Source organism: Meles meles, chromosome 9 (assembly GCF_922984935.1).
Source record: "Meles meles chromosome 9, mMelMel3.1 paternal haplotype, whole genome shotgun sequence".
NCBI lineage: Eukaryota > Metazoa > Chordata > Mammalia > Carnivora > Mustelidae > Meles > Meles meles.
This window is the reverse complement of record NC_060074.1, coordinates 41,560,515-41,820,230: the sequence shown is the minus strand read 5'-3', so window position 1 is coordinate 41,820,230 and position 259,716 is coordinate 41,560,515. Positions and strand designations below refer to the sequence as shown.

Sequence of the window (259,716 nt, the reverse complement as noted above, 5' to 3'; positions counted from 1 at the left end):
AGCTACTTCTAACTTAAGGGGTTTGGAGTCAAGGGAACATAAAAAGCAGACCCTAACAACGGCTTGTGACATCTAGAGGAAGGGGCTGGACTCTGAGAAGGATCCTGGCCCTGATCCATCCCGTGGTGGCAGGGGCTGAGCGCCTGGGTGTCCAGTCACCCTAAGACTGGGAGCCGACACTTGGGCCCCAAGGACACCTCGCCATTCCTTCTCAGGCCTGGCAGCAGGCCATTAGCCCAGGACACACAGAAGCCTCAGCCACGACAGGGTGGCTTCCCAGGCCGCCCCTGCTCTCCTGATGCCCAGACCCTCCCATCCCAACCTGCAGAGGTGCCCTCTGACCCTCAGCCCGGGCTGCAGACAAAAAGCACCAAAGGCTACTCCATCCACATGCCTGTGTCATCTGGCAGACACACTGAACATGACATTTCTAGAATGAAAGCATCATCCTTCCCAGTCTCCCTAAGTCTCCTCTTCTGGTACCAAGCTTCCTCAGCGACTTGTGATAGCCCTCCAGTCACAGCACATACAAGAGCCAGGCCCACCTCCTTCTCCCTCGCCAGCCTCTCCAGTAGCCCCTGGGGTCACACCCTCTGTCTGGAACCCTCTTCCCCAGACCCCCTGTCTGCTCATCTTCTCCTCATCCTCCGGGCCTCACGTGTGTGCCACTTCTCTGGGGAGGTGCTCTGTGACCACCATGTCCCCATGACCTCCACCCTCCACCCAGCCGCTCTGGGTAGACCAGATCTCTCTTGTTCAGCACCATGGTCCCAGGACCTGGCAAGGTGTGCAGAGTAGATCTGTACAAATATTTACTGAGTGAATAATTTAAATCAGTAAACAACACACCCCTTCCCAAACCCTAAATCCTCCTCCAGCTTTTAAACTGCTTCCACATCACCTTCCAGAACCCCTGGATGTGGAAAGGCCTCGACCCACCACTCTGCCACAGGTTCCAAGCCTTAGCCTGTGGGTCTGACTTCTACGTCCCAACTGCCCCCACCCCAGGCAGCCTCAAAACTCTCCCACACCAAAGAGTCTGGTGTGGGACTCTTTGAAACCCACTCACAGCAGCTGATCCAGGCTGTTTAAAACGATAAGTGCTTTTACTTCTCTCCCCAGACATTTCAAAGGGAGGCTCTGAGTATTAATTGGTACTTTACATACATTATTGCAAAACCACAGATCAATCCTGCAAGGTATTTACTGTGATTCCCATACAGCAAATTGCTTCTAAGTAGGGCACCAATGGTCAGGAAAAGATTTCATTTGCCTTACAATGAAAAACTGCTTTTTTCATTGCACGGGAAAAGGTGTATTTTTGCTTTCAGTCACACTTCAAATAAGAAATGGGCAGGTTGCGTGAGACGGGCAGTGAGCTGCCCTGTTCTGGCTCATCAAATGCCTGTGTTGGACATTTGTTTTCAGCTGCTTTCCTGAGCCCAGCTCAGGTTGGTAGATTATGAGTTTGGGCCTCCTTTAGGACATCTTACATCCCAGGGGCTCGAGGCATTCGCCCGGCCCCTGAACATGGTCAGGAGTTAAGGCATGGGTGGAGAGCAGCTGGGGCATTAGGGGAAGGGACGGAGAACCAAGAACCATGGGCAAAGGTCTGAAGAGGCCAAGGGGGAGGGCCCAGAGAGTGAGAGGAGATCCACAGTCTCCCTCCCTGGGGAACTTTGGGAAAGTGCAGGTAAATCCGATAGGACCATAGCCAGGAGGGGAGGAAGAAGTGAAAGTCACAGCCTGGGGCGTCTGGGTGGCTCAGTCAGCTGGGCGATCCACTCAGCTGCAGCTCAGGTCATGATCTCAGGGTCCCGGGATCCAGCCTCACATTGCACTCTGCACTCAGCAGGGAGTCTGCTTGAGGATGCTTTCTCCCTTCTCCCTCTGCTGCTCCCCTCACATGCTCTCTCTCTCTCAAATAAATGCATAAATCTTTAAAGAAAAAAAAAATAAAGTCACACTAGGGAGAAAGCAGTGGATGCATCCTATGCTAAGAAAAAGTAACAAAGTCATACCACTAGGTGGAACAATACAAAACCTGGTAGAAAACTAGGCTAAGGGCCAAAATCCAAGCCCACCTCAGAGAGAACACAGATTGCAGTAAACTTGAAAACAGACTAAGCCTCCCTTGTCTTACTGGGACTTGACACACTGAGAGGAGTTATTTTCAGATGAGAGTATTTGATGTTGGGAAGAGGGAAATGAGACAGAGGCTTCCAGATGACTGAGTGGGGTGGAAACAATTTCACTACCTTTAGTGCAACTGGGCAATGGTATAGCAAGGCACTTAAATATTGTTGACCATGTGCACTGGCTTTGGGGACCCTAGATAAAAGAAATAGTCAGAAACACAAAAAAAGTTGTACTGAAAAGCTATTCACTGCTGAGTTATTTGTAATAAGGACCATTGGAAATAACCTAAATTTCCATTAATAGAACATTTCACCCAAAAGAAATAAAAGGGTGGGGCCATGAAGGGGGTATAATTCAATGGCATGGAGAAATTATAATGATTTATTGCAAGTAGGAAAAGAAAAAGCAGAAGGCAGGGAATCCTGGAAGTTAAGAGCTCTGGCCTCACAGACAGAGCCTTGGGTGAAGCACTAAGCTGTGAACCTTCAGTGGGTCCTTCCCCCTCTCAGGTCCTTATAAAGGTGGCTGGGAGCCCACGGGAAAGGCAGCTCCAGCAGGACGGATGGTAAGTGCTTATGGATAATGTGTAGAAGGCACTGAGCAGTAAACACACCAAAATGCTAACCACTACATGCTAACATATGGGGTGGGATGGTGAGCAATTCTTTTCTTTTCTCTACTTTTTATACTTACCAAAATTAAATGCATTGCTCATGTAATCTGGGAAATAGACTTAATAACCAGGATAAGCATCTAGAGGCTGAATAAGGGGAAGATAACCAGTGACAATGGTAATGGGGTTTCAGCGTTGAGGGGTTGAGAGAGCATGTAGACAACCAGTGTAGAAAACCGGTATAGACCTCCCCTCCACAGGAGCAAATGGGAGGAGGGGCCACCAGCTAATTTGTTGGGTCGTGTTTCAATCTTACAAGAAGAAAATTAGCAGACACAGAGAGATAAAAGCACAGGGCCGTTCTTGTAAGAATAACAGAGCATGGAAGAGAAGGGCTCTATTGGGCAGGCAGATCCCCCTAAAGTCACTGATCAAAGATAGATAACCAATTGAAGATCAAAGGAAAAGAGAGCCAACAATAACATAATAAATATTGATGAAAAGCTTTGATTGTTTTTCCCTCTCATGTCGTATTTTCTGAAATCCTTCCTGGACAAGGAACTGGTTAACTGTTGTTCCTACCACAGCACCTGCGTCCCACCTGGCCTGCCTAACTCCGACTCCAGAGAAGAAATGGGCACAACACACAGGTGTTCAGGGCTTCACTCAACAGCTAAGTCTAGAGTGTGGTTTTAAAAGGGGGTCCTTGGGGCACCCAGGGGGTTCAGTCCATTGAGCACCTGACTCTTGATTTCGGCTCAGGTCATGATCTCAGGGTAGTGCAATAGAGCCCTGTGTTGGGCTCCATACTGGGCATGGAGTCTGCTTGGGATTCTCTCTCTCTCTCTCTCCCTCTGCCCACCTTTGCTTTCTCTATAAAAATTTTTTTTAAAAAGTCTTTTTAGGAGGAGTCAAGATGGCGGAGAAGTAGCAGACTGAGACTACATCAGGTAGCAGGAGATCAGCTCGATAGCTTATCTAAACATTGCAAACACCTACAAATCCAACGGGAGATCGAAGAGAAAAAGAACAGCAACTCTAGAAACAGAAAATCAGCCACTTTCTGAAAGGTAGGACTGGCGGAGAAGTGAATCCAAAACGATGGGAAGATAGACCGCGGGGGGAGGGGCCGGCTCCCGGCAAGCGGCGGAGGAACGGAGCACAAAATCAGGACTTTTAAAAGTCTGTTCCACTGAGGGACATTGTTCCAGAGGCTGAACCGGGGTGAAGCCCACACGGGGTCAGCGTGGCCCCAGGTCCTGCAGGGTCACAGAGGTGACCGACTCCAACACAGGGGTGTCAGAGTGTCGCAGAGCTCGCAGGTATTAGAACGGAGAAGCCGGCTGCAGAGACAGAGCCGAGGACTGAACTCTCAGCTCGGGGTTACCTTGAACCGGTCACAGGCTGGGTGAGCTCGGAGCGCGGCTGGAGGCTGGGGATACGGGAGTGATTGGGTGCTGTTCTCTGGGGGCGCATTGAGGAGTGGGGCCCCGGGCTCTCGGCTCCTCCAGGCCAGACACTGGGAGGCCGCCATTTTCATTCCTGTCTACGGAAAGCGTTCAGGGAACAAAAGCTCCCGAAAGCAAACCCAAGCGGATTACTTAGTCCGGCCGCGGGTAAGGGTGGTGCAATTCTGCCTCGGGCAAAGACACTTGAGAGTCACTACAACAGGCCCCTCCCCCAGAAGATCAACAAAAAATCCAGCCAGGACGAAGTTCTTCTACCAAGGAAAGCAGGTTCAATACCTAGGTCAGCAGCGGAATTCCAGAGGAGGAGAAAGCAAAGCACGCAACTCACGGCTTTCTCCCCACGATTCTTTCATCTTGTGGTTAATTCAATTTTTTTTCCCATTTTTTTTCTTTCTTTTTTCTTCTTCTGCTAAATTTTATTAAACTTTTACCTTGTCCTTTTTTAACGTTTTTTGACTACTTTATCTAACATATATATTTTTTCTTTCTTTTTTATATTTTTTCTTTATTTGTTTTCTTTTTTAATTTTTTTCTTTTTTTTTTTTTCTGAACCTCTTTTTATGCCCTGTCTCCCCGCCCCCCCTCCACGATTTGGGGTCTCTTCTGATTTGGTTAAAGTGCATTTTTCTGGGGTCTTTGCCACCCTTTTAGTATTTTATTTGATCCTTCATATCCTCTTATCTGGACAAAATGACAAGGCAGAAAAATTCACCACAAAAAAAAAGAACAAGAGGCAGTACCAAAGGCTAGGGACCTAATCAACACAGACATTGGTAATTTGTCAGATCTAGAGTTCAGAATGACGATTCTGAAGGTTCTGGCTGGGCTCGAAAAAGACATGAAAGATATTAGAGAAACTCTCTCTGGAGATAGAAAAGCCCTTTCTGGAGAAATAAAAGAACTAAAATCTAACCAAGTTAAAATTAAAAAAGCTATTAATGAGGTGCAATCAAAAATGGAGGCTCTCACTGCTAGGATAAATGAGGCAGAAGAAAGAATTAGTGATATAGAAGACCAAATGACAGAGAATAAAGAAGCTGAGCAAAAGAGGGACAAACAGCTACTGGATCATGAGGGGAGGATTCGAGAGATAAGTGACACCATAAGACCAAACAACATTAGAACAATTGGGATTCCAGAAGAAGAAGAAAGAGAGAGGGGAGCAGAAGGTATATTGGAGAGAATTATTGGAGAGAATTTCCCTAATATGGCAAAGGGAACAAGCATCAAAATCCAGGAGGTGCAGAGAACCCCCCCTCAAAATCAACAAGAATAGGTCCACATCCCATCACCTAATAGTAAAATTTACAAGTCTTAGTGACAAAGAGAAAATCCTGAAAGCAGCCTGGGAAAAGAAGTCTGTAACATACAGGTAAAAATATTAGATTGGCAGCAGACTTATCCACAGAGACCTGGCAGGCCAGAAAGAGCTGGCATGATATATTCAGAGCACTAAATGAGAAAAACATGCAGCCAAGAATACTATATCCAGCTAGACTATCATTGAAAATAGAAGGAGAGATAAAAAGCTTCCAGGACAAACAAAAACTGAAAGAATTTGCAAACACCAAACCAGCTCTACCGGAAATATTGAAAGGGGCCCTCTAAGCAAAGAGAGAGCCTAAAAGTAGTAGATCAGAAAGCTACAGAGACAATATACAGTAACAGTCACCTTACAGGCAATATAATGGCACTAAATTCATATCTCTCAATAGTTACCCTGAATGTTAATGGCTAAATGCCCCAATCAAATGACACAGTGTATCAGAATGGATAAAAAAACAAAACCCATCTATATGTTGCCTACAAGAAACTCATTTTAGACGTGAAGACACCTCCAGATTTAAAGTGAGGGGGTGGAAAACAATTTACCATGCTAATGGGCATCAGAAAAAAGCTGGGGTGGCAATCCTTATATCAGATCAATTAGATTTTAAGCCAAAGACTATAATAAGAGATGAGGAAGGACACTATATCCTACTCAAAGGGTCTGTCCAACAAGAAGAGCTAACCATTTTAAATATCTATGCCCCTAACGTGGGAGCAGCCGACTATATAAACCAATTAATAACAAAATCAAAGAAACACATCAATAATAATACAATAACAGCAGGGGACTTTAACACTCCCCTCACTGAAATGGACAGATCATCCAAGCAAAAGATCAACAAGGAAATAAAGGCCTTAAATGACACACTGGACCAGATGGACATCACAGATATATTCATAACATTTCATCCCAAAGCAACAGAATACACATTCTTCTCTAGTGCACATGGAACCTTCTCCAGAATAGATCACATCCTGGGTCCTAAATCAGGTCTCAACCAGTATCAAAAGATCAGGATCATTCCCTGCATATTTTCAGACCACAATGCTCTGAAGCTGGAACTCAATCACAAGAGGAAAGCTGGAAAGAACCCAAATACATGGAGACTAAACAGCATCCTTCTAAAGAATGAATGGGTCAACCAGGAAATTAAAGAAAAATTGAAAAAATTCATGGAAACAAATGATAATGAAAACACAACGGTTCAAAATCTGTGGGACACAACAAAGGTAGTCCTGAGAGGAAAATGTATAGCAGTACAAGCCTTTCTCAAGAAACAAGAAAAGTCTCAAGTACACAACCTAGCCCTACACCTAAAGGAGCTGGAGAAAGAACAAGAAAGAAACCCTAAACCCAGCAGGAGAAGAGAAATCATAAAGATCAGAGCAGAAATCAATGAAATAGAAACCGAAAAAACAATAGAAAAAATCAACGAAACTAGGAGCTGGTTCTTTGAAAGATTCAATAAGATTGATAAACCCCTGGCCAGACTTATCAAAAAGAAAAGAGAAAGGACCCAAATAAATAAAATCATGAATGAAAGAGGAGAGATCACAACTAACACCAAGGAAATACAGACAATTATAAGAACATACTATGAGCAGCTCTATGCCAACAAATTTGACAATCTGGAATAAATGTATGCATTCCTAGAGACATATAAACTACCACAACTGAACCAGGAAGAAATAGAAAACCTGAACAGGCCCATAACCAGTAAGGAGATTGAAACAGTCATCAAAAATCTCCAAACAAACAAAAGCCCAGGGCCAGACAGCTTCCCAGGGGAATTCTACCAAACATTTAAAGAAGAACTAATTCCTATTCTCCTGAAACTCTTCCAAAAAATAGAAATGGAAGGAAAACTTCCAAACTCATTTTATGAGGCAAGCATCACCTTGATACCAAAACCAGACAAGAATCCCACCAAAAAAGAGAACTACAGACCAATATCCTTGATGAACACAGATGCAAAAATTCTCACCAAAATACTAGCCAATAGGATTCAACAGTACATTAAAAGGATTATTCACCATGACCAAGTGGGATGTATTCCAGGGCTGCAAGGTTGGTTCAACATCCGCAAATCAATCAATGTGATACAACACATTAATAAAAGAAAGAACAAGAACCATATGATACTCTCAATAGATGCTGAAAAAGCATTTGACAAAGTACAGCATCCCTTCCTGATCAAAACTCTTCAAAGTGTAGGGATAGAGGGCACATACCTCAATATTATCAAAGCTATCTATGAAAAACCCACAGCAAATATCATTCTCAACGGAGAAAAACGGAAAGCTTTTCCGTTAAGGTCAGGAACATGGCAGGGATGTCCATTATCACCACTGCTATTCAACATAGTACTAGAAGTCCTAGCCTCAGCAATCAGACAACAAAAAGAAATTAAAGGCACCCAAACCAGCAAAGAAGAAGTCAAACTATCACTCTTCACAGATGATATGACACTATATGTGGAAAACCCAAAGACTCCACTCCAAAACTGCTAGAACTTGTACAGGAATTCAGTAAAGTGTCAGGATATAAAATCAATGCACAGAAATCAGTTGCATTTCTGTACACCAACAACAAGACAGAAGAAAGAGAAATTAAGGAGTCAATCCCATTTACAATTGCACCCAAAACTATAAGATATCTAGGAATAAACCTAACCAAAGAGGTTAAGAATCTATATGCAGAAAACTATAAAGTACTCATGAAAGAAATTGAGGAAGACACAAAGAAATGGAAAAATGTTCCATGCTCCTGGATTGGAAGAATAAATATTGTGAAAATGTCTATGCTACCTAAAGCAATCTACACATTTAATGCAATCCCTATCAAAATACCATCCATTTTTTTCAAAGAAATGGAACAAATAATCCTAAAATTTATATGGAACCAGAAAAGACCTCGAATAGCCAAAGGAATATTGAAAAAGAAAGCCAAAGTTGGTGGCATCACAATTCCGGACTTCAAGCTCTATTACAAAGCTGTCATCGTCAAGACAGCATGGTACTGGCACAAAAACAGACACATAGATCAATGGAACAGAATAGAGAGCCCAGAAATAGACCCTCAACTCTATGGTTAACTAATCTTCGACAAAGCAGGAAAGAATGTCCAATGGAAAAAAGACAGCCTCTTCAATAAATGGTGCTGGGAAAATTGGACAGCCACATGCAGAAAAATGAAATTGGACCACTTCCTTACACCACACACGAAAATAGACTCCAAATGGATGAAGGACCTCAATGTGAGAAAGGAATCCATCAAAATCCTTGAGGAGAACACAGGCAGCAACCTCTTCGACCTCAGCCGCAGCAACATCTTCCTAGGAACATCGGCAAAGGCAAGGGAAGCAAGGGCAAAAATGAACTATTGGGACTTCATCAAGATCAAAAGCTTTTGCACAGCAAAGGAAACAGTTAACAAAACCAAAAGACAACTGACAGAATGGGAGAAGATATTTGCAAACAACATATCAGATAAACGACTAGTGTCCAAAATCTATAAGGAACTTAGCAAACTCAACACCCAAAGAACAAACAATCCAATCAAGACATGGGCAGAGGACATGAACAGATATTTCTGCAAAGAAGACATCCAGATGGCCAAGAGACACATGATAAAGTGCTCCACATCACTCGGCATCAGAGAAATACAAATCAAAACTACAATGAAATATCACCTCACACCAGTCAGAATGGCTAAAATGAACAAGTCAGGAAATGAGAGATGCTGGCAAGGATGCGGAGAAAGTGGAACCCTCCTACACTGTTGTTGAGAATGCAAGCTGGTGCAACCACTCTGGAAAACAGCATGGAGGTTCCTCAAAATGTTGAAAATAGAACTACCCTATGACCCAGTAATTGTACTACTGGGTATTTACCCTAAATATACAAACGTAGTGATCCGAAGGGGCACACGCACCCGAATGTTTATAGCAGCAATGTCTACAATAGCCAAACTATGGAAAGAACCTAGATGTCCATCAACAGGTGAATGGATACAGAAGATGTGGTATATATACACAATGGAATACTATGCAGCCATCAAAAGAAATGAAATCTTGCCATTTGCAACAACGTGGATGGAACTAGGGGGTATCAGGCTTAGTGAAATAAGTCAATCGGAGAAAGACAACTATCATATGATCTCCCTGATATGAGGATGTGGAGATGCAACATGGGGGGTTAGGGGGGTAGGAGAAGAATAAATGAAACAAGATGGGATTGGGAGGGAGACAAACCATAAGTGACTCTTAATTTCACAAAACAAACTGAGGGTTGCTGGGGGAAGGGGGGTTGGGAGAGGGGGAGGGGGGTTATGGGTATTGGGGAGGGTATGTGCTATAGTGAGTGCTGTGAAGTGTGTAAACCTGGCGATTCACAGACCTGTACCCCTGGGGATAAAAATACATTATATGTTTATTAAAAAAAAAATAAGAAATAAAAAAAAGGAGCCCCTGGGTGGCTCAGTTAGTTAAGCCCCCGGCTCACTTTCAGTTCATGTCATGATCTCGGGATCATGAGATCAAGCCCTGCATCCGGCTCCACACTCAGTGGGGAGTCTGTCCTAATGCTCCTCCCCTCCATGTGCTCTCTCTTTCTCTCTCTCTCTCAAAATTAAAAAAAAATCCTAAAGAAATAATAATAATTTTTTAAAATAAATAAAAGGGTGTCCTTGGGGACATTCTGCTGAGAAAGGCTCAGGGACCTCCCCCCACCCACATTAGTGAGAGCAGCCCTGCCTTCATCACATTCATGTGCCCAAGGTCCTAGAAGTTCCCCTCTGAGGAAAGGTTTCTGCTGCCAAAAAGCAGCCTGAAGCTTTGGCTCTAGAGATTCGGTCTGTTCTGCACACCTGCTGCCATCACCCACCTGCACAGGCAGATGGGGGACACCCGGAGCCTCAATCTCTTGGAATGGATAAGAGAGCCATTACCGTCCTTGAGGAAGAATAAGTTGTTTTTTTGTTTTTTTTTTTAAAGATTTTTTTATTTACTTATTTGACAGAGAGAGATCACAAGTAGGCAGAGAGGCAGGCAGAGAGAGAGGGAAGCAGGCTTGCTGCTGAGCAGAGAGCCCGATGCGGGACTCGATCCCAGGACCCTGAGATCATGACCTGAGCCGAAGGCAGCAGCTTTAACCACTGAGCCACCCAGGCGCCCCTAAGTTTTTTTTTTTAAGAATAAGTTTATGGATGGTTTACCAAGCTCCAAAGGTGATGGATTTATTCATGACATCCCCAACGATCAGGAGCTGGAGTTTCACACGCAACTTGAGAAATAGGGTTGTGTAACTCCAAAACTGTAACACAACAGAACACGAGATAGTATTCGATAGCCACCATATGCAAGGGCATGGTCTTGAAGCCCCTCCAGAATGACTACTGGGATGCTGGTTCTTTCTGTGGATCAGATTTGCAGTATTTGACATTCACATGAAAGAGGCACTCGCATTCCACCTACCTGGAGGGCACGGGAGTAACGATGCTTCAAAGTACAAGCTTCAAGTCTAGACCCATCCCCTTATTTTATTTTTAACTCTGAGTGTATTTCTCTAAACTAATGGAATTCACAGCTAGAAGTTAGAAAGCTAAGTTAAGGGAATAAGAGCCCATGGTGTGGATGGACTTCTCCTAATAGTTGGTGGGAATGTAAGTTGGTGCAGCCCCTCTGGAAAACAGTATGGAGGTTCCTCAAAAAGTTGAAAATAGAGCTACCCTATGACCCAGCAGTTGCACTACTGGGTATTCATTCAAAGAACACAAACACAGTGATTCGATGCACCCCAAAGTTTATAGCAGCAATGTCCACAACAGTCAAACTATGGAAAGAGCCCAGAAGCCCATCAACGGATGAATGGATAAAGATGGTGTGGTGTATATATACAATGGAATTTTACTCAGCCATCAAAAAGAATGAAATCTTGCCATTTGCAACGACATGGCCTATGGAACTGGAGAGTATTATACTAAGTGAAATAAATCAGAGAAAGATGAATACCATATGATTTCACTCATATATGGAATTTAAGAAACAAAACAGATGAACATAGGGGAAGGGAAGGAAAAATAAAATAAGGCAAAAACAGAGAAGGAGGCAAACAATGAGAGACTCTTAACTATAGGAAACAAACTGAGGGTGGCTGCGGGAGGTGGGTGGTGTAATTGGGGGATGGGCATTAAAGAGGACACATGGTGTAATGAGCACCGGGTGTTATATACGACTGATGAACCACTAAATTCTATCTCTGAAGCTAATAATACCATACGTGTTAAACTGAATTTAAATTAAAAATTTTTAAAAAGAAGAATCCACCAATAAAATGACAGCAAGAGTGCCCCTCATGTTTAATATCATATTTGAAGAGGGTGATTTCATGTCGCACACACACTCAGTTCACTGTGCTGTTCTCAAAAATCACGGGGTCAGTGAACACATCAGGAAAGTTCAAGCATCACACCACAGGCCAAGGACCAACATTCAGGCAAAACCAAATGATTTGTCAAAGTACTTGCCTTTAGTAGTGAAAAATTCAGTGTCAAGAAGAATGCAAATCAACACACAGAGAACCATCTATTTACATCATCTAACTTCGAGGGAAAGAAGACTGTGCGGTAGAAGAAAAAAAAAAACAGCAAGGGCTTGAGGTCAGGAAAAGCCACGCTTGTGTCTGACCAGCAATGTTCCCCAAATATGGTGACAATCACATGGGACGAGCCCACAGCAGTTCAGCCAGGGGCTTGGGTGACATCAACACCAGTGTTCCTGTCCTTACTACCATTACTGGTGGGGGACTTTATAAGAAGAGACTGCATAAGGTGTCTCAGGGAAAGCAAAGTGGCAAAAAGATTACTGACACATCAACATCACCCCCTTCTCCCCTACCTCGCCCACCAGGGAAACATGTTTCATTGGCTCAGCTCCTGAGGCACATGTGGAGTGAAAATGGGGAGTAGCCTAGAAAAACTGAAAAGATTGATATTCAAAAGGACCCGGAGACGGTCACAGGAGAACAGATGTGGAGAAATAGTAGGAGGAGGGGAGAGTTGGTAGGGGTGTGGGAGGAGGGCCAGGCACGCAGGCTGAGAAGGGCAAGGGCTACCACTGGGAATAAGGTTGTGGTGAGATAGGTGGACAGCATCTTTGGGCCGCTTTTCTGAGTTCAACCGTTCCTATCAGATATCTCTCATCAGAAATGATTTCAGAATATAAGGACTAAAAACAGCATGTGTTTGATCTCACAGTTTCTGCAGGTCAGGAACCCCGGCACAGTTGAGGTAGGCTCTCTGCCATCCAGGTACCGGCAGTGGCTGGGGTCGCACCTCAAGTATGGACAGGACAAGGCCCTGCTTCAAGCTCACATGGTTGTCAGCAGGGTTGAGTTCTGAGGGTCCTCCGGACCTTGCTGCAGGATGCCACCAGTGGTTTCTGGCTCTGTGGGTCCTCCAACGTGGCAACTGGCTTTATCAAAGCATGCCAGCCAATAAGGCGACAGAGAGAATCTGCCACAAGGCAAAGTCACAGGCTGTGTAACCTAAGCATACAAGTGACATCCCAAATCACCTTTGCCACATTCTGTTGTTAGAAGCAAGTCACTGGGTCCCGCCAGCATCCTAGGGGAGGGGAACACACAAGGGCAGGAACACCAGGAGGCAGAGGGCCTTCAGGCCATCTCAGAAGTCTGCCTACCACTTGCCACTGCCTACCACCCTTGCATTCATATTTATTTCCAATGCTCTTGCTCTGTCGGGCCTGAGTATCTTTTGAATGAGACATTGCGCCAAGACCGGCCATAAGACTCCTCGATTTTATTTGGGTCCCATACATGTAATAATCAGATGCAGGATCCCTAAGGTATCAGACTCCGCAGCAATACTAAGGAGGAACCCCAAGCAGCTTTAGGAAAGAATGACAGAGCCCACAGCAAACCAGACTCTAACGGCACAAAGTCAGCGTTAGGTCAAGTTCACTCACCTGCCGGCTACCTTCCGGTCACTCTCTGAGCCACTCTCCTCCCCGCCCCCGGCCCGCCCCCACCAAGATGGTCAATGTATTCGGGGTTTTAGACCCAACTTGTTATTTTCAAGCTATTCTTTTTAGATTGTATATTTTCATGTATGAGAATAATTTTTATTTACCTATTAACTTTATGTCTATGATTTCGACCCTTTTCACGTATCACTGGTGTCCCTGCCCAGTGGGTGTCCATTCACACCTGACTTGTCCACCCTGGACCCATCTGCCCACATCAGGAGGAAGTCCCTGGGATGATTTCAGTGGAGCGACTCACAGAGGGTGTATGTGAGGAGCTGCTTCTTCACGTGAATGTCTTTCTGCCCGTGGACAGCTTGACAACCATTTCCCCCCACCGTAGAACCTGTTCCATTCTTTTTTTTTTAAGATTTTATTTATTTATTTGACACAGAGAGAGAGATCACAAGTAGGCAGAGAGACAGGCAGAGAGAGAGAAGGAAGCAGGCTCCCTGCCGAGCAGAGAGCCGGATGCGGGGCTCGATATTAGGACCTTGAGATCATGACCTGAGGCGAAGGCAGAGGCTTAACCCACTGAGCCACCCAGGTGCCCCGAACCTGTTCCATTCTTATTAGACTTTTGATCTGGTAAAGGAAAACCCTGAGAGTGGCCTCGTTTTTATTCCTTCTGTCCAACAGTCATTTGCTTTTCCCCCTTATTCTTAGATGCTAATATTTTTATTGACTCTTACTAGACAGTGACCTGTAATTTTTCCTTTGACCTCGTGCTCTTTTTACGTGCAGACTCAGGTGTGGCTGTTTTGTTGTTTTGTTTTTTGCAGCCCTGGAAAGCTTGTTGTTGTCGTTTTATTGCTGTGCTCAGATTACAGCCCACCCTGGGAATGGACGGCTCGAGGGAGAGTGTGGTCGCCCCAGTCCTGTAATGCGTAACGAAGGCAGTTGTGACCAAGAGAGAAGAAGGGTAGACACTCAGAAAAGAAGTCTCCTGGCCCCACCAGGGAAGTACTTTACAGAATTGCCTCCAGTCCTATTTCTGCACAAAACTGGCACCCTACTCAGGCATCGTCATGTGACCCAAGCCAGAGAACAAGCCCAGGTATTCAGTGGACACCAGCCCATGGCGTCCTGCACAGTGACCCCTGGCCTGAGCAGCTTGCAGGGTAAGAACGGCACCAGCTGAGTAAGCCATGAGGCTCAGCCCCATCCACTCCAACATAGACAGGAGCTGCTTAGGGTAACTATTACACTCTTTGGTTGTGGCCGGCCACAGGGAACACATACGGATGGGTCATGTAAGCGACAGGACTTTCAGAAGAGGAAAATGATCCACACAGAGGAGGCATGACAGTCAGAAAGTCAACAGAATCAATCTACTTCCCTGGGCCAATGAAGGAATCAGGTCTTTGGTACCAAAAAAAAAAAAAAAAAAAAAAAAAAATCGCACTGAGTTTCATGCCAGGCAAAATTAATAGGCTTACAGGTGTCCTGGTGAAATTATTCAAGGATAAGAATAAACTCAAAGTTACACAAAGAACACAGCAGAAAAAAAACTAAGGGACAAGAGGGAGGGGCTTAAGGGGGGTATCGAAATTCTGCAAGCTAGAAGGTGAAGCACATTTGTATTCTTAGAGGGAAAAGACTGGATTTAGGAATTACGTCTTCAGCCAGTTCATCTCTGGGTGGCAGAGAGGCAGACCCGGGAACTGGAGGAGTGGGTCTGGAAGCTGTTCACACAACTTCAAGAAGTTCTGGAAGGGGGATGGGGCGTGCGGGGGGGGGGCGGGGGGGCGAACCCAGTAATAAATGGAGAACACAGGGTACCACTTCTTTTCTTCGCGGTTTAAATTTTTATTTTTTCCTCAGTGTGCAAAGTTTTGAAGAGACTTACTAACATATTGCTGAATACCAAGGAAGGAAAGAGCAAGACAAGAGCAGAGGGTCAAAGGAGAAGGAAACACTGGTGACCGTGAGGGGCTGGTCTGGCACCTGGGAAGCCAGCCTGCAGGGCTGATAAACACTAACAGCAGCCTACTCGTGCTGGGAGCCAAGGCAAAGACATGAACGCGGTCAGGGGCAAGCAGGACCCAACCTACATGTCCTGAGACATCGCCCAGGGGACCAAGGGCGCCTGCATCAGGAGAGGGGATGGGGCGGGACTCTAAAGGGGGGATCTTTCTAGAGATGGAACCCATCCAAAGCTGGATCGAGGTGACGGTTACACGAATGGACTCCTGCTAGAAGTAAATAAAACTAAACACAAACAGACGAGTGCATATAAAACCAGTGAGAAATCAGAGTAAGGTCTCAATGTCAATGTCAGTTTCCTGGTGTGGGTATTATACTAGAGCTCTGTGTGGTGTTGTCATTGGGGGAAACAGGTGAAGGGTACATGGGACCTCTTGGTATTAGTTTCCCAACTTCCTGTGAATCTGCCCTTATTTCCAAATAATAATTTAAGAGGAAAAGAACTATGTAGAAAGAACACGGGACCACATGGGGGGAGCCATCCTAGATAGAGCCGGCAACGCCTGCAGCACCAACTATGTTCCTGGTCCCTGTAAAGTCCGGAAGGCAAGTGGAAGGTGCATCACTAAAGTAAACCTCAGGGGAAGGGACTCCAGGGTAGGCCAAGTGATGGGCCCCAAGGTACAGATACCTGAGAATCTAGCCAGGTTTAGGACTTATTGGTTTAACTGTGTATGATCTTTGCTTTCATGTTCTTATCAATATCTCAATTACTTTTTTAAGTTTTTTTTAAAGATTTTTATTTATTTATTTGACAGAGATTACAAGTAGGCAGAGAGATAGGCAGAGGGGTGGCGGGGGGGGAAGCAGGCTCCATCCTGAGAAGAGAGCCCAATGCGGGGCTCAATCCCAGGACCCTGGGATCATGACCTGAGTCGAAGGCAGAGGCTTTAACCCACTGAGCCACCCAGGCACCCCATCTCAATTATTTTTATCAATGGTTCTTACTCTCAATGACTGCAGAGGGGTCCAATGAAATTAATGAAATCCTATATCTTGCTATGAAGATTGCCTCAGCAACAATTAAAACCAAAATGGACTCTGGATTGTTATTCACATTGTCACAATTTCATAAAAAGACCGTGAAGACACTGGCTCCCGCACGCATCAGGAGGGACAGCAGTTCCAACCTAAAGGCGGACGGCATCTCCAGTTTCCCAGCCAGAAAAATACATGTTCTCTGCACAGACTGAATTTGCTGGGTCCCCAAAAGTGCTCATCAGCTCTGGGGTGGCCCACAGACTCTGTATCTCTGACAAGTTCCCAGGTGTGGCTGGTGCTGCTGGTCAGGGGGTCCCAATTAGAGAACCACTGGGCTCACCCAGGACTCTGCCAACAGCACCAATAACCCTCTCATCCCCAGATACAATCCCAGCTCTTCAGAACTTGTAATTGGATCTTTTTAAAACACAGACTGGGATGCTTCAGAGACCGTATGACATCAGTTTGGGCTCAGTGTGTTTCTGTCATAGCTTGAATTTACAGACAATACAGTTCATCCTGGGAGGATGAAACACATCTCATCGGGCCATGAGTGGCGCCCTAACAACTGGAGTGAATAATGGTCATGTTCATGTAAAGTCTCTTATGTTCCGGGTGCTAACTCAGCTCTTAACATGTATCAGTCCTCAGCCCTCTGGCATAGTCTATGATTATTATTTTTCCATTTAAATGGTTGAAGAAACTAAGGCACAGAAAGGTTAAATAACTTCCTAAAAGTCACACAGCAGATCAGTAGAGGATACAGGACTCAAACAGACTGGCGTGAGAGCCCAATCCTTAAAACATTAAGCTATCAGTTTAGTAAGTAGCTATTGTGTGCTACTTTAATACCTCTTCGGGAAGAGATCGACTGTCATTCATACTATATAAATACACCATTAATATTCAAATCAAGGATTAGAAACCTGGTTTTGTTGGCCTGGGGTAAGGTTGGCCTGATATTATTTTTATTACCGATGCTCATAAATAATTTTAAATAACCTAGAAATCACCCATTCACAACAGAATACTCTTGTATCCCGTGAGCCCATTGCAAAAACAAAACCAAAATCAAAAATCAATCTATTCGGTCATTGTCCAAACGCAAGAATGGTGTGGGGCAAGTTTTTAAGATTATGGTTTACCGGCCTCTCGCCACAGTCAAACCGGTCCTGAGATGTCATTTTCAAGCAGGATGTATATCTAAGTCTCCATTAGGTAAAGGAGACGGGAGAAGTTTTCTTTACAAAACACTGAATAAGCGGAACTGTGTCGTTCATGCTCGGAAGAATGCTCCAAAGGGCCCGTACCAAACCCTGGCCATCTCCACTCTTTGCTCCCATCAATTATTCATTATGATGGTGACTGTGACACTTGCAGAAGCTTCAGATAGAAATGACACCATCGGAGAAATCTTCTCAATTCCCATCCTGGCCTGAGATGCACACAGGAACTATAGTGGACCTGCGAGGCTCAGCATTCACCTAGCCTTCCCCACCTCCTTCACCCTGGAGAACTGAGATGTGTTTCCGTATAGGAATTATCCCACTTTTCTAATTGCCATATTATCGTCAGCCACATTTTTGAAGTTTGCGTCGATGGGTTAAACCCCAATGGTGACAGCCCAGGGGAGCTCCTAGAGTCATTGATTCTGGTGTCTCTTGCCCCAAAGAAGAGACGTGAGAGACAGGAGGTGAGTCCCAGCAGCAAATGGCTGAAAGTTGGTATTTGCTGAGACACCCCCCCCCCCCCACTCCCAGAATAAGGAAAAAGCCTGGGGACCTAGGTGCCTGGATCCTATTGTCTTCACAGGTGCCAAGAATAACATCAGTTCTTAGGCAAGACAAAGAAGATGAATAATGGGTGATACCAACTTCGTTCCAAATTTCAAAGAATTATAAATCAAAAGTTACAACCTTGAAAGAAAGTTCTTTACACTCTCAAGACACTGAGGAGCTGAAACCCCTACCATAGTGTGTTTGCTGTATTCTGCTTAAGAATCTTAACTCTGAAGTCAGCATTGGCAATCATGGCCTCAAGAGTGAATAGAGATAAAACCTTTAATTATCCATCCAACCCCCAGTATTTCCCTTTTGCTTCTAAAGAATCCAAGCCATTAGCATGTTTCAGAAGCTGTATATAAAAATAAGTCAAATATACTTTTCTTCCTTATCAAAGACTGTTGGCTGTTTGAATACATTCTTTCTTGATGCTAATTTAGGCTCCATCATAATGTGATTTAAGAAAAACCTGTTTTGTGATGTCCTCGATCGGTTTGAGAACATAGGATTGCTTCAGACAGTCCGTTGCAGAGTTCAGATACCAGTGAGTTTTTAATAAAGCTCTTTGTTGGAAATTTCTGACTCTGTCAATCGGGGAAAAAAGAGCTGTAATCGTATTTTAAATCATTCAAAAACCTAGCGCAGTCTCCTACGTCTCTAAATAAATCCACACGAGTACAATAAATATCTGTGAACTAGCATTTATTGCTTATCCCAACCGCTCTTTGAGAAACGTCACTTTTGTCTTGTTAGTTTCCAATCTTCAGAGAAAATCTAAATGATGTCCATGCCAAACACACACTAGTCCTACCAGTTCTACAAGTTACAACAATCGCAACATTTACAGAGACGCGAAAAGCAAAAGTTGGTAACATACCATTTGAGGTTTGTCAGGCAGGATTTGCTTTCACTGGAAAGATCCTGCTGGCCTCCCCTCCCTGCCGAGGAAGAAGGCTTTTATAACCCGGGCTTCCTCAGCCCCGCCCTCCTCCCTAAGGCTCTTTCAAGAGGAGGAACAAAAAAATTTAAGCCACTGAGAGAAGACTCTTATAGTCATGACATACAGTAAGCAATTCAGTGATTGAATATCAGTGACAAAGTCATAACTATAGAACATCACATTTTAAATGCTAATAAAGTAAACATGAACTTCCTCCCCTTGGCCTGCCCGTCCTAGTATTAAGTCACACTAAAATTTAATTTCTACAATGTGTGGTACATCTTAAAAACCACAAATGAAATAGGAAAAGCTCACTATGGAAGGTAATGACAAGATTAATTAACAGATTAAAAGCTCTTAATTGATTAGAAAAAATTATAAATAAAAGACATTTAATGAACTTTTTTTTTTTTAAGATTCTGTTAGCTTTCTCCCTATTGACCTATATTCAGCACTGGGCTAGCTGGGCAGGGGGAGTGAGGGGAGGCAGGAAGCCTAATTTATATTTCCATACCTTCCTTACACTTTGTATTTATGAACACTGGGCTAGTAGAGAGGAAGTAACAATCACCAGGAGGACATTTTCGGCCATTTTCTTTCAATGATGTACCACAGATATCATGGCAATAGTTTGGTTGTAGTTGGTGCTCCTGGAGTGTTAGCTGTTGTCTCTCTCTCTCTCTTTTAAAGAATCTATTTATTTATTTGACAGAGAGAGATCACAAGTAGGAAGAGAGGCAGGCAGAGAGAGAGAGAGAGAGAGAGAGAGAGGGAAGGAAGCAGGCTCCCCATTGAGCAGAGAGGCCGATACGGGACTCGATCCCAGGACACTGAGATCATGACCTGAGCCAAAGACAGAGGCTTAACCCACTGAGCCACCCAGATGCCCCTCTCTCTTTTTTTTTAAGATATTATTTTTAAGTAATCTCCACACCCAATGTAGAATTCGAACTCACAACCCTGAGATCAAGTGTTGCACACTCTCTCGACTGAGCCAGCCAGGCAACCTGTCTGCTCTTTCTATTATGTATTTTTATATGAAGTGTATGCCACAGGCAAGAAGAAAAAGGACAGTATAATTTAAAAATCGAGTATACAGGGACACCTGGGTGACTCAGTGCGTTAAGCATCTGACTTCCGCTCAGGTCATGATCCCAGTTTCCTGGGATAGAGCCCGCATCTGGCTCTGCACCCAGCAGGGAGTCTGCTTCTCTCTCTCCCTCTGCTCCTCCCTTGCTCCTGCTCGCTCTCTCTCAAGTGAATAAATAAAATCTTTCTTAAAAAAATACATAAATAATAAAAATTGATTATACAGTGCAAACAAGTGCAAAAGGGTTAGAGATTAAACATAAGGAATGTCAAGGGGCAATTTCGTAAAGGCAGAGGGATTTGAGAAAGATCTGAAAGGAGAGATTAAGATGCAATTAGTGAGAGGAGCAGCTCCTACAGAGAGCATGTTCAATCCAAAGGGAGAAATCTCTGTATCAAATAAATAAATAACATCTTAAAACAAACAAACAAAGGGAGAAAACTTCTTTGACAAAGAGAAACAAAACAGTTCAGATTAGACCACAAACTCAAATACTCTGAGGGTTAGGCAGGTCATGAAAAGGAATGGAGCAACCAAATGCAAGGCAATGGGGAAGAGTGGGGGCTATGGAAAATTGGGAATGACAGGTGCCACTTGTGAATAAGGACCCTTGTGAGAAGAGATCTAGCAGGAAACAGAGACAGAATCTGAGAAATCTCAAAAATCACCCTTAATGAGGATCCTAGGACTAAAATTCCCACATTCCTACAATTTCCTTCCCTGCCCCCCACACACATCCACACAGACAGAGCCCCTGGGTCCCGTCCTCTCTTGCCTTAGCCTGCAGTCTACACAGCCTCCGCCCAGGGATTTTCAGAGATAAAGAAATCAGAAGGCGGAACCTAAACTCTAGTTTGAAAACCAGAACGTGAACTGGAAAGGATGAGAGAGCTAGAAAATTACTGACAGACGTACACAGTGCACCATGATGTGCATGCGGGAATACCAGTGGGAGGGGACAAAGTAGCCACCTCAAGCTGACAGAGAGAAAGCTGGTGGCAGAGGGGGTAAAGCGTGATGTGGGAATGAGAGACGGGGGGCAGCATGGCCTTTCATCGGATGACACATTATAGAGCCAGGGAGCTTCTCGACTCAGAGCACATTTCATGGGGAAAGACTCAAAATACATGCTGTTGGGTGAAAGGTGTAGGTTGCAAAACCAGGTGTACAATTTCGTCGTGGGTTTAAAAAATACCTTGAGAAAAAAAAATGACAAAGAATAAGTAGGCTGGGGTGGTGCTTGGGAGAGTCCCTGCAAGGATGGCTCCGGGGATTAAAAGAAAGACGGGCTTTGAGTACAAGGCTGGGGGCTCCAATTTGATTTGATGGGCAGTCCACTGTAGGTCCTTAATAGTGACAGCAAGAGTCACACCCATGCTGAAGGTCACACACAGCCTGAACTGGAGGGGTCAGTATTGCAAGGAGGAGAGTCTCCAGGTGGATGCAGTCCCTGTGAGGTCCAGGGAAAGCCAGTGCCTCCTGAGAATGAAGAGGGTAGGTCCAAACTCTAAGCTGCGCCTAGTGTATGCGTCCTGTCCTAAAAGGCTGGATTCAGCCCCTGTTCTGGGCTGAATTGTGTCCCTCGCCCCCATCCCTCAGAATGTATTTGGAGTCAGGGTCTTTCTTACAGAGGTAATCAAGTCAAAATGAGGTCTTCAGGGTGGACCTTGGTCCTGTATGACTGGTGTCCTTATAAGGACATGAGGCTGGAACACAGACACACACAAAGGGAAGACCACATGAGGACAGAGGAGAAGGCAGCCTTCCGTAAGCCAAGGAGAGAGGCCTCAGAAGAAACCAAACCTGTCAACTCGATCTGGAAACTCCAGGATGGTGAGGGGAAAAGTTTTGATTATTGAAATCACCCAGTCTGTGCAATTTTGTTATAACAGTCCTTGCAGACTAATAGAGCGCCCAAGGTCAGGTGTGGAGGGGGTTGCCAGTCCATCTCTAGGAGCAGCCAGGACCACCACAGATACGCCAGGGAAGAGCAGACAATTCCCCGTGGGAGCCTGTGGTGCTCCCAGTCCTACCCAACCGCCACCTTCAACACTGCCCAGTCCAGCATGTCTCTCTGAAGATCCCAGCATGCTGGGAGCCAAGTAGCCCTGTCCTGCCCTCAGAGTGAGATGAATTAAGCTAATATGGGCTTTTCTCATTCATTTTCTGATTCTTAAACCCACAGGTTCTTTTTTCTGTCCCAAAGTTCACCTTAATTCCAAACTTGTATCCATACAAAGTAACATCTGGCCTCAACAAGTTCTATCAAATGTCTTTGGTACATCTTGAAAGTCTTAAGTGAATGGATCCTTGCTGTAAGTCAATGCCATTGTGCCCAGGGAGGGATGGAGATAGAGAGATATACAGGTGTGGATATACAGGTGTAGTACAGGTGTATGAGTATAGGTATAGGACAGGTATAGGGAGAGGGATAGACATAAAACCTGCAGATTTGCCATTTTACCCAAGATTTAACAAAATACCCAAATTCTTCGGCCAAGTCAAACATGAAGATTTTTTTTTTTTTTTTGAAGAATTTTTGAATGCTAGGTGGTTGCATTATCGTTCGGTGCCAGAAGGTGGCCCCTCTGAGCAAAATCAATGGCGGCCGCTGAGATGCGTTCACGCACCTGTATCTTCGAAGCGGTTTCAGGGGTGAATAATGATACAGGCTATGCGTGTCCCTCCAGACCCTTCTTTGCCCCTCCAGATAAGAAAAGCCTGTCAGTACGCTCCCTGACAAATCCATAGGCCCGGATTCTCAGCTATGCTTTCCTATTGTCTGTGCTGTGAGCAAACATGTCAGAGTTGAATGATGGCTGGGGCTCAGGTTCCATCACAGGGTAAACGTACTTAATGCCACCGACCTGCACACTTAGAAACGGGTGAGATGGCAAACATTGTGTTGTGGGAGCTTCACCACAAGAAAAAATAATTGTCAAAAAGATTGAAGGAAATCACTGTGGGTTTGAGCACCAGCTCTGGGCCTTTGCTAACGACAGTGGGCGTGGGGGGGTGGGGGGGACACCACTCAAGCCCCAAGTCCCAGTGCCTTGGTAACATGAGGTCCTAATGCCTGCATCTCAGGCTGTGGCCAGGATGGGGGAGAGGGGAGCCCTGGAAGGACCAGCCAAGGTGAATGGAACAGCCCTAGTAGTGTCCTTTCTCCCTTCGGTTTTGTCTGTCCCTCCAACTCAGTGCTTGCATGTTGGGGCAGGGAAAAGAGGCTCTCTCCCTGCTGCCCAGACCCCACTGAGAGAGTGGTGGGGGCTCGCCACCCCACTATGGGTACTGAGTCCCACATGCTTCCACGGCTCTCTCTCAGTGGGTGGCCCATGACCACCTGCATCCGTATTTCAGGAGCATGGGTGGAAAATGATGCTGCGGTCCCCACCCTGGACCTCTTGAATTGAACCGGGATCTCCGGATGGGTCTGAGGAATGTGCAGAGTCTCGAAATCGGCAGTTGGACAAGCTCAGCTCTGAAAAGACAGGGGCCATCAGAAGAAATGCTGTCCTGTTGCTCAGCAGGAACTAGGCAGAAACTCAGCCTGCCAGGAGGGGCATGGCAGGTACTGCCCTGGGGGAAAGGCGTGGGCAGAGGTGGCCAAGCTCCACGACCCCCACCGTGGCTCACTGTCCACAGGGGAAGGAAAATGTCAACACAAGCACCTTTCCCCAGAGCTTGGGTTCCTTCTGCCACATGTTGTCCAAGGTGACAACTTGCCTTATGCTTTTCTTTATTTTTTTTTTAAGATTTCATTTATTTATTTGAGAGAAAGAGAGTAAGAGAGAATGCATAAGGGGGGGAGGGTCAGAGGGATAAACAGACTCCCTGCTGAGCAGGAAGCCCAATGCAGGACTCTATCCTGCGACTCCAAGATCATGACCCGAGCCAAAGTCTGTCCCTTAACCAACTGAGCAACCCAGGCACCCGCCTTATGCTTTTTGAGCAGTGGCTCAGAATAAGGTGAAATACCGTAGGCACTGAGCGCGCTGTCCCTGGAAGACAGATCTGGACTACCGTCCAGGCTCCAGGGCAACCTTGGGCAAGGTCCCTAACCTCTCTGAGCCTCATGCCCTCACCTGTAACACCACCAACCGTCAAGCTCTCAGCTCAGGTGGCAGGACGGGAGTAAACATCAGGGAGTGTGCATGAAGCTGTATACCCTCTGGCCACAGGCACGACATTCCCTGACTCTCAGACAAGCTTGCCCCTGACACTGACAAACAAGGAATTAGCAAGAGGATTTGAGACTTAAAGTAGATCATTTCAAGGAGCCTCAGCAGAAAATGCATTGAAAAATCTGTAATTCAAACAAAGCCAACAGTGGGGAGAAGGGGGAAGGTGGGAGGGTGAGTCTTTTGAGGAACTACTTTCGCCTTGACTCCAGCCCCAGTGTGCTTCAGCTCCCCAGTGTCAGAGAAAGTTCAGCTACTTTGCATATTCAAATTCACATAGTGGTCGACATGACCTATATGACCTTGCTCTATCCCATTTTAGAGCTCAAGGCAATAAGAACCCATTTCTTCCCTTTTATCCAAATTACCAAAACTTTGCCTGAAAGAGACAAAATAAGTTCTGAGTGATTTCTGACCACTTTTATGTGGTCACGAGCGGCCTGGGAAGAGCAGCAGACCTACTTGGTTTAGAAGAACCATTCCACCTTCCTTCTGCTCTGGGGGCTGAGAAACCCACCCCAAGACAGGAAGGATGCTTAAGCGCTGCTTAAAAGCACGCAGTGGCTACAGGCGATGGAGGATAATGGAAAGACAGCGTGAAAAGCGGTGGACAATTAGGATTATTAGAAGTAATGCCATCCCCCAGAGTGGGCCCTGAGTGGAAAAAGGTTCAAATGTCAGAAACAAAAATAGCCGAGAGACCCCAGATGATAACTGAGCATTTGCCCCAAAAGTCACCTGACATTCAGAAAGATGTTTTCCGAAGGGAGACCAGGCACCACAGCGTGCTGGCCCCTAGAAGCCCTGTCCCCACTCATCAGGGCAGAGTGGCTGGCTGCCAGGCTCTGGGCTGGGGACTGCCAATTCAGACATGCTGAAGGCAAAGCCCAACACATGAAGAAAGCAGTTCAATAAAAATAGTGGCATGTAATGAAGAAATGGGAGTCTTGGTGGGATTCTGGTCTGTTTCACTGAAGCATTCCATCCAGAGACCAAGGACAGGCTTTCCCCTTAAGCTTCTTACCTTAGATCCATCCTATAATGATGATAGCTCAACATGGAAAGCACTGGACCATTCACCCAATAAGGGAGTCCTATTTTTAACAAGTGTGCCATCATAAACTCCCTCCAGTCATGAGCATGTGTCCACATGCACCTGGGACATAGGCTGCCATTACTGAGCAACTGTATTTTGCCAACCACGGTTCTAAGTGTTTTCTACGGGCTGACTCGCGGAACCTCCCAAGAAATCAGAGGTAGGTGCCACCAATATCATCAGCTCCATTTTACAGAGAGTATAACTGAGGCACAGACAGGGTAAGTAACTTGCCCAAAGTTACATAACTAGCAAGTGGTAGAGCGAGGTTTGAAATTCAGCCTGTCTGTTTCAGGGGTCCTCTTGTGTAACTTCTGTGCTATAGGAACACCACACACACACACACACACACACACACACACACCGACACACGTACACACAGACATCCACACAGATACAGACATACATACGTACACACACATACTTATTACTCAAATAAGAGGCACAAGGAGACAGGTTGCCCCTAATAAAACTCCAAGAAAAGAAGGCTGTTCGACTGCCCTTTTTGGCCACATTTTTTTGGGACATGTTATGCTTTTAGGAATTTCCAAGGAGTGTGCTTGATGTCTCACTTCCGTGTCTAGTGAGCGTCTCAGACTTACCAGTCCCAATCAGAGTGCTTGAGTCTGCAGAGCCCCATCCCTAACCTGTGCCTCCCCCAGGGTGCCTGGTGACTGTCACCCATCACCCCAGAGTTGTTGTTGGCTCTCTCTTCCCACATGACCCAATCCATCAGTAGCTCCTGTGGGCTCTGCCCCAGTCCCGATTCAGTACACCCCAAACCCAACCACTCCTCTGGTCACAGCTGCTACCTCCTCTACCCACGGCACCACTGTCTCTTTCCTGGAAGCCAACACGGTGTCTAGCTGGTCTGTCCCCTTCTACTTGGTCTCCACCCCTCTTCCCAAACCATCTCCTCAAAGCCCCTATCAGATCGCATCAGTCCCCATTGTAGAAACGTCAGGTGGCTTCTCATTGTAGCCAGGATAAAATCATGTCCATACAGTGGCCTGTAGCAACCTGCCAACCTCCTCTCCCAGCGTCCTCCCTCCTGTCTCTACTGAGGCTCTTGACATGTTCCATTTGCCACATCTAGAACTCTCTTCCCCCAGGTCTCCTAGCACGCAGCTGCTTTAAGGATGCCTAGAGCAGAAGTTAAGAGCTCTGGCTCCAGAAGTGGTCTGCCCAGGTGAGAACCCCAGCTCCACCATTTCACCTGTCTGAACTTGGGTGAGTTAACTGACCTCTCTGTGCCCATTTTTCCCATTTGTAAAAGGAAGGTAATAATTACACCATCCTCACAGATATTTTGTGAGGATTTCATTAGCTAATACATGTAAGGCATTCGAAATAGTACTTAGCACGTGGTAAGCATTCAGAAACATTCCCTCTTTTGAGAAGCCCATCCGGATCTCCTACCCCTATCACTCTGCTACATCCCCATGTTCATCACTACTTACATTCATTAGCTTCTTTCACAAAACCCAGTAGAAGAAAGCCTTGAACTTCCTTTTGAACACATCATCTTTGATCAATTGCGGGCTATGGACAGAGGATCAACACTAACGTATACATCTTCAGTCTTCACACAAAGAAAGTGCCAACTCTGACGACAACCAAGACTGGCCATGCATTGACATGGAGTCCTGGGACCTACAAATGCATTGGTGGGTGGTTTTGCTTTTTTGGCCCCTAACTTTTTCCTAATCCTAGAACAAGATAAAATATTTAAGACTCAAATATGTTCAATGCTTTCTTGTTCCCTTTCTGATAAATACAAACAAGTGGAAAATTAGTTGCTGTGTGATGCTATAGCTCAGGCTCAGAGAGGGTCACAACAGCATAATACCTGTTCCTGGCCTGGCTCCTGGTATGGCTAGTGCCCAATAAATAGAGGTTGATTGATTCATCTGCACACCACCAGAGCTCCTCTGAATGGCATTTCTCTAAAGAGAAACTGAGGCCCAACAAGCTCCTTTCCTGTGTTCCCATCTCCCAGAACATGGGCTCCTTTCCTACTTCATTTGAAGACCACAAGTCCTGGGGCACCTGGGAGGTGCACTCGGTTAAGCAACTGACTCTGGTTTTCGGCTCAGGCTGTAATCTCGGGGTTTTGAGATCAAGCCCAGCACCAGATTCTCAACTCAGCTTGCATTCTCTGCTTAAGATTCTCTCTCTCTGCCCCTCCCCCACCATCCAGATGCACGTGTGCTCTCTCTCTCTAATATAAATTTTAAAATCTTTAAAATAAAAAAGTCTCCTTCATTGAGAGACTCTTGTTTGCAAACCATTCTATTTCTGGGCTCAAGTCATAAAAAGTCATCAGTTGTGGACGAAGAACAAGCCCATGCTATTCAGGCTGCAAAACGGAACGGAAATGCATACGAGGACTTTTCTTCCAGCTCTGATTATTTTCTTGTGAAGGACATTTTCTTCTTTCTGTCTGTCTCTGTCTCTCTGTCTCTGTCTGCCTTTTCATTCCTCATTTTGTACCTTCTCTTTCACCAGTGTGTTGGGACTCTTGGTCATTCCAGTATCACCTCTGAGTCTGAGCCCAGCCACTGATACTCAGACTTGAAAGTTGCTAGATCTTTCTCTACCCTCCATGGCATATCTATTATATTAGAGACTTGGAGAAATGTTATTCACTAGATTATCTAAAGAGATCAGCCCATCAGTTTGACTCTCTGCTGCAAGTAAATGAAAACCCAACCCAAACTCAAGGTGGCTTAAGTAAGTATAGGATTTATTGGCTCAGGAAACTGAAAGTGACAGGGTCCTACCATCTTCAGGATCAGCTTGGTCAGGGGCTCAGATAACATCACCAAGATCCGGCCTCTGTCTATGTATTTCTCCTTCTAGGCTTTGTTCTCAGACATGTTTTTCTCCTAATGATTCTAGGATGACCACACAGCTAGATCTACACCATCTCTTGTGCAAAGAACGTGAAGGAAAGAATGTCCACTTCCCATGCACAAAGAGAAGTCTCAAAATTGAATCTTTAGATTTCTGATTTCTCTGACCGAGGTCATGGGTCTACCCTAGCCAATCACTCTTATCAGCAAATACAATTCAATGGTTGGCTTCTGCACAGATCACAAGCCCACCTGGGGGGCTGTTGTAGAGCAGCCATCATCAGCTGGGGGCTGTTGGGCTGCACCCAGCCCAGATACATTTCTCGTTAGGACAGTACAGTGTTTTAAGATCTTCCATTTGGGCATCTTTAGCTGATTCCCTCAGTCTCTGGTTTCTTACATCTGCTCAGCCTGATTTATACACTGACATCATTGCTTGGTCCTGGCAGCCATTTGACTATCGTAGATGGAGCTCGAGAATTCAGTGTAGCTGGACTAATGATCTTTGAGCACTGATTCGTCTTATGTGTTTAGAGCATATAGAAATATTGAATTATGAGGGAAATTGGAAGGGGAGATGAACCATGAGGGACTATGGACTCTGAAAAACAACCTGAGGGTTTTGAAGGGGGTGGGAGGTTGGGGAACCAGGTGGTGGGTAATAGGGAGGGCACGTATTGCATGGAACACTGGGTGTGATGCAAGAACAATGAATACTGTTATGCTGAAAAGAAATTTTAAAAAAAGAAAAGAAATATTGAATTAGACTCATCAATCTACCGGTCAACAAAAAAAACTTATCTTCTTAATCAAGAGTCTATAGGACTTGGAGATTGAGCCCACTTAATCAGAAGTAACCATGGGCCTTGGACATATCTCTGTGCCCCAGCAGACTTCCATGAGGATAAAATGTGTGTTTGTGCGTGTGCGCACGCACGCGCACCATGTGCAAAAATGCCTGGAGACTATTTCTATAATAGCAACCCCTTGTCAACACATTCTGAGGATTAATGAAAAAAATTTTTAAAGTTTTTTTAAAAATGTATTTCTTCCTCATGCCTAAGTTACATGTAGGCATTTAGCAGGCAGCTACCCACACTGTGTTCAAGGACCTGTCTCCACTGTTCTGTGGCTTTGGAATCCACTGGGCCCTGGAGTCCTCTGTAAGATCACCTGTGAAATTCAACAGATAAAAGGGAAGTGGGAAATCATCAAGCTGACCCTAGATGCAATAAGTTTGGCTTCCAACTACATTACACCAGCCAGAACCTGGTCTGTGAGCACACCCACCTTGAAGAGAGGCTGGGAATGTAGTCTAGCTGTGTGACCAGGAAGAAAAGGAAATGGAGTCTGTGAACAGCTAGCCAGAATCTTCAAGAAGCTATAATGCATATGAAGGGTCTCATTCACTTGGATCATAGTTTCCATAACCCTTATCCCTCAAGATGACACTTTAAAAAAATTTTTATTTATTTATTTATTTGAGAAAGAGTGAGTAGGAGGGAGAGGGAGAGAATCTCAAGCAGACTCGCTGCTGAGCAGGGAGCCTGACATGGGGCTCAATCCCATGACCCTGAGATCATGACCTGAGCCGAGAGCCAGAGGCTCAACTGACTAAGCCACACAGGCGCCCCTCAAGATGACACTTAATGCCTTACTTACACACTTTGGAGACATATCTTCACAAAATGAACAATTTCAATTGCTCTGATTGATTATCAAATACCAGTTTTAGTCATTGTACCAAAAGCTTTGGCTGTTTCAGTTCGTTTGTTGGAGTGGGCATCATTATTCCATTTCACAGATGAGGAAATTGAGGCTCAAAAATATGAGGTAATTTGCCCATGTTTGGCTACAATTCTCAGAGCCAGAAATCAAGCTGCAATCTATCCAACTCCAGAGACCGTGCTCTTAATACCAAAAGTCAATTTCCAGGTCGGATCCAAGTGTTGGTTGTTACTGTTTTGTCTGAATGATTGCTTTGGCGCAGTTAATTAAGAACAGTAGCTGAAGTCTCAGCACTACTTAAAAGGCTCATTTCATTGTGAAATCATATGTCTACACTGGACCCAATGGAACCGTCCGTTGGTTGGGCTTTAAACTTGCTCTCATGCCAACCCTGGACGCGGCTCCTGCTCTCACAAACTTCTGAAGCAACAACATTCCCCAAAAGGCTCAGTGGGAGCTGTGTTCAGAGCTACAGGCAGCTGACACATACCACAGGTGTTCCTGGGCATCCTGAGTTCCTTCTTTTCCACTACCGTTCCAGGTGAGAGTCAGGCAGGATCAGAAGATAAGAAAGGAACACCCAAATCACAGGCTTCTCTGATGCTCCTTTTGACAAAGAAGCTCAGCCATTTGAAAGCAGTTGAAAGCAATTATTGAAAACAATTTAAATTCTAAATACACTGAATTTTAGAAAAAAAATGGCAATGAAATGACACTTTTATGAAAAATAGATGAGGTTGCTTCCAGTAATTATAGATCAGTGTGGATATGTTTCTTTCATTGGCCATTAATTTATATCAATTATTTATCAAGTCCTGTGATGCTGTGTGCTTAAAACCACTTAGGACTGGCTGCTTTAATGTGGTCTTTAAAGGGACAGACTATAGATTCCTCGTCAAGATGTGCTTTCTCTCCTGTGACCGGCACAGAAAGAAAGAATAAGCTGTTGGGATCACCTCATCCCTACAAGGAATTTATTTCTCCTGCCTTCCACCCCCTAAAGTAACAGTGAGAATTTTTACAACTTTTTTTCTGGGGGCGGGGAGCCATTAGGTTCCTTGAATACAGAGATGATGCTATTCTTAAGAATTGGTGGTCTGACACAATGGGCATCTTAGGCAGTGACCTGGCTCAGATAGCGTTCTGATTAGATGGCCCATTGGATGTCCTGGCCACACCCACGAACATGAGATCAAGACTTGTCCCTGGTTTCTTTATGACATCTGGTCAACCCCCACCCCACCCAGGGAACATGAACTCAGAACTCAAGTCCAAGCAGTGGTATTTGACATACGGCTATTCTATTCTCTTTTCACCTTGGTGCTGTTTCCTGTTCTTGGATCTCTAGTGGTTAACAACAGAACCTGATGTTCTGTTGTTAACAGAACAGATGCCCCCCCATGCCAGGGAAGAAGTAGGAAAAGTGGTGAAGGTGACTCAGGATAGAAGTAGTAGCGACCGTGGAGAAGATGCTTTCACTCTGAGACGAACTCAGCTGCAGGTGCCCGCTCACTGGGAAAACCATCTGCCAACCTGGCTAAACCTACTGAAGTCCAGCCTGCCTTCTAACGGCATTTAAATACCCGCAAGCTGGCTGACCAATGCATCCCTTCTCCTTTTTTTTACAACTGCCTTTGATCTCATGCCCCCATCAGGCTGAACAACCATGGCCTGATGCCTCCTGTCACCCATGCTTTGCTCTCTCATCAGAGCATTTTCTCTCCCACCTTCTCTGCCTGGCTAATGCCTACACAGCCTTGAAGGGCCCAATGCCTGCATTTCCTGTTTCAAGGAACTTGTTGTCAGTTCCTGCCCTTGGCTTCCCTGAGTCATATTTCATGCGACCATCACTGCCACTGCATCTGTCCCCCCGCTGTGTTGTGACTTCCGTGAGGACAGGGCTGATGTCTTCTGGCATTCTCAAGGCATTCTGGGACACCCAGGACAATCAGATAGAGCGTGCTTAGTATATTTGCATAATTAATGAACCATGCCAAAAACTAGCAAGCAATTCTAGATGTACCTAGGGGGAAACTGTTCCTTGTTCACAAATGTAGAAGGGCTTTATCCATTTCAAATCTCAGGATTTGACTTATTTTCTTCCGTATAATTCACACACTAGATTCCTTCCTCAAACATTCTCACCATTCTGGTTTCATCTGAAATTTAAATAGTTGGTAAAAATAATCTACTAAAAGAAGAGTAGATTTGAAGGCCTTTTTCCAAAAAAAGGATGAAGGATCTGATATTGGTCAAATCATAGATACCATTCAGTAAAAGAATAAGATTTCAAATGGGAAATTATATGACCCCGAATAATAATTTCTCGTATTTAAATAGTTTCTTATCAGTTATAAAGAACTTTTGAAAATACTGTACCTTAACCATATTTCAGCTCAACACGAGCCTGGATGAAATGAAACCCATGTATCCAGCATTTCAGCATAGTACGTAGGCCAAATAGATCTTGTATAAGAAGGTTGCTTTAAAGGCAGACTGCCTGTGTTCCAATCCCATTCATCACAGACAAGCTGTGTGACTTTAAGCAAGTTGCATAATTTCTCTTAGCCTTAGTTTCTTCACCTACAAAATGAAGATAATAGTTGAACCTTCCTTTGATGGTTGGTGTGTGATATAAAATGAGTTAATGTTGTGGTTGTCACCCTGGGCTGCCTCGTAGAGCCATCAGGAAGGTTTTTTTTACGATTTATTTTTTTTAATTCATTTATTTATTTGAGAGAGAAAGGAAGAGATGGAGAGCAAGCAAGCAGAGGGGCAGAAGGAGAGAGAAAGAGAATCCTCAAGCAGACTTCCCACTGAGTGTGGAACTGGACACAGGGCTCGATCTCACGACCCCGAGATCGTGACCTGAGCCAAAATCAAGAGTCAGCGCCTTAACCAACTGACCCACCCAGGTGCCCCCATCTGGAGGGTTTTTAAAAATACTGATGCCCAGGCCACCCTGGACCAATGATAGCAGAATATCTGGGGTGGAGCCTGGCCATCCAGACACCAGTATTTTATAAAACTTCCACAGTTTTATAAACTGTGCTTCCACACAGGCAGCATTGAGACCACACTCCCTCCAAGTTGAATGTTGGAAATCACCTAGCACAGTACCTGGCACACATTACCTAATGTTTAGTGTGTGTGGCCATGCTTGATGTATGCGGTCACCAGTGCGTTTACCTGCATCATCCTGGCACAGGGCTGCTAATGACCTTTGACTTCCACTTTAATTACTGATTTTCCTTGACTTTTCGCTATTCTCGCAGGGAAGCTCTTTAAAATATGTTGCATACTTTCCCTTATTCTTTTTCCTATTAATAACTCTTTAAAATCCATGTAGATAGTTAGAATTAGAAAAGAGCGGTCCATAAGAGTGCATTTAAATCTCCTATAATCCCACACTAGAGAAAATTACTATTCACATGTTTTTGGATACTTGTCCAGGTTTTAGTAACTAGGTATATGTTCCAAATGTAGAACATTCGAGGAGTGCCTGGGTGGCTCAGTTGGTTAAGCAGCTAGCTCTTGGCTTCAGCTCAGGTTATCATCTCAGGGTCCTGGGATCCACCCACATAGGGCTTCCCACTCAGCAGGAAGTCTGCTTCAGGATTCTCTCCCTCTGCCCCTCCCCCTGCTCCCTGTCTTGCTTGCTCTCATTTAAAAAAAAAAAAAAAAAAAGGTACTTCATTCAAGGCATATCTGCATTTTCACTCCAGCATTTCAGGAATATTTTCATGTTGATAAATATACTTCTAATACTTTTTTTTAAAGATTTTACTTATTTATTTGACAGAAACACAGCAAGAGAGGGAACAGATGCAGGGGAAGTGAGAGAGGGCAAAGAAGGCTCCCCGCTGAGCAGAGAGCCCGATGCAGGGCTGGATCCCAGGACCCTGAGATCATGACCTGAGCCGAAGGCAGAAAAGCTTAACCCACTGAGCTACCCAGGAGCCCCATCACCCAATTTCTTAAAATTTTTTGCCTCCTTCAAAAAAAATGTACCGTTACAATCATACAGACTCTATACATTTCTTATTATTTATATTCCAATTTTTCTGTTTTTCTACTATATATTACAGTTAGTAGTTGATACGTGAGAAAACTAGAGAATTTTATTTATGTATTTAATTTTTTAAAATTTCAGTTACCTAGAAAGGGAGGGAGTCTAGGGGGAAAAATTCAGTCACCTGATAAAATCCTTAATTAATTCTACATGTTTCTCATTTGATTTATTCTCTTGCATCTTCTCAGTAGGCAATTGTATCATCTGCAAATCATCGGTTTATTCTTTCCTAATGTTTAAACTCTTTCCTTTTTTACACATAATACACTGGGTAGTTCTTTATATTAATATTGATATAATTATATACTGCACAGATATAATTATAATGTTACTAACACACATCCTTGTCCTCTTCTCCATCTAAACAGTAATACCCCTGTAATTTTGTCATAGTTATAGCTGTGGGCTCCTGGCTCCTTTTGGAACATGCTGCCTTGGTGTTGCAGTCTGTGGCATACCCAGCACAACACCTGCTAGGTTTTGTTTTGACTTAGCCCTTGTTGGAGCCAAGGCGCTGGCAGGAGAGGCACGTGCTGTCTAGAAAGGATGAAGCCTCTGCCTTTTCTCCAAGTAAAAAAGGAGGAGGTACTCCCACACAAGGACCAGTGAGCTCTTTCCCAGGCTCTTGGAATGCCAAGTTGCTGAAGACACCAGCCTAAACTTCCCATTCTTTCCCAACCAGAACCCTGACCTGGGCACAGTACACCTGCTATGTCTGGGAATTCACCTTTTCCAGAGCTCAGCCACAGTGAGCATTCAGCCCTGGGCCAGGACCTCAGCTCTCTCTGTCTCCCTCCTGCAGGAGATGAGCCTCTCTTCTATGCTACCAAGGGGACCTCTGCTCTCAGCTTATTATCTATGCCCAGAACATGAGTCTTGTTATCATAGCCATCCTGTTCCATTGTTCTTAGGGCTGCTACTTCCCCCATATGTCCCAACTGCCAGAAACAGTGCACCAGCTAGCACATTTCCCTTCCAACACTGCACCATCCCCATCCACCACCAGAGGAAGAGGGAAACATTAAACCTCCATTAGGTACCTGGCTCACATCAGCACAGGGTCCAAAACCCAGTTGTATCACCTGTGTAGTGGGTTGAGCAGTGGTCCCTCAAAAAGATATGTCTCCCAAAACCTGTAAATGAACTGTATTGGAGAAGCCTTTGCAGTTGCCATTAAGACAAAGATCTTGATAAAGGGCTAGTATCCAAAATCTATAAAGACCTTATCAAACTCAACACCCCAAGTAATCCAATCAAGAAATAGGCAGATGACATGAACAGACATTTCTGCAAAGAAAACATCCAGATGGCCAACAGACACATGAAAAATTGCTCCACATCACTCGGCATCAGGGAAATACAAATCAAAACCACAATGAGATATCACCTCACACCAGTCAGAATAGCTAAAATTAACAAGTCAGGAAATGACAGATGCTGACGAGGATGTGGAGAAAGGGGAACCCTCCTACACTGTTGGTGGGAATGCAAGCTGCTGCAACCACTCTGAAAAACAGCATGGAGGTTCCTCAAAAAGTTGAAAATAGAGCAACCCTATGACCCAGCAATTTCACTACTGGGTATTTACCCTAAAGATACAAACGTAGTTATCCGAAGGGGCACACGCACCCGAATGTTTATAGCAGCAATGCCCACAATAGCCAAACTATGGAAAGAACCTAGATGTTCATCAACAGGTGAATGGATAAAGAAGATGTGAGATATATATATATAATGGAATACTATGCAGCCATCAAAAGAAATGAAATCTTGCCATTCGCGACGACGTGAATGGAACTAGAGGGTATTAAGCTTAGCGAAATAAGTCAATCAGAGAAAGACAACTATCATTTGATCCTCCTGATATGAGGAAGTGGAGATGCAATGTGGGGGGTTTGGGGAGTAGGAAAAGAACAAATGAAACAAGATGGGATCGGGAGGGAGACAAACCATAAGAGACTCTTAATCTCACAAAACAAACTGAGGGTTGCCAGGGGGAGGGGAGTAGGGAGAGGGTGGTGGGGTTATGGACACTGGGGAGGGTATGTGCTATGGTGAGTTCTGTGAAGTGTGTAAACCTGGTGATTCACAGACCTGTACCCCTGGGGCTAATAATACATTATATGTTAATAAAAATTTTTTTAATTATTAAAAAAAAAAAGACGAAGACCTTGAAATGAGATCATCCTGGATTAGAGTGCACCCTAGATCCAATGACATGTGTCTTTATCAGAGAAAGCACAAAGACAGAGGAGAGGGTGAAATGAGGATGGAGACAGAGACTGGACCCAAGCCAGGCATCTACAAGCTAAGAACACCAAATATTATCAGCAGCCACCAGATGCTGCCCCAGAGCCTAGAGAAGGGGCCAACCCTGCTGACAAATTGATTTAGAGTTCTAATATCCAGATTGTTCTTTCGAGTGCCCCCCCTTCCCAGTCATTTGTCAGGGAAGCCCTAGGAAACTAATAAAATCTTCTTTCTACAACCACCCTTGGAAATAGCTCTCTCAAATTGGGTTCCTCAGGGGCAGATTTGGAGATAGAGTTTAGAACACAGAATATTTATTAAAGACTCTCCTTGGAACCAATATCTGTGCAAGGGAAGATTGGGGTAGAAGCAAGAGGGGACAGCAGGTTGAGCCACAACTCAGATCCAACAACAGCCTTGGCTGACCTTTGTAGTTGACTCAGATTGGGCCAAAATGGCCACAGTGATCCGTCACGGGTGTGGGCCACCCTGGCTGGGTGTGGCCTTGGGCGAGGCAACTTTCTGTAACTGAGGTGACCCCTGGAGTTGCTGCTGCTGGGGGCATCTGCCAGCGGCACTCCCAGCAGCTGAGGCATGAACCACTCCACGGCAAAAGTGACACATCAGAGAGCAACAAGCTTCTTTGGCTCAATAGTTTTTATAAATTTTGAATTTTATAAAATTCAAAAAATACCATTTTATAAAATCCTTTGGCTCAACACTGTTTTTGTAAAAATTGATCTGTTTTTCATTATGTACAGTTCAGCTGTTTGCCCTGTAATAGGTTTCCACGGTATGAATATGCCACACATCTACTGTTGATTGACATTTGGTTTTGGTTATGAAATGAATTGTGTGTCTCCCCCTACTCCCCCACCCCTCCCACCCACACCCAAATCCACCTGTTATAGTCCTAACCACTAGTACCTCAGAAAGTGACTATATTTGGAGATACGTTTTTTAAAGACGTAATTACCTTAAATTGAGATCATTGGGGTGGGTCCTAATCCAGTTAGGAAGAGGAGATTAGGGAACACACACACACACACACACACACACACACACACAGAGGTGACCATGTGAGGACAGAGGGAGAACACAGCCATCTAAAAAACAAGGAGAGGGGCTTCAAAGAAAACAATCCTGCCAACACCTTGGTTTCAGACTTCCAGCCTCCAGAACTGTGACGAAATAAATTTCTGTTCTTTTAGCTACCCATCTGTGGTCCTTTGTTATGGCAGCCCAAGCGAACTGATGCAGTATGATTCCAGTCTGGAGCTGCGACTAATATTCTCATCTGTGTTCCTTTCTACATGTGTTCACAAGCTTCTCTAAGGGTATATAAACCTCTCTGGACCATATACTCCTTGGGCATAGGATTGTTGTTCAAAGTGTATAGATAATGTCCAAGTGTTTTCCTAAGTAGTTGACCTAATTTTCATTCTTTTTTTTTCTTTTATATATATATATTTTTAAAGATTTTATTTATTTATTTGACAGGCAGAGATCACAAGTAGGCAGAGAGGCAGGCAGAGAGAGGGAGAAGCAGGCTGCCCACTGAGCAGAGAGCCCGATGTGAGGCTCAATCCCAGGACCCTGAGATTATGACCTGAGCCGAATGCAGAGGCTTTAGCCCACTGAGCGACCCAGGTGCCCCCTAATTTTCATTCTTATCAACAGGGTGTTCAAACTCCAGTTGCAACATATCCTTGCCAACTCTTGGTATTATTACCAGACTTTTTACATCCTTACCAACCCGATAGTGCATACTGGTATCTTACTGATGTTTTACTTTGCATTTCCCTAGGGATGACGAAGAGTGCTTTGTCATGTTTTTATCAGCCATTGAGAGTTCTGCTGTTGAGAAGGGCATGTTCCAATATTTACTCCATGTTTCTATTGTGTTTCCTGTCTTATTGATTGATTCATATTGATCTGGAATAAATATACTGTATATTATTGTATTTCTATATATGCTTTTGTTTTAGCTGAGAATGCCTTCTCCCACTCTGTTTCTCTACTTTATGGTATCTTTTGATTTATCTTAAGTTTAATGTAGTCAAATATATCCACTTCTTTTTACTGTTAATATTTTTCCGTGCTTGGCTTAAGAAGCCCTTCTGTCCCCCATTCACCTCTTTTGCCCCTCAGCTTTACTTCTCTGAGAGATGTCCTGATTCTCCCCTATTGCACACAGTTTCCTAGATGCCAGAGGGCAAAGCCTGGGCACATGTGAGCCACAGACAGCTTTGGAGGCTGTCAACTCAAGAAGGAAGAAGACTTTTCTCCCAGCATCCTTCCATAAAGGAATGTCCCTGCTCCATCCTAAGTCACACCCTCAGCTCTGCAGCAGAAGTGAGGCCATTTGATTGACAGCCCTCACCAGAATAACAATTCATTCTGAAAGAATGGGTTGCTGAGCTCATCCACTAGAAGCAGAGGGAGAAACCAGACATTCAAGGACCTGGAAGATGGCCAGTATAGCTGGAGTACTCTAGAAGAGAGTCTTGCGAGATGAGGCTTGATATGTAGGCAGATCTAGATCACACTGTGTCTTGTGGATGGTACTAAGGATTTTGGATTTTTATCACTAACGCAATGGGCTATACCATATCTGCATGATGACTTGGGGCAAAACGCATTAACAGAGCTCCCATCAATACATTCACCAACTAACGTATCATTTGAAATTCTGTTCAGAGAAGTAATCTCCAACTCAAATGAAATGGCTTGCCTTTGTGAACTCTATCATCCTGAAAATTAATCTTTAGGGTTACAAATTTCTATTACATGCTCAGCCCTGGGATTAGTACCGTAGGCAGGAAGATGTGGTCCTTCTCTGTAGCACTGACAGTCTCATGGGGAGATAAAATTAATCTTTAAGGTATTTTGAAAGTAAATTCTTACTGAGCCTGAAATCTTTCACAGCAAACATTGTTACGAAAATGAAAGCAGGTCCTCCCTTATTGGGTAAACAAATCTGCCTACTTCTACTTGGAGACTTTATTTCAGAAAAGATCTCTGAATCTTTTCTGAAAACTCCTAGTGAAACTAAAATATTAGTTACCATATAAGACTAACAGTAGATACTCTTCCAAATTAAGTTATGAGTTCTGGTTTAAAATACAGACTCATCAGTTATCTGCCATGATCAACCATCTGGAACAGCCTGCCCAGGAGAAATTAATGGTGATGCATAGACCCCTTTCTGCTCTGTCCAATATGGTAGTCAGTGGCCAGGCCACATTTGGCTGCTGGGTGCTTGAAATCTGACTAACTAATGTGAGTCACTGAAATTTAAGTATCAATTTTAATTCTAATAGCCATGTGGCTGAATGCAAGAGCACTGGACAGCTCAGGTCTAGAACGTGGCCAAGAACCCAGGAAGAAGTGATTGCTCAGCAGCCAAAATGGGTATTCCAATATTTATGTATAAAAACTACTTCATCCATGGAAAATTACCTCAAGCTTTCATGGGGATCATAAAGGATCTGTATGTGATTATTTTTGACACACTTCTAATAAGTCTTGCTATATTGTTTCTAGTCCACCAAAAAAAAAAAAATTGAAGTGGCATGTTGACAACAACAAGGAGTAAAACCCAAAATTTCTAGGGAAGAAATGAAAAATGTACATATCTTAGTATTCTTTAGATTGTGTTCCACAGAACATGAGGGTCTTACAATTTTAAGAAACAAGAAATACATTGGTGCCCCGTAGAGATGTAATTAGAGTACAAATGCTCTGAGAATCTTGCAAAGAAAGTGGTTTAACTTAGCTTAAACCAGTGTTTTCAACCAGGAAATATTTTTTTAAGGTCTTGCAAAACAAGTTTTCCATGAAGCATCATTTGGATTTATAACTTAAATGAAGTTTAATGCAGGAGACATTTATTGCATGGCTAAACACAAAAATCACAGAACTTTATCATAAAGTTTTACCAATTTTGCTAAATAAAAAATCCTCATGTCATTTACACTTTTTCAACACACACACACAAAAAAAAATATGGAAAGTTTCCCAATCTACTCAACCAAACAAGCCGTTGCTAAGACAACAAAAACCTAAATAGCACAGGACAAAGAAAGAAAATTATGGAATATGCTTGCTTACAATGATGGATAAAAATAAAGTCCAGCAGCAGGAAACAGAACAAAGCTCTTTGACCACGCGGGGTATGTTCTGGGATTGCTTAACATTGGGAAATTAATAAAGACAATTCACAAAACTAGGTGAGTGAAGGTGAAAACCCACACAATCGTATTGATAGACACCAAAACGGCAGTTGATAAAATTAAAGATCAAAATGTTGACAAAAGTAAAGATCAAAATGTTCAGTGAAATTGTGGGGCGGGGCAGTGAGGAAATGTCTTCATAAAATAAAAAGAATTCTCTGGTGCCAAAAGCAAATGGCACACTCACTGACTGTAGGGATGCTGTGCTGTAACTCGCAGACCCTTGTAACACAGGACCCAACAAAGCAGCATCATGATTTTCATGTGTCCTAGTGTCCGTATGTTACTTCATGGGCCTTTTCCCCCATAAAAAAATACATACTATATATTAAAATTTATATTTTTATGACTGCATGGGTATGAAGACTAATATAATCCAAGCTGGGTTATATCTATTTTTTTCTTCTGATTTTAAAAGAAGTTAGAACATTTACATGGCCCTTGAAAGTATGGTAACCCTAAGCAGCATCTTCCTGGGCTGATGGAGAAGCTGCCACTTGAATTCCTTGGTGTGTAGGTGGCTTTATCTTAGCCTTTCCTGGGCTCACCTCGGCTGCAGAGAGCGGCCTCCTGGCCTAGGGTTGTGCTCCTTCCTTGGGGGGTCCAGATCCAACAACTGGTCGATGTTAAAAGGCCTGGCCCTCTTAGTCCAACTTGGGGACCATCTAGCATCAGAACCCAACTAGCATCAGAACCACCATGGGGGCAGCCAACGTTTCCCTCTGTCCACCCTCATTTTCATCCCCTCCCTCCCTCTGGGGTCTTGAGTACCCCAAATAAACCTCCTGCCTCAGACTCTATCTCGGAGTCCTCCTCCCAACACGATAAGACAGCACATTACAAAGGAAACCGTATCTCCCATTTTTAGCTCAGAAACAGTCCAAAAAAATCTATTGTTTAGGGGTACATTCACAGTCTGCAAAACTGTAGGAGATAAGAGTGCTATCATCACAATGTCAGAACAGAGGTCGCCTAAGTGGGAGGGGTCACACAGTGAGTTTCTGGGGGGCTGGCAATGTCTCATTTCTTAATCTTTTGGGATTCCAGTGGTGTTTGCTTTACAAGTGTTCTCTCTGCTGTACATGGATGTTTTATGCAGTCCTCTATAATGCGAAATCTCACATGAAAAAAAGAAGATATTTAACAAGAAAAAGTATACTTATTGTCATCATTACTGTCACCGTTATCATTTATTTGTGGCGCTGTCCTCTGTTCTGGATTCTGTCCCCTCCAATAGGCAGGAAGCAGGAAAGACCATTTATTCAGGCTTCCCCTCAATATAGCGTAGAGCTGTGGCTGTGTGACAACTGTGTTCCCAAACACTGGCATCCCGGTTTCCCAGGAGAGAGGAATTGTAAGTAGAATCAGTGTCAGTGAGTAACAATGAAGGCTTTTTCAGGTGGTCTGACAAAGTCACGCCTGCCTTCTTGACTTGCTTCCATGAATGATGAGATGGGGTCTCATGTTACCTGCTCTGCTCAGCAACGGGATGCATGAATCCAGCTCCACGGTCTTAGTCTCACACCACTTGACTCTCTCTGTGACATCAATGGACATTCTTCCCCTTCCCGAGACTTGTATTCAATAAAAGAACACGTACACACCAAGAAGGATGTAATAATCCCCAACAAATGGAGCAGAGCTGAACCTCATCATTCCATCAGATGAGCTGCTAGAGGAAATGCAACCCGAGGAAACACCATGGCTTAGAAATGTCCTTGCCATGGTCCTCAAAGCCATCAGAAAGGTTAGTACAAGCCTCACGCTCCGGTAAGGAGGAAAGCCACAGCTTGAAAGGCAGCACTGTCTGCTCATAGCCATTCAAGTTTGCGGCAAAGAAGTGTGATATTCTCAGACCTTTTTGAGGCAAAATGGTCCATTAGGCTCCATCCGCAATGGGTTAGGTGTCCTGTAAAAGCCAAGAAAGCAAGCACAAAGCAGATACCTGGAAAATGCAAAAGTACTGCCCTCCAAGAAGGGGAGAAGGAAAGTAATTTAGCTAAAGCCACTGCTCCGGAGCCATTTAGAAATCTCTGTCTTTATACTTGCGCTAATACTTATTTGGTTCCCATCTAGCTCTTTAAAACTTTAAAGCTAGATCCAAGAGCTATTCTCTGAAATGAGATGGTAACTCTTTCCAGGCCTGAGATTTGGGATGCTGATTGGAAAATGGCACCTCCACCCAGATTCCATTCTAACCACACACGTTGGATCCGCAGACTCCTGTCACTGGCACTCAGGGCATTGCAAGGAAACTTAGAAGCAGCCCCTCTGTTCTGCCTGTGCCCCAGCCCCACACCTGCAAATCAGCAAACTATGTTCCTTAGTGGCTATCACAGTTCAAGTCAAGCACTGAATCAGGTGCTTTCACATAGCTTGTCTGACTGAATCTCCATAACTCTATGAAGTAAAAACTATTCCCATCTTCCAGATGACAGAACTGAGGCTCAGATAAATCACCCAAGGTGGCCTTAGTCATAAGTCGAAGAAGTGGGACTTCAACAGGGGTTGTCCCCCTCCTTTGCTGAGATGATTGAAAGACTAAAGCAAGCTGTTTAGCACAGTCTGCTCCATGAACAGGGTCATTGTTATTACTAATTTATAGGAAGTGGATTGCCCCAGGGCCCACCTCCCCATCCCCTTATATTACCCTCTCAAAGAGTCATTCAATCAGGGCCATCCTTGAGCAAAGATGGGCAAAGAACTAAAAAAAGGACAATTTACAGAAAAAGAAAAAAGAAAAAAACAGTGACCATTAAACCTATAAAAATATGCTCAACATAATGAGGAAAACTAACACAAGCTAAGAGTTTATCTAGATTAGCAGATTGGAGGAGCAAAGTTCAAAGACCCTGTAACACAGGACACTGAGGAAGACATTTCTTGTCAGGCTGTTGACTGGTAGACCCCGAAGTCGGCAGTTTGGCAAAGTCTATCAAATATTATATGCAATTACCTATTCATTATCTCTGAATTAACTTTGCTCACTTCCACACACTTCTCAATCTGTGGCATGCAGGCACAAGGAAATGCAGAGCTCTGTTTTTTTCAATAGTTAGAGATCAAAGATGAGAACCATCAGACAAAGGTGATACATGCATACTATGCCATTCCAGCAGCTGTTAAAGATCACATGAAGAAAGTGCTTTTCCTATCCGCAGATGAGAAAGCAGAGGCACAAAAAGGGTACTTTCCCAAGTTCACACAACTGGGAAGAGACAGAGGCAGGCTCTGAACCAGGCAGACTGGCCCAGAGTCCCAGACACCTGCTACACTATGCTGCAGATCCCACCGAAATTATCTTTCATGCTGAAGACCAAATGAACAACTTTTCAGACCAAGGGGAAAAAAAAAGACCAGAAAAAAAATATATACTTGTTAAAGCCAAGAAATGTTATTGCCAGCAGTTATATTATAAGAAATGTTAAGGGAAATTCTTTAAAGAGAAGGACAATGATAACAGATTTTTTTAAAAAATGAATATCTCCAGAAATGGTAAAAATGAAAGTACAAATAAAAAATTCCATATTCTCATTTGCTTTAAAAAATAATTAACTCTCTGAAGCAAAAATAGAAACAATGTGTTATAGGGTTTATAATGTGTAAAAGTAAAATGCATGATAGTAATAGCACAAAGGATGGAATGGAGGAATTGGAAGTGTACCGTTTTAAGGCTCTTATGCTATATTTGAAGTGATCTGTTATCATTTGAAGGTAGACTGTAAGAAATTTAAAAAATGTTGTAAACTGTAGGACAACCATTTTAAAATGTTTAAGCCAATAGCTAAAAACAAAATGGAATCACAGAAAATAATTACTCTAGAGCTAGAGGAAAAGAGAAGAACAACAACAAAAAAAGATGGGACAAGAGAAAGCAACTAGGAAGAAGGTAGATTGCATTTCAACCATATCAATAATTATGCTAAATGTAAATGATCTAAACTAACTAACTAATAAGCAGAGATACCAGATAGAATTTTTTAATCCAACATTCTACTACAGGCTGTCTATAAGAAATCTGTCTTAAACATAAAGGCATAAGTAAATTAAAATAAAATGAATGGAAAAGGATATACCAAACACTAATCAAACCTAAGATGGTATGGTTACATTAATAATGGACAAGTTAGGCTTCAGGACAAGAATGTGCCACAAGTAAAGAGGGACATTATAAAATGGCAAAGTGATCAATTCACAGATCAATTCACAATAACCATCTTAAATGTAGATAGCAGCAGAGTTTCAAAATGCATGTAGTGAAAACTGAACTGAATGAGGAAATAAATCCACAATTTTAGAAGAAAAATTCAAAACTCTTCTCTCCATAATTGATAAAACAAGTAGACAGAAAATTGGTAAGTGTATGGAAGACTGACTAACACAATCACACTTGACTTAACTGACATACAACAACAGCAGAATATATATTCTTTTCAAGTGTGCAATCACCAAGATTGACCATATTTCAGACCATAAAAAATCCTCAACAAATTTAAAAGAACTGAAATCACACAAAGTGTGATTCTCTGACCATAACAGAATTATACTTGAAATCAATGACTCTAAGGTGGTGGCCTGGGGGTGGGTGAGGGCTTGGAAAAAAAAAAAAAAGCATAAGGGAATTTGGGAGATGGGTGAATCTTGATCTTGATCTTGATCATGGGGGTTATTACAAGACAATGCATTTGTTGAAACTCATAGACCTTACACGGAATCAATAAATGCTACTATATATAAATCACACTTAACCAAAACTAAGATTTTTCAAATAATGATGACAGAAAAACTCTCTAAAGTTCTGGTATACAAGGGAAGTCATTTTAAATCTCTTTCCAAGTCAACATGACTATATACAAACTTTGTTCAAACCAAAGGACTGGGTTATGGTTCGCCACACATGTGTAGTTCATCTGCTTTGTGAATGAGTAGCCTTAAGGAAAACCCTCCTGTACTTGAGATATGGATCAATGCTCCCACACTCCTTGCATTCCTTGCCAATGAAACTAGATTCCTGCCTATGTGTTAATCTATAATCTTTTGAGATTTTACAAGACGTAAAAAGTATATAATCTTGTAAAAACCATTTATTCTCTGGAGCACTTTCTTCCTATGAAGAGTGTGTTCCTGGGCAGCTGTCCTAATTTGGCCACAAACAAAACTCTCTTTCCTACTTTTAGATATTCTAAAAGGTTCGTTCTTTTTGTGTCGACATCTTCAGGACATGAGGAGATCACATTCCTTCAGGGATGGACATTGAGGCTCAAGGACACTCACTACAAACAACTAACAAATGTTCCAGAGAAAGGAGACATTGGTTTCTGTAGTTTTTCCTCTTCTGAACACTAGCAGATTATATCATGAATTTCAGAGGAATGACTGCAAATGAAGAACATAATATTTTCATAATAAATTCAATGTGAAGTAAAAAAAAAAAAAAACCACTACTCATGGACCATGGAAAGGAATAGGTATTGAAATGAGTTATCACTATTTTTATCAAATATTTCCAAAATGGTGGAATTAAGAAAAATCATGAAGAGTTCTAAAATATCTAAAACATCCCACTCAGCAACAGAAAAAAAACTTGGGATATTAAGCAAGACATTCAAGATATGGAAGATGAGAAAACAGGTGAGAATTCCTAAAAAGCCTACATTCTGTGCATTTTACCACAATGTTAAGAAATCATTGTGATAAATGAGAAAGACACAGAAACAATTCTTACCTCCTGCAAGAAATAACCTTAAAAGAATGATGACGGTAGAATGATGAATATAAAAAGATAAAGATAGTTGCAAGAAGACCTAACACAATGAATATAAAAGTTAACTTTAAGTAAGGACTGGATGAACCAAAACTTTGCAAAAACCAAAGCAGTGTCTTCTGTGCCAGAGTGACCGCAGTTGACCCTGGGAGAAAAGACAGAATTGCAATGACTTGTCAAAGAACAGAGAGAACCCTGGAACACTGCTAAGGTAAGTAATTTTTTTTAAGTATCTAGCAAGTTATCAATTAACCTGGTGCGTCCTGTTTTAAAACTATTCACACAACAGAAGAGCTGATCCTTGAATGCTTCAGAGAAACATGTCCTCAGAGTTTTTAGATCCATAAATAATGAGGCTGATTAAAAATAGGTCATCCAAATCAATCTAATTGCCTTCTATTTTTAATATAAATTCTTTTCATTGATTTTTAAAATGGATAGTCCATTAAAACACATTAATCATGACCCTAAAAGAGTACTTGTATTGCAAAAAGCCTAAGGTGAAGAATAAAAAGCAATTTCCCACCACATGAAGCTGAGGCGGGAACGTCACCAAAGAGCTGGAGCCCTACTTTTCCTGGGGAAAAAAACCATTTCTGGGTAAAAGCTGGGAGGTGAGGTATCATTATGATAAAATGTTATCCAGCTGTATGACAGCAGTTTGAGAATGTTTGGAGCCATGCATGTCTTCTTTGGATAAGTGGTCTCTAATTGTGTAAAGCCAAGGTAAAAACATATGATTGGATCTGCTGTGTTTTCTATGACATCCATGCTCATAATTGCAGAATACCTGTTCATTCTAGAAAATGCAGCTAAGGAAAACTAGTATTAAAAATAATCCATAGGGGCGCCTGGGTGGCTCAGTGGGTTAAAACCTCTCCCTTCAGCTCAGATCATGATCCCAGGGTACTGGGATGGAGCCCCACGTTGGTCTCTGCTCTGCAGGGAGCCTGCTTCCTCTTCTCTCTCTCTCTCTTTCTCTCTCTGCCTGCCTCTCTGCCTACTTGTGATCTCTATCTGTCAAGTAAATAAATAAAATCTTTAAAAAAAAATAAAAAATAAATAAATAATCCATAGTGCCATCATCCAAAAATAACACTAGGAACATTTTGATACATACAGAGTTAAAGTTTTAAAACATACAATGTATATTTTAAATGCAGATATATAATACAGGCCTATAGCTTTTTATACTTAAAAAATGATACACATTTCAGGGGCACCTGGGTGGCTCAGTGGATTAAGCCACTGCCTTCGGCTCAGGTCATGATCTCAGGGTCCTGGGATCGAGCCCTGCATCAGGCTCTCTGCTCCGTGGGGAGCCTGCTTCCTCCTCTCTCTCTACCTGCCTCTCTGCCTACTTGTGATCTCTCTCTCTGTCAAATAAATAAATAAAATCTTTTAAAAAAATGATACACATTTCAGATGCCAATATACAGTTTCTCAAAATTTTATGAATGGAGCACACTGCATATCTATGACCACTTACTCAACCACCCTTCTAGGATTGGACTTTATAAACAGTGATTCACTAAAGGTTCTATAGCTAAATCTTTGCCAACATCCTTTATTACTTAAAATAGATTCAAAAACTAGACTTATTAAATCAAAGAATAAACACTGCCTGTGAACTTTGACTGACACTTTTTGGAAAGGCAACTTGTCAGCCACTACAGTCTCTAGAGTGGAAGAGAGTGAACCCTTTTCTTGGCAGCCTAATGGATGGGGCTTTGATGCCTGTTGTTGATAATTCATCTTGGATGGACGTTTTCACTGTTACATAGCAGTTGCTATGTCAACTTTGGGACCAGCCCAAAGCTGTGCTTGTCTAGTCACAGATGGTGGTGACATTTCCGCACCTTTCCAACACAGAATTATATGCATGAAAACCCTGCAGAATAAATACTCATTTATTATGTAAAATCTTTGTAAAATTGAGGCACATTTTATGAGAGCAGGCATAAAATAATTCCAGTGAGAACTATTTCCTATGCCCTTAATTTTGTACAGCACTTAGAGGCTTGAAAATTCCTGCCAGGCCAGCAGAGAGCCCTGCAAGTGCAACCGGAGGTGGACAAGGATCCTGCTGCAGGGCTGAGCACACCTTCATCTCTGTTGCTATGGAAACCCTGTGAGACCCTAAGCGCTGCACCCAGCCTTTTCTGCTGCTAGGGAAGGAGCTGATTTGTGATCCTCCCCTGTTACACGGGAGCGGTGCGGGAGGAGTTTACATAGCAACTCTGGGGTCCTGAGGTCACATGTTTAGGCTGCTACATAGAGACAGGTTATTTGTAGAGAATGGTATCAAATAAAAAACATTTTTCAGGGCTCCTTCCTTAGCTGGGCCACCACTTTGGGCCACGGGGTGGGTAAAACTCCGTCAGAGAGGACTAGGAAAACAGCTGGCCAGAAGGACAAGAGCTAATGCACTGGCTTTGTTTGGTTCACAGGGGATTGGCCGAAGTGGGTGTGTTTGGAGAATTTCAATTAAAGACATGAACTTGAGATTAAGAAATTGTTCCCCTGAAGCTGCCCATGAATCCCTGGGGTGAAGGCAGATCCTTGGACAGTCAGTGAAGGAAGGGAAGGTTCGCTCTGGAATCCAGGAGTGGTTTCCTAGGAGTGGCACCAAGCCCCAGGAGAGGCCAATTTTGAAGTCTCAAATCTCTAAATGTGATGAGTTAAATGTCTGAAACTTAACTTGTGTGGAAACAGGGAACAGCGTGTTAATCTAAACACTCCCAAGGGAGGGGGAGGAAGAAAATGTAGCCTATCTGCAAAAATTGAAAAAGTGAGAAATTGAATGTGTAGGTTCAGTGGCCACTTGCAGCGAGGTCCTTGTTACAGGCTGGGTCCTACAGAAATCAGACTGGAAGACTGAGTTTTCGCGCAGGATGTCTGTTAGGAAGTGCCCCTCAGGTTGAGACCTGTGGAAGGGAGGGAAGGAATCAAGATGGGACAATTTGCCTCCACCGATTCAATGGAGAGCTCAGGAGCTGGAATGAACCGTCAGGGCTGTCCTCCACTGGAGTGAAATGGCCCAACTCCGATAGTCTCATCTAGATCTGCCAGTGAATTTGGGCCATCCTCAGGCTGCACTCCATGGGTGAGGGGCTCCTCTGCAACTGAGGGGCAATCCCAGAAAAGGCTGATAACTGAGAGTACCTGCGGATAGCCCTCCCAGGAGCCAAGGCATCTTGAAGGGAGATCCAGGTGGCACATTCTGTGCCCATCACAATACATTTCCTGGACACTTACACTCCATGCACCCCAAAGTTCTCACCCCCTACTTCTCCCTTAATTTCTGCCCGATGGCCCAAGAGGATTGGGCTGCAGGCTGAGAGCTGGTGAAGAGCCCCATCTAAGGGAACAAACAGTGCTGGAAGGTATGGAATTTTAGTGTTCTTTGTATAATTGATTTCTAATTTCAGTGGTCAGAAGAGATGCTTGATGATTTCAATATTCTTGAATTTATTAAGACTTGTTTTGTGGAAAGAAAAAAAAAAAGACTTGTTTTGTGGCCTAACATACAATCTGTCCTGGAGAATATTCCATGTGCACTTGAAAAGAATGTGTATTGCTGCTTTTGGATGGAAAGTTCTGTATATATCCAAATCCATCTGCTCTAACACACCACGTAACGCCAGTGTTTCCGTATTGATTTGTGTCTGAGTGATATATCCATTGATGTAAGTGGAATATTAAACTCCCTACTATATTACTATACTGCTGTCTATTTCTCCCTTCGAGTCTGTTAATATTTGCTTTATGTGTTCAGGTGCTATGTTGGGCACGTACATATTGACAAATATAATGTCCTCTAAATGGATCGACTCCTTTGTCATGTAACATCCTTGTCTCTTATTACAGTCTTTAAGAGTTGATTTTGTCCAGTATTAAGTCTAGCTACCGCCCCCCACCCCCTTTTCAGTAACACACTGCGGTAATATCAGCACAAGCACACAAATATGGCCAAGCTATGAAGCTGAATAAAACACCTAAAATATCAATCATAAAATAAATTATATCAGCCATACGAGAGGCTGAATCATCTTTCCATTCTCTCTGGAGAAAATACTACAGAATTAGTATCCGTGAAGAGGCTGAGTAAGCACTCAAAAATATGTAAGGGGGAAAGGTGCGCCACGACGTTAATAAATATATTATTTTCTTGGATCCTGTGATATTTATGGTTTTTCTACTTCTTAAATATGTGTTCGCTTTCCTTCTCCTTTTGTAATGGTAATTCGGTGTTTTCTTTCTTGGACCCCCGAGGTCCTACCAGCGCACCGCTCGAAGGGCGGCGAAGCGAGACGAACCCCCCGCCACCTCCCCTGCAAGTCCTCCACACATCTCAGGTGCACAGGGGAAGAAGCACACGTATTTCCCAAGATTCTCGAGGAGCACCGCCCATTGACAAGCACTTCACCCTCAGACCTACTACCAGCCCACCCACCTCCCAGCGCAGGCGCGGTGGCAGACCCCACCCCTCTCCTTTTTGCCCCTGCGCGGAGGCGAAGAGGGCGGGCCGGAACCTCAGGCGCGGATTGGCCGGACGTAAATCGCGTAGTTATGTTTGAAAGGCCCAATCAGCACCTGGTCTTTCCGTGTCAGCCAATAGACTGTCGGAAGGGCAGGCAGAACGGACGGGAGTAGCTATTTGAACGGGTCGCGGGAGGGGCTGCGGTTCTGCTTCCCGCTGGAGTAGGGTGTGGGTCTCGGGCGGGCATGGAGGACCAGCTCCTCGGGGAGGACGCGCTGCTGTGGCAGCTCCGGGACAGCCGCCGCCGCTTCCAGAGGCACATGCAGCGACTGATAGAAAAGGTACGGCACCCCCCCAACACAGGCCCGCTGGAGTGGGGGGATCGGGGCGCGAGGCCGACGGGGGAAAACGGGGTTGGGAGCTGGAGTGAGGATGGAGGCGGCGGAGCGCTGGGCCAATGGGGCGGGAAGGGTAGGGGAGACGGGGGTGTAGAGGAGGAAGTGGGGTTGGGGAGACGGGATTGGGGGGCTGGGATGGAGAGGGAGGGAGCTTGGGGGGGTTCTTCCAGACTTCCGAGGGGCGAGAGGGAAGGAGCTTGGGGTGGGGGAGGGTTCTTCCAGACTTCTAGCCTCGCGCTGGCGTCTCCTCCGCCCGGGTCAGGGCCTCCTCGTGGCCCTCGGACCTGACCAGACGCCCTGTCTCTCCCGCAGTACAACCAGCCCTTCGAGGATGCCCCGCTGGTGCAGATGTCCACGCTGACCTATGAGACACCCCAGGGTACGAGTCCTCCCCACCTTCTGAGTGTTTAAGCGTGTGAACAGAATAGTGTCTTCCCAGAGCGTGAAATCCCGTCCCTGCTCTCTCATGAAAATAAACTGTGCTCACCTAGTAGAAATTAAAGCATTACTAATTCCCTTGAACCTATAAGTTACTTAAATTACTTATTTCCGGCAGAATTACTTATTAAAACAGAATTCTGCAGACCCCTCGATGCATGCCTCTGCTTGGTCGCTTATTCTGTCCGCTTGGGCTGGTTGCTTTAACAGTGGAGGCCGTGTCTCTGTTTCTTCATCTGTCACATGGGAAGATGATAATACCTACTTCGTGGTGACTTTTGAAGTTACATGAGTGAGTTTGTGGAGTTCTTGGAACAGGGCCCAGCCCTCATAAACACTCGTATTGACTGTTATTTGACCTATCTGACTGGGAGTATTAACTGTCCTCCTGAGGCTCTGAGCTCTCGGAACGTGACGAGAAGGAGCCATTCTGTTTAGTGGTTGATGCTGTAAGCTGACTTACATCCCACAGAGTCTCTTTGCTAACTAGGTGAAGACGTCAGTTTCGCCCACTCAGTCTTATTCCCAGCTCATTCAGACCCACTAGTGAAGGCAAATCTCACATCCAGCTCTGCTGTGCATTGGACAGGCAGGCCCTAGAAGTTTCATAGGACCAGCTTCTGAAGTTAAATAAAGGGTTAGCTGTCTGCCTTTTTAGCTGAGCCAGCCACCCGTGGGTGAAAAGTTTATGAAGACAGAAGCTAAGATATTCCGGCTCCAGGTTTCACTTCTCTCTGTCGAGCGATGATAATCGCTTTCCGGCGTTTTGAGTAAGATGAAGTATAGTGACAGGTGGTGACAAATCTAACCTTGAGGGCAGGACATGGGGCCATGTAGGAATCTTTCCTAAGGGTGCCATCAGCAGGCTTCACTCTGTTCTTGTGCACCATCTCTGCAAGGATGGGCAGTGTCTGGAGCATTCTGGCCCCTCCACATACCTAGTAGAGCACCACGAACTCCACCAGTGAAGCCCACTCTGACTCCAGTTTGAGGAGAGCAGTAGTTGAAGCATCTACACAGCCTGACAGCACTCCTACTCAGAGCACCAAGGCCTCCTGGAGAACTTGTTATAGCACAGATTCCTGGGGCCTCTGGCAGCAATGCTGGGTGTGGATTCAGTGGATCTCAGGAGCTCCTGGCTGATGATAGCATGGTTCCCCGGACCTATTGCTTAGCCTGAGGAGGTACTTTCTGATTAGAGCTAGTGGACCACCTTGCGGCAAAAGTTCCCAATTTAAGGCAACAGCACAGGATGTAGAGTGTAGCTAAACTCCCACACTTGTGGTGGTGAAGACAGTAGGAGAATAATAGTTGTTCACATGTGTTGACCACTCACCGTGTGCCCTGTGCTTCTGAGAGTCTCATGTTTTGGATTCTCAGCAGCCCTTTGAGGTAGGTACTAGTCCTAGGATCATTGTTTCATAGCAGAGATGCAGCAGAAAGAGGTTAGGAAACTAGCCCGGTGTCACTTTGCCGCTTAACTTGAGTTAGCAAAGCCTTAACTTGAGTTAGCATACTTGCTAAGTATCACTCTGTTCTGCAAAGGCCACATGGTGCAGTGGGCAGGAGCACAGAGAGTCACTGCCCTGGATTCACAGCCTGGCCCCACCAGTTGGCTGAGCAGCCTGAGCAGCCTGGGCTTGGTGACTTGACCTACTTCTTGCCTCTGTGTCTCCATCTGTACAGTGAACTTGGTGAGTGCCAACCTCCTAGAGAGTTAGGATTTCTCTACAAGTTCCATAGATGTGAGTTGTGAATACTAATTGTGATATATGTGGGAAGTGTTTGGGATAGAGCCTGGATCACTGTAAGCACTGTGTATCATCATTAGCAACCATCTCAACTGAACGATCCCTTCTTATTCACTCTGAATTTACCTGGGGGCAAATGGAGGTTTAGGAAGAGATCAAGTATTCTGGCCCAGGTCTGCTAACTAGTAAGTGGCAGGACTCCCAAATCTCAGCATTCACCCGCATGCTTAGGCCTTGCTCTGTACTCTGCTTAGGCCTTGCTCTGTACTCGTAGACTTCCCTCAGAAAGCACTCCGAACATGGGGTAGAGAGGTTACCCTCAAACAGTGCTTCCGGTCTACGTGTAATATATAGTTTGCTCTCAATATATCTATTTTAAGGATAATACTTGGCATATGTGTGTTCTTTATCCCCATTTAACTCTGGCTCAGTGACAGAACTGGATGAGCTGTTGCCTCTTGGATAGGAGAGTTTCATTAACAACAGGTGTTAGTCTAATCTTAATTTTTTAAAAAAAACCTTCAACTCCACAAAGATGAAAAACAACAGAATATCAGAAGTAAGCCATGCTTTCAGTGTTGTATCTGTCTTTTGCCTGCCACTTTGGTTTTCTTTGACACAGATTGAACAGAAATTCAGCGGTCAGGATTGCTTATGTGGTAATTTTAATTTTATTTCTTTTCTGAAGGATTGAGAATTTGGGGTGGAGGACTGGTAAAGGAGAGAAACAAAGGACACATCCAGGTATTTAATGTCAAATTTTATCTCCAACACAAGCTACCATGCAGGAATACCGATGTGAATGAAGGTGTGGGTCAGCTATGGCTGCGCCGGGATTCCCCGGAGATTGCCGCGGGGCTCCTGATCTCTGGCTTTCTTTCTCACCCGAGGTACCCCCCATTTTCCTCTAAGGATTTCCTGAGAAGCTTTGCTTCTGTTGGTTGTCAGGTACCAGAAGGAGCTGTCCCCGTTTCCTCTGCTCTAAGGCCTAAGGGCTCTTGACAACAGCCCCATGGGCAGGGCTGGCTGGAGGGAGAAACCCGTTCCTGCCCCAGCTGCAGCCATAGCTGTGAGCTTACTTTGTTGGGTCCTTGCAGAAAAGACCCGAACCAGTTGCTTTGAGGAAACATGCCTCTTTTCTCTTCTGCAAAGGGAAGAGATTAGGGAGAGGGTGCAGGATCACGCCTCTTTCCCCCATGGAATTCCCTTCCAAAACCCCGGTGTGGTTTTCCTGAATTTATCTGTGGACACTGAGACAGGTGGCCTGCTGTGTTCATGGGAGGAGCCAACACAGTTTGTCTTCCCACTGGGAGACCCACAGAGTCTTGCCACAGTAATTTTTGCAAGGACGTCTGGGATCCCCTTAATGACTGCTTCTCAGCCAAGAAGCCTGTGCCCCAGAATGAAAACGTCAGGGTTAGGATTCCCAAACCATTAACAGGAATTCTGAAATAAAATTTCTTCCTGATTATTTTCATCACACACATCATGTATTTGGTTGTAGAAATATTAGAGATACATGTAACTATTAAAATCAACCTAACTTCTACAGTCACTCATGATATTTTAGTATAATGTAATTCCTGTTTATAATACGCATGTTTTTTCACCCTCTTTTTTCCAAATAATATATGTTGTGAACATTTTTTTTCATCATCCATTGTATCACTCAATTACCTTTTTTTCAAAACTGCTCTCATGGGTAGGCATTTAGCTGTTTGCACCTTCCTTTATTATAAACTGGGATCGGCACACTTCCGACAAAGGGCCAGATGAGAAGTATTTTAGGCTTTGCTGGCTGTGTGTTTCCAGCTACTCTGCTCTGTATTAGGAGGGGAAGTCTCCTGTATGCCATACATGAACAGGCATGGCTGTGTTCCCGTGAGCTTTATAAGACCCCTGTTATAAAAACCCCTTGAAGGACCATCCTTGCGTTTTCCCAGGGCCTATACTACCCCTTATCTAGTAGACGCCAGGAGGTGCGATCATCAGGTCAAAGGATTTGCACTCTAAATTATGCTTAGTAATGATGCCCACCAATCAGACCAGTATTTGAATGGCCTGGGTAGCCAAGTGTTTTCATCTGCACGTTTATTTAAGGTTGTTTTGTTTTGTTTTTTTAAAGATTTTATTTATTTGACAGAGAAAGACACAGCAAGACAGGGAACACAAGCAGGGGGAGTGGGAGAGGGAGAAGCAGGCTTCCAGCTGAGCAGGAAGCCCAGTGTAGGATCATGATCCTTGGATCATGACCTGAGCCGAAGGCAGACACTTAACTGACTGAGCCACCTAGGCGCCCCTATTTAAGGTTTTTGCTTGAAATGTAGGAGCACTGCTGCCTGGGATCTGTGGAATTTTGAGCTCCTATCCTAGGATTAGAAAACTAGGCGTCATCTGTGCTGACCACTCAGACATCTGCAGCCCCCCGAAGTTACGATGTGTGACCGTGCCCAACTCTGCCTTCTTTCCCCAGACAACCAGATACTCAGCTGGCCCCCTATCGCACCCCCAAGATGGTGCCTGGAGGCCGTGGGAGGCAGTAAGCCATGGTGGGCTGTGCGTGTGTTGACCTATCAGTCTGGTCCCAACACAAGGGCTGGGTTCTCTTTGTAGCCCCAGAGCCTCCGACCACTGGGAGGTCAGTGCCCAGGGTTCAGCTTCCCCTAGTTTTCAAATCAAGTTCTGCCTCACCTCCAGACATAGCAGCCACGAAACAGTTCCAGAGGCTCCTCCAGTTCTTCCTGTCTGTTCCAGGTGATTCAGCCCCTCCTCACCTGAGGCAAAGGGGGCGACATTCCCCAAGGCAGGATTCAGTTACCAGGCAGTGTTCACAGTCAGCCACAAAACCCCCTTATCCTGAGGTGGCACCTGCAGGGACAGGCCTCACCATGCTCTGACTCCTGTTCTTGCGAGGTGGGGGAGTTCCTAAGCTCCTTTAGCCAATCTGGTATCTTGAATTCTCACATTTTACGAATGAGAACCCACAGATGGCATTTGTCAGGACTGTTAGCGAGGCCAGAGATAGAGACCAGGCCATAGAGAGCAGCCCAGGGCCCATCGGCTGCCCCCATGGTGTGACCCTGGTCAGGCCAGCTGACTGCCCCTGAGAACTGGCTGTGACACACGGGGTCACAGGCGAGATCACAGGAAGTCCCTCTGGGCCTCTCAGATGTCCAGGTTCTATTCTCTGATCTAGTGACAAGGCTGTCCTGTGGCGTTTGGGTTTTGTATGGCAGCCACACGTGGGCTGCGGTCTGGCCCCTGCGTTCCCGCCTTTGCCCCTCACTTCCGCTGCTCCATCCCTCACCATCCACAATTCACCCTCTGAGTGGCTCTGGGAATAGAAGCCCAGGGCACACCCGGAGGAAGAAAGCTGTTCCTTCTGTGAGAGAGCCTCTACCATCGAAAGGGAGTCTCGAGGCCCTTTACGTGGGAAAGTACTAGAAGTGCCTTTAACCCTGTGCTCTCACGCTAAAGGGAGGATTGTAGGGTTGTACTTCACTGTGGGTTTGAAGTGTGTTGTCACTGAGTCGAGCCTGTCTTGATCTACTTCTGTGCTTTTGAGGACTCCCTGGTGGAGACAGTCTGCAGGAGCGATGGTGGCCTCACGGAAGCCAGCACCAGAGGTCCGGCATCCCCTGTGCCTGGCACACAGGTCCTGGCAGTGGGTGAGTAACCCTGTGCTAGGTGGCGGGGTCGGGAGGGGCACAGGTCCAGTACAGCATTCGAAGTCCAGATCCCTCACTAGGACTTTTTCCCAGGCTATTTTAAAAACTAGAGCGTCTTAAAGTGCCTGCTAGTTCCTTCTGTCTTGCTTAGTTACATCATGGTTCTTGACACCTAAACAGCCCTCAAACCTTCTTGAGAATGGATGAACACTCTCCCATCCGTTTTTTAACTTATTGCTCCCTCTTAGAAACATCTCGGGAATTTCATAAGACTTCAGATTGGCCCCCACAGGGTGGTGTTTGAACTGCCGACTCCTGTGGGATGTCTTCCTGCCTCTGTGTCACCTTGTCCTCCACGGGGCCGCCGTTCCTGCCCCAGGCCAGTCCCAGACTGCCCAAACCCTGACCCAGCCTGTTTTCTGGGGAATCTGTCTATCACTGCCGCCTTTCTCTCTTTGGCGTCTCCCTCAGCCCTGTGCAGCCCATCAGTGTTGAATGCACTCAGATTTCACCTCAAGCACAGTCGAGCATAGTTGACAGGCCTCCCTGCCCTGTGTCCCTCTCTCTGCATTGGTTTGACTTCCCTTCATGACCCAACTTACAGGAGCTGCCCTTGCTTCCCACCTGCCAGGCACTCCACCGGCTCCATCCTGGCTCCTGACTCCATCTGGAAGGCGGAACTCTCAGTGGTCCCAGCCACCCCGTTGCTGACTCATTGGCATTCTGGGGCTTCTATCCCACTGCCCTCTTGGTAGCTTTTGAAGCTTCTGGAAATCCTGGCTTTAGTCTGTGCTGTGGGTTTTCTTCCTCCCCCCCCCCCCCGCCCCCCAACCCCTTCTGCCAGCCCACCTCCCCTCTCTCCCAGATGCCCTTTTTTGAGATTGGTCTGAGCCCCTCACTCTGGTGCAACCCCTAACCCAGACCCTGTCAGCCTTTCTTCTCAGTCTAAACTTGGCATATTTAAACTGAAAAGGCCAACCAGAATAATTGTCCTTGGCACATCTGTAGTATGAGCCAGAAACCCAGCCCCACCTTCCCTCCCTGTGCCTCTGCCTCCCCTTGTCCCTCATGTAGCTCTGCCCCCATGCCCCGCCACACCCCCACAGCACCAACCCTGCCCCTGCTGGCACCTACGACAGCACCCCTCCGGGCACGCCGCTTCTCTGCTCAAAGCACGGCAGTGGCTTCCTGTTGCTCTTGGATGAAGAGCAGAATCCTGGCCTGCCCACCGTGTTTCACTGCCCCCAGGAAGCCCCCTGATCCCCAGATCAGAACAGACCCCCACCCTCACCCAGGCTCCAAACACCAGCTCTTCTCCAGATAGCAGTTAACCAGACTGTAGGTCTGTAATGTCAGACTTTGTAACTGGCCCCAAACCCCCATCTCCTGCTGGCGCTGGTCCTCCACAGGCTTCGTGTGCTCTGCCCAGCTCTCACCAGCAGCTCACCTGCTCCAGGCCAGCTGTAAAAATGGATTCAGTCCTTCAGAGTACACAGGGCGGTCTTGCCAAGTAAAACTAGGAAGACCTTAATGAAGGTGTTTACTCATTGATCCCAACTGCATCTCCACAAATCCTTAGTTCCATGAGTTTCTGGACTGCTTGAAATAATTAGAATGGTTATCCCAGAGCTGCACTGTCCAACATGATGGCACACACTGCCGGTGGATAGTCAAATGAATTGAAAATTAAATAAAATTTAACTTAAAGTTCCCCAGCCTCACAGCCACATTCCAAGTGCTCGCCAGCCACACTGTGGCTGACATAGCAGACAGCAGGGAGGTAGACAACAGCCCTGGGCCACAGTGACTCTGCTCCTAGAATCAGAGGCCATTGAAGGAGCTCAAGGTGATAGAAGGCTTCTCCAGGAGCACCTGAGTGGCTCAGGCGGTTGGGCATCTAACTTGGTCTCAGGTCATGATCTCAGGGTCCTGGGATCGAGCCCCACATTGGGCTCTGCCCTCAGCAAAGTGTCTGCTTCTCCCTTTCCCTCTCCCCTCCTTCAGCTCCTGCATAGGCTCTCCCTCAAATAAATAAATCAAATCTTTTTTTTAATAAGATTTGATTTATTTATTTGACAGAGAGGGAACATAAGCAGGGGGAGGGGGAGAGGGAGAAGCAGGCTTCCAGCTGAGCAGGGAGCCTGATGTGGGCCTCGATCCCAAAACCCTGGGATCATGACCTAAGCCAAAGGCAGACGCTTAAGGACTGAGCCACCAGGCACTCAATAAATAAAATCTTAAAAAAAAAAAAGAAGAAAGAAATCTGCTTCTCCAGTCATATTCCTGCTCTGATGGGTTTGTTGCATTGCTAGTAATCAGGACAGCGACTGATGGCTGTGTCCTTATTAAAGGGAGCACTCTAGAACATACTCTAATGGTGCAAACACTATCCTTAAGAGAAAATGCAAGGTTTCTTTAAAATGCTGATTGAAATTTCCTTTTTTTTTTGCTTCCAGATTCAAAAAACAATGATGATGCATCTTTATATCAGGAAGAAGTGATTGCTGGGTCCTTCATGGTAAGACCCACCTGTTAGAATGAAGGGACCGAGCCTGGGCTCAGGGGTACAAGAGCATGTCCTCATTTCCAGTATATTTCTTGTCCTCTTTAGACTCGCTCTTTGCTAATACCACCCCTCACGTCTCTGATCCTCCTTCAGATCCCGTAAGGCAGCGAAGGCCTTCTCCTGTCTAGCACATGGCAGCCTTCACTGCCCCAGTTCAAGCCTGGTTTACTGAACTTAAAGAAAATGTTGGATGATGTTCCATCTGCACATAGACCCATCACAGTTCACCATGCACCCATACCCTTGATCGTGATATTGAAAGTTGGTTCTAAGTTGGCCTTTGCCTAAGAGGCAGTGTCATAAGGAAGTTGTTTCCCCAGAGTGTTTCCAGGTCAGCCCTTGGAAGCCCATGTCGTCATGAGGTCACGTCATCAGGCCATTGATCTGTGTGCCACCCAGAGTGGCCCAGTGGTCCCAGAACCACCTCTCTCTTCTCCACCCGTCAGGATCCGATCTCACCTTCCCTCCATTGGGAGACACGAGAATAAGCAGAGAACTTAGTCTAGTGGGGTGTCTTTCCTGGCCCTAGTGTCAGATGCTGGAAGAGCTCACATGTGGGTTTTTCCCTAAAATTGCTGTTTTCATCCAGAGTTTGCCATATGCCCAGTTTGACTTTTTAGTGTCTAACTAAAATGGTCTGTGACCCTGGGGGAGGATGGAGGGTACTTTTTAAAATGTTACATAGGGGTGGCAGTGAAGGGGAAGTAGGTGATCCCAGCAATAAGAAACATCCTGGACAGTGTGTTTTTGTCTTATCCCCTTTATCCCCCATCGGCTTCCCACTCCAGTGCAGAGTGAAGGTCGACACGCCCTCTCCCCCGTGCTTGGCAGAAGGGGAACGGAGAGGCCGCCGTTCTGCCCCCTTAGCCAAAACATTGAACATCGTTTCTCGTAAACGTACTAATCGGGGCTGATTCTCACAGTTGAGTCCTGAACTCACCTAAGAATACTCAGATTGTTTTAAATTATTTTCTGTTCTAGGAATGCTGTCCTAAACCTCCACAGACTTCTCTTTTTTTGTCTTTTTTTACTTTCTTTTGGATGGTTGCCCCTGGGTAAATGATCTAAAGTTCGATTTCTGAGTCCAAAGGCTTTTCAGAGGATCTGGACCACTTTGCACTAACAGCAAAGAGCGAAAAGTGACTTTGAAGCACTTCATTTACTGATGTGTAGTTAATGAACTTGCCAGTTTGTTCCAGCACCCAAGAGCTCATCCAGACCCAAAAGCTCTTACGAATACTGATTCACTTCTGTATCAGCCTGCAGTGCCTTGGAGCCCTTTGAAAAACGAGTTAAGGAGGAAATACTTGACCCAGGTGGATGTTCTGCTCCAGGATGAAGGACGATCAGAGGTAACGTGCTTCCTGGCGTGCATCTTCTGATTGAATCCTAGAGACACAAGGAGGCCCATCAATCAGGTTCTTGCTTACTCTCCGTGGAGCCCAGAAGGAACCTCCCAAGCAAATGTTTAGAAACCATATCATTCCCGGGCTGCAGATTTCCACTCTCCTTGAGGAAGCGCTCCAGGTCCTTGGGGGCAGCAGGGATCAGGGAAGCTCGTGGGATGCGTCCTCCATTGCCCTCTGTTCTGGAGCAGCTCCCAGAAATGTAAGGGCCCCACCTTGGGGGCAGTGGTGGGGAAGCAGCAGCTCCCTGCTCCCCGTGGCTCTGGGGTGACCAGGCTGGCACCAGCAGCAAGTGCCCTCTGCACCTGACCTGCGGTTGTGTCACGGGGGTCTGTGCTGAGGTCTGGGCTGCCCCACCGGGCCCTTGCCCAAGGTGGGTGCCCACCACACTCCCCCACAGCCAGTCTCCCAGAACTTGGTCTGACAGAGCAAGGACGCCAGCTCTAGCTTTCCTAGTTCTGTCAGGGTCTTCTCATAAAGGACATTTTCATATCCAGTAACTAGGAGGTACGTGATGTGGGATGAGTGATTTATCTCAAAGGCAGCAAACTTCACAGGAACATGGACTTTTTCTTATTGTGTTGCTGACCAATGAGAAGGCCATGGCTGAGGACCAGTGAATTGGTGGATGTACTGGAAATGGCCTTTCCCTTTATCCTAGAGCAGCAGGGGGTGGGGTCCTGGCAGATGGGTGGCAGCAATGAGCCTCTGGGGGGGATCCCCTGAGGGTCACATGGACAAGCTCCTAGATTTTACTAAGACACCTCTTCCCACCACTGCTGGAGGCTGCAGCCACTGGGATTGTGGTCACACTTGTCACATCTGCTGCTGAGTTCAGACCCAGGGCCTCTGGATGGGGAGGAGCAGCTCTCACACCATTCTGCGGGGCCTGGCACTAGCGGTGGGGGACAGCTTAGGACGCCCCCACGTGTTAAATCATGCTTTGATTTCAGTGTTCTGACGATGGAGATGGAGAGGACACCCATGTGACACTGAGTCCTTCCTTGGCCTCCCCTGCTGGCCCCGCCCATGGTGAGTATGACATAGAAACTTGGCATGAACCGTGTCCCTTCTGCTTATGTGCATGTTTCATTGACATAAACTGTTAGACCAGCACTTAGTAGATAAATTATTCATATTTAACTAATAGACTGCTTTTTTCCTCCGGCACTGCGGCATGCTAATTGCTAATTAGCTCTTTATCCCAACGTACTGTTGTGAAATGTTTGACTCTCTAGAAACACAGGATTCCTACAATAAACATCCTTTGCTTGCATGTAATAATCCACATTTTGTGGCATTTGCTTATCTGCCCACTGCCCCCATGCCCACGCACTGTGTCCATCAACCTGCGTTCACATCTGTGCTGTCCCTAAGTGCTGGCAGGTCTGCTAAGAACAAGGAAACCCCAGGCCTGGGTGGAGCTGTCCTGTGCAGGCCAGAAGGCTCCTGGGCCATCTCCTATCTCATGAATAGTCCTGGCCGCTGGTAGTCTTGCAGAACGTCCCTCAGTTTGGACTTCTCTGGACTTCTTCCAGGTTAAGTTCATGTTAAATATTTTTGGCAAAAATAATGCAGAGATGGCGTGTGTTCTCCAAGGACATCCCGTCACTCTGTCCCATTGTTAGTGACTCTCCAGCCTGGGCACTTGGCTAAGGGAGGACCCTCCCAGGTTTCTCGCTTCCTCAGAGTCATCTGTGGGTACCCCTCTGAGATCACCTGGTTCCCCACAGACCTCCCACGCTGTGGTTTTGGCGTCAGGCCCCAACTCCTGCCTGAGTCAGTGCTGCAAACCCGCCCTATCCTGGTCCTGCCATTCCCCCCGGGTGCACCTGTTGGCATTCTGTAAACAAGCACTGTCTCACTTCTTTCCTGAATTTTGTTCCTCCCTTTATCCCCATATGGTTTTACGTTTAAAAAATTCTAGAATCAATAAGAACTCTTGGACATTTTTTTTCTCTTTTAATTTGCACATATTAGAAGCCACTGGTGCTCAAGTTGTCCCACACACAGGCCATAGGAGCCCTCCTCACGGGTTTCCGTGTCCTCCCGCCTGCCGCGTCAGTTTTGAGTACTTTGTGCCCTTACCCCGACTCCACGGTGGCCCCCCCACCGCTGTGATCGCCAGTGCCAAAACCCTCTGCTCGCCTGGCTGGTCGTGCAGTGCAGAGCTGTTTCAGAGTCACGGCTCCTGCTATCACTTGCACAACAACCTGCTTAAGAAGGTTCCAGAGTTTGAAGCAGCTCTTTGATCCTCACACAGTGTCCCACTGAGGCTACCTGTTCTGAGTACAGTGTTCAAAATCATTTGACTACTTCTTCCTCTTGCCGTTATCATAAATTTGATAAGCACTTGAGTGCTTTCCGGGTCTGTTTTCACTTTTTAGAGTTCTCCCTATCCTTATTGGTTTAATTTTATTTTTTAAATACATAAAACATGGCACATGTGCAAGTCCAGTCCGCATGAAGAGGTGTATCCGGGAGTCCTGTGTTTTCCCTGCCCCCCAGCCCTGCCGGTAACCAGTGTCATTGTTTGGTTTCTCCTGAGACTTTGAAAAAGGCATCCAGCGTGCACACTATCACCTGGGAAGGAAGACCCACTGGGGAAGTTTTGGGGGGAGAGTAGAAGTTTAAGGTCGAGAGCTAGAAAGAAATCTCCGAGAAAAATCTAGTTCTATATTTTCATGGAACTTTCCTCTTTTTTGTCTTGCTTAAAAAAGCCTCGTCCCCATCCACCCTTTAGTTCTGTGGTCTCTGTACCGTCTTGAATGGTGGCACTTTACCTTGTGTGTGTTTTCCTCCAGGAAGCTATGGCCATGTGTCTGGAAGGAGTCCTGGCGGCCCAGTTAAGCCGGCTTCATGGCCTGGGGAGTGCGATCCAGCAGACCTGGCCCTCGTGCCTAAAAGCGACAGTCTCGCCTTCCAGGGGGCTGAGGGGCACAGCCGCTCAAGCAGCCCAGCCTTGGAGGCCGACATCATCTGCGACGTGACCATCAGCGACCTGTATGCCGGCATGCTGCACTCGATGAGCCGGCTGCTGAGCACAAAACCGGCGTGTATCATCTCCACCAAAACCTCATTCATCGCTCACAGCTGGAACACCAGGAGGAGGCACAAGTGTAAGAACAGAATGAACCGGACACAGTGCCGGGGAGCCAGGCTCTCTAGAAGGGCTTCCCAGGAGACACCCCCACCCTGTTCCGAGCCACTGAAGGACGGGGAAGTGTTAAGAGATTGCGAGAACCTTCTAGATGCTTCTGGCTGGAAGGCAGGGGTAGAATTGGGAAAAGGTTTCCCTAAAGTCAACAAACCCAAGATCCACAAATTAGTTCCACGTTGGAAGGAGGAGCTTAAAGGGTTGAAGAGTTTAATGCCTCAGGGGTGTTCATTGACTTACAAGGGAACCCGTACAATGCATCATCTTGGTCAGGAAAATAGACTTATGGCACTAAAATGGTTAATTTCTCCTGTAAAAATCGTTTCCAGACCGAGAATACTGAAGGACAAGGGAGAGAATCGTTACAGGGAAATTGGAATCAAATTTGATAAGCTTCATCAGGAATATTGCCCAAACCCTGGGAAACAGCCCTGCCTGACTTCCCTCCCGGGACCCTCGGCGGTGGCCGTGTACAGGGGTGGTCCAGCGAGCCCTTGCAGCCCCCGGGGCTTAGAAACCCGCAGGCTCAGCAGGTTCCACGAGGCTTTTGAAGACCTGGGTGAACGAGCTATTGGAACAGTGAGATGGAACAGCGAACCCCTGCTAGTGAGGGGTGAGCCTCCCTTGCTTTCAGAGACCAGCTCTGTGCAGAGCCCAGGCTGCTCAGAGCAGACCCTTGACCTTTTTCAAGGAAACCATTTTGAAATACTTAGAAAGTCCATATCTCCCAGCAAAGCCACATCAGTAGCCGGCGGACAGCCTCCAAGCTGTGGAAGGAATCATTTCAATGAAATAAAGGAGAAATTCGACAAGCTTCATCAAATGTATTGCCAACAGTCACCGCAGCGGACACAGGTGCCTTTACGTATAGGAACATCTCCAGATAGAGCAAGCCTGGAAGTTCAGTACCTCAGAGGAGGCACCTTGGAAAAAGCAAACCCAGACTCTGGCTTCCAGGGTCCCCCAAAGCTGTCAGCATCACCCCAGTGGAGCATGGAAAGTCCACTGGGCTCGACCGCACTTGAGGCTCAGCCGTCAATGAGCTTCGTGCTCACTGCCACGAGGGGCCACCAGTCCCCTCCAAAGAGACGCCGATTATCAGATTCCCTGCTGTATGGACAGTGGGCCAGTTCCCAGGATCTATTGTGTGTGGTGGGCCACACCATCCCGTGGCCAGGGGAGAGGCCGGCTCCTGACAGCCCCCCTGGGAAAAGAAGGTGCGTTTCTGTGGGTTAAATATGGGTGTTTTACAGGAGGATTCTTCTATGCTCGTTTTCCAAACTTCCTCCCAAATTCTTTTCCTTCCTCCAAAATGAGCTTTTATATCCAGAACCTGTTTGTGGGTGGGATGTGTCGAGGTGGGGGCTAAAAGGGTTCTTAGCAGGAACATTTTACACACTTCCCACGGCAGTGCATCTGGGGGACTTTTCTAAAAAGCCTAGTAGTGCGCTCTCTGTCCTTGTCAGTTTGTGTCCTTCCTAGCCTCTCCTGGTCCCACTCCGAAAACAGCCGTCCTAAAGCAGAACTGATCTGCAAATAGTGACTTTCCTTTTATTTCTGGACTCCGTGCCAGGGACAGAGCAGGAGCAGCTGGCCTGGGCCACCCGCTGCTGCCCCACGACCCAGTGTTGGGCACGGAGGTCCCACCTCATCCCACAGTCTGGTTTGTGTGGACACTTGAGTCAAGTGTGAATGCGTGTGTGCCGTTCTCTTTTCTCGGGAGAAAAGATGCAAGAAGGCAGGGTGGGGCGAGTCACCGTGGATTGATCACTGTTTTCCCACGAGCACCAGGCTTTCCGGCGCACGCTTCAGTGTTCCCAGGCCGGGGTTTGGGCAATGAGACTCTTCTGAACAAACACACATTTGGGGTCTTATGCGTTGGTGGTGTGGGCAGGTGTGGGCAGGCGAGGTCATGTCGAAACCTTCCTCCTCCCTCCTCACTCCAAGCAGATGGGCGGCCCCCCTCAGTGGCCGTTCAGACGGACCCCATCTCCCCTGAACATCCCATGTTCTCTTTTCCCCACCGTGAACCCATCCCAGGAACCCGCGCGTTCCTCTCAGGGATGAGCCCTGAGCTGTCACTGTCCCAGCCCCTGAGTGACCCCACTGGTCCTTCCCTGCCTTTGCCTAGTCACGCTTCTCGGCATTCAGACCCACATGGCCCCACTCGCAGAGAGTATTTCCCAAAACCTGAGAGGGCTTTGGCTGCAGGTGGGGCTGGGTGCAGGAGAGGACTGGTCCTTCCTGAATGAACACAACCCATAGTAGCCAGTGCCTCTTCAGGGTCAGAATCATGGTCTGGTCTTTTTTCCTTCTGCTTCCACTTCCTCCGGCTGCCCCTGTATCCTCCGGCCTGCTGTCTGGCTTGTCCTCCACTGAAGCCACTGTCCACCAGTGCCCCCAATGGCCACGTCCTGGGGCCTTAACCATGCGGTGACCTCTGTTCCTCCTGACCTGTCCCCTACATCGTCCTGTCCCTCAGCTTCACCTCTGTGGCTTTTCCCACCTCGTCCCCAGATTTGCTGCCATGTCAGGCCACCTGCTGACCCAGCCCCTGGAGTTCAGCGGGGTCACTCCCCCAGCCCTCTTCCACCTCCGCTGCGGCAGACCCACCCTTCCCACCTTCCCAATGACTGGCAGTCTCCTCTCGTTCACCTGCCCAGTGAGGGCTGCCAAGGTCACAGCCATGAGTGATGCCTGGTGCCTGGCAGTGGAGCAGCCAGAAGAGAGCTCAGCCCTCTGGGGGGCCGGCTCCCCTGGAATTTGGTAAGTCATGGTGGCCACGCCATGGAGGCCTCTCACAGTTCCGTCTTAAAGCTGTGACATGAACACACTTAACCATTTTCCACATTTTTCTTCTTTTTCTACTTATATTATAAATCTCTTGAGAAAACGGACTAAATCTTCCTGAGCTGACTACAGAAGGCATATTAATGGCTGATGTCTGAGTCCCCGCCTGGCTATGCAGAACCTTCTCACCCCCTCCTCCCTTAATCCGCAACGACCCCTTTGATGAGATAGGTCTCATCCAACAGGCAGGTTCTGTCTCTTACTCTATAAATAAGGGAGTGTAGCTGAATAGCTGAAGCCTCTCTTGAATCCTGAGTCCGCCCAGGCCCTTGATGCCAGGCCAGCAACCACCTGGTTCCTGGGCATAACCACCAGGTGGCGCTGCTCCTGGAGAAGGGTAACCCTCCAGTGGGTTTTTGCATCCTGGATATGTTTTCTATAGTGGACACACAAATGCTTATATATATATGCATATATATATATATATACGTATGTGCATATATATATATATATGCAGTGGAATAAATACAGAACAGTTAAGGTTTTGGTGGCATGGGAATTCTAGTAGAATTTTACTGAAATCATTTTCCTTGTCTTTTTTTTTCTAAAGGAAAGAACACACCTTTCAAGATGGAAAAGTGACTTTGTACTGAGAAAAATTGAAAGCTAAAGATGTGTAGCCAAGTTATTTTTTTAAGAGTTTGTCCCTCTTCCCCTTTACTCTGTGTGTGTTTAATCCTCAAGAATTGGTGAGAGCTGGCTTCACTTATCTGCCCTTCAAAGCAAATTTCAGTGCAACTTGTCCCTTTGAAATGACTCTGAGTTCTTGGTGTAGAAATTATTTGAATAAAGTTGCTCAATTAAAATTTCTCATGTGATCCTTTATAGGCTTATTTTCCTCGTGTTCTTTTTAAAATGTACACACATCCTCAGAAAGCTCTCCATTCCCAGTCATTAGAGAACCTTGTTTGCTTTAAAACCCATGTCAGCCCCAGACATGAGGGTTTAAGGTTTGAATTAAAAACTAGGGACTTGGTCTCTTCCCTGTTAGCAGGTAGCAAATTAAAACATTAGCTCACCACTGAAAAGTAATTCCTAACATCTTGATGTTTTTAGCTGAAAACATGCTATGTTCAGACAGTCCTGGAATGGTCTCAAACCTTGCAGCCACACGGCATCCCCGACAAAGTATTTGTTCACACCGCCACCACCCCACAACCCCCCACCACACCACCTGCCTCCTAGCCAGCAGGTCTGTGCTACAGTTCTCTGGCCCAGCCAGGCCCTCGCTGCTGGAGAGGCTGGAATAGCAAGGTCACCTAGCAGAAGAAGGCAAGCTAGAAGAGCTCAGGCATGGGTCTTGGGTAATTGACAGGATCTGCCAATAAAGGACGCCATAGACTATATGTGGGATGGTGGGTATTTTTAACATGCCCAGTTTAGTACTACACGTATCCCGTGTCTTGGCTTCACCAAGAGGTGTTTGCGCTTGCCAGGAGCTGATGGGGCCTGGTATCGTATTTCAAGATTCTAGGTAGCTGGTTTCCTCCGTGCTCCTGCTGGGGGTCTGCTGCTAAGGACACGTGCAGCCGCGATCGATTGCGTGCGTGGGCTTACATGTGGCATACATCTAGACATGAGCTGGTCATGGATAGGTGTCTTCAACTCCTCTAATTTTGCCAAGCGGCTTTCCCAAATGGCTATTCCAGTTTGCAGTTTGGTAATAGAAGAGGTCCCATTACTGCCACCAGTGGGTGCCACTCTGGGGGCGCGGGTGGGGGGGGCGGTTTGTGAAACGTATGGCAGTTTGCGTTTCTGGGGAACTGGCTTTTCATTTGCTTTGTTTCTTACTAATCTGGGTATGTCCTGGTTGCCAGTTCAATTATACAAGCCAATCCGGTCTGGAATAAATTGCAAGTAATTTCTTTCTTCCGTCTGTGATGTGTCATTTAACTTCATGGCACCTTACTGTAAAGAAGTTACATTTTAACAGTCAGATAGCCTAACCCTTTGTTTTTTTCTGGCATCTGCTGTTAACTTTTTAGAGAAAACCTAGTCTCAGGATTAAAAACCATAAGAGACTATGGACTCTGAAAAACAACCTGAGGGTTTTGAAGGGTCAGGGGTGGGAGGTTGGGGGAACAGGTGGTGGGTGATGGGGAGGGCACGTTTTGCATGGAGCACTGGGTGTTGTGCAAAAAGAATGAATACTGTTACGCTGAAAAAAAATAAATAAATGTAAAAATACTCGTTCATCTTGCATCTTTGCTTTTCAAATTTAGGTCCACGAACCCTCTAGAGATGTTCTGCACAGGCACGAAGGGGGTAAAGCCTGGTTGTATGCCACCAAAGCTCTTTCCTCCCCGCCTGCCCCAAGTGACATGTCCGATCCTGCCCGAATCGGTGGCCTTTGGGTCTGTCAGCAGCGAGAGCTTCTCAGCACTTGGCAGGAAACACCCTCACGATCTATCCCACGGGAGCTACCAAACAACTGGAAAACCACTGTCCGAGAAGCCGTGCGCACACGGATGGTTCTGTTCCCTGACCAACAGCCCTTTCCCGCCAGTGGGCCAAGGGTGTTGACTGCCCTGGGCGGTCATGGTGGAACAGCCCGCAGTCCCACTCTTCCTGCTCAGGAGACAATTGCAGACAACTCTGCTGCCAGCCTGAGCGTCCCGAAAACTTCCCCTGCTCGCTTCCCCTCTCCCTTGCCTCTTCCTTGGATGTGGCGATCATTTCTCCTTTTTGAGCCTCAGCCAAGTTCTGTTCCGGGCTCTGCTGGGTCCCTGTCCCAACCTGTCCCATCAGGCCCCATCGTGGGAAGAGCAAGGGCAGGCCTGATGCGGTGTCACTTCCCCAAGACACCCCCCGTCATCCCCAGATGAGGTGGCCACTCCCCACACCTCTGCACCCTGGCTGCCGCCCTCCTTAATCAGCTGCCTATCATGGTCCCTGCACAGACGCCTCTTTTCCCTTCAAGGGTCAGGTCCTGGCGGGGCAGAGGCTGGACAGCAGGCTGCCTCCCCTCGCTGCCTGGCTTTCAGACTGGATTCAGACACGCGCACGCTCCAGGGAATCGTGGGGACTAAATTCTGCCTCTGCCCCGCTGCCTTGGCTCTGAGATGTTGTCACTTTACAATCAGAAATCTGCACTCCCAATGGCAATGGAAGTTTATTTCAAGGGGAGGGAGAAAAGGGATGCCGATTATTTTAGAACAATGCTTTTCTTAACAAACTAAATTAAAATGTTTTGCCTCGCTGCGGCCCGGCTGTGGTTTGTCACTCCGAGGGGGCAGTTTACACTTTACATTCGAACCATCTAGCAAAATCCTCCAGGGGGAGACAAAAGCGGGTGCTGGCTACACGTATCCAAGATTTTGAGAGCCTCCAGGGCTGCCCTGCGGACCTCAGGGTCTGAGTCAAGCTGTAGCTCCTGGAGAGCTGAGAGTGAGCACAGACAGGAGAGAATCAGGAACCAGCGAGGCTGGGCCCCCGAGCTGGTAGAAGCCCGCCCCCCCCCCCCAACCAGGCCTCCTGTGCAGTATGGGACTCATGCGGGCTGCAGAAGGGGAACCCCTGTGTTTGCAGCCAGACGACGGCAGGTGGAGCTGTGCCTGCACACACATCCCCCATCCGAGCCTTTGGCTGCTTTTCCACCAGTGACAGAAAGATCACCCACAGAACCTGAGCGCCCCGTGGATGGGTCGAAGGAGTGAGGGTGGAAACATTTCTAAGTATTTGTGATGGGGAGGTGGGCAGGAGGCACAGGAATGAAAGGACTCCATGCCAAAATAGTTGTCTTCCTGGAAAGCCCTCTGCAGGCTCAGGCAGCCCTCTGTGCCCTGATTATCCAAGGGAAGGGTCGGCTGGCTCATCCCCAGACGGCTTCTCTAAGCTCCCCAAATGAGGTTTGTGCACTCAGTATGATTGAGTCTCTATTACTTACAATTCTGTAATGCTGGAAAGTCCAGTTTTCTCAGATGGTGTGTGGACATCTGCTTCATAATAATTCCTAAAACGAGAGCCAGCAAAATGCTCATCACGCAAATACTGGGTCAGCAAGAGAGTCTGTTTCGCGTTTTGAGATAACTGTTTAGGACTCCGCTGAAGATGCTTAATAGAGAAGCAGGCAGGTGTGAAGCTAAGTGGGAGAGGACACAGAGAAGGGGACTTTCACCAGAGTCTGTCCCCTACCCTGCTCCCCAGCTCAGGTTTGGCCCTCAATGTCCCTCCTGCATCAGGAGACATGCTCACCCACCTGCCAGGTTGCAGGCAGCAATTCTGATCCTTGGCAAGTTACTATTAATGTAGGTCATTGTTTCCAGTAAGAAGGTATAGAGCATGGCAGGCTTTTTCTGAGTCTGCAAAAGATGAAGGATGAACAGAACCAGGGAGGATGAGATCCTAGAGATCGTCTGCTCAGAGTGTGTTCCCATCTGTCTGATGTGCAAGGGTCTGCCCAGAGAAGGCAAGTACCCACCCCAGCATCACACAGCTGACTAGTAGCTGGACCACATAAGGACCTTCAGACCTCTGTTACATTCTGTCTGACCCAGAGAAGAGATGATACTGTCTGCAAATGGAGCGGTTGTCCACTACCGTGGCCGCTGGCCACATATGGCCCTTGGGCACTTGAAATGTGACTAGTCTGAATTAAATATGAAGAGCCTCCTGCATTTTGATGACAGTAACTCAAAAGCGTAAAATATCACATTAATACTTTATACATTGACTACATGTTGAAATGACAATGGTTTGGATCCACTGGGTTAAATAAAATCTATTATTCAATTTGGTTTCACCTCTTTCATTTTTCTTAACGTAGCTACCAGAAAACGTATGGATATGTGGCTTGCATTCTGCCTCTGTTGGACGGTGCTGGTCTTGACGTTTCATATCCGTGAGGTGAGCACAGGCTCACAGGACAGAAGTCTGTGGCAGCTGCGACCCTAAGCCCCAAGCCCCAGGCGGCCAACCTCCAACAGACCCATGGCCCTCAGCTTCCTCACCAGGATGGAGCACAGCGTTGTCTGGAAAACAGTCATCCCATCAGCCTCACTGCTGTCCCTTTGGTCGGAGCTGCTCTCCAGGGCCTTCCAGCCCCAGAAGTGCACACACTGAAACATGGTGGCCATACAGGCCTGGAGGGACACCGGGCACAGGATGGAGGAAGGGTGTCAGGCAGACCAAGGGGACTCCCATGGTCTGGGGGTAGAGGGTGGTGAATGACAGGACTAACGTTCCACCGATAGGCCAGTGGGCAGCCTTGGAAAAGCCTCAGGAAGACACAGAAGGGTACCTGGGACCGGAGCCCTGCCACCCTATACAGTGGCTTGTGTGCATTTAGGGAAAAAGCCCTGGAGGCAGATGCAGCCCACTTGCCTCCTCAGCCTTCGTGCCCTCAGCAGCCTGGCCTGGGACCTGCCCCTCCAGGACACTGGGATCAGGAGCCTGGCAGGGACTGGTAGCACGAGGGTGAGCTTTCTCAGCCCCAGACCCTCTCTGAGCACTGCAGCAACCAGGCCCCTGGCCTCTGGCCTCCAGCTTCCAGCAGGGATGGGCTACAGCAGGCTAGGACAGGAGACTGGAACCAGCCCACGTGTTCCCCCTGCTCTGGCCCCTCTTGGCTGATTCTTCGTTAAACCCTCTGATCCCCTTCCTAGGTGCTCCTTCCTGGAAGCACACCCCTCACAGGACGGTTGCTTCGACAACTTACAACAGTGTGAGCCGGAGATGGATTTGTGAGGAAAGCACCTCTGGGGGGTGATAGGAGGTGGCCTGCGTTATCAGGGTCCCGGAGGCAGAGCAAGAGTCGGGAGTGATGCCCTCCCCGACCTACGGGCGCCACCACCCCACCCTGTCCTGCATGGACCCCTACAGGATTCTTGGGACCCCAGAACCGGAGGCCAAGGTGCTAGTTGAGCATGAGCGGCTGGGTGTGCCACAGCTCACTGGGAGACAGGAGAACGACCTCTCGGCTCAGCCCCCTCCCCGCTCCTCCCCAGTCCACACAGGAAGGTGGGGACAGAGAAGACAGAGGTCAGGGTCAGGAGCCTGCAGGGGTGAGGGGTGGCCATCAGACAGGCGGGAGCCGGGGGAGGAGCTTGAAGCGGCAGGGGAGCTGGGCCTCCATAGGGAGGAGAACCTCCTGTGCAGGGCCAGGGCAGGCACCCCTCCCCTCACTACCCGCAGTAGCCCCAGCTCTGGCCTGCGCCACAGGGAGCCACTGAGGAGGGATTTAAGGTGAGTTTTAAGCATGTGTTTTAAGGGTGTGAGTCATCACAGGACAGCAAGCTATAGAATCCACTGGAAGAGAAGGGCGATGGGGCAGAGGATGCTGGCAGGCAGCCACTGGAGAAGAAAGCTATGCCATGTGCCCCTACCAAGCAGAGACACCTCCGTAAGCCAGTCTATGGGTCATCTGAACGGCCCCTCCCCAGCTTGGCATGAGGAAAGGGGTTGATGGAGAGAGGCAGGGGAGAGACCCCCTCGCACATTCTCCTTTGGGGGCCAGGGGTCCCCACACTTTGGGACACAGCGAGGAGGGTGTGTCTGACCTGGGCTGCATCGGAGCAGGGGTCCTGGCAGTGCAGCATGAGGGTGATCCAAGCTTTCTTCACTTCCTCCTTGAAGAAGTGCTTCTTGGAAATCCTGACCACCTTCGCCAGCTTCCCGAACAGGACGAAGGCTTTCAAACGCAGCAGCTCGCTCTCCTGTGGCCAAGATGCACAAGCAAGTCCTAAAATTCGGGAAGCAAGAAGCCCAGCAAAGCCCTAGCCGCTCTCTGTGGACCCTTCCAGCCGCCTTGGCCCCTGCAAAGGCTTCTGGGACATTCCACCAGGATGGAGGCTCGCCTGCAGGGCTCTCAGGACCGGGCGCCATTCTGGGGCCCGTGACTTAGTCTTGCCCAGAGGAGGGCTGTGTCAGATGTGAGGGTACACCACTGCCCGGCAGGGGCCCAAAGAGCATCTGTAGGCTGTAAGGAATTCTGGGGAGAAGCTCACACCCTAATAGCAGGGGAGGGGTCCCATGAGTCCTAGAGCAAGGATTTCTGGTGTCTTTCACGAGATCCCACCATCAGCTAATGGATGCGTGGGTGCAGGCAGACCTGCGGCCCCTTCCGTCCCATAGGAGAAGAAGGGCTCAACTGTTGGCTGAGGAGGCATTTGGGGACACCCCACACACACACACACACACCCGGAGGGCCAGGGGCTAGCTAGGTGATCGTCTAGACTCACGTTGTCAAAGAAGGCCCTGCACTGCTCACAGATGATGCCGAATGAGGACCCCAGGTCCCCCTCTCGGAGCTCAGCCAGGATCTTGGCCAGGGCCTCCATGCCCTCGGAGGCCACGCTGGAGTTCACGGGCTCCCGCAGGGAGTCCAGACATTTCTCCAGCAAAAGCTTCCGGTACTGCCTCACCTAGGAGAATGGGGGGATGGCGAGGAGCTTCAGTCCCCGCCTGGTTCGTCAACCCCGGACCCTCAACCCACCAGGCCCTGCACTCTGGGTCCCGGAGCTCGGAGACAGGAGCAGCACCTTCTTGGGGGCACCAAGGGCCATGTTGCCGAGGGCACGCAGCGAGAGCACCCTCAGAGCCTCGTCCTCCTGGTCTGCGCCCTTCTCTAGCATCAACACTGTGGGTTTCAGCAGCTTCTCCTGGTACAGAACCGGGTCACTCATGAACTAGAAAAGAGAACTTTGTGACCGCTCTGCCCCTCGTGGGCCCCTTTCTCAGCCACAAGACGGGACGTGGGACTAGATCCAATGCATGGAGCGGTGTCTGTGAAAAGGAGAGGACCCGGAGCCCCAGCTGCCCAGGACCAACCCTCGGCTCCTCCTGCCTGCCAGCGGAGCCCCTGGCCAGTCACTTAGAACCCCTCTGAGCCTCAGCCTCCCCACCCTCGAGAAGGGGCTGACATCAGAGCCTGCCTCACAGGGATGTGGCGAGGCTCCCTGAGGAAATAATGTGGGGAAAGCCTCAGAAGTGTGACCTCGTTTGTTGGGTTGACCTGACAGAGCAGCTCTCACAAGCGGGCCCCGGGCCCCTGGGTCCCAGCAGCAGCACGAACTTCACTCCTCGGGGACCCAGAGAGTCACAGCCAGCCCAGCACTCAAGGTGTCAGGACCTCGGGCCAAGGGGGACGCCTCTGGCACGCGTGTGTATGTGTGTGTGCATGCATGTGCACAAGTATGCACATTTTAAATAAACCTAAAGAAAACTGAACACCAAATTGGTGGCCCCAAAATGGGAATTTTACTTACTAGCCCTTTACAGAAAATGTCTGCCGACCCCATACTGGGAGGATGTTGGCTCCTAAGCCCTATTGGGAATCATGCAGCCAACACAAGTTCTCCTGAAAGTTTTCTGGCCAATTCCCTCAGGACCCTGTAAGAGGCTCAGTTGCGCAGGAGGGCTGCTGGGCCCCAGGGGCCGTCACCCCCCTTCCTGGCTTTCCTGCCTGGCAAAGCCTCATCAGTCCCTAGAGCCCTTCCTATAAGACCTTCCCCAGAACCATCGACCCCAGCAAGAGCCAAGGTGCCCTCCTCTGGGCCCCTGGGTGATTCCGGCACTCAGCACAGCACCTCTCTCTTCACTGTGCGCACCCCAGGTCTTGGGACCACTTTCCCCACAGTGCACACCCTGACTCACCCATGTCCCTGGCGGGGGTTGGACAGTCGCCTGCCCCTTGTCTCAGATGCCCCTCAGAGCCTGGGCTCCTTTCCCTGAGAGGAGCCAGGGTAGGGAGTTGGGGGAAAAGCAGCAGCCCGACCCCAGCTTGCCCAGCCCTCCATGCCCCGAGCCTCACCTCCACACAGACCGCCGTGCTGCTGATACGACAGCTGAGGACATCCGAGTGCATGCCTCCGAGCACCAGCTCCGCCAGCCGCTGCCTGGACCCCTCCACGCTCCGCATGCACCCCCTGCAAGGTGAATGCAGCCAAGGGGTGGGGAGGTCCTCTCAGCCGCTGCCGTGCACAGCTGTTCTGGGGGTGCGCACCCAGGGATACATCCTTTGACCTCTCCGAGCCTCCCCTCCTCGCCAGGGAAGGTTTGGTTGGAGTGTCACTGGAGTGCCAACTTTTCATGATTTTTTATACAAAGGGACCAGAATGGGGGCCACTCAGGAGTGACCAGGCCCCAGGAAGTAGCTCTCACTCTGGCCCAGCTTAGAAGCCTGGTGTGGCCTTGGGGGAGCTCTACCCTGCCTCTGACCTCACGTCTCCTGTCTTGGAGCAGAGATTCCTTCGCCCTACATGCTGCCATCCCAGAGTCTGGAACATGGGTCAACTTGGCAATCCCTCAGAAACCAGGCATTCCGCCGTGATCTAGACCTTCCAGCAAGAAGACAGTGGCCCTGTGAGTCTCGCGGCCCAGGTGCCCACCTGGCCAGCAGGCCCACGCCTTGCAGGAACGTGGAGCTGCTCTGCAGGAGGGCCCACACTCCCTGCTCCTCCAGGCTGTGGACCAGCTGCTCACTGCTGAGTCTTCTGAACAACAGCTGCATGCACTTGATCGTGATCCTGGAAGAAGGTGGGACGCTAGGCTGACGAAGCTGCCCCGTGGAGGGCAAACACTGCACCCAGGTCAGAGGAACGGGGGTCCCCGCGCCTACTGGGCCCAGCTCAAGGGGCTAAGGGCGATCACGTGAGAGAGTGGGTCTGCAAACAATGAAAACCACACTGTGCTGGGCTCATGCAAGGGAGGGTTGTAAGATCTGTTTCCAGAAACTTCTCTCCACCAGAAGACCACAAGGCCTCTTGGTGAAGGTGACTCTTGGGATCCTTGACTTCACAGAGGCAGTGTCCAGCTCAGGCCCACTGCCCTGCACCCCACGCCCCCTCCCCCCGGAGTACCTGTGCAGGTTGATCTCTTCAGGCAGTGTCCCCGTGTGGACCAGTCTCCACGTCTTCAGGATAGGCGATGCAGCCTCTGGCCCCTGGCTGCTGCTGAGCTGCAGCAGGAGAGTGTAGACAAGGTCTGGGAAGAGATCCAGGAGCTTGTCGTCCACATCCGTCTTCTGGATCAGGAGGTGGATGGCACACAGGGTCTGCAGGGAGAAGGGCAAGGTGTCAGGGCTCCTCCTCGGAGCCCCCCAGGGGCCATGGGGCCTGCCCCTGTGACTCACCATCAGCGGATCCACTGCGGCCAGGCGCCAGATGTCCACCTTGGACATGGGGTTGGCCCTGGGAGTGAACCTCGCCTGCAGTCTGCCCATCAGCCCATGGAGCATCGTCCGGGAGAAGGGCACGTTCTTGGCCACAGCCAGCCACACCTCCGTCAGGTGGCTAACCAAAGACAGGAGACAAGGACTGTGGGACCCTGCCTTGGGTCCTGGCAGGTTAAGAGCCTCTTTGGCCCCCCAGGCAGCCCTCTGCTTAGGGGTTAGACTCTGGTGCCTGAACCTCAGGGAGGCGGAGGGCATGGCAGGTCTGTGACTCCACGTTCAGTTCCGTTCCTCTGCCCCAGCACCCTCGGACCCTGCGGCCCCACTGCTAGGTGACCTCAGAGGTCCCCACCCAGCCTCCTATGTGATGCCTTCATATATACATCCAGCAAGAGCTGCCAAGTACCCAGTTCGTCCCGCTGGCCCTAAGCAGCCCCTCCCCCTCCCAACACACCCTTAAGGAAGGTGCTTTCAGCTCCGTGGCCCACGGAAGAGGAAGGGGGGCCTGCAGAGGTTAGGGGCCAGAGGGCAGTTTGAAGTGGCACCCCCATCCCCAAGCCCAGGCCTGTGACTCTGTTGAGAAGGGACAGTCCGCGGGACAGTGACCTCATGAGTCCCACATGCATAGGTACAGGGGAGTGGGGGGCTGCGGGGTCTGAAAGGCCAAAGACCCAAGTCCACTGAGATCAAATCGAGCAAGGACAGGTGTGTCCAGCCTCTGCGAATCCACAAAACCAAATGCACAAGGGCGGGGAGGCGAGTTTGTTGGCGGGGGGACGCACGGGGGGCACCTGCTGGCAGGAACCGAATGGAAGGTGGGCCCGTGAGCTCACCGGCAACCACTTCTCATAAAGAAGCCATCGGGGTGTAAGGAAACAAGAAAGCAGGGCCTCAGCCTGCAACAGCAAGAAACAACCACAGGAGCCTAGGGAAGCCAAGGCCGCAGGTCCACCGTCCCCAGGGCCCTGGCCATGGTCCCCTGGCCACAGATGCTGTCAGGTGAGGACAGGGCTTGCTCTGAGCCCCCAAGCTTGGGTCAATGACCTGTAGGAGTACGTTTGTTGGATTGACCTGACAGAGCAGCTCTCACAAGCGGGACCCGGGCCCCTGGGTCCCAGTTACACAGTGGGAGCTAAGCAATGCAGTGACAGCCAGCGCCACCCGGCCATCAAGACCACCAGCTTGACGGAGGCCACACAGCACTCTGTCCCCCACCCCGGCACCGCTCGGAAAGCCACTAACCGCCCCAAATCAAGCAATCCACACTGTCCTCCCTTCTGATGAGGAAGCAGAGCCAGGCCTGCATGTCACACGGGGCAGCCCTCGAGGTTCCCGACCTGCGGCCTGTCTGCTCATGTCACAGCACGCTGAGTGAGGTCTGCCGCCTCTCCCTCCCCCAACAGTCTCAAGGCTTTCCTTTGCTCTGCAGCCTCGGCTGACCTGGGGACAGCTGCCCACCTCTCTCTGTGCCCTCCCCAGGGAGTCCTGGCACCATCCCAAACACACTCCCCTAGGCCGGTGAGGTCCCGCTGACTGCCTGTGTGACACGGTGACAGAGACCCAGGGACTCAGCGGTCTGCAGATCACCCCAAGAAGCAGGGGGTGGGGTGGGGTGCTTTAACGGGAGGCCACCTGAGGGGCACCTGGACTTTCCCTCTCAGGGCCGCATGTGGAAGGGAAGAGGGACAGAGTGGAGCTCATCCAGAGGCCTGCTCAGGCCTTGGTGACCACATTCTCGGTGTATCCTGAGGAAGCCCAAACTTGGAGGGGGCCCAGAGATCTGTCCTTCTGCAGGGAATGGAAGGGCTGCTGTGGGCAGAGTCCTGAGGGGATGACCAGGACATGTGAGAAGCCACAGGATCTGACTCCAGTTCCAGAGGACGGAAATGTGACGCTGGGGCTCCTGGTTCCCCAAGGCCGTACATCCCCAACAGGGGCTGCAGGGAGAGGGTCAGGCCCAGCCCCGGTTTGTTCCCGGCGCTGCTCGAGGGCCCCGTCCTCCGGGACATATCTGCGGTGGTGAGGTGGGCCTGGTATGGGGTGCGAAGGGGACTGTGGCTCCCTGGACAAGGCACCCACCTCTCCATGGGCAGGGGCTGCCGCAGGAGCGCCGTGAGGACGGTCTCCTGGTGGTAGTGCGCCAGCAGGAGGGTGCCCTCGATGAGGGGGCGCCGCACCTCCGGGTGATCCGCCACGGGCAGCTGGACCAAGACGGCGCCCAGGATCTCGGCCACCTGGGGAGGGGCGGGCATCACCGGCACAGCCTAGACGCCCACGGCCCGCTGCCCTTGCACCCTGCACACCCCACCTCCAGGGACTCTTGCCCAACTAGGTGATGGCGAGGCCAGATCCCCAGCGCATCCTTTGGTCTCTTCCTAGATTTGATCAGGTTTTCTGTGTGGGAGGCAGTACGCTCCAGGAAAATGGCCACGGGCCTCTAGTCCACTGTCCACTTCCTAACTGGGCCGCCCCCCACATGTTTCTTTCTCCTTTTAGAACTCCACTTCCTCCTCCAAACATGCAAGGGATTAGGAAGCCCATCTCAGCAAGCGTGCTGAGCCCTTGCTTGTCGCTCTAGCCTGGGTATACTGGACAGCGCCAGGCCCTAAGTGGCCCCGCCACGGCTCTGCCACCTTGTCCTCCAGCTCCTTGGCCCGCATCTGGAGGAAGGTGCCTATCCAGGTGACGGAGGCCTTATCGTGCTGCAGGTCCATGGCCCCGATGTTCTCACAGAGCTTCTGGATGAGTGAGACCACCTCATCGCAGTTAAATTGCACGCAAGCCACCTAGGACCAGAGCAGAGCACTGCTGGGACCCAGCTGTTTGCCCCAGCCCATCACCGCTGACGTTCCCCGCCCTTCTGCCTGACACCACGGCCCAGCCCAGGCCTCCATTGTCTCTCAGACCACTGCAGGTGCTTCCTTCCCGCATCCTTGCCCAGCATCTCACCAACCCAATCGCCAACCTTCTTGGGATGTCACTCCTCTACCTCAAAGACTCAGAGCTCAGCTTGGCTTTCCAAGGCTTCTGGCATGTGCCCTCAAACTCTCCTCCACCTCTCTCCCCTGGCACCGGCCACCCCACTGAACCCTGCTCAGGAAGCTCCCCCAAAATGTTCCCCATCCTGTCTCTACTACCCTGCAGCCCTCACTCGGGGTGCGCCCTGAGCCTTGACACCCTGAAGCATCCTCCCACCATCCATAAGCCCCCTGCTTCAGAAAGCTGTCTCTGCCCCCCCCCATCCCCGCCCCTGAGGCAGAAGTCACTCAGCCCCTCTGCCAAGTTTGGGTGGCTCTGGGCATTCCACCCTTAGTGTGCCCATGTGTGATACCTGTGGGAGGCTCTGTGTTTAATTCCCTCTGGGCCCCTCCTCCCCCAGCGGTAGGCGGGGCCTATTAAGTATCTACTATATGCCAGGCACCACGGTAGGGATCTTTCATATTGTAGGTGATTTAGGTATAGAGGGCATGAGTTGGACCAAAATCCATGGGGACTGTGACCTCCGGAGGAAGAGGAAGGCTACCTGGCCAGAATGAGCAAAGTCCCATGCCCCAGAGATGGTCCAGGAGCCAGAGTCCAGCCCAGGAGCCCACCCCACCTTCCCAGCTCATCACCTTGGCTATCCTAGAAGACGCACTGAAAATTTTCTCCACATCCAAGCTCTGGAGATCCTCCTTACATTTTGCAAGCTCCAGCTCCTTGGAAGGGCCCCATGAGGAGCAGGTCTGGCTTGCTGTTGGGAATATAATTTTAGACACGATCAGAAGGACAAAGGGCCCATCCACAGGCCACACTGGGGTAGCCTCCTGGCCTGGCCCACAGGGCTACCTGGCTCCGCAGGCCTGAACCACACTTCAGTTTCTGGACCTTCCATCCCTTCTTGTCTTTGCTCTCATTGCCCTTTCCCTCCAAACCACCTATACACACAGCTCAGATGCCTGCTTTCCAGGAAGCCACCAGCCACCAAGCCAGAGGCGAAATCTCCCCCTTTGAAGGTTACCATCCTGCATTCGCCTCTCAGCTCATCTCTGACCACTTCTGCTGTGTCCTTGGTATCTGTGAGCTGATCTTTTCCCAGTGAGGTCCCTTAGTTCACAGGACATGCCCTCAGTGAGTTGTGCCAAACCAGTGAGCCTCTCCTTCTAGAAACGTCCATGGTTTCTGAGCAAACTCTGCACCCTCTCCACCACCTCTGCTGGTCACCTTGTTTGTCTACACAGAGAGGCCAGGTTCCCCCTAAGATAGTCCCACGGCTGAAACCCCTGCTGTCAGACCTCCCCCTCAACCTCAACGTCCTGATGTCTCACCCTCCCCATACCATGAAGATCCAGCAGGCTGGACAGGACACTCATGGAGGCCATGCGGGTTCTTCTGTGGGAGTCACAGGTACAAGGGGCGATGAGTCCGACCAGCGTGCCAAACTGCCCCAGCTTCAGGGGGATCTGAGGGACAGGAGACTTCAAGGCTCACACCCTGTGTCCACTCACACACACCTGGTGCTGCCCAGGGGCAGCGTCACCAGCAGCTGGAGAGAGTGAGCCCTGCTGGAAAACACCCCAGGGCCCCTGGAGGCTCAGCAGCCAGGATCCGGGGAGTCTGGCTCAGGACTTGGCCCTCTGGCTGCAGGCCTAGTTTCCGTATCAGCACACCTGTCTTGTTCCTGTAACTGAGCCCTGGGTTCAAATCTGACCTCCCCCGCTCACTAGCTCTGTGACCCGGGCAGGGTTCTGAGCCTCGCACCCTCATGCTCCTCATCTGCAAAGGGGAGACAATCACAGTGCTTCCTCTTCCAGGAGATGTGGAGAATCATTCCAGAGAATCCAGACGATGCCTTCAGCACAGTGTTTGGCCCCAAACCTAGCATGAGTCTAGGGCCTGGCCTCGCTTTGCAGGGCTCAGGCCTCCACCTGAATGGTGCCCCCAGACCACCAGGGGTACGGCTCATCTTGTTCTCACCATGCACCAGTCTTCTGACCCGAGGCCGTCCCCAGAACCCAGGTCCCATGCCCCAGGGACCCCATCCTCCCCATGCCATCCCTGAAAGCCAAGCCATCAAAGAGCATGAGGCCAACAGAGGTACCAAGAGAGGTCTCATTGAGCCAGATCAGAGAGTTAATCAACAAAAACACCTCATTGCTTTTCCAAGTTTCGTGATGTTTATGGCACTTGCCAAGCTTTGCAGAACTTGTAATTTCATAGTGGTTTACTGAGTAGATAGTCACTTTCGTAACCAATAGGATATTCATAAATGTGTGTGTTCTTCTTCTTAAAGAGGGCCCTCACTGCTGAATGAGCCTCAGGCCCCACCAGACTTGGATCCATGCTGAGCCACAGCCTGCCCCTCTCTTGTAGCCCAGAGCTCAGGGCTAGCTCCTCATGGGGCCTCCTCTGCCATTCCCAAATGAGACAGCCTCTTTCCAAGGGACTCTTCAGGGAGCAGAACTTGATTTCAGAAGTGTTCCCTCTTCTCATAAATAGAGACAGGAACTTTTTTGTGGGTGCCAGAGTCACAGGCTGGGGGATCAGGGGCTCAGGGACTCACACAGACACCGATGCTTTGCACGTAGGTCTGCATGAGATGAAGATGGAGGTTCATGGCTTTCTCCCGCTCCCCTTCTTTCTCCGACAAGATCCACTTTTCCAGAAGCTATGGGTAGAGCCCAGAACACAGAAGGGATGATGAAAACCCCAAGGCCCGCCTTTCCTGGCCAACTATTGGCCGCCTGATCTCTCCACTCAAAGTCTGACTTTCAGGGGTGTTGGGTGGCTCTGGACACTTCTAGTTCTCTTTCCAGGCACCCCCATGAGGGACATGAGGCTGTGGGCAGAAAGGGTATCCCCACTATCCTCACCAAGATGGCGCCTGGCTGCTGTGTTTGGCCCTACTCCAAATGTTTGCCGGCAGGTCAAAGCCCAAGAGCATAGCCTGCCTTGCACTCCAGGGGCCTAGATGTTCATGTGTACAGTAACAGAGATTAATGACACATGAAGCAAAACTACTACAACTGAAGAAGAAAGAAACAAATCCACAGTGAGAGTCAGAGATTTCAGTACCTCTTTTTTAGAAACTCACAGAAGAAGAAGACAGAAAATCAGGAAGGACAGGAAAAAATTGAAGAGCGCTACCAACCAACTTGGCCTGATACTTATGAACACTCCATCCAACACAGTACACACATGCACACAGAACACTCTCCAAGATAGACCATCCTGTGCAACCAACTGAGTCTGGGTTGATTTAAAAGGATTCAGATTATACAAAGTGTGTCCTCAGACCACACTGGTTTAAGTTGAGAATCAAAAACAGGAAGATCTCTGGAAAATCTTCAACCATTGGGAAGTTCTAAACAGCCCATGGGTTGAAGAAGAAATCAAAAGAGAAAGTAAAATGTATTTTGAATGGAAACAAAAGGAGAATACAATATATGAATATTTGTAGGATACAGCAGCAAAAAACCATCAGTAGACTCATACTATCTGCTCCTGACCACAAGACTTATTGTAATGTTACAGTAATCAAGATGGGATGACACTGGTGTAAAGACAGACAAATACATCAACGAAACAGAAGAGATGACAGTAATAGACCCACAAGTACATGGTCAGTTGATTTTTGACAAAGACTCAAGGATAATTCAATGAAGAAAAGTCTTTCCAACAAATGGCACTGGTACAACTGGTTGTCTGTACATAAACAAAGAAACAAACTTTGATCCATACCTCACACCACATACAAAACTTAACTCAAAATATATCCTAGACTTTCTTATGAATCCTGAAACTACAACCTCCTAAAAAAGAATCTTTGTGACCTTAGGTTAGGCATAGATTTCTGAGAATGTCAGAACTATGGTCCATAAAAGAAAACAAATGGTAAATTAGACTTTGTCAACATTTTAAAACTTCTGTTCTTCAAAAGGCACGTGAAATCAATGGAAACACAAGTCACAGACTGGGGGGAAATATTTGTAATTCATGTATCTGTCAAGGACTTGTATTCAGAATACATAAAACCTCTGAAAACTCAATAATAAGAAAGCAAATGGCCCAATTAAAAAGCAACTAGCCAATACCTTTCAAAAATGCCAAGATTATGGAAAATAAAGGAAGACTGGGGAATTGTTTCAGATTTAAAGAGATTAAAGAGATGTGGAAGTAAATGCACCGTGTAACTCAGCTTAGATCCTGGATTGGGGAAAGTCACTATAAAGGATATTACTGGGACAATTCATGAAATTTAAATATTAGCCAGAGATTAGAATATAGCATTGTATCAACATTACAATTCCTGATTTCATCATTGTACTGTTGTTATACACGAAGGTGAGGTGTTCCTGTTCTTGATGTCTGCAACTAACTCTCCATGCTTCAAGAAGTGTGTGTGTAAAATAAGAAAGAGAAGGGAAGAAGATGAGAGGAAAAGATAATGGAACAAACTTAAGAACTGTGACCCTAGATGAAGGATATAAAGGAGTTCTTTGTACTATTCTTGCAACTTTATAGTATATCTGAAATTTTACCAAAATAAAATTACTGAAGCAATCTTAACACATACCCCTGTTTCCCACAGACTCTGGACCTCAGGCCAGTTCTCTGGGAGGGGTGGCCTTCCCTAGTTCCTGGCCCTCTACTGAGGAACTCACGTGTACCATCTCCTGCAGCCCCTTGGGGTCCAGCTGCCTCTGCATAAGACCCTCCATCAGCTGCTCCAAGGCATGCTTCGCATTCGCATACAGGGTCTATGGCCAAGAGAGGGGAGCACCGGGCAGCAATGAGGGGATGTGCACAGTCATCCACCACGACTCTGCAAGGATCCATGCCAGGGTTGAGAAGTATGAGGTGGTCTGAAAATCACCCTGTTACTTCCGCTCAGACTGGGTCATTCATACCTATAGTCTCATGAGACATATGATACAACCTCTGAAGAAGAACCCATTTTACAAAGGAGGAAACTGAACCCCCAGAGTCCAGTTCTTCTGACTCCTCATCCAGGACCAGGACCTTAAGGCCGAGATGACTACCTGTCCACAAAAGGTCTGTCCTCCTTCTCCACATTATTGCTGGGTAACAGACATCCAGTTAGGAACTACATTTCCCAGCACCCCTTCCATCCAGGCAAACCATGTGATTAAGTCCTGGCCAATGAAAGGTGGGCAGCATGGCTCATAAATCCTTCTTATTCTTTCTCTTCCTCTCCAGGGTGGATATCAGTACCCACAAGGGACCTTGAGCCATGCACTGAAGATAGTCAGGCTTCTGTCAGCCTGGTTCCCCCAAAGCAGCAGCTCCATCTCCACCCCCACTGCCAACTGGACTTTACTTGAGTGAGAAATAACTTTCTTCTTGTTAGATCATGGAGATTTTACGGTTTAGCTGTTACAGCAGCTAGCATTACCTTACACTAACTAATAAGGCCCACTGCCCTTTGCTGCCTTTAACCACTCGCAGGTGGTTCAGGATGGTGGGCTCTCAGCACAGCCCAAGTTATCGTAAACTTTCAAGTCCTAACCCAGAAAATGAGGTGGCTCAGAGGGACATACCTGAATGGACTCATTATCCTCTGCTGGGGGCTGGAGAGAAATTACAGAATGAATACTGATATCCATCAGCTCATTGCTTTCCTCTGTGGAGTAGAATGGCTTCAGGTTGCTAAGGAAAGCAGTGATAAGAGGAGAGGTCAGAGGGGAGTTGAGACCCTGCCACCCCCACTGCACAGTCCAGGGTGCAGAGGCCTGTCACAGAACGAGGGAGAGGCTAGCCTCCCTGGTTGGGGGTGTGGGCATGCATCCTTCCCCAGGGTCCCTGGGTCCACCCAGCCACCAGAATCCAGTGACTGTGTCTGTGATTGATGGGGAGACCCAGAGGCCCAAGGCTAGCTCTCCAACTTGGTGTCTGCTCTGAGCCTGTCCTTCTCCTGCTCAGAAATCTTTCCCTGCTCCTCCCTGGCCATAACCACAGACTCCGCCTCCCAAGCTGGCCCTGGCCCAAGGGTTTTCAAGTGATAACTGCACCAGCCGGACCAGAACCACCTTGGAGCTTCTTAGAAATGCAAACTCTCTGGCTGGCCCTACATCAGAGCTTCTGAATCAAGAATTCCGAATGGAGCCCAGCCATCTGAGCTTTAGTGAACTTCCACGGGTGGTAGCTGGCTGCTTGAAGGATGCCAACTCATTCTTCTCCTATCCTGTCATCAATAGTTCTCAAGCCTAGGTGCATACTGGGGTCACCTACAGAAGCTCCGAGGTGCCCAAGGGCCACATCCAGGGTCCAGGAATCCTTACTGAAAGGTCCGGGGTGGAGTCAGGGTATTGGTATTGTTCACAGGTCCCCAGTTAGCTCTGTTGTGCCTCCAGGATTGGGAGCCACCATTCCACTTAACTTTAAACTCCTGCCCTGCAAGGAGGTGCTGTATTTTGCCCTGCCGGGAGCTTCCAGCTCCTACACAAATCCTGCTATTTTGTGGCAGATGCCAGCATGTTCTCATCGCCCCTGTCGTATCGACAAAATTGTATCTTGTCAGTAGCCCCCCTTTTTCTGGTCTTAGATTTTTATTCTTTTTATTCACCCAAAACCACTCACCTCTGACCCGTAATTCCTTCTGTATACACTTGCCTTACCTCTGAGATCCCAAAGAGATGCTCATGAAATTTACTTAAAATTCGCCTATGCACTGACTCTTAAGGGCACCGGGTAGGGGGAAGGGTGGGGGCACCACAACAGATATTTCTGCTATGAGCCTAAATAATGCATCTGCCCCCACAGGTGCAGAATTCCCAGAGACCACCCAACCTGTTCAAATACTAATGCTACGCAACTTCTTCCCCCTTCCCTGCCAGTGGAGGGACCACTCCAGAAAGGCAAACCTGGGATATTATATCATTTTGTATTAACTATATCAGCACTGTATCAGTCAATAAATTCCTTGACTCTGCCCGACCCAACTAAAAGGATGCCATCTCCCTGCTATCCTATTGAGTGTCACTATGCGATTTCTTGCTCAAAATACCCCCTAATGGACTGAAGAACAGCCAGTCACCTCCCAACCCAGGAGAAGAGCCCAACTTGAACTACTGCTGAGAATTAGGGAAAAGACCTGGTGGAAGCAGACCCCATGTCCTAGCGCGGCCCACTGCCCCAAGAGCTGCCCCCAAAGCCCCTGCTTCAGAGGCAGAGAGGCCAAGTAGGGGCGACCTTCCCCGCCAAGGAACACTGAGGGGTGGTCTCAGTCTTTGGCCCCACCCTCCGAGACACCTGAGGCCAGAACAGGGGCCCAGCTCACCTCAGGTGTGAGAGGGCCTCCATTGCCATGGTCCGCACGGGAGACACTAGGCTGTCGGTGGGCTCTGCCTTGATGGTGGCCTGCCGGGCACAGCAAGGCGGTGAACAAAATGTCCAGAGCCCGCCGGTGAGGACAGTGAGCGTGGGGGCAGCGGCACCCCCCAGGCTGGTGCCCAGGGCCTGGCACTGTACACCCCCTACAATGTTCTCCCTTTCAAGGATCACCTGGCTGTTAGCATCTTAGGGGAGGCGGCAAAATCTGGTGTGGGAAGGAACGGGGCTCCAGACAGGCCTGGGGGCGTCTCGCTCGGGCCTGCTGCCTCCTTACTGTGTGTCCCTGGGCAAAGCGCTTCCCCTGCCTGAGCCATCATGTGTAATACCAGGCCTGTTTCATGGGACTGTGGCTGCCTGGTGTGAAGTGGCACAGGGACAGCTTCTGGCCCAGAGCGGGAGCAGGAGGCCCCCTCCCTCCTTGGGGCCTCCTGTTCTACCCACACCTCGCTTCCCTGCTTCCCTCGGGGTTGGCTTCTGACACAGGGGCGCACTTTCTAGGAGCCACAACCTTGGAAGCGGGTGGGGAGGTCTGGGGCTGAAGGGCAATGCCTGCCTGCACCTCCATCGCCTCCGCCAAGGCTTCAAGCCCTCAGGCAGCTGACGTTTTCTAGAACTCACTGAAGCTCTGTGCAAAAAGGGCTTTAAGACCTGCCTATGGCCGAACCTGCCCCCTAGGTCCCTCCTGTGGAGAAACACAGGGGCCACAGAGGGGCAGACCCAGGGGACCTCTGTCCCCCAGCCCTGAATCAGACACCTTCGGGCACCACCAGATTCCTGGGCGTCACACCCTTTGTCAGAGAGACAAATGTCACACTCAGAACCCTACAGGTGGATGGAAGCAGGACCGAGACAGGGAGGGGCTTCCAGGAACTCTGCAGCCCCTTGTCCCTCAGATGCCCGGAGGAGCTCTGAAAACCTCTGACCAAGGAGAAGCCGGCCAGCAGTTAGACCCCAGAACTGCCCAAGACCAAGGAAGCCCCCTACCCAGCTTACAATTATGATGCCAGTAAGAGTCATCTTCTGGGCAAATTGAAAGTCCTCCAAGTCGTTGATGTTTTTGATGGCGGTGGTGACCTGCACCACACTCTTCATGAAGGCCATTTTGAGACAGATGTCCTGTTCCCAGACCAAAAAGAGGGAAAGGTTGGAGCAGGCTGTGAGTGAGCCCAAAGACCCCCAAGCCACAGCCCTCATGGGGGAGGACCCTCCCTCCGCGCCGCAGAAGAGACATCCAGAGATGTCTCAGAACATCTGAATGATGGCAGGCCTATTCTGTCCTTCAGCTCCCTTAACCAATCTTCTGCCATATGGCCAGGAGGCCAGCCAGGGGCCGGTCAAGGCACAGCGCTCTGGCACCCTCTGAAAACACCACCTCCCTCTGGCCCCCCAGCACCTGTGCCAAAGGATAGCCATGCCCATCAGTGGGTACCTTCTCTGGCCACAGACACCGGGCCCTGTGTGTGGCCACAGAGACAGAAGAAGTTGAGATAAAATTGTTTCTGCTTTTACAACGTGGATGAGCTTTGAGGACGTTATGCTAAATGAAACAAGCCCATCACAAAAAGGCAAATACTGCGTGAGCACAGTTCCATGAGATTCCTGGACTGCTGAACTTCTAGAGACAGGGAGTGTGGGTTGCCAGGGGCCAGGGAGGGCAGCATGAGCATATGGTCAACAGGTGCAGGGTGTCCATTCCAACAAGATGAAGAGCTCTGCAGACAGCTGCTGAGGACAGTCACACAGCAATGGGAATGTCCTTAATGCCGCAGAAGCATGTACTTAAAAATGATTACCATGGCAGATTTTATGGTATGCGTATCTGACCACAGTTTTAAAAACAATAATGAAACAATTTTTGCTTTATTCTGTGTTTCTGCCTCCTTGCCCTTCCCTGAAAGCAGCAAGTCCCTCTGCCTCCCTGAGGACATTCCCACTTCTTGTCCCTTGTTAAAGGGCTTGGATCAGATGTCAGGAGGGGAGGGGGCAGAGGGAGTGAGTGAGGCTGGGAAGAGGAGGTGCCTATCCTGTGACTTCTGGAACCCACACTCACCCACCCAGCACTGTGGGGGAAGGCTCTCCCCCTACTTCCCCCCACACCAGAGAACAACACAGCTTGAGGCAATGGGCTTCCCAAAAGCTGGGAGTCGGGTGGGACTCCTGGCTGTCTGCTGGGTGGGCACCGGGTGCTCAGATAGCGAAGCAGGTGACTCTGCCTGCCCGGCTCAGTTGTGGGGGTGTGGCACATGGGGTTACCTGGCAGCTGCTGGAGTAGTGATGAATGATCTTGGCGGTGATGGGGTTGTCCACGTGGGTGAGGAGCATCTGGGGGTGACAGTACGAGGCCACGCAGCTGTACATCACCATGAGGGCGCCCTTCACTGTCTCCCGCCTCCAGGGGTGGTCCTTCTGCAAGCCCAGTGAAAAGAGGAGGAACCACTGGATATGCATGAGGGAAGGGGGGGGTCTGCTCAACTTGCCCTTCTGAGAGGGAGCAGGGCCACCCTGGCTGCACGTGGACCGTCTTTGGTCACATGGCCAAAGGAGCCATAGAGTCAGCAGAAATGGCCTTCTGGGTGCCTGAAACGCTCATTCATTTACTCATTCATTCGACGTACCTTTATTGAGCACCCACTATTTGCCAGGCACTGGGGACGCAATGGGGAGCCACTCATACCAGGGCCCACCCCCACAGAGGCTTCAGTCCAGCAAGATGCCAGCAGCACCCATTCACTGGGAGCAGGTGGTTTGTGGGGACACGGCTAAGCAGAGGCCACCCGTACCCTCCTTCACAGCTTCACCTGCCAGGCTCCTGCTCTGGGCCACAGGCTCTCGTGATATCGGGAATCCAGTGGGAACAAGCCTGGGATGAGGTGTTGGTAGGGCCACCAAACCCATCATGGAGGATGGGCACGGGTGCCCAGGCCCCGCCAGGCCTTGATTAGACATCCACCTCTCGGGTCCTGCTTTGTGGAGAAGCTGGGACAAAAGCCTGAGACGCCCTTGATTCTCTCCATCCAAACTTCCAGACCCCTCAGGGCAAGGGTTCTAGGTCAAGGCCAAAGCCTGAGGCATCGATGACAGCCTGGGGCTCTGTGTCCTGTGGCAGAGAGGATCAGCCTCCAGAGGCCGGCCCACAGCTTCCCAGCTTCCCTGCTGGCCAGCGGCATGTCCTCAGACAAGCTGCAGTGCCCTCTCCTAAGGACCGTGGGCCTGACAGCCCCTCCACCCCAGCACCACTGATTCACTGAGGCCGAGCTCCCAGCATGAGCAAAGAGCCCATCGAGCTCTACCTGAGCAGCTTCTTCAGCTCCACGGGGGCTGCGTGAAGCCTGGGACCCTGCATCTCCTCCAGCAACCAGGGGGCAACCTGCCACTGCTCTGAGGAGCCCACATCGGGCTCACCTTTGTAGTGTCTGGGTCCTGAAAAGGCCCACACTGTGTTCTTTAGATCACCCAGGAGCTTTGTGGGAGGGCGCCCCCAGGTGATTCTGAGAGCACTTTGCTCTTGAGATCCAGCAAGGACCTCGGCTGAGTGCTGAAGGCGCTGGTCTACGAGGCCCCCAAAGACCGGACTGGGGAGCAAGCGTGACTCACCCGCCAAGCGCCGATCTGCCAAGACTGCTCCGACTCCTGGATCCTCTCCTCGAAGTCATGGAGTACGTTCAGCACTGTCTTCACCTGGCCACGGGCACACAGGCCAAAGCACAGAATCACACCCTGCAGGGAGACCCAGCCGGCTGGAGTGAGGGCGGGGGGTCCGGGGCCACAGGAGGACCCCCACCCCTACACATACGTGTACACACGGCACACACACACCAGTAGACACACAGGCACGCGTGCACTCACGCACACTCAAGCATGCCTAGACCCATAACTCCCAGGGTCAGAGGAGTCTGCTACACAGGAAGGGGCTGCAGGGCCCCCTCACCTCCCGGTCAAAGTCATTGCCATAGTCCGTCTTGTACAACAGCTCCAGCAGCAGCATCTCCACCTTGTTGGCCTCCAGGCCCGTGGCCAGCGTGAAGCCCAGGGCCCGATACAGAAAGCCCTGGAGAGGCAAGGGACAAAGGGAGCCTCAGCCTCTCGGCTCTGCCCGCCAGGGGTCACCTCCATTGGGGGGGGGGCCCTACCTGACACTCTAGATTGTCTGTTTCAATGCGCAGATACCTACGCATTTCGTAGTGTCTTTGAAATAAACATTCAGGTGTTCTGGAGGGTTTTATATTATAAACAAGCATTTGTGAGGGTGAGGCACCTGGGGTTACCTGGCAGCTGCTGGAGTAGCGAAGAATGATCTTAGCAGAATACTATAAACACGAGCGTATTCTAAACAGTGGGGGCCAAATTTCCTTCCTATAGAGGTTGAGTGAATTTCCCCTCACACTAACAAATCCAAGAGCACCTGGGGACGAGCCGTGCTGAGTGCCCTTGCACATTCTCACCATCCGGTCTCTGAATCCCTGCCTGTGTTCTTTGCCCATTTCCTGTTGGCTTATTCTTCCTGTTTTCCCTTTTGCTCTTAAGAGCCTCATGTGTGTATTTGGAAAAACCACAAGAACAAACATGTCTTGTTTCACTTAACCCACACAGCAATTCCAGACGGTAGATACGGTTGCTGTTTTAGGAGATGGAAACGCAAATGGGATGTGGTAGAACCAGGATTTTTTTTTTTAATATTTATTTTTATTTGTTTATTTACAGCATAACAGTGTTCATTGTTTTGGCATCACACCCAGTGCTCCATGCAGTACGTGCCCTCCCTATTACCCACCACCTGGTTCCTCAACCTCCCACCCCCCCCCACCCCCCTGCCGCCCCTTCATAACCCTCTGGTTGTTTTTCAGAGTCCATAGTCTCTCATGTAGAACCAGGATTTTTAAATCAAACATTGTCTGGGGCGCCTGGTGTGGTGCCTCAGTGGGCTGAGCATCTGACTCTCAGTTTCAGCTCAGGTTCTGGTTTCGGGGTCATGAGATCGAGCCCCGCATTGGGCTCTGAGCTCAAGCACAGAGTCTGCCTGAGGATTCTCCCTCTCCCTCTGCCCCTCCACTTGCTCCCTCAAAATTAATCAATCAATAAAGTCTTCAAAAAAAAAAAAAAATCACGCATGGTCCAAGGCTCCTTTCTTAAGGATCACGTACCAGAAGCCTCAACCAGCAGATCACGCTATTGCTGTATTTCTCCCAAGGGTCTCCGTTCCTTTTTTATTTTACTTATTGCAACTTCTTTTATGACACAGAAAACATTCATTTTCACAGAGGAAAGTTGTCTTTCTTTTCCCTTGTCTTTCTTGGTTTCCTTTACGTATATGAAGGCCTACTCTGTATCAAGATTAAAAGCTATTTGTTGATGTACTCTGGTCATTCACAGTTTTCTTTCATTTGGTACACTTCAATCCTTGATCTGTCCTGAGAGAGTAAATCCCTCCTTTGCGAGCGTTATTGTCAACGTGTCCGGAGCCATTCTCTTCCACTTGCTCATTCAGGTGAACCTGGAAATAATCTAGTCAAATTCCATAAAATTGTCCAATGTCCACAAAAACTCCTTTTGGGGATGTGACAGGGAGTATCTTGTATGGCAGGTTAATTTGAACAACGTGTATGCCTTTCCAACATGGAGACTTCCCATCTGAGAGCAAAAGATGTGTCCGATGTCATCCCGTTTCTCTCATTGTCCCTGCACCTCCTTGTCATTTTGTGCTCCTACGCTGGTTCCACATACGTCACTTAGTCAATAATGCATTCAATGACATGTTTATGTTGTGTCGCTACTTGGAATGGGATCTTTCTTCACTATATCATATTTTTGTTTTATTTGTTTCTGGGAAAGAGAATGATTTCTGCGTGTCAGTTTTGGCAGAAGACTGGCTCTGACAATGGGGGCTGCAATTCTGGAAGTTACTGGGGGCCACCTTGCCCCTACGGGGAGGTGCTGGCTGAGGGATGAAGAGAGAGGAGGGTCCTGGTGAAGTTCCCTGAGCCACTGTATCCAACTGTGCCTTCTTGAGTTTTCTAAGCCAGTAAAATCCTGATTACTAATTTACTTTCCCTAAGCGAGGTGAACGGTGGCAATATGGTTTGAATTCTAAGCATTTGCTTATTAAATACTATATACTTTTTCTTTTTTCTTTCTTTTTTTTTTAAAGATTTTATTTATTTATTTGACACAGAGAGAGAGAGATCACAAGTAGGCAGAGAGGCAGGCAGAAAGAGAGGGGGAAGCAGGCTCCCTGCTGAGCAGAGAGCCAGATGTAGGGCTCAATCCCAGGACCCTGAGATCATGACCTGAGCCGAAGGCAGACGCTTAACCCACGGAGCCACCCAGGCACCCCTTTTCTTTTCTTTTTAAAGGGACCCAGACCCCCACATGCAGCCCCTCATTGGATGCGTCTGGAGTCTTGGAAGCTTGACTACCCTACGTTCTGTTATAAAGGGACCTCGAGAGCTTGTTGGGAGGCTCCAGCAAGGGAGAGCCGCTATTTGCATGCCCTTGACCCAGCAATCTTGCTCTTCCTCTATGGAGCAAGGTCATCTTCTTGGATCAGGCAGGCAGCTTCGGGAGAGATGCACAAGGAGCAGTGAGGGAGGACCGGGATACCCAGCTAGCCAGCCGGACAACCCGAATCAACCCCGGCGATCAACAGGGTGACAGATGTCATAGCCAGATCACCCTCACATCCTATGTACAACTTTCTTCCAAATGGACATCTGTCCTTAAGTTGACATTGGATAAAATCTTAAACCTACACATTTATGTTTAGCTATAGAAGAGTCTCTGTAAGATAGCCTTGCTTTTTGTTATTTTACCTACTCACCGATACAGGCTATCTATTGGAACAAACACAATTTTTGGTTGACACCTGTAAGAAGCTTTTCTTAGACATCTCTTTGAGATATAGTTCACATACCATAAAATTAACCCACTTAACATTTACAAATTCAGTGGTCTCTTCACAGAGTTGCACAGCCATCAGCACAATCTAAACCTAGAACATTTGGATCACTACCCTCCCCCCACCAAAGAAATCTCATACCTCTAACAGTCACTGCACATTTCCTGCAGCCTCTTACACCCACCAATCTACTTTCTCTCTCTAAGAAGATATCTATTCTGGACATTTCAAGTAGACAAAATCATATAGTATGTGGGGTTTGGGTTCCTTTGCATCTGGTTTCTGTCACTTAGCATGAAGTCTTCAAGGGTCATCCTTTCTGTACCATAAATCAGTACTTCGTTCCTTTTAATGGCTGAATAATAGTCTATTGTACAGATAGACCACATTTTGTTTATCCTTTCGTCCACTGGTGGGCATCTGGGTTGCTTCTACTTTTTGGCTATATGAATAACACTACTGTGAATATTTATGTATGAGTTTTTGTATGGATGTATGATTTTGTTTCCCCTGGGCATATACAACTCAGAGCAGAATTCCTGGGTCATATGGTAACTCCGTATATAACACTTCAAGGAACTGGTTTTCCATTCACGCCAGCAGTATATGAGTGTTTGTGCTTCTCCACATTCTTACCAACACTTGTTATTATCTTTCGTATTATAGCCATCCTAGCGGGTGTGAGGAAGTATGTCCCTGTGGCTTCGATTTGCATTTTCCCTAATGGTGATAATCTTGAACATTTTTTCACGTGCTTATTCACCATGTATGTACCTTCTTCAAAGAAATGTCTATTCATATCATTTGCCCATTTCTGAACTGGCTTGTTTTTTTGCTGAGTGAGAAGAGCTCTTCGTATATTCTAGATACAAGTCCCTTACCAAGGACTTAATTTGCAAATATTTTCTCTCATTCCAGGGGTTGTCTTTTCACTTTCTTGATGGTTTGATTTTCAGCATAAGAGTTTTTTTATTTCTGATGATGTCCAAGTTATCTCTATTTTCTTTCTTCACTTGTGCTTTTGGTGTCATATCTAAGAAGGCTTTGCACAAAATCAGCTGACAGCAAATGTGCACTTTCTATTCTTTTTTTTTTCTATTACATCAATCTGTCTGCCCATCATTATGCCAGTACTATGTTGTCTTGTTTACTGCAGTTGTGGGAAAACAGTCTTGAAATTGCAAAATTTGAATCCTCCAACTTTGGTCTTTCTCTTAATCATAATTATGTTGGCCATTCTGGGCCCCTTATATTCCCAAATGGATGTTAGGATCAGTTTGTCAATCTCTAAAAAAAAAAAGGAAGGAAGGAGGGAGGGAGGGAGGGAGTATGGGTGGGAGCGACGGAGGGTGGGAGGGAAAAGGAAGGGAAGAAGGAAGGAAGGAAGGCAGGCAGGCAGACAGGCAGACAAACCAGCTAGGGCTTATGACAAGGATCACAATGAATCTGTAGAGACATCTGGGGAGTATGCCACCTTGACCGTATCATCTTCCAATCTGCGAACATGAATCCTTTCCATTAATTGAGACCTCCTCTGATTTCTGTCAAGAATGTTCATAGTTTTATAGAGACAATGAATGAAATACACATGTGATCATGAGCCAGTAGCTGGATGGGTCTACTGTACACAACGACATCCAGCGATCTGCCAGTGGGGTTGGGGACTGTTGAAGGTCGTGCTCCAAACCTCAGCTTGCTTACTCTTTCTTTGTCCATTCCTGACCTCATCTCTTCACTTCCAAGCTAGAACTCAGCAAGCCCTTTAGTCCTCTGTGGTTCAGTGTCATCCGCATCATTTTCACCATTTGCCAAAACCTGTTCAGACATCTCGATCCTTGCCTGTTGGACTCCGCTAGGAGACCACATCAGGTGGGGAGCAAAGTGAGAGGATCGGGAATCTGGCCACGGGAGAAGAGATCTCCCAGCTTCAACACAGCAGTTTCTTAAAGAAAAACAAAACAGTACAAGACACAAAAACCCACTGACCTAGACCACCCACCTCTCCTCGCAGGACCCTGTAGACAGCCACAGGTGCAGCTGGTCTCACACACAGTGCGAACCTCCATTCCACCATCCCTGGAGGCCCCTCCCTGTCTGAACTGCCCTGATACTGTGAGCACAAACCTTTTCCAGGGAGGGGCTGTCAAAGCTTTCGATCTGGTTGTTCAGCTCCTTGCTCAGACGCAAGCTCCAATTGGAACCTCGGGTCTTCTTAAGGGAATTTCTCAGAAACTGAGGAGGCAGAAGATGTCACTGGGCAATGCCATATGTCTCCAGTCCTGTTCTCTCCCAAGCTCCAGGAGCACTGTGTGAACTGGAGCAGTGACTCCCCCTCTCTAACCCCCTTCCCCAATCTCTAGATTGCTCAACCCATCGAACCCTGACCCAGTGCTAACATTCTGTGGGCCTGGGGAACAGCTGTGGTTTTGGGGCGGAAGGAGAAGGTCACCCCTATGCTGCTTTCCTGAACACTTGGTCCCCCAGGAGAGAAGGCTCTCTGTTCTCCTCTGCTGATGGATACAGCTGTAGACATGCTTGGTACCCCCCCAAGTATTCTTGGGGGTGTCCTTTAGGGACTCCTAAACTCTCCACATGCCAACCCCACCAAGGTGCCTCCCATGCACTCCTTCCCTTTCTCCCGACCCAACCTCAGCAAGCAGCATCACGTCTTCACCTGAATCAGCTTGTCCTCCCAGGTCTTCTGATTCCAAGTAAACTCAGTATGTTCTGCAGAAAGAAGGTCCACACCTGCTGCGTTCTTCAGCTGCTCCCCTCTGGATCAGCCTCCTTAGTCAGGCATTCGAAGCCCTCCATGGATGGTCTCAGCACAGGCTGCATTTCCCTCCCCGCTTCCCCAAGGACCCAAATAGGCCTCACGGGTCTACCCTGAGCTTCGGTTCCTGCTGCTCAGTCCCTGTGATTAGTACTCCAGCACGTGCACAGACAGGGGAGCTGACTTGGGCTTGGTGCCCCGGATGCCTCACCTTCCAGGTACTTGACCAGCAGTGGGATCTCCAGCTCCCACATGTCAGCCATGGAGGGTGCAATGCTCTGTCTCAGGGTCCTCAGGAGGTTAAGCATGGCTATCCCGCGGCCTTCCCCCTTGTAGGGGGATGACATCAGCACCTGGGGAGCACCAAGACTCCAGTGGGGCCCTGTCCTAGGCTGGGCAGTGCTACGCATTTTGTTCCCAGAAAGAAGAAGAGGGGTAAGATAGTGGGCTTTCTCCCCAACCCAGGCTTCCACAGAGTGTGGATTGGCGCCCATAGTCAACATAAGGAGGAAAACCAGGGCACCTGCGAGGCTCAGTCATTTAAGCATTTGACTCTTAATTTTGGCAAGTCATGATCTCAGGGTCATGAGATCGAGCCCTGTGTCGGGCTCTGCACTGGGCATGGAGTCTTCTTGGGAGTCTCTCTCTCACTCTCCCTTTCCCCCTCTGCCCATTCTCTCTCTCCCCCTTAAAAAAAAAAAAGGAGGAAGAGAAGGCATAGGTACATGCCTACGAAGGACCCATGGGGGCAGGCAGGCCATTGGCAGTGTCCTTGAGTTGCTTCGGGGCTGCTCAAAGAATGAGCAGAGGAATCCAGGAGCATGTCCTCACCGGGTCCCAGGGCATCCGAGCAAATTGCCCCTGCCATGTCTACCCAAGAGGAATGAAAGGGACCCAGAAAGCTCTGTCCTCCCAAGTGTCTAGCTCCCTCTTCCCACTGGAGGCTTTGGGAATTAGGAGCTTGAGGGAGAGGGGCCACAGACCATGGCCTCAGTCAGGCCAGGGCACAGCCTGGGGAAGCCACTCACCAGGAGACGGGCCAAGAGTTTCTGGGGTGCAGGCAGATCCACTGAGGAAGAAGGAGATGCGAACCTACTCTAGTTGCCCAGTTCATACCAGGACGGGCCCTCAGGCCCCTAGGCCCCGTGCCCCTAAGAAGGGCTCTGCCCTGGAAGGTACTTCCCCAACATCATCCCGTTGCCCCCAGAACAGAAAATGGGTTAGCACAGGGACCAGTGATATGTCCATAAGGAAGCTCATTTTCATTGGTTTAGCCTGGGAAGAGGGGAGAAACATGGTTTGGGCTAGGGCTAAGAAGATGTCAGGGGGGGGCCTAGCCCAGAATCCAGGTGAGGTCATGAAGAAGAACCCCCCTCCATTTGCCATCCCTGGGTCCTGAAGGGCTCCTAAAATCACACCCACCACCAGCAATGCCCATCCAGCAAAGCTCCAGGCCCATGCGAACAGCTCCCTTGGAAGAGCAGCGTCATCCCTCTGTTGGGGGAGGGGAACTCAGGGAATGAACCGCCAAAGCAGGTCTGCACAATTTTAACACCTCCTCAGACACGGTAAGGACGGGCCTTCGACCTGGCTGGCTGGGACTCCTGGCGGCTTCCTGGAAATGGCGGAGCAGCTACTTCCCAGGACACCAGTAGCCCACCTGCCCTATCTCACCGGCTATGGCGGGGAGGCTGCCCACCGTGCCTGCTCTTGCCGGCCACACTGGCCTCCACGTCCTTGGTGTGGAGCTGGCGTTCCGCCAGGTTTGTGAGGCTGATGCAGATGGGGGTCAAGGCCTCTGTGTAATCCGTCTCCATTATATAGCACAGGAGCCTCACCCAAAACTCCTGGGTTGGGGGGCAGGGAGGAGAAAGTGTTAGCTGGGGCACCCACAGCCGTATAGGAGAACCATATCGCTGCACAGCTCGCCTGCTCTAAGCAGCGGCTTGACAGATTGGAACTCCCCATTACCCTGCTCGCTACCTCTGGTCTTAAGAGAGACTGTCCCCCAGACAGGAGCATCTAGCCCAAGGCCTCACTTAAAGGACAGTGATCCCCTCCTGTGCAAATTTTTTCTACTTTCTTTTGCTACATCACACTGCGTTGCCATGAAAAATTGGCACATTTGTTCCTCCTTCAGCCTGCGCCCTCCTTGGGCTTATACTGAGCCCTTCGAGCATATGGCCTTCGTGTCTTCATAGTAGGAACTCACTGGATGCTTGTGGAATTAATCCATTAAAATCATCTCTGCGCGCACACACACACACACACACACACACACCTGGACTGAAGGGGCTTTAAGGAAATTGACACATTTCCTGCTCTACGTCAATGGATACATACTGAGACCCACTGTGTGCCAGGCACCGCTTTAGCCTCTGGGGCACTAAGTTCCCACCAAGGACCCAGCTCTGGAACCAGATCTTCAAGAACAAGAGCTCAGGCAATGGGAAGATGAGGGGCCCCTCCAGACATCCCAGACAGTGGGAACAGAAGAAGCAAGAGTGCAGAACCCTGGGAATGCCCCATCCTCCCTGGAGCCCAGGGCACAGGGAGCACACAAGCCAAGCTGTCAGCTACAGGGGCCCCACCCAGGGGGCAGCCCCACCCAAGGGGCTGTGGGGGTGTGGGTCACACTCACATTGGTCATCCCACTGACGGAAGAGGTTATGATCTTCACGGTGTCCATGGTGACTTTGTGGACCATCTTCTCCTCCAGGTCCCTCTGATAAAAGCTCTCTCGGTGATTTGTCTGGAAGCCAGAATCGAGGGGGTCCCTGCTCATGGGCCAGCGGGGGCTTGCTGCAATCTCGAGCGTGGTCTCCTCACGCCTTTGAGGCTCCATGCCCAGATACTGGGTCTCAGGGCTTTCTAGATGTACTGCCCACACCTCTACCTACAGCTCACCGTGAGCCCAGGCACTGGTGTCCTGAACGTAGGTGGGCGCAGAATCAAGCACGGGGACAGCAAGGAGATCTTTCCTGAGGCTCTGGAAACCACTTCCCAAGACCAGCTGCACCATGGTCTGCCTATCAGGGCCACTCACCAGCTTGTAGGTGGACAGAGTCAGCTGCACGGACACGTACTTCAGGCCCCAGCCTTTGATCCTGTCCTGGTAGCCAGACAGAGCCAACTGGCCGATGATGCGGAGAATAGCCATCCTCACCTGAGGGGACAGGGCAGTGGACATACAGGAACTGGGGTGAGCTCCATGGTGGGGAGGCTCTGCACCTAACTCCCAATCCTGGCCCATGAGGCAGCTAGGAATTCGGAGTGCTCTGGATGGGAAGGGGCCTCAGAGGCAGTAGCCCACTCCATCCACCACCCCCTGCCCCATCCAGAGAATCCCACTGGGCAGCATGACCAGCCAGGAGCCTTATCTCCGTTCTCAGGCAGCCCTGGTGGGGACAGCCTGACTCTTACCCTGGGCTCCCCAGGCTTGGGCTCAGGCCTGCTATGTGGGCTGGCTGTCCTCCCTGGACAGCCTGCACATTTTTGAGAACAGCTCTGCCTAAATCTCCAGCCCAAATCCCTCCCCCACCCCATCTCACACCCTCTCCCATCAGTGCAGACCCTCCCCTTCCTGGACCTCTCCTCCCAAGGGGACGTGCAGTAGCGGCCTGCAGGGCCTACAACCAGAACTGAAGCTACATTGCAAGGTGGCTGTGGCTCCAGCGGAGTCTGGACTGTGGGGTTTTTTAGCCTTTATTTGGAAGGTACAGGGTGTCTCCCTCTGCTGCCTTGTTCAAATGCAATAAAGGTTTTATAAAGCCCTTAGGCAACCCCCCGGCTCTGGATGAAACCAGATTCACTCCGCCTCTCCTCTGTCCAGGATGGTGTCTGAGCTCCTTCATTCGGAAACTTCAGGTCCTCGATGCAAGCGTCTCAGAAGCAGGAACACAGCTCCGGGGGTGCCTGTCCTCCAGCCCTGCTCAGTGCTGGCCGGGAAGCTAGGCTTCCCATCAGAGGGCCTGCGGCAGGTGGCCCCTGCCCACGGAGTGGGAGAGGAGTGAAGACCACCCACGGGACCTCCCTCTGCTTCCCCACAGTGTCCCGAACACCAGCCACTTCCAGGTCTCTGCCCTGTTACCTTGAAGCGGGTGTCAGAGAGGGTGTTCCTGACCACCCGGATGGCCAGGTAGATGGTCCTGATATTCATTCTGGGCTCTGAAAGAGGAAAACCAGCCTGGAGGGCCACCAGCCTCAGAACTGGGCTCTCAGGAGATGCCCGGGAGTAGTAAGACTCCCAGAGCACCAGGCCGCTGGCCACCTTCCCCCCAGAGCCAGGCATCAGGTGGCTCATGCCTCCTGAGAGCCTCTGACTGCCACCACAGCTCAGGGACACCTCCCTCAGAAGCCTCACTGGTCACCTCCTCATTCTCTCAACCTGTCCCACCCCACCTGGCCAGGGAGGGCTTTGTTTCTGTGCCTCAGTCCCTTGGCCTCTGCTTTGTGATCCTCTTCAGAACCCAGGTGGACTGTACTAGGGAGGAGGTCTCCACCTGCGAGTCCTTCAGGGGGGCACACACACAGGGCCAGGCACGCGGTGGGCAGGCACAGGCTGCAAAGCACAGCAGGGCAGAGGCTGCTGGGTTCAAATCTTGTGTCGGCTGCATCCTAACCATGTGACCTCAGCTGAACGCCTCAGCACCCCCTCTGCCTCAGTTTCCCTACCTTTAAAGTGTAGATAATAATAGGGCACCTGGGTGGCTCAGCCAGCTAAGCATCTGCCTTCAGCGCAGGTCGTGATCCTGGGGTCCTGGGATCGAGTCCCAGGTGGGGCTCCCTGTCAGCGGGGAGTCTGCTTCTTTCTCTGCCCCTCCCCCCCAACTCATGCTCGCTCTTGCGTGTGTGCACGCGTGGGCACAAAAGTAAATAAAATCTTTTTTAAAAATGTGGCCCATAACAGTACCTCTCTCACAGAGCTTCTGTGAGCAGTAATGAGCCAACACAGTGCTTGGCACACAAGGAAGTACTTCGCAAGTGCTTGTGAGTCATAGAACCAACGACGGCCGATTCAGGGAGGAGGAAGATTAAAAGAGGTAAGAAAGAGCCATAAGAAGGTTTTGGAGAGGTCCAGTAGGGACAGAATTACAGTCAGATGCTCAACTTGACACTAGACTCCAGGCTAGATGTTTCTACAGGTTAATGGTGGTGGAAGAAAGAGATGGAAGCAGGCCAAAGGGAAAGTAGCAAGTCATCGCACACTAAGGGAGCATGATACAGTCTTGAGTTTTTTAATCTGCAAAGTAGAAACTTGCTTCTGATCTTAAAAAGAGTATATGCTCATTGCAAAATTAAAATAAAAGATAACGTCATCCTTAAGCTCATTTATGCAAAAATACCCACATAGATTTCTTGCAAGTAACCAAGGTCATGCTACATAGACTGCTGTCCCAAACCGTGCTGTTGTGCTCAACAGGGAGGCCGTCTTGTCCATGAAAAAGTACAGATCAACTACACCCTTTATGGTTGAGTCATAGTCTACTCTGTGGATAAGCTATCATTTGTTCCAGAAATTCCTATAGAAAAACCTGTAGGTGGTTTCCAATGTTCTGCTTTTATGCACAACGTCCTAACGAACATCGAACATCGTTGTCTAGTTACCTTTGGGCAACGATTTCCTTCGGACAATAGTCAAAAAGTTAGATTGTCGAGCCCAGGTTTCGGTCCTTATGGAAGTGAGCACTCAGAATGCTTTATCAATTTACACCTTTGTCAGTGAAGTGCAAGGAGCTAGTTTCTTGTTATTCTAGCACAGGGATTAGCCGTAAGCCTATTTTTGTAAATAAAGTTTTATTAGAACACAGCCACATTCTGCAGTTTATAACTGCTTTGGCATAGTTGAGTCTTTTAATTTTTTTTAAGATTTTATTTATTTATTTGACACAGAGAGAGATATCACAAGTAGACAGAGAGAGGCGGGAAAGCAGGCTCCCCGCTGAGCAGAGAGCCCAATGTGGGGCTCGATCCCAGGACCCTAAGATCATGACCCAAGTAGAAGGCAGAGGCTTAACCCACTGAGCCACCCAGGCCCCCCAGCACAGTTGAGTCTTAGCTATCACAGAGACCATACAGCCTGTAAAGCCAAAAGTATTTTTACTGTCAGGTCTCTTGCAGAAAAATGGCTAGTCATTATCATCTCTTTCCACCAGACAGAGAAAAATGGTCTCATTGTTGCTTAAATTTAGGCTTTTTTTTTTCAGAGAAGGCTTTACTATCAGCAGAATGTGCTTCATATACAGTTGCCCAGTTTGTGCACTGCACAAGGGCACTCAGCTGAAAGACTGAACAGGAGTGGCCCATGCTCTTCTAAGCAAATCATGTTCCTGCAGGGCCACATGCTGCCAGCAAGGGATGCTTGTTCCAGTTCACACAAAAGTGCTGTCTGAGCTGGTGCCATCCTTGGGGACAGGATCTCCCTTCTGACTGCAAGGCCAGATTTAGAGTTTGACCTTAGGGATTTAGAATCAGGAATTTTGACTAGGATTGGGCATTGGGGCTTTAGGAAGCCCCAGTGGGGCTTTAGGACTAAACCTACGCAATGTAACTAGGTGTTATTTAAGGTCTTTGATTTCATTTGGGGGGTGGGGTTTGTTCTAGGATTCGGGTTAACAGTTTGAAATTCAGATTCAGGGGGAAGCTGCGATTCAGAGTTTGAGGAGAGGGTTGAAGGTGGGGCGTAGGGGACACAGTGCTGTTTAGGTTCAATGGTAGAAAATATAAAGCAACCTCAGTCCACCCAGTAGCATCTATAAAAGAGGAAATGATGATGGTACAGACACCGGTGAGACCTGCCTCCCCAGCCTCCCGCCTGGCTTCCTGCTCTCGCTCACCATCTGCGCTCACCACTGCCCTAATCAGGGTCAGGGTCCCCACGCGGATGGCCTCCTTGCTCATCTCCATCTGACTGAGGAAGAACTTCATCAGCTCCTTGGGGTAGGACCGGGCTGCAGAGGGAAGGACACCTTCAGTTCTGCCCATGGAGCCAGAAGGAGGCAGAGGAGGCAGTCCAGGGACAGTCCTCCCGGAGGCCGGAGGCTGGGGCTCCCATAGGCTCATGGCGGACCTGGGGCGGGGCGGGGCAGGGAGGGAGGGAGCCTCACCGAGAGCTATGAAGCAGTGCACGATCTCCGCCAGGTTTTGGCTGCTGTATTGCTGCTGGGCAGGGGACTTGGCGCACACCTGGGAAGTGAGTGTTCAGGGCGGGTGGTGAGATCGCAACCAGAGAGCAGACGCAAATGCAGGGGCAGCCTGGGGCACACCAGAGGGCACAAGGGACCCACCGCCTCGCATCCCTGTGGGATACGGGAGCCCGATGAGTGAGATGGGGGCTCCGCCACCCTCACACCCTTTCTCCTGTCTGGCCATGCCACCTGCCACAGCCCACTTCCCGCTGACCCACCCTGAGGATGCCGGCACCCAGCCAAGCCCACTGGCCTTACCTGGATGTGGAGTTCTGTGAAAATGGTGTGTAGTTGCATTTGTGGGACAGGGGTGTTGGTGATGACCGACATTTCCAGGATCTGCCTCAAGACCTACAACAGAGAAGCAGATGATTGCAGATGACCTTCCTCTGATTCAGGGTCAGTTAACTCTAGACTTTTGCTGTTCAGCATGGCCCATCTGCCAGTGGTATCATCATCCCCCCCGGGAGCTGGTTAGAATGCAGCCTCTCAGGCCTGGCTCCAGACCTGCTGAATGCAACCCTGCATTTCAGCCAGCCTCCCAGCAATGCCTACGTGCAGTTAAACTTGCAAAGGGCATGCAAGGCCACTGAGCATGGCATTCTTCCCCCTTTTCTTCTATCCACCTGGAAATGAATCCCATTCTTTCACCAGAGCAATCTACGGCGGCCCCATAGATCTACCACATGAATTTCTGTTCCTTGCTTTTAGAGTTGAGCACCATACCACACCAGTAGATCAGTGATCCCCTTACAGTATATTCAGCCTGGGTCATATCTCCACGTGGAACCCTACCAAGAAACTCCACCTTATGTGGGTTAAGAGCTGTTGTGGGTTAAAGGGTCCCACAACATGCATGAGGCTTTCCAGATGTAGTCAGTTAAGGGTCTCCGATGACACCATACTGGATTTAAGGTGGGCCTTAAGTCCAACCATGGTGTCTTTATAAGAAAAGGAGAGGACACGGGGCAGGCACAGAGAAGAGGCCACATGAAGAGGGAAGGGTCACACTGGAACGAATCAGCCGCCAGCCATGCAGTGCCTAGGGCCACCAGAAGCTAGAAGAGGCAAGAAAGCATTCTTCCCCAGGGCCTCCGGAAGAATCACTGCCTGCAACCCTTCGACCCCTGGAACCATGCAAGAATCTGCTTCTGTTCTTTTAGGCCACCCACCCTGTGCTTCTCTGTTACGGCAGCCACAGAAACGAACACACAGTCTCACTGTGGCCTCTGAGACCGTTTGGGTCCTCGTTCCTTCCACCTAGAACAGCAGCATTCATTTCTCAATAATCCAACTGCTGGGCCCAGCTCCTGCCTGGGGGACAGCCCCCTGGGAGCCCCGGGCACCGAAGCTCCATCTGGCGGCTGGCCAGCGGCCTCTCACCTGTGTGACGAAGAGTGCCTCCAAGCCGCCTCGGTACTCCGCCAGCAGCAGGGGGATGTAGTCGTACAGCTGTTCCCTCAGGTCATCGTTGGGCAGGAGGAGGTTCAGCATGGGCTTCAGGGACTTGATGACCCCCAGCTTCACCTGCCCCAGGAGCCCGGGCCCCCCCGGCAAGGCCCAGTGACGTCACGCCAACCAGAGCGCCAAGCACGCGTGACAGAGGGAACCTAAGAAGTAGTCGAGGCCCCGCCCGAGACCCCACAGGCAGGCAACGAGGCCGGATGGTCCCTGCGAGTCCCAGCTCAGTCACTTAGAAGAACCTCTCTGAGTGCCTCAGTTTCCTCATCTGTAAAACGGTCCCATGGCACAGAGTTGTTGTGGAAATAGCTCCCCTTGGTAAAAGGCACTGTAACAGGGACCCTCATCCAGCAAGCCCAGGCCCTTCTCAAGCCGGCCTCCCGAGGCTCCAGGCCCCACACAGCTCAGCAACTCTGTTTATCAGGTCTCTGTCTCTCCAGGGTTCCGGGAATGAGGCTGGACCCAGTGGTCTCTCTGCGCTCCTAGCCACACAGGCTGGGGATCCGTGACCTGGGGGGACCACGGGACCCTCCCCCGCACCCAAGAAAGGTGCTTCTCACCTCGGGGTTGTGGCTTCTCAGCCACACGGTCACAAAGTAGCGGTACATGGGGAAGAGCTTCATGGCAAACTGATCCTCAGTCATCACAGGGTACACGCTGTCCTCCAGATGCTTCAGGTAAAACTGCACCGTCTCGCAGAAGGTCTCCATGGCTGCCAAGGCGGGGAAAGCAGTGAGCCCAGAGGGGCAGGAGCTGGACTAGGCCTCCCCGGGCCACCTCCTCCAGGACGGCGTGCTCGCACACTTCTGGAACCAGCGGGTGACCCAGATGGCCTCAGCCATGCAGGAAAACCCTGTCTTCGGCCTGACTTGGGCAAGCCCACTATCGGGACATTTTCCCTGGTCCCTGTCCCAGGACTCCCATCGTCCTTCCCCAGCCTCCTCCTGAAATGCTTGAAACAGAGCCTGCTTAGCTGAGTCAGCGTTGACCTCCTCCCGCTAAGCCAACTTCTCCTGAAAGCACGCAACACCCCCACCCCCAAGAGCCAATCAGAGGCCACACGACGCAGGAGATTGGGTCACTGTTTGGGAAGAAACATCTCCTGTTCAACAGACACCCCACCCACCCACCAGTTTGTCCCAGTCCCACTTCAGGCACCCTGACCAGGCCAGGCAGGCAGCCCGCGCAGACACCTACCACCGCAGATCACCTGTCGCATCTTGGCTTCGTTGGCAAGTCTCAGCATCGTGAATATAGTGGCCAGGGTGATGCCCATGTATGGCATAAACTCAAACACTGTGCAGGGCACGAGAGAGGACAGGGAGTTAGGACTGGGTCAGCAGGGGCAAGGCAGAGAGGACGAGGCCTCGGTCTGCCGCCTCCAGTCCCTATGGGGGCAGAGCACGCCACTAGGGTCCGGAAACAGCACGAAGTCAGTGCTACAGGAAAGGAGGGTACTAGCAACAGGTGTAGGGGGAAGGAGCCGGGGACAAGGAGACAGAAGAAACCCAGACGGAGCTGCAGGGAAGAGTGGGCAGAGCAGCAAGTCTGGGAGGGGAGACTTAGTGGGGCTCTGCAGGTAGATGCCTGGCTCTCTAGGTGTCGCACAAATGTCCTTGGATGAAGGAAGAAACAAGGAAACAGCCAGCGAGAAAGAGGGACCAGAAGAAGAGAGAGGAAGGAAACCAAGAGGTGGGAGGGGAAGAGAGGAGGGGTTGTGGAGGGACAGAACCACCCTTCCTCGCTTCCCCCCCAGGCCCGCGCGGCCCACCCAGTTGCCCCCTTGGAGTGGCTAGTCCACCCGGCCCTACTGCCTTTCTCCATCTCTCTCCATCTACCCAGCCCCATGTGACCAGAGCCTGTGCGAAATGGGACATGCTGGCCCCTGGCCCCTTCCTGAGTCACTGTCCTCATAGTCTCCATGCCCTCACACTGTCCCCAAGCCCCTGCCAGCTCTCTCCCTGGGCTGGGCTTCCCCAGGCCAGGTGCTGGCCTCTCCTCTCCTCTCTCTGTGTCCACTCCCCAGACATGGGCAACTTGGGGACTACCTGCACACTAAGGACCCTGCAAAGAAGACCCCTCCACCTGCCCTCTAGTTCTGCATCCACGCACCAGCTGGACGCTGCCCCCATTCTTTGGACGTCCCCCGTGCATGTGAACTCTGTGCACCCACCATAGAGGCAGCTGCTCAAACCTGAGGCCCGGGAGTCATCCGCGGCTCCTCCCACTTATTCCTTCACCTCTGGCACACAATTCATCATCCCATCGATTGGAGTCTCGTTTATGTCTCCCCTCTGTCCACCACTCCCCAAATTCGCCCCAGCCTGAGCCACCAATGCCTCTCATCCCTTCTCTGTCCACACAACAGCGAGAATGGTCTTCCCAGAACCTTTGTTCCCCAAGGCAATTGCCGCTTTGACTCCCTCAACAGCTTTCCAGGGCCCTTGAATGAAGTCCAGACTTACACCAGGCCCTACAGCCTCTCCAACCCCTTTACCCCATCTTCCCCTCACCCTAACTATAACCACAGTTTCCCTCAGTTCTGCAGAGAAACCAAGCCTTTTCCTGCCTCAGGGCCTTTGCACGTGATGCATATCTGGTTCTTCACACAGTTACCATCCTCTCATCCCTTCAGGTCACAGCTGAAATGTTGCTACCTCAGGGAGACCCCCCACAGAGGTGAGGTTCCCTTCCCTCCTCCTGATCTCAAAGAGCCACCAAGCTGTTCTCTTCCCATCCCTCATCTCATGTGATAATCATCGATTTTCTTGTTGACTTGTTTACAGTCCTTTATTGGGGGGGGGGGGACACGGCCCCTCATCCTCACTGTGTGGCCCAGCACTGGCCACAGCCCTGCCTGGAGCAGGAGCTCAGCACCTGCTTGTGGAATAAAGGGGGAGCCCAAGAGGGAGAAAGGTTTGAAGAAAGAATGACAGAGGAATCAAGAGACAGAAATGAGAGGCAGGGACACAGAGAATCTTAACAGCGGAGGGAGACACAGGGAAAGGGAAAAAAGGAATGCAGGTGAAAGATAAGAAAAGAGGGAGGGGCTGTGGAATCGGTGCCGGGGAGCAAGGCGTGCACCCCTCGGGACAAGCACCAAGAGATGTGTGCAATTGCTAAACCGCTCTCTTGTACACCCGAAACTAATATAACACTGTGTGTTAACTAACCAGAATTACAAATAGAAATTTAAAAAGTAGAAAAGAGAGGAAAGGGTTGGTCAGAGAAGAGAGAGGGGCCGCCGGGCTGCCACGGGGCTGAGGACCCACTGCGCCTACCGTTGCCATTGGCCAGCTTAGCCAAGGTGATGATGACAAATTCATCTGTGAGGTTGAGGGGCTTCAGGTGGTGCTGCAGCTCGTACATGACGATGCTGAAGTGGTTTCGGGACAGAGCCACCAGCGTATCACTGGCCACCTCTGCCTTAACGTCGCCATCCACCTGCCGGGGACGGGAGAGGGACGTGGAGCTCCACAAAAACCCTCCCGCCCCACAACTGCTCCAGCCCTGTGTGCTCCTCGGGCTCAGCCTCTTCTTGACCCCTGAGGTCACTGGACAAGGGCCTTGCATGTCCCAGGCCCTGCCTACCAGCGGCCCAGCCCCTGGGTGTGTTGGGGTGGGGGAAGTGGGGGGCATTGGGGGAGGGCTCTCCTACCTCCAGGGTCTCTCTCATCTCCTTGGAGGCAATGGTGACCAGCCTCTGGACTCCCTGCTCCTCCAGCTCCCCCTCCTGCTGAATGATCTCCTGGAGGATGTTGTAAATGTTGACTTTGCGCTGAGTAGAAATCTGGAAAACAAGTATGGCAAGTGGCAAGATCCCAGACTGGGACCACGGAGCCAGGGACCGACCCAGCACAGTCCTCCCTCGGCTCCCTCCACCGGCCCTCCTCCCATGTACCCATGATTTGTAAGCGACAGTGTATTTGATCTTTGTTCCATTTCTGGCACAGACCTCCTAAAATTCTTAGCATTTCCAGAGTTGAGAGTTTTAAAGTGTCCTTTGTTATGCTAATGAGGTGACTCCCAAAAGATCTAGCCCTTTGTTGAGAAGACTGGACCTTTTAGTCTTTGGGAGGGAAGAGGGGCTGGAATTTGAGGACAAACCACAGGCAATGATTTGATCCACGTGCCTCTGTAATGAGGCCTCTGTAGGAGGGGGCTCAGAACACATGGAGATTCCGGGAGGAATCCCCAAAAGTCCAAGAAAGCAGTCTGCCCTGCCCTTTGCCCTCGTGAGGGAGCACCTGAGGCCAGGAAGTGTGCCTCTAACTCTACTTTGATTCCTAGATAGCCTTATCGCCATGTTAAACGACCTGGCTTGGGACAGAATTGGACAGACTGTACAACCCAGGCCACACCTGCAGATCTGCCTTGGAGAACAACTCGTACTTCATCGGGTGTGATGAGCCGCGCTTAAAGGATGAATGTGGGTCAGGGCCTGCAAAGCCCTTGGAGGACGACCCCCGCTCTCAGGTGGTAGGGCTGCCACTTCCCAACAGCCCAGAGGCCTTGGAAAATGTGGGCACCTCAAGAAGAAAGAAATTCACCCAAATGGATATGTTGTCCTAGTGAAATCTGCTCCAGAGCATTTTGCCCTTATTTGCCTGGTCTTGGCATAGCAAATAACCAACGATCCTACACCCCGATCAGAGATTCCTCACAAAAACCACTGGAAAGGAGAAAGTTATAAGGCCTTGCCTGTCCAGTACTGCATGGCCCTGGACGGGTGTCCTGCAATCTTTTTTTTTTTAACTGCTCCCTAAAGATCCTTCTTAGACATATTTTCCTAATTCCACCCCCCCCCAACCATGAAACCTTAATACCACCAATATATTACGTATCTGTTTATGGGCCGTATACATCTCCATGCTTTATACATAAGAAGGTACGGTTTTCTTCGTGCCTCCTCCCACCCCAGAACTCATTTTGTCCACTTCAGGACAGTATCACCCCTGTTGAGAACATGTGCTCCAGGTTTTCAAAGAGAACTCAGGGAGGCCTGAGTTCTTTCTTCTTCGTCGTCTTCTTCTTCTTCTTCTTCTTCTTCTTCTTCTTCTTCTTCTTCTTCTTCTTCTTCTTCTTTTTAAGATTTTTATTTATTTGGGGCGCCTGGGTGGCTCAGTGGGTTAAAGCCTCTGCCTTCGGCTCAGGTCATGATCTCAGGGTCCTGGGATGGAGCCCCGCATTGGACTCTCTGCTCAGCGGGGAGCCTGCTTTCCTTCCTCTCTCTCTCTGCCTGCCTCTCTGCCTGTTTGTGATCTCTGTCAAATAAATAAAATCTTTAAAAAAAAAAAAGATTTTTATTTATTTGACAGAGAGATCACGAGAAGACAGAGAGACAGACAGAGAGTGGGGTGGAGGGGAAGCAGGCTCCCTGCAGAGCAGAAAGCCAGATGTGGGGCTCGATCCCAGGACCCTGGCATCATGACCTGAGCTGAAGGCAGAAGCTTAACCCACTGAGCCACCCAGGCGCCCCTGAGGCCTCAGTTCTTAATTAACACTCCTGCGGCCCCTACATAAACAGCCAGATCTGTTACAAGACCAGCCTTATCTGTGATCAAGAGGACTCTTTGGAGAATATTTATGGTCAACAAGACGAAAATTGTCCAAGACTTAGAAGCTAGTGTAAAACAGGCCCCTGAGGAGGTCTGGGTTATGGGCCCTCAAGGAGAGCGTGTCCTCGATCTCCCATGATCCTCTAGGTTAGGTTAGGGCTCCATGGGGCTAGAAGCTCAGTCACAAGAAACTGATAATGATGCAAATGTTTCCTCCATAACAACAAAAATTATTCCCGTTCATGGCAACGTAAATGAGTTTTGTCTGGCAAAGACTATAAATCTCTGTGAGTAAAATGCTCTTCTTACCAGATTTTAACATTTTGCTGGTGCCTTCACTGGTTAATGAATAACAAATCTTTGAAACGTGTTCATTTTAAAAATATGCATACCTGTTTATTGGCTATTTATTGCCACTTATCACCGATGACAGCCTGGGTATTAATCCTGTACCTACATTTTTTTATATCTCCTGACATCTTGGGGCCTTGCAGGTCCGGGAGAGACAGCCCCTCCCAGGTTGAGCCAATTACTACAGAGAGCAAAGAACTCAGCCCAGGAGCCTGCTTTTCTAATGCAAACCTTTGCCTGTGGACCACAGCTCCCAAACCCAAACCCGCTGTGTCAGAATAGACTTGGAGAAGCAAACCGAGAGTTGCAGAGGGGTGGGGGTGGGGGGATGGGTGAGCCTATGAGGGGTATTAAGGAGGGCACAGATTGCATGGAGCACTGGGTGTTATAATATGTAAACAATGAATCTTGGAACATGACATCAAAAACGAATGACACACTGCATGGTAATTAATATAACAATAATAATAAAAAAAGAATAAGGCAGCTTTTAAACATTATGACAGTCCCTGCTGGTCCTCCAAGTGAGAACCTCACAGTCTCTCCCACCTCTGAGCCCCAGCACTTGGCCCCACGCCCGCCGTGGTCAGTAAGGTGTGCTGAGCGGTGGCCGGCTGCACAGGCAGCCACAGGTAGGGCGGGGCTCCGAGGGGCAGGTGTGGGAGGGCAGGCAGGCCCTACCTCTGGCACCTGCAGGCAGCGGATGAGAGCATTCATCACCACGGATGGCTCCGTGGTGGCCTTGTCTGTGATGATCACTGAGGCCAGCATCTTCCGCATGTCAGGACCTGTCCCGGCGGTGTCCGTCTTTGCTGACCCACTGTCCATGATGTTGAGGAGGTTCATGACTTGCTGGAAAGTCCCTGAGACAGGTGGCACAGCTGGAGTGCTGAGAGGGCCATCCCAGGAGGCGCTTCATGCCCAGACCTTCCCAACACTGCCCAGCTGCAGCTCCAGCTGCCCCGCAATGGAGCCTGGCCTCCCTGTCCACCGCGCAGAAGGAGAAACTGAGACTGAGGCTGGGACCCACTCCCAGAGAGTTGGTGGCCAGGACTGAGCGGTGGGCATGGGGAGGGGGCAGGAATGCAGAGGTGGGGCCGACTTTCTTACCTCTATCATCTGGTTCCAGAGGTTCCAGGTCTTCCGTTTCCTCTGATGGGTCCTCAGTTGAGTGTGTGGCTGCTTCTGTCATCTCTTCCTCAAGCTCCTCTAAGACCAAATTTGTAAAATAGTTTGTGTATCAGCACACCCTGAGATGACCCTCAGTAAGTCATGCTCTGTATAAGACTCTCCCCTTGAGTGTGGACAGAACCATGACTTGGTTAGACCCACGTTCTAAGCAGTGGACCATGGCATGGACGACAGGAAGCCACTCCCATGGTCACATGATCTTATACAAGCCTGGAGAGGACTCTTACACTAGCCTTGAAATGGAAACAATGTGACAAGTTGCCCAAGGAAGGAGCCACATGGCAAGAAAGTGAGGGACTCGGTCCTACAACCACAAGGAACTGGATTCTGCAACAACCACAAAAACTTGGAAGAGAACCAAGCTCCAGAAAGGAAGTGGTCCTGTCCACACCTTGAACGCAGCCTGTGAGACTGTCCCCACCCTGAATCCTGACCTACAGAAACTGTGTGGTAATAGATGGGTGTTGTTTTAAGCCACTAAGTCGGTGTCATTTGTTACACTGCAGTAGCTAACAAATACACTTTGTAAATAAGGACCATTCCTCTCTCTTCTCTTGAACTGAAACTAATGAGAAATGAGAAATCCACCTCAGCTGCCCCCATTGCTTCTTTCAAGGGGCTCTTACAACATCAACAGCTTCTTAAGGGTTGGCAAACAACACAGATGTCCAAATGGAGGGCTGAACACTCCCAGATCAGTCCTGTGCTCTTTCCCTCCTGGGAATCCTTTTAAGGGCTACACAGGGACCCAAATACTGACCTTTCCTCAGAGACCTCTCCTGGATGGAACAAAAATATACCACAAGAAAAAGCCCCGTTCTTTGCCTAATACACATCAACGGTAATGGGGACAATAGTAGGAGGGTTTGCCAAAGAAGTGGGGTAGTTGGCTTCTCAGCCGTGCTGTAGATGAGGAATGGGTCCCCTGGCAGGGTGGGAGGGTTTCATTAGAATCATCACCGTTAGGTAGCAGACCCTTGGAACTTTGAGATCTAACTGCCTTCCTGAGTCTTTATCAAGTGAGGGCTTTGAGGAGTGCACAGGGCCCTGTGATTAAAGCGCCACATTATGTTGTCACTAAATGTTTTTCTTACTCATGTGTGTGGTAAAGTATGGTGGCCTGTTTGGAAAAGGGGCACAGTAACAGTGGGAGTGATTCACCACCATGTCTCCTGGGGATGCACTGGTGGTTTGCAAGCTCCATGGGAGCTTCTTGGCCCCTGTGCTTAGAAGGCAGGGGGAGACCCAAGAAAGGCCATTCCGGGTTGGTAGATGGCAATTTTAATAAGCAAGAAACTCACATGTGGTGATTATCTTGGGCAGCAACAAGACTGTGGATCTTTGCACCTGCCAACTGCATCTGAAGAGTTTATTCAGAGGCCTTAACTGGGTTCAGTCACATATACCATCAAGGTGGCCTCAACACCATATCAGCACCTCAGGACTGTGTCCTTGGAGCAGGCTCTGGGAGTGGGAAAGGCAAGCAGAACCCTCATTCCAAGAACAGGAGAGAGGATGGGGAGCCTCCAATTTCCCAGGTCCAGCTCATGGGTCATCTTGCAGTCACATCTTCTAGGTGACTTCTTCCAACATGTAGTCATAGGACCTCAGGGTGGGAAGATGTGGTCAGGGCAGATGGGGTGGGGTGGGTCACAGAGGAGTCCTGGGAAAAGGACTCTTCCTCCCCAGGGACTGGACAGATTACAGGATGGGGAAGGGGGCTCCCATTGACAGAATACTTAGAAGATGAAGCACCTCTAGGACAGGTGAGAGGGCAAGGACCCTGTTTCCCTGAACCAAAAGTGGGGCCCAAGGATTCCTCTGTCAGTTGTAGCTGTGAGTTAGGTCAGATCGAGAGTCTGAGCAATGAAATATTGGCCTTTGGAAAACTTTCTATGCATTCTAGGGCAACAGAACAAGACTCAGAGCCACGTAGGTCCAAGACTGCTTAGTTAAAATTCCCCCTCAAAGTTTGTCCACCCTCCTGAGAGGAAGTTCCTCAGCCTCTGCTTGGACACCTTTGATACCAGGGTCCTCATTACCCTTCCTGGCCCATTTCTACTTCACTGAAACTGGATATTTAGAAGATGAGCTTCCCTGGCGTAATGCCAAACCCTTCTTCCCCATAAAATCCCTGTGTTGTTCCTCCCTCTGCCCTTTGGTGACAAAATGACCAACATGGAACAGGCAAGAAGACAGTTATCACCCACCCCTCTTTCATAGCTACCTCTGCCCTACCTCCTCCCACCACCCTCTGGGCCAGCTCTTCTCCTCCAAGATCACTTAAGTGATATGGTTGCCATTCCATTCCACAGACTCTACCTGCCTACCTGTTGTGTGCAGCTGACATGGCTCTCCATGTAGTGGTGAATCTGGAGGTGGGTAGGACACCTGTGTCCTCTGACAGGCTAAAGACCCAACAAATGAAAGATTGTGGATTAAGAGATAGGACTAAATGTATCAGTTACCTATTAATGTGTAAAAAACCACCCCAGAGCTTAATGACTAAAAACAACTCCTAATTATTGTTCATAAATCTACCAGCCAGTTCTGTTGATCTGGGGCATATCCATCCATGGATTCGCTCATGCACCTGCAGTCAGCTGGTGGGCTGGGTGACGGCTGGCTGGTGATGGATGGCCTCCCAAGGTTGGCAGGCCAGCAATTGGCTAGCTGTTGGCTGAAGTGGCTACGGTGATTGGGTCCCATGTCTATCCCACAGCAGGGCTAGCCCAGGCTGTTCTCACAGCAAGGAGGTGGGCTTCTAAAAGAGCAAGCAGGAACACAAAGGCCTCCTGGGGCCTCCACTTGGGACTGGACCCTGCCCCCTCTACCGCATGCTACTAGCCAAATGCAGGTCACAGGCCAGCAAGGTCCCCAGGGAGTGGGGAAATGGATCCCTCCCATGCCCAGCCACATAGGGAAGGGTATGGCCATCAGGAAGCGTGGAGAAAGGAGCCATTTTTGGTTGCATACATAAGGAGTGTGTAAGCCATGGCAAAAAGTGAGAATCCCACCTAACACAGTATCCAGAGAAGACACTGAGGTCACAAGATCGAGGAGAAAGAAGTGGGTTCTGCTAGGTTTTTGGAAATAAAAACACTTTTCAGGGTTGTTGGGTTTTTTTCCTTCAGATTAGGACAGTAATATTTGACTCCCATATAATCCATTCACGAAATCAGTCACTCGAACCTGCTATCACTCAGCTGAGCTTTCCACCTTCTACGGGAGCTACCTTGAAAACTGGAAAAAACTGAATTGTAAAAACCTGTGGGTTTAAATGCATGAAAGCACCAAGGCAGGAAGTGAAAAAAAAAAAATATGGACACAACGTACGTATATAGTTGACACATTTGGGAACATCTCCCCAGCTCACTAAGCTCCCTCTTCCCTGACACTTGGGGTCAGTTAGGGCTCCCCGTGGCCATGTTTTCCCTGCGTAATCCCTCCCTCAGCATTCCTGATTGGATGACTGGGAGTGGACGCCTGATCTGGACCAATCAGATTCTTCCCTTCTGGGTAAGCGAGACTCTGGTCAGTCTTCCATGGTCCTGTGCGATCTTGGGGACTGAGGAGCAGACAAGGCCAAGAGGAGAAGGAAGAGTAGGGCAGGCACCCAGAGTGTATGGGGACCAGTCCCGGCAAGAGAGGCACTTGGCACCATTGAGGCCCGGCCATGAGTCCTTAGGAAATCTGCCTCCTTACAAAAAGTCCCTTTTGCTTAGGATATCCCAAAAAGAGGATATAGGGGCCAGAGAAATCAAAGTGTGAAGAAACACAGGCTGGTGGAGCCCAGAGCAGCTCAGGTCCGAAGAGGTGGGGGCGGCAGGGGACCCGGGAGCTGGTCCCTGGGTGGACCAAAAAGGGCCTTGCGGGACGGTAGACTAGTTTATGAGTCCCGGTAGGGCTCAAAGTTGTGGGGAGGGATCTGGCAAAAACAGCTTCCCAAAAGCAGCCAAGGGAGGGAACAAATGGGGCTGGGGTCAGGAGAAACTACTTACCCACGGGATCAGAGCTCCAGTTTGAAGTCTGCACATTTTAAAACTGTTATGTGTGACAAAGGCCACAAAGCAACAAACACACAGAAGTGTGAGCAAAATTAAAGGTACAGAACAAGTGGAGAAAATACGGTACAGGTCAGAACGATATTCTCATTAATGCAGTAAACTCTCTGAACAAACCCTCGGAGTAATACAGCCCATAGGAAGACAGGCCAAGTACAGTCTCCAAAAAAGAAACACAAATGACTCCTAAAATTAAAAAAAAAAAAACAACCCGTTGACGTAATATAGTAATAAAAGCACATTTAAAACAAGACCCCAGGGTGTCTGGGTGGCACAGTCAATTGAGTGTCCAACTCTTGGTTTCCGCTCAGGTCATGATCTCAGGGTTGTGAGATCGAGTCCCGTGTTGGGCTCTGTGCTCTGTGCTCAGTGGGGAGTCCATTGGAGATTCTCTCTCCTGCTCCCTCGCCCCCTCCTTCAGCCGACCCTCTTTCTCTCTCTTTCCTCCCCCCTCTTTCTCTAAAATAAATAAATCTTTAAAAAAAAAAATTTAAACCAGATCCCATGGCTCATCTACCAACTGATACTTTCCTTCGAGATATTACTTTACACCAAAGAGGGTGCAGGAAACTGGCTCTCCCACACACGGATAGCCCCTCTCTGTGTGCAGTTTGCAAATAACTCAAGCCATCTATCTGTTCAGGGTGTCAAGGCTGCAGTGCCCCACCCAGATCCCTGTTTCCTTCTGCCTTAGGGCCCAAGGGGCCGCCTCCAATGTCACACCTCACTTTCTCTCCTGGGGGCTCTTTCTGGCTTTTAGGGTCCCCTTGCCCAAACTTGTGGCCAACTGGAAGTGAAGGGAAATGAACACAACCTGGGAGCAGCCAGTCACGGACACGGCAAGTGCTCAGAGAGCCCAGGACTGGGCTTCTCACTAAGGTGGGGTAAGTCTGACGTCTTACACTGGCCCCCAGCATCGACAGAGGGATCCAGCTCCAGCCACCCACAGCAGATCAGCTTCTTGGAGTCCCTCACTCCCGGTCCCACTCCCCACTCCCATGTCAGGGTTTCCTTCACTTACCAAATAAGCTACTTGCCCTGGAATCCTTGCCTCAAGGGAAACTAGGCATACCATAACCATCGACTTGATGGAGACAGTCATGAAGATGTACAAAGACCTAACCACTGGGCTGTTCAAAGAGGGCTCTTTTATAGCAGAAAATAAAAGTGAATCCACCCAGAAGTCTTGGTTAAATAAATCCTGTCCTATCCATGCAATAACTAATTTCTTGGCCATGAAAAATGAATTAAATGTTATAGAAAAGTGTGGGGAGGGCATTCCCAGTAGAGTGAAGTGAAAAAGAGAGTTGGAAGGTGTTAGATATGCTTGGTGTAGCTGCAGTATTTTATAAGTAAACACATTTGCCAAAATAGTAACTGAAGTTATTTCTGGGGAACACGATTACCAGATTTTCATTTTCTTGTGTGTGTATGCATGCACCTCTATGTTTTTCTAATTTCTGTCATAATCGTGGATTATTTTTACAATCAGCACATGTAGTTCACCGAGAAATGCAACAAAAATGAAGAGAAGAACACCTAAGAGATATAATTTATATGAATTTATTACTGTTTTCAATTGTTCAAAACATCAGAGAAAACATGCTTGTGAGACACTCTGCTTTGGGTTTTTCTCAAATGAGATCCATTTGCCACAAGCATTGATTATCCTCTTGAACACACCATTCATCAATTTCGTACATCATTCTTTTCCCTAAAGTCAGAAATCAGACACTGTTCTCAAAAGATCCTAGGTCATTCATTTATCTCAAGTGCAAGGGCCTATGCCCTGGGAATAAACAAACGTATCCTTCTTTAAATACACCAAGTGCCATCTGCGAAGCACAAGTGTAAGTTAGGACATGCTGTCACTGGTGATGGAGTTTATCACAACGTTCCCGGAAGCCAGACAATAATGTTAGAACTGTCCTCGTGGGTTGCAGGTTGGGGGTGCGGGAACCTCTGACACCTGTGCCCCCCAAACAGTCCTCACTCCTAAGTAAGAAAATTAATGCAAAGTGCAGGAAGGACCTGTCTGATCCTCTGGCAAGTCATTTGAATGAGGACAAGGGTAGTTCAGATTAAAAATACTAGAGGGGGCAGAAACCTTTCAAGATCTCTACCTGTAGGTGTGACTACCAATTAGATTGTTTTTATTTTGAAAAACCACTCAGGGGTATCTCACTCAGGGCTAAGCATTTGTTTAATAAGCAGAATATGAATTTAACATTGTGTCTGGTTGCAACTTCGGGTCATCTCACTTCTCACCCCCTTCTCAGTGTGCCTTGGATTTGTGAGATTTCTTAACTCGTCCTTTCTTCCCAAAGCACTTCCGGCAGCCCAAGGCGCAACATTTATAAGCAATGAAGACAACCCCCAGCACAATGGCCAGGAGGAAGCCGATCACGTCCAATGAGTGGTACTGGTACCAGGTGAGATCGTGGGCTGCCGGGCGCAGGTGTGGGGCCCCCTTGTGCCTCATCACGAACTCCACCCAGAACACAGCCAGGTCCAGGGGCTCGATGGGGCGGTCCTTGTGCAGCCTGGAGAGACGCATGATGTTCTCCTTATAGCTAAACATAGAGACAGTTATGTGAGTGTCTGGAACATTGGCCTCAATGAACCATCCTCCCTTTAGACTCGCTGTGTTTGGGAAGGCTAACCTTGGCAGAGGAAATGAGTTTCCATTATAGACAGAAAACACACACACACACACACACACACACACACACACACACACACACACACAATGGTCTTTATCTTTGAAATTAAAAAAAAAAAAGTAGAAAGAATACTGGAGGCCAAAATTATGATACGAAATTATTTGAACCTTGCTTTCTACTTTCTTTTTCTTGGTATTTTTGTAGGAAATTAGATACTTTTTTACAATAAGAGAAAGAAATAAAAGGGCGTGTCAGAAATTATGAGTGGTTTTCCTTTTCACAGAGTTAAACAATCACTTCTAGTCAAAGCAGAAGCAGTTTGGAAGTGCCTTCTGCAAGGGGGTGGCGTACTTCTGCATTGATGACACACCACACCATCCAAGTCCAGCATTAGCACGAGGTTGCGTCTATGCAGCCTGCTCAACAAAACAGATTTTTGTTGATTTTGGGCAGTGTGGATAGCTGAATCAGAACATCTAAATCCAAACTGGGTTCAATGCTTCGACCCTTAGTGTCAATGCTCTAGAAGAAGAAAGAGACTGAGGAGGAGGGGGGAAAAAAGGAAAAGGAGAAGAAAGACCAGAGTAAGACCCTCTTCTTCAGGAGCAATTATGATAACAGGCTTGTCATTATATTTGGATACATCATTTTACTGTGTAATCATATTTGGCCATAAGTCTTGTTAAACATCTTCCTTTATATGTATCTTTTCTTAAAACAAGATAGATTTTCTAGAACTTTCCTTCATTCATCCACCATTTACTGAGCGCCTGTTATGGCCTGGTTGCATCATCTGATGTTCAAAATGTTTCCATTTGTCTTTATTTTATGTCCCAGCTTGGCATGTTGGGAACATGGAGATTCACAATTAGGCAGAGACGACTCCCAAGCAAATAGATGAAGTTCGCTGGTAACTCAAGCTTATTGATGAAGGATTTAAAAATAAATATAAGAACTTCTACCAAGTCATTTGTAGGCTCCAGGTAGTTTTCTATACCACTCAACAGAAGATTGTACTACTAATGCACATCTCAGGAACAAGTTTTGTCAACACGGAGAGAAGTCAGGTTTTCACTGCACTCGACGTGGCAGGGCTGCTGGGCTGTCAGAAGAGGCCCATCAGAATGGAGGGATGCCACCTGCTGCTCTGGGCATGCGGGGCATCTACCCATGGGGGGCAGGTTATGCGGACTTCTCTTTTTCATCCATTGGCACCACACATGGGTGGGCCCCATTTCTCCCTTTTTCCTTGCCCAGGCTCACCGTGTCACCCTGCGCCACATCCCATCTCATCTGAACACATTCCAGTCTTTTCACATCTGTCCCTCCAACTGACATCTCTTTCAAAATGAAGCAACTACGGGTCAAGACTCCTGACACTCTCACAGATACACACACACGCGCGCGCACGTACAGGCACTGACACACCACGTTAATTGTGGGACCAAGTCCACCCCTGGCCATCACTTCTTCCCATAAGGTTTTGGCCAGCCTGTTACTAGGCAACGTGACAGCAATACAATGCATTTCATGCAGAGATCATTTGATCTGATAGCTTTTGCCTCTCGAATTGTTTTCAGAGCCACATTTAAACAGACTTATCTTTGCTTTTATTATAAGCCTTTGTCTGTGATATCACATGACCCCATCCCATTTATAAATCGCCATTAACAAAGTTTCTCCCGGGCTTCAGTGCTAGAGAGAGCTGTCCTTCTAAGGACAGCTGTCCTGGTTTATTTTTATCTTATGGACACTATGCTTCTTGTAATGGAATATTTCTCTCTACAGGAACTCACAGAATAGATGTCTACTTGGTGACTGTATTTTTTAATAAATTGAAGTTTTAATCCTACTGAGGGAAATAATATTTAAAATCATTTCAAAGATAATGGAATTATCTTTGAAATAATAGGAATTAAATAATAGGAATTAAAGCATTCTTTTATAAAATGAATAGTAATAATCCCCAAATCATCTTACTTATAAATTGAGTTTTTATGTGTTTGTTTTCACATTTGAATATTGCTGTGAATGAGATGGCCAAAATACGGGCAGTGTCCCTCTGTACATTTTCTCTTACCTTTTGTCATTGATGACAGTTTTCAGGGCATTTGCTAAATCTTCGGAAGACATTTCCAGGACGTTCAAGGTCACTCCAGCCCCCCGGGTCTCTATGCGCTTTGCATTGTCCATTTGATCACCAAACAAGGGAAGCATCACCATTGGAACGCCGTTGCAGATTCCCTCATATATGCCATGGGAGCCAGAATGTGTGATAAAGGCACGAGTCTTTGGGTGACCTGAGAGGCAAAGCAGGGAGGGATGCCAGGAGTCAAGTCAGCGAGTTTCACAGTCTAACGCTGTCTAGGTTCTGAAAGCCCTAAGGACTCAGTGCCATCCACATGGGGCTCCTGCAGAAGTCTGCTGAGGAAAATGTGGGTTGAGATGCCCCACTGGATAAAAGGCAATGTGGAATACTCTGGCCATAATATTTTCCAGCTAAATAATCCTTTAGAACAGCCCTGCGCAAGCCACTTTGTTAATTTCACTTGGGTTTGACCTACACCCCACATCCTGCCCACATACCAAGTAGATCATTTTGGGCCAGCCACTTGACAAGTATTGTATTCTTCGCAAGATTTGGTGGTGGAGTGCCAGTATACCGCCACAGGACCTTGCAGAGACAAGAACAGAGTTTAAGGAACACGACGATTCAAAAGCATCCATGTAGTAGCTGGAAGGTGGTGTCCTCTGAATGAACATAACCTTAGCGAGGGTGGGAGGTGTCACGACTGGGAAGGCTTTGGGGACTAGTAACACTCTGTGTATTTGTGCAAATTCATCAAGCTGTACAGTTATGATTTTTGCACTTTTCTGTGCTTCAAGGGGAAGTTTACTTAACAAAGTGAATGAATGTAGAATTATAGAAGCAGAAATATAAGAAATGAATCCAGCAGCTTTTTGTGGAAATAATCCTACGTAATATGAAGAAACACTATCCCGTACATTATCCTGTTTACTTTATCTTTAAAATAAATTCCCCTTGGAGCATGCAACACTTGATCTTGGGGTTGTGAGTTCGATCCCCAGGTTGGATATAGAGATTACTTGAAAAAAATAAAATCTTTACAAATTAATTAGTTAATAAAATAAAATAAATTCTCCTTAGTACACTTTTGAGTTTCTTAGAGAAAATGAGACCTCGAAGTGAATTAGACCACGATTTAAGAATAGTTGAGAGTGACGTGGCAAAAAGAACTTGGGATTAATAATTGAGAAGTGGCAGGGAAGCCCAAACCGGAAGTCCAACTGGTAGGATTAACACTGATACTAGAAGTCTGGGGTTCCAACCTTTGGGAAGATAGAATTGTATGGAATCTTCTTACTGTCTGAGGTATTTTGCCCAAGGCATCAGCAATTTCCATAGCTTTCTTCTCAGGAATCTCTGAGACCATGGAGCCCAAAGAGAAAACCACAATTCCATGTTCTCCGGAAGCATTAACATAGGCTTCAAATTCCTAGAACCATAAGAGAAATTTCCAGTTAATTTTTTTTTTCTCACCTTCTTTGGGAACTGCATACATTCAGCTATGAATCAGATGTCTTCATCTTAAGAATGTGATTAAAGTGTGTGTGTGTGTGTGTGTGTGTGTGTGTGTGTGTTAGAGATACAAAGTATTAGTGCACATTACACCCTTCCCTCCCCCACCTACTCCCTTCCAAAGGGGTAAGGCTTCTTGCAGATCAGGTTGTCTCCTGGGTTCTCCTCTTCTTCTTTGAGTTGCTGAATCCGGGTAGTATGCTAATTTTCCAAAGGAAAAGCAACCAGAGATAAGACCAGATCCACTTCCCAGGGGCTTCAAGCAGCTGGGAGGGTCTTGGGAGAAAGCAGGCTTTCAGGAAGGGGACTAAAGGAAAGAGCAGAAGACACTAGGAGGAGGGAAAGGTAAATGCGCATCACAGAGAGGGGAGAGAGCTGTTCAGCAGATCAGTTAAGGGAGATCTTGGGAGAGAGGAAAGCAGTCCAAGGAGGTTTTCAGAAAGCTTTCTGCAGACTCTAAAAGTCCTGTACTACCCCTTTAAGAAAAGCAACGATAAAGATGTGTATTATTTTCCAAGGCTTCTGCAATATTCCTTTTATGTTGAAAGAATGAATGGAGCCCAAGCAGAAAGGTAAATAGTGCTGAAGATTAGGCTCATGGTTAAGAAAAAACTCAAATAGCCAAGACAGCTTGTAACAATTCTTGCTTCCCCACAGCCCACAGCAGAGTCTTCCGTATGCCAGACAATACACTGGGGTGATTAGGGATCATATTCATATCATCTCAGTGCTGAAACTTAACTAACCAACCTGGCAATTTCCCACCTTTCCTGGAGAAGATCTTTCTGAAGAGTGTTAGTCAACTTCCCTGCCTCAGCAAGAACATACAGAAGGATATCTGAATCTTTCTTTGCTGGCTTTGTAACGGACAATAAAAAGCAAAATATTTCTCCCTAGGTATGAGAGATACAAAACAGGACAAAAAACCTTGCACCAGGATCTGAGCCCCTTCTGCAGAGTTCAGAGAGGGTCACGGGCATGCGAGCAAACCCTGAGTACCAAAATCACCCGTGGGAAGGATAAACAAGAACCCACCCAGCACGTGACCCCGAGAGCGTGTTCCTGTCCCATTCCAGAAACTGATCCCTTCTAGCAATATATCTATCCCCATCATTTAAGGAAGATTGCAAGTAAGGCTGTTCTGATGCCTCCAAACAAAATCACCATTGGGCATTTCTGTCTTGGTCATGTAAGGACGAAACTCAAGACAAAGCAATGGGTCTTGTTTCTGAAGAAACTTCTGGGCCAGATGACTCAAGGAATAAGGAATGAACTGTGAGTAGTTTTCTAGTCAATAATGAACCTTACAACTACTAGAAAATGGACAATCCATGGTTCTTTTGGATGAAGCATGGGGATAGGATCTTCGGAAATGTCTGCATGTATAAGGGTGAGAGACAGTGATGGCTGGGACCCCACTAGTAAGCACAGATCACAGATTATAACCTATCAAGCCTCTGCCCCTAAAGTCAATAGACTATAGAGATGGATGTCAGAAAAAAGCTCTGAGAGGAAGCAACAAAGAGATGATCCAGTCAGAACAGCAGCATTAGCTTCAGTGTGGAAACAGGGGAACTTGGAGTCAAGAGTGGTGGCTGTGTCCCCAGGAAGAGGGGAAGGATGTACCCAGACTCAACCCTCAGCAATAATTTCAGCCCAGCCTGATCTGACCCCAACCTTCAAAGCCAACTCCAGGGTACTGTGGTCTTCAGAAAACATACATACACACTCGGGTATACACACCTGCATGCACACATGTGTGGGGATACACACACAGAGTGGCAATTCCACGTAGAGGAAGTAGAGGTGGTGTGAGTGTGGCAATTTCCCCCCAACTATAGGTTATTCATCATCTAATGAACTCCCCTAGAGTCTTCCAAATGGTTTTATATGTTTCCTAAGAATGCCAAGGACATTAATTAGACTGTGTGGTGTGCTGGGTTTTGCCTAGAACTGAGGGGTTCCTGAGGTATGGGACTTTCAGTCCTGTTCAAGCCAGAATGCTGGGCACTCTGGGTGTGACAGGAAGAGGACTTCCCACAGGGATCAGCACACATGATTTTAAGAGAATTCTTTCAGGTTGGTTCAGAGCATGACCAATAAAGCCCAAACACTGCCGAGCCCTCCTCACGTGTGAGCCCCAGATTGGTCCACCCCCTCCAGCTCTCTCCGAGGACTCTGGCTCCTAGTGGCTGTGTCCTAGCCTTCTCCACTGGGCTCATCTGAAAGGTCAAGGAGGCCAGCATCATCATCCCTTCCACCACCACGCTGCATTTCTGGCCTATGACAAAAACATCCTAAAGATGGTTTTACTGAAGTCCTTCCTCCCCGGGATTACACCACATCCTTCTTTCCTCAGAAAGACAGTTCATCTCCAAGTACCTTTTGAACTCTTTCTTCTGAGTGAAAGCAAGCAGCTCACCTCACTTCCTGGGACCTTCCCTCTTCCATGAAACCCATTCTTACTTTAAGCCTAACTACAAAGGTCCACATCTGCTTTCCCCTCCTTGTACACTGTCCCACACCCACTCAGCACCCAGTGGGGTGTGATTATCATAAAATGAAACCCACAGGTCCATAAACACCCAAAGGTACACAGCAAGACTAAAGTTTAAATGTCACAGAGGTTCATGTACAGATCACAGAAGGGCAAATTACAGAGATTGTGTTGTCACACCCAAAGCCTCGCCTTGGCCAGGTCTTCCAGAATTTAGCCATGGTGAGGTCCACACCCTGCTTGGCAGAACTTCCCCAAACATGGCCCTGACTTCACAGACTGTAGAGTGGCCAAATACTGAAGCAACCCGTTAACGAAAATAGCCCTCAATTCCCCCACCTGTTATCCCTTCCAAAAAGGATGAGGCCCCCTCTGAAGTGAGAGCACTAGCCTACCGTTGAAGGCTTTAACACAGGTTCTAACTTTTGCTGAGAGTTTAGTATTTTGAGTTCCAGGCTTTTATTAGATTTTCTCTTCCCATATGTCATCGGTTTCTCCAAATCCTTGGTAAGTACTTAGCATGTTGGAAAACTTGCTTTATCACTATACATTCAGAACCATGGACAAAGACTGCCAGCTTCCCTGCTCACCAGTCCTTCTTCTCCTCGCCATCATCAAGTCTCTGTTCTCTCTGACCTTCTGTTTGGCTGTATCCCTCAGACTCAAAATACCTGGATGGATATCGTCTCTGAATCCCCACACATTCACAAAGATGGTCTCCCACCTTGAGTGGGGAAAGACATCTTGGAATCCTTGAGCTTTGCTCTCAATGTTGTCCTACTATCTTTTATCTGCCAGGTATCCCAGATATGCCCAACACCAGGTATGCCTTCCATTTGGACTCTCTTTATCAGCTAAAGATTGTATCTCTATTCTTGAAGTTCAGGAATTTGACCAAGGGCACTGGGACAGGGACAATCTCCACACGAGTAATGGAAGCATAGAAAAGCATTCTTTAATTACCCAAGAGGGGAAAAGAAAATAAATAACAACTTGCCAAACCACCAAAAATCAGGAAAAGGGAAAATGACCAGGTAAAATAAAAATAAACTGGTATAGTTAGAATCAAATCTAGCAATTGTTAAATTAAGTGCAAACAGGCAAAAGTCTCCTGATCAGGTTACAAATATCAGCTCTGTGTTTAAAAAGAAGAAGAAGAGGGGTGCCTGGGTGGCTCAGTGTGTTAAAGCCTCTGCCTTCGGCTCAGGTCATGATCCCAGAGTCCTGAGATTGAGCCCTGCATTGGGCTCTCTGCTCAGCAGGGAGCCTTCTTCCTCCTCTCTCTCTGCCTACTTGTGATCTCCGTCTCTCAAATAAATAAATAAAATCTTTTTAAAAAAGAGAGAGAGAGAAGAAGAAGGGGAAAAAAGCTTGAAAGCTTGAAGACAAAGGGTACCAACGAGGCACTAAGGAACTGTAAGCAAGATAGTGAAGGAATGGTAATATTAACATCAAAAAAGTGGAATTTCAAATTAAAGATATTAAGTAGGACAGAGAGTGTTGCTGTCCAGTGTGGGTTACAAAGACATTCTCACACCAAGGCTTGCTTGCACCAAATGAGGCAGCAACCAAGACATAGTCACTACAACTCAGCACTTAAACAAAATTCTGGCAAAGAAAATATATCAATAAATGATGCCAAAGCTATGATATTGAGAAAGATGGTAGACAAAGTTCTGTAGCCCCTCTTAGTACACATCCTAAAGTAAAGAAGGAAATCATTTAAACAAATAAAGACTATTTGCCAAAAAACAATGGCAAACGTGACACAAAATGATGAAATGAAAATCAATCTTCATTACAATCAGGAGCAAGACAAGAATCCTTGCGATTGTCAAAATTATTCAATTGTTTTTAAGGATTCTAGTGAATTCAGTAAGATCAATGCTGGGCATAGAATTCAGAACAGGAGAATCCATATTTTCTTGATTGATGAAAGTCTGCATAAATGATGCAGACTGCATCATTTCTGCATAATGCAGAAAGTCTGCATTAATGATGAAATCAATATTTTGATTAGGCTGAATTTTGATTCGGGCCTGATCAGTGAGTAGATAACCAGGTACAAACAGAAATGGAAAAACTATCATATTCACAAGAGTGACCCAAAAAAAAGTGTAAATTACTTAAGAAAAACTGAACAAGAAAGGAACAGAAAAATATGAAGGAAACTACAAAGTGTCCTTCATTTTTGGTAAGGTAACATTAGAAGTAACAACACGAAGGGCAAGACCCTGGAGTATAAACTTCAGTTTTCTTCCCAGGAAACAAAATTACATGGTTAATAGAATAACCTGTGGCACGTAAATACCATGAAACATGGCACAGTTAAAAAAAAAATAGATAGAATATTTAGAACTGAAATGATACCCATGACATATTTATAAGGGAGCCATGGGGGTGTATTATTACTCTTTTTGTAAAACAAGCAAAAAACCATCAACACAAATACATGTTTCTCTTTGTGTATGCTATAAGAGAATGGTCCAGTTTCATTCTTCTGCATGTGGCTATCCAATTTTCCCAATGCCATTTGTTGAAGGGTCTGTCTTTTTTCCATTGGATATTCTTTCCTGCTTTGTTGAAGATTAGTTGACCATAGAGTTGAAGGGCCATTTCTGGGCTCTATTCTGTTCCATTGATCTTTGTATCTGTTTTGTGCCAGTACCATGCTGTCTTGGTGATCACAGCTTTGTAATATGGCCAACAGACACATGAAAAAATGCTCCAGACAACTTGCCATCAGGGAAACACAAATCAAAACCACAGTGAGACACCACCTCACAACAGTTAGAATGACTAAAATTAACAAGACAGGGAACAACAAATGTTGGCGAGGATGTGGAGAAAGCACTATTGGTGGGAATGCAAGCTGGACTATTGGGATTTCATCAAGATCAAAAGCTTTTGCACAGCAAAGGAAACAGTTAACAAAACCAAAAGACAACTGACAGAATGGGAGAAGATACTTGCAAACGACATATCAGATAAAGGGCTAGTGTCCAAAATCTATAAGGAACTTAGCAAACTCAACACCCAAAGAACAAATAATCCAATCAAGAAATGGGCAGAAGAAATGAACAGACATTTCTGCAAAGAAGACATCCAGATGGCCAACAGACACATGAAAAAGTGCTCCACATCACTCGGCATCAGGGAAATACAAATACACAATTAGATATTGCCTTACACTGATCAGAATGGCTGAAATTAACAAGTTAGGAGACAACAAATATTGGTGAGGATGCGGAAAAAGGGGAACCCTCCTACACTGTTGGTGGGAACGCAAGCTGGTGCAACCACTCTGGAAAACAGCATGGAGGTTCCTCAAAATGTTGAAAATAGAACTACCCTATGACCCAGAAATTGCACTACTAGGTATTTACCCTAAAGATACAAACGTAGTGATCCGAAGGGGCACGTGCACCTGAATGTTTATAGCAGCAATGTCTACAATAACCAAACTATGGAAAGAACCTAGATGTCCATCAACAGATGAATGGATAAAGAAGGTGGGTATATATACACAATGGAATACTATGCAGCCATCAAAAGAAATGAAATCTTGCCATTTGAGACGACGTGGATGGAACTAGGGAGTATCATGCTTAGTGAAATAAGTCAATCGGAGAAAGACAACTATCATATGATCTCCCTGATATGAGGAAGTGGAGATGCAACATGGGGGGTTAGGGGGTAGGAGAAGAATAAATGAAACAAGATGGGATTGGGAGGGAGACAAACCATAAGTGACTCTTAATCTCACAAAACAAACTGAGGGTTGCTGGGGGGAGGGGGGTCTGGAGAGGGTGGTGGGATTATGGACATTGGGGAGGATATGTGCTATGGTGAGTGCTGTGAAGTGTGCAAACCTGGCGATTCACAGACCTGTACCCCTGGGGATAAAAGTACATTATATGTTTATAAAAAAATAAAAAATAAATAATAATTTTTTTAAAAAGTAATGATGTACTATATTCTGGCTAATTGAATTTAAATTTTAAAAATCACCCAAGAAAAAAGGGGGAAAAACACGTATGTTTGTATGTAATTGTAGGAGTATAAAGAACTGGGGGAGGTAACTGCCTATCTGGTGACTAGTCCTCAGTTCACACCCTTTTGTGGTTTTCATTCATTCCTTTAACAAACATTTGGCAAGTGCTAATTATATGCCCATGATGCTGATATTTACCCAACACCAATCATGTGCAGACCCATTGCCAGGTGTTGTGGGTACAGAAATGGGCAGCAGTGGTCCCTGTCTCCACGTATATGGAAGAGACGGTCAATAAACAAATATCTCAATGAGGTGATCACAGTACTTGATGTGCTATGAAGGAAAGAGCATAGGATCCTATCTTAGAGAGAAGGACTCCCTGAAGAAGTGACATTACAGCTGAGCTGAAAGCAACCCAGTAGGACATCATGCTCAAGGGTCCTGAGCTGGGAAAGATTTTGGAATGTCCCAGAAATAGAAAGAAGGCCAGTGTAACTGAGGATACCCATGCAAGAAAGTTCTTCCATTTGGAGAGGAATTTCTATTATGCATGCACACCTCCAAAGTTTTACATTTCAAAGTAAATGTGAAACACAATTGTTTTCACTTGGATCCTATACAATGATGCCAAAAATATTCCTCTTTAATTCCATTCTAACTTAGATGCACTGACTAGGTCTCTTCTTTGACCTACGATGTGACCACTGGTTTGGTAATATTTCACCTTTTCCCATATATGAAGAGAATTATTACTGATTTTTTTTATAACATGAGGTTTTCTCATTTTCCTTTCCAAAAAAACCAACACCGTCCCCTTTTTTCTTTACCAGACCACCCCATCAGACATATACTTCTCCAGCAGGCCTCGGGGTGTCAGAATCTTACTGGTGGGAGATCCGAGAGGGGTCACCAGATCGCTCTTCACATTATGAGAGAGGAATCAGAGCCCCACAGAGGGAATCTGGTCATGCAGCAATGGGCTGGAGGCTCCGGATTTCTCAAGTGGTGTTTTTTCTGCCATCCAAAGTTTCTCCTTGCCGTGACAATGACATGATCATTTAAGAGGTGAGTCACGTCAGAGTCACTCTGGGAATAAGACTCAGTCCCTTGGTAGGAACCAGACTTAGCGCCTGCAAAGTACCTAGGCTACCAGTGAATCCTCAACAAATAGTTGAAAAATAAATGCGTGCCCACTGAAATGTCACCTCCTTGGAGAATCCTTCCCAATCCCTCATCTGACAGAGATTCTCCTGTTATTCTGTGTCACCTCCATTGAGATTTGGAAGAGGATGTGAATGCTACTTTTTTGTATGCCTCAAATTCTGCATGGGAAAAAATTAATCATCAGCATTGCAGAGAATGAAACTCAGGACCTTTCTGCCCAATGCCAGAATCTGATTGTCTGATATTTACTCATTAGAAGAGAAGGGATCACAGAAGCCAGCTTTCTATCAGAATATCTAGCAACTGGATCTTTAACCAGAAACAAAAAGGCATCTTTTGCGTGAGGATCCATAGACGTCAAAGAATTATTTCAGCAGTCTCGACCCTTGTGTGTCTGACCCAATCAAGGGCAAGGTGCACACTGCAGATTTGTGTTCTCTGTAAAGAGCCCCGCACCCATTGTTCTGTGCTTATATTGATTAACCTTTGTCACATCCAATTGATTACCGTTCATTGGAGCACAAAGGAGAAAACGCCCAAAGTATACTTTCCTAAATTTCCTGTACAAAGAAATAACCCAGAAGAGGATACCTAAGACAGATAACAATTACGAGCCAGACCCGGGAGATTTGTAAGGCAGAAACTAACAGAAGTGGGTATTTGAGACTATGTCAGCATGCTCATTGGGCATATATCAGGGGCAAGTTCATCCATCCAAAGTACTTGCAAAGATATAGACTTGTAAAGTTCCCCCTCAAATACACACCTTGGACAGTGGGTTTTTGCTGGCACAGTTGATCCCACCAACAAAAACCATGTTGGGCATGATGGGCCTGGAGTAGTCCTTGACAAAGTCACTTCTGAGAATCCAGACAGATGCGGAGCTCATCAGGTCCTGGACAGTCACTTCTTTCTGAAGGACTTCTGAGGCAAGTGCTCCATACGGGGAATAAACCACATTGCACAGAAAGCTCTCTGACAAGAAAATGAGCATGTTCTTCACCCGTGGTAAAAAGGTCATGTGATCTGAGTTAAGGGACAGAGCCCTGGGCACATAAGATGGTGGGCTGGGGCACTGAGTACCTTGAAAATCTAGGCCACACGGCAGTGCGTTCAAGAAGAACACGGCAGGCAGACCCAGGTACAGCGCCACGATGGGGCCACAAGGGAGGAAAGGGTCTGCCAACACGGCATCGAAGCGGCTTTCCACCAAGGAGGCCATAAGCTCCTTGTTGTGCAGTAAGTGGGAGCAGGCAGAAAAAATCAGGGCAGAGTCCTCCTTGACTTTCTTGTACGTTTTGACCACACGCTGCAGCAAAGACTCATTCTCAAAGACACTGTGCCCGAGTTTGATAAAAGCTTCTTCCACGTCCTCCCTTCGGAATGGCACAGGGTACCTCTTCAAGGTGTAGAACGCTCCTTCTTTGATGTGGATGGAGGCCTCGGAAGCTAGGACCACCATGTCATGTCCCCTCTGGTGCAGCTGCCCAACGATCCCGAGCACACTCAGCCAGTGGCTGCCGTCCACCGGGACCAGCAACAGCTTCCCAGCCTGGGACACAGTGGGGTTCAGTGCACACAGCAGCAGGCCCAGGACAAGCGAAGGTGGATCGCGGGACCTTGCTGCCATGGTTCCCCTGCCTTTGCTACCAAGACTCTCTACTGCCAAAAGTTTGCCTTCTCCTACTTTCCTGTCACAAGAACCAATCTATACTCAGAGTTAATGGTTGATTGTATCACATGACTATAGCTGGTCAGTCCGCTGAAAATAGCAGGAAGTTCACCTTTAGAGGTAACAAGGACAGACTTTATCGGGTTTCTTTTTTCTTTTTTCCAAGTATTCTTATTTTTTTATTTATTTGCTCTTAAGTTTTTATTTTAATTCCAGTTAGGTTAACATACAGTGTCATATTAGTTTCAGGTGTACAATATAGTGATTCAGCACTTCCGTACATCACCCAATGCCCATCCCAGCCAGCGTACTAGCTTCCTTGGTCGGCAACAACAGTTTCACCGGCTGGAATTCTTTACCAACCACTCAAATCACAATCTTGAGGGGCCAGAGAAAGGAAAGCAGCCCCAACATCTTTGAATGCATTAAACGAGTATTTCCATGGACCAAGAGGGGAAGAAAATAGGCTATGTGGTGACAAATTAGACTTCCTTTTCAGGAATGAAATAGAAGGCAGAATGTGCCTTTTAGAAAGAGAAGAACGTGACGCTACAAGGCTGCTTTTGGCCCGTCGCAGCCTTGCAGGATGTCCTTCCCCATGGATCACTCAGGGTCTTGCCGAACGTGGTACCATTTTGATGCATTCATCCAACAAAATGCTTATTTCGTCCTGCACGGCACTGGGCCTTGGGGTGCCGGCAGAGACCACCACAGACGTGTCCAGCCTCCCCAGAACTCGGGCTCCATCAGAAGAGACAGACAGGCAATATGAGCAGATAAACAGGCGCGTCAGGGGCTGTGAAGCAAGTTAAGAAGATGAAGGTTGCCGGCTAGTGAATGGCGGGAGGGAGGCCCACTCGATTGCACATGCGCAGAAGGCCTCTCTCAGGACGGATTCGCGTTCGCTGGGACAGACAGCCGGGAGGGCAGACACTGAGAAAATCTGATGGATGACCCGGTTGCAGCAAAGGGGAAAGGTGAACAAAACCAATAATAACATGGATGTGTGGAGTATGTACCAGGTACCAAATATGGTGTTAAGCACGTCACAACGCATCTTAAATAATCCCCTAAAATATCCCTTAAAGGCAGATAGTACTATTCCCACTTTAGGAAGGAAGACACTGAGGCCCAGAGAGAGAATATGGCCTGCCAGAGTCCTGCGCTTACTAAATGACAGAGCTGAGATGCAGGCCCTGAGTGTCAGAGCATGGTGACCCCACTCTTAACCACAACTCCCCATGGCCTTTAGCACTATCCGGATCTTAGGGCCAGGTTTGAAACTTACAGCAGGTTAGGAGCCAGAAGTAAAGCTGTGAGCCCCACAATCACTACCCAATCAAAATAAATGGGGAGAAGGCAGATGTGCTCACACAGTAATACCCGGCACTAGCTGGTGCCCCAAAAGAGCAAGGGAAGGGTCAGGGAGCAAGTATGGTAGTCCCAAACAGAAATGCCTCTCCCGAAGAAAAGGCAAATCTGAGTGCAGACAGAACTGATCATCCCGCCCTGTTCTTTGGGGATCGGTTGCTGTACACTACAGTCCCAGGATGGGAGCACGGGTCTCGATAATTTGACCGTGGACGTCACTGGCCACCCATATCCGGGGACTTGATAAGAAGGTCATGGAGAAACTGCTAGGTTTAAAGTTTTGATGTCCTGTGGGGCGTATCCATAGGGCCCCCTTCATTCTGGAACTTAGAACAGGTACTTACAGTCCCTCTTTCCCCGTATCACTATCCTTCCTCCACAGATCTCCAGTGTCACGTGTGCTTACACGTGGGTGCACGCATAGCACATGCTTAAACACACATGTACTCAGAAACTTCCCACTCACACACAGCCCCACTCCACCCCAAGCACTTTCCGTTCTCCTGGGCTAAGGTTCTGGGTGGGTAGAGAAGGGACAGCAATGCTATTCAACCCACTGGTGTGCCCCTATCGGCAATTCTGAAATTCACAGTCCAGTTTAAATATTAAGAGCAATAATCATCTGAACTCTCAGTGTCATAAGAGTTCATTCATAAATTACCCAGAGCAAAAGGGGTGTAAACACACACAGTCACCACTGTGATGATTTTATGACTTTCCTACATCACGCAGAGCCTCAGGACTTTTCGAGGCTTCTGTGTTCCTGAGTGCTTTGGGGACATGACTCTGCCCTTATAAGCAGGGTTGCAGCTTTGGAATCATTTGCTTGGGTTCCAGTCCCTGGCTTTGCCGACAGTAAGCACTCAGTAAATATTTTTGTATAGATGTGACTCATCCCTTCTACTTTGCTCTAGGCCCCATATTCAAGCAAGCAAGTGCTGAATCCTCTGTCTCTGAGACCCAGCTTCCACAGTCCCCCAGGGCCCCCAACCCATATCTACTCACTCTGGTCCCAGCATCAGCTGCCCCTGCACTGCCCCACCCCACCACCATCCCTGAAACCTTGATCAACAGCTTCCTAGGACCCAGAATAAAATTTAGACTTCAGCCTTCCCTCAAAATTCCCTGTAATGGGCCTTCAGCCTACCTGTCCAAGCTCGTTACTGCTCTCCACTCCTTTCACCTGATCTCTCCCCCTCTGCCCCTTTCCCTCCACTCATTCTGGATCACTTGACCTTCCCCAAACAGACTTCCCATGTGGCTTTGTTCACACTAGACTCTACTCTGAATCCCCTTTCTACTACTGTTTATTGCATGATTACAAAGTGCCAGGTTCAGGATTGTACTCGGCCCCTCAGGGTGACATGAAGTTTGTCCTAGAGACATTGGATCTAGGTGCCTCATTGGATCTACTACCCTTTATGATGAAATATTAGAGTTCACTGGTTAATCATTTTCCTCTTAGAACTAAGTGACCTTTATTGGTATTGCCTCGCCATTTATCAAAGCAAAAAATAAAGTATCAGAGAATAAGAAGAAAGCAGAGAGAGGTCAGATGTCCAAAAATGCCAAAAAGAAAGTCATGGTCATTGTATAGCAGTTTTACTGGAAATAATTACTGTACCAAGATTGACCCACACCACTACAAGCATGACCAGCAAGTTTTAATCGTTTTGATACACTAGACTAGGAGTTCTCAAGCTATGGGCCAAGACACTCTGGAGATACCCGAGAATTTTTTAGGGGAATTTTGCAAAATCAAACTATTTCCATAATGATATTTGGATTTTTCACTCACATGGTCTCGTAAGGTTACAGTGGTTTCTCAGTGGCCACATTACCTGTGCTATAGCAGTAGACTGCAGAAGCAGGCAGAAGAATCCCGTTCTCTTCATTTAAACCAGAGAGATGTGGAAAATGTAGGATGTGCCACTCTTCACTAATTTTTTTGCTTTGAAGAAGTTCTTTTGGGACTCCTGGGTGACTCCGTCAGTTAAGCACAGGACTCTTGATTTAGGCTGGGGGTCATGATCGCCAGGTCCCCAGATCCAGCCACATATAGGTTCTGGGATGAAACTGTGGAGTCATCTTGGGATTCTTTCCCCCTCCCTCTCCCTCTGCCCCTCCCCACACACCCGCACGCGCATACCTGGGAGCACTATCACTCTGTCTCTCTCTCTCAAATAAATAATAAATCTTTTTAAAAACATGATTTATGTTAGTATGTAATAGCTTCATTGCTATTAAATTGGATAACGAATTTTTTTCATTGCTTTAACTTCTAATGGAGTAAGTATTGATAAATATAACCTACATTAAAAGAGCAAAAGGGTCCTGGAACCAGAAAACCGGAGAACTCCTGTTCTGGACCAATGATATGGCTATCCTTGAGCACAGGGTCAGACAAAACGCACACCCCTCACTCTAACCCCACGGGCGGAAAGAGAGCCTGACAGAAGGCCTATTCTAGCAAAGCCATAGCCCCAGACCACCTTACTCCCCACTAACTTCCTCGTTTTCCCTCGGAGAGATTTGGAGAGCACTGCTCGCCTGGGCGGGGCTCGGGGGCGGGCGGAGCCTCTGTAGGCGGGGCATCCACCCCCGTGCGAAACACACCACAGGGACCCTCGTCGAAAAGCGGCAAGGCCCCCGCAGTGCATTCTGGGATGCGGTCTCCACCAATGAGATGCGGGCTACGTCACAAGGGCGCCCTTTCCGGGCGGCCTGGGCTCGCAGGGTACTCGGGCCCGTGCCCCGGGGGCAGCCAGCCGCACCTCCTGTCGTGCCGGTGGCCCGTGAGCCGTGCCAGGCCTTCCGACATGGTGGACTACTACGAGGTGCTGGGCGTGCCCCGCCAGGCGTCGTCAGAGGCCATCAAGAAGGCATACCGCAAGCTGGCGCTCAAGTGGCACCCCGACAAAAACCCTGAGAACAAGGAGGAGGCGGAGAGGCGGTTCAAGCAAGTGGCCCAGGCCTACGAGGTCTTGTCAGACGCCAAGAAGAGGGACGTTTACGACCGGTATGGCGAGGCTGGAGTAGAGGGCGGCGGCGGCGGTGGGGGCAGCGGGCCCTGCCGCGACCCCTTCGAGTATGTCTTCATCTTCCGCGACCCGGCCGAGGTCTTCAGGGAGTTTTTTGGGGGCCGCGACCCATTTTCGTTCGACTTCTTCGGAGATCCACTAGAGAACATCGTGGGCGGTCGGAGGAGCTCCCGGGGAAGCAGAAGCAGAGGAACCGCTCCCTTCTTCTCCGCCTTCAGTGAATTTCCAGCCTTTGGGGGTGGTTTTTCTTCTTTTGATACGGGATTTAGTTCCTTTGGCTCCCTGGGGAACGGAGGCCTTTCTTCCTTCTCCATGTGTTGTGGTAGTGGTGGGACCGGCAACTTCAAATCCATGTCGACTTCCACCGAAATCGTTAATGGCAAAAAAATCACCACCAAGAGAATCATTGAGAATGGCCAAGAAAGGGTGGAGGTGGAAGAAGACGGAGAGTTAAAGTCCTTGATAATAAATGGCAAAGAGCAGCTGCTGCGCATTGACACCAAGTAATTCCAGTCCACTTTCAATTTAGAGCACATGGTGAGGAATAGCAGGACTTTTTTTTTTTTAAGATTGCAAGGGAACTCTACTTTCAGAACATCTGTACTGAAGAATTTATAAACAGTCATGCCAATGCCTATTTGTTGTTATTGTTGGGACCACATGAATAGGACCTCTGTTTCTCTTTAAAACTTGTAAATATCTGTATGCACTTTGCTATTTATTAAACATAATCCGGAGGCAGACGGTGATTATTTCCTAGTACTAGGACACAGTGTTACAGCACCTTGAACCTTGCCTTTCCATTTTGTTTGAAATGTGAGCCAGGTAGTTTTCTCTGCAGTTAACCTTGCCAAGATAAATCGTTTTACTTCCATTTTTTTCACCACATAATAGTAAAAGATGTGTACACACAATTACTTCTGGCTTAAGGATGGTTTTTAGTCCCACATAGACGCTGGTGACTAGTAAGAGTTTTCTGTTTAAATATAATAAACCTAGGCTTTTTAAGAAACAGGTAAACCTGGCAAAGTGGGTGTATTCATTTCCTACAGCTACTGTAACAAATTACCACAGATTTGGTAGCTTAAAACGATGAAGATTTATTTTCTTATAGATATGGAGGTCAGAAGTCTGAAATCCATTTCAAGAGACTGAAGTCAGTGTAAGCAGGAACGTGTTCCCTCCAAAGCCTTGAGCAAAATACATAGGTGAATTCCTCACAGTTACATGATTAGTTAATAGTATCAAATGGACTTTATTCGGATCACTTAAGCAATTAAAAAAAAACTGGTAGTGATGACTCAAAACCTTAATAGAAATCTGATTGCTAGCCTCTACCCACCCAACTTGGTTGTACAACTATGATTGATGGAAATGTGGAAAGTTATTTCTCTAAGGCTACACAAAACTACCCTATTGCTGTATGCAGGATGTATCTTTTTTCAAATTAGGTTGACAAAAGCCAAGACTATCGGAAAGCTTGGAGTAGTAATTGGATGAGGCAGCATACATCTGAGAGTACATTTCTGTTGGCACAGTTTATACCTCCAGTGGAAACCATTTTGTGCATGGTTGCGTTGGGATTGTCCAACACAAAGTGTGCCATCCCCTTTGGTCATGACTAAGGGAAAGTTTGCATAAGGCTTTGGAGCAAAATGGCAACTGAACTAGACAGACTAAAAATGCAGCATATTCCCGTAAAGGGAAGGTCATGTGACTTGAGCACACTGTTTAACTAGGAATATATGAAACTGAATTTGATCTCTGTAAAGGGCAATGCCTGTGGAATGGCATTTGAACAATATGCAGCAGGAACATAGGATTCAGCCACTACTGTCCCACAGGACACAGAGTATGTTAAAACTACCTCAAATGGTCACTGAGGTACCTAGGCAGTGCTTCTCACCCACTAATTGTACAAGAACTATCTGAATAAAACAGACTACTGGGGCTTTTTAAAAAAGTGAGTTTATTTGCTTGCCAGGCTAGGGAACAACACACCAGTGAAGATATTCATAGTTGTTGGTGGGGAGGGGAGGAGGAGCAAGGAGGGAAGGGACGTTGAGTTTTGAAGTGATAGAAATTAAAAATCACCACTCTGTATAGGACAGAATAAGTGCATTTGTGTCTATACAGTTGGTTAACATATGTCTCCATTGGTCAGGAAAGTCTTCAGTTGGGTCCACTAAGACTGGCATGGGGGCAGGAGGGGCCATTCAGAGGTCATGGATTTTTTTTTTTTTTAATTTTGTTTATTTACTTGACAGAGACACAGTGAAGAGGGAACACAAGTAGGGGGAGTGGGAGAGGGAGCAGCACACCTCCTGCTGAGCAGGGAGCCCGATGTGGGGCTCAATCCCAGGACCCTGGGATCATGGCCTGAGTCTAAGGCAGACGCTTAAAGACTGAGCTACCCAGGCACCGCAGAGGTCATGGATCTTAACGGCTCTAGTGGAAGCAACACACAAGTCAATGGATGAATATATAAGCAAATGTGGCCAATCCATAAAATGGGATATTATTCAGCCTTAAAAAATAAGGAAACTTGGGGCACCTGGGTGGCTCAGTGGGTTAAAGCCTCTGCCTTCGGCTCAGGTCATGTTCTCAGGGTCCTGGGACCGAGCCCCACATCGGGCGCTCTCTTCGCTCTCTCTCTGCCTGCCTCTCTGTCTACTTGTGATTCCTGCCTGTCAAATAAATAAAAATCTTTAAGAAAAAAAAAAAAAAGGTAAGGAAACTGACATACACTGCAACATGAGAGTCTTGAGGACATAGGCTAAGTGTAATAAGTCAAAAAAAGGCAAATACTCTATGATTCCATTTATATAAGGTACTTAGAGTGGTCGAGTTAGTAAAGACAGAAAGTAGATTGGGGGATGCCAGGGGTTTTAACAGCATTTGTTGCAGCAAACAGCGTTCATTCAGCGATCTGGATTAGTGCTGCTAAGTGGAAAGTTTCCCTTTTGCAGAATAGAAAGCATTTTATCTAAAGAATTTTCAAAACTGAAAACCACTTTTTAAAAATAGCTCTAAAATCACAGTCCTGGATATCAGTATTCCTTGTTTATGGAAAGGCTTCAGTAGGCTTTCAAAGTAGAGAAAACACTTCCTCTGGTGCAAAGATGCGCATCTGCGGGACTACGCAGTGGACTCTCTCCAGGGAGAGACAGCACCTTCCCACGGAGTGCACCAGTTAATAAGGAAGTAGTTTAAGACATCATTTTAAGAATTGGGCATATTGAAGTTTTTTAAATAAAATTCTTTAAAGTATTTTTTTAAAGATTTTTATTTATGTGACACAGAGAGAGAGCACAAGTAGGCAGAAAGGCAGGCAGAGAGAGAGGGGGGAAGCAGGCTCCCCACCGAGCAGAGAGCCTGATGCGAGGCTCGATCCCAGGACCCCGAGACCACGACCCGAGCCGAAGGCAGAGGCTTAACCCACTGAGCCACCCAGGTACCCTAAATGGAATTTTTAAATAAGCATTTTTTTAGGTTTATCTATGGAACATTTACAAATGTTAATCGTATCTTATGCAATATAGTAGCCACTACCTACACGTGACTACTGAGCACTTGAAATGTGACCAGTCCAAATTGAGATATGCTGTAAGTGTAAAATAAATAACAGATTTTGAAGACTTAGTATGGAAGCAAAAGAATGTAAAATAGCTCATTAAAATTTTATGTTGAGTAAATGTTGAAAGTTTAACGTTTTAGATATATTTGATTGAATAAAATATAATTAATTTTAGCCCTCTTTTTGCCTTTTTTGGTAACATGTCTACTAATTTTTTATAAATTATATAGATGGCCTGCATTATAGGTCAATTGGGCAATTCTATACTAGACCACAAAGAAAACCTACCAAATTATTTAATGTAGGGACTTCATAAGAAACATTCTCTGATTAAAATCTGAAATAATTAGAAAAAAATAAGAGATAACTGTGGGAGGGAATAAACAACTTTGAATATAGCCGTGGACTTAAAGAGGAAATTTAATCCAAAATTAAATGACCAAAAACAGAACAAAGGAAAGAAAAAGAAAATATGAACAATTTATGCCAAAACCTAGGAGACATAAAAAATGTTCTATGAACTTCAATGCTTCATTGTTAAGAAAACTCTAACAGAAAGGAACTTAATGCTTAGATAAGGAAAATAACTGTAAAATAAACCAAAGGACACAAGAATGACAATCATTACTAAAAAGCAAGCTGGGATTAATGAAATAGAAAACAAAACTAGTAAAAAGAATAAGCTATTCTCAAAATTATTTCTTTGAGAAAACCAACAAAACAATTTCACCCATCATAATTTTTTTTTTTATTAAGTAGACTACATGTCCAGCTTGAGCCCAGGGTGAGGCTTGAACCCATGACCCTGAGATCAAGACCTTAGCTGAGATCAAGAGTCAGATGCTTAACTGACTGAGCCACCCAGACCCCTCACCCATCATAAATCTTAAAGAAGAAAAGGGGCAAAAATATGAAAGACTTCGACTTTGATCTTTCATACTTGGAGAAACTTTCCATGACTACTTTAAAGAAGTAACGCTTAAGGGTAAACCAAACCAAATAAGTAAGAGTGACAAGATCTCAAAGTAAAAAAGAATTTAGTGGAACAAAAGTGATAATGGTGTGCCTATCACATATAATACTTGAGAATTTTGGTATAAATGATCCTTCATGTGCCCAGTAAATTAGCACAAACATATCTAAGGTCTTGGGATGACATACCTTGTCCTGCCAGGCACTTTCTGAATAATGGTAATAGGACATATTTATTGTGGACTCATTGTGACAATAGTGAGGGCAGAATATTTAGGTAATACCTGCCCACCTGCCCATTCAGCCAGAAAAATGGGAGTGAGAATTTGAACCAGTGCAGTTAACTCCAGAGAATATTTTCAACAAGGAAAACTAAAAGATGAAGCTACTCCGGAAAACAGTATGGTTTCCTCAAAATTTAAAAATAGAACTACCTTACTACGTTACAATCCAGCAATCACACTACTAGATAGTTACCTAAAGAATACAAAAGCACTAAGTTGAAGGGATACATGCACCCTGATATTTACAGCAGCAGCATCTACAATAGCCAAATTATGGAAAGAGCCCAAATGTCCATCAGTAGAATAGATGATTAAAAAATTAAAATAGGTGACTGGATAAAGACGTGGTTATAGGGGCACCTGGGTGTCTCAGTAGGTCAAGTAAACATCCCCTTCCCTTTTAGACCCTGTTCTCTTCATCACTTCACCCCCCCCGCCCTTCACTGGGTTCATAGGCTCATAGTCTGACCTCCCTCCCACTGTCTCCTTTGAGGACTTCAATATCCCAAGTAGAAGACCTGTCCAACCTGCAATCCAACTCTGATCGTCCCCATGTCATACCCCAGTCATAACTCTTGGTCAGAAACCTTGCCAGCACAGCTCCATCTCTGAAAAGTTGAACTCATTTACTTCTTTCTTGGATCACACAGACCCCTTCTTGTCTCTTGCACATTGTCTCACTTCCTAATTTATTCAAGTTTCCTGACACCGCTGCTTCCTATTCGTGTTTAGGTCTCTTGTGGTCAGATCACACCCTAGCCCCTTCCAAGACAGGGCCACTAAAAATATCATGTGCACAAACACAATTTGCTGGTTCCTTTGTCCTTCCACTGAACAAGCAAACACCCACAAGCAAAGACTCCTGATGGATCAGCTCACAACTCAGCATCCCTGCTCCTACACAGTTGGAGAAAATTGCACAGCCCCACGAAGATGTGCCTTTGCAAAAGGATGGTCCTAGTTGACTCACACCGGTGCTTGTCAATCCTCTCACAGACCCACGCCCCTGCCTCTCATTTCTTTTAGTGACCACTGCAAACCTTTACTATCCCAGTGGAGTCGCTTCGACATTTATCTCACTGAACTTTTAGGAGAATGAGAGAAGTCTTAGAAAAACTGGTAGATAAGTAAGCACCTGGAAATAAATTAAAAACAAAAACAAACAACAACGACAACAAAAGTGTTCCACCTGGAACGTTGATTGGACACAAGCACCAATACAGACCTGAGACAATGGCTTCCTGTGGCCACAGTTTATGCCCCCAATGAAGACCATGTTGGGCATGACTGGCCTGGGGTAGTCCAGGACGAAGTCTCCTCTGAAGAGCCAAACAGATGCAGAGCTAAAAATGTCCACCACCGACACCTCTCTCTGAAGAAGCTCAGAAGCAAGGCTTGCATAAGGGGTGAAAGAAATGTGGCAAATGTACTTCAGGGCCAGAGGATAGAGCATGTTCTTGACCCTTTGCAAGAACGTCATGTGGTCTGAATTCATTGTTAACAACCTGGGAATATAAGAGGAAGGGTTTGGGCACTGTGTGCCCTCAAAATCTAAGTCACATGGAATGGAACGCAAAAAAAACACAGCAGGAAGTGACAGGTACTTAGCCAGTACTGCCCCACAGGGGTAAACGGGATCAGTTAAAACCACATCAAAGGAACTGGCATTCAGGTGTCTGAGCAGGTCCTTGTTACGCAGCAGGGCCTCACAAGACCTTTGAAAAACCAAAGCAGCACTTTTCAAACTTTTCATAGTTTCCAAAAACATCGTTAGAAAAGGCATTCTTTTAAAAATCAGGTAACTCTGGCCCAGCAGGAGGTAATTAAACTCATCCTGGGTGTACGGAACGGCATAGCTCGTCATGTTGAAAAAGTCCTCCTCTTTGATATGCAGGTTCAACTCTGGCGAAACCACCACCATTTGGTGGCCTCTGGCATGGAGCTCCCGCACGGCTTCCTTCATGCTGAGCCAGTGGCTGCCATCCATGGGCACCACCAGCACCTTCCCTCCTTTAGCCCAGGGTCCGACACACACAAAGAGCAACAGCCCCGTGAGCGCAGGCAGGGGAACCAGGAATCCGGCAGCCATGTCCATAGAAGCCCAAAGCAGCTGACTTTTCAAATCAGGCTCTGCCTCCTACCTTTATTTCCTTTGTCTTTATCTTATCATTGAGTCATTTAGAATCGCAGGTAACTGGCAGGCAGCTTGTCCTCCTTGTGTTAATCATTACAGACTAGATCTATCCCTCGCTTTCACCACGGCCCCCCTCCCTTCTCCTTCCACACAGGTAGAGATCAATCTCCCTTATCACGGAAAAACTCATCTACCTTGACTGCTCTCTCCAGGGAACACACTAATTCACTCTGTTGCTTTTTATCCAATTCCCAAAACAGGGCTGTGGATGCCTCTTTCATTTGATCTCCTATTTCTCTGTTAACTGTGTCCTGAAGCGCCACCGATGCCCAGGTCTCGAAGCATAACCTCTCTGTTGGATGTGACCTCAGCTGAAATCTCTCAACGCTCTCTCCTCCCATTGGTGGGAACCATGGAGCACAAACGAATATATAACATTGCTAAGACAGCTTTCTCTGAACAGGGAAGGGGGTACTAGCTCTTTGGTTTTGTTCCTCTTCCACACCAGGACGTATCTTGCAATGGTCAGGGAAGAATCTTCTTGAAGCAGCTGTCAATATGGAAATATCTCAAAGAATCCTGCACTGGAGATGCGAGGACAGCCTAAGGGTTTGTTGAGCATTCTATATTTACTCCACAGAATGCGAGTTGCTGTTACCTAACGCGTAAATGGGCAAGACAACAACACTTATCAATGACATGGTGGAACCAGAGAGCCCCCTCCCCCAGGGCCTGCTTTCCTCTGAACAGGAGGTAGCGGTCACCCAGTCTCAGATCAGCCTCTGACTCCACTCCTCTTCTCCAGTCTTCTCTGTTTAGGGACTGGGGTCTTTCGCCAATAACTTCCTTGCCCCACCCTCCTTCCATGAAAACCGCCCATTTCATACAATGCCTCAGAGCTCCCCTGTACTTCCTAGATGGGATGATGCGTGATTCATGAATTCTTAATAAATACAATTAGATCTGCAAATTTACTCAGATTTTTGTTCTTTAATGACTCTAAGATACAAATCTAGATAAAATAAATAAGGAGACATACAACATGATGGATGGGAAGATTGAACATGGTAATGCTCCTGATTTTGTCCCCAGTTAAGCTATAGATTTAATGCAAACCCAAGCTAAATCTCACTGGGATTTTTAACATGACCAAACAATATTTTTAAATTCACCTGGAAGCATTACTGGCTTAGGGTGATAGAGGAGTAGCTCTTGTCAGACCAATGGTCCCACAGATAATGGTTATAAACTCTTACAAAATGGTCTGTTTGTTTTTTTTTAATGCTGTCTGAAGGCACTGTGAAGCAAACAAAAGCAAGCAGAAACTTAAGGGGAAGATGAAGACAGGATGGCACAGGAGCCTGAGAGTGGCCAAGTGCCGGGGTAAACGTTCCTTACCCTTCGTAACACCCACCTCTCATCCTCCTGCCCTCAACCACTGTACAGCTCCTCCCTGTTAACAGGGAGATTGTCTTAATGCCATTTGTACCCACACAGCCAGAAAACGGCCCCCACCTCAGTCAACCCACTACCCATCATGGGGTTTCTGCCCCCTTCCAGAGCTCAGACCAAAGCTCTAGGTGTACTCCCTTTCTGTTGTCTCTGTCACAGTGCCCAACCCTTGTCTGCCAGCCCCGAAGCCAGCAGAGCAGTGGGCACCACACGTTCTTCTCCAGCCTCAGCCCTTCCAACCTTCTGACTCAAGCTTCAGCCTCTTCAGCCTCTGGCTGAGCTTCGGTGGCCCAGCAACCTGCCCACGGTAGCAGCCCACCCAGCGGATAGCCATCCATTTCCCCCTCCTCCACTCTGTGCACTGCCTCCAACACGTACATTGAACCAGCCAGTGTTTTCATGTGTCCCCACACTCACATGGCGGTCCATAGCATCTGACATACGTGCCACTCTCCCCACAAAAAGGTCAACAGCCTACTCGGGATTTCCCCCATGATACTCTTTCTCAAGGCCCATTTCTTCAGTTTCCTGGCTGTTTCTCCAACTGTTGGCTCATGAGCTGACCACCATACGTGGAGGGCAAGGAGAGACTGAAGAAAGAGGCAGGTCACTCCAGAGGGTGGGTGGCAAGGGTAATAAGCAAAAGAACTTACTACAAGGCTTGTCTTGGGTGACCACAAGACCAGTAGATCTCTGCCCCTGCCTGCCAAAGCTTGAAAGCTTACATAGAGACCTTAACTGGGTTCAGCCATCTGAACGATTCAGATAGTAAACCATCAACAACACTGACTCTCTCAAGGCTACATCCTTGGAAACCGCTCCCACTGGAGAATGGTGGGCAGAACACATATTCCAAGGACAGTGAAAGAGCCAATAAGCTCCAATTGCCTGAGCCCAGCCCCCAGATAAACCAGCATGAGCATCCTCCCAATGACTCCCTCCAACACTCAACAACACTAATAAAAACAAAATTTCTAACTACGCAAAGGATTTAAATATATTATTGTCCAAAGAAGATATAAGAACACTCAACAAGCACAGGAAAATATGATCAATATCAATAGTCATTAGGGAAATGCCAATAAAAATGAGATTTTACCTCTTGCCTACTAGGTTAGCTATAATAAATTTTAAATGCAAAATAACAAGTGTTGGCAAAGATGTAGAGAAACTGGAATATCCGTACGTTACTGGCAGGAATATAAAATGGTATAGCCACTGTGGAAAACAGTTTGTCAGTTCCTCCGTAAGTTACACATAGGATTACCATCTGACCCAGCAATTCTACTCCTGGGTTTTTACTCAAAAGAACTGAAAACAACTGTTAAAACCTTGTCCACGAATGCTCATAGCAGCTCTATTAACAGTGGTAAAGAGTAGAAACCCATCAATTGATGACATAAAAGTCCAACAGCAGAGGCACCTGTCAAGCATGTGACTCTTGATTTCAGGATGGTGAGTTCAAAACTCCACATATGGTGCAGAGATTACTTAAAGAAATAAAACTATAAAAAAATGCCCATCAGTTGATAAATGTACAAACAGTGGTCCATCCACACAGTGGAATATTATTCAGCCATAAAAGAAAATGAAGTGCCAGGGCACCTTGGTGATTCAGTCCATTAAGTGTCCAACTCTTGGTTTTGGCTCAAGTCATGGTCTCAGAGTCCTAGAACGGAGCCCCACGTCAGGTTCCACACTCATCAGGGAGTATGATTCTCAACTCTCCCTCAAAGATTCTCTCTCTCCCTCTCTCTGCCCCCCCAAATAAATATATAATCTTAAAAAAAAAAAAAGGAGTGGAGTACCAACACATGCTACAAATGGATAAGCCTTGAAACATTAAGCTAAGAAGCCAGATACAAAAGGCCACCTATTGTATAATTTCATTTCTATAAAACATCTAGAATAGGCAAATCTACAGACAGAAAGTGGATTGGTGATCACCAGGGTTTGGGGAGGGCAGAATGCAGAGTGAGTACTTAAAGATAGGTGTGTGTCCTTTTGGGGTGACAAGAATGTTCCGGAACTAGGTAGGGGTGATAGCGTACATCCCAGGTGTACTGCACACTTCTATTTTATGTGTATCTTGAACAATAAAGCACATGGAGCAGGCACTTTGAAAATTAATCTGGCAGTTCCTCAAAGATAAAACAGAGAGTTATCGCACAACCTAGCAATTCTACTCCTCGGTACGTACCCAAGAGAATTGAAAACATAGTCCACACCAAACTTGTATATGAATGTTCATGTATTCATAATGGCCAAGAAGTAGAAACAACCCAAAAGTCCATCAGCTGATGGGTAGATACATGGAGTGTGGTATATCCATAGAAGGAAGTATTATTCAGCATTAAAAAGTAATGCTACAACATGAATGAACCCAGAAAACATGTCACATTAAAAAAGCCAATCACATGTTCTGTGATCCCATTTATATGAGATGATCAGAATAGGCAAATCCATAGAGACAGAAGAGTAGATCAGTGGTTACCAGGGGCTGAAGAGTGACGGCTAATAGGGTGGGAATTTATTTTAGGGGTGATTGCAAAATTCCAAAAACAATTGTGGTGATGGTGCTAGAAATATACTAGAAACCACCAAACAACAAACTTTCTGTGAATGAATTGTATGATCCATAACTTGTATCTCCGGAAGGTTATTTGTTTGTTTGTTTAAGCCCATTTGATCTCATCCTGTTAGAATTATGTCAATTATTAATCAACCAAGGTTCAAGTTTTTCAGATACTCATTTTTTTTTAAATGCTGACTCCTACTAGAATTTAGCTACTCTGGATAATTACTTATTAACAGAAACAATACTGTCAAAATGTCCTGCGTGCCCGATCAGTCATAAAAATAAACACATTTCAAAACCCTTTTTGAAAGAAAAGTGAACCACAAAAGTCATTGTAGACATTGGCCCAAGTCATGTACTTTAAAAAGTACCTATTAAGAATGACTTGGCATTTTGGGGTTTTGTGCCCCTGACTTTCCTCGAATTCAATCCTCAGCTCAACCAGCAAATGTAGAGGCTGCAACCTGCATGACTATTACTTGTAGAGACCCCTGAAGGGAGACCAGATGGCTCAGGGAGTGGACAAAGGATCCTTGTGGCCCCTCACCACCCAGCTGGGGCCCTGCTGGTAGAAGTCACTGATAGTCACATGGCATTGATTTAGATCAGCCTTTCTCAACTTCAGCACTATTGGGGAACAGATAATTCTTTGTTGGGAGTGGGTGGGTGGTTATTTATTGTGCTTTATAAAGGATTTTTAACAGCATCCCTGGCCTCTAAAATTAGACCATATCATCCCCTAACTGCGACACCTAACATGTCTCCAGATGTTGCCTCCAAGGGTTGCAAAATTGCCCCTGTTTGAGAACCACTATCTAGATGACTCCAGAACGCAAGACAAGCTGGGATAGAAGAGCTAGTCCTGAGGAGCTGGGATCTAGTTTTCTGAGAAAATGCTCCCCAAAGAACAATGCAAGAAAGCCATGTTGTTTGGATCACCTCATAGAGAGAATGTTCTAGCCTTCTGAGTGAAGGTCCAGAGAAGAGAGGGATGGGGCCATGGCTTCCCCTGATAGTCTTCTAAGCCCCTTTACACACTGCCCATGTGACCCTCAAACAGCCCTGTGAGGAGTGAGGCACATGCTGTCAGCCCCATTCTGAGATGAGAAGACCCAAGGCCAAGGCCAGGAGGCCAGGAAGAAGCACCTCAGATCTGCTGAGTCATCCTTCCACCTCCTTTCTTCCCTTCATGGGGCTGCTACCCTCCAGGTCTTATATAGTTGGAGAAAGAGTACCAGGCAAACGTGGGCCCTCCAGGTGGGAGAGTGACAAGAGGGTGGGTTCTTACCCTGCCTCTGCCCCTTGCTGCAGCCGGTGGCCTCAAGCAGCTCACTTGGCTTGCCTGGAAACGGGTTTGCTCGTGTATGGGAGAACCGGACTGTCTCCTGTCTGAGGGGCCTCCATCCTGTCACTCCAGCCTAAAGCAGCCTGTCCTGCATGTATTGCATTTACAGTCTTCAAAGTTCTCCCATGAACTCTCTCTTCCCTGCCCCCAGCCCTGACCTCTAGAGTGTTCCCATTTCACAGATGGAGGAATGAACACCAGAGATAAGCCACCCGCCCCAAACATATGGCTGGACTTGAATCCAGGTCTTATAGTTCTCATTCTTCTAATGTAATGGGGACAAAGGATGGATCTCTGGAGACAGCAGGGGAGGGAAAGCTGGTCCTTTCCTACCCAGGCTCAAGCTAGGGCTGGGCTCTGGTGCATTCCCTCCCACAGCAGGCTAGACAGAGAGGATGTGCAGGTCCTGGAGCCTGAGCTCCCCAGGTCTGTATGGCCCCTAAAAAGGAAAGTAAAAACCTGTCCCTGAACCTCTGAACAGTGCTCTGCTTTGCAACTGGAAGAGACTAGGATTTATCTCTGAATTCCTTTATTCTAAGAAAAATGCTTCAAGGACCCTTCTAATTCTGAAATGTAATGTCAAACTCTCTTCTAAAATGGCTCAGTTGGTAGAGTATCTGACTCTTGATCTCAGGGTTGTGAGTTCAAGCTCCACGATGAGTGTGGAGATGGCTCAAATAAATAAAACTTTTAAAAATGGAGATACTGGAAACCTTAGGAAACGAGGTTAGCCATGGGACAGATGAGTCTCAACTAAGAATCAGGGACAGTGGAGACAGTGTGCCAGCATCTGGCCTGGACTGAAGCCCCTGTGGGCAGTGGGAAAAGCCCCTGTGGGCAGAGGGAAAGGCAGAGGGACCAGGTGAAAGGGTGCACAGGATTGGAGAGGAGGCCCTCAGTGGGGACAGGGATAAGCGGCTTCAGGACATCTGAGGTCTCCCAGTGGGAACCACTGGCCAGGTGCCTGAGCAGCTTCTCTGGGAGCATCTTGAGCGAAACCAACCAGGAAGCCTTCTGAGGTGGCTGAGTCCCGCCCAGGGTCAAGGAGGCAAGAAGAGCTATAGTCAGTCACGCTATGGTGGGTGTTGCAGAGTGATCTCATCCTTTGTTAGACACGCAAGCCTACCAGCACCCAGTTATCGGGCCAGAGTGTGAATCAGAGCATTACTGCAAGGAGTGTTCACCAAGCTCTGGTTTTCAAAAGGCTCTGCACATTAGCCAAAGTGTAATAAGAAATTTAATTATATTTGTTTTGTAGGTAGGCCAACAGTTACCTATAAAACATGCTTGCTGGTTTGATGAGCAAAATTGAATTTCCTTGTTTATTAATTTGAGTTTCTTGGATTATTTCTGAAGCCACATATGTTTCCAAACTTTTAGTGGCCCCTTGTATGGGGGCTATGTGTTGACTGATCAAGTTATTTGCCTACTGAGGAGTATTTGTGGGGTTTTTTGTTGGTGGTGGTGGTGGTTTGTTTCCAGCTATGAATCGGGTCTTTAGTTTTCCTGATTGATGATGTATCTTCTTTTTTAAGTAATATTTTTAGGTGAAGTCACATAACACAGTTAACGATTTTAAAGGGAACAGTTCAGAGGCATTGACTACCTTCATCTTGTTTGCAACGACCACCTCTGCAGGATTCCAGAACATTGCCATCACTGCCAAGGACACATTTTTCTCCCAAGTGTTGAAATGGTTTGATCATCTAACAAAAAACACTCTGATTTTGGTCACTTGACTTCCTAACATAAAAATACAAATTGATAATTACATATTGTGTAATGCAGAAGGTTCTCTATGATGGACATTTGGGTTACAGCTAAGATGCCAATGTAAGTTCACGGTGCTCAAAAAAAAACCACATTCACCACAGTCTGTTTTGCAATATGACTAAATCTAATTCTTTTTTTTTAAAGATTTTATTTATTTATTTGACAGACAGAAATTACAAGTAGGCAGAGAGGCAGGCAGAGAGAGAGAGAGGAGGAAGCAGGCTCCCTGCTGATCAGAGAGCCCGATGCGGGGCTCGATGCCAGGACCCTGGGATCATGACCTGAGCCGAAGGCAGAGGCTTTAACCCACTGAGCCACCCAGGCGCCCCAAAATCTAATTCTTTTTGCTATAATAAGAGCATGGGGATGAAAGTTACAAAAAATGTGATTTTGTAATGCTTCTTACAGCATTTTTGCTTATTAATTACTTGGTTAAATTTTCCAGGCATGTGGGATTTGTATTCCGGCCCCATGTTTCCTGGAACCAGTCCAATTATGTTCATGGGCCCTGTTCCTGCCCATTCTCAGAGGTATGGCCAACTGTCACATGTGCCAAACAAGAAATTGTCATATGTGAAAGAAGAGGGATGAGAGTCTCTGGGACATATCTGAGGCTTTCTTTCGGATGAAAAATGCTTTGAGAAAGAGAATTCTGCTGGGGAAAAAAGTGATCTGAAGCCTTTCAAAGGTGTAAATATTAAAACAAAAACAAAGAACTCATAAGTTTTTAACTTTCCAAAGTAGCCTGGGCTCTCTCCCCATATGTCAGGAAGGCTTCATTTGCCTTAGGTCAGAGGTCAATGTACTTTTTCTGCCAAGGGTCAGGTCGTAAATACGTAGACTTAGCGGGCCACATACATCTCTGCCATGTATTCTTTGTGGTTGCTGTTTTTTAACATCCTTTTAAAAACATAAAAACTGAGAACCCGTGTGTCTCAATTGGTTAAATGTCTGCCCTTGGCTCAGGTCATGTTCCCAGATTCCTGACATCAAGCCCCACGTTGGGTTCCCTGCTCACCAGGGAGCCTGTTTCTCCATCTCCTTCTGCCACTTCCCACTCCCCCCAACACCTGCTCTCTCCCTCTCTCTCTCCCTCTTAATCTTAAAAATAAGATCAACATATAAAAACCATTCTTAGCTCTGGGCCATATAAAAAACAGGCCTCTGGGCAGATTTTTCGACTGGCTGCTATTTGATGATCTCTGCTTTGGGGTCCCAGAAAAAAATGCATGGATTTCCACATAGACTGTCCTTTCAGCAATGCATCCGCTTGGTCAAGCCTTCCCCTGTTTCCTCAACAGGTAGGTGTAGGATTTAGACTGAAAATTTCCAAGGCTTATTCTATGTTCTGTGACTGCCTCCAGACGACCTAGCTAAGGATCCCTCCTATTGTTTACCTCATCTAAAGCCTCAGCATCATTCAGAACCTCAGCATCAGACTCCATCCATACCCCTCTACTCCGAGCCTGGCAGCCCCTTCGTCAGGAAGCCCTCCCAGCTGACAGATGCTTAAGAGCCAAACGAGTGAGGGAAGATTGAGCGTATAAGAACAGCATCTGCCCATAAAGACACAGAGCAATCAAAAAGAAAGAAAACCACCCACCTGAGACAGGACCCCCGTCTTCTTGCAATTGGTCCCTCCAACGAAAACCATGTTAGGCATGACCGGTCTGGGATACTCAAACACAAAGTCATATCTTAAGAGCCAGATGGAGCCCTTCTGATACAAGGTGGGTAGGTGCACATTCCTCTTGAGGATATTGGAGGCGAGGTCTTCATACTTTGAGTACAGACAGTAGAACAGATAGGTCTCCAAGTAATTAGCGAGGTAGTTGGCCACCCGTTGGGGGAACGTCATCTGGTCTGAGAACTGAGTATAGCATCTGGGAACGTGGGACACAGGGTTTGGGCTCCTGTTCATGGTATGCTCCAGGGAGCATGGGAAGCCCCTGAAGAGGTACACGGAAGGCAGGCCCAGGTACTCGGCCAGGATCACCCCGCAGGGTAGGGCTGGGTCTGTGAAAAGGGCATCAAACTTGCTCTCCTTGAGGACACTTAGGGTGGCCGAGTCCTCCAGGAGGCTCTGGCAGTTGGTGAAATACATGTCAATAACGATCATGTTATTCCTGTATTCCGTCTGAGCAGCGTTCAGGAGCCATCTCTCAGCAAAGTGATTGTTTCCAAAAGAGCGGTACCGATTCTCCAGCTCCTCCTGGTCGAACGGCACTGGATAGATTTTTCTTGTGTAGTGCCTGGACTCCTTCAGAAGCAAATTGACTTCTGGCACCAGCACCACAATGTCATGCCCCTTCTCGCTCAGGAGCTCAACTATGTCCTTCATACTGAGCCAGTGGCTTCCATCCTGAGGGACCACCAGCAGCCTGTCACCTACAACCTCCCCCCAGAGCACTAAGAAGAAAACTTTCTGGAACAACGGGAGGAGGCAGGCCATCTGGGGGAGAGGACAGGTAGCGACAAGAATAAACAGTTCACGTTCTCTAAAGCTCAGGGCTCCCTGGCTCTTTTCCCCTGAAAGAACCAGTGCTCTTTACAACCTCGACCTATCTCTCCTTGCTCTGAATTTTGCCCCGTCTTAAAAGAACATAAATTAATATTTAACCATTTTTAGGCACACAGCAAACTTGACCCAATGAGGTTTCTTATCGGCATCCACCTGAGCTTCTGGGTTTATTTTTCTCCATTCTGCCTCTCCTTCCCGAGCTTAGTCATGCTTGGAGGACAGCTTGGGAGGCTCCTGGAGGCTGGTGGCAGTCCTCTCTCCCGAGCTTGCTGGATCCCCCCGCGTGGTGATGATGTTCATAGACAAACAGCTCTTAGAGCTTCTCCTCTTCCTCAGTGTTGTTCAGAAAGGAAGGGTCAACAGATGCCAAATTCAAGACTTGAAACAACAGAGCGGAGCTGCCCACTCCACCTCCTGGTGACCTTGTGACCACAGCCATCGCTGGATTAAAAAGTGGGCTGCTGGAAGCTGAAGGGACACGGAGGAGTCTGATCTAGCCCCGCCCCCACCCCTTGGGTTCTTTGGGGTAAACCACTATTATTGTGAGTTTCCTGTTCTATCAGAAGACAGAATCTAATCCTTAAGATACATGTGCTAAAACCAGAATTCCCACTTTGACTGTGGTTAAAAGTAAAAATTCTGGAGTCAGTCTACCTCTTCCGAGCTGTGCGGCCCCACTGCTCTGTGCCTGAATTCCCCGTCTCTCGAAAGGGAGAGGCATCTGTACCACCTCCTGGGGTGGGGGGGAAGAGCCGTGAAAATTAGTAAGTCAATCCATAATCTGTGGGTGCCCAGGACAGGTCCCACGGATGGGCTCCTCTGGTTGTCATCAGGCAGCTGGGTTCTATGTGATATGAACCAAGGAGCACCCCAATGGTCAGAAAGTAACACCTAAAACGTCTCAGCAAGAGAAAGATCCAGCTTTGCCTTCTGTCAGCCCCAGAGTGTAGGAGGAATTAAAGGAGACAGAAGAGGAGGTGGGAAGATTAAAAGGGAAGAAAATGTAGAAGTATAAAACAATAGGAAGGCATCAGGTGACAAGACATTTGACGGCAACAACTGACCAGCCAGCAGTCAAAACAAAACAAAAAAAAAGCGCTAGCATAGCGCTGCAGACCCCTGATGTCTGCATCACTTTCTGGCTTGCAAGACAGTTTCCCAGGGTCTTAGCATCCTAGGGTCTCTGCAACAAAGTATCACACAGTGGCTGGCCCAAACAACAGAAATGTATTCCCATAGTTCTGGAGTCCAGAAGTCTGAGACCAAAGCATCAGCAGGCTTGAGTCCTTCTGGAGGCTTCGAGACAGAACCTGTTCCTCTCTCCTAGCTCCTGGTGAGCTAGGTGGATTGCTGGCAATCTTTGGCAGTCCTAGGCAGATGCGGGCATCACTTCGTCTCTACCTTCCTGTTCACCTTCTCCCTGTGTATGTCTGTGCCCGAATCTCCCCTTTTCATTAGGACACTAGTCATTCTGGATTAGTGCCCACCACCAATGATCTCTTCTTAACTAACATATTTCCAAAAAGGGTCCCATTCTGAGGTACTGGGTATTAGGACTTCAACACATCTTTACGGGGACACAAGTTAACCAATAGCGCTCATCTATCATCTCACACAATTCAAATCCCAAAGTCCAGGTCCAAGAAAACTGAGGCTTGCCACTTTAAGAAGGGGCACTTTTGGGGAACTTCTGCACCTCAGAAGGGAATACAGAACTGGCCCCCTCTAGATCTGCCATTCTCAAACCTTTCCATCTCAGGATTCCTTTACGCTCTTAGTAACAATGGGAGACGCCCCCACAAATTTTGTTTATGTGGGTCATGTCTATCCAGATGAACCATTTTAGAAACTAAAACTGGCGTGCATAAAAGAGACTTCCTCACTGATTTATGATACCAAGAATAAGCCCAAGAGAAGTTAGCATGACTGGCATCTTTTATGAAAAAAATACTCTATTTCCCCAAACAAGCAAAAAATTGGTCCAAAGCACAACGTTGTTTTACACGTTCTGCAAGCAAGCGCCTGTGATATGAACGTCTGTCTGACTTGGTAAACAATGGTGGGACTCTGCCACCCGCCTCTGCACTCAGCCTAGGCAATACCACATGCCACGGAGCCTATGGAAAACTCCACAGTACCATGCTGAGAAGATGAAGTGGAAAAAGCAAGTAACGTCTTAACATTATTATGAAATCACTGTTACGCTGAAAAAATAAATAAAATGGAAAAAAAAAAAACATTATTATGAAATCATTTGACCTCAGGGACTCCCGGGAAGGGTCTCAGGGATCCCTCAGTTTCTGTACTTTGAGAATCACTGTTCTAGATCAGAGGATGGCAATTTTTTTTTTCTGGAAAGGCTTAAATAGTACATATTTGAATTTTTATAAGCCATTGGCCTAGATACTGATACAAGCCAAGATGTTACCTCTTCCACACCCCCCATGTCCTTATGGCTCGTTCCCTCCCTTCCTGCCTGCTTCGGTCAGTGTCGTGTCCAAGAGACCTTCTCTGGTGAGCTCATTATTAAATAACCCAGCCCATCACTGGGAATCCTTCAACCTCCTAATATTTCTCTGTTTCATTCATCACTACCCAACCTATTGCTCATTTATGTGTCTCCCCCCGACTAGAACGGGGAAACCCTGAGGGCAGGAACAATATTTGTTTTGTCTCTGCTTTATGCCCAATATTTAGAAGAATGTCGAGCATACAGTAGGTCTCCATAAATGTTTGCCGATTAAAGAATGACACTTTGGTTTGTTTGTTTTATTCCTACATTTCCTTTTTCTTCATGGAGCCCATCGTGGGGCTTGAACTCACCACCTGAGATCAAGACCTTAGATGAAACCAAGAGTCAGACACTTAACCGACTGAGCTGCCCAGGTACCCCCCGCCAACCTACATTTCATTTTCTTGTCTCTTTCCAAGTTGTGAGAATTCATATATGAAATTTAAAGAACCATGTGCCCTTTTTTTGAGAAGAAACTGGTAAATGGCATTAAAAGCATGTGATGGGTCACTTGCCTTTTAGGAAATTGAGACTTGAGAAGTCTGAGTGTAGCCAGCAGGTGGTGAGGGCCCTGGAGCAGGAGTTGGATGGCATTGAGCCCACATCCAGCCCTGTACCCCCACTCGCCTCCCATCTGCCTGGGGCATGACCCATCTCCTGATTGTTGGGTTTCTCAACTGAGACTCAGAGTGAGAGAGTCATGATTATCCTGCCATATACACCTACCACATGATCAAGGGAGGTCCAAGAGTTTGAGGATTGTAGAAACCAGGCTAAATGAAAGGTAGTTCCTGGCATGACTAGAACAGACTCACCCACAGCTATTCAGGCACAACCGAACTCTCACACAAGGTTTTGTCATAATCCATGCCTGTGGGCTCATGAGGCATGCTGAGACTTAGGAAAGGAGAAGAAGCCTGAGGAATGGCACGGAATGGCACAGAATCACCATCCCAAGCACAGGGCTGGCCCCAGAAATGCAGCCAAGATGTAAATTCATTGCAACCTCCTTCAGGGAGGGACGCCAGCACAATTTTCCACTTACAATGATCAGAGCCTGGAGGGAGGCAACATCCGGCTTTGGGTCCATCTAGACAGCAGTAAGACCCCAAGATGTTCACAGAGTGAGCACAGTGCAGGTCCACCCCTCTAGGGCAGGCAGGAGCTAAGCAGGTCCTTTCTAAGAGCAGTACATCTGGAGGCAGAAAGGCTTAAGCAAGTGTGCGGAGGGAAGAGAAGCAAGATAGGCTACAGACCTCAGCTGCTTCACACCAGACCCCCATTCTGCTGAGGACCTTGGCCTGGGCCCTTCCTAGGAGAGCCTGGCTCTGATCTTGTTATTCAACAAGAAGGCTGGGGAAAGCACATGACTTGGTTGGGGGCCCCATTCTCATTCCTAGCAGGCCCAAACATAAACACTGGAGATAGGAGATGAAGAAAAGGAACCAATCCCACTTTGCAAAACATCACCAAAGACATGTCTTGCAAATTAAGAAAGCTTTAGAAAACAGTTCTCTTCCTCCTCCTGAGATTTGACTGTTTCTAAGAACGGTGCGTGTGCACACACAGGGCCACAGGAAGAAGGATCTAGCATGTGTGCCAATCCCAGGGGTTGAGGAGACCCTAAAGGTGATCTAACCCAGAGGCCAGACCTGCCCTGGGAAATGCTGTGGAGCTCGACACGTCTTTAGGCATCATGGAGTGTCTGGGTGAAGGCCAGTGTTTTCTTAGGGATTCTTGCAGATCCAACAACTAAGCTTAGGACATGTATCAGTGGGGAGAAGGACGTAGATCCTGGGAGTTCCCAAAAAGCCAGAGGAGGACACCTGGCATAGAGGGGAGTTGTAAAGATGTGCATGAGGCGATGACAACCTCAGAGAGGTCGACCCTCAAATCACCCACAACCTATGAGGAACGGAGCCTGGACCTACAAGATTTAAAAGCACCTGCAAAGGGCTTGAGGCCTGAGAAAAAGGCATTTGCTAACTGCAGAGCACAAAAATGCAAAATCAAATTAATAAATGTTTTATTAAAGAACTACACAAGTGTGCCTGTGTGTGACCAGTCTGCTGGGGTTCACCGCATCGAGTAACGTGGACAGTGTATGGGATGTGGGATCCTGGGGCAGCTTAATCCATTGGCTAGGCCATGGGGTGTGGACTGCAAAAATTAGCCTTCTGGGCCCAGGTCTTGGTGCGGGTCCGAAATGGTCAAGTCTGAATCACCCATGGCTGTTGGCACAGGGCACTCCAGAGAAGTGTGGCTTGTCTGGCCGGACAGCTCCCAGTGGGCACTCGTCCTACTGTAAGAGCTGTGTCTATCACTACCCAGGGAGGTTTGCACCAACATGAGTGGTGGTCCCAGAAGCTGGGAGCAGTGGGGAGGGGCACAGGCCACTAATTAGCCCTGACAAAGGGACTACTCAGAGGACACAGACAACAGGATTTCCACTTGCCTGTTAATACTAGAGCAGTCCGTCCCAAAAGATCATTGACTAACACTTGCCCAATCTAACCCAGGCTTGGTCACTGGGTCTTAGGTCCCTCAGAACTGCGGGGAGCCAAAGCAGGCACAGGACAATGTGACTCTCCACTCAGATAGCCTGGTACAGGGTGCCATCTGGTGTGACTGAATGGTGTAGATGACGTATGCCTGAGGAACAATGGAACCTGGGTCGCTCAAGCCCACACCAACTTCGGGTTTCCAGGAACAGCTTACACTCCACCACTAGAGAGCAAGGAGACTGGAAGAGGTCAGAATAACTGACCCAGTTACTACAAAAAGTCACAGCAGTTTTGGAAAGGAAAGGAACTATTACAGATTAATAGTGTGTTAGAAGAAATGATGCAACATGGAAAGTGCGTTTGTGTCCTGCTCAGAAAAACCAGCTGTTAAAAGATGTGGTTTCTCTTTTTAACAAAATTTTGGTCAAATTCACATGATGTGAAATTCATCATAATCATTCCTAAGAGGGCAATTGGTAGCATTTAGCACAGTCACGGAGCCATGCCTCCATCACCACCGTCTAGTTCCAAGGCATTTTCATCATCCCAAAAGGAAACCTCTTTCCCATTAAGCAGCCATTCCCCACTCCCTCCTCCCCTGAGCCTTTGGCAACTCCTCACCTGCTTTCTATCTCTATAGATCTACCTAGTCTGGATATTTCACAAAAATGGAATCACAGCACATTACGGCCTTTTGTGTCTGGGTTCCTTCACTCAGCATTACCTTTTCAGTGCTTATCCATATTATATAGCAGGTGTCAGGTCTTTATCATTGTTATGGCTGAATAATATTCCACTGTATGAAGAGACCACATTATGTTCATCCATTCACCTGCTGAAAGACATTTGGGTTGTTCCTACCTTTTGGCTATTATGAACGGTGCTGCTATGAACATGCCTATAGAAACTTTGGTTTCAGGATCTGTTTTCAATTCCTTAGATACATAACCAGGAGCAGAATTGCTGAATCATATGGTAATTCTATGTTTCACTTATGCAGGAACTGCCAGAATGCTTTCCAAACTGGCTACACTATTTTATATTCCCACCAGCAATGGACAAGTGTTCCAGTTTCTCCACATTCTTACCAATACTTATTTTCCTTTTGTTTTTTTAAGCATAGTCATCATATCAGGAGTGAATTGGTATCTCATTGTGATACTGATTTGCATTTCTCTAGTACCTAATGGTGAGCATCTTTTCATGTGCTTGTTGGCCATTTATATATCTACTTGGGAGAAATGTCTATTCCAATTCTTTGTCCATTTTTAATGGGGTCGTTTGAGTTCTTTATATATTTTGGATACCAGAATCTTATCAAATACATGATTTACAAACATTTTCTCCCTTTCTTTGGGTTGTCTTTTATGCTTTTAATAGTGTCCTTTAATGCACAAAAGTTTCTCATCTTAATGAAGTCCAGTTTATCAATTTCCTTGTTTGTTTCTTATACTTTTGGTGTTTTACTTAAGAAACCATTGTCAAATCTAAGGTCAGGGAAGATTTAGTCCAATATTTTCTTCTAAAAGCTTGATAGTTTTACTTTTATATTTAGGTCTTTGATCCATTTTAAATTTTATATATGGTGTGAGGTAAGGGTTCAACTTCGTTCTTTTTTATATGGATATCCACTCGTCCCAGAGCCATTTGTTGAAGAGAATATTCTTCCACTGTTGCACAATTTTGACACTTTCCTAAAAATCGATTGGTCATAGATATACAGGTTTATTTCTAAATGTGTAGTTCTATTCCTTTCATCTGTATTTAAAAGACATTTCTCAGATAATTAAGGAAATTTAATTATAGCCTAGAAATTAGATAATATTAAAGAATTATTGATTTTGTTAGGTGTGATCAAGATATTGCAGTTATGTAATAACAAATTCTCATTATTTTTTATCTTTAGTGAAGTCTTTGGGAATGGAAGGACATGTCAAGAACTTCTTTAAAAAACAACAGTCAGGGAGCATCCCCTGGGTGGCTCAGTTGGTTAAGTGTCCAACTCTTGATTTTGGCTCAGCCCGTGATCTCAGGGTTCACCCTCAACAAGGAGTCTGCTTGAGATTCTCTCTCCATCTCCCTCTACCAGCGCCCCCCCTCAAATAAATAAACAGATCTTTAAAAAATAAAAAAGAATTTTTGGTGGCTCCCTCCCCCTTTTGTTTGTCTTCCGATATCAGTCCAACGTTCCCACTCTGCTTTACCTGCCTCTGGCATCTTCTGCTCCTGTAGAGATCCAGACGAGTATAATTCTGATCTCAGGCTGATTTCATGGGTGATCGGAGTTCTTTGGTAGGTAATCAGCTCACGTTAGGGTACAGGTTGAAACGGCGCCTCCTCCTACTTCCCCGCCATCTTGACTCCCCACTACCAGTCTTTTTAATTTTTTCAAACTCCAAGGATCCCTGCAGCCTCTCTCACTTAGGATAAATGAATGGGAGAATGTCACAACTGCCTAACAAGTTTCTTCAAAGAAATTCTTTCCTTCAGTCTCTTCAGGCTCAATCCTTTTATATAATTAAGGTGGATACGAAGATGAGGAACTGAAAGCTGTTTCTAATCATCTGCTTTTCTTCAAAAAAGAATTTTTTAAAATAATAAAAGTCAAAAGGTTTTTAAGAGAGAAAAAAAGAGATAGATGAAACAGTACAGAAAAATACTGAAAGTTATTTAACCTAAGGATAGATATATGGGTGTTAATTACTCAATAGTCTCTCCTTTTGCACAGGTTTGAAAAACTTTGATAATAAAAAGTTGAAATAAAGATCTTGGGGAGAGGTGCTGAGTTTTCCTGCTAACAGATAAATGTGAATTTGAATTTGAATTTTGGAATGGAGACAGAAGGTGAGGGAAATGAGGAAGCATAGATCTCTTAGAGTTATGTAAACTCATCCTGTTTCCAGTTCTCCAGAGCTGAAATGACTGCCCTGAATGGTATTCTTTCCAGCTGGACCCCATAATCAATTCTGTTGGAACTCACCAAAAATTGAAAAACACTCGAAGTCATTTCTTTTCCCATGAAAACTATTTTAGTGTTCTCCTGAATGGTGATCTGCTGTCCTTGTTAAAGAATTTAATTACGCCCTTTAATATAATTCCCCTGGACAGACTAAGGGAGATTTTGTTATAGGAGACTCTCAGGAAAATCCCCTCCATGGCACTTGAGACACAGCACACAAACAAGCACGTGTACTCACCCAAAGACACACGTGCATGACCCACACTGCCATCAGGCTATGTTTTCTTCTATCAGATGAGATTCAGACTATGACTCCTGTTCTCCGATTCATAAAATCATTTTATGTCATATAAACAGAACCTTAATACTTTATTTCTCCATTTACAAATAGACAAAAGAATTTTTAATTTTGTGAAGGAGAGTAAATAACAAGAATCACCAAGAAAATTTAGAAAAATACTGAGTATGGGCCTTGCCTTCCCACATATTAAAACTTACTCCAAAGCTACTATGATCAAAATATGACACTGGTATGTGAGTAAATAAATAAATCCATGGAACAAAACTGAGAGTTCAAAAGTAGAGAATTCAAAAGCAGAGCTCAAGAGACTAAATAAATATGGAAATTTAAATTTGATAAAGATGCATTTCAATTCAACAGACAAAGAATGAATTGTTTTATTAAATGAGGTTGGTACAACAGACTATCCATTTAGAAAAATAATAAAAGGTAGATCCTTACACCATGTAAAGTCTTCACGGTAAAAATGTAACTGTTAATACCAGAGGAATTAAAAATACTAGGACATAGTATGGAAAAAACGTTTATATGTCTCAGGCTTGCAAAGACCTAAACAAGTTGAAATCCAGAAACCACTAGAAAAAAGTTAGCACGTTTGACTATCCAAAATGAGAACCCTCTATGACAAAAGATGAAGAATAGCCAAGGAAAAAATATTAGCATTTCATAAAAAGCATTAATATTCCTAATACTCAAGAGACTTAGAGTCATTAGCTATAAAAAGACAAATGATCCTAGAAAAATAATTAAAGAGTCTGAATACATACTTCCCAAAAGTTGAAATCGAGTGGCCAATATATCTATGAAAATTGAAGCAGCTATTAGAATTTTTATTTATTTATTTTTGCCAAAAGAGTTTTACAACTTTGACAAAATCTGAAGCTGGAGAAGGTATGGAAACCCTGGAGCATTCACATACTGTTGACCAAAGTGTGAGATTGTTCAATCTTTTGAAAGCAACCTGTCAAATGTATTAAAATGCAATGTGTGGGGGGCACCTGGGTGGTTCAGATGGTTAAGCATCTGCATTCAGCTCAGGTCATGATCCTAGGGGTTCTAGGATCGAGTCCCGCATCTGGCTCCTTCCGTGGCAAGTAGCTTGTTTCTCCCTCTGCCTGCTTCTCCCTCTGCTGGTGCTCTCTCTCTCTCACACACACACATGAATAAAAATCATGAAAGAATAAAATAAAATATGTGCATAGCAGTGTGTGCCCTACTCCTAAGGACATCCAGCCTACAGAGATAAGAACAAGAACATGGAAATGTGGGAAAGCAAAGAAATTACTTAAGAATGGTTAGTACAAAAAAAAATGATTAGTACAGTCTTGTTTATAACAAAAACAGTGGGAAAGGCTTAAATAGCTTATATATCTCAGGCTATATTGTTTAGTTGAATGAACTATGTTTAGTTGAATGAACTATGGTACATCCAAAGTAAAGAGTTTTATATAACTATTACAAAGAATGTGACAGATCTGTGGGGATTGACTATAAAGATGTTAATGATTTATTAGTAAGTGAAATAAGAAAGGTAAAGAACAATATGTCCAATCCATTACTAGATTTTCTTTTAGTAAAACAGGTGTGAGAATTTACATTAGATATATCCTACATATATAAAATAATTTCAGAAAAATTGGAAAAACAGCATACAAAACTGCAAAGAACATTTTCCTATAAGGATTGGCATTAGATTAACAAAAAAGGAAGTTTCGGGGCAGCTGGGTGGCTCAGTGGGTTAAGCCTCTGCCTTCGGCTCAGGTCATGATCACAGGGTCCTGGGATCAAGCCCCGAATCGGGCTCTCTGCTCAGCGGAGAGCCTGCCTCCCCCGTCTCTCTCTCTGCCTGCCTCTCTGCCTGCTTGTGATCTCTGTCAAATAAATAAATAAAATCTTTTTTTAAAAAAAAAAAAAAAGGAAGTTTCATTTCTTACTGTGTTTTCTAGTAGTTTCCCAAGGAGAGTATTACAAAACACAGCCTGGAAATTGTATACAATTATATCAATTATATATGTATGCATATCAAAGACAGCAACTTTATAAAATTTGTTAATGCACAATTCAGTGAATTAGCACAAAACAATTCATTCAACCAGGAAACCATTTCCAAATGCGACGAATGTAAATGACAAACCACAGTTCAGTAAGGAATGTTTTGTTTGTTTGTTTGTTTGTTTAATGTCCAAAGCCAGGTTATTCTTACTATGCAAAAGAAGAGGTCACTTACCTTTGGCAATGGCTTTCTCTCAAGGCAGTTGATGCCTCCGATGAAGACCATGTTGGGCATCACGGGTCTGGGATATTCCAAAACAAAGTCAGTTCTTAACAGCCAAATTGATGTTTGGCTGTAGAGATCATAGGGTGTGACAGTAGTTTGGAGAATCTCAGATGCAACTTCTACAGCATTTTTTAAAAAATACGAACAAAATAAATGTTCCTCCAAGTAGAGGATGTGATTCCACACTCTCTCTCTGAAAGTCATGGCATCAGAGAACGCTAAGAAAATTCTAGGAACGTAAGAAAGGGGACTGGGGCACTGTGCGCCTTCTTCAAGATAATGACAAAATGCTCCCCTGGTGAAGACCACAGATGGGAGTGAGAAATACTTGGCTACAATTAAGCCGCACATATCAAAAGGATCCAGAAATATTGCATCAAAAGAATTCTCCTTTATGTATTCTACTAATTTTGTGTCTTTAAACAAATTCCTACAATGTAAAAAAAGGTATTCAAAAATGCCATTGGATGGACTCATTACCATGGAAAGGAAATTTTGTTGCCGAGCTTTCCATTGAGAGTCAGAGAAAATCTTGAACTGCTGATTCAGCTCCTCCAGAGTGTAATCTGTGGGATAAGTCTTCACTGTAAAATTAGAGGATTTTCCCAGTTGCCAGCTCACCTCTGGCACAATTAAAACCACCTCATGCCCCCTGTGGATGAGTTCCTCCACCACCTGCCGCATGGTAAACCAGTGGCTACCATCCATGGGTACCACCAGGAGCTTGCCTGCCTCGGCAAAGCCAGAAGTCAGCAGGAGACACACACACAGAGGAAGGAAGCCGGTCAAAATCGCAGGAGCCATTTGGGAAACTGTAGCCCAGAGCTATCCGGCTGCTTGGAATCTGAGGTGGCATAATACAGTCGGCGGAAGAAATACAGGCACAAAGCCCGCCCCAGGAGAGGGCGTGTATTCATATATTCATTAAAAAAAAAAAAACAAAAAAAAAACACTCATCGCCCACAGTGCACTCATCAGAACAATAAGAACGAGTCTCATTTGCTGAGACATGTGCTTCTATGTTTTCCAGATAAGGATACCTTTTGATCTTTGCCTTGTCAGAGTTCAAGGGCTGTATCGCACGCAATGGTCATTTGGAAACATATTATTAAGCAATGCTTTTGGGGACTCACAGTGACAAAAAAGAATGTAATGTCAATAAACATGATACTTTTTTTTTAAGATTTTTATTTATTTACTTGACAGAGAGAGAGGGGGATCACAAGTAGGCAGAGAGGCAGGCAGAGAGAGGGGGGGAAGCAGGCTCCCCTGCTGAGCGGGGAGCCGGATGTGGGGCTCAATCCCAGGACTCTGAGATCATGACCTGAGCCAAAGGCAGAGGCTTAACCAGTGAGCCACCCAGGCACCCCAAGTTATACTTTTGCAATTAGTTCTAAAGAAGGTTTGGCTGCATCCTTGGACTCCATAAGGCAATTGGGTCAGAAAGAGATTGGCATCCCAGTTTCCAAGGAAAGACTCAAAGTCACTTCACACTACCTTCCTCATGGGCAGTGGAACTGTGTTCACAAGAGTCTCTGAAATTCTGGCCATTGCCACTTGTTTGTTCCATATCCAAACCCTCTGAGCCTCCAAAATGTTAAGAGGGACAATTCTGCCCCCATGGACCATTCCAGGGATGTGACTGATGGGAGACAATGTCATCTATTTTACATCACTTTCCCTGGATCCATCACATGTCGTGGGTGGTCACCTGCCCTATGCTTGCCAGAAGCACTCTGCTAGGTGACCACTCTCTTTCCTCTCTGCTTCTGCATTCCTCTGTCCAGACCTCTCTGCTGTGGGCTGGCCCCAATCGGACTGCTACCCTACTTCAGGAGTCTCTGTATCTGTCTCCTACACTTTACGAGCACTCGCTGAGGCCAGAGGATGTACCCTCTCCATAGTTGCACCCTCCTCCCATGGGACCCATACTGTGTCTCACACAGAGAAAGCACACAAGGAAATTTGTTGCATTGGACTGAATGGCACTATGCAAGGTTTCTAGACACCTTTGTGGGTGAGCTCAGGGGCGTACATCATATAAAACCCTGAGAAACATTTAGTGAGGGATTCTAGAGCCAGCCTGGGGGCATAATCATTGTTGGGACCCAACATGGCTCCTTCTGAGATGCCCTGAACTATTATCAGACATTTACTTAATCACCGTTTACCTCCGTGACTGGGGGACTTTCAGATGAATATCTGAAAAATAAAAATGGGCAAATGGTCTACCTTCCCATGAAGCTTACTTTAGAATAGATATCAATAAAATAGAAAATAGAAGAACAATAGAGATAATCAGTGAACCCAAAGGCTGGTTGTTTGAGAAGATGAATTAACCTGATAAAGCTCTAACCAAAATGATTAAAAAGAGAGAGAGAGAAGAAGAAGAAATTACCAATATCAGGAATAAGAAAGGTGGCATCACTACACATTCCACAGATGTTGAAAGAATAATAATAAAGAATATCAAGAACAAATATATGCAAATATATTCTACAACTTAGATGAAATGGGCAAATTCCTCAAGAGATGCAAACTACTAGAGTTTAATCAAGAAGAAATAAGTACGTTGAATAAAAATACCTGTATGTTTTAAGTTGAATTAAGTTTGAATTCAAACTTTCCCACAAAGAAAACTTCAAGCCCAGATGGTTTCACCTATAAAAGCTACCAAACATTGGAGAAGAAATAAAACCAATTATTCCAGAATATATTCTGAAATGAGGGAAGATATATTCTAGAGAACAGATGCACAGAAAACTTCCTAATCTTTCTTAGAGACCACAGAATTGGCCTATGAGACCAGCGCTGTCACATACGAAAATTAGATAGACATCATAAGAAAGGAAAAATGTATAGACCAAGAGGGGGGGTGAGGCGAAGGGGTTACCAGATGATACGTATTAAGGAGGGCACGGATTATGATGAGCACTGGGTGTTATATGCAACTAATGAATGGTTGAACACTACATCAAAAACTACTGTTGTCCTATATGCTGGCTAATTGAACATAATAATAAAAAATTAATTAATTTTAAAAAAGAAAAATGTATAGAACATACTCCTCATAAGTATAATGGAAAAATTCTAAACAAAATTTTAGCAAATAAAATTAAATAATATACATGTATATAAGAATATAAAAGATACATAAGAGTAATATACAAAATGATTAGGGGACTTATCACAGTAAGACAAGACTGTTTTAACATTAAAAAATCTATCAAAGTAATTCACCATATAAATAAACTGAAAAAAATACAACGATATCATCATCTCCATAGGCACAGAACAGGTATTTGACAAAATCCAACAATCATTCCTGATAAAAATAATCACAAAACTAGGACAAGAAGGGAAGGTTCTCTACCTAATAAAGACATCTATGAAAAACCCTTAACTAACATCATACTTCATGGTGAATGACTGAATGCTTTACTCCTAATCAGACACAAGTCAAGGATGACTGTCTTACCACTTCTATTCTATAGTGTTCCAGCCAGTCAAGAAAAATAAAAGACATCCAGATTGGAAAGAAAAAGTCTAACTGCCTTATTCACAGATCATCTCTAGAGAACAACAAGATCATCTCTAAAGAAATTCCAATGGAATCTTTAGAATACCCTAGAGCAATTAAGTAAGTTTAGCACAGTTGCAGGATACAAGATTAATACTCAAAAATCAGTTGTCCTTTAGCAGATGAGTGGACAAAGAAGATGTGATGCGTATATACAATGGAATATTACGCAGCCATCAGAAAGGATGAATACCCAACTTTTCTATCAACATGGATGGGACTGGAGGAGATTATACTGAGTGAAATACGTCAAACCAAGAGTCAGTTATCATATGGTTTCACTTACTTGTGAAGCATAGCGAATAACATGGAGGACATTGGGAGATGGAGAGGAGAAGTGAATTGGGGGAAGTCGGTGGGGGAGATGAACCATGAGAGACTGGACTCTGAGAAACAAATTGAGGATTTTGGAAGGCAGGGGCATGGGGGAGATAGGTGAGCCTGGTGGTGGGTATTATTTTCTTTTTTTTTTTTTAAGATTTTATTCATTTATTTGACAGAGATCACAAGTAGGCAGAGAGGCAGGCAGAGAGAGAGAGAGGAGGAAGCAGGATCCCCACAGAGCAGAGAGCCCGATGTGGGACTCGATCCCAGGACCCTGAGATCATGACCTGAGCCGAAGGCAGGGGCTTAACCCACTGAGCCACCCAGGCACCCCGAAGGCAGAGGCTTTAACCCACTGAGCCACCTAGGTGCCCCGGAAAAGCTCTTTCTTATATAAACAACTCAACAACTTCTCCCTGGTACTGATTTATTTATTGTGACCGTAAAGGGTGGACTCTAATGGCATTCAGTACCTACCTCACTAGCTTCTAAAATTTGGTATATCTTCAACACAGCTTTGATTTCCCTCCATGAGCTCTTCCTTCTCTTCCAGTCTTCTGGGTAGTAAAGATATTTCCATCCACCTAGTATTTCAGGTCACAGAGGGTACAAGGCATCACTCTCCCACAGCCCCACCATTCACCATTCAGGGTTCAATCAGACAAGTGAAGCCACCAAAGATACATATGGTCAAGTATTCGTTACAGGGATTTGATCCTACACTATGTGGGAGCTGATTGAACGATTCCCGTAAACAGTCTGTTGCTGGAGCCTAAGGACAACAGAGTAAGTCTTCAGAAAGTGTGGATGGGTGTGAAGTGGGGGAGAGCAAGGACAAGCTGGGACCCATGAGGACAAGCTGAAACCCATGAGAAGGGACTAGAACCCTGCAGTGTGCTCAGTGCCTCCAACTTTGATGAGTGGGGTGTCCTGAAGGGGAAGCTGGTGCTCTTCCTCACAGAGCTAAACACACCTGTGGGAAAAGCTGAAGGAGGAGCCAGGGAAAGGCAGAGCAGTTTCAGGTCTAGCTGCTACTTCATGCAAATAAAGTGAGCCCACAGAGAGGTGACAATGCGTGTGAGCCACAAAAGCGCCTGTCCCGAACATCTGCGTGTAAGAAAACACTAATGGCTCATGCTTCATATCCAGCCTCTCATGTCAGACAAAACAATCTGAGACCTACCCTAATTAGAAACATCCAGGGAAGGGAATTCTGGGGAAAGAAATCCAGCCTCGTCTACCTGACACATTATAATGCCACCGCACAACCCATCCCCACATCCTGTCCTAGTTCCAGAAGAGCTCTCCAATCTGCCCTCTGGCACTCTACCTCTACTGACACCATTCCATCACCATCTCTTGCTTGGATACCAGAAGTAGCCTCCTAAATGAAAATGCTGCTGTCATTCTTGCCCTGTAGATGGAAGCCAGAGGGGTCTTTCCAAACGTAAATCACTAGGCTATGTCTTGCATAACACCATTGAATGCCTTCCCATTGCACTTAGAAAATATACCAACCTATCTTGGCCAGAAGGTCCTGCATGAGTCCAGCTCCCTTCTACCTTTTTAACCGACTCTGCTTGCTTCCTCCACCCGGCCTCCTTCCTGCATTGGGAACATGACAATTTCCTGGCCACTTGAGGACCTTAGTATTTGTTGTCCTCTCTGCCTGGAGTGGTCTTTCCTGGGCTCTTCATGTACCCTCTCATTTGTTAGCTCTCCTCCAGGAAGTCTGCTCTGAGGGCGACATCAGAAACAGCCCCCACCCTCTTCCCAGCTACTTAGTCTGTCACATCCCTCTATTCTTTCCCTTGAGCCACTTATCACTATGTACACCTATCAAATAGCCACTTCTTAGTTTCCTCCCCTAGAAAGAGAGCTGCAGGGTTGCCTGGGTGACTCAGAGGGTTAAGCGTCTGACTCTTGATTTCAGCTCCAGTCATGATCTCAGGGTTGTGAGATGGAGTCCTGCATAGGACTCTGCACTCAGTGGGGAGTCTGCTTGTCCCTCCCTCTCTGTTTGCTCCTCCCCCCTTTTCTCTAGCTCTCATAAATAAATAAATAAATAAAATCTTTTTTCCCTTAGCTAACTTTTATTATTTTTTTAAATATTATTTTATTTTTTCAGTGTTCCAAGATTCAGTAAAATCTTTAAAAAAAGAGAGTGAGCTCCATGAAATTAGGCACCTCAATACATCAGTTTTATTAATAGTGTATCTTAGACATCTAGTCCTGTGCCTGCCACTTACTAGATGCTTCTTAAATATAGTTGATGCTTAGCAAATATTCATTAAAGAATGAGTGAATAAAGGAAGGAAGGAAGGAAGGAAAAAAGTAGAGCAACTCATCTCTCCTTGCCAGGACACTACCAAACCCGAGCCCAGGTGACTGCTCCAACTCTTCTCCAGGTCTTCTTATCCTAAGGAGCAGGTTCAGCATCACTCACTGACTGGTCTAGCTTGTGGTGATCCATGCCATGATCATTAACCAGGCATTAACCAGGGCTGCTGCACCCATCTCATTCTCCATGCCAGCAGTCCTATTTTTAACATAAACCTTTCCCTGCTTTATTACTTTTGCTGTAGCTCTCCTTTTCCCAATAGCAGTTGAAATCCTGTGAAATCTGCAGGAGCAACTGTTCCTGACTCTGCATATCGACTTCCTGTGAATGCTTCTGAGACCAATTAGGATCCAGGAATACTGCAGGGGAAGGTTTTACAGACTTCTCTGAATTTTTTTAAAAATGAGTTTTGTTGAGGATTTTTGCATCAGTATTCATCAGGCATATTAGCTTGTAATTTTTTTTGGTTTAGTATTCTTTTGTCTGGCTTTTGTATCTGGCTTTGGTATTTAATTCTAACCTCATAAAATGGGTTTGGAAGTGTTCCTTCCTCCTCTATTTTTTGGAAGAGTTTGAGAAGGATCAGTATTAATTGTTCTTTCAATATTTGGTGGAATTTGTCAGTGAAACCGTTTAGTTCTGGGCTTTTCTCTGTTAGAAGATTTTTCAAGTAGGCCCCATGCCTAGCATGAAGCCCTACACTGGGCTGGAACTCACCCCGAGATCAAAACCTGAGCTGAGATCAGGAGTCAGGCGTTCACCAAGCTGAGTTATCCAGGTGTTAGGAGATTTTTGGTTAATGATTCAGTATCCTTACTCATTACTGGTTTGTTTAGATTTTCTATTTCTTCATAACTCAGTTATGGCAGGTTGCATGCTCCTAAGAATTTATCAATTTCTTCTAGGTTGTCCAATGTGTTGGTGTGTACTTGTTTATAGTAGTCTCTTACAGTCTGCTGTATTTCTGTGATATCAAATGCAATATCTCCTCTTTCATTTTTTATTTTGTTCATTTGAGACTTCTCTGTTTTTTTTCCTTAGTCCAGGTGAAAGCTTATCAATTTTGTTTATCTTTTAAAAAAAAAGGCAACTCCAGTTTCATTGATCTTTTCAATTGCCTCTCTAGTCTCTATTTCCCCTATTTCTGTCTGATCTTTGTTATTTCCTTCCTTCTACTAATTTTGGGCTCAGTTTGCTTTCCTCCTAGTTCCTTGAGGTGTAAGTTAAATTGTTTATCTAAAACTTTCTATTTTCTTAACGTAGGTGTGTATTGCTATGAACTTCCCTCTCAAGACTGCCTTTCCTGCAATCCATACTTTTAGGCAGTTGGTGCTTCCATTCTCATTTGTCTCTGATACTTTTTTTAAAGATAGTTATTTATTTATTTTACAGAGAGAGAGAGAGAGCAGTTGGAGGGGCAGAGAGTCAAGCAGATTCCAGACCCAGAACAGAGCCCAATATGGGGCTCAATCTCACAGCCCTGAGATCATGACCTGAGCCGAAATCAAGAGTTGGACACTTAACTGAGCCACGCAGGTGCCCCTCTCTGACACTTTTTGATTTCTCTTTTCATTTCTTCTTTGTCCATATGGTTGTTCAGGGTTTTTTTGTTTGTTTCTTTAACCTCTGCACATTTGTGGATTTTTCAGTTTTGCTCCTGTTCTTGATCTAGATTCATACCATTGAGTTCAGAAAAGATTCTTGGTATGATTTCAATCTTCCTATACTTGTTAAACCTTGTTTTATGGTCTGACGTATTGGAGTCCTGTACTTCTGTTTATTTCTTCCTACAGATCAGTTAATATCTGCTTTGTATATTCAGATATTCTAATGTTGAGTGTACATGTATTTACAATTGTCATATCCTCTTGATGAACTGACCCCTTTATCATTGTATAATGACATTTTTTATCTTTTTATAATTATATAATGATCTTTTTTATATCTTGTTATAGTTTTAGGCTTACGGTCTATCTTGTCTGATATAAGTATAGCTACCCATGCTCTCTTTTGGCTGCCATTTGCATGGCTATCTTGTTCATCTTTTCACCTTCCATCTATGTGTGTCCTTAAGATGAAGAGAGTCTCTTGTAGGCAACATATAGTTACATCTTATTTTTATATCCATCCAGCTACTCTATGTCTTTTGATTAGAGATTTAGTCCATTTACATTTAAAGTTTTATTGATAGGTAAGGGCTTACTGTTGTCACTTTTTTATTGTTTTCTGAATGTTTTGTAAATCCTTTGTTACTTCCTTCCTCTTTTGCTGTCTTCTTTTGTGATTTGATGATGTTCTTCTTTGAGCCCTTTCTCTTTATCTTTTGTGTATCTACTATAGCAAACCAAATTCAACACCATATTAAAAAAACCATATACCTTTTTTGGGGTGCCTGGCTGGCTTTACACCCACATTGGGTGTAAAGCTTACTTAATAAAAAAAAAGTTTAGAAGGATCCTATATATGGGTGCCTGGGTGGCATTTGGGCATCCAACTCTCGGCTTTGAGTCAAGTTGTGATTTCAGGGTCTTAAGCTTAAACCCAACTCAGGCTCTGCTCTCAATGAGGAGACTGCTTAACATTCTCTCTCCTTCTCCCTTTGCCCCTCCCCTGCTCTCTCTCTGTCTCTCTCTCAAATAAATAAATCTTTTTTTAAAAAGGATAATATACCATGATCAAGTGGGACTTATCTCTGGACTGTAAGGAATGTTCAACATTTACAAATCAACAAATGTAATACATAAACAAAATGAAGGACAAAAATCACAGGATTGGGGCACCTGGGTGGCTCAGTGGGTTCAAGCCTCTGCCTTTGGCTCAGGTCATGATCTCATGGCCCTGGGATCAAGCCCCACATCAGACTCTCTGCTCAGCAGGGACCCTGATTCCTCCTCTCTCTCTGCCTGCCTCTCTGCCTACTTATGATCTCTGCCTGTCAAATAAATAAATAAAATCTTTAAAAAAAAATCACAGGATTGTCTCAATAGATGCAGTAAAAGCATTTGACAAAATTCAATATCTCCTTGGTAAAAACTCTCAGCAAATTCGGTGTAGAAGGGATGTACCTCAACATGATAAGGGCCATATATGAAAATTCCACAGCTAACTTCATATTTAATGATGAAAGACTGAAAGCTTTTCCTCTAAGATCAGAAACAAGGGAAAGGGACCCACTCTCACCACTTTCATTCAACATTATAGTAGAAGTCCTAGCCGGCAAGAAAAAGAAATAAAAGGCATTCGGATCGGAAAATAAGAAGTAAAATTATCTCTATTTGCAGATTACATGATCGTACATAGAGCAAACCCAACAATTCCACCAAAAATCTATTAGCACTGATAAACAAATTCAGTAAGCTTGCAGGATACAAAATCAATACACAAAAATCATTTGTGTTTTTACACCCTAACAATGAAGTGTTCAAAAAAGTTGAGGAAACCATCCCATTTACATAACATCAAAAAGAAAAATATAATATTTAAGAATAAATTTAACCAAAGGGGGGTGTGAAAGATCTGTACACCAAAAACTATTAGATATTAATGAAATTTGAAGACACTTAAATAAATGGAAAAATATTCAGTGTTCATGGTGTGTAAGAAGTCTTATTATTAAGATGTTCATACCACTGAAAGATTCAATGCAATCTCTATCAAAATTCTAGTGGCACAGAATTTTTTCACAGAAATAGAAATAACAATTCTAAAATTCGCATGGAACCACAAAAGACCCCTGATAGCTAAAGCAACCTTGATCAAGAAGAACAAAGCTGGAAGCATCACACTTCATTACTTCAAACTATATTACAAAGTGATAGTAATCAAAACAACATGGTGTTGGCATAAAAACAGACACATAGATCAGCTAAAAGGAATAGAAACCCCAGATATAAATCCATGCATATATGGCCAACTAATTTTCACCAAAGCTGTCAAAAATACACAATGGGGAAAGGACAGTTTCTTCAATAAGTGGTGTTGGGAAAATTGGATGTCTACACTCCAAAAAAAAAAAAAAAAAAGGAGGAATAGAAAGGACACCTGGTGGCTCAGTCAGTTAAGCCACTGCCTTCGGTTCAGGTCATGATCCCAGGGTTCTGGGATCAAGTCCCACATCGGGCTCCTTGCTCTTCGGGGAGCCTGCTTCTCTCTCTGCCTCTGCCTGCTTGTGCTTTCTCCCTGTCTCTGACAAATAAATAAATAAATAAATAAAATCTTTTAAAAAAGAAATTAGACCCTTATCTTACACCATACCCACAAATCAACTCAAAATAGATTAAAGATTGAAACGTAAGTCCTACAAATAAAACTTCTAGAAGAAACATGGGGAAAGCTTCTGAACATTGGTCTTGGTAATAATTTTTTGGATTTGACGCCGAAAGGAAAGGCAACAAAACCAAAATTTAACAAATAGTTTACATTAAACTAAAAAGGATTTGCACAGCAAAATCAACAAAATGAAAAGGCAACCTATGGAATGAAAGAAAATATTTGCAAACTATAAATCTGAGAGAGTTAATATCCAAAATATCTAAGGGACTCTTACAATAAAAAGTAAATAAAATTTTTCAATGGGCATAGAACCTAAATAGACAGTTTTCCAAAGAAGACATACAAATGGCCAGTAAGTACATGACAAGTGTTCAATATCACTAATTATCGGGGAAATGCAAATCAAAACGAAAATCAAATATCACTTCAGATGTATTATCACAAAGTCAAAATATAATAAGCGTTGGATGTAGAAAAAATGAACCTTTGTACACTGTTCGTGGGATATAAATTGTTATAACCATTAAATAACATAGTATGGAAGTTCCTCAAAAAATTAAAAATGAATAACCATATGCCAGCAATCTCACTTCTGGGTATACACCTAAAGGAAATGAAACCAGGATTTTGAAAATGTATCTTCACTCCCATGTTCATTGTAACATTATTCACAGTAGCCAAGGTATGAAAATAACCTAAATGCCCATTGATGGATGAATGGATAAAGATGAGGTGTGTAGGGATGCCTTGGTGGCTCAGTCGTTAAGTGTCTACTTTTGGCTCAGGTGATGATCCCAGGGTCCTGGGTTTGAGCCCTGCATCGGGCTCCCTGCTTGGCGGGAAGCCTGCTTCTCTTTCTCCCATTCCCTCTCCTTGTGTTCCGTCTCTGGATGAGTTTCTTTCTGTCAAATAAATAAAATCCTTAAAAAAAAAAAAAGATGAGGTGTGTATATGTATGTGTGTGTATACATATACAATGAAATATTACTCAGCAATAAAAAAAGGAGATCCTGCCATTTGCAACACAGATAGACCTGGAAGACATTATGATAAGTGAAATAAGCCAAATACAGAAGGACAAATATTGCCTGCTCTTATTTAGAATATATATACAAATGGTCCCTGAATTAATGACAGTTTGACTTCTGATTTTTTTACTGTATGATGGTATGAAAATGATATGCCTCTGGTAGAAACCTTACTTTCAGTTTTGAGTTTAGATCTCTTCCAAGGCTAGCAATGTGCAGCATAATCCTTTCTCCTGATTCTGGGCAGTGAGAGTGAGCCACAGCTCCCAGCCAGCCCCACAAACACAGAATAAACAACTGATACACTGATACCCATTCTGCAACCATATAACTCTGTTTCACACTTTAGTACAGTATTCAGTAAATCACATGAGATATTCAACATTTTATTATAAAATATGCCTTGTGCAAGACGATTTTACCCAACTGCAGGCTAATGGATGTGTTCTGAGTACATTTAAGTTGGGGAAGGCTAACCTATGATGCTCAATAGTTTAGTTGTATTAAATGCATTTTTGACGTGTAATATTTATCAGGACATAACCCCATCGTAAGTTGAGGAAAATCTGTATTTTGTTAAGAACTCATAGTAACAAAAATACTGGTTAAGGTAAGCATGAGTGTTGGATAAAATAAAGGGGATTTTTTTTTTTAAGTAGAATGGTGATTGCCAAGGGATGGGGGTAGGGGGTCATGGTTAATTACTATTTAATGGGTATAGAGTTTCAGTTTGGCAAGATGAAAAGAGTTCTGGAGATGGATATTGGTTACGGTTGCACAAAATACATTACATTTGATTAAAAAATACTTTAAAAATTTTTGATTTAGTGTGGTAAAATGTACATTACATAAGATTTACATTTTTTACTGTTTTTAAGTGTTCAATCCAATGATATTTAAGTACATTCATATTGTGCAACCCATTAAACATTAACTCTCCATTCTCCCTTCCCCCTAATCCCTGGAAACCAATATTCTATTTTCTGCCTCTGCCAATCTGCCTAATAAAGTTACCTTATGTAAGTGGATCATACAGTATTTGTCCTTTTGTGTCCATTTGGTAGCATGTATCAGTATCTTTTTAAAAAATATTTTATTTATTTGTCAGAGAGAGAGAGAAAGCACAAGCAGGCAGAGGCAGAGAGAGAAGCAGGCTCCCTGCTGAGCAGAGAGCCCAATGTGGGACTGGATCCCAGGACACCGGGATCATGACCTGAGCCGAAGGCAGAGGCTTTAACACACTGAGCCACCCAGGCGCCCCTGTATCAGTATCTTAAAGACTGTGTGGGAGGCCGCGATAAGGCTTGAGACGAGGACCAAACCAGGCCCTGACTTGTCTCCTTTAAAGTCCTAATAGCCTAACAAAACGCTTAGGACGGAAAAGTTGAGTAGCACTGAGAAAAGGTCTGTGCTATGTGTTGTGCGCTCGCCAACGAGACTTCCCACGTGTTTACTAGTTAGATGAGAGCAATTTGGTTGGGGGCATAAACTCTTAACTGGTCCTTGCTGTTCCAGCACAGCTCATAAATCACTTTCAGGTTTGCTGTTACTTCTTGTATCAATACGGGACAATTGTACTAACATCAGCCATTGCCTGCAGGTGCACCTCGTTCATTTCTCACACTTTCTCACAAGAAACCAGAGGGTCTGCAATTAGACCTTGAGAAGTAGGTAATGGGGAAGTCGGGAGGTTTTTTGTGCATGTAGCAAATTCTTTTGTAACCAGCTGAAAATAGTTACTGTGGCTATATAATGCCTCACTGCCCTGAATAAAGTTGGCACTGTCCGACATCTTCCTCAGTGCTCCTCCTGCCCGCATCTCTTTGTCTCTCAAGTCTTTTTCTTTCACCATCCTCTTACCCTCACGTTCCTGGTCAATTTGCCGCGCTGGCTGCGACAAGACTGGATAATATTCCTTTACATGTATTTACCAATTTTGCTTTTCTGTTGATCCATCGATGCACATTTGGTTTGTTGGCCCTGAATTTTATTTTAAGATTTTATTTGTTTATTTGAGAGAGAGAGAAAGAATGAGCAGTGGGGAGGGGCAGAGGGAGAGAGAGAGAAAGAGAGAGAAGCAGACTCCCCACTGAGCAGGATGATGCCCAACATGGGGCTCTATCCCAGGACCCGGAGATCATGACCTGAGCCAAAGATAGGTGCTAACCCACTGAGCCACCCAGGCGCCCTGACCCTGAATTTTAATAAGGAGAGAATTAGATCCTAGTGAGTATTGCGTGCTGAGTTGCTCCCCATTACTTAGAGGTGGAGGCTTAGTAAACATCACCCATATCTCTGAAAGATTAAAATTTCCTGCATCACTGCCTTTGTGTGTATCTTATGTACGGGTTACACACAAAAGGACAGAATATCACTCTGATGACAACATGTTTCCTTTTTAAGCTCTTGCTCTGCTCTACTCACTTTGCCCTCCTGAAGGCTTGTGTAGGCTTGTGCCTAGTTAGGGATTTTATTTAGCTTTGAACCTCCAATGTATTCTAGTGGGCTTTTTGTTTATAACAGCCCCTTCCAACAACCCCCTTCCCTCTATGAAAGCACTGTTCCTTTCTTTTGTTCTCTGAACTTGCCTATGGTTTTGCCATAGCTTCCATGTCTGGAATAGAATATAATTTTCTGCTATTCCCAAGTAAATCCATTTTTGATGGTAAAATAACTGACAGTTTTTATCTTGAAGCTTAACGATCTGTAACACACATACTGACATGCTGACAGGGCTATTTGTTAGCTAGCATTGTTAGTCATTGGCTAGAACTGTGTCACATGACTACTCAGAGAGGGAAGTCACGCCCCCTGTAAGACTGAGGGTCTGTTAGTAGAAGGAGAGACACACACTGAACAGCCTGCTAGCAGTGCTGCAGAAGAGAAAGAAGGAGGGAGAGAGGGTGACCAACCCAGCAAGCAGGTGACTGACTTAGAGAGGCAGTGTAGTATCCGTGATTAAAAGGGCAAGCCCTAGAGCCAGGACTCAACTCTTGGTTGGAGATTTTCTGTATAACTTTGTAGGAATTATATGCCTCCCAGGATCTCAGTCTCCTCTTCTACAGAATGGGAATGATATCAGTTCCCACCACGGGGCATTGTTATGAGAATTAAATGAGATAGTGCTTAGAAACCATCTGCAGGGCGCCTGGGTGGCTCAGTTGGTTAAGCAACTACCTTTGGCTCAGGTCATGATCCTGGAGTTGTGGGATCAAGTCCCACATCAGGGTCCCTGCTCAGTGGGGAGTCTGTTTCTCCCTCTGACCTCTCCCTTCTCATGCTCTCTCTCTCTCTCTCTTAAATAAATAAAATAAAAAGAAACCATCTGCAATATAAATGCTCACAACATTTTTAAAGCGTCACTGAACCTTTCTTGTGCAGGACCTCACATGGTCGACATACAGGGCGGAAGCTTCATGAGCCCAGAATCTGGTCAACAGTTTTATAGGTTCAACTCAAATTTTCTGGGAAGCAAATAAGGACTTAAATTTTCACCATAAAGGGGTGCCTGGGTTGCTCAATCAGTTAAGCATCCAATCTTGATTTTAGCTCACATCATGATCTCAGGATCCTGGGATCAAGCCCAGTGTCAGGCTTCCAGCTCTGTAGGGAATCTGCTTGAAAATTCTCTTCCTCTCCCTCTGCCCATCCTTACTCACATATGCATTCTCTCTCTCTCTCAAATAATTAAATGCATCTTTAAAAAAAAATTATAAAACTTCACCATAAACTACAAACCCACATATCGGTGCTATTAATGATAATGCAACTAATATATTTAGTGTTAACTGCTGTAGGGGTAACAGGACAGATAAGGTATGATCCCTGACTTGGAAATACTAACAAAATGATCAGATGTGACTTTGCCAGATTAATGGGTTACGAGAGAGTTACACATAATCCCGAAGGCTTAATGAAAGAAAAGGACAGATTTGTTTAGAGCTCTGGAAAACTTTTATGGATGATTTAGAGTCTGCGATGGGCTTTCATTGAAGGCAGTGAAGGGAGGCTCTGGGAGGACAGATATCCTGCACAGAGGACAATATGAATCGATCACAGAAGCAGGAAGGCAGATGGCACCCTTGGAAACACTTTAACTAGAAAACAGGTGAGTAGTGAGAAATACAGCAGGAAGAGTTTGGGGACCACAATGGACTAAGAACATCAAAATGAGGAGTTTCTACAGGAGACACCGGGGAAACACTGAAGCTTCTTGGTAAAAAATGTGGCCTCAGGGTAGATCTTTTGTGAGTGACAGGTAGGGTGGATTGGATAAGATGGGAATCCACTGAAAATGCTGTTGGCCTAATGCACGTGAGGCTCAGTGAGAGTCTGATGGGCAGAGTGGGAGGTGTAGAAATGAAAGAAGCATTGTCCAGGTGATACTTTGAGTCACAAATGGTTGACTTCATGGACACAAGATGAAATTTCAAATACAGCTGGCAAGACTTTGATGCCTATGAGAAGAACGATGGTGGTTTTAATAGGCCATTCGTTTAACAAATATCTATTAAAAGCCCCCCCCCTTTTTTTTAAAGATTTCATTTATTTATCAGAGAGAGAGCACAAGCAGGGAGAATGACAGGCAGAACAGGCAGAAGGAGAAGCAGGCTCTCCGCTGAGCAAGGCGCCTGATGCAGGACTCAATTCCAGGACCCTGGGGTCATGACCTAAGCTGAAGGCATCCACTCAGTCTACTGAGCCATGCCGGTGTCCCTATTAAAATCCAGGAACTGTTGAGGTGGCTGGGATACAACTCTGCAGAACAGAGAGCCTGTGTCTTCCTGGAGCTAACCTTGCAGCGTTCATTCTTACGGAATGGAGGTTTGAGGAATATCTACTTTTAGCAGGAGGGGTATGAAGGACCGCAGGCAAGGGAGAAGCATTCGAAGGGCAGGATAGCATGCCGCAGAGCTTGGTGAAGAGGAGGCTGCCAAGGTTGCCGAGTGATAACTGGTACCTGTGAACAGCCATTCCCTCTGCGGTTTCCTAATCTAAACCTTAGCCTCGCAGCCAGTCCTCTGTTTCCAGTTCTTCTCCTATCAGCATTTCCTGAGCAGCGCAGCCACACGAATCTCCCTAAAATGTTCCAAGTACAAATCCCTGAGGGTTCACGCTGACACCTGCCTTGCAATTTCATCCATCACTATAGCTGTTCTTAATCTCTCGGACCTTTCGCTGAGGTGAAAACGATGTTCTCCCTGTCTCGCTCATCCATTCCAGGATGGAGGCTGGATTGGACCAGGGAGATGCTTGAAGTAGAGCCTGAACGGTTCATTGAAATAGTCCACCAAAGGTGTCCAAAGGGGCAAGAGGAAAATTTTGAGGTTTTTATGTACTCCTGTGTATGCTACTTAGAGTTGGTGCAGACAAAATAAACACTGAGGATGCTGTACAGGTTTAAGGATATGTGGAACATTTTTCACTGGAGACGCATTTGGAATTGTCTTCGGAAGAGCGTGGCGAACTTGAAGCCCTGAGTTTCCAACGTTTAGGTAACTTGTAAATTAACCATGCCAAAAGACTCTTGGAGTGCGAACAGCAGTAAATATAAACTCTAAATTGTGAATGAATGCATCGCCGTCTGACCGAGTGGACCCGTGGACCCGCGCACCCGCGAACACACAGGGACGCCAACATAGTCCTCCCACCGCGAGACTCCCGAACTCTGAGGGCAAAAGAACCACATTACCCATAAGGTCCCGCGCGGAGGGTCGGCGCTCCCGCGGGGCATCCTGGGAAACGTAGTTCGCGCGTTCCTTAAATGGCCCACGCTCCAGGCCGCGGGAGACTTCCCCGCACCAGCATGGCTGCGCCCATTTGGGCCGCGTATGGTTGTTTCGAATGTGGGTCTGAGCCGGCTCGTGGGGCTGGGCTTTAGGCAGTAAGTGGGACTGGCAGCTGGGGTTCTCGGGCTGGGGACGTGGGAGGCGCAGGGATGCTGTGGGCTGCACGCCTGAGGCCGGCAAGGCGAGGGGCTGCCTGGGCGGCCTCCGGACACCGCGCTCCTCCGGCGTCGGGTCAGCGGTACGCGGCATCGGGGACCGTCTGCTTTTTGCGCCCCTGGGCCCAGTGATGGCTTAGAGGGCTGGAGGCCTGGCCTCCGCTGCGGCGTAGGGCAGACCGGCATCCAGACCACATTCTCGAGGCCGGGCCTTCAAGCTCCATTTTTTTGTGCTTTTCTTTGAGGAACGGGTTGGAAAGGAATACATTGCACTTCAGCGCTTCCTGTCCCTTAGGAGCTGTGCTAGGCGTTTTGCGTGTCTCATCTCCAAGTGATCCTCCTCTACACTCGAGGTGAGACCTTGAGCGGGTCCTGCAGGTCCCCACAGCTAAGGTTAGCATCACTGGACCCAGAGTGGCGGGCCTTTGGGCTCGTTGGTTTTCATGGCATATTTTTTTTTTCCCAGTGAACCTCCTTCCGGCTCTTTAGCTTTGGGACCATGTACTAAACTGCTGTAAAGATTAGTTTGTTTCCTTTGCTTCCTCTGAGTGTCATAATCTGGTACAAGAAGTGTGAGAAGCTGAGATTTCAGGAAGCGGTTGATGGCCCCCAGGCCCTTGCCAACTTTCAAACTCTAGGATTGGCTTTGCCACCCCAGCAGTAGATGAGGTATAATGAGGGCTTTTCTTTGTTTTTTCACCATGACTTTTTTTAAAAGCAGCTTTTCTTTATCGTGAGCCAAACCCTGTGCACCAAGTGCCTTTCTTAAATCTCTCATTTGGTTTAAGGTACCCTGTATGGTAGTCGGTATTCCATTTTACATATGAGAACACAAATTAGTTAACTTGTCTGTGGTCCCCCAGGTAGTGTGGAGCAAGGATGAGAAAATCCAGGTCTTGCAGTCTCCAAAGCGCAAACTACTGGATAAACTTTCTGATGAAAGTATAAGATTGGGAGATGTGTGGAAAACTTGTTTTTAAAAATAAAAGCATTTGTATAACATGTCATATTTTTTTAAGGGTAGGATCTAGCTTCACAATGTTTGGGGATCTGTTTGAAGAAGATTATTCCAGTGTGTCAAATTATCAGTGTGGAAAAGAAAAGAAATTAAAGACCAAAACCTTGGAGCCACCAGCTCCTAGGGGATTCACCAATTTAAGCGGAATAAGAAATCAGGGTGGAACCTGTTACCTCAATTCCCTCCTTCAGACTCTTCATTTCACACCTGAATTCAGAGGTATGCTGTGTTACATGCTTTTGATTAATAATATGTACCTTTGTCTCTACGTGTAATCAATTATGCAAGATTACAAATTACCTCAAAGGTGTATTCTCCAGTATGCGTTTATTGTGGCTAAGGTAAGAAATGTTCATCCTCTCTGTAGGGAAATGTGAAACTGAAATTATCTTAAATACATTCTGTGCAAGCACAGTAATTTTTAATTTATTTATTTTTTCAGCATAACAGTATTCATTGTTTTTGCACAACACCCAGTGCTCCATGCAAAACGTGCCCTCCGTATTACCCACCACCTGTTCCCCCAACCTCCCACCCCTGACCCTTCAAAACCCTCAGGTTGTTTTTCAGAGTCCATAGTCTCTTATCGTTCGCCTCCCCTTCCAATTTTTTTTTTTTTTTATAAACATATAATGTATTTTTATCCCCAGGGATACAGGTCTGTGAATCGCCAGGTTTACACACTTCACAGCACTCACGATAGCACATACCCTCCCCAATGTCCGTAACCCCCTCCCCCTCTCCCAACCCCACCTCCCCCCAGCAACCCCCAGTTTGTTTTGTGAGATTAAGAGTCATTTATGGTTTGTCTCCCTCCCAATCCCATCTTGTTTCATTTATTCTTCTCCTATCCCCCTAACCCCCCCATGTTGCTTCTCCATGTCCTCATATCAGGGAGATCATATGATAGTTGTCTTTCTCCGATTGACTTATTTCACTAAGCATGATACCCCCTAGTTCCATCCACGTCGTCGCAAATGGCAAGATTTCATTTCTTTTGATGGCTGCATAGTATTCCATTGTGTATATATACCACATCTTCTTTATCCATTCATCTGTTGATGGACATCTAGGTTCTTTCCATAGTCTGGCTATTGTAGACATTGCTGCTATAAACATTCGGGTGCACGTGCCCCTTCGGATCACTATGTTTGTATCTTTAGGGTAAATACCCAGTAGTGCAATTGCTGGGTCATAGGGTAGTTCTATTTTCAACATTTTGAGGAACCTCCATGCTGTTTTCCAGAGTGGTTGCACCAGCTTGCATTCCCACCAACAGTGTAGGAGGGTTCCCCTTTCTCCGCATGCTCGCCAGCATCTGTCATTTCCTGACTTGTTAATTTTAGCCATTCTGACTGGTGTGAGGTGATATCTCATTGTGGTTTTGATTTGTATTTCCCTGATGCCGAGTGACGTGGAGCACTTTTTCATGTGTCTGTTGGCCATCTGGATGTCTTCTTTGCAGAAATGTCTGTTCATGTCCTCTGCCCATTTCTTGATCGGATTGTTTGTTCTTTGGGTGTTGAGTTTGCTAAGTTCCTTATAGATTTTGGATACTAGCCCTTTATCTGATGTGTCGTTTGCAAATATCTTCTCCCATTCTGTCAGTTGTCTTTTGGTTTTGTGAACTGTTTCCTTTGCTGTGCAAAAGCTTTTGATCTTGATGAAATCCCAATAGTTCATTTTTGCCCTTGCTTCCCTTGCCTTTGCCGTTGTTCCTAGGAAGATGTTGCTGCGGCTAAGGTCGAAGAGGTTGCTGCCTGCGTTCTCCTCAAGGATTTTGATGGAGTCCTTTCTCACATTGAGGTCCTTCATCCATTTTGAGTCTATTTTCGTGTGTGGTGTAAGAAAGTGGTCCAATTTCATTTTTCTGCATGTGGCTGTCCAATTTTCCCAGCACCATTTATTGAAGAGGCTCTCTTTTTTCCATTGGACATTCTTTCCTGCTTTGTCAAAGATTAGTTGACCATAGAGTTGAGGGTTTATTTCTGGGCCCTCTATTCTGTTCCACTGATCTATGTGTCTGTTTTTGAAGCACAGTAATTTTTAGTAACAAAAAATAAGGCAATGGATTTCTTTTCTAATTCTAATTTAAAATACAACATAAAGACAATTTTGCCAGCCTCCATTACTGTTACGCTATTTGCATTTTTGAGTTTGAAAATTTCTGTAAAGTAATAAACATTCCCACCAGAGTTACCCAAAACAGTTCTGCCCTGCCTTTTAGAATGGAGACAGGGCATCACATTATTTATATAGTCCACAGTCGTTTATCTTCAATTCTGAAATCCAGAATGTTCCAACAGCCTGGTTTGAACTGGTTTGGGGTCAGAACCTGACCTAATGTGAGGCGGTTTATAGTCTTAGTTATCTCACTTGGGTGGTTATTCATACATTTATTACAGGAGTATTAACTCCTTGATTAATGGATACTGTTTATCCCAAACTCTGCTGGGGATATAATGTTAACATACTATGACCCCTTCTTATTACCTTTCTAAAATCTGGAAATTCCAGAGACCCGAGATGTTAGTTAAGGGACTGTATATAAGAGGGGCGCCTGGGTGGCTCAGTGGGTTAAAGCCTCTGCCTTCGGCCCAGGTCATGATCTCAGGGTCCTGGGATCGAGCCCTGCATCAGGCTCTCTCTGCTCAGCGGGGAGCCTGCTTCCCTTCCTCTCTCTCTGCCAGCCTCTCTGCCTCCTTGTGATCTCTGTCTGTCAAATAAATAAAAATTAAAATCTTTAAAAAAAAAAGGGGGGGGGACTGTATATAAGAAACAGAAACCCATTCGTGTTAGTTCAATTAAAAGGGGGATTTACTGTAAGGATATAGGGGAATCTCCTTGAAACCACTATAGGAAGCCAGCCTGACCTCGTTGGAGCCTTGATTTCTTGCCCCTGTTTTTCTCTTTGTTTGTCCCATTCCCGTCTCTGTAACCTAGCTTCCTCCACGAGGGTCTTAGTCTTTCTGATCCCTTTACTTCAATATGAACATTACCTTCCCATGGTCCTGACTGGGGCCTTCAGCCACAGAGCTGCATGAGTGGCTCAGCTCTCCACAGTGTCTGCTTATACTGAGGACAAACAACCTGGCTCATCCTTTATCCAGTATCTCATCCCTCTTCCCATCACTACCAAATTTAGCAAATTTTTTGACATTTTCTGTTGCTTCTAAGCTTAGAAAACCTTCCTGCCTCCAGAGATTTAGTAAATATATACCATTATCCCCTTTCCAGGGCCGTTCTAATGGATTAAGCTGCATGTGGGATTTCAAAGTGGTGACATTTGTCCTTGACTCCATTCTCTCCATAAAAATATCTCCCTAATATATTCAGTTATTCCACCATTAGAAATTTTCAACATATGTTTCAATAGATGACTAAGGAGAGTTAAAGTTTTCCAAGTTTTAATATAGTTGAAGTAGAAAAGTAGCTTTAACAAGAGACTAAGGAAGGTGATTGGTGGGCAAGGGGTCCAGGTCATAGAGAGGGCCACTGAGCAAGGATAGGGCTGAATGGAGAAGGCCACCAAGCAAGAGCCCAGGCCATCTCACTCTCAGCAAAGGAGATCGCTGGCCAAGTGCATGGGCTTGTGTCTTAGCGGGGCTGATGCATTCCCTATTAGGCTTTGCAGGAATCCTGATGCTTATTGAAGGGGTAAGAATTGGCAGAGTGCTGGCAGGGAGAAGAATTCTGGAACTTTTGGGGACAATTTCTTGTGTAGAGCTGGATTGGGTTCTACTGTACTGGTTCATGGTGGCTGAGATAGTGGGAAATAATGGTAAAAGTCCTTGTACGGTTTTATGCTTTAACTTTTATGTTTGTAGTTCATTTCTTCCCAGTTCCTGCCAGAAGGGAGGAATATAACATTATAACCAAGGCAGTGGTGGTTTCCAGAGGGAGACAGTACCCATGCCATCCTTCGTCTTTCTAGAGTAAATCAAAGTTTCCTGGTAGGAGTTCCCATCTAGTTTGAATACAGACTTCCTATAACATTCTGATATACCCCAGTGGGGGACATGCCTAGACTTGAGAGTATAAAACAGTTGTGAAGACTAGCTCTGGGTTATCAACTTATTTTTCCAGGTAAGGTCACTACCATCTGTTATTACCCTTAACACAGAAAAGACATTCTTATACCCAAAAAAGTAAGGGCATTGAGAGTTAAAGGTGGCCTTTCTCTCAAAAGGGTGGTTGGAAGCCTCAAATGTGGCTTGTGGATGAACACACGTGACACTATTATATATTGTATATTTCCTCATGTGGCTTTTGGGACCCACTGCCATAGGCAATAGGAAGCAAAAGGTTTCTGATATTACTGTTTTTACTTTTATAAGCATAGTTTTCCTTTTATAGATCTTCTGTACTGAAACCTTAGCATGCCTCTTCAGAGAGAGTTGGTGGTTAAAGGTAATGTTATCAGGAAGTAAAATATGTAGAGTAACAGTATAAATACTGCCACAGTCATACTTCTGAATCTTTAACTGATTTTATTTACTGGAGGCTTTGGCTTTCTAAAGCCATTTTTTAAAATGAAATAACATCATTTATATCTCTGTTTCTATATTTTGTTTAGAAGCTTTATTTTCCCTTGACCCAGAAGAACTTGGTTCATTCGAGGATAAAGATAAACCTGATGCAAAGGTATTAAATCTGTGATTTACAGGGTCTTTTTTTGGAGTATTAAATGTTTTTTTAAGGAAGGAATTAAGTTCCTTATTCATAGAGATTCATAATTTTATTAATTACCAAATATTAATCTTTATTTTCAAGAAGCGACTTGGCCTCTGTGCCCGAATGAATGGAATCTTCCTTCCAAAAAATAATTACCTCAAATATAGTGCTGCTACTGCTTTATAAACCTAGCTTGGTCAAGAAGATATTTGCATCTAGCCCACACTAGCCTACTGGAAAATCTACTTAATGAACAGATTTTTATAACAGCAACAGAAAAATAAGGGCTGGTGTTATTTCAGTTTGATATTCTGGAAATAAGCAGAGTGAGGAATTTGTTTATTATGAGTGCATACCTAATCTTGTTCTTTCTGGTTCTAAATACCATTCAGAAGTTTATTGCTTTCAGCCTAAAATCTGTGCTTTTTTTTTTTTTTTTTTTTATTCATTGACAGACAGAAATCACAAGTAGGCAGAGAGGCAGGCAGAGAGAGAGGAAGGGAAACAGGCTCCCTGCTGAGCAGAGAGCCCGATGTGGGGCTTGATCCCAGGACCCTGAGATCATGACCTGAGCGGAAGGCAGAGGCTTTAACCCACTGAGCCACCCAGGTGCCCCAGATATGTGCTTCTTAATAGTAGTCTTCTGTGATCTGGCCTAGCTCTTCTTAAACCACCTGTGATGCAAAGAGCCAATTTTTGTGTATTTCCTTTTATTCCAAGTCTCTCGCAGATCATATATGTGGTGACAATGTCAAATTGCCATAAAAGTGTCGAAAGTCTTATTCTTGCTTTAGATAGGAACATGCAGTCTCCCCACAAGGCTCTGAGCATCCTTCTCTCCTGCCCTAACCCTCCCCACACCAAATAAAGCAGGAAGACGATGAGGCAGGTGCAGCCAGCCCTCTGAGGTGTCCAGACTCCACAGCGGACGGGAGTCGTGACCGGAATTTTCCCCCCAGGGAGTGTGTCTCTATCTGAGGGTTTCAGGGGCGTGAAAGAGCAGAGACTGAAATGATTGGCTGCAATCAGTCGGGTGGTTTCTTAGGGCCTATGTGGGTGTTCATACTGATCATACTGTGTCAAGGTAGAAAACTCCAGATAGCTAAAACTTTTTGGATTGGCTTAGAATTTTAAAAGAAAAGCGAATCTTTCTTCCCCCTGTGTAATAGTTTTAAACTTCCTCTGGATTGAACTGAATGAACTAGGAAAGAAGAGAAAACTAGTTTGCGGTTCTTTTAAAACATCCCAGCTGATGTGAGCAGATTTCATTTAGAAATGCATTTGCTTCTCGATCAGGTTCGGATCATACCGTTACAGTTACAGCGGCTGTTTGCCCAGCTTCTCCTCTTGGACCAGGATGCAGCGTCCACAGCAGACCTCACTGACAGCTTTGGGTGGACCAGCAATGAGGTACGAAGGTCAGCTCCTCCCAGGAACCAAGTTATCAGCAATAAAGAGTTAACACTGGCTTAATGACATTATCTAACTTCCTTTAATTTTGTCTTAGAGTCTGAAGAAATAGTTCAAATACTTACTTCTCATGTTCAGTAACTACAAGCTAGAGATATATTTCTAGACACTTGGACTGTGCAGGATTTTATGAATGGGTCTGATTTGGCATGGGAGAGAGGTTTGTGGATAGAGGGAGAAGTAGAAGAGCTGGCTTTTACAGTTTCTACCCTTCGTATAGTCTAGTTGGGATACAACATCTACTACACGGAAATTACCATTTATAAAACAAACTGCTGATCAGCTCGAAAACCTGACTGGCAATAATTCTGACTGCCTTTGTGATGTGCTTTTGTGTTTGGGCCTGGGTATTCTCATTAGAACACTCACTTCAAGCAAAAGGGTGAAAATGTTCTTGGCAGGTCTTTTTATTTTCCCTGTCCCGCTTTTCTCCAGTCTCTCCTCCTTTTCCTCCTGTATGTGGACATTCTCCGAATTTCTGTTGGCGTTTCTAAAGGGTACTTCACTATATGCAAACACTAAATATGTCAGCAGTGAATAAAGGTGCTTTTCGTCAATATTGATGAGCCTCGATTTTTTTTTTTTTTTTTTTTTATGGACTAGATGTATTCTTGCAACAGAGAGGCGTGGGGACTATCACAAAATTTAAAGAGGCAATGACCAGATAACGTTATATTGCCTTCAAAATAAACTTTACACTCTGGTCTTCTAATGAGGAACACGCCTAAACCAGATGATGCTGTGTGGTTGAAGAGGTAGGGTTTAGACTTTGAAGAAAATGGGATATCACGCAATTAAATTTCTGGTGTAGGGCAGTCGCTTAGGGTTAATTCCTTGTTCCTTCCTTGTTTTAAAAATGGCCGCTCTGCTGAGCTACAATTCACACGCCAGAAGATTCACTCTTGAGGGAACAAGTCGCACTTGTTCGGGATACTCACAGAGTTGTACACCTGTCACGACAGTCCCTTTCAGAACATTTTCATCACCCCAAAAAGAAACCCCATACCCAGTAGCAGTCACCCTCCCCCCCAGACCCTGGCAATGACCACTTCCTTTTTACCTTCCTAGATTTGCCTCTTCTGGATATTTCACAGAAATGGAATTAGATGATATGAGATCTTCTGAAACTAGCTTCTTTCCCTTAAAATTATGTTTCCAAGATTCAAGCACGTTATAGTGTGTATCAGCACTCCATCCCTTTTTATTGCCAAATAATATCCTGCTGGAGGGATGGGCCATGTTGTTTTTTTAATCTCATCATCAGCTGATGCTTTTTCCTTTTTGATCCTGAGCGTCTACTGAGTTGCTGATTTCACACCCTTAAAGCAGTGAAACCCTTATTTATTAATCTCTAAATAAAATCTCTCAGGAAACCCGCTAGGACTGGTAGAGAGGGACTCAGAGGCGCCTAGGCGCCTTTGCCAAACTTAGAATTGTTCAGAAGCAGCGTGAAAACGTGCACTGGTTTCCCTCAGAGGCAGTGATCATGAGTTGAAAAATTAGAAAAAAGATCCTGAGGCCCACTACTCGCTCCAGCTTCCCTCCACTTTACCAGCTGCTTTTCATGTGACACTTTTCTTTAAAATTGTCTTCCCTCATGTTCTCTACTTCACCTTTCATTTGTTCTCTGCCTCCTTTCTGCCTTTCTGGTCAGTCAGTCATGACATCCATGTGCCAAGTTCTAGGAGACACTTCTCTGCTCTCGGCGGGCTCTCAAGAGCACTCACCCCACCCCCCATCGAGGCACCAACACCAGCTCCCGCGGGTTCCCACGACCTCATCTCCTGGCCCCCCCGACCCCGGCTCTTCCTCCTTTGCTCTGCTTCTGCGTGTTGGTGGCCCCCTTGGCTCTGGTGTATCTGTCGTTCTTAAAGCGTTTGGTCTGTTCTCACACAGTTGCCTCACTTGTGGGGTGAAGCAAGTGCCACCAGAATTTTTCTCATCTCTGTGTTACTTGGTCCGTATATGCAAGCAGTAAATTCTGGTTCTTTTCAAATGCTGGTAATTCGGATCCCCTGATAGAAGTGAGATTGTGCCGGGCCTACTCTGCCAGCCCTTCGAGACTGCTCTGTGCCTATTGTGTTCTTCCCTCTTCTCCTTCGGTGGCGCGGCCATGGGTGTGGTTTCCCACAAGAATAAAAGCTCTTTCCTGTTTCAAGTGAGTTGAGTTGTATGTACACACTGAACACCCCCTGTTCGTGTTTCATTTTGGAGTGAAAGTAAAAGTAGCGATCTCTTCCCCTGGTCCCAGTTTGTTTAGCTTAGTCATCCTTAATATTTGATCAAGACTCACCTTTGGATTTCTAAATAAATCTTGTGTTTTTTAACTAATACCTCTTTAAAAATCTGTTTTGAAAAATCTGAAGCACAAAATTCCACTTAAAAGTTACCTGTTTTATAGGAAATGAGGCAACATGATGTGCAGGAACTGAATCGAATTCTCTTTAGTGCTTTGGAAACCTCTTTAGTCGGGACCTCCGGCCATGACCTCATCAATCGTCTGTATCATGGAACCGTTGTTAACCAGGTTGTTTGTAAAGAGTGTAAGAATGTCAGTGAAAAGCAGGTGAATATGCAAGCGTGTTGTAGTCATAAGTCATAAGTTCTAATGCACGTAATTAAATTTGTGATCTGTAATACACGAGGAGCAAAGTGTTTATTACTAGAAATGACCTTATCATGTTTTTTTTCTTTTACTCTAACTACACTTCAGTCCTAAATTTGTAATCCACATTTCTTCGTATAAACTGAAAGAAGCAAATGTCTTAAAGCATAGCTTCAGATATTTGAAAATAAATTTGGGGGATGTTTATAGGTAGAGGTCTGTGTCCTCATGAGAAAGCCAGTATCATGGTTGGTGGGGACCAAAGTTAATTAGGGAAGTAATAAAAATAGAGAACAGTAAGGAATGTTTACAGTAATAAACAGGTATAATTAAATACTGGATTTCATTTATGAATGTCCTTCAGAAAGTTCACTTATATGTGTGAGCTTTTGTTGTCCGTTTAATCTCATTGGAAATTAGAAATTTGCTCATGAGATGGAATAATCTCCGCTTGCTCTATAAATCTTTTGTAGCACATAATTACATCACTGAACAGTTGTCCCTTAATAAAAATCTCCTTTTTTGTTATGGCAAGAGTTAAAGAAAATTGCTGTGTTTGTATGAATAAAAAATTAAATGCCATTTTCTAAATTTTGCATTAATTGCTTTTTTGGATACATATATGTATTCTTTTGCTGCTTTTTATGAAAGAGTTGGGAATAAAAAATACTTTTTGGTCCTTTTTGCCTGTGCTCCTAGAGGGTTTGGTCAGCCTAGTTTGGAAATATTAAGACAATGTGTGTCTGGGTTATCATATGATTAACTTAACCATTCTATAATAATTTGCAAAGAAATTTTGAGAAATAAATGTATGAAGGCACATAATAAATTATCAACATTCACTTTTCATATATATGTATTATAAATTACATATAAGTGGTGTTTTTATTACTTTAAACTTCCATGAACCAGTTAGAACTCATTAGTTTCCAGTCCCTGTAATAACCCCTTACAGTAATGCTAGTGTGCACACACAGACACACACACAAAACTGAACAATTTGTGTCAGATTTTAAGTGTTTATTACTGTAAGTAAATTACAATTCAGTTGCAGTTGTAGAGTCGATGGACTCCTGTTTGCAAAATACTGTCCTCTTAATTTTCATAAAAATACCTTTTATCCTGGCTCAAAACAGTTTTTTTCTTACGACTTCTTGGTACATCAGCTGCAGCAGAAGAGGAGGAGGAAGTGGGGTTTACACTAGGGACTCTAGCCCTGCCCACGGCTAAGACAGAACTGATAAACACCGCACACTTCTCGGTTCAGATGTGTGTTTGGTGGTTTGTTTTAGTTCCTCCTAAAATAGGTTTTATTATAGCTACACTGAACTTAAGGAAACCTGGACGTATTTTAAGCCAAATTATAATTGGACTTGGGTAATTTTGTGTGGTGAATTTCACTGTGTCTCATCGGGAAGTCTGTATCTTCATACAATTACAGTGTTTTAGGGAAAAGTTATGTCATTCCCAGTCTATGTAGGAGTTGGTGATGTGTTCGTGAACCACTGCAAAATTGTTTTTTCATATTATGTTCGTGTGTATTTCAGGAAGACTTCTTAGATCTAACAGTAGCAGTCAAAAACGTGTCAGGTTTGGAAGATGCCCTCTGGACCATGTTTGTAGAAGAGGAAATGTTTGACTGTGACAACCTATACCACTGTGGGACTTGTGACAGGCTGGTTAAAGCCACAAAGGTAAGACAGCTACCTGCCTTCTCCCAGGGAGCCACTCAGTACCTGGTAGCATGAAGGTTTGCCAAGTGAAGTCTGCTTGTATGAGAAAGTCTGGAAGATACACGTGAACCTCTTCATTGGAACTAAGGATTGAAAAAACATTTATATTCTGCATATATATGTATTTTTATTTTTTGCAATCAAGAATTTTTTTTAAGCTTTCAACCTGACAGTTCTCTCAACTTCTTTCTGTCCCAGGAAAAAATGTATGTGTACCTCAGTGTTTTTTAAATATGCCTTTTTTAAATAAACCCCCTGTATCCTGGCTTTTTACAGAGTGACATTAAGAGGAAGGTGACAGGTTTTTATTGCTGCCAAGGAGCTCATTGAGCTTTGCTTTCTTTGCTTACTACCATGAAAACAGACAGCTTTGTTTTCTGTACACGGAGTTACTTGACAATATGGATAGATACACACTTCCTGACTAGCTAGTCTAATACACCCCCTCTGCCTCCCCCAGTGGGAAATACTCATCTTGCCAATTAAAGGGCTTGACAGGGTACCACTGGGTTTCGTACTAAAGGATGAGAGGGGGACAGCTGTTAGAAACTATTCCACTGCTGCCGGATGATGTGATGGGCTCTCCAGTCTGTGGTTAGTGAGCATCCGCTTACAGAGCTACCACAAAAGATGGGTCTTTGCAATCATCTGTAACAGAGCACCTTTCCTAGAGCTGACAGTTACGGAATTTTCCATGAAACAGAATGAGGACTGATTCAGATAACATACAGGGTTGATTTTGATCCTGGGGGTCGTAAGTGAGAATGTAAAAAACAAACAAATGAACAAACAAGCAAAAAACTCCATGCCTGTAGCTTTCACAGTAGGATTGGGAAACCAGGGTAATTTTACATTGTTTAATAAGTATTTCCATTCAGCCTTTGCCTTGTTGTGACACCCAAATGGAGACATTTATCTTCTGCTTATCTATTTTGTATTTCCATTTGGTGTTAAAACTACAATCTAATAAACATAAAATTCAGGAGATGAAAAGTCTTAGAAGCATACTTAAACACATTCTTAATTTTGGTTGAACTTAATTTGCACATTAGTAAAATAAGAACGAAAGCAGTTCTTGGCATGTACTTTTTATGTTATTGGTTTAATTCTTTCTCAGTGGAAATTTTTTCATCTCAATACCTTTAAAATTGCATCCTCAATTTCCATTTGCTTGTGATACCTCAAGTAGGTTTTCTTATTCTGAGCAGACTTTTCTCAGCCATAGTATAGATGAGATACTTGGGTTTTTCAGTTGTATTTTTTTTTAACATGTTGGAGTTACGTTGCTGTTTTTTAATCCCCGATTTGTGGAATTGTTTTAAATTTCTTTTTAGGAATGTTAGATTCTTATATGTAAGGATAATATAATTAAGGAAGATTTTATAGATGGAAAGGATTTTTTGCCACCCCTTACCTAACATACTATTCGTAGTAAGGGGTTGGGGAAAGCTGATGACTTTTAAATAAAAAGCAGCTTCATCTAGTGTTTTGTTTTAAAGCAAGGAAATTAAAAAATGCCTTTTTACTTGCTTTTAAGGACAATCATTGTAAAACCCCAATCTATGGGTCTTAACATTAGGGGAGTGAGAGCGTTTTGAAAATCTAATGAAAACTGAATCTTCTCCCCATGAAAATTCAAGTACGCAGATCATGTAATTTCAACAACTCAGATCCACTGAAATAGGTCTGTAGGTCCAAGTAAGGAGCTCCAGTCCTTCAATAAATAAAAGGACCGTGTGCGTGCCAGACAAAGTGGAGGCACCAAGTAGGCCAAGACTCACACAGGGTAAGAGCAGTGTTAGAAGGGGGAGCACAGTTACAACACTTTCATCAGATAGCTTTGATTATAGGATATCAACACTAAAAACATAAACTTGGGTTGTAAACTTTTTTTTTTTAAAGATTTTATTTATTTATTTGACAGAGAGAGATCACAAGTAGGCAGAGAGGCAGGCAGAGAGAGTGAGAGGAAAGGGTTGTAAACTTTTAGTTGTTAACATAAATGAGTCACATCACCTGTAGTCCCATAAAAGAGATGAATTCACATCAAGTACTGACTTAAATCCAGGGTGATAAATTAACGTGCTTGAAGGACACATTTCTCTTTAAACTGCATCATGGGTTGCTTTTTTATATCTTAAGAAACATTATGTATTCTTTTCTATAACTCTGCTTTTAAAACAACTCTAAATTTTTTTTCTTTCAACAGTCAGCCAAATTACGTAAGCTGCCTCCCTTTCTTACTGTTTCATTATTAAGATTTAATTTTGATTTTGTGAAGCGTGAACGATACAAGGAAACTAGCTGTTACACGTTCCCTCTCCGGATCAATCTCAAGCCTTTTTGTGAACAGGTTTGGACTGTTTTATTGTGAAATTCCTTCTTTCCTCCTCTCAAGACTGAATCTTTTTTTGGCCTGATTTTCAGTTGACTTATTGCAGAATCTTTCAGCCTGGTACAGTTAATATTTTTGACTTGGGTAATTCTTTGTTGGGGGCTGTATCCCACGCATTGTAGGATTTTAAGCCGCATCCCTGGCCTCTGCTCTGAGACAGTAGCATCCCACCCTCTCACCCCACCCCCAGTGGTGACAAAATGTCCAGATCTTACCAAGTGTCCCGTGTCTCCTGGGGGAGAGCGTGGATGAAATCAGTCTCAGCCAAGGACTACTGGTTTCTTATAATCCTTTTGATTTCCAAAGTATGGATTTGTTCCCAGTTCTTTTTAGTAAACTCTCCTTGAAAAATCTTTGAGAAGAAAACTTAAGAACAGAATGAGAAATGACCCTACATGACTAATTAACGACTATTAATTAGTATTTTGTTATTTGGATTTAGTTTACATGAGATAGAATAATGAATTACACATCTACAAAGTGAATAGATAATTGGAACTTTGCTAGAATTTATAATCTTTGAGATACAGGAAGGAACGTTTTGAGAACGTTAATTATACAATATACTTCATAAGCCATTTCAAAATATTTTCTGTATAATTGCTGTACATGCCAAGATCAGAGCCATGAGACTGCTACATTTCTTCTTACAAGTCATTTGTATGTTTATCGAGACCAGAAAAAGCATTTATTAAGTAGCTATTGAGTTTTTTGGTATAAAAATTGTATTTTCTTTATTCTTCAATTCGGATGGACCTTCCTCTACTTCAAGTCTGGTAGCTGAGCTTTTTGGGTTTTGTTTGATTGGCACATACAGAGTGAACAGCTTTTTCAGAGTAAGTCAATACACCCCCCCATTTGTTGCCTGAATAAAACAGTTCTTGGGGACGCCTGGGTGGCTCAGTCGTTTAAGCATCCAACTCTTGATCTCAGCCCAGGTCTTGATCTCAGGGTTGTGAGTTCAAGCCTTGCACTGGGCTCCCTGCTGGGCATGAAACCTACTTAAAAACAGCAACAACAACAATAAATTTTTTTCAGGATAACTGTGTTAATTCTTCTATAATTTTCCAGTTTTGTTGAGAAATAATTGACAGACATCACTATGTACACTTACGGTGTGCAGGATGATAGTCTGATTTACATATCTTATGAAATGACCACTCTAGATTTAGTTCGTGTGTATCATCTCATACAGAAAAATTTTAGCTCTTCTCAAAAAAGTAGTTTGTCACATTATTTTAACATACTTTGCAATAACAAAATTGAAATAGGTGAACCATTGAGCAGTAGCTAAGAAATTGACCGTAGTATTACTTTTTGATTTTGGTATTCACGAGAAAAAATTGTCACGTTGCCTCTGTGTTTATATCTCTCATCTTTTGCCTGAACCAGACATTTAAAAAATACTACTTACTTTAGAAGTACAGTGTTTCAAGGAAATAAGTTTCTTAATAATTGGCACCCTTCAAGTGGTGTGTTCACATGCAAAGTATCTCTTAACCTAAAGTAGGTTTGTTTTTTTTTTTAACACCAATATAAGCCTTCATCAATTGGGTCAGTCATAATTACAGAGCACATTAATTATAGAAAAGATTGATTATAGAAGAAAGAACCTGTTCATCACACTAAACTGTCTCTAAACAAACATAGTATTCAGAACTGCTTAATTCCTGTGATGCAGAGCACTGAGTGTCAGGAGGGTGATAGTGGATATGGCTCTACTCTGAGACCCATGACAGTCTAGTTGGAAAGCAGGACAAATTCAACAGCTAAAGAACACATTTCTAAAGCAGTGTAATAGCTATAACACAAAGATGGTTTTCTCTTGATAAAACTATTGCAGACGCATTGGAAGCATGTTTTATTAGCACTTTAGAGTACATGATCTTAGCCAAAGTTCATAAAAGTAACATTTTGTGTGTTTTCCTATGTAAGAGGCAGAATTTGCTTGGTCGTTACGTGGTATTAGATGAATGACAATTTTCAGTCTCAGAATTAAAAATATTTACATTTAAAACCAATTCCTCAAATTTGTCTTAATTTACCCCTAAATAACAATAATAAACAGGTTTCTTATTTTAATAGAAAAAAATTCTTTCTGCTCTTTGGTCATGTGTCTTCCCATTTTATGCAAACTATCACGGTTTATGCTGTGTTTCTCGTAGAGTGACTCGGATGACTTGGAGTATGTCTATGACCTCTTCTCAGTTATTATACATAAAGGTGGTTGCTATGGAGGACATTACCACGTCTATATTAAAGATGTCGATCATCTGGGAAACTGGCAATTTCAAGTAAGCATAGAAATTAATTCTAGTCTTACTGTTTTGGTGAGGATCGTATTTTGCCACTTATATATATTTACCCTAGGAAATGTTTATAGTTACAGGAAGTTAATATAGTTACAAGTTTTAAATTTTTATTTCTAAATAGTTTCATACTTACAGAAAAATAACCAGCATCATAGAAACACCTATAGATCTCTTCCCCTGCATCCTTCAGTTGTTAACAATTTGCCAGATTTGTGCAAACACACTCAGTTAACATTATGAGTGCTGACCCATCTGAAATTAGGCGCCTTTACCCCTAAATACTCCGTGTTTGTCTCCTGAGAATAAGGGTGTTCCCTTACATAAGCCTAGATCAAAATCAGAAGCTTGCGCATTGAAATGATAGTGCTCTCTAATGAAGAGTTCATTTTCAGATTCCACCAGCTGTCTCATCCAGATCCTTTACAGCATTTTCTTCCCCAATGCAGTGTCAAATTCAGGGTCTTGCATTATATTTCGTTAGTCTATCTCTTAGGTCTCCTATAATCAACAACTCTTCCAGGCTTCTCTGCCTCTCATGACACCAGCCAAAGATGATAAAGATTTTCCTGCTATAATGTCTTCCAAAAGTTTTGTAGTTTTGCCTTTTACATTTAAAACTTCTCAGTCCTTCTGGAATGGTTTCCTATGAATGGTGTGTGATTTTCGCGACAGTGCCAGTTGTGTTACATCAATTGTTTGTTTATGTGTGAGTCCTTTTGGGCCCCCTGTTCCGTTCCATTGTTCTTTTTTCTATTCCTAGGCCAATAGTAACACTGTTAATTTCGGTAGCATTATAATGAGTTGTGGTATCTGGTAGGGCAGGTGTCCCTGTGTCGCGTCATTCTTCAGTAGTGTCTTGGCCTTTTATTCTTCTGTGACCGTTTCTAGGATCAGCTTGTCAGTATCCACACACACACAACACCCATTCTCAGCAGTAATAGAGTTTTGAACCAACATTTAAGTCAGATATATCTTTTCATATTTTAGAGTTCTTATTAAAAAAATTTTGTCATTTTCTTAAGAATTTGCAGATTTCCTGAGGGGAAGTGCCTCCTGGAAGTCTAGTTCCGATTATTTGCAATGGGAAGAATCAGTGTGTTACACACTAAGCCTGAACTCGCAGCCAGTTTTCTAACAAGTACCTAAAACACAGTGAAATGTCCATAAGTTACAGACCATCGTGGTAGGATGTAGAATGCTTAAGACGTCTTCCCGATTATCAGACAGGTGGTGGTGTTAACCAGTAGTTGTACCACATATAATAATATAGGGTGACGACAGGGTTCTGGGTGCACGTTCTCTTTGATGGCGTTGTTGGCTTTTTTTTTTCAGAACATCCGTCTGCATTTCTCATGCTCCATCTGTTGTACTTAGATATTAAAAAGTATTTGGATGTTTAAAAAGTCAAACTTTTTGCTTGATATTTACCAGGAAGGTGTTCTGTGGGGCCGTGTGTCAACTTTGTATTTTCTAGACTCTGTGTGGTCGTGTTTGAAATGCAGTTACCATTGGTTTGTTAACTTTATAAACCAGCCATCTTGCTAAACCGTCTTAGTTTCAGACATCTTTGGAGAGAGGCTGCTTTGTTTCACCCTTTCCAGTCCTTTACCTTCCATTGTGTTTGGCCGAGAACATCATACAAGCATCTCTCCCTAATGCTTGTGCCACGGTTTGCCAAGAGGCTGGTTTCTGGGACACATTCCCAGTCAGACGAAGGGAAGGTCTCCTCCCTCGTCTGGTCTAATTCAGCTCTCGAGGTCTCTGTGCTTATTAGTTCGAGCAGATTCCCATCATGCCGCCTGTCTTCGCTGCTTTGCGGCACTTTTAGAGGTGCTGAGATTTAGTGTCAGTCTTTGACGCTTAAATATTCATTTGCAGTGTCACTTTCAAGTCTGTGGTGGAGGTCACGCACAGAGGTAGCCTCATACAGCAGTGAGGTCTCATGTCTCAAGCGGTGCTTCTCTCTTCATGTCTCTGTTCTGGGTTGTGCTTCCTTGGACGGCTCTGCATGTGTTCACTTCCTCAGAATCACTCTGCTCTTTTCTGGCATCGTCAGGCTCCCCTCCTGGGTCTGCAGTGTGACTCGAGAGGGCAGACAGGTTCTCTGTCATTTGGTTTTGCTCTCCGCACTGCTCCTTTGTTCCTGAAGCTTCGTTACATTAGAGCAATCAGAAGATTGCTTTCCATTTGCACTTAGTATATTTCCTTCTTCATGCCTCCTGTGCAGCATCCCATTTGTTCAGTTTTTTTCTTTATTCCGTTCTTCCAGGATCACTACTTTTTCATCCGAAGCTCTATGGTGCTCAAATAATGAGGAGTGCTTTAAGAATTTCAACTTCAGGGGCACCTGGGTGGCTCAGTGGGTTAAGCCTCTGCCTTCGGCTCAGGTCATGATCTCAGGGTCCTGGGATCGAGCCCCACATCGGGCTTCCTGCTCAGCAGTGAGTCTGCTTCCCCCCCTTTCTCTCTGCCTGCCTCTCTGCCTACTTGTGATCTCTGTCTGTCAAATAAATAAATAAAATCTTCAAAAAAATAATAATAATTTCAATTTCAGTACGTATACCTGCTAGGCCCTGCTTGTCTTTCTGTTACTGTTACCTGGGAGATTGCTTGTGCCCAGAGACATAGGATTCCATATATTCTAACTACAGCCTGGTATTGTTCTTTCCTTTCAAGGAGCTGTTCCCTGCATTCATGGAGTTCTTTAGTAGGTACCGTCTGCAAAGAACTAACTTTCATGACCCATCGGACGTAATTTTCCCTGGTTTTAAGGCAACATTTCAGGGGTGCCTGGCTGGCTCAAGCAGTAGAACATACGACTCTTCACCTTGGGGTTGTAAGTTTGAGCCCCAGGTTGGGTGTAGTTTACTTTTAAAAAAAATTTTTTTTTTTAATGCAACATTTCTGTCTCCCTTAGTCTGTCTAGAAGATGCTCCCTTTCTTGTAGTATGGACACCATTTCCTATTCAAAATGTGACTCAAGATCTGGCTGCGAAAAGGAGCCTGATCTTTGCTTTCTGCTTCTTCAGAGACTTTTTGCTTCCTCGATGGTTGACTGACATTATCTTGCACATTTGAGGGAGTGGGTCAGAGAAGGCTTCACGACAGCTCCCAGCAGGCAGCCCGGAACTAGTCCTATTGTCCCAACAAGGCCAGGTTGGACACCAGCAAAGCGGAGAAGGACTGGGCCTTGCCTGTTTGTCACCTGCAGTAATGTGCCAAATAGGCGGCAGTGCTGGCCTGCCTCTCCTCTTCTGCCATTTTTACATCTTTTTTTCCTTAATGACATCTTTAAACTTATTAAACATGCTATTTTATTGGTCTGCCAATTGCAGTCTGATTTAGATATCTGCTGAGTCGACTTCCTTGTGATTTTATTATTTTAGACTGTAGCCTGGGGTGGTTGGTTTTTTAAGAATGTGATTTACTGGAGTAATTTGAGGGCTGAGTTGAAAGCGCCTTCCTCTGAAAAAGTGTTTGTCTCTCCCACATACCTGGGGTCACTCCAACCCTTAACTTTAAAGTCACATCCTGACTTAGTGGTTTTAGAGCCATACAGCTAGTGTGAATTTGGACCACAAACCCGTATGGGGACCTGCTTGTGAGTACAAATCATTACAGATGTTTTTCTACCTTCATCTCTAGTATCAAGGTCAAACCAAGCCAGTTCCTTGTTGTCCTTTATTGTGGGGTGATTTTTTTCTAGGTCGTGTTTGTACTGAGAAAGTAGGTAGCTCTTTTTTTCTAGCTGTCTGCTGAAGTTTATCTTTGTGGTATAATTAAAAAGTATATACTTGGGGTGCCTGGGGTTACTAAGTTGGTTAGGTGTCTGACTCATGATTTCAGCTCAGGTTGTGATGTCATGGGTCATGAGATTGAGAGTCAGGCTCTGTGCTCAGCGGGGAATCTGCTTGGGATTGTCTCTCCCCATCTCCCTCTGCCCCTCTCCACCTGCTCATGTGTGTTCTCTCTCTCTCTCTCTTTCTCTCTGTCTCAAATAAATAAATAAATCTTTAAAAGAAAGAAAGGGAGACGGGGAGAAGGAAGGGAGGGAGGGAAGAAGGAAGGAAAAGCATATACTTGGTCTTTGTCCCAGGTTCCTGGAATAGAGGTCCTTGAAATTGCATGAGCGATAGGCATGTCTTTTGTTGTTCATAATGAACCCCTTTCAACCACACCTGAGTTCATCCCAATGGGATGACTCTTGGTGGGGCCTAGACATCTTCAGACTGAAGGCTCATCACCAGAGCAAACAACCACATGAATAGAGCGTTCATGGGTTTTTTTTTTTTATTTTTTTTTTTTTAAAGATTTTATTTATTTGACAGAGAGAAATCACAAGAGAGGCAGGCAGAGAGAGAGGAAGGGAAGCAGGCTCTCCGCTGAGCAGAGAGCCCAATGCGGGACTCGATCCCAGGACCCTGAGATCATGACCTGAGCCGAAGGCAGCGGCTTAACCCACTGAGCCACCCAGGCGCCCCTAGAGCGTTCATGTTTTTAGCTCCACCTCCTGACCTATGGAGGGAAGATGGGCTGATGATTGAGTTCTGTCAATCAGTCACGCCTACCTGTTGAAACTTTGAGTAAAACTCTAAAGCGCCTGGGGGGCTCGGTCAGTTAAGCATCTGCCTTCAGCTCAGGTTATGACCTCAGGGTCCTAGGATTGAGCCCCATGTCAGGCTCCCTGCTCAGCGAGGGAGTCTGGTTCCCCCTCTGCCTCTCCTGCTTCCTCTGTTTGAGTTCCCTCTCTGTCAAATAAACAAATAAAATCTTTTTTAAAAACCCACAACAACAACTCTGAAGCCAGGACAGTAAGGGAGCTTCTGGACTGGTGAACATATCCACAGGGGGATGGCCGCCCCTACCCCATAGGGGAACAGAGGCCCTCAGGACCCTTCTTGCCCTATGTGCTTCTCCATCTGGCCGTTCATTTGTATCCTTTGTACTAAACTGTAGTCCTGTGTAGTCCTGTGTATAAGGTCCTGGGTCTGTGAGCCATTCCAGGAAATTATCAAACCTGAAGTAGGGATTGTAGGAACCCTAGAATTTGTAATCAGCCCAGCAGAAGTGCAGGTGGCCTGGGACCTCACTTGTGGCTCTTGTCTGAAGTCTTGCAGGACTGCGTGAAGTTAGTATCAGAACTGACCTGAGTTGTGACCCCCTAGATGGTGTCAGAGGACCGGAGAACTGGTTGTTTGGAACACCAATCATTCGGCTCCGTACTTTGGAGGGTGCTTAGGCTTTGTCTCCCAGACCTCGTCCTGTAAGAGCTATGTCAGCAAGGTGGGGCAGCTGGAGGCCTCAATACTGGATTTCCTCCCAGTTCCCATTTTACTTGTTCTCTGAGGATTTCCCTGATACTCTTGCTAATTCAGTGTGTGTTTTTAAAAGATGCCTTTGTTTTGTTGTGTTTGCTTATCCAGCATTTTTAGTAATCATTCAGTAGGATGGTTGTATTTAGTCTACCATTTTATTTTGCTATTTCTTTATTACTTTTGTCTTATGTCATTAGGTCTATTTGTATTTATGGTTCTAAGTCAAATGAAAATACTTTTGCAAGTTGGCATGTATTTAAAAATAAATGGAGAAAATACCTTTCGACATGTTCTTGAACAACTTCATAGAGTGGGGTGCAAACTTTGGACGATCAGGAAATAGAAGCGAGCACTAGGCTGCACTTGCCAGTGACACACAACATGTCAGGATTTGTAAGGTGCAGCTGAAGTGGTGTTTCCCAGGAACCTGTCGGGATCTACCATGTATGTGTTGTGCTGGGAGTTTATCTACAGTCCCGTTCACAGATAATGCCAGAGAGGTTCAATAACGCGTCCGGGATTAGCCAACCAGAGCTGGAAATCAAAGCCTGGCCTGCCGGATTCCAAGGTCTACATAAGTTATTCCAATGTTTTTATCGTCGTTTCTCCATCTTGAAACTTCCACAGCACAGACATTTCTATTTTGTTAATTACCTCTTAAGCGACAAATTTTTATTGCTTTCCTTTCTAGGAGGAAGAGAGCAAACCAGTTGTGAATTTAAAAGATCTCCAGAATGAAGAAGAGATTGATGATGATCCACTGATAATTCTGAAAGCAATCTTACTACAGGTAGAGAGAGTGTTTATAGTTGTGTGTGTGTGTGTGTGTGTGTGTGTATTTCAGATATGCACACATATGTGCTCATTCTAGAACGGCTACTGGTACTAGTCGGAGTCTTATTCTTTTGGGGCTTTCCCTGTGTCAATTTTTACAGTTTATTTTTTAGAGACTTCCTGGTTATTAAAAAATTCATGTTTGTGGTAGGAAATTTGAGGGAAAAAACCCTAGGAAATATGTGAAAAGTATAAAATATATAAAAGTATAATTAAACCAATTACCCAGTAATTGTTAACACTTTGATGTGTATTCTTTGCGTTCTGTCTTCTCTGTGTTTATATATGTATATTGGTATTGGGTTATAGGGTTTTGGGTATTACTGTCCTTTTAAATCGAATTGGGGTTTACCGTATGTATTGTTGTGGAATTTGCCGTCTTCCTGTGTTAGCCTTCTACCGTCTGTAGTTCCTAAGGTTATGTCCCCCTTTTCATTCCTAATATTGATATACCAACAATACCTCCGCTATATGGCTTTTTAACGTTTGCTTAGCACTGTGTTGTAAAGGTGGTAAGTTCCTTGCATGTGTTTATCCATTCTTACAAAGACTTTTTCTTGACTCTTTACCATGGACCTAGGCTGCATCCTTTAACCACCTTGTTCTGTGGCCACTGTATCAGTCTGCTGGGGCTCCCATAACAAAGGACCACAGGCTTAAACAACAAAAATTTATCTTCTTCTTGTTGTGGAGGCCAGGAGTTCAAGATCAGGGGCCACAGGTTTATTCTCTCCTCAGGCCTCTCCGTGGCTGGCACACGGCCACCTCCTCGTTGTGGGCCCACATGGCCTTTCCTTTGTGCCTGGGCATCCTGCAGATCTCTGTGAGTCCATATTTTTTCTTCATATAAGGACACCAGTCAGATTGGCCTAGGACCCACCTTAATGACCTTATTTTGAACATCATCACTTCTTTAAAGATCCTATCCAAATAAAGTCAGAGTGGAAATCTTGAGGGTTAAGGAGTCAGCATATGAATTGGCTGGGGTGGTTGGGGGATGCACACATTTCATCCCAAAACAGTCACTTCTTACTAGCTTTTAGAATTTGTTTTTATCTGGAAACATTCAGAAGAGATATTGATAATCCTTTTGTGCACTTAAATATTTCTTATAAAAATCCCACAAAATAGCAGGAATTTACTCAATGTTAGAATACTCTTTGGATGCTCTTTAAGTGTTTAAATTTGAGGTGCCTGGGCAACTTAGTTGAGTGTTCAGGTCAGGCTTAGGGTTGTGAGATCAAGCCCCACATCAGGCTCTTCGCTCAGCAGGGAGTCTGCTTAGGATTCTCTCTCTCCCTCTGCCCCTTCTCCCACTCCTGTGTGCGCATGCTCACTCTCACTCTCTCTCTCTCTAAAATAAATAAGTAAATCTTTAAAAATAAGTAAATGTGTAAACTTTGGTGTAGGAAAGCACAATTCAAGTTTTCTAAACTGAGGCTTAATCTACTTAAAAATTTTTTTTATTTTGCACAGTTATGGTTAATCCACTTACATGTTCGCTGTCTTAGGCACATGTAATTAGATAGAGTTCTGTTGGTGCCTTTGAAATCATAAATGTTACAGTTACGTTTCATCACATTTTCTTAAATCATTGTTTCTTTCAAAAGGAGGAGAATAATGTAATACCTGTTGATCAGCTGGGCCAGAAACTCTTAAAAAAGACAGGAATGTCTTGGAACAAGAAGTACAGAAAACAGTATGGACCACTGCGAAAGGTAATAGATGGCATCCATACAGGAGGTCCCGTGCCAGGAAATTATATTACGATCCCTTTGCAACGAAACTTTAGGTGAAGATTAAGTCATTATTTTTATTTAATGGTTAAAGTTCAGTTGAGTTCTTATTAAGTGTTAAGTTATTAAGTAATTTATTATAGAATCAAGAAGTAAGCAGAAAAAGAAGAAGGGAAAGCCTTTTAATACAACAGCAAAAAATGTCATGAAGTTCATGCCTGAAGCTCATCATTTATTTACAGATATGTCTTAGGGTATTCCCACAGTTTTCCCTGGATCTTTCTTTTACACATAATCCTGTTAAACTGGGCGATCGGGTTTCCTAGGCTGTGAGATTAGATGCAAAAACTGGACACAAGTCAAACCACTCAACTGAAAAAACACACAGCAATGCTTAGTAAATATTTTGGAGCTATTCCTTATAGAAGCAAGGGGCTTACACACTTCAGTAAGGATTTAAGTGCATCTTTTAATTAGACCACACTCCAGAAGTGTATCTTGGCTTAATGACTCTTGAGTCCATAGCATGGGTTTTAAGGTTTTCATTTAAAATGATTGGGTCGGGCGCCTGGGTGGCTCAGTTGGTTAAGCAACTACCTTTAGCTCAGGTCATGATCCTGGAGTCCTACATCAGGCTGCCTGCTCAGCAGGGAGTCTGCTTCTCCCTCTGACCCTCTCCCCTCTCATGTTCCCTCTCTTTCTCTATCTCAAGTAAATACATAAAATGATTGGGTCACTGTCTCAGTATTTTACTCTTAAGTGTGATATTAGCTGTGCAGTTTCTTTAAAAATGCAAATACCCTTTATAAGTTTGAGGGAGTTAGCTTTTTTTCACCGATGACTGATAGTTTCATCTTGAATAGAGGTTGGATTTTATCAAATGCTGACTTTTTTTTAAATATACCATTTATTCTGTTAATGTGAATTCCATTGACCTTTTTAATGTTGAGCAAAGCTTATATTTCTGAGATAAAACCCACTTGGTCATGAGCTTTTCATGTATTGCTACATTCATTTGACTCATATAGGATATTTGCTTCACCATTTATGAGAGATACTTGTCTTTGGTTTTCTTTTTTTGTAGTGTCTGTCAGATTTTAGTGTTAGGGTTATATAGGACTCAGATGTCAGGAAACACTCCTTTATATTCTTGAAAAGAATTCTCTAAGACTGATTTTTTTTTTTTTTCTTAAATGTTTGGTGAAGCTATTGAGACCTGAAAATTTTTTTATTTTGATGCCAGTGTAGTTAACATGGTGTTACTAGTTTCAGTTGTACAGTATAGCGACTCAGCAGTTCCATATGTTCCACAGCGTTCGTCATGGTAAGTGTCCTAATCCCCTTCACCCATTTCTCCCATCCCCCTACCCACCTCCCCTCTAGTAACTGTTAGTTTGTTTTCTCTAGTTAAGAGTCTATTTCTTGGTTTGTCTCTCTTTTTTTTCCCCCTTTGTTCGTTTGTTTAGTTTCTTAAGTTCCACATTATGAGTGAAATCATGGTATTTGTCTTTCTCTGGTGGCTTATCTCTCTTACCATAATACACAGCAACTCCATCCATATTGTTGCAAATGAGAAGATTTCATTTTTGGTTTTGTTTTTGTTTTTTTATTGGCTGAATAATATCCATTGTATGTAAATACCACACCTTTATCCATTCATGTGTCAATGGACACGTGGGCTGCTTCCATTTGTTGGCCAGTATAAATAATGCTGCAGTAAACATAGGGGTGCATGTATCCCTTCTAATCAGTGTTTTTGTGTTCTTTAGGTAAATATTGTAGTGCGATTACTGGATCATAGGGTAGTTCTGTTTTTAACTTTTTGAGGACCCTCCATATTGTTTCCACAGTGGCTGCACCAGTGTGCATTCCCGTCAGCAGTGCACCAGGGCCCCTTTTCCTCTACGTTCTTGCCAGCACCTATTGTTTCTTGTGGTTTTGATTTTAGCCATTCTGACAGGTGTGAAGTGATGTCTCGTTGTGCTTTTGATTTGCATTTCCCTGGTGATGAGTGACAGTGAGCATCTTTTCATGTGTCTGTTGGCCATCTGAATGTCTCCTTTGGAGAAATGTCTGTTCATGTCTTCTGTCCATTTTATGATTGGATTATTTGATTTTTTTTGGTGTTGCATTGTATAGTTTTTTGTATTTTTTGGATACTAAACCTTTATCGGATATGTCATTTGCAAATATCTTCTCCCATTTAGTAAGTTGTCTTTTAGTTCTGTTGGTTGTTCCCCTTTGCTGTACAGAAGCTTTTTATTTTGAGGTAGTCTCAATAGTTTATTTTTGCTTGTTTCCCTTCCCTCCGGAGACCTATCTAGAAGGATGTTGCTACAGTCGGTGTCAGAGAAATTACTGTGCTTGTGCTGTCTACTAGGATTTTTATGATTTCAGGTCTCACAATTAGGTCCTTAACCCATTTTGAACTTATTTTTGTGTATCATGTAAGAAAATGGTCCAGTTTCATTCTTTTGCATGTCACTGTCCAGTTTTCCCAGAACTTATTTGTTTTAAAGACTGTCTTTCTCCCATTGCATATCCTTGCCTCCTTTTTCAAAGATTAGTTGACCATGTAATTGTGGATTTATTTCTGAGCTTCCTATTGCATTGAGACCTGCATTTTTTTTTTTTTTTTGGAGTAAGGTTTTTAAATTATAGTTTAAATTTCTTTGATTGTAGTGTTATTTAGATTTTCTGCTCTTGCATTATTTTGGAAAATTGTGTTTTAGAAGGAGTTTGTTCTCTGACATTATCTATATGTCAGATTTTTTGGCATAAAGTTATTCACAGTATCCCATATTCTCTGTAGTGTCTATAGTACCTGAAGGTATTTCTTCTTTTTCATTCCTAATATTAGTAATTTGTATTTTCTCACTTTTTTTTCATCAGTTTTGCTTGGGGTTTATCAAGTTTATTAAACTTTTTAAAAAACAAATTTTGCCTTGGGCGCCTGGGTGACTCAGTGGGTTAAGCTGCTGCCTTCGGCTCAGGTCATGATCTCAGGGTCCTGGGATCGAGTCCCGCAGCGGGCTCTCTGCTCAGCAGGGGGCCTGCTTCCCTCTCTCTCTCTGCCTGCCTCTCTGCCTACTTGTGATCTCTTTCTGTCAAGTAAATAAATAAAAATCTTTAAAAAAAAACAAACAAATTTTGCCTCTGTTGATTTTCTCTGCTGCTCATCTGTTTTCTATCTCGTTGATTTCTGCTCTTGTTTTTAATTATTTCCTTCCTTTTTCTTCTGGGATCTCATTAGATCAACTTTTTTCCAGCATGGTATCTCAGTTGTTTTTAAACCTTCCTTTTAATACAAGCTTTTAAAGCTGTAAATTTCTTTTTAAGGGCTAATTTAACTGCAAGCAGATCTGGCCTGTTTTCATTATCATTCCATTCAAAATATTTTGTAATTTCCCGCATGATTTTTGGGGGAACTGTGTTGCTTAATTTCCACATATTTGGGATTTCTTTCTGTCTTTTTGTTTTATCTATAAGTTGATTCCTAGTTAATTCCATTGTACCCTCAGAACGTACTCTCCATGATTTTAGTTCTTTTGAATTTATTGAGACTTGGTTCACACTTCAGAATATGCTCTGTGTTGCTAAAAGTTCTGTATTCACCACAAAAGTTATTTTCTGCACTTATTGGGTATATTGTTTTATAAATGTCAATTATGTCAAATTGGTTAATAGCATTTCTTTTCTGTCCTTACTAATTTTTCTGTCTTTGGGTTTTATCAGTTACTGAGTGGTTTAAATCTCTAACCTTAATTGTGGATTTGTCCCTTCCCCCTTTTACTTTGGAAAGATTTACTTCATGTACCATGAAGTTATATTATTAGATACACACACATTTTGGATTTTTATGGCCTCCTGATGTACATTGCCCTTCCTTTATCTCTGCTAGTATTCCTTGCCTTAAAATTTACCTCATCTGGTATTAATGTAATGCTGCAAGCCATTTATACAAGTGTGTTTCTTACAAACAGTATGAAGTTGGTTCCTATTTATTTTGGATGCTTGTGATTTTTAAGTAATTTGTTCTTTAAAGTAAAATTTGGGGCGCCTGGGTGGCTCAGTAGGTTAAAGCCTCTGCCTTCAGCTCAGGTCATGATCCCAGGGTCCTGGGATTGAGTCCCACATCAGGCTCTCTGCTCAGCAGGGAGCCTGCTTCCTCCTCCTCTCTCTCTCTGCCTGCCTCTCTGCCTACATGTGATCTCTGTCTGTCAAATAAACAAATAAAATCTTTTTTAAAAAAAAAAAAAAGTAAAATTTGTTGGGTCTCCTGGGTGGCTCAGTTGGTTAAGTGTCTACCTTCAGCTCCGGTCATGATCCCAGGGTCTTGGGATCAAGCCCTGCATCAGTCACCCTGCTCAGCTGGGAGTCTGTTTCTCTGCCCCTCTCCTGGCTCATTCTCTCTCTCTCTCTCTCTCTTTCTAAATAAATAACATCTTTTTTAAAAAATAAAGTAAAATTTGTTAGCATAAATTTGTTTGAAATACCACATTATCCTTATAAGGTCCCTTGGAGCAGATGTTATGTTCCCTGTTTCATTTCTGCTACTGATCATTTCTGTGTTTTAGCTTTCTTTTCCATCAGTCTTGCCTAGGGGTTTATCTATTAAACTCTTCAAAAAAGCAGCTTTGTATTTGTTGATCTTCTCTACCCTTCTCTATTTGTTCAACTGTTTTCTATCAGATGACAGTTTGATAGTTTCTTTTAATGAGAATGTTCAGTACATTTGGTTTTTAATCTTTTTTTTTTAATATATTTATTTATTTATTTGACAGACAGAGATCACAAGTAGGCAGAGAGGCAGGCAGAGAGAGAGGAGGAAGCAGGCTCCCCGCTGAGCAGAGAACCCTACGCGGGACTCAATCCCAGGACCCCGAGATCACGACCTGGGCCGAAGGCAGAGGCTTAACCCACTGAGCCACCCAGGCACCCCAGTCCATTTGGTTTTAATGCAGTAATGAGTATGGTTGAGTTTAAACTTACCATTGAGGTATTTGTTTTTTATTTGCCCCTCTGTTTTTTGCTCTTTCATTCTTCCTCACCCTTTAGGTTACTCAAGTGGTTTTCAGTCTTTCTACTTTATCTCCTCTGTTGGCTAATATATTGCTTTATTTCTTTAATATTTTTATTGTAGGGATTATACTGTACATAAATCAGTATTACCAACTACAAATTAATAGCATACCATTTCCTGAACAGTGTAAGATGCTCACAGTCATAGAACTACGTTTCCCCACTCCTGTCCTGTCTGCTGTTGCCTTTTATTGTACCATTACATGTAAATTCTACTCTACATTACTTATTTTTATTAATACTATTTTTTGCTTCAAACACTTAGGCAACTTTTAAAGAAATTAGTGAAAAAATAGTGTTTTATATTTATCCATTCTGGTATTTGTTGCTGCTTTTTGCACATTCGGCTGTGTATCTAGTATCATTTCGATTTTGATTGAAATCTTTGTTTTGCCTTCAGTTTTTTAAAGGTTGTTTTTGCTGGATATTAAATTCTAGTGTAATAGTTTCCATTTTTTCCTTTCAGCGCCTTAAAAATGTCATTCCCTTATGTTTTGGCTTCCATTATTTTGGCTCAGAAGGCTGGTGTCACTTGAACATGGTGTATCTTTTTCTCTGCCTGCTTTTAAGATTCTTTTTTCTTTGTTTTTTAGCAGCTTAACAATATTGTGTCTTAGTGTGGTACTCTTATGTTTATTTGCTTTATATTTGCTAAGTTTTTTGTCTATAGCTTGACGTCTTTCTTCAGTTTTGATCATTATATTTCCAATTTGTTTTTCTGCCCCTCATTTCTTCTCCTTCCAGGACTACAGTTACATGTAAATTAGACCATTCAGGATTTCCTCACAGATCTTAAGTAACTGAGATTTTTTTTCTTCTTCTAATTTTTACCTCTCCTTCAGCTTGGCTAATTTACATTGCACCATCTTCAAGTTCATTGGTTCTTTCTTTGGCTATATCTAGTCTTCCATTAAGCCCAGCTAGTGAACTTTTCATTTAGACATTGTGGTTGCCAGCTTTGGAATTTCCACTTAGCTCTAATTGAGAGTATCCATTTCTCCACTGAAATTCCCCATCTGAACCCACTCTGTTCATCCTTTCCTATAGATTAATTTTTGAAGATACTATTAGCTTTATTAAGTCATATAAATTAAATATTTTAATAGCTGTTCACTGTCATAATATCTGGATTATTTCTGGGGCTCTTTCTGTTTACTTTATTTCCCTTATGAATTGACTGTATCCTCTCTTGAATATTGAATCACACTGTCCTGTTTGTGTGCCATTTAATTTTATATTGCCTACCGGATGTAGTGGATTATATGGTAGGTTTTTTTTTTTTTTTAAATGGTTGTTCTTTAAAGAGTTTTGCATTATGCTCTAACAGGCTATTGAATCCTTGATCCAATAGAAGCTTCATTTTGGGCTTTGTAAGGTGAATCTACTGCAGTTTAGCTCTTAGTCCTGTGGGGAATGCATGGTTCTTCCTCTGAAGGCAGAGTTTAGCAAACGGTGGCCTGGGGGCAAATATGACCTGCTGCCCCTGAGCTGAGAACTATCTTCACACTTTTAAGTGGTTATTTGTTTAAAGTTATATATGTACCTACATAAGGTCCTCAAGTTTGCCTTTTATCTGGCGTTTTACAAGCGTACCAGCTCTTGGCCTAAGGCACGGCCCTTCTAGGATTTCAACAGAAAGCCTCAGATTAAAAAAAAAAGAAAGCCTCAGATATTTGTCATATGTCTCTATCTTGTCAGAACTTCAGTTCCGTGTTCTGTCTATCCAGAAATCTCTGCAAAAATCTTTGCACATCTACCCAGAAATCTCTGCAAAAATCTCTGTTCCAATCGTGACTCTATCAGCTGTTGCTTTCTGTGGGGTTTCTTGTGTCTTGGGCCATCCATGTTCCAATCAGGAGTCAGCCAAGGATTTGAGGGGGATTTGGTATAGATTCTAGACTCTTTAATGCAACTCTTTGTCTTTTGCTTTCTAGCCTCTCTGGCATTTTCAAATTCTGTTTCCTCAGCTCAGTAAGACTCCTGCCCTTTGCTTGAACTCTCCCACCATGCACTGCTATAAAGTGGGAACCAGTGGCTTCATATAAAACTCACCTAGTTTTGAAGGATTATGTCCCCTCTGCTTAAACCTGTTTCTGGTTATTCTCCAAACACTTGTTTTCATTATTTTGTCTGGAGTTTATCATTTCTTATCAGAAAAGGTAGACCAGTAAAAGTTCTCTGCCATTATTGGGACCAGACTCTGCTGAAGCTTGAGGCTAAAAGGAATTAACTCTCACTTCTCAAAGGAAAAAAATGGCGACTCTCTGATTATTACTATTTGATTGTACCTAAAAAATTAGCTGCAACACTGTTTTACCATCTTCTATACACAGTATTAGCAATATTGTCTTTGGGTCATAGACCTGTTTCCATCTGTCTGTGGTAAAACAATACTTTGATTAGAGTGTTGGTACTACTACACATTATTTCCATCCAAGTGGAAAATGAGAAAGTCACCTTTCCATATTGATTGATGGGCTAAGCAGATGTTGCACATGCCTCCCAAGTGGTTTTCGATATAAAGTGAGTTCTGCTGAGAGAAGAGGAGATGTGAGGCCACAGGAGTCAGGGAGTGAGAGAAGAGTAGAGATGGAAAGTGGGGGTAGGCAGTGAGGAAAGATGCTTTTTTCTTCCTAATCCTTTAGCTAGAACCTGAGAAATTGTTTTTGGGATTAAGACCTAAGCGTTCTGCACTTTGGTTTCCTGAGTTAACCTGTCCACTTCCTTGGACAGACAACATTCAGTTTAGTTAATGTTACGTGACAGTGTAGGCTTATAATTATGACTTTATTACAATAGAGTTTGTCTGAGTCACTAGTTTTAAAATTCTCTTCTGTAGTGCTTCACTGTGGGATCGCCTTTGTGCTTCGTTTAGATTGCTTTAAACATCTCAGAAGTGTTTGTTCTACCTAATCTGCTTTAGTAAAGTACTTTTTAAGAATGGTGTTACTGAGGCAGAAGTAACCTATGTTTTAGATTGTGGCATGGCAGCTTCCTCCCTTGATGTGACTGTTTAACAGAGAGGACTCTGATTTTTATTAAATGTTTTAATCATGACTCAGATGGATTTTTTTCTCTCTCAGCTGGCTAGGGCAAAAATAAAGTTCAAAATCTAGTCACAGAAAGGAAAATGTAGTTTTTTTTATTGTGTCCAATTAAAAAAATTTTTTTTATTAACCTAGTATTTGTTTTTTGTCTCTGTATAGTTCTTACAGCTTCATTCCCAGATATTTCTACTCAGTTCAGATGAAAGTACAATTAGTCTATTGAAGAATGGTTCTCTCCAGGCTGAGTCTGATTTCCAAAGGAATGATCAACACATTTTCAAGACATTTACTTCAAAATCCCCCGGATTAAATGATAAAACCTCCTGTCCCCACTGGTTTGATATAAATGATTCCAAAGTCCAACCAATCAAGGAAAAAGAAATTGAACGGCAGTTTCAGGGTAAAGAAAGTGCCTACATGTTGTTTTATCGGAAATCCCAATTGCAGAGACCCCCAGAAGGTATGGAAAGAGAAATGTTCCTATTTGTTCAAGTTGTTGATGTTAGAAGATAAATATTGAATGCTGTTTTAATTTTTACCCTTTTAAGAGAAAGTGTGCTCTTGGAACATTTTTAAATATTTTCAGGCTAATAGTAAGAAATACATTATGCCAAAAGAAATCCAGCAATCTATCATTTTATAATTATATATTTCTACTTTATTTTTCCCCCTCTTAATGATATGAGACCATAGTTAGAGTTCCGATTTGATTTTTCTTGAACTGCATGTGAACTGCATGATGGTGTCTTGTTGGGTGGACCAATCTGCGTACAATTGCCCTATGCTTAGGTTTGGCTCTGTCATTTGGCCATGTGTCTGTCGCCTTCAAGTTGTAAGTGGCCTTTTATTGCCCTCTTTTTTCCTTCCCTTCAAGGTAACTAATGTGTTTTATGAGCAGTTGAAATAAATTCAAAGCATTCTTTGTTAAACCTTCTAACACAGCTCATACCAGGGAGGCTAGACACTGAGACCCTCAATGATAAATTTTTTTATTGAAACCACTGACATGTAAGACTTTGGTCACTTCCCAAAGTCTACTCAGAAGTAGAAAATCCTAAGAAGGGAAGTTCCTTAGATAGAGGGATATCTGTAGTTATAAATTAGGACACTGTTCTTAGAAAATGAGAATAGTAATCATTTTTATAAAATGTAAGAAGAAAGAAGTTACTAATTTGCATGTGAGTCAAAGGAAATTAACTTTCTGGTTCTAAAACAGTTACATAATTATTCTGTTTAACGAGAAAACCTAGGCTTTATTTTTCTGACGGGAAAAATATAGTCGTGGCTCTGGTAAAAATATTCTGAAACAGAATCCATAGTTACAGAAATATATATTAACACAAAAAGAATGAATTGGATTTTAGTATGCGTTATGTTTTGGCTATGCACTGAATGGTAGTTTTCTAGTTAGCTTAGGAATTGAATAAAGGTTTAGCAGAAATCTTGATGGACTTTTTGTGAGGATGAAGGGACAGAACTTGGCGAAGTGATTCTAAAATCCATCTAGGGAGTTGAACGTTCACGAAGACTGAAGAAGGGCCTGCTAAAGGGCATTGACTCCATCAGTAAAACCTGCTTGTAGAGCTCCAGCAGCTAAGAGAGTGCAGTGCTCACACAGAGAGGGACACAGCGCTGGAGTAGAGCCAGCCCAGAAATCCACCCAGGTCTTTCGAAGATTTTAATCTGTGGTAAGGTGACTTTTCAGATGAATAGGAGGAGAGGGAATTACTCAAGATACAAAGTGGGGAAGCTGGTTAGCAGCCAGTCACTTGAATTAGCAGTCAGTGTAATCAAGTGACTATAATCATTGCTTGAATGAAATTTGAATTCCTTTAATGTGTATGTTAAAGGGGAACCTTAAAATGTATAAAATATATTTTCCAATATTAAGGTAGAGAAGACCTTTCTAAGCTTAAAAGCAAAGAAAGAAAAATTAAGGAAAAGTGTTATAAACCTTAAACAATAAAAAAGGCAAATGACAGGCCTAATGGGAAACAGCTAAATATATGACAAATTTATTTCCCATCTGCCGAGTGCTTTTACATATATTCCATTGTGCTTAGTAGAAAATTGGGAAAATGATATAAATAAGCAATGTACAAAGGAAGAAATAGGAACAACCAATAAACTGGAGGGAAAAAAAAAAAAAGAATCGGGCACCTGGGTGGCTCAGTCTGGCTAAACATCTGCTTTTGGCTCGGGTCATGATCCTGGGGTCCTGGGATCGAGCCCTGCATGTAGCTCCCTGCTCAGTGGGGAATCTGCTTGTCCCTCTTTCTCTTTCCCCGGTCCCTGCTCATGGTTTTTCTCTCTCAAAAATAAATAAATAAAATAAAATAAAAAGAATCAACCCAGATCATAATAAAAAAATAGGAATTGACTTGGGGAGGGTATATGCTATGGTGAGTGCTGTGAAATATGTAGGCCTGATGATTCACAGACCTGTACCGCTGGGGCAAATAATACATTAAGTGTTAATTAAAAAGCTAAATAAATAAAAAATAATTTTAAAAAATAGGAATTGAAACAGCAGTGAGATGCCACTTTTTCCCTACCAAGTTAAATGTTTTTTGTTACTTGTTCTCAACGGTTGGCACTTCCTCTGCAGCTGGTAGGCATACACAGTCCTGTAACCAGTTGATCTTATGTATTTGAAAACCTTAAACCAGTAATTCTTCTGCAAATCTGTCTTGAAATAATCGGAGCTGTATATAGATATTCACGTTCAAAGGTGTTTGTTACTCCCATTATTTTATAATAAGGACTAGAAATCACCTTAAATACCTATCAGAAAAAGATTGGCTAGATTAATTATGACATTTATAGAATGAACTACTATGCAATCATTTAAAACTTCAGAGAAACACACATCTGAAGTGAAAAGCATGTTACAGATTTGTCAGATACGATCCCACTTTAAGTGTGTGCACCGTGTGTAGGTACATGTGTGCATACAGACACGTTGTGTAGGTTTAAAAGGAAGACGACAAGTACATACAACAGGTCTTAGCAGTATCTCTTGGGAATGGGATTACTGTAATATCTATAAGATATCTTCTATATTGTAAAAGTAATTTCCAGAATTTTTACGGTGGCAATTAGTACATTTGTTATCTGGAAGAAAATAGTGGGTGTTCCTTTTTAAAAGTATGCCTAAAGAGAATTGAAGAAATGGAATCCTTCTAGCGTGGCATAAAGAACTGTTTATCTTCCATTTGTTCTAGCGTTTTCATGTTTCATATGGGAAGACAGGTCCACAGGAAGTTAGCATTCACAAAGGTAGTCAGTAGAGGCTTTCTAGCTCCCAGCACATCCTTGCCAGAGTCCCAGCCGCCAGATTCCATTTAATCAACCCACATTAATGAAGCGTTCTGTTCACAGCTCAAGCTAATCCAAGATACGGGGTTCCACGTCATTTGCTGAGTGAAATGGATGCAGCCAACATTGAACTGCAATTGAAAAGGTAATCTTAACTTACTTTTGGAGTTTGAATGGTTTTTTCCTGGAGAATGAGGATCTCATTTAGGTCTTAAGTGTTCAATCAGGAAAATTAAAAAGGAAACAAAGCCAACTAATCAATTCCTGTGTCTGTGTAGCTGCCGAATTTTTGTAGGCAGAGTATCTTACTTTGAAATCGTCTTTATCTGTGAGGGTGAATGAAACAATGTCACATAAATAGCCATTGCCAAGTAGTGGTGAAGCCTCAGAAGCCTGGAGAAATCGGTGAACACTCAGGACATTAAGTGAATTGTATCCTGGCCTGTCAGGTGATTCCCGAGGTGTAGAGAGAGCCGGGGTGAAAGTCACGCCTCGTGAGTTTAGTTGTGGGGACCCAGCACTCAGTGACAGAAGACCAGAGGTGGGTGAGAAGAGGAAATATGGATTCTGCAAACTACCGGACTTTGTGTCCGTCCGAGCAGACACCTATAATGAGTTATCACAGGCCTGGTTTGTAAAGGCTCGCTGATTTCATCTTTTTTGCGGTCTCGCCTTGGACCCTGAAGAACTGTGTCCTCATTTGCTCTCTGCCGCGGTCGGTGGGGGCACTCGGTTAGGGAAGCGCATGTTCTCGTGGCCGCCTTGTGGGCCCACAGGGCTGGCTGATTATGTAGCCAGGATGTGTTCAATATTTTAATCATTGGCTTAAAACTGAGCCAGAAAAGAAGCAGGTAAGATTGAATGGCAAACCACTATCAAAGGAAAGTAAGACATTAAAAATATAAGAAGTAGGGTACAATATCTTAAACAGGAAAAATAACCTGCATGAGTGGGTGCGGACTGGCAGTGAGTGGGCGTTCACAACCACAGCCGCAGGGGTTTCACCAGCCAGCACTAAGCTTTCTAATGTGGCCTTCAGAAGAGCTAGTGCTGTCTTCCACCACGTGAACATGATTGTGTCGGGAGTTCTGGAGCAGTGGCGTGGCCTCATCCAGCTCTCCCTGGGCCAGACTGCCTGGGGCAGAACGGTCGGGCACTGGCTCCAAGGCTGCCCAGCGGATTCAGAGGCGAGCTGCCACTTCCGGTCTACTCGACCGGGGAGAGTGGGCTGGAGGGTCATGAGACCCACTTGAAATATTTTACAGAAGAGCCTATGGAAGAGCATTTGCCACAATTACAGGAAAAGGTTTCTAGCATATTTGCTATATGCTATATGCACTGTATTTTCAGGGTTAGAAGAGTTTGAGTTTCAATACTTAGAGTAATACTGTATGATATATGCTAAAATTTATTTTCCTTGGAATTCATGCTGGCAGAGCTGAAATTTGCTATTCATTGAGAAACTAAAATGTGTAAATTCTGGCACATGGAAGAAAAGGACATTAATAATAATTACTTAGAACAGAGAATTTATTATAAATCAAGTATAATTGGTTTGGGATGAAACTGTGTTATAAAAACAGAGCATTTATGTATTTTTTTTATGCCTCATTAAAGGGCAGAATGGGATTCCACAAACAATAATTTAGAGTTACATCTCCACCTGGGCCCTCATTATCATTTCTTCAGTGGGGCTCTGCACCCAGTCGTCTCTCAAGCAGAAAGTGTGTGGGATTTAACCTTCGATAAAAGAAAAACTTTAGGAGATCTTCGACAGTCAATATTTCAGGTAATTTGATTCCTCTTAATTTAGACATTAAGGTCCATCTCAAGCTGGTTTCTCCTTTTCAAAAATCCCATTTAGGATTCAACTATTTATTTTGCAAAGCACTTAAGAAAATTCTACATCTCCCACTTTCTGAGGGTCGAGCCAGATGTTCTCTCTTTACTTGTACGTCTTTTCCTTCTGCACAGGCGAGGCCCGCACTGTCCAGCCAGCAGGCTTTCGGGGGAGAATCAAGCCTGGTACATTTTATTTGTGGGAGAGAAAAAGTAGAAAGCTATTTCTTTTTTTTTTCTTTTTTTTTTGAAAGGAGTAAAAAGATAAAGATAAGCATGTTGCTGGGGCACCTGGGTGGCACTGTCACTTAAGCCTCTGCCTTCAGCTCAGGTCATGATCCCAGGGACCCAGGATTGAGCCACACATCGGGCTCCTAGCTCAGCAGGGAGTCTGCTTCTCCCTCTGCCCTTCCCTCTGCTCATGCACGCTTTCCCTCTCTCTCTCAAATAAATAAAATCATCTTAAAAAAAAATAATAATCATGTTGCCTAAAACCAAGAACTAAACAAAAGCAACTAACATTTCTCACTTTCCTAAGTATAGGATAGCATTTATTACTAAAATTTTTCAGGGAAGGAAAACACCTTCTGTTGAGCTGTGAAAACAAGGATTGTTGTAAATCCTTACCTCCCAAGTAATTGATCCAGGTGTGTTTTTAGGACAGCAGTGCTGTTCATTTTACTTAGAGTGCCTTGCTGTAAGTTATGTCCTTTGGTCCTTTAATCTCAGGGTAAACTGAAGGTAAGCTAACCCCATTTTAAAGGTGAGAAACTTGTGATTTAGAGAGATCTAGTGGCTTGCCCACAGTCAGCCTTCTGGTTGGGGTAGAACTAGGCCTCAGCCCTGGTTTCCATACTCTTCTTCCTTTTCATCACACTTCTTCACCTCTCCCTACTTCCTGATCAAGGAAAAGGGAAATAGAAAATGTAGTCTTAGGGGCACTTGGGTGGCTCATTCAGTTAAGCATCTGACTCTTGATTTCAATTCAGGTCGTGATCTCAGGGTTGTGAGATCGAGCTGCGAGTCAAGCTCCACGCTTAATGGGGCATCTGCTTGAGATTCTCTCTCTCCCTCTCCTTCTACCCCTTCCCCTAGTGTATGCTCGTTTGCTCAGGCTCTCTCTCTAAAATAAATCTTTTAAGGGGGGGGGGGGCTTTTATTTTTGCAGAAATAAATGAATTTTCTGGAAAACTTATCAAGCCCCAAAACTGTTAGCTTTCTTTAATTTTTCTCTTGTACAAAGCAAAGCAGGCTAGTTTCTTTGTTAACTTTAGTTGATTTGAATGATATTTCAGGGTTGGATTGGTATTAGGATTTCTAAAATTTCCTAATGTTTCTGAACTTTTGCATTAAAAGTTCATCCCTGAGCCAGTCCCACAGTGTTAGTGTAAGTGGGCTTGGGGAGCTGCCTTGTCCAGGGGACCTTTAAAATTGAAAAGAACTACCTACTCACTTTCATAGGTTTTAGATTCACTCCAGTCTGCTTTCTGGTGTTTGAAGTGTACGTCTCTGTTATCCTAGAAGTAGGCCCCTGGCGGGAGACTACAAGATTAAAGCAGTTAACTAATCACTTGTAAAGAGGAAATTTTTTTAAAGATTTTGTTTATTTATTTGAGAGAGAGGGAACACTTGAGCAGGGGTAGGGGCAGAGAGAGAAGCAGACTCCCTGCTGAGCAGGGAGCCCCACATGGGGCTTGATCGCAGGACCCAGAGACCATGACTTGAGCTAAGGCAGACGTTTAACTGACTGAGCCACCCAGTAGCCCCAGGAGATTCCTTTTTAAGAGAACTACCATGTGCTATTGTGGAGAGATGAAATTGGACTGACTTTATGCGTGATGTTACTCTGGTAAGATGACCAGTCCCCAGAGTCTTGAATCTAGAAATTTAAAAAAACAACCCATGGTCATATGGAAACTGGTAACGCCACTTTTTTGAATTTATGGTAGAAAACATTCCTTTCACATAACAAAAATGTTGATGTGTGCTAGAATCCGTGCTGCTTTTCACTGAATGATGCTAATTAAACAAATGATTTTTGCTCTTTGGAACAAAGATTTCTAGGCTGGCGTGCTGCTCAGTTTGCCTTCTGATAAAAGTGGTCTTCCCATCAGTTCAGTACAGCTGTTCTGGAGCTCACTGTGCTCATCGTGCACGCCAGCGCTCTCCAGTCACTGGTGGCTGAGACTGACCATTTCTGAATTTGGCAAACTTAGCAAACAGTGGTGTCTTCTTTGGTGTTGGGTGGCATGGGCATGCTCATTTGCTAGCTCCCCGTGTCATCTAAACATATGAAAAATAGTTCGGTGGTGTTCTTTTACCTAGAAATGTGATACTTATGTTCCTTCTCATTGTTCTCTTTTCTTAATATTCTGTAGCTGTTAGAATTTTGGGAAGGAGATATGGTTCTTAGTGTGGCAAAGTTTGTACCAGCAGGACTTCACGTTTACCAGACGCTTGATGGTAAGATAAATATTAAAACACTGCGACTCACTTCTCATATTTGTATTTTGTGGGCTCCTCCATGCTTTTCTGCTCTTGGCCAGTCTTTCCCCCTACCTACTACTTTCTTACCTCGGCTGTCATCACATGGTCAGTCTTCAAATAATTTATTTGATTTCTGTAATGTGTGAATTTTGCTAACACAGAAATATTTTCTATTTTTTGAAATTAAGGCTACCTCCCCAACAAAACAATCTTTTTAAAAGGCTGTGGGGGCACCTGGGTGGTAGAGTTGGTTGAAGCATCCAGCTCTGGGTTTCAGCTCTGGTCATAATGTCAAGAGGGTGAGATCAAGCCCCATGTCAGGCTCCGTGCTCAGCAGGGAGTCTGCTTAAGACTCTCCCTCCCCACAACTTTCTTTTTCTCTCTCTCAAACAAATAAATCTTGTAAAAAATTAAAAATAATAAAAGGCTATGAAATTGTGTTTGTTTTACCACAGATTTTTTTTTTTTTTAGCAAAATGGTTCAAACCATTAACATTGTGTTTACATGGCTTAATTTTTTTTTCTCCCAATCTCAGCTTCAGATTTTGGTTTTTGTTGTTGTATTTTTTTTTTTTTTAAGATTTTATTTATTTATTTGACAGAGACACAGCAAGAGTGGGAACACAAGCAGGGGGAGTAGGAGGGGGAGATGCAGGCTTCCCACTGATCAGGGAGCCCGATGTGGGGCTCGATCCCAGGACCCTGGGATCACGACCTGAGCTGAAGGCAGACGCTTAACGACTGAGCCACCCAGGTGCCCCAACAGCTTCAGATTTTGTAGTAAAACAAACAGAAGTTCTTGGAGAAAATATTAAAATTAAAATATTAAAGTAATAGAAAATATTAAATAGTAAAATATTAAATATTAAAAATACTTACTACCCGTGAATAACAAAACAATAATAACAGTTGTAGTGATGTTTATTTGGGACTTCACTGCACCAAATCCAGAGATAAGTTTTATATAAATTATGTCTTGATTTTCACAAAATTCTTTACCTGCATTTCCTAAACAAGAAAACTGAAGCATGGGGACGCAGTACACAGGACAGCGGTTCGTGCTGGGTCTGGGGCCGCGTGCTGGCCAAGCCTCCCTCCCACACACAGTGTCGGGTTCGGTCAGCACCTCTCCTGCTCTCGTGCTCACGGAGCTTCGTAACAACACAGGGAGATGCTTACACAAGGTGGAAAAAAAAACCCTAAAGACTATGGTGAAAAGCATAAAGATAAAAATAATCTTAAATAATGCCAAGATAATAAATGTAATCACTGCCTTTTTCTTAAGTTTTCTTGGTGAAAATGCTTTTTTAAACAAATATTTAAGTGTCTCAGCTCTTTCTTCAGTTTGATTGTTTTTGGTGATTGTGACGAATGGTCTCACTGATGAGCTCTTGTTCTAGGAGATGACCTGACACTGTGGGAAATGGAGATTGTGGACGGGGAAGACCTCTTTGTATGGAATGGGGTGGAGGTAAGCACAGATTGAAGACATACTCTGATGGCTTTCGATTTTTTTAAGTATCTTGTAAGAAAACTTTCTTCAGCATCTGTGAAAGTAACTAGATGCTAGAAAATATCTGAAATGTCTGACAAGTTTTAGGTACAATCAGTGTTAGTCGTATGCTAAGGAGATATTTGTCGAGCGCTTCTGCAATGCCAGGTGCTCGAACGAAGGGACATAATCAGTCAGTCCTTCAGGCTGTCCTGTTGTAAATAATCCCACTAACACAGGCAGCAGTAGGGTTCTGTGCATGCTCCCTGAGGGAGTTCAGGAGGGGGCAGGTAGTTGCCCTGAGTTAGGGGCGTGGCCTGCAGGAGCAGAGGGGTTCTCCAAGTCAGGAAAGGAGTGAGCAGCATCTCACCCACTCTGTGGTCTGTCATTGGTCCAGCTCATGTACTTCCAAAGCCTTTTTCTTTCTGCTTCTCCCCCCCCCCCGCCAAGTCTTTATTATTACAGCTGAGGATTCCTGCGTCTCTGTCTCCACTCCACATTGCTCTCCTAGAAAATAAAAGATGGCTAAGAGAAAGTTTCGAAGGAAAATCTAAAGTACAAGACATTTCACTTAAAAAAAAAAAATTCTCTAAGAGTAGTATTTCTTTTAAGATTTTATTTATTTATTAAGAGAGAGCATTGGGCGGGGCAGGGGGTGGCAGTCAGAGGCAGAACCAGACTCCCTGATGAGCAGGGAGCCTGCTGTGGGACTCGATCCAGGACTCCAGGATCATGACCTGAGCCGAAGGCAGACACTTTAACCAACCAAACACCCAGGCGCCTTTTAAGAGTAGTCTTTTAGGAACGCCTGGGTGGCTCAGTCATTAGGCGCCTGCCTTCGGCTCAGGTCATGATCCCAGGGTTCTGGGATGGAGTCCCGCATTGGGCTCCTTGCTCAGCAGGGAGCCTGTTTCTTTCTCTGCCTGCCACTCTGCCTGTCTGTGCATGATCCCTCTCTCTGAAAATAAATAAATAAAATCTTAAAAAGAGAGAGAGAGAGAGAGTAGTCCTACTGTGTGTTTATGTTGACTTGACTTTGCAAATAGAAACTGTACTAATGGTTGTCTTGGTATTATTGTAGGTTGGTGGCATCCAGATTCCAACTGGGAATGACTGTGAACCTCTGCTCATAAATGTTCTTCATCTAGCAGCAAGCAGTGAGGGGGACAAGTGTCAGCAGTTGATAGAGTCTCCACATGTCTTTCCGTCCAATGCACAAATGGGCGAGGTGCTCACCACCCTGGCAGTGCCCATGGGTGTCCTCTTCATCAACACCACTGACTCTGCCGAGGAAGAGAACTGGGTCGCCATTCCCAGGGAGGATCTGAAGAAGACTTTCAGAGAGCTGGGCCTTGGGAACCACAGCTCGGTTCTCATTCAGGATTCTAGAGATGATAACAGGTACCCTGCTGAAACATAAGAGAATTCCTTTTTAAGTTATTTTTATGATAGTTCTGTCTCTTGGAACTTGAAAACTTTATCTTAATACTGATAATAGTTCAGTATTTTCCTTTTGTTTCTAAACATTGTGTCCTGGATATCATATACAGGAGTGTTCTGAGTTAGGCAGCTTGGAGGAAGGTGATTTTATAATGTGATTTTTCAAAATTTTTATTTGTTGGTAAATGAGATGACCAAATAACGTAGATATAGATGAGATTTAATCTAGATTAATTGTTTGTAAAGCAAGGTCTTATCAAATGAATTCCGATTAGCGATTACTACAAAACTGAAGGCACATTGTCACAAAGAAAGTTCCTGAATCTTTTCATGAGGAGTATATTAAGATCCAGCTAAGTGTATCTGTTTTGTCACAAGACTCCCATAAGGCAATTCAGGTTTTCATTGTAATCCTTTTTCTGAGTCTTGAGACTCTCCTGGCTTCCCAGAGAGGGCAGGTACGTGGGGGCGCACGCTCTCTTGGTTCCTGTGAGTCCCACTGGACGCCCAGAAGTGCCGCCCGTCTCCATGTTGTTGTCCACGTCTGTTATGCTGCATTTCTGTAGTCAGTGTGCCCTGCCCTGTAAAGGCCCGGTTTCCGTATGTTGAAGACTTGAGGTTGCAAATAACAATTCATTCCCTGCTCGATCAGTCGGAGTCTCCATATTGTCACTGATGGTGGCTGTGATGCAGAGGCAAATTGTTTTCCAGGCATATATTTCTGCACTTGGTTTCTTTAATTTAAAAGTTTATTATATGTTCCTTTATAAGAAGTAATACACATGGGGTGCCCACGTGGCTCAGTTAAGCATCTGACCCTTGATTTTGGCTCAGGTTGTTATCTCAGGGTTGTGGGATCGAGCTTCACATCGGGCTTTGTGCTGGGCTTGGAGCCTGCTTAAGATTCTCTCTGCTTTCTCCCTCTGCTCCCCCCGAAATTAAATTAAAAAAAAAAAAAAAAAAAAGTCACACAGCATGTATTAGGACTTGGGAAGTACAAAAGTGAAGACAGGAGACCCGAAGCAGCGACCATGCGTGGCAGTCACCATCCGCCTTCCTATTGCCCTGAGCTCAAGTAATTGGTTTTGTTTTGAAGGTTTTTTTTCTTTTTAAGCTTACTAATGGTTATTTCACGGGCAGTTAGAGCCTGCTTCCCCTGCCCGTGTCTGTAGACTGTTCACGAGCCTCGCTGTGCGGCTGCGCAGCCGTCAGTGTTGACATTGTAGCTTTCCAGATGCATGAGGCAGTGTGTGCAGGGTTGAGGACGGGGCCACCTGGGCTTGTTGCCAGCTTTGTCGTGTCCTGACAGTGTGACTGTGTGCCAGTCACCTCCTCTCCTGCTCAGTTTCTTCTTTTGCAAAATGAGGGTAAAAATCAGTGCCAGCTTCCCAGAGCCTGAGGGTTGGGAGTTTGGTGCTTATGGAGCATTTGCACATGGTTAAAGGTGGCGCGTAGTCATCACTGTCCTTATCTAGTCCTTCGTCACATCAGGGTAGTCTTCAGGGAATATCTTTGTGCTTATAACTTTGCTGATTTTAGGACTGCTAGCTGAAGGGGTAGCCCCAGCGTGGGACAACTGAGATAAAGAGTAGAATTGTGTTTCTGATACGCACTCCCAGGAGGACTTCTGCCCACCATTCAGCACCTCCATGTGAATGAGAAAGCCACTCCTTCCTCAAGAGCCTTTACCTACTATGTGTAGGAAAATTTTGTTAGAACAAGACACCCTACTTGTTCTCGTAGGCCATCTGCTGTCATAAAATAAAACTATAATAAACATATAGATGTACAGCATGTATGATGGGAATGATGTACTCCTTAAATGTGGCCTTTATGCCGTGTCTGTCTGTATAGCCTGCATGGCTGTCCTGTTAGTATGACGCTGGATCTGAATCCTCTGGGAGGCTTCTGGCGTCAGTACTCTGAAAGCTCGCGTTGTGAGCGCACTGGGCAGGCCGAAGTTAGCAGCGGATTATTCCGTGACAACTCTTCCCTTTGAAAAGTGTGGCATCACAAAAACGAAACAAAAAAACATGGTAACAAATTATTTGTATAAGTCAGAGCATACTTGGAGTAGAAATAGACTCCATGCCCGCTGCTTAGCACTGCCCTAAAAAGGTAACTTAAAGCCAGCTCCGTAGACCTTGGTCACCTTTAATTCATCACATCAAAGGACACATGTAGAATTTTGGAAGTTAAGGGATGGTATTAATTTTGTGATCTATAGAAGCACTGTGTAAAGACACGTGTCTTAAATGTCTTTGTTTCCACAGTGTGCTCCTCAAACAAGGGAAGTGGTTCACTGGTATGAGTGAGATCAGCTGGCTCCAGGTTCAGAATTTATGCGAATTAGAATCCGAAGAGAAACAAGTAAAAATATCATCAACTATGAACACGGTGAGTAGATTATAGTTCAAGTCTGGTGGACAGTTTTCTAGTTTAACAGTGTTTGGTTTAAAAGGCAGTACCTGAAATCTTCCAGAACGCTTGTCTCAGTGGGTTTCTAGAGCTTAAGAAATCAACTTTTGGGGGCACCTGGCTGGCTCAGTCAGTAGAGCACACAGCTCTTGATCTCAGTGTCATAAGTTCAGGCCCCACGTTGGGCGTGGAGTTTAACTTTAAAAAAAAAATATGTTGGGGAAGGAAATCAATATTTTATTGTTAATATTTGATTACCACTCATTTACCTATATTAGCCCTTGACATGTTTCAAGAAAATATGTGCCTCTTTTCCATCCAAAGCTATAATTAGAATGTAGGCTTTACCTATTTAATTAGTTCATGGAATCCCCTAACTTTGAAAAATATACAACGCTATTTTCCCACAGTCTTGTCTCTTATTTTTTAAACCAGGCATATATGTTTTGTTTTTGTGTTGTGTTGTTTTTCGGTGCTTGTTTTTTTAAGCTTACCTGAAATCATTCTACATCATACTCTGTACTCTTATTTAAGGCCATCTGCTCTTCAAAACAGAGTCCTTCCATTTTCCACTTGAAGACTGTGACCCTGCTTTCCTTAAACATCATTCCTGCAAACGTCTCTTTATATTCATGTGGTCTCAATTCATGAAGTTTTCTTTTTCTAGAACATCAGAAGAAACCTTTTAGAATGTTTTCTATAAATATTATAGTTTCTTAAGGTGCATTAGTATCTGTTAGCACAGTAGAGCCAGCACTCTGGAGCCTGGTAGACTTGGCCCCCCCACCCCACCCCCGACCCTAAGTGGGAGGCTCTGGTGAAGTCCTGGTTACTCCTTCTTGGGGTGCTGTGGGGCACTGCTGGGAGGGTCTAGTCCATGATCGCCGACATCACTTTCACCCCTGAATTTCCTGTTTCAAGCCCTAGAGGCAGTAAGCCTAAACTAAAAAGAAAAGAAAGAAAGCAATCCAAAAATAATTTAAACAAAAATTGTAAATAGTGCCCTTGGATTAGTATTGTCCATTTTGATTTTTTTTTAAGTTTGTTGGCCCTGAATTTATCATTCTTAACCTAAAGAAATACGATTAACTGTATTTTCTTTTGTTTGCTCTTGTTAGAAAGGTTAGTATGGGTTTTTAGCTTTTTGCCTATGTTAGCTAGAATGGTTTCTTCAGCTTTCCGTCTTTCTGTTATGGTTACCATCGGTTTGGTAAAGCCTTAACTATTAAGGTCCCAGTATTTGCTTTTTAACTTAGTAGAGGAGAGGAAATGAATATCCAAGATGGAAAAAAAATCTTTTTCCAGTAGGCAGAAACTTCCATCTAGTAACTGGTAAGTCAGCAGAGCTGTGTACACGTACATTGGCACCCTCCGCACCCTCCCCTCCCGTTGTTCTCACGCACACAGTCACTAGTTGCTTTCTCTGTTTTAGGTGGTGTTTGATATTCGAATCAAAGCCATAAAGGAATTAAAATTAATGAAGGAACTAGGTAATCATTTACATTTGCTTTCGGGTTTTTCTGGTTTAATTTAGTTTTGTTTGATTTTTGGTTGAAAAAATATGGGAGTACGGGGACGCCTGGGTGGCTCAGTCGGTTAAGTGTCTGCCTTCGGCTCAGGTCATGATCTCAGGGTCCTGGGATCGAGCCCCACGTTGGGCTCCCTGCTCAGTGGGGAGTCTGCTTCTCCCTCTGCCTCTCCCCGGCTTTTGTTCCCTCCCACTCTCTCTCTCAAATAAATAAATAAAATCTCTAAAAAAAAAAAATGAGAGTACAAAAAACAATTTAGGGAAAATTCACGAACCTACCACCCCACATGAATAAGTGTTAAGATTTTGTCATTTTGTTGTTGTTTGAAACATTGGAAATAAAGTTAAAATTCTCTCTGTTCTCCTCCTGGGACCTGTTCTCTCTCCTTCCCCAGATACAACCAGTATATCTGATTTGGGTGTCTTCCCTGTGCATTCACATTGCTCTGTTGATACTCTGTTTCCAAATATCCGGTACATATATTTATATATTGTGTTTTCACATTTGATTTCTGTCATACTGAATACAACATCTGAAACCCACTCTTCACTCAGCTTTAGCTTTTCTTAACAGCTTTATTGAGGTTTAATTTACAGACCATCACACACCCATTCAGAGTATGAGTCAGTGATATTAGTAAACATACAGAGTTGTACAGCCATGACACAATCCAGAACATTCCATTTCTCCAAAAAAAGAGTCCTTGTGCCCCTTTTGCATTCCAGGCCCCAATAGCCACTTACCTACTTTCTGTCTCTCTAGACTTTTCTGGACATTTTAAGTAAATGGAAACCATATAATATGCTCTCCCTCTTGTCTGACATCTTTCACTTAGAGTACCAGTTTTGAGGTTCGTCCATGACTTAGAAATGTGTTCCTTTTTATCGCTGACCATGTTCCACTGTATGGATGTGTCACAGTTTGTTTACTCATGCACCTCTTGATAGACATTTGGATTGTTTCTGGTTTGGGGATTTTATGAATAACGCTCTTAAACACATTTGTGGACATGTTTTCCGTTCTCTCGGGTAGAACTGCAGGATTGTAATTGCTGGGTCACATGGCACATTTGTGTTTACCTTTATGAGAGACTGCCATTGTACTTTGCTGAGTAGCTGAACCATTTACATCCCCACTTGCAGTGTGCTGGCATTGCGGTGCCTCCACATCCTTGCCAGTGTTTGTATCCGTCATGTCGATTGTAGCCATGCTGGTGGGTATGAATTACTCTCATTGTGTGTTTAATGGATTTTCCTAATGCAGTGGTGGTGAATACTGTTGATGTGTTTACTGTCAGAACTAGGGAGTTAAACAAGAAGTCAAAATTAATACACAGAAACCCATTGTATGTTTACTAGGAACAAAAAAAAAATGGGAAATGAAATTAGGAAAACATTTATAATAGCGTAAGATATCATGACATACTTGGGGATAAATTTAATGAAATATGTGCAGGACATATACACTGACAACAAGAAAATATCCCTGTGAAAAGTCAGAGAACATGTAAATAAGTGGAACGATGCACCATGCTCTTGAATCAGAAAACACAACATTGTTAAGAGGTAAATTCTCCCAAAATCCATTTGTAGAGTCAGTGAACCCTCACTCAGAATCCTAGAGGGGGGTGTGTGCGTGTGTATGTGTGTCAGAGAGAAACTGACAAGCTGACTCACAAGGAAATGCAAAGAACCTAGAGTATCCTAACTGTTTGAGGGGAGAGGAAAATAAAGTGGGAAGAGTTACACTGTCTGATTTCAAGACTTGCTTTAAAGCTGTAGGATCGAGACAGTGGGTCCTGGCACAGGAGCAAATGTAGAGCGGGGTCAGCAAGCTGCCTAGGCCTGTAACATGTCTCTGTGCAGTCGCTGAGCTGAGAAGAGTTTTCACACTTTCAATGGCTCCTTTTCTGCAGTAGAGATTATAATGGTTTTTGAGCCTAAAATACTGACGGTGGCACTACATTGGGAATCCAGAAATAGGTGCAGATAAATAAAAGTCCCTTGACTTTCAACAGAAGTGCCACGGTAGGCCCATGGGGAAAAGTAGTGTATTTCCAGCATAAGGTGCAAAACCAATTAGCTCTCCATAGATGCAAAGATGAACCTCTCACTTTGCTTTACCTCATGTAAAATACTAATCCAGAATGGATCATAGACCTCAGTGTTAAAACCATTTCTGTAAAATTTCTAGGAGAGCATTTATGAGAAAAATCTTTGTTACTTTTATCATAAGGAAAAGATTTTTTTTTAAGTTAGGACTCCAGCACAAAGCATAAAAGGAAAAAACTAATAAATTGGGCAGTATCAAAATTTAAAGCTTCTATATTTCAAAGGGCATTTAAAAAGGCAAGCCACAAACTGGGAGAAAAAAAAATTGTGGCCCGTTTGACACAGGTGTGCATCCAGGTTATATAAAAAATAATAATAATAAAAGAAATACTTGTAAGAAGACAACCCAGCCCGAATGGGGAAGACACTTTACAGAACACCTACCTGTGGATGACCCATAAGCACAGGAAAGATGCTTAGTGTCATTAGCTATGAAACTGATGAGCCGTCCCACTGAAACCACTGCACATCCAGTGGGACGGTTAGCATTAAAGGACCCACAAAACCAAGCTTTACTGAAGACGTGCAGCAGCCCCCACGGGCTGCCGCTGTGAGTGCAAGATGCCAGTCGCTTCGGGGAAGAGCTAGCTTGCTTGTTAGGAATTTAAACATTCACTTACCCATCCCGGGTGCCTACCCAAGAAAAATGAAAGCATATCCTTACAAATACTCTCCGTAAATATTCACAATGAAAAGGTGGCTACAGTCCAAAAGTCCACACGCCAGGGGATGGGTGAGCAAATCGTGTTGCATCCTAACAACAGGATGCTGGTCCTCACCACGAGCTTCGAACTGCCACCCCCTGCAAAACCCAGGTGACTCTCAAACAGAGTGCAGAGCAGAAGCTGGACACAAAGGAGCACATACTCTGGTGACTCCATTTATGTGAAATTTTCGGAACAGAAAACCCATGCTTTAGTTACAGGGACGGAAAGCTGGATGGGGGGGAGGTTGCCTGCAGAGCAGCATGAGGAAATTTTGGGGGGCGATACAGATCCCATCTCAGGTTTGCTGGTGGTTGCTCAGTGTTTAGATCAGACTCTGTACGTTTAAATAGGACGTGTTATATTGTAACTTATACCTCGAATTGATTAAAAGCGTATGGTTTATTAAAATGAACAGTTTATCATCTTCCCATGAAACAGGTCTCTCTTCTTTCACTCTTGCCCCCCTCCAAACCATTCTCCTTTTGGCAAGTGACTCAAAACCCAGAGTTCTCCTTCCGACAAAGCCAGCATCTTCACCCCTGCAAGGATAGGGCCCGTTGGCCCTAATCCTTTTAATAAACATAAAAATCACCTGACCTATTTCACAGAGGCAGCCTGCACGAATTTCAGTTACCAGGGCTCATTACATAACGTCAGCCAGCCGACAGCACGGTTCCGATGTCCGCTACACTGGACGCGAACGGAGTCATTGCAGAAGTGCAGACTTTGCTACTGGCTCTCCATTCCGCTGGTCACTGCTTAAATAGCAGGTGTGCATCAGGATCAGGGACCGATTACCGCCCTCGCAAGTGTCTGATATTCGTTTCAGCACAGCAGAGGGGATGGTCTGTCCCTTTCTCCCATGGTAAGCTCATGTGACGTCTCGCTGTCACGGCTAAGCGAATCGCTTCCTGAAGATGAAGGTGCAGCAAAGTCTGCAGAGGGCTAGAGGAAAACACTGGCTGTGGGAACGTTGGCACTGCTGTCACACGAGAGACAATATACGCAACCAGGGGACGTGAGGAAATCGGTTGTGACAGAAAGGATGACGATATCCAGGAAGAAGTGATGCTGCCAGGAGCCTTCCCATCGAGGGAGCCCCCTGCAGACCCATGAGATTGAAAGCACAAAATGGGAAATTCTGGAAGCAGAGCCAACCTAGAGGATGACGGTTCGCTCGGGGATAGAAAAGATGCTCACTCCGAATTGTGAGCTCCGCACCAAGAAGCAAGCCCTGTGTGAACGAGTCTTGATGGTTTTTACTAAAAGAAAAAAAAATTCTCAATGTTTCTAGTGTTTTAACTTGCAGCATGAATCACTAATTTTACTATTTTTTAAATTTCACTGTACACGTATAACTGCAGAGATTTGACAACTGTTACAACAATGTCGGGAGGTCCGCGGACAGAGGCAGTGTCCTCACGGGGATTCCCCGGCCTTCTCACAGCCCTGAGCTCCTGTGCGAGATGAAGACTACCTGTACTTGGGGGTTTTTTGTTTTGTCGCTCATTGTAGCTTTCCTAATGAACACAGTAGAGCATCTCTCTTTAGTTGTTCCAGTGCGCTAACCAGCTTCTTTTTATTTGTAGCTGAGAACAGCTGTTTGAGACCTATCGACAGAAATGGGAAGCTACTTTGTCCAGGTAAATCTTCATGGTAGCCTCCAAAAACGGATACTCTCACACCATCGATCTTTCTTATTCAAATGATGGCTTCCGGCACCTAATATCCTTCAGTCGCCTTTTAGAAACTAACTTGCTGCACTTACTGTCATCCCAGGGCAGCCTTCACGTATTATGGAAAATCATAACCAGAAATTCAGACCCTTCTGTTTGAAAGGAAAACACCTTTTCTGATGAGCTAATTCTCATTTTAGGCAGTTGTTTTGATCGAGTTACATCTTTCTAGATTCACTGTCAGAGTGTTTGCGCTGCTCATGTTATTGTGATAACAGCCGCAGAACAGACTCTGTTCTCACCTCTGTGATACCTCCTGTCCTTAGACTTAGTTAACTGATGGTCACCACAGCAGCTTTGAACGTGCTAGAGGCGGGTCCACCGCTCATGAATCAATTCGGAATATCTAGCTTTTAATCCATGCAAACAGTGGCTCTTTGGTGTTTATTAAGTATGAATCTCGAACCTTTGTAGCCACCTCTTATTCCTTAGCCTTGTTGTACAGATAGGAAGAATATATTCTAGAATGTAGAAATGGAAAATCAAACAGCCATAATGCAGGTCATCCCTTTGCATGGAGTGCCTCTCCTGTTTTTTCTTTCTTGACGTTCTTGATTTTCAAAGGAAGGCTGATTTCAGTGTGTTATTTTGTGTCCACTTTCAGTATATTCCTGGAGGGAGTTATTAACATTCATCCTGTTCTCCACATTCTTTGTAGTGCCAGACAGTTACACTTTGAAGGAAGCGGAACTGAAGATGGGGAGTTCCCTTGGACTGTGTCCTGGAAAAGCACCAACCTCATCTCAGGTAATGTGGGGTCACCTGACAGAACGAAACCAACCTTCCCAGAATCAGAAGTCCTTAATCTCATAATTCTCACCTTAACTACTGCACCAGTAATCATTTTTCTTAGAAGTTTTTTTCTTTCTTAAATGATACCTTGTGTGTTAGGCATACAAAGAACCATCTAGTCCTTTGTGTTTAAATCAAAAATACTAGTATCAGAGCATACTCATAAGGTTCTTTTTTTTTTTTTTTTTTTTAAAGATTTATTTATTTGACAGATAGAGATTACAAGTAGGCAGAGAGAGAGGAGGAAACAGGCTCCCAGCTAAGCAAAGAGCCCGATGCGGGGCTCGATCCCAGCACCCCGGGATCATGACCTGAGCTGAAGGCAGAGGCTTTAACCCGCTGAGCCACCCAGGCGCCCCTACTCATAAGGTTCTTTTTCTGTGAGAATTTTGTGGTTAAGGGGGACCTTTAAAATTGAGTGGCTACCTGTTTGGACCACCCTGTTTCATAAATTCTGAAAATCACCCCTTTTCCCCGCATTCTGCCATCTGCGAGGCTGGCGTCCCTCTTCATCTGTGGCATCTGTGACTGCAGCTGGCACGGTTTCTCCCTCTCAGTGGCACAGAAAGTGATGAGAAACAACCAGCGGCATCCTGAAGTTAGTGAAATAGACTATACTGATTCTGGACTGAATTACTCTCTGCCTTTGTTTTTAATCAGTCCTCGTTTTCTGTATGAAGTATGAGGTCGACCTCTGCCAGAAGCCCTGCCTGTTTAATAAGTTTTGTTACCATCCAAAAGTCACGATGTCCTTCCTGGTAAGACTCTGTTTCAAGGGAAGCTGGACTCCTGTCAGGATCCCTGTGGTTCCTGGATCCGCTTCATTAGTTTCCCAGCTACCCCCTCTCTAATCTGTTCTTCCCCTGAATTTGACCACGTAGGAGTGCATGACAAGCTGGTAGGAGAATGCGACAGGTGAGATGGAGTTCGAAAGGAAAGGGAGGGCTATCAGGAGCTGAGCTCACAAGCGATCAGATTCGCTGGACAGAAAATAAGATCACAGCCAAATGACCCAGATCAAAAACCCAGTTCATGCTCACAGCCTGTAGCAGATCCCTTTGAGGAATGACCAAGAAGGAAACAAAGATCGTAGTGGAATAAATAATATCTGTGAGAGAAGAACAATGACGTAACACCTGTGAAAGTGAGAACACTGGCGTGAAGCATCTTACATTTCTGGGTCATCAAAATTGTTGTTTAAATTGCAACATTAAATTAGCCAGCGTCTTTGTTTTTTTATGATAGGAGATTTTTATTAAAATATCATGTACCGGGGCGCCTGGGTGGCTCAGTGGGTTAAGGCCTCTGCCTTCGGCTCAGGTCATGATCCCAGGGTCCTGGGATCGAGCCCCACATCGGGCTCTCTGTTCCGCAGGGGGCCTGCTTCCTCCTCTCTCTCTGCCTGCCTCTCTGCCTAGTGTGATTTCTCTCTGTCAAATTAAAAAAATATATATATATCATGGACCCTTGGCTTTTCTTTTTTGGAAGCAGGTAATACATTTGTAGAATTTTAAAATTTAGACTAAATTGCATTCATTGATCTTAGCTGTTCCTGTTTTTCACTGTGGGAAGTGATGTTCAGCCTGGTACAGAGATGGAGATCATAGTAGAAGAAACAATGTCTGTGGGAGATGTAAGTAATTTTACTTTTTCCTGGTGTGGGGAGAGATCTGTGGGCATTTGGTGTGGGGAGTCATGGTAACCCTGTTCAGATTTTGAGGTCCTAAGGCTAGGGTTCCCACAATATACTTAGAGAATTCTGTCCATTCACTAAAAGAGTAGTTTGGGAACTTGAAAATTGGTGAACCAACCCAAATTTTTTAAAATAAGATTATTATCTTTTTCTTTTCTGCTTATCAGTAATACTTACAGAAATTTGGGTTCTGTAGAAATGGATTAAAAGGAAAAATGAAAACCTCTCATTATCCTGTATCCCACTAATACTAACATTTTGGCATATCTCCTACTGGTGTTTTTAGGTTATATAAATACACAATCATACACCTGGGCACGAATGTGTGTGCGTGTGAGCACACGTGCATATGGGGTAACAGTGTCACAGATAACTACGACTTTCAGTGTTGGAAAAGGGAGAGACACATGACAGTGGTATAGTTGAGTAGAGCCCGTACTCCTGAATTTGAATCAGAAGAGAGGCAGAATGAACTTGGTTGTTTGCTTTTAAAATTTTTTCTAGGTCTGCCCCCTCTAAGAGCTCAGACACAGTGACCAACCTGGTGGGAGCAAGCACCACAGCACCCAGATTGTGGTTGTGGTTGCTAAATACTGTTTCCTACTGGAAGGAATCAGGGCTTCTTGGAGTGGCGGCTGGGTCTGTATCTAGGTCAGGAACAGGTCAGTGAGCCTAGAACATTTTGTCCTGACAGAAGCAGTAAAGCCAGCAAAGATTGCGGGGGGTCCACAGAGAAAGCCAGGAACCAACTTGAAGAAGCTTTTGCACGAGTTCATAAATGATCCTAAAAAGACCATCGTCATTGGTTACGCAGAGTGAATGCTGGGAACCGAAAGGAGAAGGGTCAAGCATTTATCCTGCCTTTCTTTTGGAAGCTATATTGCAGGTATAGGTAAGGAGAAGGGGTTTTTATAGATATATCTCAGCTGATAAATGAGAGTTTTAGGCTGTCAGCTATTTTAACTCCTAATAAATTAATGATCTGAACAATGATCCTGAAAGATTGCTAACTATCCGAAAAGAGTAACACACAGACATTGCAGGAGTTCAGAATGCTCCCTTTGCCAGCACAAAACAAGGCTCAGTGGACCTGAGCTCCCAGGTCTGAGGATCAGTTTCTAAGAAGCACAGGGGACAGAGGGAGCGTGTCACGGCAGCACAGGCCACCATCTGCACGGTCCTGAAGGGAGTCAGGAGACAGGAGGAGCGGGTGCAGTGTGTGCACTTCATTTGGCTCTTGCTACAAACCAGGAAAACCTTAGTTACAGTGTAGGAGAACTAAGGGAATGTGGGGGCCCAGCTGGTTCAGTCGGTAGGGTGTGTGACTTGATATGGAGCTGTGAGTTCGAGCCCCACATCCAGCATAGAGATTACTTTAAAAAAAGAAAAAAAGGAATGTGAACACCAACTGGGTATTTGTTATTAAGGAATTCTTGAGTTTTTCATAATTGTTTGAGGCTCATATTTTTTTAAAAAATGTTCATCTTTTAGAGATGAGTATTAACTATTAATAAATGATATGATAGCTGACATTCGTGCCTCCGAGGACCTGGAGGGCAGGGGGCGGGACAGGAAATGGGTGGGGCTGTGGCGCACGCAACAGGCCACGGCAGTCATGGAGATTGGGTGATGGGCGCCTACGGCTCATGTTTACCGCCCTCTCTGCACGTGTTTGCACTTGTCCACGGCAAAACATTTTTTTAAGTGATTTTTTTTTTTTTACTTGTTACCTGCTATAAGTATTTTTAGTTTTTCATTTAACTTTTAACTTTTTGGTGCCAGAGAAAGGCCGCAGAACTTTTCAGAGGAGCAGTGTGTCTGTCTGTCTGTCTGTCTGCTCTGAAGCCCGGTGTGGGCACACTCACTCCCCTCCACGTGGCTGGGTCCCGTGAGCAGTTCTCTTCCTGCTCTCCATGGCCTCTGAGGCGATCAGTGCCTCTCTGAGCCTAGAAACGCTTCTGTCACTTGGCTCGGAGGACCACAGCTCCTCCCGGTCTCCCCCCGCTGCACAGCCGCCGACCCCCCCACAGTTTGCTCTGCGCTCTTCTCTCCCGTAGACTGGACCTCAGCCTGGTGCTCTGCTTGTGGGACCTGCTTGGTTGTCTGATAGCCGTCCGCCTACTCTGTGACCCCTGTCCTCTCTCACATGCACCTCAGTTTCCCTCCTTGTCAGTCGGTGGTGGCACCTCCATTCCTCTGCTTGCTCAGGCCAGAACACCAGGGAGTCATCCTCGGTGCTTTTGTGTTTCGCATCCAGGTTTTCAGGAAATCCTTTCGGTTCTCGTGTCACGATTCGTCTAGGATCTAACTACTCTCATTCCTTCCACTGCTATACCCTGGGCACCTCTCCTCTGCGTTATTCTAGCAGCTTCCCCACGGATCTTTTTCTTTCCAGCCTGCATTTCCCCAGGGTCTGTTCTTACAGAGACGTCCAGCGCTCCCTTCCCTGTGCTCCCAGGCCTCCTGTGCTTCCCTGTGTCTCTCAGAGGCCCTGAGTGCTCGCTCCACTGGGCCACATCGGCCTCCGCGCTCTGGTCCCAGAGCACAGCTGAGGTGAACGTCCACCTGTTCGCTTTTCTCAAGTTGCGGAAGTTGGGTGCGGCTGCAGCCGTGCTCCCCATCCCTGTGTCTTACTGGATTGTGCTCTCACTGCCGTCCTTCTCCAAATAATCTTTAGGTATATTTTAAAGTCTTTTTTATTCTTAATCATACAAGTAATCCTGGGCTTATTCGTTAAACCCCAGTGGGGGTGGCGTATAGATAAAAGTCCTCCTTGGTCACAGCCTACCCTAGCGCCTCAGCTGGACGTCTCCGTGGTCTTGGCACGGCGTGACCTGACCACCCCAGCGAGTGCGAGTCCTTCCAGACTGTTGATGCACTCACACCAGCACAGGGACAGATGAGCTGGGCTTGTTCGTATGGTTTCTTTTAAATCATAAATGGGATCCCGCTGCATGTATGACACTAGAACTGTGTTTCCCTTCGAGTTTGCGAAGGTCTTTTAAAACCAGCGTGTATAAATCTATTTTATCCTTTGTTTTAAGACCTCTCGTAGTTTACGAGTTCCTGTTCGTGGACATTTTGATGCTTTGCTCTTTTTCTTACTCCAAGCAGTACAGTAGTAATCCTCCTTATTCTTGCTTCCTTCTCTGCTAGCGTAATATAATTCAAGTTTTATTTACTCTCGCCATAAATGTATAGGTAGGCAAAAGAGTAGGTTTCCCCCCCCCCCAAGAAAGTTGGGAATTTCTGATTTTTATTACTGTTACTTAAACTTCCATTAATCATGTCTCACTTGTTGCTTTGTACCACGGGATCACCACCTGCACGGATCTCTTGCGAGTTTATAGATGACCAGTTGTATCTCTTGGGTGCTCTGTAAAGGCTGATCTGTTATAGGATTCAGGGTTCAATGTGTATCTATGAAATCGGCCTAAGCAGTCATATCCGGCCCAGACCCCAGCGCTGGTCCTCACGAGCGGGTGCTCGTGCTGCGGGCCTGCTCGTGGATGAGCAGAGTCTAAGCCTCAGATACAGACACCAACTTTTTCCCCTCCTGGCTGGCCCCACCTAGCTCGTAGGAAGCAGAGTTCCCTTAAGTCATCTTCTTAGTTGTGCACATCCTCATCGCTCCAGGAATTATTGCTAAACATAATAAGACAGACATGCCCAGGGCCCAACAGGGGGTCTTTCCCAATGCTGTATCTCAGAAACAGAGAGCTGAATGTGGTTTTTCTCTCTTTTTGAACAGTGTTTAAAGCTCATGCTGGAGAAGTCTGGCCTGTCAGGTAAGTTTCAGACCATGACAAAGTCACGTATCTGTGTCCTCGTAGTAAGTCCTCTGTAAGCCTGACCACAGCCCCTCACACATGCTTTCCTCCAGCTTTGTCATGCACGTAGTGCCTTCTCCTGGCGCCACTGTGCGAGCTAACAGAAAGCCAGCTGTGGCTCAGCCGCTGCAAGGACAGAGAAGCTTGACAGGTTCCAGCACAGGCCCAGAAGAGACAAAGCCGGGATTTTCAGCCTCTGGAATCACCCAGGCCCTTTGCTGATTTTTTTTCTTTTTAACCTCATTGATTCAGAGTTTCAGAGCCTTGTGTTTCGTGCCGGTATTTTTGTGGTGTACATTAGGGAATGTAATATGAATGAAAAAAATAAATCCGGGGTATCTTTGAAGTAGCTCCCCGGGGGAGTCATGCGAGAGGGCTCCCGGGGCATCCCGCTGCTCTTGGTAGGGCATTGGCCAGACCGCCAACGCCCCAGACCTACTGAGGGGAAACCTGTGGCACCCTGACCGGAAGGGAGGTTCCGGGCCCTGCAGCCCCCTTCTAGGAGCTGACGGGCCTCCGTGCAGGGACCAGCACCCATCCCATCTCACAGATGACGAGACGGAGGCTGAGAATGGTTAAGAGTTTACCCAGAGTCGTACGGCGAGTAGCTAGGCATCTCTGCTTTCAGAACCCACATTCTTCCACATTATGCTGCGAAGAAGGAATGGTGTTCACTTTTAACCTGTTGGTGGGGTTTGTTTGTTTTTTAACACAGAGGGGTACCTCAGTTGGCTAAAGCGTCTGCCTTCAGCTCAGGTTGTGATCTCAGGATCCTGGAATCAAGCGTCAAGTTGGGCTCCCTGCTCAGCGGGGAGTTTGCTCCTCCTTCTCCCACTGCTTCTCCCCCGCTTGTGCTGCTGTCTCTCAAATAAAAATCTTGAAGAAAAAACACACTTAGATGAAGTTAAATATTAATACAATTCCTACTGTATTTACAACTAGAACTAGTGGTAGGAGAGGATCTGCAAAGAACAGTATGGGAAGAATTACAGAATTACAGAATTACTGTGGCATCTGGAGGTTCACGATTAGATCTGCGTTTACTCCTTTGGCTGTAGCTTCTCCTGGTGGGTGGGATGGCTGACTGTTTCTAAAATACTGCTTTTTTTCTTTTTTTTAATCAGGATGTCCAACTTTTACTCTATTCAGCTTCCCTCTCTGCCTCAAAAAATTTCTCATTTCATCAGTACAGCAAGCATATTGAGAGAAATCTAATTAAAGACTATTTAACATTCATAAATTGTTGTTTATACCAACTTCATTAAAATGCTATTTCAGAAACACTGGTTTTTGTTAGATAACCGGTAAGTGGGTAAGAACAGTTTGGTCGTACACATTATCAGTTGCTAAGAGATATTGGCCTATACTTTCTACCAAAACTGTGAAATAAAACAACTTCATAATGATTTTAGAAGAGAGTCTGTACCTAGATGAACAGTATCTGTATTCGTGTGTGCTGTGTGCACGAGTAACTGATAAAAGTAGGACGTTGGTGCTGTGTGACGGTAGCAAGGGTTAATCTGTTTGCAAGCATGCAGGTCTTGGTGGAATAGAGAGGAAATTAACCAAATTGAAGGAATCGCTTAATTTTTCTCCTGCCTGGAAGAGAGACTTTATTTTAGAAGTCAGTTATTTGCTCAAATCCCATTTGATACCTGCTTATCCAGAGGGTCATTACTGACAAACTCTTAAAATATATTTTTAATTTTTTTATGCTGATTTTGATTCCTTCACAGGAGACGCATGGCATTTACGAAAAATGGATTGGTGTTATGAAGCTGGAGAGCCTTTATGTGAAGAAGTAAGATTATTGTTACACGTTTTATTCTTAGAAATGATTGTGTTTGTGTTCTGTACAGGATACTCACCCTCACCCCACTGGCATATACATTCTAGAGAAAATTTTAATTATTTTAGGCTACAAAAATCTGTATCTGGTCTCCGTCTACTTCCTTACTGTATGTAGGTCTTTGCTAAAGTCAGAGGGAAGGTCTCAGCCTGGTGGGAACATTTCTAACATCTGTGTTAAGTCCTCTTTTGACTTAAGAGAGCATGTCCCTAGAAATAGTAGGTCCTCGTGAGAAAGCAGAGGACTCCCAAGAACAAAAGACATTTGTGAAACAATGTGAAGATACAGTCTGAATTTTGAAACCTGAATATTTTAATCTCTGTTTCTCTGTACATTAATGATGGCAGAATTCATCTTACCCGCCTGTCACTCAGGCTCTGATCGAAGCTGCATCTCTAGAGCCAGCCAAACTCTCTGGGTAGTCTTGGGAACAATTTTATCCCAAGATAGTTGGACTCTGGTTAACCGTCTTATTACTGACCTAGATAGCGTCGCGCCTGCCGGTCAAACCCGTGGCCTTAGGAAGCTCAGGGAGAAGCAAGCTTAGGTATTTGGGGTCAGCCGTGCTCCCCCAAGTCCTGCTGTGCCTGCCGTTCAGTGACAGCTGGTGGCCTCGCGGGTCAGCAGAAGGATGATGAGGCAGGTGGCCTGGGCCTTCCCCCGGGGCGCTGTGCTGCCTGGGGCTGAGGGAGTGAGCGCAGAGAGGTGCCTCTGAGGCTTGGCCGGGAAGCTGACTGCCCAGACGCAGACCTCAGACCATCTGTAGGACCTGCAGTTTGGGGGTCAGAGAGTGTGTCTAGTCGTGTGGTTTCTGCATTTTCTTCTCTCTTAATTCCCAAATCAGTATCAAGTAATTCACCTAAAAGCAAACTTATTGCACCTCTTTGCAGAGACGCTGTGTTTCCCAGCCTGGTGTTTTCGGCCCGGAATGCTGCTTGCCCTGTGGTCCTTCATCTCTGCTCTTGGCTTTTCCATTCCTCCGTGGCCCGTCGGGCCAAACTGTTTTCGTCTTTTCTTTATTGTCTTCTTCCCTAAATTACACCAAGTGGCTTCCCCAAATCAGTTGTTCCCCGCTCCAGTGTATCGTGCATGTAGCAGCTGGACTGCTCTTTAAAAAACCCCTTCTCGGGGCGCCTGGGTGGCTCAGTGGGTTAAAGCCTCTGCCTTCGGCTTGGGTCATGCTCCCGGGGTCCTGCATCAGGCTGTCTGCTCCGCAGGGAGCCTGCTTCCTCCTCTCTCTCTGCCTGCCTCTCTGCCTACTTGTGATCTCTATCAAATAAATAAAATCTTAAAAAAAAAAAAAAAAAAAAACCCTTCTCACACCTGGGTGGCTCAGTCGTTAAGCGGCTGCCTTCGGCTCAGGTCCTTGGATCGAGCTCCCTGCTCAGCGGGAAGCCTGCTTCTCCCTCTCCCACTCCCCCTGCTTGTGTTCCCTTGCTCACTGTGTCTCTCTCTCTGTCAAATAAATAAAATCTTAAAAAAAAAAAAACCTTCTCAGAAAACTTGAGCAGCTTTTTTTCAAAGCAGCTAAAAATTCCTTAATGGCTAGTTCACAGCCCTTCCATCTGTGACCTTCCAATCCAGCTTCCTGTCCTGTTACTCTCCAGGTGGTGCTCTAGGCTGTCTCATCTCCTAGCTCTTCCCCTAATTCTGGACTTGACCTCAACCCTGCCCTTCTTTTCATGAGAATTCCTTCTCATTTCCTCTAGCTTTCCATATCCAGCCCAGCCTTCTAGCCTAACTGGTATTTCATCCTCTGCAGCTCAGTCTTCCATCTCTCATCCCATCCGTCCCCTCTCCCCACAGCCCATCCCCTATGATTGAATGCAGAAGGAGATACTACTTATAGTCTTAGTGTCTTTCCTGCCTCCTCGATTCCTGCTTTGTTGTTTTTCTTTCTTGAAAAGGTTATAGAGTCATAGGATTCCAAGAAAAGATCCAGAGGTCTTGTTTGCTCCTGTCAGAAGTCATAAAGGAATTTCTGTTTCCCCAGGATGCAGCCCTGAGAGAACTTGCGATACGTTCTGGAGATACTTTGCTTTTAATTGAAGGAAAACTTCCTCCTCCGGTAAGGTCTTGCTTCTGAATTGACATTTTGTAAGAACCGTTACTGCTTTCTGGTAACTAAGATGATGTTTCTCATTGTGGGGAGACACAGCCAGGCCTGAAGAGAATGCTGGGATTTGGGGTAAGTTCTCATCAGACAGCTGCTGTGTTTTATGTCTTCATAGATTTCCTTCTTGCAAAATTAGTCATATAAACCAGTTATTTCCTGCTTTTCATATTTCAGTTTTTAACCTGACTACAGAATCTAAAACCAGTCATTGTATCCAGGGTGTGACTTACAAGTTTAATTCACACACCCCCTGTGAGAAATTTAGCTTGTTGTAAATGTCGTTTTTATACCTAATATTTAAATAGAAACCGTCCTCAAGATTGTTCTAAAGTCGAAATGAACAGGTCATAACGTATGAACTTTTTTAAGACCGGATGCTCGCTCTGTGTTGCCACGTTGTTTTCCCAGAAAGCCACACCAAACCGGTAGCCCCGTGAGCTGCGGAGAAGAACACTCATTTCACTGCTCTGAAATAAACACCGCGGATTGCGGCTTCCTAAGGCTATTCTTTATTAGGTTCTCTTTAAGGTGGACACATGTAAAGATGGAAGTTAAAAAAATGACCCCAGATTCCAGCACTTAGATAACCACTGGCTTATGATTAGGAAATTCAAAAAAGACGTGGCAGGCTATAAAATGAAAAGAGCTTTTCCCGTTTTTTTCTCTCCAGAAAGAGTCACAATTAACTTACTTGCATGTCCTTCCCAGAAAATAGTTCCGCCTGTTTGTGTGCAGAATGGAAATATATGCGTATCCCTTTCAAAGTTCACCCAAAGGGAATCGTATTCTATACCTTGTTTGACACTTCTTGTTTGTTTTTATTCACTTACTGTATCTCGAGGATCTCCTCATACCTGCACACATGCGGACGTTTCTGCATCACTTCATGAATTATATTTTATTCCGTGACCTTTAAAGTTAACTTTTTAGTTGGTAATATTCATAATACAAGATTTGAAGTGTATGAAAGCCTGGACCAGGAAAAGTAAGTATCCCTCAGCCGCTCAGGTCCTTCCTCTGTAGGTAGCCAGTTTCCACTGGATCCTTTCAGAGGTCTGTAGTTGGTAATGCACACGTGTTTGTGTGTGCGTGTGTGTGTACACAGCACACGTGTGTTTGCACACACGCATATTTTTTCCTTACACAGAAGATTATTTGTTAGACAACCTACTTTGTACCTCACTTTTTTCATTAATATTTTATGTCCATGTGTATGTTTTGTTCGTACACATCCAGCTGTTTCCCTCTGTTCGGTGGCTGTGGAATATTCCATGGTACGGAGGTACCATAATTTATTCAGCCAGTGTCTTCAAGGATTTAGGTGGCTTCCAGTCTTGATACAAATAACAATGCCCAAAATATCATATATATGCCATTTGGCCTGTATATATCTCTAGGATAAGTTCTAGAGCTGAAGTCAGTTTGTCAAAAGTCCCAGCCTCCCCTAATAATAACTGGTCTAGAGGGACCTGGAAGCTGGTTCATGGTTTTTACTACCGGAAATGGTATGTATCTGTGAGGGGGGCGCGGCTAATAGATCAGGTTTATTTCATGAAGTTTCTTTACAGGAATCCAACTTGGAGCAATAGGTTCTTGCTTATTTAGAAAGTTCCTGTAGGAATTTTAATGACTGAAAACTGCTTCTAAGTGGAGCGTTGTGCTGGTGGTGCCCTTAGCAGGCCTGAAAATACTCGTATCATTTGTTCTGTCCAGTGCTTTGGTATTCCGTTTAGACTTTTCATTGATTGTAGTAAGATCCTACAAGTAAGTGTATTCACAAAGATGCTTTTAAGCAAAGAACACTGAGTCCCCATCGTCCCAAAGACTAATTTTTATGATCTGAAACTTTTGATTGTAAAAGCAATGAACAGGTATAGTATATGGCAGTTAATATACCCAAAAGGAAAAATAATAAACTCAGGAACACTTGATGTTCTCAAGATCCTTCTCTGTGTGTGTGGAAGTAGAAACGTAGTTAATCCGTGTACCTCACCGCGGTTGGCAATGCTCCATTCTTCAGGGTTTCCTGAGGGTTCCCGTCTGGTGGTACCAGCCTGGGGGGCCCACGGGTCACTGGAAGAGTCCGGTCCGGATGAACGGCACCCCTTCCCCAGGGGGGGTCTGCAGACCTGCTTCCACCCACGGTGAGAATGGAACTGTAGCCACCAGCGTGTCCTCCCGAGAGTACAGTGGCTGCTTCTGCTCTGGGAGGCACATGGAGTTGGTATCTTAAATGTAAGGTGGACAAATCAAAACCTGTTCATTCTGTAGAAGAACCCCATCCTGTTTTTATCCAGTGCTCTGCAGCCTGTCCAGTGCTGTCTGTTATTATCTTTACTATTCTGGCAGCATGTTAGAATTTGTCCACATCATCTTGCAAGATCCTCTTGTGGCGTACCCCCCCCCCGCCCCCATCACAGACTTGGGTACTGAGCCTGATGGTAGACGCGGGTCCCTCGCGGGGCTGTGCGCAGTCCACACCCTGCACCCCCTTCTTTTCACTGCCACACCCTAGGGGCAGCTTCCAGGGTGCTTCGCCTCGTCTCTGACTTCTGAGGAGACACACAGGATTCAAACGTGCTGTTTTATTCTTAGTTGCTTCTCCACAGACAAAATTCCGCACACACATCAGGATGAACAAGAAGTCACTAGCAGTGAGTCTCAATTGCCATTTGTAAAAAGTAGATTTGTGCTTCATTATAAAGAAAACACGGGGTGTCCAGGTGGCTCAATCGGTTAAGCGTCTGCCTTCAGCTCAGGTCATGGTCTCAGGGTCCTGGGATCGAGCCCCGCATCGGGCTCCCTGCTCAGCGGGAGCCTGCTTCTCCCTCTCCCTCCCTGCCTGCCATTCCCCCTGCTTGTGCTTGTTTGCTTTCTCTAATAAATAAAATCTTTTTTAAAAAATCCACACAAATTAATTTCCGTTGTAACTAAAGAGAATGGTAGGACCAACTCTTTATATGTTTTTTTCTGTTTATTGGGTTTTACTTATTTAGCCTTCTTTAATGCCTTGGAGTATTACACGCTTAATATTTCTTTTTACTTTTTAAGCCTCAGTACTGAAATTAACGTGAGTCACATTTTTATCTCCTTACTGTGAAGTTAGGGTTATATGTATAGAGCAGTAAAATACTTCATACTGAATTACGTATGAAATCAACATTAAGTTTTTTTGTTTGGGTTACATTAGATAGGTACTAATTCTAAAAATGTTTTGGTAGAGGATAATGTTACATATAGAACTGGATACAACCTTAAAAAGCTGTGTCTTTCTCCATAAAAGTAAAGGAAACAGTTCATTTTTTTTTAGCTATTTTTTTTCCATTTTATTTATTTTTTCAGCGTAACAGTATTCATTGTTTTTGCACAACACCCAGTGCTCCATGCAAAACGTGCCCTCCCCATTACCCACCACCTGTTCCCCCAACCTCCCACCCCCCACCCCTTCAAAACCCTCAGGTTGTTTTTCAGAGTCCATAGTCTCTTATGGTTCGCCTCCCCTTCCAAATTTTTTTTTTTTTAATAAACATATAATGTATTTTTATCCCCAGGGGTACAGGTCTGTGAATCGCCAGGTTTACACACTTCACAGCACTCACGATAGCACATACCCTCCCCAATGTCCATAGCCCCCTCCCCCTCTCCCAATCCCACCTCCCCCCAGCAACCCCCAGTTTGTTTTGTGAGATTAAGAGTCATTTATGGTTTGTCTCCCTCCCAATCACAGTTCATTTTTTGATCGTCCTTCTAGATCACAACATCTGTGAAATAGTTGTTCATTCCTGAGTTTCCTAAAAGTATCATCCCAGTGGTGCCAGCTCGTGGTGCCCTTAAGACAGAGGAACGACGCAGGAAGAAAGCTCTTCCCTTGACCTACTTAATCAAACGTCTTAGTGCGCATTAGCAGTGTGCCCAGCAGTCAACAGAGCAAATATGAGTGAAGTTATTCCGAATTTGAAATTTAGTTCCAACATTTGCATCTAGAACTTCAGATAAGAGAACATTTTGTTCTCACCTTTTTAAAAATACATGTAGAATGTCCTTCTTACTGTCAAAGATTCTTTCAGTCAGTAAACCTCTAGTGGCCGCTCACTGTGTGGCAGCCGCCCCGGCACTGGACAGACACAGAGCATAGACAGCCTGCCCTCTCTGGAGAATGACGTTCTTCTGGGGAGGCAGGTTAGGAATACTACACACACAACACACAAGAAAATAGATAAAAGACTAATGTGCTGGGATAAGTGTATGAGAGAAAGAAGCAGGAGGATAAAATAAAGGGCAAGGGTGGTAAATCCTACCAGCAAAGGCCTCTCTGAGGAAGGAGAACATGTGGAGAAGAATATTCTAGGCAGACGGCACAAATGTGAAATTCCTCGAACCCATTACAGTGAGAAAACCAGGACATGGTGCCCATGGCATGCTCCCTGCCTGCTGATGCCCCAGGCATGGCTTCCTCCCCTCCAAAGTCACCAGGGACCCAATTCATGGAACTCACGTCCCGTTTCTCGAAGGGAGCTGTACTAAAGCTATCTATGATACCAAAACATGGTGTGTGTCTCAGAAACAGGAAGTAGACACAGTCCAGGCTCCTTTCTGACATCTGGCTCTGTCCTCTGTAGGCGCTCCCGGCGACCCGCACGGGGAGGTTTCCCTCCACTTCCTGGGGGACCTGGAGATCTCCGAAGACGCCACCGTGGCAGAGCTCAAGTCCCAGGTCAGGCTTCTTCCTGTGGCGCGGGAGTGGTGGCCCGGCTTCTTCCAGTGAGATATTAATACCTTCTTCTATTTCCTTTTCCCTCACTTACAGTCTTTCTGATAGGGCATGTGTTGTAGGCCACGTTCTGTGGTAAGTACCCAGCAGGCACTCCGCGCTCGGCTCACACGGCCCTGGTGTGTGTTTCTGCCACTCGCCCTGTGGCTGTCATGTATCCCCACTCGGACGGGCATGCTGTGCGCTTTCATTTGAATTTCTCCTCAGTGACTTGCAGCTTATGTTCATTTTGGTTTCTTAGGGAAACATGTGTTGGATCATCTGTGAAGCATTCATTTACCCCTTTATTTACATTGTTCTTGTATCATCGTGGTCCCTGTGTTAAATGTCTGTTACAACATGTGTCCTAGAACGTGTAACTAGATACTGCATCCTTTTCCTACATACTCACACTCTGTACACAGAGTGTTGGGTCCGGATGGAAAGGCTGGGCTGAGCACAACACGGAACGCTTTGGAAGTTCTTGCTGTTGTCGGGCCCACAATGCGAGTATCTGCCGTCCGTCCTGGATTTTCCTGTGTGCGTGCAGCATCTGAAGTAACCTTCCTCTTACTGCCATGAGAATAAGAGAGACTTTTTTTTCTTGAAAGAAATACAGAGTTGTTGTTTTTAGATAAAAATTGAGTACTGGCTGTTTTACGTATTACGGTCTCAATCTATAAATAGCTGTCAGCCTGCTGAATGAGTACAGAAGTTTAGGCCTAGCAGCTGCATCCAAAGATTCTGGAACATTCCACTGACAGCCAGCTGTGAAGAACTATATTAGCACTGAAGACAGCAGAAGGTGAACCCCTGGCTTTCATTAGAGCTTTTGCAAGTTATACTCACATTGAAATGAATTTCTAAGTTTCACTTCCTGAAATATTTAAAAGGAGCTTTGGCTCATTGGAAGATTCACTCATCCCTCAAGCTGGCTTCCCGCAAGAGGAAGACAGAAGTGACTGGATGGATTTCATTTTAGAGATAGCCCTGTGATTTTTTTTTTTAATAGAGCTTATCATTCCTCGGGGCACTCTTCCCTCAGGTGTCACCGTGTAGTGTCTGTGTCTTCCTAAAGCAAATGTATCTGTTTGGAGTGCTTTTCCAAACCATTGGAGAAATGTCTGTTTTCTTTCTAGGCCATGACCTTGTCCCCCTCCTCAGAGTTGGCCATCCCCTCCCCAGCCTTCCTCAGAGCCTGGACCGTGGAAGGCCAGCGCCCCAGCAGGCTTTTACGTGCCAACCAGCAGCAGCTCAAGTAGGTTCCTCAGCGGAATCGCAGTCTTCCCTCGCCGCCGCCATGAGGGCTGGGGGGGCGGTTAGGGGGTCTGGCAGCCTGCTGGCAGCTGGGTGACGCTTTCCGTCAGACTCCCTGGGGCTTTACTTTTCCATATTAGGCATAAATGTAGCTCCCTGTATGTTTACTGTGCTTCAGGGACCATGAACAGAATATTGAGTTTTTCAGGCTTTATTGGGATATCACTGATACACGGCGCTGCGTACAAATGATTGCCGCCGTGGCGTTAGCCAACCCTGCAGGTGTCACATAATTAACGTTTCTTTTTCGTGGCAAGAACATTCAGGATCTACTCTCTAAAGAACTTTCCAGTCTGTGATGCGGCGAACTGTAAGCACGGTGCTGGACACGAGAGGCTCTATCGGAACTTACGGATCTTGAACTGGAAGTTGGACGTCTCTGACCAACATCTCAACCCCCCTGCCCCTTGCAGCCCTTAGAAACCACCATGTACAGTTCCTATACGTTTGGCCTTTTTAGAATCCACATGTATGTGATACCACACTTCACTGTCACACTTAACTTCAATATTAGCCTAATGCCCTCAAGGTTATCTGTGCTGTCACAAGTGACAGGATGTCTTCCTGATACTCTGTTGCATACACGTGTACGCCACCTCTCTGCCCATCCATCCTTCCGCTGACGGACACTTGGGTGGTTTCCGTATCTTGGCTGCTGTGAATAGCGCGGCTGTGAACGCGGGAGTGAGGATATCGCTTCCGAGATTGTTTTCATTTCCTTCGGATACGAGCCCAGAAGTGCCAGATCATGTGGGTAGTTCTATTTTTAATTTTTTGAGGAACCTCCAAAAAATTGGCTTTACCAGTTCACATTCCCACCAGCAGTGCCCAAGGGTTCCCGTTTCCTCCACATCCCTGCCAACACTGTTCTCGCCTTTTTGGTGCTAGCCGTTGTGATGAGTGGGAGGAGGTCTCTGCCTGTGCTTGTGAGTCGCACTTCTTTGAGGATGAGTGACGGTCAGCACCTTTTCATGTACTGGGGGCATCTGTAGATCTTCTAGAGAAAAATGTCAGTTCCTCTGCCCATTTTTTAATGGTATTTACAGGTTTTTTTGTTTTTTTTTTTAGTTCTTGAGCTGTATGGGTTCTTTTTTAACCCTCTATCACATACATGATTTGCTGATTTCTTCATTCATTTCCTAGGTCACATTTTCATTGTTGATGGTTTCCTTTGCTGTGTAAAAGCTTCTTAATTTGATGCAATCTCACTTGCTTATTTTTGCTTTTCCTGTCTTTTCCTTTGGTATCACATGAAAAAATCATTGCCAGGGCCAGTGTGAAGGAGCTTACCTCCTGTGTTTTCTTCGAGTTTTGTGGCTTGGCCCTTACAGTCTCGTCTTTTAATCCATTTGAGTCGATTTGGGGATATGATGTAAGATTGCCAGTTGCACATGGCTGACCGGTTTTCTAGCACCATCTACTGAAGAGACCGAGACTGTCCTTTCCCTGTTGTGTGCTCTTGGCTCCTTTGTGTAAATTCATTGGCCGTATGTGCATGGGTTTATTTCTGAGCTCTGTTCTTGTCCACGGGTCTTTGTGTCTGGTTTTATGCCAGTGCCGTACTGTCTTGATTACTATAGTCTGAAATCAAGAAAGATGATACCTCGAGCTTTGTTCTACTTTCTCAAGATTTCTTTGGATCTTTGGGATCTTTTGTGGTTCCATACAAACTTTAGGATTGGTTTCCTATTTCAGTGAAAAATGCCACTGGAATTTTGATAGAGATTGCATTGATTCTGCAGATCACTCTGGATAACGGGGACATTTTAGCAACATTCCAGTTCAGAAACATGGCATAACTTTCCATTTCCGCATGTCTTCAGTTTCTTTCATCAATGTCCTACAGCATATAGACCTTTCACTTCCTGGGTTAAATTTGTTTCTGCATATTTTATTCTTTTTGATGCTCTTGTAAATGGAACTGTTTTCCTTTTTTTCTGATAGTTCACTATTAGTGTATAAAATGCTAAGTGTGGACGCCTGGGTGGCTCAGTTGGTTAAGCGGCTGCCTTCGGCTCGGGTCATGATCCCAGAGTCCTGGGATTGAGTCCCACATCGGGCTCCTTGCTCAGCAGGGAGCCTGCTTCTCCCTCTGCCTCTGCCTGCCACTCTGTCTGCCTGTGCTCACTCTCTCTGACAAATAAATAAATAAAATCTTTTTAAAAAAATAATAAACAAAATAAAATGCTAAGTGGTTCTCGTATCTTGACTTTGTATCCTGCAACTTCACTGAATTTATTTAGTTCTTTGGTGTTTAGGGTTTTCTGCATGGAATAGCATGACATCTGTAAGTAGAGGCAGCTGTACTGTTCCTTTCTGATTTTATGCCTTTTCTTTCTTTTCCTTGTCTAATGGCTCTGGGCAGGACTTCCAGTGGAGCATCGTGTCAGAGTGGCGCGAGCGGGCACCTTCTCCCCGCAGCAGAGACAGGTGTGCGGATGCGCAGCCATCGGTGGATGAGCTGCCAGCGGTTCTCACATCTGGCCTTTACTGTGTCTGTTTAGGTTTCTTCTCCTACCGGTTTGTCAAGTGAAGTTGTCAGGAGAGAATGTAGAATTTTGTCAAATGCTTTTCCTTCATCTGTTGAGATGATCACTTGTTTTTACCCTTCACTTTACTCTCTCACATTGGTTGATTTGCAGACCCTGAACCACCCTTGTGTCCCTGGAACAAATCCCACTTGATCGAGGTGTAGGAGTTGGGATTTGACTTGCGGATATTTTGTTGAGCGTTTTTGCATCTGTGTTCAGCCAGGGTACTGGTCTGTAACTTTTCGTGGGGTATTCTTGTCTGGTTTGGTATCAGGGTAGCGCTGGCCTTGTAATAGCTATTCAGCTTTCTGGAAGAGCTGGGGGAGGACTGTTAGTAATTCTTGAAATGTTTGTTAGAATTCACCAGTGAAGCCATCTGGTCCTGGACTTCCTTTGTTCGAGGTGTTTTATTAGTTACTCAGTTCTCTTACCAGTAACTGGTCTGTTCAGATTTTCTCTTTGCGACTCAGCACACGCCGAGGTCTGTCCATCTCCCCCAGCTTGTCGGCATCTGCTCATTCATAGTCGTCTCTCAGATTTTGAATGTTCTTATTCACTGTATTCTTTTGCTTAAAAAGCTTAGTGCTTGTCCCCCAAAAATCTAAAAAAATAAATATGTCACTCACTGTTATTTTGTTTCACTTCTTTTATCAGGGAATACAAACTGGGAAGGAACACTGAGATCTGCTTAGAGCCCCTTGAGAAAGAAGAAAATTTGGGGTAAGTCATCCGATTCTGCGTGCTTGACTTGTCATGGTGGGTAGTTTCTTGAAAACCTTAATAATGTGCTCAATAGTAAAGGGTTTTTCCCCACTGCCTGGGCAGCCTGGCAACTTAAACCAGACTGTGTTCTACAAATGCGTTTGTGTCTGGTGTCTAGGACAGGGAATTCATCTTCCCATGAAAACAGTCACAAATGCATGTGGACTCCATAGTGATCTCGAGTGCGAGCAGGATGCCCCTTCCCAGCCCTCATCTGTGCCCCAGGACAGTCTTTTGTCAGCACCTGTCACCGCCCCCTTCCCCTCCTTCATCATCATCACACCCTGACACAGGAGACCCTCGTGTGTGACTCGGCTCCCGCCACTGCGATGTGAGCTTTGCAGTCACTGCTGTACCCCCAGTACCCACAACCGTGCCTGTGTCAGAGCCAGTGATTAATTACTGACTAAAGAGATACCCCCACAGGGTCTGTAATCAAACCTTCCTACTTCTTTTATCACGATAAAATCTTTTTTAAGACCTTCTGTCGGCGTCACTGAAGGGTAAAGTTGTTCCGTGTGATGTGACAGGAACACCGTTCTGCTGCTGCGTAGTAGCAGGAACTCTGCTTCAGCGCGTCTCACTTCACTTAGCCCCACGGCTTTTATGAAAGTGCATTTCGCTGCCAACTGTATTGACCAAGAGTAGTGTCCTGGAGGGGGATTTCTGGATCAAACTGGCATGAACATACCAGTTTAAACTTCTTAAAACCATTCAGTTCCTTTCCGGGTAAGTCCTTCCCATGTACGCTCCCACAGGCAGTGCTCATGAGTATCGCTCCCTTCACCCTCACACCAGCACTGAATATTTTCTTCATTTAAGTGTTTGCTAAATTGATCAGTGAGAAGTGGTTGCCTTGTCTCATTTGCTTCAGTGCTCTGATCGCTAGCAAAAGTGGGCATTTTTTTCAAAGGCTTATCATTTATAAGTCATTTGTGTTTTTTGAGTATGTGAATTCATATATTTTGCATGTTTTTGTAAAGGGGTCTTGGGAAAAAGTCTAATCTGTGAAGTCTTCTGAAATAACAACATTGACCCTCAGTCACATTTGTCGTAAGCAGTGTCCCTTTGAAGACCGCTTGGGGCGCCCCCATCCTTGCCAGCCTCTGAGCTCTCTCCTCGCCCTCTCTCCCCTTCTTGGGAAGCCCTCTGCCACCCCGGCCCAGCCAGGCCTGCTCTCTCCCCAGGCTTGCCTCCGATGGTTCCTTTTTTCTTTTGGTAAAAGCACCCCTATAACCAAAATAGAACTGAAATCCAGCATGTAAAACCACACATGGTGTCCCCAGCCTACATGTACATACACGCTTTCCCTTCTCCCTCCCCACCCTCCAGCCAGAGCCTCCTGTCCTGTGATCCGCTCCATGGGCCCCCACCATCGCTAAGCCCTCACTCACTTCTTGCTGCCCTCCCCCCACTGCAGTTAATGGACCTTGTTCCTGCCAACTTCTGGTTCAGAAATCGGCCTCTTCTGGGGCACAGCTGTGGCCCTCATTGTGGGCTCCTTCCCTGCCACCTCCCAGAAGACGCCACCGCCGCGGGGGCCCAGGATGGGAGCTTCCCCCAGCTCGGGCAGGGTCAGGGTGAGAGGAAAGCAAAGCAGAGAAGAGGGTTTGAGGAAAGGAGATCTGTCCTTCTGAAAACCAGAGGGTCAAGGGGAAGCTTCACCCGTCACTGCCCCTGCCCCTGCCCCATGGTTCCTGTGACGTTGTCCTTCTGCTTCTCTTCTGCTGCAGCCCCCACGACGCGGTGCTGAGGATGCAGATGCGCCTCCCCGGCCAGAGGGCCTACGCCCCGTGCGCGGACCTGGTGTGGGACACCGCCCGAGGTTGGACTGCCAGCTCCCTGCGGCAGCGAGTCGCCTATTTCTGCGCTCTGCCCGTGGAGAAAATTGAAATTGCCAAGTACTTCCCGGAAAAGTTTGAGTGGCTTCCGATATCGAGCTGGGTAAAGTTGCAGGGTTTCTCGGGAGACTGGGCCTTCCTGGCGTAGTGAATAGGTTAACTGCCGTTTCTCACAGATGGGGAATTTGGTAAGAATGTGAATTTTCTTTATTCAAGATGCTTGCTTTTTCTATAGAACCAGCAACTTACCAAGAGGAAAAAGAAGAAAAAGCAAGATAATTTGCAGGGAGCGCCTTATTATTTGAAAGATGGAGACACAATTGGTATTAAGGCAAGTTATTTAACAGCAAATCTACCATTTCAGTAAAACACCAGGATCGGTGACTTTTTTTAATTTTATTTATTTATTGGACAGACAGAGATCACAAGTAGGCAGAGAGGGAGGGGGGAAGCAGGCTCCCTGCTGAGCAGAGAGCCCGATGTGGGGCTCGATCCCAGGACCCTGAGATCATGACCTGAGCTGAAGGCAGAGGCTTAACCCTCTGAGCCACCCAGGTGCCCCTATCAGTAACTTGAAAGAGAAGTTGTATCAGATCTTCAAGGCTCAGATAGTGCCTTCTCCCTACTTTATTTCAGAGAACAGAAATAAGAGGGCAAGCCAGACCCACCACTCCTTTTGTGAGGCCAGTAGAACCTCAGTATCAAAATCTTAATCTTGGGTTGGACTTGTGTGAAAATGCTTTTGTGGAAGTTTTAACATGAAGTGCGTTGCTGTAGGTTTAGGGTCGGTCCCGACATCAGGGTAAGACATTTCCTTCCATGCCTAGTTTGCTCTGATTTCGTTTTTTTTCCATCCTGAGCGAGCGTCAGCATATTAAATTCCCACTGTTTCTGCACCTATTGAATTAGCTCCCTGGCTTCCCGTCTTTAATCTGGTGTTCTGTTACAGAAGGGGACAGAGCCATCCTTGCCTACTGTGGACAAACCTCCTTTGTCACATAGTGATATTTTTATATCGATTTAATATTTATATTAATTATATTTTTATATTTTATATTTTTATATTAAGAATTAATAACTTTAATCCTTAAGAATTAATTTACTGATATTAACTTAAGGATTAAGTTGCTAATTGATACTTTCACATCAAGGAATAAGCATTCCCGGAAGCCCCACTTCGTCCAGCGTTGCGCCTCCTCCCCCCCGCCCTGCGAAGAGAAGTGAACACCCACTGAGAGAGAAATAAGGGGAATTCTGAAAGGAAGGCCTAAAGCCATCCTTCCTAGGTCTTCTGCAGAGACCGCAGGGAGTGCTGCGGGGGTGGTACCCACATCCGTCAGCCGGGCAGCCCCGGCACGTGCAGGGAGGGGACGTGCAGAGGGTTCCCTGAGACACTAGCTATAAGAGCATCGACTGGAAAGAAGAGTGTCCCCCAGGAAGGGGGCAGAGAAAACGAAGAAAGTGTGGATGTGGTAGCACAGAAGCCGGCGGTTGACATCAATACATCAGAGCTCCATGTGTCAGCGCAGAGAGACAGCCCATCATTTAATGTTGAAACGAAGTCACAGGGTCACTCCCAGGGACTGGAAAGCCCCGTGCAATGCTAACGGTCACAGAGGGTCATGCCCCCAGGTAGTGCTCAAGTCCAGGCGAGGATGGGAACAGCAGTGCTCACCTCTGGGGGCGGTGGAGAACCAGTGGCTGATTCAGATACACGCGTCCCGAGCACCATGTACTGGAACAAAGGTCCATGCGTCTGCTCCGTTTTTCTCACCTGAGAGCTACACGCGGACACAGCAGGGTGCTCCCACGGTCGCTCGGTGACTAAGACAGTATATTCGTATTCCAGTAGCTGTGTGTGCACCCGAGGGAGGCGGTCAGGAGCCAGGAAGCCGAAACACACTGGGGCAGCCAGCCTTGGAGTCCTTCCTAGAGCGCCGCACGCTGAGGCCAGCCTGGGGGTGGCCAGTGTTCCTGGAGAAGGACATCTGTATAGGAACCTGACCGCAGCCCCTCAGGAGACCATGGGGGGCAGCTGTGGAGATATGTGGGGGGACATGGTGACAGTATTTCTAGAAGAGCAGCTGTACTCCTAGCGGGCAGGAGTGCACGAGATCCAACAGGCGTGTCCCTGTGCCGGGTCTCCGTGGAGCCTTGGTGGCCAGAGGCAGAGGTCCAAGGGCTTGGCACAACAGTCCCCATGCCAGCTCTTCGTGCTATTTGCTGGGCTAGTCCCCAGCCCTGGGATGCTTGGTGTCCGCTGTTTAGGTGAATTCAGATGGCCTTATGTTGAGGTCTTTTTTACGTACACCTTAAGTTTCTGAAAACGTTCATTAATTATTTTGAAATGCAGAATCTCCTGGTTGAGGATGACGAAGATTTCAGTACAGTCAGAGATGACCTGGGAAAGGAAACACAGAAGCAACTCGCTCTGGGAAAGAAAAGGTACTGTCCCGGCCCTCATGCCTGCGGCAGCTTCCACTGGCAGCCCCCAGATGCCGGCTCTCCCCGCCGGAGCGCCATTGATGGGGCTCGGAGCGCTGCTTTCTAGACTGCGCTGGAAAGACATGCAGCCTGGGGGGCCTCTTGTCTGCTGCCCAGACGTCTTCTTTACATCACCCCCTAACCAGGCTTTCTGGGGACCTGGGCAGAACACAGGGGGAAGCACCCCCCAACCCCAGTCTCAGGAACTCGCTCTGCTGGTCCGCTTCCTCCCTGCTACCCTCTCAGCCACTCACCCCCTCCATCACCTAAACAAATGAGCACTCGAGATCACTGGTGCTCCAGCCGCTCCCTCCTCTGTCTGCCCTCGTCCAGCCAGGGGTCCTCCACAGGCCACCTCCCCGCTCAGCACATGGACCCTGCACCCCCCTCATACCCCATCCTTCTGTTCCCTCCTTCCTTTTCGGCACATAGCCCGGCTACCTCCCCTGGCCGTGGGCCACATACATGTACCAGAATCTGCCAGAACATTCCACCTCTGTCAGTCCTTTGAACTCCACGTGTCTGGACCTGGCTTTTGCCCCCGTATCCACGTTACCCCGTGCCGGCCACTCCAGGGGTGCCCCTGTCCTCCTCACCTGCTCCCTGCCTCCAGTCTCCTGAAATCTTGGTCCTCAGTCAACTTCTGATGAGGGGACAGGGGTCCTTCTTCCTGGTATAATGCAGCGACCTGACCCAGCCCCTCCTTGCCTCCGCACACTCTCGGCTGCCTCAGTGTCCAGTGGGGCCAGAGGAAAGCACAGACAAGAATGGGCCGAGAGGGAGGAGGTGTCACTCGGGCAAGCACAGCCGTACTGATGCGTGGGGCTGGGTGTTTCAGATGTGTGCCTCTGTGAGTGCTACATTCCGATTCAAAAGGTACGGAGTGCTTGAGTGGCTCAGTTGAGCAGCCGACTCTTGGTTTCGGCTTGGGTTATAGTCTCAGGGTCAGGAGATCGAGCCCCATGTTGGGCTCTGCACTCAGCGGGGAGTCTGCCGGAGATTCTCTCTCCCTGTCCCATCCTCGCGCTCTCTCTCTCAAGGTAAAGGTGTATTTTGCTGTGAGACATTTTGACCAAGCTGACTGGGAACGTCTGACTCCCTGTGTGGACAGGGTGTAGGAACCCATTCTCCTGTCACGGGGTGGAAGAGGGCTGCATGAATTGAGGTCCTCCGGCTGAACAGTCTGGAAATACCTGCCAGAGGTCCACACGCACATTGCTGGGGCCTGTTCTGACTTGAGGGGAGTCACATCCCAAATCCCTCAACCTGGTGAGGCCTCCAGTGTCCACGGCTGAGTCGGTAACAGCCTCTTGTGTCGCCCACAGCCAAGAAGCCCTTTGTGTGCCAAGCAGTGACCTTTTCTCCGGTGCCAAGACGCCCGGCCGGCCCCGCGCACCAGAAGCTTCTCTTTCCATCCATGTCGGGAGTTTCAGATAGCACTGGCTGCCACCAACGTCCCCGGGGGCTCTGCATTCCTGCAGCAGCTCGCCAGGTGGGGCAGTTTTCGGCCTTCTGCAGACAGACGTTCCAAATCCTCCACCTCATTACAAGCAGAGGGATGTCCTGCCTTGAGCCAGGCAAGTGCACCTTACACGTGGCCACGCTGTACTGCATACCCGCGCAGGGGGATGGCCCAGACCCGGCGGTGTCCTCCAGCAGCTGGTGACATGCTGTCCTCACGCCGCACCTGACCCCAGCCACCATTCATAGAATAAAACTCCCCGGTTTTGCATGAACCGCGGCATGGGTACGACGGCACGTTGCCAACCTTGGACTGATCTGCAGTTGGAAATCTGCACAGTCCGCCTTCCCCGCCTTATTCCACTGTTCACGTGAGGGTGTCAGCCCCTGAGGACAAAGGTTCAGACAGCTCCGCTCACACGATGGGCTGGCCCAGCTCAGGCTACCCAGCCGGTGGCTGTTTTCTGGTCCCCACGGCCCACGCGCCCCTGCGGTCTGAGTTAAAACAGATTCTGAAGCCTCAGCTCGCTTTCTGGTCAAAGGAAAGAGGAGGCCTCAGGCATAGCTGTGCCGGTGGCAGGAATCCGAACGTTCTCGCTGCCAGAGCCTCTCCAGGGCTGCAAGCCAGGTCGGGGCGCACGAGCCCGGGGTGGGGGGGGCGGGCTGAGGCAGCGGTGCAGTGGCCTCAGCACAGGGAACAAAACGTAAACCGAGACTACTCTTCGTGAAGCACGGCTCACGGTCGGATTTGAAAGACTTTGTCGGCATTTATGATGGACTTGCCTCTGGTACAGACCAGCTGATGGGACACGGGGACATGGGGAGGACTCACGCCCTCAGACACCGGCTGGGTTGGAAGCGGGGTTCCTGGGAAGGGAACAAACTTCACTTTCTTACCTCAGATGAGGCTTTGTGGCGGCTCTCACTGTGCAGGCCTATCGCGCTCGCTGCCTGCTGGCACAGAGATGGTGCTCACGTGCTAGGAGACGGAAGGCAGCTGTGGACCAGTGTCCCAGCCGTGCCACCAGCTTAGGGAACCGAGGTTAACGTCTCACGTGGTTTCCGCAGAGCTCATCCCTAGGCCCAAACCGGACATGAGGGGCTAGGGCTGGAAGCCAGGTC

General features: G+C 45.6%; 5 protein-coding genes across 12 annotated transcripts; 3 read left to right on the top strand and 2 right to left on the bottom strand.

Annotated features, from left to right (window-relative positions):
* Positions 1-51,239: 51,239 nt before the first annotated feature.
* On the top strand, positions 51,240-68,265 carry LOC123950691 (Holliday junction recognition protein). Its single transcript, XM_046018942.1, has 9 exons — positions 51,240-51,375; positions 51,745-51,811; positions 54,310-54,365; positions 57,187-57,289; positions 59,746-59,807; positions 61,115-61,207; positions 62,215-62,293; positions 64,066-65,635; positions 67,819-68,265. Exons 1-9 carry the CDS (start codon positions 51,280-51,282, stop codon positions 67,859-67,861), a joined length of 2,169 nt encoding a protein of 722 aa, XP_045874898.1. The 5' UTR covers positions 51,240-51,279; the 3' UTR covers positions 67,862-68,265.
* A 2,119-nt stretch (positions 68,266-70,384) lies between these two features.
* Positions 70,385-114,549, bottom strand: MROH2A (maestro heat like repeat family member 2A). Its single transcript, XM_046018943.1, has 42 exons — positions 114,423-114,549; positions 113,041-113,139; positions 112,612-112,793; positions 109,680-109,811; positions 109,303-109,465; positions 107,219-107,317; positions 106,582-106,733; positions 105,944-106,087; positions 104,819-104,911; positions 104,480-104,558; positions 104,210-104,323; positions 101,464-101,540; positions 100,420-100,539; positions 100,015-100,125; positions 99,073-99,220; positions 98,402-98,442; positions 97,585-97,726; positions 97,275-97,327; positions 96,725-96,832; positions 91,637-91,756; positions 91,303-91,425; positions 89,962-90,114; positions 88,702-88,824; positions 87,656-87,735; positions 85,917-86,025; positions 85,020-85,115; positions 82,919-83,023; positions 81,695-81,818; positions 80,991-81,109; positions 80,010-80,162; positions 79,456-79,610; positions 77,338-77,497; positions 77,066-77,259; positions 76,595-76,732; positions 76,018-76,132; positions 74,747-74,893; positions 74,447-74,629; positions 73,766-73,921; positions 72,218-72,349; positions 71,467-71,569; positions 71,155-71,220; positions 70,385-70,649 (listed from the first exon to the last, which is right to left on the bottom strand). The coding sequence occupies exons 2-42, from the start codon at positions 113,120-113,122 to the stop codon at positions 70,528-70,530; spliced, it is 5,016 nt and encodes a 1,671-aa protein (XP_045874899.1). The 5' UTR covers positions 113,123-113,139; positions 114,423-114,549; the 3' UTR covers positions 70,385-70,527.
* Positions 114,550-118,732: 4,183 nt separating this feature from the next.
* Positions 118,733-153,867, bottom strand: LOC123950827 (UDP-glucuronosyltransferase 1-6-like). Of its 3 annotated transcripts, none has more exons than XM_046019285.1 (5): positions 152,910-153,867; positions 123,235-123,366; positions 122,435-122,522; positions 121,929-122,148; positions 118,733-119,758 (listed from the first exon to the last, which is right to left on the bottom strand). In XM_046019285.1, the coding sequence occupies exons 1-5, from the start codon at positions 153,756-153,758 to the stop codon at positions 119,461-119,463; spliced, it is 1,587 nt and encodes a 528-aa protein (XP_045875241.1). In that variant the 5' UTR covers positions 153,759-153,867; the 3' UTR covers positions 118,733-119,460. The 3 variants fall into 3 exon arrangements, with proteins under 3 accessions (XP_045875241.1, XP_045875239.1, XP_045875240.1); XM_046019283.1 differs by lacking the exon at positions 152,910-153,867 and adding an exon at positions 143,250-144,149; XM_046019284.1 differs by lacking the exon at positions 152,910-153,867 and adding an exon at positions 131,874-132,750.
* Positions 132,954-138,087, top strand: LOC123950828 (dnaJ homolog subfamily B member 3-like). The gene has a single exon (XM_046019286.1). It carries the CDS (start codon positions 136,817-136,819, stop codon positions 137,696-137,698), a length of 882 nt encoding a protein of 293 aa, XP_045875242.1. The 5' UTR covers positions 132,954-136,816; the 3' UTR covers positions 137,699-138,087.
* Positions 153,868-181,698: 27,831 nt separating the features above from the next.
* Positions 181,699-258,595, top strand: USP40 (ubiquitin specific peptidase 40). 6 transcript variants are annotated; one of them, XM_046018551.1, is made up of 34 exons: positions 181,699-181,810; positions 182,116-182,223; positions 182,890-183,107; positions 187,465-187,532; positions 188,859-188,972; positions 191,434-191,598; positions 193,185-193,331; positions 195,580-195,723; positions 197,931-198,059; positions 204,084-204,182; positions 205,837-205,944; positions 214,251-214,551; positions 217,473-217,554; positions 219,027-219,198; positions 221,627-221,711; positions 223,136-223,206; positions 224,309-224,628; positions 226,941-227,064; positions 228,518-228,575; positions 233,022-233,075; positions 233,827-233,915; positions 235,507-235,593; positions 239,405-239,441; positions 241,220-241,284; positions 243,326-243,400; positions 243,485-243,520; positions 245,469-245,592; positions 248,068-248,162; positions 249,338-249,456; positions 252,701-252,766; positions 254,542-254,752; positions 254,885-254,980; positions 257,003-257,094; positions 258,459-258,595. In XM_046018551.1, exons 1-34 carry the CDS (start codon positions 181,758-181,760, stop codon positions 258,568-258,570), a joined length of 3,924 nt encoding a protein of 1,307 aa, XP_045874507.1. In that variant the 5' UTR covers positions 181,699-181,757; the 3' UTR covers positions 258,571-258,595. The 6 variants fall into 6 exon arrangements, with proteins under 6 accessions (XP_045874507.1, XP_045874509.1, XP_045874508.1 ...); XM_046018555.1 differs by having other exon boundaries at positions 181,781-181,810; positions 182,895-183,107; XM_046018553.1 differs by lacking the exon at positions 191,434-191,598.
* Positions 258,596-259,716: the final 1,121 nt, after the last annotated feature.

What these genes read in the sequence shown, in the direction of transcription:
- USP40 (XM_046018551.1), top strand. Translation starts at nt 181,758, where the DNA reads ATGGTTGTTTCGAATGTGGGTCTGAGCCGGCTCGTGGGGCTGGGCTTT. An exon ending in TGGCAGAGCTCAAGTCCCAG is followed by an intron (nt 248,163 to 249,337) that starts GTCAGGCTTCTT and finishes TTTTCTTTCTAG; the next exon opens with GCCATGACCTTGTCCCCCTC. An exon ending in GAGAAAGAAGAAAATTTGGG is followed by an intron (nt 252,767 to 254,541) that starts GTAAGTCATCCG and finishes CTTCTGCTGCAG; the next exon opens with CCCCCACGACGCGGTGCTGA.
- LOC123950828 (XM_046019286.1), top strand. Translation starts at nt 136,817, where the DNA reads ATGCGGTCTCCACCAATGAGATGCGGGCTACGTCACAAGGGCGCCCTT.
- LOC123950827 (XM_046019283.1), bottom strand. Translation starts at nt 144,119, where the DNA reads ATGGACATGGCTGCCGGATTCCTGGTTCCCCTGCCTGCGCTCACGGGG. An exon ending in ACAGGAAGCCATTGTCTCAG is followed by an intron (nt 123,367 to 143,249) that starts GTCTGTATTGGT and finishes TTATGGTTCTAG; the next exon opens with GAATTTGAAGCCTATGTTAA. An exon ending in TGGGCAAAATACCTCAGACA is followed by an intron (nt 122,523 to 123,234) that starts GTAAGAAGATTC and finishes TGTCTCTGCAAG; the next exon opens with GTCCTGTGGCGGTATACTGG.
- MROH2A (XM_046018943.1), bottom strand. Translation starts at nt 113,122, where the DNA reads ATGACAGAAGCAGCCACACACTCAACTGAGGACCCATCAGAGGAAACG. An exon ending in GCTGCCTGCAGGTGCCAGAG is followed by an intron (nt 109,812 to 112,611) that starts GTAGGGCCTGCC and finishes CTTGTTTTCCAG; the next exon opens with ATTTCTACTCAGCGCAAAGT. An exon ending in GCGACAGGTGATCTGCGGTG is followed by an intron (nt 106,734 to 107,218) that starts GTAGGTGTCTGC and finishes CCGCCTTGGCAG; the next exon opens with CCATGGAGACCTTCTGCGAG.
- LOC123950691 (XM_046018942.1), top strand. Translation starts at nt 51,280, where the DNA reads ATGGAGGACCAGCTCCTCGGGGAGGACGCGCTGCTGTGGCAGCTCCGG. An exon ending in TGCAGCGACTGATAGAAAAG is followed by an intron (nt 51,376 to 51,744) that starts GTACGGCACCCC and finishes TCTCTCCCGCAG; the next exon opens with TACAACCAGCCCTTCGAGGA. An exon ending in GAAACAAAGGACACATCCAG is followed by an intron (nt 54,366 to 57,186) that starts GTATTTAATGTC and finishes TGTGCTTTTGAG; the next exon opens with GACTCCCTGGTGGAGACAGT.